The sequence below is a fragment of the Mobula hypostoma genome, chromosome 11 (genome assembly GCF_963921235.1).
Source record: "Mobula hypostoma chromosome 11, sMobHyp1.1, whole genome shotgun sequence".
In the NCBI taxonomy this organism is placed as follows: Eukaryota; Metazoa; Chordata; class Chondrichthyes; order Myliobatiformes; family Myliobatidae; genus Mobula; species Mobula hypostoma.
Window position 1 is genome coordinate 112,078,780 of NC_086107.1, and position 218,750 is coordinate 112,297,529.

Genomic DNA, 218,750 nt, shown 5'->3' on the forward strand with positions numbered 1-218,750 from the left:
ATACACTCAGTGATTCAGGAACAGCTACTTCCTCTCTGCCATCTGATTTCTGAATGGACATTGAACCCAGGAACACCATCTCATTACTTTAAAAATTTGTTTCTGCAATACTTATTTTAATTTAACTACTTAATATACATACATGTAAATCAATCTTTTTCTATATTTATCATGTATTGTGCTGCTGCCTCAAAGTTAACAAACTTCACAACATATGCTAGAGATATTAAACCTGATTCTGATTATCAGGTGGCCCACTGGCAGAAGATTGGTAATCAGATCGTTGGGACTTGTAATAGTTCTCAATTCCTAATCAGGAAGTGGAAACCAGGCCTGCATGGACCCCATTTCTCTTAACTGGTTAGAAATTAAGAAACAATAATCACCATCATGTAGAGCAGGGGTTCCCAGTCTTTTTTTATAACATTATTATCCAGGTCGGGAAACACTGATGTAGGGGGATTTAGGGGCCTGTGCAAGTGATTAAGCAACACAATCTCCTATTATTGAACACACTACCAACCAACCAGATGCAACAACATACTTAGTATCTTAACATTGATTAAATGTCTACAACCATAAATCTGATCAAAATCAATGTGGCACAAAAGAAAAAGGGAAAGTTCTTTAACTCGCTGTTATTTCTAAACCAGAGCCAGACCAATCATCTCAAGTCTTTGGCAAGACAGCATTTGGCTCCCCATAATCTCCAGCCAACACCCTGCTCCCTGTTAGGGCATTTTTTTTGGGAGGTTAGCACATATAACAAATAACTGCAGCAACTGACTTCAGCCACCAGTCTTCAAATATGAATACAAATTTTAAAATGCAGCACTGAGTTCCTAAAAGCCATGAATCACAGTTAATGGGAAGACAGTTAATGATGATTAAAATGCATTCAGGCATCTGAGGTGCGAGTGTGAAGTTTGTGTGTAGTTCAAAGGAAGCATTGTGAATGTATTGGAAATATGGAATTGTCCTTTGATCCTTAGCACGTAAAATGTCGTGTAGCATTGAGTTGAGTAGACTGCTTAGTCTGAAAGGGTCTCAGTAAAATGCCTGCTGTGTCTCATTTTGTCCAATAAAGAGACAACTTCATGTCTACCAGTACTTCTCTCTGGTGACTTTGATCATGCAACAACACACCCCACTCTCAAACTATCTGAAAAAATTTACTCAAGAAAGATTGGCCCTAATAAAAACAAATTAAAAAAAAATTGGAATGAATCTCTAGTTCTTTTACATCCATGGGGCATTAAACCTTTAAGACCCCCATTAATTCCCTTGCCATTCCTTTCTATACCTTTCCTGCATTACCTTAAGATCCCTTTCCTATGAGCACATCTCTTCCTAGCATTTGAGTTAAAGCTATGTCTCCAGACTTTAAACCTTTAAAACCCTACTTTTATTCCATAATCAAATAGTAGCAACTCTTTCTAAAATCCTAAAATTCTTTACCTTGGCACGAGGGCCACCCGCCACATAGAAGCACATCAAGCTCACTCAAAAGTTGTGAGATGGACATCTTATCCTAAAACTTAAAATTATTATTAATTGTAATATCAAATAGTCAAATCAAATGAGTAGTGCAAAAACAGAGATTAAAAGTAGTGAGGTAGTGATCATGGTTTACAACTTTCTGCAGCTTACTTTGATCCTTTGCAGTAGCCCCCCCCCACCCCCACCCCAGACAGTGATGCAGCCAATCAGAATGCTCTCTATGGTACATCTGTAGAAATTTGCAAGTGTTTTAGGTTCGAAATCTCCTGGGGTGAAGTAAAGATCTTTCACCCATCAACTTCCCAGCTCCTTACTTCACCCTTCCCCCCGCCCAGTTTCACCCATCACCTACACCTTGTACTTCCTCCCCTTCCCCTACCTTCTTACTGACTTTCATTTTCTCACCCCCCACACCCCCCAGTCCTGATGAAGGATCTCAGCCTGAAATGTTGATCGTTTACTCTTTACCACGGATGCACCCTGGCCTGCTGAGTTTCTCCAGCATTTTGTGTGCATTGCTTTGATTTCCAGCATCTGCAGATTCTCTCTCATTTGTGAATCTTGGAAGCTTATAGATTCATGCAGCATTGCTGCAATCTTAGCACAGTCCAGACAATCACTCTCAGTACAACATGAAGCATGTGCTACATGGTTTGGACAAGATTATAAATAGAAGAGGCCTTTTTGAATGGTAGCAAATTTTTCTTAATGTCTTTGGTCATTACTGGTTATAATTGGTCATTCAACTGTTACTATTTCTGCAATACTACAGAGTGCAAATTAAAATTACATCAGTAAGCCTCCAGAGGCACAGCCAGAAGTATTACAGCGTGTGGAGATTGCACATATTCTGTGATCGCATGGGTTTCTCTCCAGGTGCTGCAGTTACCTCCCGCATCCCAAATACATAATTGTCAGTAGGTTAACCAGTTATTAGAATCTGTCAGAAGGAAAACTGAATCACATATGAGAAAATCTGCAGGTGCTGGAAATCAAAGCAATACACACAAAATACTGGAGAAACAGTTGACATTTCAGGCAGAGACCCTTCATCGGGACTGGTGAAGAGCCTCAGCCCGAAATGTTGATCTATTTACTCTTTTCCACAGATTCTGCCTGGCCTGCTGTGTTCCTCCAGCATTTTGTGTGCGTTATAAGTTAAATTGATGGGGGACATGGTTGCTCCATGAGCCAGCAATAGACTTGATCAGCCACATCAGAAAGAAACCGCAAATTATTTCATTCTCTGCAAATGACCTAATTGGAGTGAAGTCCAGACTGAAAAGCCCAATTCCCTCCCATATAAATTCACAAAAAAAAACTACTGAGGCTGGGTTGAGATAACAGCAGCTAGGCAAATCTAGCATGGAACAATACCTCCATAGATGGTGATGCTGGGTAGGTCAGCAAGGACATATATACAGAAAGGTGCTGGAAAAAGGCCAGAAGTATCATGAAGGATCCTACCCATGCTGCTCATGGACTGTTTGTCTTTTCTTTCAACAACCCCCATGGCTTTCTGTATTTCACAGCTATCTGGAGAAGACTAATACCAGCGTTGCATTATACATGCATACTTTATCAATAAAACGTACCTTTGCCCATCAGGGAAGAAGCTACGTAGCATCCACACCAGGATCACCAGACTCAAAACCAGTCACTTCCCCAAAAGCCGTCAGGCTGATCAACTCCTCCACCCATTGACCCCACTCCACTACTTTTATTACTTCCCATCAGTCACCTTATGTCATGTGGAGGGTGTGGCTTATTTCAGTCAAAAGCGGCTTCCATCGTGCTGATTGGTTCATTTACAGTCTGCAATACTCTTCTCTCCTTCGTTGGCTTACGCGCCACGGCACCCATTTCCGGTTGTAGGCACTCTGGAGATATAAAAAGGTAGCCCCTGTGGTGGTGGTGGTGGGGTCACCCTCTTTCTTTCTTGCCAGTTACGGAACCCCACTTCAGACTGAGAGATGCGACCAGCACTAAAGGACCACTGAGAAAGACCATTGCATTGATAGCCCTGCCCCTGCCCCCCACAGTTTGTTTAGTTAAGTAGCATGCTTACTTCTTGGGTTTTAAGATTCGGGGAATTTAGCAGAGTATCCTTAAAGGGCAACTGAATGTACAGTGTAGTGGTTTGGGGTAGCTTGAGATGAATATTTATTTAGCTAGACACACAATTTAGTTTTGGTGTACATTTTTAAATACTTAACATACCCATTTTTAAATGGGTCTCCTGTTTCACTCATTGTGTCCCTGAACCTGCTTTCCCATCTTACATCTTATGTACAGATACTTCAGTACCTCGCATAAAACTTTAAGTATACAGTCTATGTAAATAAACTAATCTTACCAATTTATATTTATCATTTTTATAGTGTTCTTTTTGCTTGTTGTGTTTTTTCTTAAATGTTGCATCAAATTCTTTTTCTTTTCAAGGTGACTAGGGTTCTGTCAAAGTCCGTGATCTACAGCTGCACTCAAACTTGTGGACGAGACCCTGTTCCCGGAGCTCACCTACCGGCAGTTTATTTGACACGTCCAGGAGTGGACTGGAAGATGCAGCCCTCTGGTTTGCAGCCCTGCACATGATAAATTCCATGCCAGTGTCACCCAGTGAGGCATCGCTGGAGAAGGACCAGCACAATTTCACAGCAATGGATGCTCTGTACTCGAGTGATTGCCCCCCCCCCCCCCCGGATGAGAGAGTTTGCCACCAATTCTTGAGTGGGAGAATCTCGGAATAAAAAGTGACACGGCAGATTGTAACACTGTAACAGCAACCTGCTTGTTAGTCTCCCCATTCCCTATGAAATGGGTGATATCTCTGTCTGTCCATAGAGAGAGCCTGTGGGACATCAAACTGGTGGATAAACAATAGTTCATGTTGACTGCAGAGCATGGTCTCTTTGGGAGCTTTGCTATTGCTTGCTGGGTGGATGGTGGGCACTGATCATTTCTGCTGAATGCATGGGGTGGGGGGGGGAAGGAGGGAGGTTGCTGCTTTGCTGCTGCTTGTGCATGAGAGGAGGAAGAGGGAGGTTTTTGGGTTCTAATGTTTTTCCTGTCATTTATTCTTTGGGGTTCTCTTCTGTTTTCATGGATGTCTGTGAAGAGCAAGAATTTCAGGTTGTACACCGTATACATACTGATATCAAAATTGAACCACTTGATCCAGAGTTAACAATCACTTCATTCTCTTCACACTCATGTACTGGTGATTGAAAAAATAATCAATCTTGAAAGAAAACAAGACACATCTGTAATAATCACTTGACTTTATTCTTTTTTAAAAAATTAGCCATATTCTCTGGTCAGTTTCTCACCATTTTCTGTTCACATTTCCAGCAGCAATTATCTTCTTAGTTAATCAAACATCTTCAAAAGCAACAGGTTTACTTGGACACCTCTGAAGATGCGGAGTTTCACTGCGAGTGCGCCTCCCATGGCAGAACTTTTGCTCAGCAGCAGAAACTGCAGCATCCTTCAGTCTCAACTTAATTTGATGTCTAGTTTTTCTTTTTAAAAGAAGTCCTCCTGAACAGCTATAGAGATGGGGACAGTAGGGACAGCATATCCAGATAGAGTCTAATCAACAACAAGGCGGCTTTGGAAAAGTAGCAATCCTAAAAAGGATGCAGTATCTCATTCCTCAACAGAAGTCCTTCAAAATGACTCAGTGGAAACAGTCTAAATAAAGATGAAATGCATACCATGTGCTCCCATCCTTGTTTACCTCAGTTTTGTTAAAAACATAACACATTTAAAGCAAAAAAAAAATTGGTCAGCTGATGAAAATATGGTAGTAACTGAACGACAACCTAGCCTAGCAAGAATGAAACTCAGTAATAATCAGGGAGGGTTATGAACAGTGCTTTGTAAAATTATACAGCACCATAGGGCTGGGTTCTCTATAGAAACTCGCCATTCACTGCCTTAATTCTGGGCCCACAGCTCAATTTGGTTTGTAGGGGGAGATGCGGGCAGGAAATTGAAAGTAATACATTCTGCACCTTACCAGCTTACTTTCTGCCCACCCACCTTTACAAGGGCAAAGTGAGAGGATTCCTTCACTCCTACTCTTAAGTGATAGACTGGTCGGTTGGAGTTAGGACTGCAGAAATAAAGAGGGGCAGGTGGAAATTGAGCATAGTTAAATTTGATTTTTCCCCAACAGAAATTTGCTGGAGACTTGTTTTTAAATACATTGCCATTTGAAAAAAGCAAGCATTGATTGTACTGAGTAAGCTCCTTACACAAATCAGAGCATTTAGGTGCCTGCCCAAATCTTTCCCCACTCCACTCAGAAATGAGCGGGAAAGGGCTTTTTCTTCTAGGTGCTTAAAACAGCCAATTAAAAAAAAAAAATAGCATTCAGGCATTGTTTTAAACATTACATAAAATTTTACCCAAAACAGATTTTTGCAAGAGTACTTTACATAATTTTGCGAGAGTATTTTGCACAGCTTTTAAACAAAAACTGGGTTTCAAAGTAATCACATCAGCTGTGGAGCAAGTCCACCTGTTCTAGTCCCACAGTGGTTTCCTTCCCTTCTGCTCAAGCCACTATACAACCACATAAACCGTTCCCACCCCCCGTGTTTAGCTCAAAGGAAACTACACAACTGCTCCCTATCCTAATTCATAGCCAGATGGAGCCAACCACAGTCACAGGTTGTTGTGGAAGAAATTATGGATAGACTCTGGCCATCGAGTGCAATTGGAAGGCTGCAAAAGGCAAAGTTGCACCGGGATGGGAGGAAGAGAGAGAGGGCAAGAAATAGTGTATAAAAATAAAGTTGCAACAAGTTGCATGACTGCAAAGTGTCACATGCACCAATCAATGCTGAGTTAACGCAAGCCCAATCACCAGCACCAAGGCATCACTTCAGAGAGGTCACTGAAATCTGACTGGGTGGCAGCAAGCTGGGGAGCATCATGGTGTGCCAGCCGAACCGAAGTGTCTCTGCCCCAATATGTGTAGTAGGGTCAGTCTTTCAGAAACACTTCTTCCTAATCAGGGCATGGCCGAGAGATCTGTTAGTGATAGTTTAAACATTCCCATTCACTTGGATTACAACTGTGACCACTGTGGCTGATGTGCTGATGTCCTGAATATGAACTGCAAGGAAAAATCACAACCTTCCATGCTCAGCAACCCCCTTCCAACTGAGCCCCCCCAGGCTAAAGGCTTCAGATTGAACACAGACAAGCAGCTGAGAATGAATAGATACAGCAAGACAAATATTGCCGGAATTGGATGCTCTCTCAACTTGGAGCTGGTATCCAAACTGAAATTCAGGGTCAGCCATAGAGAGTCATTACCACACATATCAATGGTGCATTCATGCGCAACAAGGGCTCCATTCAAATTCAGAAATGGTTGTGCACACATCTCTGGCTGCCCAGTCTATGGGAAGTGTCTATCAGATGTCAGGGAGATGAATGACTGTGGAATGAATTGATAACGTGAAAGAACAGTGAAAAATCTCACTGACTGGGCCGGGACTGCAAAAACACTGACCTTTCAGGGAGAAGTTTGCTGGTGCTTCTTCATTCTTTAGTTGCAAGCCGCACAATGAGGACAAAGGATCCACCTCCCTGACAATGCCCTATGCATTCTGTTACTACAACTTAACAACAGAGAGATCACATTTGTTATTCTTCCACCACCAAATGCTTCAATCTGAGAGCCAAGGCATTTTTAACCCCTCAGTAGGTCAACCAACAAGGCAGGTTTTGTTGAAAACAGGGGCAGCAACAGGATGCGAGGGCTGGGGTGCAAAACCAAGTCAATAGTTTGCAAACTTCACTGATGTGAGCCTGCACAGAGAACTGTTGCAAGTCTTAACGATTCAAGCAAAAGGGGAAAAAAACCACAGAGCAGCTTCCAAACCACTAAAAGGCATCAGACAAACCACTTAGGTTTATAAACAGGTGGTTGCAACACACTGTGAGGTCAGTCAAGTTAGGTAAACAGAAGGGGAAATCAAATTCAAAAATTTGCATTGCAAGGCATTTCTTTAGCTAGAGCCAACAGATTTATTTAAAAACAAGGCTAGGCTGTGATGATTGCTGGAGGGATCTGGGGTTGTGTGAAAAGAGGCGAGGGAGGGAGGTGGTAAAAAATACAAATGGGCAACATTCAGTTCCCATGCCAACTTGTGCAATGGGAGAATCTCAGGCAAGCTGGGACAAGCCCTTCATGGTGCTTTTGATGACTCTCAGCCACACTATGTTGGCACTGGCAAGTAAGCCAGCTGTCTTGACAAGTACTGTTGTACAAGTATCTCTGAGCTGACAGCATCACCATACACAAGAAAGTCAATGGTTAAAGGTCATAAAATATATCATTCCAACTCAGCATAAAAGTGTGCAACATACCTATCCAATGCTGCAGATGTCTTGACTCCAAGTGTATAATCACAAGGACTGAAACCTCATGGGACTATACTGCAGAGGCCTGGGCAGAAGTGCTCCACATCTCTCAAGTGGACTTGGGTGACCACGTGTATTCACCATAGTGACACTGAACCGATAAGGGAGAATGAGGCCAGTGATGAACCCATGTAATAACTCATTGTATACTGCAGTGGTTTAGTGGGTCACCTGAAGACGATACCATTGACAGATTCCACAAAAAAAGAGGCAAGGAACAATGAAAAGTAAAAAATCAGGAAAGCCGGACACCAGGAACGTTTACTTATTAGATGAAGCAGCAAACAGGTCAGCATCAATGTCATAGCAAATGGCAAATGCTTCTCATTACCAAAGTTGATTGAGTTAAGGGCTCTTTGGGTGGGGGGGGGGCAGGGTCATGCAGTTTAAAAGACCAAACTTAAAAGCCATTTCTTCTGGAAGTGACTAGATTCTTAAAATGTAGCTTCAATGCCTCAAAACAGAGTGGGTTTTATTCTCGGTTGGTACTCAGTTTCTACCATTTCAGATTGCTCCAATGCATTCATCGGTATGGTACGGAGGGGTGAACGGCAGAGGGAGGACAGCTGTATAATGGGTGCTCGATACTCCAAATGGATTTCATCTCCCCCTCAGAATGGGAATGGACAAGGGTTTACAGTTCTGGCCTTGTGTAGGATGGACGAGCAAGGTTTCAAATAAATTCCCTTAAGTTGTTGCTTTGACCTCTTGCCCCTGCTGTTAGATTCCTGCTCACGCACAACAAAGAAACCCAGTTACACTGTTTAAAAACAGTGAAAACACAAACAGACATACAAGAACAAGTTAGACGTCAAAAAGCAGATTTGAGCAACTCTGCTTCATACAATGCTTTAACCAGAAAAATATACTATAAAGTTTATACTTTTCCTTCAGCCAGAAAAATTACGGAATCAACTCATACACAACCTTAAATGCTACATGTAGTGCCAGGATTACCATGAGTTTCTGGCCAATAAGCTCTTTCCTTTCTAGAAAGTATCTCTGTAGTGTTGAGTGACGGGGGCTCTGGGAGGAAAAGGTATTTTTGGGTTGCGGGGCAGAAAGGGCAGGCAGGGGTTGAAAAGTGCATTTAATACTTCCGATAGGGCTTCTGAAAATCACCGGTGTTGAGTCGGGGCCGCGGCAGATCACCGAACATCTCAGTGCCGTCTGTTACGCTCATGGCCAGGGCTTTCATGCTGGCAGCGATCTTGTCCAGGTCTGGCGAAGGCAACTGATGATGAAAAGAAAAGCAGTCAGTGGCTTTTATGGCAACTAGTGGCTAGAAATGTCCACAGTTCAGCCAGGGGCCTCATGGAACACAGTATCAGTGGAGATGAGCTATTTCAGATGTCTAGGATCTCGTGTTTTTTTAAAATGACAATAAATTGACATTGCACCAGCATTGCAACACTTTCTCTGATCCCTACCTCCAGCTCTGCTGAACCTGTTCTGCTACTCAATCAGATCACAACTGACCTGTAATGCAAGTCCATTTGCTGACTCCACCAATGGCTCCCACACCTCTCAAAAATAGAACATTTAAAGTACTAAAGTCTCATATTCATAACCGCTCTGCTCTGACAGTGTAGACAGTTAATCTTTTTCTGACAGAACTAAAAAAAGGAACCACTTATCCCATAGTAACAAAAAAAAATCTAGAATGCAGGAATTATTTATTTACAGACCACAAAATATACTGCTCCGGGGGGAGGGGGGGAATGAAGCTATTAATATTTTTTCCCCAAAGATCTTTTTAAACTTTTATGTATGCATCACATATCAATGAAATGTAGAAGCAGCACTGAAATCTGTAAATATCTTTGATATTCATTCATTGAGATCACTGGATCCTATGCACTAGATGCTCCCCAAACTTCACCTCTCCATCCTCCACTCAGGGAATCCAACACAAAGTCAAAGCCAATAATCACCATCGTTCCCGTGATGCATCTTGGGACCTTGTTACATTAAATGTTTTATTTTAAAACAAGTGGCCACCTCTGCTGGAGAACTTGATTGGAGAGGGTGGTGGAGATGGTAAACAGGAAAGATGGTGATTGGGAACACTGCCTATAGCTTCAAAGCTCTCAAAAACAAGTTTTGGACTCTGATAGTAAGGGTACACTGGCCTTTATGAGTAAGGACATTGAAAATGGAAGTTGGGAGCTCATGGTGTGTTTGTACAAGATGTTGGTGGGGACATACTGTGTTCAGTTTTGGTCACCCTGCTATAGAAAAGATGTTAAATAAATGAAAAGAAAGCAGAAAAGATTTACAAGGACACTGCAAGGACTTGAGGGACTCAGTTATGGGGAGAGGTGGGGGGGGGGGGGGAGAGACAGGCTAGGACCTTTTCCCTTGGAGCGTAGAAGACCGAGAGGTGATCTTACAGAAGTGCACAAAAATCATGGGGTGAATGCACTCTAGTCAGGGTTGGGAAAATCAAGAGCTAGAAGACAGAATCAAGGCAAGAGGGAGAAGATTTGACATGAACTTGAGGAGCAACTTTATTTAAAGATACACAAAAGGTGATATAAGATGCCAGAGGAAGTGGCTGAGACAAGTACACTTACAACTTTTAAAAGACAGTTGGATAGGTAAATGGATAGGAAAGACGCAGAACAGAGGTTCTCAACCTTTATTATGCCATAGATCAATACTATTATGCAAGGGGCTCATGGTCCCAAGGTTGAGAATCCCTGGTTTAGAAGGTAATGGACCAAATACGGTAAAATGAGAATAGCTTAGATGGTTCTCATGGAACAGTTGGGCTGAAGGGCCCGTTTCTGTGCTGTATGACACAATAAATTATGAATTATTTATTGAAAAATTAAATTAAAGAATGCTTTAGAACAGAGGGATCTAGGAATAGTGGTGCTTAGTTCCCTGAAGATGGAATCTCATGTGGATAGTGTGGTGAAGAAAGCTTTTGGTTTGCTGGCCTTTATTAATCAGAGCATTGAGTATAGGAGTTGGGATGTAATGTTGAATTTGCATAAGGCATTGGTAAGGCCAAATCTGGAGTATTGTGTACAGTTCTTGTCACCGAATTACAGGAAAGATGTCAATAAAATTGAGAGAGTACAGAGGAGGTTTACTAAAATGTTGCCTGGGTTTCATCTCCTAAGTTACAGAGAAAGGTTGAACAAGTTAGGTCTTTATTCTTTGGAGCGTAGAAGGTTGAGGGGGGACTTGATAGAGGTGTTTAAAATTATGAGGGGGATTGATAGAGTTGATGTGGATAGGCTTTTTCCATTGAGAGTGGGGAAGATTCAAACAAGAGGACATGGGTTGAGAATTAGAGGACAAAAGTTTAGGGGTAACATGAGGGGGAACTTCTTTACTCAGAGAGTGGTAGCTGTGTGGAATGAGCTTCCAGCAGAAGTGGTTGAGGCAGGTTCTATGTTGTTGTTTAAAGTTAAATTGGACAGCTATATGGACAGGAAAGGAATGGAGGGTTACGGGCTGAGTGCAGGTCGGTGGGACTAGGATAGGGCAAGAGTTTGGCACGGAATAGAAGGGCCGAGAAGGCCTGTTTCCGTGCTGTAATTGTTATATGGTTATAAATATTGCTGTTACATTATATACAGCAGTAGATATAGTAGGGACTATTCCTCATTCAACTGCACCAGGTTTGTTAGCCCACCAATTATTTTGCGGGACTACTGTAGGATCCAATGGGGCCTTGTATGGATTGCACCCTCCCCCAGGAAAAAAAAAAGAGCACGGCAAAAATCTACAAAGATATTCCAATGCTCTCAATTCTATTTGGTGAGTGAGCTCCTTCTGGAATTGCAGCCAAATGGGTGACCCATCACCGACCAGATGAGAAAATCAGAAAGTCAAGACTCTTAATTTATCTTTTTTTCCCCCCCACTCATTGTTTTTTTTTGTTCAAGAGTGAAGAGGCATGGGATGCTGTCCCTAGTTTGACATGTGGGCACCATTAGCAAACTGGCTGTTGCTGCCCATTCCTGTTTTCCCCCTACATCTGGAACACCAAAGTCATTCACAGGATTGCCTCAGGGCCGTTTGGGAGTCAACCATATCATGTGGGGATAGGACCTAATATAGATCTAGATTGGGCAAGCAGGCTTCCGAATCACATAATGGTTAAATCTCAGAGGCCTTTTGGCCCAATGATATATGGGGTCTATGCAATAATCCAGCTGGTTCCACCCATATTCATTTCCCCTTTCAGATATTTATCCAGCTCCTTTTTGGATATTACACTGAAATACTTTACTGAGCACGTCGAACCTCTTCCTAAAAGACCAACTTGATGGTCAGTTTCAGCAATAATAATTCTTTGGCATACCAGCAGGAGAGAATATACCTTACCCGTTCATCGTTATCTCCATCAGCGAACTTCTTTGGCTTCAGATCTTTGAATCCCCAGATGGGAACTGACACGGGCAAGGACTTGGCATATTGATGACACTTTGTTTGAGAAAGAGTTTGTGGACGAATAGGAAGCTCTTCACTCAAACTGCCATCTGCAAGTCAAGGGGTAAAGCAAAACTACCAATTAGCTACAAGATATTGAAACACTTGGAGTCCCAGTACACATCAGATACACTGTAACTACTGTGCAAGACCTAGGTGGATTGCCCATGCAGATCTTTGCAAGGATCTTGTGGTGGCAGAGAGCCTTTTTGAGTTCTTGAGATCCAAAGAGCAATGCAGTCTGTAGTTTAGCCATCTGGCGCTTAACTCCTGGTAGGGTCAACCATGATGGCAAGTTCAAGGGGAAGCTTCTAGGCAAAGAGTGATCCAACCAAGCACTCAGTGGTGGAGCTGGTGGAAGATGATGACACATCATGATAGCAGTGAAGTGGGAGAAAAGCTTCAACAGTAAAGGGTTCCCAGTAGTCTTCCATTCCATGCCACTGGACCCTGACCTTGAACTCTTGAGGACTGTATTCTGGTATGTCCATGCATCAGCCTCCCCACATTAAATAATGCCATGGACAGGTGCTCTCCGTTAAGGGAATTCACTATTACATCTTGGAAACCCTTTAGGACTAGGGTTCACAACTTTTATTTCTTTCTTTTTTTAAATGCCATGGATCCCAATCATTAACTGAGTGGATGGTGCACCACAGGTTAGGAAACCCTGCCTTAGGGGAACATCAGCCTCGTCACAAGTGAGTGCACTACTACTACGGCCCATGCAGTTTCTACCTGGTCCCATAACATTCTCAAACCACCTAATTTTCCTGGAGGTTTATCATCAGTCAGCTCTAATAGAAATACAAATGCAAAATAGAAATGGAAGCTAGAATTCACTCAGGCATCAAAGAAAGCCTTTTCAACACAAGTCTATGCTATATCATGAAATGCATCTCAACCATCCACAAAGGTGTGTTGTTGTAAGCAGTACTGAACTACAATCCACTCCACACCAGTAGAGATAATGTCCATTTACTAAATTGGCTTAACTACCTCAACTTGTGATTAATCCAATTCTTAAAAATGACAAGAGCGAGTGTGCCACTATGAGTACCATGGAATAAACAGCTCCTTCCTACTTATGCAGCCTATACTAGATTCAATACAGTTTGCATTTACCATAACATATAGGACCAGAATTGGGCCATTTGGGCCACTGAGACTGCCCCCCCACTGTAGACTTACCATCTGTGCTCTCGCCATCCAAATCAGATTCAAAGAAAGGCTCACAATCCTGACTGGTTGACTCTTCATCCATTGTGAAGATGGCTGTAGGGGAAAAAAAAAAATCAAGTTAACACATTAATGTGAAGGCTGGAGTACAACTTTCAAACTTTTGTGGACAACATCAAGTTGGAGGTACAGTTAACAGAAGAGGATGATGACAAAAAGACCATGATGCACTTGATGTTGCAGTGTTTGCTGAGCTTGGCAATAAGCTTGCAGATATTTCATTGCCAGTCGAGGTGACATCCTCAGTACGCAATTGTTGGTATTTCTCTCTGGAAGTGCTCGTGTTTGTATAGGCTCCAGTTCACTTGCCTAGGTCCTGACTGGCTACCCCTTCAGTTGACCTTTGAATTCTATTGGCTCGCATTTCTTTGGCTCTTAGGGGTTCATGGATGTCATCTATTTCACTATGTTTGTTTACAGAGTTATCAGAAGAGAAACATGCTTCTAAAAATTCTTGAGCCTGCTTCGTGTTTGCCTGCACCAGAACCTCCATGGTGTCCATAAGACCATAAGACAAAGGAGCAGAAGTAGGCCATTCAGCCCATCAAGTCTGCTCCGCCATTTTATCATGAATATTTTCCATTCTCCTATTTAGTCCCACTCCCCCGCCTTCTCACCATAACCTTTGATGCCCTGGCTACTCAGATACCCATCAATCTCTGCCTTAAATACACCCAATGACTTGGCCTCCACTGCTGCCCGTGGCAACAAATTCCATAGATTCACCACCCTCTGACTAAAAAAAATTTCTTCGCATTTCTGTTCTGAATGGGCGCCCTTCAATCCTCAAGTCATTCCCTCTCATACTAGACTCCCCCATCATGGGAAACAACTTTGCCACATCCACTCTGTCCATGCCTTTCAACATTCAAAATGTTTCTATGAGGTCTCCCCTCATTCTTCTAAACTCCAAGGAATACAGTCCAAGAACGGACAAACATTCCTCATATGTTAACCCTCTCATTCCCGGAATCATTCTAGTGAATCTTCTCTGTACCCTCTCCAACGTCAGCACATCTTTTCTTAAATAAGGAGACCAAAACTGCCCACAGTACTCCAAGTGAGGCCTCACCAGCGCCTTATAGAGCCTCAACATCACATCCCTGCTCCTATACTCTATTCCTCAAGAAATGAATGCCAACATTGCATTCGCCTTCTTCACTACTGACTCAACCTGGAGGTCAACTTTAAGGGTATCCTGCACGAGGACTCCCAAGTCCTGTTGCATCTCAGAACTTTGAATTCTTTCCCCATTTAAATAATAGTCTGCCCATTTATTTTTTCTGTCAAAGTGCATAACCATACACGTTCCAACATTGTACTTCATTTGCCACTTCTCTGCCCATTCTTCCAATCTATCCAAGTCTCTCTGCAGACTCTCCGTTTCCTCAGCACTACTGGCCCCTCCACCTATCTTCATATCGTCAGCAAACTTAGCCACAAAGCCATCTCGATCATCCTTCTCGATCGTCGTGTACCAAGACTAATGGGATACCACAAAGGTTCTGGCGTACCAACAACTGTGCACTGAGGATGTCACCTCAACTGGTGATGAAACACCTACAAGCTAACTGCCAAGCTTGGCGAACACTGCAACATCAAACACCTCAACCAGAGCTACCAATATTCACAACCATCCTAAATGTGATGTGACTGGAAATTTTACTCTATGGTATGAGAATACAATAGAAATATTACTTCTTTCTAAAACAAGGTGTCTCATGAGAGAAGTACAAGGGGGCATAAACATAGCAAATCAGTGATGCAGAATAATAAGTCATAAATGTAAAAAAATTTAATTTTATATTTGAGGGAAGAATTGAAAAGCAGTGTTTGTTAAATTTTATTGATATAGTGCCTTTACCACAAAAGAATCTGCAGTAAGGCTCTTCAGGTGTAAAAGCAACAATGATCAACCAAGGAGAACTTGAAAGATGCATTTTCAGAAAGTTTAGGAAGGGAATTCAGAAGAATGAGATCAGAGACGAACAAGTCAGAACTGGAGACGAGTTAAGGATGCAAGACAATGTTGGATAACAAAGATAAAATACTGATACAAGAGCAGTACCCATTATACACAAGGACAATGGAGTAACAGGACTTGGTACAAGTAAAGAGAGAACAGATGTTTACACACAAGAGCTATACACTTTATTAGATACGGAGTGAAACTCTTGTGGTCTTCTACAGCTTCAAGTTTTGACGTGTTGTACATTCAGCAATGCTTTTCTGCACACCACTGTTGCAAAGTCTGATTTTGAGTTTATTCTCACCTTCCTGTTAGCTTGAACCAGTCTGGTCATTCTCCTGTGACCCCTCTCAATAACAAGGCATTTTTACACACAGAACTGCCACTCACAGAATATTTTTGTTTTTTTTTGCACCATTCTCTGTAAACTCTAGAGACTGTTGTGTGTGAAAGTCACACGAGATCAGCCATCTGAGATATTACCCAATCTGACACCAACAATCATTCCAGTTAGTCACATAGATCACATTTCTTCCCCATTCTGATGTCTAGTCTGAACAACAATGGAACCTCTTGACCATGTCTGCATGCTTTGATGCATTGAGTTGCTACCACATGATTGGCTGATTAGATATTTGCATTTACAAGGTGTACCTAATGAATGGCCACTGAATTTACAAAGCTGATTTTGATACTTCGAAGGATGGAGTCAGGGTGAAGTGCTGAGGCAAACTTTGAAAGTGCCAGGTAACTCCCAAAAGACAAGTTAATTATCCACAGAATTATCTACACTTAGTGCAATATAATTCATTCTACCAACAGAGTTTGCTGTTGAAATTTGTTTCAGACAATAGATTTGCTTTTTAGTGCACATGGGAAACCCAGTAGATTTTTAAAAAAACCTTAATGCTTTCAATTATTCTATCATGAAGTGAATATTATTGACAGTAGATTGGTGGGGTCTGGAGCCAGGTGGTCAGATGGGGCAAGTACAAAAATTATCCTTGCTGGAAGGAAAATTGGAATGTCTTTAAACCTACCAGTTCATCAACGGTTTCCTGGTTACTGCTACTGATACTACAGGTTTTAAAAAAAAACTCACGTTACTCCAACAAGCTTCATCATGGGCACTCAAAAAGCATCATTAAGGAGCCCCAACTTTTTCCCCTATCTTTGCACTATTTAATATTTTTATATACAAGGCAGCAATGGCAAACCACTTCATAGAACAATTTGCCAAGAACAATCATGGTCATGGAAAGACCACGATCATCCACATTGTACAACACAGCACATAACAAATGAGCAATATTGTAATTTACAGTTTATGTATTGCAATGTACTGTTGCAGTAAAACAACAAATTTCACGATATATGCCAGTGATATGAAACCTGATTCACTAAAGATTTCCAGCATTTTCTATTATTATTTCATATTTCTAATATCAGCAGATTTTAAAAATATATTTCCGGGCTTAAAATTCCAAAATCCCAGCTGCCTCAGTGGGATTTGAACTGGTCTCTGAACTGTGAGACAACTCCTGGGTGCTAGTCCACTATTCTACTATCTTCATGAATGGCACAACACCAAATTCCTGATTAGACTTGAGTACAGATGAACAAGACACATTGTTCCAATAACCTGTTTTATTTCACTGTACCTACCACTGCACTCAAAAGGACAATCAAAAATTCACTTATACTTTAGAGAAACCCTAACTGAACCAGTAATAATTTCACAGCAAAGCATGAAACACAAGAGATTCTGCAGATGCTAAAAATCCAAAGGAACACACAGTAAATGCTAGAGGAACTCAACATGTCAGACAGCATCTATGGAAATGAATATACAGCTGACTTTTCAGACCGAGACCTTTCATTAGTCCTTGGGAGGTTGCAGGTGAGAAGCTTGTTCTGTATGAATCTGTATAGCACCAGTCATGGCTTAGTGAGCAGCAGTCACCTCAGAACACTCTATCCATTTATTTAAAGATGCAGCATGGTAACAGGCTCAACGAGGCCTGCCCAATTAACCTGTGCACCTTTGGAATGCAGGCAGAAACCAGAATACCCAGAGGAAACCAACATGGTTACAGGGAAAATGTGCAAACTCCTTACAGACAACAGCAGAATTATCACTAATAGAGTTACACTTAACCATATCTATGATTTTGACAATGTTTGTCTTGATCTTGGTTTATATTGTTACTGATATACATATTTGAACTGATTCTCCTCTTAACCATATCTATGCTTTTTTAAAAATCAATAAAAAGATTGATGAAGAAAAAGAGTTACACTAGCTGCTACACCACCGTGCCATCCGCAGTAAGATTTGGCTTTAAATGCCATGCCAGGATCTGGAGCACATGTCTTACTGGCATTTCAACACACATGGAAAGAAGATTTCAAAGCCATAAGTAGCATACATCAGATGAAGCACACACGAGATCCTGCCTGCTGTTTCTATTATTACACAAAGAATTTGCACTTTATCTGTAGGTTTTTCATCTTCCTCCCCCAGGGGTGTTTGTTGTTTTCTTTTAAAATGGGTTCTTTGTGTTTCTTGTTTTGTGGCTACCTGTAAGGAGACGAATCTCAAGGTTGTATTATGTGTACATACATTAATAAATTTACATTGAACCTTGATGTGACAATAACAAACCAAACAATGGTTATGCTGCTTATGAGCACTCCTTGTATTCTAACTGGTTAAAATGCAGCCAGTGGCGTATCTAAGGTATGGCAGGTATGGCACGTGCCCTGGACGCCACTTGAAGGGGGGGGGGGCACCACTGAGCAGTTTCTATTAAAGTCAGACAAGCCATCCTCGGATAGTGAAAAAAGAATTTTCTTCAGATGTATGATCTGTCTTTGATCATCATGGGTGAGAAGCACTAGGATGGCCTTATTTCAGAGCATTGTGTAAGAAGACCATGAAACATTTCTTCACGAAGAAGTAGAGCTGAAGGACGGAAAAGATGAAAGTTGGAGGCAGAGAAGCCAAGAAGTCGAGCAAGTTCTTCATGCCCTTCTTTGAAAAGGCCGGAACAAGTAGTTTGACACGTTCCGTGGAGTCGCCTGCACCTGCTACAAGTTTGTTTGAATCTGAAGGTGGATCAAGTACAAATGCATCACAAGCCGAGGAGGAAGTCAAGTCAAGTAAATCCGAGTATGACGAGATGAAGAGTGAGGCTGCCACAGAGAACGTGGAGATGACAGGAGGGGAAGACAATGGTGGTGGCGGTGGTGATGTTGAGTTTATTGATGAGGTTTTACCTGACGAGATTGAACCTGATGACGCTGAACCTAGTGAACTGGATGCTGTCAAAGAGCCTCGAACTGTCATACCAGAAGTGATTGAACAGCGTGACATTGGACTTCTGAAGTTCAACAAGGATACTGGAAAAGCAACTCTGCCTGATGCATTGAGAACAGAAATAAAGCTGGGTTTGAAGTATTTCCAGAACAGTGAGGGGCCTTTCCTACCAACAAATAACTGCTCAATGAACAAAACTTGGTTCAAGAGGAAATTGGGAAATGGTTGTGGTGAGGAAGTGACTCACTCATGGCTGGTCTATTTCCCTTCTAAAAAGTCTGCATTTTGTATCTGTTGTCTTCTCTATTCCTGGTCAGACCATCAATCCTCATTGGAGCAGGAAAGTGGATTCAACCAGTAGAAAGCACCTGAAAGGATTAGTGTTCATGAAAATGCCAAGAATCATCAGGAATGCATCACACAGTGGAAAGAAATTTAGCTGGAAACAGGAGTTATTGACGCGGTATTTCAGTCACAGATTGAGAAGGAAAAGCAGAAGTGGCATGATATTTTGACGAGAATCCTTCACTGCATAAGATTCCTTGCGACTCAGAACCTGGCTTTGCAAGGACACGGCAAGTCACTTCAGCTAAACGATGACTCCAATGTGGGAAAATTTCCTTGGCTTACTGAAACTACTGGCCATCTTTGACCCTGTCATAAAAGAACACCTCACTCATTTGGGAAGTCATCCTGGATCCACGTCTTATCTTTTACCGGGTGTCCAGAACGAATTCATCCGCATGATGGCATCCACTGTTCACCAGAGTTTACTGAGAAGCATTCGTAAAGCCAAGTACTATGGACTCATGTTCGGTTTGACTCCTGATCAGGCACACCGTGAGCAGATGTCAGAAGTAGTGAGGTATGTGGAAGTTGATTTTGAGAGGAAAACAGTCCGTGTTACAGAGTCCTTCCTTGGTTTTATCCAGATAAGCCAGAAGGATGCTGACAGCTTGGTTGAAGACATCTTGAAACAGCAAGAGAAGGACGAAATGGAGCTACAAGATTGTCGGTCACAGTACCATGACAATGCTGCTGTGATGGCTGGACACAGAAGTGGTGTTCATCAAAGAATAAGTGAGAAAAACAAGTTGGCAGTGTTTGCGAATTGTGACAATCACTCACTCAACTTGGTGGGTGTACATGCAGCCAAGCAGGATACAATGATGGTCAAGTATTTTTTTGGAACCATCGAAGCTCTCTGCGTGTTTTTCTCTCGTTCAACAGAGCGCTGGGAAAAACTCAAAAACGCTGTGCCTGCGGTTGTTAAGTCGGAGTCCGAAACCAGGTGGAGTGCAAGGACAGAAGCAGTGAAGCTCGTCAACAAGTAACTTGAGGAGATACTTCAAGTTCTCCAGGACACAACAGACAATGAAAGCAAGACCAGTGAAACAAGAAGTGACGCAAGGCAGCTGTACAACCGCATGTTGAGTTATGATTTTCTGATTTTGCTAGGATTTTGGAACAAAGTACTCATTCGCATTGACCGTATTCAAAAGAGGCTGCAGGATCCTAGCATGAACTTCCACGATGTTGCCCTGGATTCGAAAGCCCTTCGAGATCCAGGAAAAGGGGACATCAAAATAGATGTGAACACAAACTCAAGAAAAAAAAACTATATATAAAAACAGACAATACAAAAAAAAGAGGCCCAAGTGAACATTCATCCCCGAGATAATGCAAAGGCTTCAGACAGCATAGGACTTAAAGCATTTTGCATTTGTCTTTACAGTTGAAGAAATACTCCATTAGTCCCAAGTAATGCAGGGAAGGCATTAATTGTCATGCCATGAGAATTCATACTGGGTGAACAAATAGAGCCAATAACCAATACATTTCCATCCCAGGATTTTAAGAGCAGCAAACAGTATGGTGGACGTGCATGTATAATCTTCTGGAGAAGTGAGCTTTCCAATCTTCTGGTAATATGATACCTCTGTTCAAAAAGTGAAACAGGCAACAGCGAGATAGCCTAAAAGCCAATTAACCCAATTTCAGTTGTTGAGAAGAATATGGAAATGAATACGGAAGTGTATCGAAGAGACTGAACCTGATGTTTGGACGATGATTTAGGCTAGACTGAAAAGGTCAGGGTGTTGGGGTCCCAGGCGAGGGACAGGCGAGTTCAGCTCGCTGCTCTGCTCAGAACTAAGGGTCTGGGGACAGACTCCTTTTGTGGACTTCAGTTCAGAACTCCATTTGCTTGTGGTTATTGTTTGCATGATTTGTTTTTTTCCCCGTCTCTCCACGCATCAGGGGTTTTTTTGTTTCATGGCTGCCAAGGAGATGAATCTCAAGGTCATATAATGTATACATAATTTGATAATAAATGTACTTTGAACTTTGAGGTAAAAAAGCCTACTTGGAAAAAAAAATCAAACTAATCAAGTTAGTACATCTTCATAAAGCAGAGATAGTGTACAACTAACAGAACATTCAAGGAAACTTCAGAGGATAAAGGGAATGAGGAAATGTATTTGGACTTCTTGAAGGCATTCAATTTCCATCAAAAGGTGGTCATATCAGAGACCAAGGTGTTTGAATCAACATATTAGCATGTGCCAACTACAAGGAAGCAGCAAGGTGGTAATTTTCAACCTAGCAACCTGTAAATAATGGTACAAGGAACAGTAGTGTAACCACAACTACACTATACACTCAGTAGCCACTTTATTAGATACCACCTGTAAGCTAAATGTGGCCACTCAGTGTATGTTTGTGGTCTTCTGCTGCTATAACCCATCCATTGCAAGGTTGGATGTGCTGTGTGTTGAGATGCTCTTGTGTACACCATTGTTGTAATGTGTGGTTATGTCAGCTTAAACCAGTCTGGCCACTCACAGAATCTGAATCAGGTTTAATATCACTGGCATATGTTGTGAAACTTCTTGTTTTACAGCAGAAGATTTCCTCCAACCTCTCTCACTAACAAGGGACTTTTGCGCAAAGAACTGCCCCGATTAGATTTTCTTTTGTACCATTCTCTGTAAACGTTGGAGACTATTGTGTATGAAAATCCCAGGAGATCAGCAGTTTCTGAGATACTCAAACCACCCAATCTGGCACTAACAATCATTCCATGGTCAAAGTCACTTAAATCACATTTTCTCCCCATTCTGAAGTTTGGTCTGAACAACAACTGAACCTCTTCACCATGTCTGCATTCTTTTGTGTGTTGAGTTGCTGCCACATGATTGGCCGATTAGATATTTGTATTAATGAGGTGTAGACATACTTAATATAGTAAAGTGGCCACCTAGTGTACAAATGTAAGGAATTCTTACAGCAACTGTTCAATACTATACTATGATTATATTTGGAGTGTTGTGAACAATTTTGATCCTCCTCAAATTTAAAGTTATTTGCATGGAGGGAAGGTTCTCCAAATAAATAAATAAAAGGTGCAGAGGGGTTACCCTATGAGGAAAGGTTAAACATGATGGGACAATTTAGACAGAGAGGTGATCTTATTGAAACATACAGTTTATGAAAGGGTGAAAGGGCACTAGACAGGGCAAATGGTGTGAGGACTTCCTTTCATAGGAGAGTCCAAATCCAGAGGGCAAGGTCTCACATCAGAGGGAGCCCACTTAAAAATTAAGGTGAGGAAGAATTTAACTCAGAAGGCTGCAAGTTTTTGAAACTCTTTGCATAAGGGCTGTGGACACAGAGTCTTAAATTCAAGGACGTGATAGATGGATGTAATCAATTAAGAGGGCTATTGGGATAAAGGGAAGGAAACCTGACTGTAGGAATGTCAGATCATGACCCTGAGGTCTTGAGTTAACTGTTCCTCCATTTTATGATCTAATTCCATATTAAAAACACAAGGTATAGTGGAGAAAGTCCGAAGTTTTACTAGGAAATGAACAAGGATTATTTTTGGTTAGAAGGGATACTTTTGGACCCAACCTCACAGAAATTGGGAGAGGGAGGGCCAGTCAGCAGGAATATGGCTGGTCAAAGATCATGGTTAACCAACTACATAGCTCTATTTAAATCTGACTCATACTGAAATGGCACATAGGGTACTGTAGCCCAGAGTTCATCACAATCTTCAGAAACTTGACCCAGTGTTATGCAGCTTGCATTCTATCTCATGTCAGGGAAACCCCATTCAATGCAGACAGGACACACGCAGTTGAGGAATAGGCCACATGGCTCAGTTGCTGCAGAGACACTGGAGATCCATAATGTCTGTGCACATTCTAACAACATGACATCATTTTTCTTCTCTGGGTCATTTGCTTTCTGAATGGGAAATCTGGATCAAATCTCAATTCACAGCTGGTCGGTCGGTTTAACACAAGACAGTTCCCTTGGGAAATTCACAGTACACAAATATCTAGCTCCGCATACAAAGGCAGTGAAGGTTAAAACTTCACGGTAGCATAGCAGATGGTACAACACTATTACAGCTCGGGGCGGAGTTTAGAGTTCAATTCCGGCGTCCTCTGTAAGCAAGTTTGTATGTTCCTTCCTGTTGTAATGTTTCCTCTGGGTGCTCCGGTTTCCTCCCACATTCCAAAGTAGTATGGTTAGAATTAGTGGGTTGTGGCCATGCTATGTTGTTACCAGAAGTGCAGCAACACTTGCAGGCTACCCATCTTTGATCTGTGATGGTCATTGACACAATGCATTTCACTCTATGTTGTACATGTGACATACAAAGCTAATATCTTTAGCTTTTGAGATGTAGGGTCATGGTTTCCCAAAGACGAAGTGCTTGATCAAGCCTTGCGACTGGTATATTTGGGTCTGGACATCAGGGAGTGTACCTGTGAAATATTGGATCTTTGTTTCCTTGAGCGAACTAGTGGGGTGTTGGTTTAATGACTCACCAGAAAGATTTCAAAAGAGTTGTGCCTTCTTGGCATTGCACTGGAGCGTCAGACTATTTTCTTTTCCCCCTCTCTTCTTCACTCACTAGGGGATCAACCAAGTATGGTACCCAAACTACAGTGAAGCTGCACCAGAGCCGAGTTCTGTCCACACTCTTGTATGGGACAGAATGCTGGTACACGATAGAGAAAGACCTTGCCAAGTATTCGTCATTCCACACCATGAGCCTCCCAAAGATTTCTGTATTTTCTGGCCAAAAGAGATCTCCAACTACACCCTACTCCTTCAGTATCGCCAAGAGAACATGGGCACAATCATCATGATGAAACATTAGATGACGGATTGGGGACGTGATGAGAAGACAGGCCAACTCCATCAAGACAGCACTTCATTTGATCGCTGAAGGACTGAGGAAATGTGGGAGACCAAAGACAACTGTAGAGATAGAAATGAGGACTCTGAACGTGACCCGGGGCAAAATAGAGAAGGTGGCCAAGGACAGAGAGATGGAGGTCCTTCATTGCTGCCCTAAATGCCAACAGGGTAACAGGCACAGCAGCAGCGTTATTTTTTTTGGGAGACATTTGAGGGAGGGGGAGATGATGTCAAAAATAAACCAAAATATTGCTTTAAATGGAAAATAAGGTACAGGTCTATGGATTGTGAAGAAATATCTTGCATGCAGATTGACTGCCCAGCAAGGACTTTGGAGAGAACAGTGAAATTGAAGGTATTAGCATTGTTTTGACAAACGAGTTGAAGAGATAATGTGGTCCTTGCTCAGTGGTTTTACATTAGAATGGTCTTTCTCATGGGTTTCAATTGTTTTAAGAAATGGCCAGGGTACATAACAGATGCTGACAGAGATACCTCTTAAAGATCAGCTTTATTTGTCATATGTACCTCAAAGCATACAGTGAAATGTGGCCTTTGTGTCAAATCATATCAGTGAGGATTGTGCTGAGCAACCTAGCCTGCAAGTGTTGCCATATATACTTCTGGCAACAAGATAACTTGCACTCAACTCACGAACCCGTATGTCTTTGGAATAGAGATGGAAAATGGAGCACTGGAAGAATCTCACAGTCACAGGGAGACAATACAAACTCCTTGCAGACAGCCAAAGTCAAATTTATTAGCATAGTATGTACATATATTACAATATGCTACCTTGAGATTCATTTTCTTGTGGCATTCACAGAATTTATGAAAAAAATATACGCAAATAAAAGACTGACAAACTAATTGCAAAAGGCACCAAATTGTGGAAATAAAAAAAAGTATAAGTATAAAGTATAACACGGAGAGCATAAGTTGTAAAGAGTCCTTGAAAGCGAGTCCATAGGTTATGAAATCAGTTCAGTGTTGAGATGAGTGAAGTTATCCATGCTGGTTCAGGAGCCCTGATGGTTGAAGGGCAATAACTGTTCCTAAACCTGGTGGTGCGGGACCCAAGGCTCATGTACCTCTTGCCCGATTGTAGTAGAGAGAAGAGTGTATGGCCTGGATGGTGGGGCCCTTGAGAATGTATGCTGCTTTCTTGGGGCAGTGCTCCATTAAATGTGTTCAATGATCAGGACAGTGGCAGAATTGAACCTGGGTCACTGGTGCTGTAAAGCATTATGCTAACCACTACGCTACCATGTCACACCTTCCTTTTCTCCTAAGTACCCTCTGTTTGACCTTTCATCCACACAATAAGACAATGTAATTTTTGCATATGAAGTCTACTCAGTGTAAGCATTGCTACTATGTGGTTCTTTACCTGAAGGGTCATCCAAATTACATCTGTCCACTTCCCTTTCACTTTCAGAGGCTGTTCTCTCGTCAGTCTCTGCAGCTCCAGAGTCACATTCCGTCGCTGGTCTCAGTTTTGTTGAGCTCTGACTGTCAGACGATAAGCTCCCCTTGCCATAGATGGACGGGTAGCTCTTGGAGAAGGAGTCCTCAGCACTGCTTTCATCCTCCTTTGTGTCTTTTGCATTGCCACGCTCGGGGATGGTACAGCTGGTGTAGGTAGAGGTCTTGTGGAAAACAGCAATATCGTCCAGGTAGTGCTTGGTGGCGTCTGAGAGGGTCCCAGTGCCATGGACCACATAGGCAAGGTTCGATTGCAGCTTCGGCCGGTAAGCAGTCAACAGGGCAACATCATTGCCCGTTTGCTGACGATACTTGTCCACTGCACAGACTAGAGAGTCCCAACTCTCTCGGTGGTTATCAAGCATGTCAGTCATCATTGTAGTAGGTGTAGTTGCCTGTGGGATAACAGAAAGACAAGACAGTAGGATTAGAAATGTGTGTCAAGACAACAATGGTAAGGTTTCAGCTACAGTATCTTATTTAATTCTGACCACCACATTGGAGGATGCCTTTTTGAAATAAAGCAGCTACATTTCATCAGTTTAAGGAGATTTGGTTTGTCACCTTAAACACTTGAAAACTTCTATAGATGTACGGTGGAGAGCATTCTGTTGGATTGCATCATTGTCTGGCATGGGGGGGGGTATCAAAAGCTACAGAAAGTTGTAAAATTAGAACAAAAAAGGTTGAAGCATGACTTTCATGAAGCAGACAAGGGCAAACTGTTTCTGATGGTCAGAGGACAGGGTGGAGCATTCAACAGGAAACATTTTTTATATATACACATTAGGTTGTTATGATCTCCACTGATCATGGACTTCAGAAAGGGTAAGGTGGAGGGAACACACACCAGTCCTCAGAGGGATCAGAAGTGGAAAGAGTGAGCAAGTTCAAGTTACTGGGCGTCAACATCTAAGGATCTATCCTGCCCTACATATTGATGCAGATGTAAAGATGACACAACAGCAGGTGTACGTACTTCATGAGTTTGAGGAGATTTGGCATGTCACCAAAGACACTCATGAACTGTGGAGAGCATTCTAACTGGCTGTGTCACCATCTGGTATGCGGGGGGGGGGGGGAGAGGAGGCTACTGTACAGGATTGAAATAAGCTGCAGAGTTGTAAACTCAGTCAGCTCTATCATGGATGGGCATTGGTCTCCATAATATCCAGTACATCTTCAAGGAGCAATACCTCAAAAAGGCAGCATCCATCATTTAAGGATTCCCATCACCTAGGCCATGCCTTGTTCCAATCAATGAGATTGGAGGTATGGATTGTAGAGTTGCCCTGCCCCATGAAAAAAAAGCACACAGTCAGGTTATGGACAGAACCTGCTCTTCTCAAAAAAGATCTGTTTATGTGCACCATGCCTCGATCAAAACCACTTTCAGAGGACCTTACAAGAATTGTAGAGATGTATGAAGCTGGAAAAGGCTCCAGAAGCATTTCTAAAGACCTGAGTGTTCACCAGTCCACAGTAAGAGATTGTGTACAAAATGGAGCAAATTTAGTATCTTTGCTACTCTCCCTAGGAGTAGGTGTCCTGCAAAGGTTGCAGCAAGAGCACAAAGTGCAATGCTGAAGGAGATGAAAAAGAACCCAAGGGCAACAGTAAAAGACCTACAGAAATCTCTGGAACTTCCTAACATCTCTGTTCAAGTGTTCACTACAAGAAAAACACTGAACAAAAACAGTGTTCACGGAAGGACCCTGAGGAAACAACTGCTCTCTGAGGAAAAAAAAATAAACCGACAAACAGTGTTGCACGTCTAAAGTTTGCAAAAGACTTCTGGGACAATGTTCTGTGGATATAGGAGACAAAAGTTGAACTTCTTGGCAGAAATGCACACCACTATATTTGGAGGAAAAAAAAGAGAACACTGCACACCAACACCAAAACCTCATCCCAACTGTGAAGCATGGTGGAAGGAGCATCATGGTTTCGTGCTCCTTTGCTCTCTCAGGGCCTGGGCACCCTGTAATCGAACAGGGAACAACAAATTCAAAATTGTATCACGACATTTTCCAGGAGGATGTCAGGGTAGTGGCCTGTCACCTGAAGCTTAATAGAAGTTGGATGATGCAACAAGATAATGATCTGAAACAGAATAATTTAAAAAGAAGAAAATTTCTATTTTGAAGTGGCTAAGTCAGAGTCCAGACCTTAACCCAATCGAGATGCTGTGGCATGTCCTGAAGAGGGCTGTTCATGTAAAGTATCCCAGAAATATTGATGAACTGGAATAGTTTTGTATGGAGGAATGGTCTAAAATTCCTCCTCATCGTTGTGCAAGGCTGACCAGCAGCTACAGAAAATGTTTGGTGGAGGTTATTGCTGCTAAGGAGGTTCTACCAGTTTTTAAAAAAAAAACACAGGAGTTCACACACTTTTTCCCAGTGTGGATTGTGAATGATTAATCAATGTGTTCAATAACGACATGAAAAGTACAACTGTTTGTGTGTTATTAATTTAGGCAGATTGTTTGTCTGATATCGTGACTTAGATAAAGATCAGACATTTTATGTGTAATTAATGCAGAAAATCAGAAATTGCAAAGGGTTCAAACTTTTTCTTACAAATGTACATACAGTGTCATGCAAAAGCTTGTGCACCCCGGTTAAAATTTATGTTACTGTGAATAGTTGAGTAGATGAACTGATTTCCAAAAGTCATAAAGTTAAAGATGAAACATTCTTTTCAACATTTTAAGCAAGATTAGTGTATTATTTTTGTTTTGTACAATTTTAGAGTCGGGGGAGGAGAAAAAGGAAAGGAGCACCATGCAAAAGTTTGGGCACCCCAAGAGATTTGAGCTCTCAGATAACCTTTACAAAGGTATCAGACCTTAATTAGCTTGTTAGGGCTACGGCTTGTTCACAGTCATCATTAGGAAAGGCCAGGTGATGCAAATTTCAAAGCTTTATAAATACCCTGACTCCTCAAACCTTATCCCAACAATCAGCAGACATAGGCTCCTCTAAGCAGCTGCATAGCACTCTGAAAATTAAAATAAATGATGCCCACAAAGCAGAAGTCTATAAGATAGCAAAGCATTTTCAGGTAGCGATTTTCTCAGTTCGTAATGTAATTAAGAAATCGCCATCAACAGGAATGGTGGAGGTCAAGTTGAGGCCTGGAAAACCAAGAAAACTTTCCAAGAGAACTGCTTGTAGGGTTGCTAGAAAGGCAAATCAAAACCCCCATTTGACTGCAAAAAACCTTCAGGAAGATTTAGCAGACTCTGGAGTGGTGGTGCACTGCTCTACTGTGCAGCGACACCTGCACAAATATGACAATCATGGAAGAGTCATCAGAAGAAAACCTTTCCTGTGTCCTCACCACAAAATTCCACGTCAGAAGTTTGCAAAGGAACATCTAAACAAGCTTGATGCATTTTGGAAATAAATCCTGTGGACTGATGAAGTTAAAATAGAACTTTTTGGCTGCAATGAACAAAGGTATGTTTGGAGAAAAAAGGGTGCAGAATTTCATGAAAAGAACACCTCTCCAACTGTTAAGCATGGGGGTGGATCGATCATGCACGGGGAGTATTTCACTGGTAGAGGGAAGAATGAATTCAATTAAATACCAACAAATTCTAGAAGCAAACATCATACCATCTGTAAAAAAGCTGAAGATGAAAAGAGGATGGCTTCTACAACAAGATAATGATCCTAAACACACCTCAAAATCCACAATGGACTACCTCAAGGTGCAAGCTGAAGGTTTTGCCATGGCCCTCAGTCCCCCAACCTAAACATATTGAAAATCTGTGGATAGACCTCAAGAGCAGTGCATGCAAGACGGCCCAAGAATCTCACAGAACTAGAAGCCTTTTGCAAGGAAGAATGGGTGAAAATCTCCCAAACAAGAATTGAAAGACTCTTAGCTGACTACAGAAAGCGTTTACAAGCTGTGATACTTGTCAAAGGGGGTGTTACGAAGTACTGACCATGCAGGGTGCCCAAACTTTTGCTTTGGACCCTTTTCCTTTTTTGCTATTTTGAAACTGTAAAAGATAGAAATAAAGTAATCTTGCTTAAAATATTTTAAAAATGTGTCATCTTTAACTTTATGACCTGATTTCCAAAAGGCATCTTTTACTCGCCTAGCTATTCACAGTAACAGAAATTTTGACCGGGGTGCCCAAACTTATGCATGCCACTGTGGAGGCACCATTCCATCCAAAAGTTTGTGAGTTCTCCCCTCAAGTAGCACCAGTTGCTTGGGTTTTAACAACAGTTGAAGAGGGTGAGGCTGTGAGATCAGACTCTCAAACTAAGCAGCCAATAACTTAGGACAGAACCAGGTTTCTCAATCCAGAGCGCAAGTAATAATTCTGTACACAGGACGTCTGTGAAAGCTCAGTCTGAAGGCTCAGCTGAAAGGTGAAACCTATTTTTTTTTTGAAATTGAGGGAATTATGGGGTTAGTATGAGAATGTGGCACTGAGTCAAAAGAATAGCCATAATCTTGAAAAGCAGGGCACACTGAATGATTTACTTGTTTTTAAGATCAACACACACATACAATGTTAGTCCTTCAGTTAGTCCTGACGAAGGGTCTTGGCCTGAAACGTCAACTGCACCTCTTCCTACAGATGCTGCCTGGCCTGCTGCGTTCACCAGCAACTTTGATGTGTGTTGCTTGAATTTCCAGCATCTGCAGAATTCCTGTTGTTTGCATACAATGTTGGAGGTATTCAGCAGGTCAGACCTATATCTATGGAAATGAATAAACATATTGGACTGAGACCCTCATTCAGGGCTGGAAAGGAAGGGGGGAAAGATCCCAGAATAACAAGGTGGAGGGTGGGGGGAGGAGGGAAAGAGGCTGGCTGGAAGGTGATGGATGAAGCTAGGTGGTTGGGAAAGGTCAAGGGCTAGAGAAGAAAGAATCTGATAGGAGCAGAGAGTGGACCATAGTGAAAAAAAGAGGGAAGGAGGAGGGGCCCCAGGGGCAAGAAATATGCAGATGAGAAGAGTAGAAGGTTAGAGTGGGGAACAGAGGGAGGGGGAGGAATTTGGTTCCCAGAAGGAGAAATCAATATTCATTCCATCAGGTTGAAGGTTACCCAGATAGAATACAAGGTGTTGCTCCACCTTGAAGGTGGCCTCGTCTTGGCACATTTACCCAATTGGTCCCGCTTTGCCCAGCAAGTTAGCTGCCACGCTCCCAATCACGCCACTGTATCTGGCATTCCAATGCTTATCACAACCAGCTGAGAAAGAGGCCTACTGACCCACCACACACAAGCCAACTGTGAAGTACCAATCAAAACTAATCTCATTAATCAGCACTTTGTCTGAAAGCAGGAGAAAATAGTTTACAAGTGCAAGATGCTTTTAATTTCCAAGGAGTGAAAAAGATTGTTACTGCCGGCAAGTGGTATAGTGGCATCAGCACTGGACTTTGAGGCAAATGGTCTCAGGTTTGAATCCAGCTGGCTCCTTGCACACTTTCTATTTGTGCTGGGTTGAGCATTGAGCTAGAAACTTGGCCTCGTTAAAAAACAAACAAAATGCTAAAAAGACAAGGATACACTACAAGGCACAGAAAAGAACAAAAAGACTTGTTTGTGTCTGACACCAGACCATGAATCTAGGATAAATACAAGAATGCATGACCTGACATGGCTATCAAATGACTTGTAGATAATACTTATTTAGAGCTACAGCATGATAATTGGCCCAACCCCCCCAAATGCAACCATGTGACCAATTAACCTGGGAATGTGGGAGGAAACCCATGCGTTCATAAGACCATAAGGTATAGGAGCTGAAGTAGGTCATTCAGCTTATCAAGTCTGTTCCACCATTCAGTCATGGCTGATCCAATTCTTCCAATCATCCTCACTCCCCTGCCTTCACCCCATACCCTTTGATGCCCTGGCTAATCAAGAACCTATCTCTGCCTTAAATACTCCCAATGACTTGGCCTCCACAGCAACTTGTGGCAACAAATTCCACAGATTTATCGCCCACTATTATTTAACTATTTATGGTTCTATTACTATTATTTATGGTGCAACTGTAATGAAAACCAATTTCCCCCAGGATCAATAAAGTATGACTATGACTGACTAAAGTAATTTCTCTGCATCTCAGTTCTAAATGGACGTCCTTCAATCTTGAAGTCGTGCCTACTTGTCCTAGACTCTCCTACCTTGGGAAATAGGGGAGAATGTATGAACTGCTTGCAGGCTGTGGTGGAATTGAACCTGCAATTGCTGGTGCTGTAATAGCATTACTGCCACAATATTTAATTTCGCTCTTTCCATTTTCAAATTGTGATTAGCACGTCTCTAGTTGCAGAACTGTCAGTTTTAGATACGACCAAACTGGAAAACTAGCATTATAGTGGAAAGTATCCCGGTTCATATACAGAATCTTTTAAGTTCCACACCACCAGGTTCAAGAACAGCTATGGGGTGGCATGGGACTGCAGTGATTAGGCACAATGCTTCACAGTACCAGCGACACAGGTTCAATTCCTGCCGCAGACGGTAAGGAGTTTGCATGTTCTCCCTGTGACTGCATGGGCTCCAACACCACGCCCCCCCCCCCCCCAAGTGCTCTGGTTTCCACTTACAGTCCAAACACGCACCAGTTAGTAGGTTAATCGATTATTTTATGTTGTCTCATTATTAGGCTAAATTAAATTGGGGTGCTGAGTCGTGTGGCTGGAAGGACCTATTCCACACTATCTCATCACACTATCTTTATGGATAAATAATTTTCCTTTCAAGCATTTAATTTTTCAATCAGCCAGAAAAAATTCTCACCACAATAGTTTAGCAATACTGATTGATCATATTAATCTCCTTGCACCGAAATGGACCTGGCTTTTTTTTTTGTGGGCAAAGAGTGGCTCCCCACACAGTTGTTCGAACTGCGCCTTGTAAGGCATGAAAATGCCCGATGCTGGCCTCTCAGGTCTGAGTCGATGGCGTCATCTTTTTTTTTTTAGTCAAATGTTTTTATTCTTCCCTATACACAATTTTTACAAGTCTTTATGAAAGGCCCGAAATGTGAACCGTTTATGCGCCTTTCTTGCCGCCTGACTTGTTGAGTTCCACCAGCAGGTCCAGCAGCATTTATTGTACTTTATTTCGAGATATGGCACAGAACAGACCCTTCCGGCCCAGCGAGCTACTCTGCCCAGGACATTGCAGGACATTTTACAATGACCAATTAACCTACTAACTGGACTGTGGGCGAAAACTAGCACACACACTCACAGGAAGCACGTACAGATGAACTCCTTACAGGTGGTATCGGAATTGAATTCCGAACTCTTGACACCCCAAGCTGTAATAACTTTGCATTAACCACTATGCTACTGTGACATTCCATTTTGTGTGTGTTGCTGTATAATTTATGCTAATGTTTTTGGGACTATTTATGACAAACAAACCTATTAAGGAAAGCACAGAAAAGATTATGGCAGCCATGCATTCATTTTGATTAAGCTGCCCAAATAGACCCACTTCCAGCTCTTTACCCCTCACCTTAATTTAGACTTCAATATATTCAATTCTGTTTTATTTATTATTTATTGAGATACAGCATGCTCTTTGAGCCACGCCGCCCAGCAATCCCCCAGTTTAATCCTAGCCTAATCACAGGACAATTTACAATGATCAGTTAGCCTACCAACTGGTACATCTTTGGACTATGGGAGGAAACCATAGCACCCAGAGGAAACACTGCGGTCCAGGGAGAACGTACAAACTTCTTACAGGCAGCAACAGGAAATTAACTTGCACCACTGCACTACCATGCCGTCCAAAAGTGTCAGTATTGAATCTGCCTGAACCTTCCTTTCTCCCCGTCTGCTGTTTAACATACTATACAACTGTTTCTTGTATTATAATAGTGCCAGTAACATTATACTGTCTTACAAAAGCAGGCATCTCACACTCTATGTCATCCTGTCAATCTTCAGCACATGCTGCTCAGGGACTTTGACTAATATTATTTTGTGACCGCAAGTGCTGGGTCGTAACTATGCATGCTGTGTGTGACTGTATGAGACGTGTTCTGCGCCTTGGCCCCAGAGGAACAATGTTTCATTTAGCTGCATACATGTGTATGGTTGAATGACAATAAACTTGAAGTTGAGAGTTTGTAATGAACAAGATAATATTTATTTAGAGTTACAGTATGGTAACAGGCCTGCAAGCACAAAGAGCATGTGTCGACCAGTAATATCCATGTGACCAACTAACCTACCAACTTGTGAGCCTTTGGAATATGGGAGGAAACCCGAGGTCCCAGGGGAAACCCGCAGGGAGACTGTACAAACTCTTACAGACAGCAAAGTATATTGAACCCAGGTCGTTGGCTGCTGTAATAGCAGTCAAAGTACATTTATTAACAAAGTGTGTATACATTAAACAACTTTGAGATTCACCTTTTTACAGGCAACCACAAAACCAAGACCCTGCAAAACAAAACACCATAAAAAGACTGTCAAACATGTAATCTGCAGTGAGAAAAAAAATCATGCAAACAATAAATAGAAGCAAATAGTGTTCTGAACTGAAGACCATAAAGACAGTCCGTCCACAGAAACTTAGTTCAGCACAGAGCCGAGTAAACATCATTGAGCAGCAAACTGAACCTGCCCATCCCTTGCCTCAGGCCCTGACCTTCTAAACTGGTCCAGCACCTAAATCATCGCCCAAACATCTGGTTCTGTTGCTTCGATACACTCTGGGGCCTGGACCGCACCAACTAGTACAGTACCATGCTGTCCTGGCAACGCCAATAATAGGAAATGACAATATCAAAATTAAGGAACAGACCAGAGACAATTGCCATTGGCAGTTTAGCAAGTATCTGGCTGAACATACATAGACATACTGGAGGGGCTAATGCATTAAAATGATGTTGCCACCTAGTCCATTTCATTGTATATACACTCAGTGGTCACTTTATTAGGTACAGGAGTGGAGCTGGTGTGGCCCTCTGCTGCTGTAGCCCACTCATTTCAAAGTTTGATGTGTTGTGTGTTCAGAGATGCTCGCTAGACACTACTGTTGTAACGAGTGGTTACTTGGAGTTACTGTAAGCTTGAACAATTCTGGCCATTCTCCTCTGACCTCTCTCATTAACAAAGCATTTTCACCTATAGAACTGCCCATTACTTGATTTTTTTTCCTGACGAAGGGTCTCTGCCCAAAACGTCGACTGTACCTCTTCCTAGAGATGTTACCTGGCCTGCTGCGTTCACCAGCAACTTTGTGTGTTACTTGATTTTTTTTAATGTTTATCTCACCATTCTCTGTAAACTCTAGTGCAAGGGTTCGCAACCCTTTTTATGCCATTAACCAAGGGGTCCATGGACGCCAGATTGGAAACCCCTGCTCTAGAGACCATTATGTGTGTTGGGGGGGGGGGGGGGGAAGAATCAGCACTTCTGAAATACTCAAACCACCCCATCTGGCACCAACAATCATTGCACAGTCAAAGACACTTAGATCACATTCCTTCCCCATTCTAATGTTTGGTCTGAACAACAACAGAACCTCTTGACCATGTCTGCATTCTTTTATGCATTGAGCTGCTGCCACATAATTGGCTGATTAGATATTTGCATTAATGAGGTGTACAGGTGTACTGTACCAAATAAAGTGGCCACTGAGTGAATTTAGTTAGTTCTTAGTATTCTTGGGAACTTCCTAGTATTAAATATATTTAATACTAGCATTAAAGATATATAAACAACAGGAATTCTGCAGATGCTGGAAATTCAAGCAACACACATCAAAGTTGCTGGTGAACGCAGCAGGCCAGGCAGCATCTCTAGGAAGAGGTGCAGTCGAGGTTTCAGGCCGAGACCCTTTGTCAGGACTAACTGAAAGAAGAGTGAGTAAGAGATTTGAAAGATGGAGGGGGAGGGGGAGATCCAAAATGATAGGAGAAGACAGGAGGGGGAGGGATGGAGCCAAGAGCTGGACAGGTGATTGGCAAAAGGGATACGAGAGGATCATGGGACAGGAGGTCCGGGAAGAAAGACAAGGAGGGTGGCGGGGGGGGGGGGAAGAACCCAGAGGATGGGCAATGGGGAATATTCAGAGGGACAGAGGGAAAAAAAGGAGAGTGAGAGAAAGAATGTGTGTATAAAAATAAGTAACAGATGGGGTACGAGGGGGAGGTGGGGCATTAGCGGAAGTTAGAGAAGTCTATGTTCATGCCATCAGGTTGGAGGCTACCCAGACGGAATATAAGGTGTTGCTCCTCCAACCCGAGTGTGGCTTCATCTTTACAGTAGAGGAGGCCGTGGATAGACATGTCAGAATGGGAATGGGATGTGGAATTAAAATGTGTGGCCACTGGGAGATCCTGCTTTCTCTGGCGGACAGAGCGTAGATGTTCAGCAAAGCGGTCTCCCAGTCTGCATCGGGTCTCGCCAATATATAAAAGGCCACATCGGGAGCACTGGACACAGTATATCACCCCAGCTGACTCACAGGTGAAGTGTCGCCTCACCTGGAAGGACTGTTTGGGGCCCTGAATGGTGGTAAGGGAGGAAGTATAAGGGCATGTGTAGCACTTGTTCCGCTTACACGGATAAGTGCCAGGAGGGAGATCAGTGGGGAGGGATGGGGGGGATGAATGCACAAGGGAGTCACGTAGGGAGCAATCCCTGCAGAAAGGGGAGGGAAAGATGTGCTTAGTGGTGGGATCCCGTTGGAGGTGGCGGAAGTTACGGAGAATAATATGTTGGACCCGGAGGCTGGTGGGGTGGTAGGTGAGGACCAGGGGAACACTATTCCTAGTGGGGTGGCGGGAGGATGGAGTGAAAAGAAGATGTACATGAAATGGGGGAGATGCGTTTAAGAGCAGAGTTGATAGTGGAGGAAGGGAAGCCCCTTTCTTTTAAAAAAAAAGACATCTCCCTCGTCCTAGAATGAAAAGCCTCATCCTGAGAGCAGATGCGGTGGAGACGGAGGAATTGCGGGAAAGGGATGGCGTTTTTGCAAGAGACAGGGTGAGAAGAGGAATAGTCCAGATAGCTGTGAGAGTCAGTAGGCTTATAGTAGACATCAGTGGATAAGCTGTCTCCAGAGACAGAGACAGAAACAGAAAGATCTAGAAAGGGAAGGGAGGTGTTGGAAATGGACCAGGTAAACTTGAGGGCAGGGTGAAAGTTGGAGGCAAAGTTAATAAAGTCAACGAGCTCTGCATGCATGCAGGAAGCAGCGCCAATGCAGTCGTCCATGTAGCGAAGGAAAAGTGGGGGGACAGATACCAGAATAGGCACGGAACATAGATTGTTCCACAAAGCCAACAAAAAGGCAGGCATAGCTAGGACCCATATCAGCCTTGTATAAAAGACCAAGTCATTATACTGAAGGAAATCCAAGTTAAAAAATTAATCCATTTATTGCCATGTCCATATTTAGAAAGGTAGTTTATAAACAGCGAAGCTGTAATTACATGCCCCACCAAAGGCATTAAAACTGTACAGATTCCAACTCAGCTCCAGCTAGCTAAACCATATGTCCCAAGGCAAACATCTTGCTGTGACACATTGCTCCTCCAGAGTTAAAACTGTGCAGTCTCCATAAAAAAAAGCATACTTTCAGCACAGGTACAGAATAGCTCTGGCACATTTGTACATTTAGGAAGCAGCTACAGAGTGAAAAGAAGCTATTGCCAATAAATATGTACATAACACTCATGTAGCAAGTAGGACTTCAGCTCACTGTCGGGTCACTGGGGTTGAGTTACAGCAAGGATCGTTTGCAGCGATTAAAATAGATTGCAGCGAGCAGCCAAAAGACTGGGAGATCAATAACTTTGTTTTATTGCTAGTAAAATTGCACTAATGTAGCAAGTGAAAGGCAATAAAAACTAAATTATAATTACTTTAGCACCTCAAACTCAAGACTCAATCTTTACAAATGATTTGTGTAGCTAATGTACACACAGTAATATCACGTTTACGGGATCGTGACAAGATATGTTTTATTTTAAAATAATCTGTACTCATGAAATAACTACTGCTCAGGATATTGCCCTGCTATTCTCCAAAGTAACACAGACAAAATTCTGAAGGAGCTGATTAGGCCAGGCAGCATCTAAGGAAAGGAATAAACAGTCAACATTTTGAGACAACATCCTTCAAAGGGTCTCCTTTCCATAGTTGCTGCCTGACCTGATGAATTCCTCCAGCATTTCATGTCTCTTTCCCTGGATTTCCAGCATCTGCAGAATCTCATGTTTTTCTCCAAATCTGTTAAATCATTTCAAATGTATTTATTTAGAGATACAGCATGCAGTATGCCCTTCGAGCCATGCCAGACAAAAATCCAATGAACCCTATCCTAATCACAGGACATCTTACAATGATCAGTTAACCTACCTGGTACATCTGTGGGAGGAAACCTGCACATTCCACGGGGAGGACGCACAAACTCTTTACAGAACTTCTCCAACTTTATTAATTTTAGAAGAGGTTCATGTGAATGCCAAAATTTGATACAAATTTGAAGGAAATGACAAAAGTTGGTCAAAGCAGCAACTTAGAAGAGCATCAAACAGAAGAACCATAAATAGAACACCAACAGTTCTAGGTAGCCTTCAACTTGATGGCACGAACTTTGACTTCTTGAACTTCCAGAAATTGCCCCCCCCCACCTTCACCAATCCCCAATTTCTGTTTCCCTCTCTGACCTCATCTCCTTACCTGCCCATCACCTCCCTCTGGTGTTCCTCCCCCTTCCCTTTCTTCCATGATCTTCTATCCTCTCCTATCAGATTCCTTCTCCAGCCCTTTATCTCTATCACCAATCCACTTCCTTTCTCTTTACTTCACCCTTCCCCCTCTCCCAGCTTCACCCATCACTTACCACCTTGTACTTCTCCCTCCTCTTCTTACCGATTTCTCTTCCTTTCCAGCCCTGATGAAGGGCCTCAGCCTGAAACATTGACTGTTTACTCTTTTCCATAGATGCCGCCTGGCCTGCTGAGGTCCTCCAGCATTTTGTGTGTTGCTACAGAAACAGATCCCTTCAGCACATCTCCTCTCTGTTGACCACAATGCCTATCTATGCCAATTCCAATGGCTTGCAGGTCCCTATCCAAGTGCTCATCAAATATTGTAACTAAATGCCCCTACCCCACCTCCAGCAGCTTGCTCTAGATAACCCCTACCTTCTCATCCTTCAAATCTCCTCCAAACTTCGCTCCTCTCATTCTGCAGGCCCTGCCCTGGGAAATGGGTTCTAACCATCTATCCCTCCTTAATTTTATAAGCCCATGTTAAAAGAGAATGAACCCAGTCCAAACTGCTGAAAACAGTTATACCAGACATAGTTATCAGATGAGCACTTCCACTGAGGCAGCAGAACCTCAGAATGAACACTTTAAGCAACTGGCACACTTCCAAGCATTAAATGACAAAGCAAAGGCACACATTTTGCAAGTGGCCATTGATTTTGTGAATGACAATTTCAATACACAATAGTATAATAGTTTCACAAGTTACAGTGAACATGTCAGAATCTGGTTTATTATCACTGGCATACACCATGAAATTTGTTTTGTGGCAGCAGTACAGTGCAATAAAAATACTACAAGTTACAAGAAATAGATCAATGAAAAATTAAATAAGTAGTGCAAAAATAGTGAGTGTTTATGGGTTCACTGCCCATTCAGAAATCTGGTGGCGGAGGACAAGAAGCCATTTCTAACACATTGATATCTTCAGTCACCTGTACCTCCTCTCTGATGGTAGTAATAAGTAGTGAGCACACCCAGGGTGATGGACGCCACCTTTTGAAGATGTCCTCTAGGCAGGGGAGTCTAGTGCTTGAACCTGAAACACTCTGCAGTGGCCCCTCCACACCAGATGGTGATGCAACCCATTAGAATGCTCTCCTCGGTCCATCTGTAGAAATTTGCTCGAGTCTTTAGTGACATGCCAAATCTCCTCAAACTCCTAATATCACCTCTCACATTTCACCCTATTCCCAAAACAACTTGCAATTTATAGTGTTTCCGATATAGTGGACTGCCTCAAGTTAGACTGTAAGAGCAATGTTTGATACAAGGGTGAGGATATGCCTCTACCAAAGGAGGTGCAAGGCTCCGCCAGCCTGCAAGTCCCCCTTGGGCAAGGTGCAACACCAACATAGTGCCACCCCTCCCCCCAAATCCGGGAATCAGGGTCACGCAAAGCCATGGGAGCAGGTGGTGGATAGTCGTATGAGCACATGGTGCATATCGCAAGTCCTGGTTATGTGACCACTGATGCCAGAGAGACAATCTCTGAAGAGTATGATAATGGCTGGGGTCGCCCGTCTTGTAAAGACACCGCCTACCACTTCTGTAGAAAGATTTGCCAAGGACAATCATGGTCATTGACTGTAATTGCCACGTCATACGACACAGCACATAATGATGATGAAACAAAGTGATTAAAGAATCATTCAAACTAACAAGAGAAAAAAAAGGAAGTGGTTACCAGTGCGGTTGTTTTTGCAAGTGCTAAACCAAACATGTCAAACATTTCCTACATTGCTGGCCTTACAACATTCTCTCCAAATTCTCTACTGCCCTGAAGGTGGGCAAATAGTTTTGTTCTGCAAAATTCAAGAACTACTTGGATGAGTTATATAGATTCGTTCTACCTCATTCCCTACAGAATGTAGGCCATAATTCAAACAATACATGGAATTGCTCAACTGGTACCTAACCACCAAGGTTAACCACTATATCATTAACAAAGCCAATCTAAAATATACAGTGGCATGCAAAAGTTTGGGCACTCCGGTCAAAATTTCTGTTACTGTGAATAGCTAAGTAAAAGATGATCTGATTTCCAAAAGGCATAAAGTTAAAGATGACATTTCTTTAGTATTTTAAGCAAGATTACTTTTTTTATTTCCCTCTTTAACAGTTTCAAAATAGCATAAAAGGAAAAGGGCCCAAAGCAAAAGTTTGGGCACCCTGCATGGTCAGTACTTAGTAACACCCCCTTTGGCAAGTATCACAGCTTGTAAACACTTTCTGTAGCCAGCTAAGAGTCTTTCAAGCAACACACATCAAAGTTGCTGGTGAACGCAGCACGCCAAGCAGCATCTGTAGGAAGAGGTGCAGTCGACGTTTCAGGCCGAGACCCTTCGTCAGGACTAATTGAAGGAAGAGTGAGTAAGGGATTTGAAAGTTGGAGGGGGAGGGGGAGATCCAAAATGATAGGAGAAGACAGGAGGGGGAGGGATAGAGCCAAGAGCTGGACAGGTGATAGGCAAAAGGGGATACGAGAGGATCATGGGACAGGAGGTCCGGGAAGAAAGACAAGTGGGGGGGGGGGGAGAGAGACCCAGAGGATGAGCAAGAGGTATATTCAGAGGGACAGAGGGAGAAAAAGGAGAAAGAGAGAAAAAGAATGTGTGCATAAAAATAAGTAACAGATGGGGTACGAGGGGGAGGTGGGGCCTAGCGGAAGTTACAGAAGACTTCTCTAACTTCCGCTAGGCCCCACCTCCCCCTCGTACCCCATCTGTTACTTATTTTTATGCACACATTCTTTCTCTCCCTCTCCTTTTTCTCCCTCTGTCCCTCTGAATATACCTCTTGCTCATCCTCTGGGTTCCCCCCCCCCCGTCTTTCTTCCCAGACCTCCTGTCCCATGATCCTCTCTTATCCCTTTTGCCTATCACCTGTCCAGCTCTTGGCTCTATCCCTCCCCCCCCCCGTCTTCTCCTATCATTTTGGATCTCCCCCTCCCCCTCCAACTTTCAAATCCCTTACTCACTCTTCCTTCAGTTAGTCCTGACGAAGGGTCTCGGCCTGAAACGTCAACTGCGCCTCTTCCTACAGATGCTGCTTGGCCTGCTGCGTTCACCAGCAACTTTGATATGTGTTGCTTGAATTTCCAGCATCTGCAGAATTCCTGTTGTTTAAGAGTCTTTCAATTCTTGTTTGGGGGATTTTCACTCATTCTTCCTTGCAAAAGGCTTCTAGTTCTGTGAGATTCTTGGGCCGTCTTGCATGCACTGCTCTTTTGAGGTCTATCCACAGATTCTCGATAATGTTTAGGTCGGGGGACTGTGAGGGCCATGGCAAAACCTTCAGCTTGCGCCTCTTGAGGTAGTCCATTGTGGATTTTGAGGTGTGTTTAGGATCATTATCCTGTTGTAGAAGCCATCCTCTTTTCACCTTCAGCTTTTTTAAAAAATATATATACACATACACACACACACACATATACACACACACACACACACACACATACAGATGGTGTGATGTTTGCTTCCAGAATTTGCTGGTATTTAATTGAATTCATTCTTCCCTGTACCAGTGAAATACTCCTCGTGCCACTGGCTGCAACACAAGCTCAAAGCATGATTGATCCACCCCGTGCTTAACAGTTGGAGAGGTGTTCTTTTCATGAAATTCTGCAGCCTTTTTTCTCCAAACATACCTTTGCTCATTGCAGCCAAAAAGTTCTACTTTAACTTCATCAGTCCACAGGACTTGTTTCCAAAATGCATCAGGCTTGTTTAGATGTTCCTTTGCAAACTTCTGACACTGAATTTTGTGGTGAGGACACAGGAAAGGTTTTCTTCTGATGACTCTTCCATGAAGGTCATATTTGTGCAGGTGTCACTGCACAGTAGAGCAGTGCACCACCACTCCAGAGTCTGCTAAATCTTCCTGAACGTCTTTTGCAGTCAAATGGGGGTTTTGATTTGCCTTTCTAACAATCCTACGAGTAGTTCTCTCGGAAAGTTTTCTTGGTCTTCCAGACCTCAACTTGACTTCCACCTTTCCTGTCAACTGCTATTTCTTAATTACATTATGAACTGAGGAAATAGCCACCTCAAAACACTTTGCTATCTTTTGTAGCCTTCTCCTGCTTTATGGGCATCATTTATTTTAATTTTCAGAGTGCTAGGCAGCTGCTTAGAGGAGCCCATGGCTGCTGATTGCTGGGACAAGGTTTGAGGAGTCAGGTTATTTATAAAGCTTTAAAATTTGCATCACCTGGCCTTTCCTAACGATGACTGTAAACAAGCCATAGCCCTAACAAGCTAATTAAGGTCTGAGACATTGGTAAAAGTTAACTGAGAGCTCAAATCTCTCGGGGTGCCCAAACTTTTGCATGGTGCTCCTTTCCTTTTTCTCCTCCCCCCCACTCTAAAATTGTACAAAACAAAAATAGTACACTAATCTTAAAATGTTGAAGAATGTTTCATCTTTAACTTTATGACTTCTGGAGATCAGTTCATCTTCTACTCAACTATTTACAGTAACAGAAATTTTCACCAGCGTTGCTCAAACTTTTGCGTGCCACTGTACAGCTCACTCAACTTAATAGTGGAAGATCAGAGACACAAGAGACTGCAGATAACACACATAAATTGCTGGCGGAACTCAGCGGGTCAGGTAGCATCTATGGAAAACAAAAGAACAGTCGACATTTCGGGCCAAGACCATTCTGCAGGACTGCAGTTACTGGAATCTAAAGCAAAAAAAAAAAAAAAACCAAAACTGCTTAGGAAACTTCACAGATCAAGCAACATCTGTGGGAAAGCCATTGGTGAGGTTTTGGGTTGAATTAAGATCAACTTTGGCTGGCTCTTTGCTGAAACATTTCCTTCATTTTAAAGATTAAAAAGATTAAACTATTTGTCACATGCACATTGAAATACAGTAAAATGTGTTGCTTGCATCAATGACCAACACAGTCTGAGATGTGCTGGGAGGAGCTCGTAAGTGTCAGCATGCTTCTGGTGCCAATTTAGCAAGCCCACAACTTACTAACCCTATTCCGTGTGTCTTTGCAACATGGGAGGACACCTGGATGAGTCCTATGCAGTCACACAGAGAACAGACAAACAGGAGTTGAACCATGCTGCTCCAAGATCAAGCTATTCTAAGCTATGCTTAGAGGCCTTTCACTTGAGAATTAAAAACATAGGCTTAGATATGGATAATCATAGAATCATACAGCAGAGAAGCAGGCCACTCTGCCCAAGTGATCGATACTAGCATACCTTCCACGTGAATCTCCTCTACAAATACCTGTGTCAGCAGCACAGGTATTCACAGAATCTTCCATGAGGGGCCAATCCATACATTCTGCCCATGTTACCTCAGAAGCCCAATTATTCCAATACTTCCATCACTGTCCTGGCACAAACTCTGCGGTCATGCAGGTCAAGAGACTCTTTAAACAGTGAAATACACTACTCGTGTAACAAATATACCATCACAAATAAGGACCCACATTGTGTGCCCAACTAATTAAGTTATTAATTGTCCATTTCTAAACCAATCTTTTTCTGCTTACATGACATTAATCCTTTCATTTCCTGCACATTCACATGCTTGGAAGCCTCTTGAATGCCTCTAACATGCTTTCTCCACCACTACCCCAGGTAGCATATTCCAGGCACCCAGGACTATATGAAAAATTGCATTCTGCACATTTCTTTTGAACTTAGCCACACTCACCATAATTTCATGCCTTCTGGTGTTACACATTTCAACCCTGGGAAAACGATAGTGGCCGTCTACTCTGTCTATGCCTCTCAATCTTATAAACCTCTATCATATCTCAGGGGCTCCAGAAGAAAACACCCTAGTTTGTCCAACCTGTCATTAAAGCACATATCCTCTAATCCAGGATCTTCCTAGTAAACCTAAACCCTCTCCAAAATGTTGACATCCTTCCTACTATGGGGCAATCTGAACTGAATGCAACACTCCAGATGAAGTTTTATGAAGCTGCAACATAACTTCCTGATTCTTAAACTCAATTTGACTACGAAAAGCTAGCATACTGTATGCCCTTTTTAAACACCCTATTAACGTGCCTGACCACTTTCAGGGAGTTATGGATGTGGACCACAAGATTGCTTTGCACATCAACACTGTTAGGGTCTTGCCATTAATAGTGCATTGTTCTTTTACATTTGATTTCCCAAAGCACAATACTTCACATTTAGCCAGTTTAAACTGATCTATATCCTGCTGTATCCTTTGCCAGTCTTCTATGCTATCCATACCACCAGTCTTTGTATTTTCTGCAAATTTACTAACCCACACATCTACATTTTCATCCAGATTTTTACAAGCAGCAAAGGTCCCATACAGGTCCCTGCAGAACACCACCTCCTCCAGCCAGAATAAGCACTCCCAACCTCTGTCTTCAAAAGGCAAACCTATTTTGAATCCAAACAGCCAATTCACTATGGTTTTCATGCATCTTAATCTTCTGGATGAGCTTCCCATAATGAACCTTGCCTTAAAAAAACCTCCAGTAATAAGACACTGCTTGCCCTACACAAAGCCATATCGACTGTCCCTAATTGGGCAATGGTGTTCCAAATGCACGCAAATTCTTTTCTTAAGAATCCTCTCTAGTAATTTCCATACCTCTGATATGAGACTCGCCGGGCTATAGTTTCCTGGATTATCCTCCATTCCCTTCTTGAGGAATGGAACAATATTAGCTACTCAGCAGTCCTTGGGGATCTTTTCTGAGGTTAGAGAGGACATGAAGATATTGTTCAAGGTGCCAGCAATCTCATCTCTTGCCTGTCTCAATAACCTGGGGCATAGCCCATCAGACCCTGAGAACTCCCCCACCTTAACATTCTTTAAGAGACCCAACATTATTTTCTTCATCTCAAAATGTCCTAGCAAATTAATGCACTCCACACTGACCTCACTATCCTCTATGTCTTTCTCCTTGGTAAACATTGCTGCAAAATACCCATCTCTACCTCCAAGCACATGTTTGCTACTTCATCCTTGAGTGGTTTACCCACTCCCTAGTTATCCTCTTGATGCAGGTATATCAAGACCTGGGACTTGGGATTCTCTTTAATCATACTTTAAGGATTTTTCATGGTCCATCTTGGTTTTCCCAATTCTGAGTTATTTTCTGTCTCCTTTAAAATCCTCAAGGGTTCTATTTGGTCTTAGCTCTCTAAACCTGATGTTTTCTTATTCTTATTAACTAAATTCACCTTGAATCCAAGGACCCCCTACCTTACTATCTTTGTTCTTCCTCCTTACTGAAACATACCTGTTCCATACTGGAGCCTTTAAACACCTTCCATATGTCAGATGTGGACTTGCCAGAAACAGCTGATCCCAATTAACTCTCCCTAGTTCTGGCCTAATGCTGTTGTAATTTGCCCTGCTCCAATTTAATACTCCCCTGCAAGGTCCATATTTATCTTGAGGGAGCGATGATCACTATCCCTTATTCTCCCACTGGACAGGCACATTACCCAACATGAAGTCCAGTATAGCCCCACTACTTGTTGGACAAGTTGATTTATGAAACCCTCCTGGATGCCTCTAACAATTTCTCCCCCATCTAAACCTCTTGCACTAAGGAGGTCCCAGTCTATATTATGGAAGATAAAGTCATGCACTACAACAACCCTGTTGTGTTTTTTTTTTAAAAAACACCTTTCATTAATCTGTCTGCATATTTGTTCCTCAATGTACTAGCACCAATTGAACCTCCCAACTAGGATATTAGTCCCTCTACTTAAGGTGCAACCCATGTCTCTTGTACAGGTCACTAGGGTTCCAATGACCCAAGAACATTACGAGGATGATTCTTGGAATGCAGGGGCTAACATACGAGGAGCGTTTGTCGGCTCTTGGATTGTATTCATTAGAGTATAGAAGAATGAGAGGGGATCTCATAGAAACATTTCCAATGTTGAAAGGATTGGACAGAGTAGATGTGGAAAGGTTGTTTCCCTTGGTGGGTGAGTCCAGGACAAGAGGCCATAGTCTTAGAATTAGAGGGTACCCAGTTAAAACAGAGATGAGGAGAAATTTTTTTTAGCCAGAAGGTCATGGATTTGTGGAATTTGTTACCACATACAGCTGTGGAGGCCCAATCATTGAGGGTGTTTAAGGAGGAGATTGACAGGTATCTAATTAGTCAGGGTATCAAGGGATATGGAGAAAAAGCCGGAAATTGGAACTAGATGGGTGAATAGTTTAGCTCATGGGGGAGCTGCAGAGCAGACTCGATGGGCCGAATGGCCTACTTCTGCTCCTTTGACTTGTGATCTTGTGAACATGAAACCCTGCCTCATTCTTCAGCCAGTCATTCATCAGTTCTAGCTTTCTATTCTTACCCTGAATAGCACTGCAAGTAACCTGGAGATAAGAACATAAGAAATAGGAGCAGGAGTGGACCATCTGGCCCATCGAGTCTTCCCCCGCCATTCAATAAGATCATGGCTGATCTGGCCGTAAACTCAGCTCCATCTACCTGCCTTTTCCCCATAACCCTTAATTCCCTTACTATGTAAAAACCTATCTAACTGTTTCTTAAATATATCTAGTGAGGAAGCCTCAATTACTTCCCTGGGCAGAGAATTCCACAGATTCACCACGCTCTGGGAAAAACAGTTTCTTCTCATCTCCATCCTAAATCTTATCCCATGAATCTTGAGAGACAATGTCCCCTAGTTCTAGTCTCACCTACCAATGGAAACATCTTTCCTAATTCTATCTTAGCTATCCCTTTCAAAACTTTGTATGTTTCTACAAGATCCCCTCTCATTCTTCTGAACTCCAGAGAGTATAGTCCCAGGCAACTCAAACTCTCCTTATAGGTTAACCCCTTCATCCCTGGAATCAACCTGGTGAACCTCCTCTGCACTGCCTCCAAAGCCAGTATAGCCTTCAAGTATGGAGGCCAGAACTGCAGACATTACTCCAGGTGCAGCCTCACCAGTACCTTGGTATAGTTGCAGCGTGACCTCCCTGGTCTTGAATTCAATCCCTCTAGCAATGAAGGCCAACATTCCGCTTGCCTTCTTAATAACCTGTTGTACTTGCAAGCCAACTTTTTGCAATTCATGAACAAGCACTCCCAAGTCCCTCTGAAGATTATACCTTCAAGGTCCTACTTTTGAGCCTCTTTCCCAAGTCCCTCTGCTTACAGTGCAGGACCTCTTCTCCCTTTCTACCCATGTCATTAGTACCAATCTGCACCACAACCTCTGGTTGTACAATTCAAAGTTCAAAGCTTATTTATTATCAAAGTACATACATGTCACCATACACAATCCTGAGATTGATTTTCTTGTGGGTATACTCAATAAATCCATAATAGAATCAATAAAAGACTGAACTTGGGTGTTCAACCGTGCAAAATTGTGCAAATATAAAAATACTAAATAAATATCAAAAACATGAGATGAAGAGTCCTTGAAAGTGATCCATAGGTTGTGGGAACAGTTCAATGATGAAGTGAAGCTGAGTTATCCCCTTTGCACCTCAACCATCAGGTGCTTGAACCAACAGACTGCTTGTTTTACCCTGCCCTTGAAGAATCAATGTAGTGTGGTGGTTAGGACAACACTTCACAGTACCAGCAACCTACTGCTTGGAAGGAGTTTGTACTGTCTCCCCGTGACCACATAGGTTTTCTCCCACAGTCGAAAGACGTACTGGATGGTAGGTTAATTGGTCATTGTGAATTGTCCTGCGATTAGCTATCATTAAATCAGGGGTTGTTCAGCAGCATAGCTCAGAGGGCCAGAAGGGCCTACTTTGCACTGTATCCAATAAATAAAATAAAAATAAAAAAGTCAAAATCAGAATCATTACTGAAATCTTGTTTTGTGGCAGCAGCAATGCCATATATAAAATATACTATAAGTTATAATGTAAATAAAAATCATGCAAAGAGAAGCAAATATAGTGAGATAGTATACATGGGTTAATTGTCCATTCAGAAATCTTAGCAAAGCACCAGTTGCTATATGGAAAAGTCAGCACAATAAATTTTGCAAAGTTTTTTTGGGGAGGGAGCATGGATTGAAAGCAGGAAGAAGTAGGATACAAAATATTTCTCTTCACAAAATTAAAGATGGCAAAACATTTAATGCAGAACTACTAAAGGCTATTGGATGAAAACTATAATCAACATCCGCCTACACAACACCCGACATTACACCTTTACACGAAACAACATTCAACGGTCAGCCTTGATTATGCCTAATCTTGACTGACAATTTACTACACCGGCAGTAGTCCACCCTCACAGCTAAGGCATTGAGCCAAAGTGCACAACACAAGTTGGTGTTAAAAACTGTTATAAAATTCCGTACACTAACTGACATGCAGAGTCATACACTCAGTGGCCACTCTATTAGGAACACCTGCTCATTGGAGAGGAGGAGGATGAGAGGAGACATGATAGAGGTGTACAAGATGATAAGAGGAATAGATAGAGTGGACAGCCAGCACCTCTTCTCCAGGGCACCACTGGTCAATACAAGAGGACATGGCTTTAAAGTAAGGGGTGGGAAGTTCAAGGGGGATGTTAGGGGAAGGTTTTTTTTAAACTCAGAGAGTGTTTGGTGCGTGGAATGCACTGCCTGAGTCAGTGGTGGAGGCAGATACACTAGTGAAATTTAAGACTACTAGACAGGTATATGGAGGAATTTAAGGTGGAGGGTTATATGGGAGGCAGGGTTTAAGGGTCAGCACAACATTATGGGCCAAAGGGCCTGTACTGTGCTGTACTGTTCTATGTTCTATTAATGCAAATATCTAATCAGGCAATCAAGAGGTTTAGTTGTTGTTCAGATCAAACATCAGAATGGAGGAAAAAAATGATCTAAGTGACTAACCATGGAATGATTGTTGGCACCAGACGGAGCAGTTTGAGTACCTCAGAAACTGATCTTCTGGGATTTTCACGCACAACAGTCTCCAGAGTTTACAGAGAATGGTGCGAAAACAAACAAAAAAAAAAATCCTATGAGCGGCAGTTCTTTGGGCAAAAATGCTTTGTTAATGAGAGAGGTCAAAGGAGAACAGCCAGGCTGGTTCAAGATGACAGGAAGATGACAGTAACTCAAACAAATAAATATGTGTGTCTGTGTGTCTGTGTGCGCGCACACAGAAGAGCATCTTTGAATGTACGTGTCGAACCCTGAAGTGGATGGGCTACAGCAGCAGAAGACTACACTGGGTTCCATACCTGCAGCCAATTTATTACATACAGGAGTGTATCTAATATATTGGCCATTGAGTGTACATGCACCATGAAAACAGGACCTTTGGCCCATTGAATCTATGCCGATCAAATGCACATTTTCACTCAACCTGCACTCCATTTTTAATCTCCTCACATTTCTGTCAAATCCTTCCAGGTTCCACCAAAGACCAGGGATAATTTAGTAGCCAACCTACCAGCATGTACCACCTTTGGGATGGTTGAAGAAACCTCTGCGCCAGAGAAAACCCATGTGGTTACTGAGAGAATGGGCAAACTCTACACAGGCAGCACTCGAGGTCAGGATTGAACCTGGAACTCGGACACAGAGAGGGAACAGCCCTATTAACTCTGCCACAGCGCCATTCCTGTCACTTATACCAAAACAGAAGTTTGCATGCAGCAAATTCCCACAAATACTAAAGTACAAAGGACAAGGTAACCCATGAAGATGTGCAAGGGTTGAATGATAGCAGGGGTAACTCAATAGGACTCTCTAAAATAGCACCATGGGATCTTATGTACCCACATTCCCACTCTCCCCCTCCCTTATCATCACTATTTATATTTATTGACGTACAGCGTGGAACAGGCCCTTCCAGCCGCACCACCCAGCAATCCCCCAATTTAACCCTAGCCTAATCACGGGACAATTTACAATGACCAATTAACCTACCAACCAGTAGGTCTTTGGACTGTGGAGGAAAACTGGTGCACCCAGAGGAAACCCACACAATGGGGAGAATGTACAAACTCCTTACAGGCAATGGCATTAATTGAACTCAGGTCACCGATACTGTAAAACATTGTGCTGACCACTACACCACTGTGCTACCCCTTCTCAACGGAATCCCACCAATCACCCTTCAGATCTTGTTCCAGCACTTTCTCACACCACACCTTTTTAAACTGACTTTCTTCCCTTTTTCTTTCAGTCCAGATGAAAAACAACAACTGTTTATTCATTTCCATGGATGCTGCCAGACCTGCTGAGCTCCTCCCGCATTTTGTGTGTTAATCCAGATTCTATCATCTACAGTCTCATCTCTTCATAGGATATTTTGCCAATTTCTGGTTGTAGACTAATATGTAGTTGAGCCTCTCAACCAGAGACCTCCAACAGTAAAGAGATTACCTTAATTTGTCACAAATACAAAATGTACAGTGAAATGTGTCACTTGCATTGATGACCAACAGTCTGAGGATTGTGCTTTGGGCAGCCCGCAAGTGTTGCCACATACCCAGAACTTACTAAACTATATGTCTTTGGAATGTGGGAGGAAACCAGAGCACCCAGAGAAAACCCACATGGTCACAGAACAAACTCCTTATGGATAGCGGTGGAACTAAACTCCAATCACAAGTGCTTTAAAGTGCAATGCTAACCACTATACTATCAACTATGGTGGAATGGGGCTTAAGTCACAGGAGGATGGGATTTGAACTGAGAAGCTTCTTAATCAAGGGGCAGATCTGTCCCCTTAGGTTACAGGCTTAAAACAAAGTCCACAGTATTGCTTTAAAATGGGTCTTAATACGACCATAGAGGAAAAAGCAGAAACACAAAAGACTTCAGATGCTGGAATCTGCAGCAAAAATCAAACTGCTGAGCATTTGAAATGGCATTGGCTTGATGGGCTAAAGGGCCATATTTGCTCCATTCTTGTTAGATTAAAGTACATAGGGCACAGTGTAAAATAACAACTTGTGTTTTGGCACTGCTGACTGTGTAGCACACTGTCAGTCAAGATTATGCATATCTACTGACTGGCAATTTGCTGCAAAGGCCAGACTAGGCAACTGATTAACAGAGTGCCTGCACTCTGTCCACAACGACCGCCCCAAACTCCCTGCTGCATGCCATTTCAACTCCCTATTGTCACACTGACGCAACTGTTGGCCTTGTCCACTGTCATTGTGAGGCCCAAAATAGACTAGAGAAATGACACCTCATAATCTACCTGGGTAGTCTACACTGCCCTTCCCAATCTCAGGTAACCCCTACCTTCTGATTCAAGCCTGATCCTCTCATTTTTGTTCCTTTCCCATACCATCATCCATTTTCTTCCACTTCCAGGTTCCGCTCTCTAAAACAACCCACTGGAATCTCACAGTCATCTGGTTCCATCTACATTTCACATCTCCCCAGTAGTTCCATTATCAATTTAGCCTTTATGTTTCCTTTCTCTGCCCTAAACAGTTAACTTCTGATTCCCAAATCTACCTCTCTAGGCTCCATCTAGCAATCGTCCCCCCGCTTACCTACCAGCCACCTCACCTCCTCCCATTCTGTACTTCACACTAACCACCTTCTCCCTCCACACTCAGTGCGGACGCAGGCTCTTGGCCAAAATATTGACAATTCTCTCTCACCAACATATAGATGCTGCATAACCCAGTCACTTCCTCCAGAAATCTGCTTCCTTAGAGAAAACTTTTTACGTTATATGCCAATGACTTGGATGATGATATTGATGATTTTGTTGCAAAGTTTGTGGATGATACAAAAATAGATAGAGTGGCAGGTAGTTTTAAGTACAGAGGCTACAGTAGGACTTAGATTAGGAGAATGGGCAAAGGTGGTAGATGGAATACTGTGTTGGGAAGTGTATGGTAGAAGAAACAAATGAATAGACTATTTTCTAAATGGAGAGAAAATTCAAAAATCTGAGGTGCAAAGGAACTTGGAGTCCATGTGCAGGACTCCCTAAAGGTTGAGTCTGTGGCGAGAAGGGTAGATGCGATATCAACAAATCTTTGCTTGTATATCTAGTCCTCTTGAAGTGAAATGTTGAGGCTTTATAAAGCACTGGTGAGGCCTCACTTGGAGTACTGAGAGCAGTTTTGGGCTTGGAAAGGATGTACTAACATTGGAGAGGGTTCAAAAGCGGTTTACAAAAATGATTCCGGGATTGAACGGCTTGTCATATGAAGAGTGTTTGATGGCTCTGGGCCTGTATTCACTAGAGTTAAGAATGAGGGGTGACCCAATTGAAACCTATGGTGAAAGGTCTTGATAATGTGGTTGTTTCCTATGGTGGGAGAGTCTAGGACCAGAGGACACAGTCTCAGAATAGAGGGGTGTCCTATCAGAACAGAGATGAGGAGGAATTTCTTCAGCCAGAGAGTGGTGAATCTATGGAATTCATTGCCACAGGCAGCTGTCGAGTTCAAGTCTTTACAAACATTTAAGGCAGTGGTTCACAGATTCTTGATTGGTCAAGGCATGAAGAGATACGAGGAGAAGGTAGGAGATTGGGGCTGAGAGGAGTAATGGATCAGCCATGGTGGAACAGTCTCGATGGGCCAAATGGCCCAATTCTGCTCCTATGTTTTATGGTCTTAAAAAAGAAAAAAGAGAATTTTGTTTTACCATGGATACGGGGGCTCAGAAGTCATGGTCAAGAGAGCTCACCAATGCCTCTACTCTCTCAGGAGGCAAACGAAATATGGCACATCCCCATCGACCCCTACCAATTTTTATTGATGCACCATACAATGTATTCTATCTGGATACATATCAGCTTGGTATGGCAGCTGCTCTGCACGTAACCACAAGAAACTGCAGAGAGTTGCAGATACAGTTCAGCACATCATGAAGCCAGTCTCCTCTCTATGGACTCTGTACCACCAGATTCAAGGATAGCTTCTATCCTTTTGTTACCAGACACTTGAATAGACTGCTTGTATAATGACTTGGACTCTTGACCTCAATCTACCTTGTTATGTTTACCTGAGCTGCACTTTCTCTGTAGCTGTCACACTTTATTCTGCATAGTTACTGTTTTACCTTGTTCTTCCTCCATGCACTATGTCATGACCTGATCTGTATGAACAGTACACAAGATAAGATGCTCACTACATCTTGGTAGATATGGCAATGATTTAAAAAAAAACACAAGACCCTACTCTCTAGCACATCGTTGAAAAGATAATGATAGTTTGCTACTATCATTTCAAAGTAGATTATAAGGCATTTGGAACACCCAGATAAACACAATACAAATGCAAATTCTGACTTCTCCAATGGACAGAGAGGACCTCAGATCAGCATAGGGGACAAACCTACAATCTTGGCTTAAGCATGTTAGCCTGCCAAACCAAATTTTTTACAAGAGCCACACATCATTAGAAAATTTATAGGAAGAGGCGCAGTCGACGTTTCAGGCCGAGACCCTTCGTCCTGACGAAGGGTCTCGGCCTGAAACCTCGACTGCGCCTCTTCCTATAGATGCTGCCTGGCCTGCTGCGTTCACCAGCAACTTTGATGTATGTTGCTTGAATTTCCAGCATCTGCAGAATTCCTGTTGTTTTCATTAGAAAATTTGATGGCTTGTCTATTGTGCAACCGAAAAACACCACCCAGAATTTCAACACCACAACAACATGATTTGGTTATCAAGTTTATGCCAAACGCCTGTACATGCTGGAATCTGCATTGGAAAACTGCTGGCAGCATCTGTGGGCAGTCCAGATGAAGGGTCACGATTCAAAATGGCTACCATCTGTTTCTCTCCACAGATGCTGCCCGACCTACTGAGTTCCTCCAGCAGTTTATCTCATATAACCTGTTAATAGCCCACTAACCCACTCAGGCTCATTTCATTTGTAACCCTACAAGTTACCTTTTTTTGACTGCTTCAACCACATTACTGACAACAAGATCATATCATTATTTATTTATTGAGATACAGCACAGAGTAGCCCCTTCAGGCCCTTCGAGCCATGCAGCCCAGTAATCCCCTGATTTAATCCTAGCCTAACCACAGGACAATTTACAATAACTAATTAACCTACCAACAGGTACATCTTTGGAGTGTGGGAGGAAACCAGGGTACCTGGAGGAAACCCACATTGTCACGTCATTCAATAAAAATTTTAAAGTCATTCAATTAAAAAATAACATTACCTAACAACAGAAATTCTGCAGATGCTGGAAATTCAAGCAACACACATCAAAGTTGCTGGTGAACACAGCAGGCCAAGCAGCATCTATAGGAAGAGGCGCAGTCGACGTTTCAGGCCGAGACCCTTCGTCAGGACTTTACCTAACAAATTTAGCATTAAATGCAGCCTCCATTGATCTTGAACCATCTTCTACTTTCTATCAATCCAGATTTTGCCAAATCTCTTCTCAACTATCTTTACTATGTCCACTTTTAATAGCTCACTTTTAAACTAAAAGCTCAATCTTCTAAACCTATAATTATTCCAAGAGGTATTTTGTGTTCTCTCAAACAGTGACAGTGATTAGAGCTATCAAACACCTAACCAGAGGTTTAACATAGTTCATTTTAACATATATCACCTTTTATTTTCGAAGACTAGGATTTCTAAAAAATTAACTAACCACATTAACAGTGTGTCCCCAAGAGGCAGTTAGGTCTCTCCTACCCCTGTTTACAATTTGAAATTTGCCTTTTCTCACTTTTTCTAAAAAAGTAGAATTTGATCACATACGACGAAAAATGCAGTTTACAATAAATACTGCCAAGAGTCGTCTCTCGTATATTAACAGCATTCCATAAAACAGCGGGGCAGGTAATTCACAATAACAGAGCTGAACAAACAGTGTTAGACACTTATAAACAACTAGTCCAGAGAGCGCGGAGAAGAGCAATGTGAATAGCTCCACGGGTAGCTGAGAAAGGCTCCAGGCAGGGATAATAGCCTAACATATTGAAGGGTATTAAAATAGGAACGAAAGCGAGGAGGATTTCGACAGGTTAAGTCCAAAACCAGAGCTCCCTTTCACAGGCAGGCTCCTTACCTGCTTCTCCCTCAAGCCTTCCCACGGCCAGAGCTTCCGAGGCACAGCCTCCTCCTCTTATATCATCACGCAAACACGCACCACGTCAAACACTAACACTGTTTTAAAGCGAGTTTATTCTTTTCGAGAGTTAACTACTATTCTAAACGGTCGAACGAAACGCGTGAAGACAATAGTGTATCGTCATAAAAAAAAACTTAAAAAGCAGACGCTGGCTTTTGCCCCTCACAAATATGACGCCCATGAAGGAAAATGGAGACGTGTTTAATGACCGATAATTTATTCACTGCCGGTTTGTTTCTACAAAGATATCGCTGTACCCCCATCTCAAATATGAGGTAAAACTGGAGTGATTTTTTTATGAAACAACCAAGGCGCAATCTAAAGGAGAAAGGGTTGACTTTCCCCTCATTAAAATGGCGGCTGGCCCGATTCCTACAGAACTTCCAACGAAGAAACTGCGCGGCTTTTTTCCCGACTTCGGGAAGTGAGAGCTATTATTTAAACAGAATGAAATAACTAACTGTCATCGTGTAAAACGAGGCATTTATTATTTTTAAGATGGTTTCCCCTCCCCAACTTCATTCCCCTCACAAAAATGGTGACCGCCGGGTGGGAATTAATGCTGCAAAATTAAGGCAATATTGAAGATGTCAGGTGAAAACTCACGATTATAAACGTAAGAGCCTCTATGTGAAGTGCACATCGTGCCCTTACTTGAAGTGAACAAAAAACAAGTCGCAACCATCTACTGGGCGCAAGTATCTCCCAAGTCGTTAAGACTATAACATCAGTGAAACTCTTATTTATGGTGCGACTGTAACGAAAACTAATTTCCCCCGGGATCAATAAAGTATGACTATGACTCCCATAACACTCAGTATACTGTAACTCTAAACCTGGAACCTAGATCGGGAAAAATTGTAGAAGTTGGTGATCTGAAATTAAACCAAAAATGTAAATCTGAAATAACAATTAAAAGACTGGAAATCTGACAATCAAAATAAGACAAAAAAAACACTTGAAACAGTATTGAGAAAGAGTTTTAATGTGTCTTGGAGTTGAAACGTTATTTTTTTTCTTTCCACTGATAGTGCAAGATTTACTGATAGTTAGAAACGTTCAGTAAATCTTGCAGTATTTTATGTGCATATATACAGTTCAGAAGTCGGACACTTCAGCAGCAAGGTGGAGCAAGTAGTAACTTTAAAAAACGAGCAGGTGAAAGTGTGATGTTGAGGTACTCTGACCACTCCCCCCAGTCGTGGGTGAGTTGTGTAGGAACCAATAAAAAATCGACACTAACCGGAAATGATGTAAGGGGTTTGTTTTGGAGAAGCAGAGGTAAAGAATGGGTTCGTCTGCTGACGGTCACAAGGTAATAGTTCGCTGTTTATATACTGTAACTCAGAGACTTTGTAAGCCGTGATGCCGTAAAATAGTTACAGACGGTTTAAGAAAATAACATCATCGGTTGGTACTGTAGCACGGGACCCAGAAGGATAGGATCACGCATAGAGTATTTTAAGGTGTTAACTATTTATATACTCTTCTACAGCGAAAACTACAGCACAGATTATAATGACGGAAATACCATCTGGAAACGCAATAGCTAAATCATGGTAATCTGAGATACAATGGTAAATCAAGGCAAAGCATTTGCTGAGAGTTCAAAATGCAGAGCAAAACTTTTGAAACTTAAAATCTGGAATAAAAAGAGGATATTCACATCACACAGTAAACCGAACAACATCTGTGGGAGGGGCGAGAGTCAGACAGACAGTTAACTTTCTGAGTCAATAGCGTTTCATCCTTGCATTACCGGATATGATCCTGTAATTGCAGACGACATGGCGGTTGGTAGTTGCACCCAGACATTGATAGGATGCAGTCCAATCACAAACAAGAGAAAACCTGTAGATGCTGGAAATCCAAGCAACACACACAAAATGCTAGAGGAACTCAGCAGGCCAGGCAGTATCTATAGAAAAGAGTCTTTTCCATGAGTTCCTCCAGCATTTTGTGCAGAGCTGGGCTGAGAAGTGGCAGGTGGAGCTCAATATGGAAAAGTGTGAAGTGGTAAAATTTAGAAGATTGAACTTGAAGGCAGAGTACAAGGTTAATGGTAAGATTCTTAGAAGTGTGGAGAAACATAGAGATCTTGTGGTCCAGGTCCATAGATTCCTCAAAGCTGCTATGCAAGTTGATAGCGTGGGTAAGAAGGCATATGGTGTGTTGGCCTTCATTAGTTGGGGAACTGAGTTCAAGAGCTGCAAGGTAGTGTTGCAGCTCTATAAAACTGTGGTTAGGCCACACTTGGAGTGTTGCATTCAGCTCTGATTGTTTCATTAGAAGAAGAATGTGGAAACTTCAGAGGGTGCAGAGGAGATTTACCAGGATCCTGCCTGGATTAGAGGGCATATCTTATGTGGAAAGGCTGAGTGACCTTTGGAACAAAGAAGGATAAGGGGTTCTTAACATAGTAAGGCAGATAGATAGAGTAGACAGCCAGTGCCTTTTCTTTCCACAGTGGCAATGGCTAATATGTGAGGGTATAATGTTAGGGTGATTGGAGGAAAGTATAGGGGGATGTCAGAAGTAGGTATCTTACACAAAGAGTGGTATGTGCGTGGAACACATTGCCGGGTGTGGTGGCAGAGGCATATACCTTAAAGACATTTAAGTGACCCTTAGATAGGTACATGGATGAAATTAAAATGGAGATCTTTTTCGGAGGGAAAGGTTAGATCGATCTTGGTGTAGGTTAAGAGGTTGGCTCAACATCTTGAGCTGAAGGACTTGTACTGTGCTGTAATATTTTATGTTCTGTGATAACTGGTCATTGATCTGAAACATTTGCTCCATCTCCCTCTTCAAAAATGCTGTTAATCTACGAGTATTTCTTGGGTTTAATTGTAGGCAGAGAATTACAAGCTCACTGGATGTTTTCCTCGCACCATTCTCTGTATACCCTAGAGACAGTTGTGCAATGAAAATCCCAGGAGATCAGCAGTTTCTGAGATACTCAAACCACCCCGTCTGCATCAACGATGATTCCATGATCAAAGTCACTTAGATCATATTTCTACCGCATTCTGATGTTTGGTCTGAACAGTGTCTGAACAGCAACTGAACCTCTTGACCATGTCAGCGTGCTTTGAGTTACTGCCACATGATTAGCTGATGAGATATTTGCATTTTTGAGCAGGTGTACAGGTACACCTAATGAAGTGACCATAGATTGTAGAACAGTACAGCACAGGAATAGGCCCTTCTAGTCTTCTAGGTGAAGATCTTTCTTCTGACATTGTGGTGTTCGCTGAGCTTGGCAATTAGCTTGCAGACGTTTCGTCACCAGTTGAGGTGATGTCCTCAGTGCGCAGCTGTTGGTGTTTCTCTCTGGAAATGCTCGCAGTTATATAAAACCATAAGACATAGGAGCAGAATTAGGCCATTCCATCATGGCTGATCCTGGATCCCACTCAACCCCATACACCTGCCTTCTCACCATATCCTTTGATCCCTTGACTGATCAAGACACGATCAACTTCCGCCTTAAATATGTGCACGGACCTGGCCTCCACCACAGTCTGCGGCAGAGCGTTCCACAGATTTACTAATCTCTGGCTAAAATTCCTCCTTACCTCTGTTCTAAACAGTTGCCCCTCAATTTTGAGGCTGTGCCTCTAGTTCTGGATACCCCCACCATAGAAAACATCCTCTCCACATCCACCTTATCTAGCCCTCTCCCCATTCACTTGCCTCGGTCCTGATTGGCTACCCCTTCAGTTGACCCTTAACGTACCTCTCACGTTTCTTTGGCTCAAAGAGGTTCGTAGATGGCGTCTCTCTCTGTTTGTTTACAGAGGACTATATAAATGCACCCAGAGAGAAACACCCAACAACTGCACCTTTGAGGGTGTCTCCTTGATTGGTGATGAAATGTCTGCAAGCTAGCTGCCAGGCTCAGGAAACACTGCAACATCAAACGCCTCAGCCTGAGCTACCAGTATCAACCCCTATCCTGAAGCTGCTTCCTCTCTCATGGATGAGGTCTTCAGAGCTTCTGTTGGCATTTCTGTAGCTCTGTGTCTTTACAGGATGGGCCAAGCCTCCTCCTTTCGCAGCCGGGCTTGGGATCTTTCATGGCAGAGTTAAGTGCTGATTGATGATCAATAAGAATATTAGTAGGAAAGTCTATGTCAGCAAGATTGTCCGTAATTATAATTGTAGATAGAATTGGCAATTGGTTTGATGAATTAATCATGTACTGTATGTGCAATTGTAGAGGTTGTTAATGAACGTGCCTGTACATGTCAATTAGCTTTTAAGTAACCTCTTTCAAAGTGCTCTTTAAGTTACTTCTGGAGTTGCTAAACACTTTACAGCAATAACATTACAGTACAATATAGGAAACATAAGTAATTTGTAAATTGTTCAAAATTCTACCACCAGCAGTAGGATGTGACTGTCAGTCTATTTGTGATGTTGATTGTTAAGCCCATCACCCCTACTGGGGCATAGGCTGCTGCAGCAGCTCACCTGAGTTCTCTGTCCTGTGCCAGTCTTCCAAGTTGTCCCCAGGTGTAGCCCACCTTCCTCTCCTAGGGATGAGATCTTTGCAGCTTCTGCTGGCATTTCTGTAGCTCTGGATTTTTACTGGATGGGGTTCTAGCCCCATGCCCAACCATCCACCTTTCTCATCCGGGCTTGGTGAAGTTATTTGCAACACTAATTGACTATTAACCATTAGCCAGACCTCCCCCATCTTTCTTCAGAATACTGCATTTACCAAAAAGGGACTGGGGCCCCAGTGACCTGGAAGAGTGTGCAACTGGCACAGTAATTGTGGTGTAGGTGGTAACATTTTGACATGGATAGAAGACTGGCTGGTTTACAAGAAATAAAGAGTAGGCCTCAGCAGAGCTTTTCTTGGTTGGTGAGGGGTAATGAATGATTGCCATGGAGACCAGTCCTGACAGCTCAACTTTTTACAATTTATACGAACAACTTGGATGCATATTCTAGGAGTGTTGTTGCCAATTGATAATAGAAAGATAGAAAAGTAAGTCATAAAGAGAACCAGGCTATCAAAATTTGCAGAGGGCTTTGGACCAGCTGGAAAAACGGACTGAAAAATGGTGGATGGAACTGAATGCAGACAAGGTGCGAGGTATTGCACTTTGGGGGGACAAGCCAGGGTAGGACTTACACAGTGAACGATAGGGCACTGAGGAGTGCAGTAGAACAGAGTCCCCGAGGAATAAAGACCCATAATTCCTTGAAAGAGGCTTCACAGGTAGATGGGGTCGTAAAGAAAGCTCTTGGCACATAGGCCATCCTAAATCAAAATATTGAGTACAAGGCCTGGGGTGTTTTGTTGAAGTGGTATAGGACTTTGGTGAGGCCTAATATGGAGTATTATGTGCACTTCTACAGGAAAGGTATCAATAGTAGTGCAAGGATGTTGCTGGGACTTGAGTTCTTGAGTTATAGGGAAAGGTTGAATGGGCTCGGACTTTATTCCCTGGAGCCATAGGAGAACGAGGGGAGGTTTGATAGAGGTATGCAAAATTGAGGGATGTAGATAGGGTAAATGAAAGAAGGCTTTCTCTACTGAGATTGGGTGGGACTACAACTAGAGGTCATGAGTTAAGAGTGAAGGGTGAAATGCTTAAGGGGAACATGAGGGGAAATTTCTTCACTCAGAGAGTGGTGCAAGTGTGGAGCAAGCTGCCAGTAGAGGTGGTAATTGCAGACTTGATTTCAACCTTTAAGAGAAATTTGGGTAAGTACATCTATGAGGGGGGGTATTGAGAGCTATGATCAAGATGTGAGTCGATGGAACTAGGCAGAATAACCGTTTGTCATGGACTAGATGGGCTGAAGGGCCTGTTTCTGTACTGTAGAATCAACATCTATCTCCTCACTTCCTCTGATCCTGATATGCTGAGCCCCTTGCCCCCTCTCTGTTAATAACCATTCTAATCCCACCATTCCCCCCTTCACCCCAGACGCATTCACTTCTCCCTTTCTTCCCCCCACCCCCCGATCTCACCTTATACTTCACGTGAAGAAAGAAGATGTTCGCAAGCTATTTTGGAAAACAGATCATTGGATAAAGCTGCAGGCCCTGATGGTGTCTCACCTCATACTCTAAGGCACTGTGTGGACCAGCTAGCACCTGTCTTCGCTGAGATATTTGACACTTCCCTGCAATTATGTGGGGTTCTGGACTGTTTTAAGGTTGCCACAATCATTCCAGTTCCCAAGAAAGATAAGATCACTGGATTTAATGATTAAGAGGCCAGTTGCTCTGACTTCAGTAGTATTGAAAACTTTTGTATGTCTGGTATTGGCCTACCTTAAGTCCATCACTGCTTCTTTTCTTTACCCATGACAGTTTGTTTATAGAGCGAGTTGTTCAGTTGAGGATGCAGTTCATTTGTGCCTTCACTACATTCTTCAATATTCTGACTCCCCCATCAGCTTTCTGAGGATCTTATTTGTAGAGTTTAGTTCTGCTTTCAACACTATTGTCCTGGATTTGCTCCAAAGCCAGTTAAGCCAGCTAGCTGTACCCTGCAGTGTCTGTCAGTGGATTATGTACTTTCTGACAGAAAGGAAGCAGTATGTAAGGCTGGGCTCCTACTTTCCAGTCCAATGTCTATAAGCACAGGCTCTAACCAGGGCTGTGTTCTTTACCCCTCCTGTTCTCACTTTATACAAATGACTGTACCTCAAAAACAAATCTATTAAAATCCTAAAGCTCACAGATAACACAACTGCAGTTAATCTCTTTAATAATGGTGAGCGACCTGCTATCAAAGAGAGGAAGACCATCTTGCAGCATGGTGTGCTCGTAACAGTTTGGAGTTTAATGCTATCAAGACAGTGGAAAGGAGGATTGACTTCTTCTGATAAACCCCTACCTGGGCCTCTTTGGAAATTAACGGGCAGGCTGTGTCTGTGAATGGGTTATTCAAATTCTAGTGGACTGCTATTACCAATACATTGAAGTGAGACAAGCACATTACACACATCACTAGGAAAGCCCAGCAGAGACTGTTCTTCCAGCAGGGCATATCTTGATGAATTTTTACTCAACCATCATTGAAAGTGTTGTGACCATTTCTATCGCCATTTGGTTTCCCGCCTCCTTCCTCTCCAAGTCCAGGTTATAGCCCACTCAGTGGAGAAGATAATTAACTGTCACCTACGGACATTAAAAGACCTTTTCACTGCGAGAGCGAAGAAAAGAGTTGAAAAACTACTTGCTGACTTCACCCACCCTAGCAGTCACCTATTCACCAAATTGCCATCAGGGAGACGCTACAAGTCTATCATCACCAGGATTACACGTCTTCTCTGAAGCTTCTTTCCTGTCACTATCCAGCTTCTCAACAAAACTCACTCAGGTGTAAAACCCTAAATGTCCCTGCTCAACATCCGTTAAATGGTCTTTCATGATCTCCTTGTTCTGTTGATAATTATTGAGTCTGTCCATATGTTCACATTTATTTAAGCTTGTTTATTGACATTTGCACATGTAATCATTCTGCTAATTATTGATTGCTCCTGGCTGTTTGCACTATGGTCTTGTAAATTGTTAGTTGCTATTGTGTTGTCTGTTATGTGTTATGTTTGGCATCGAACCATAATCAATTCTGGTATTTTTTATCAACTGGCAATAAAATGATTCTGATTCTTTAGTACTCTGTGACTCCTAAGTTTTGGGTTACATGAGTGGGCAAAGATCTGACAAATGAAGTATAATGTGGGAAAATGTGACATTATCCATTTTGGCAGGAAAAATAAAAAAAGGAACATATTATCTAAATAGTGAGAGATTGTGCACTCTGAGATGTATATAGATACACTAATCTCTCTACATGATTCACAAGAGGCTACCACACAGTCAGAACAAGAGCTTCAGGAACAATGATTACCCCTCAACCATCAGATTCTTGAACCAAAGGGGTTAAGTTCAATCAACTTCACTCACCCCATCACTGATATGTTTGCACATCCACTGGATTCACTTTCAAAGACACTTCATCTCATGTTCTCTATATTTTTTGCTTATTTATTATTATTATTTTTTCTTTTTGTATTTGCAACGTTCGTTGTCTTCTACACTCTGGTTGAACGCCTTAGTTGGGTGGTCTTTCATTGATACTATTATTTTTATTATTCTGTAGATTTATTGAGTATGTTCACAAGAAAATGAATCTCAGGGTTGTATATGGTGACATTAATATACTTTGATAATAACATTTATTTTGAACTTCAAAATATGTAGGGGGCATTTGGGTACTGAGAAGTTCATATCTGGGTAACTGTGTATGGTATGGGCCTTCTTGTATAAAGAAGGATGGAAACGTGTTAGAAATAGTTCAGAAAAAGCTTACTAGACTGATGTCTGCAATACCGTCTTTGAGGAAAAAGTTTGGCTAGATTTGTATCTGTTGAAGCTTAGAAGAGTGTAAGGGGCTTCAATGTTCAAAGAAAATGTTATTTTTAAAGTACGTAAATGTCACAATATACATCCCTGAGATTCTTTTTCCTGTGGGCATACTCAGCAAATCTATAGAATAATAACTATAACAGGATCAATGAAAGATGAACCAGAATGCAGAAGACAACAAATGAATAAATAGCAATAAATAATGAGAACAAGAGATAATGAGATAAAGAGTCCTTAAAGTGAGATAATTGATTGTGGGAACATTTCAATGATGGGGTAAGTGAGTGTAGTTATCCCCTTTTATTCAAGAGCCTGATGGTTGAGGGGTGGTAACTTCTTGAACCCAGTGGGGTGAGTCCTGAGGCTATTGTACCTTGTACCTGATGGCAGCAATGAAAAGACAGCATGGTCTGGATGGTGAGGGATCTCTGATGATGGATGCTGCTTCCCTATGACAGTGTTTCACGTAGATGTGCTCAATGGTTGAGGGCTTTACCCATGATGTACTGGACCAAATCCACTACCTTTTGTAGGATTTTTCATTCAAAGGCATTTGTGTTACCATGCTAGGCCATGATGTAGCCACTCAAAATACTCTACACTGCACAACTATCGAAGTTTGTCAAAGTTTTAGATGTCATGCCAAATCTCCGCAGACTCCTAAAGAAGTAGAGGCACTGCCATGCTTCCCTCACAATTGCATTTGCATGGGGAGTCTAGCTAGGATAAGTCTTCTGAAATAGTAACGCACAGGAATTTAAGGTTGCTAATCCCATCTGCATCGAATTCAGCCTGTGAGGATTGTACTGGGCAGCCCACAAACTTCAGTCACTTCCTAACATACCCACAACTCACTAATCATTAGTCTTTGGAATGCGGGAGGAAACCAGAGCACCTGGGGAAAACCTACATGGTTACGTGAAGAACGTACAGACTCTTTACGGAGAGCGGCGGGAATATTTGCCTCGAAATTTTTGTGTTTTTTTTTGGATTGAGCTTGATTCGGAGGCAAGACTGCTACCTGTTTTTATATTTGGCAAGATATGATTATGAACTCTCGAACTTTTGATCATTCTAAAATCCTGCTACCCATAGAGTCATTGAAAAGTACAGCATAGAAACAGGCCCTTCAGCCCATCTAGTCCGTACTGAATCATTTAAACTGTCTACTCCCAACAAACTACGCTGAGAATGTAGTCCTCCATACCCCTTTCATCCATGTACCTATCCAAATTTGTCTTATATGTTGAAATCGAACTTGTATGCATCACTTGCGCTGGCCGTTGAATTGAATTGGCGTTATTACTTACATGTACTTGAGGAGTAAAGATCTTTACGCTTGTTCCACGCTCACACGACACAACGAGTTAAGTTTTCCTTCATGCTAATAAAGTTCATGACACATCCCGGTGATAATATGCCTGATTCTCATTCTCATGTTCCCCTTAAACTTTTCACCTTTCTACCTTAACCCGTGACCTCTGGTTGTAGTCCCACCCAACCTCAGTGGAAAAACCCTGCTTGCCTTTACCCGATCTGTACCCCTCACAATTTTGTATCCCTCTATCAAATCTCCTCTCAATCTTCTACGTTCCAAGGAATAAAGTCATAACCTATTCAATCTTTCCTTATAGCTCAGGTCCTCCAGACCTGGCAACACCCTTGTAAATTTTCTCTGTGCTCTTTCAATTTTATTTACATCTTTTCTGTCGGTAGATGACAAAACTGCACACAGTTCTCCAAATTACCCTCACCAATGTCTTATACAATTTCAACATAATATCCCATCTCCTGTATTCAATATTTTGATTTATGAACGCCAATTTGCCAAAAGCTTTATTTTACGACCATATTGAAGTAATAACAGCCACACCACAGCAGCAGCACGTAGTTTGTTCAGATTAAAGAGGATTAGCAAATCCTTCAGTAAAGTTTATTGTCATTTAACTACATACCATCAAAGGAGACAATGTTTCTGCAGACTAGGATGTAAGCACAGTAGTTCAAAGTACAATTTATTATCTGAGTACATGCCTGTCACCACATACAACCCTGAGATTCGTTTTCTGTGGGCATACTTAACAATCTATAGAACAGTAACTGTAGACATGAGAAACTGTAAGCAAACTGTGCAAATGCAGAAATAAATAAATAGCAGTAAGTAATGAGCATGAAATAACAAGATAAAAGGATCCTTAAATGAGTGTGGGTATCCCCTTTTGTTTAAGAGCCTGATGGTTGAGGGGTAGTAACTGTTCTTGAACCTGGTGGTGCGAATCCTGAGGCTCTTGTACCTTCAACCTGATGCAGCAGCGAGAAAAGAGCATGGCCTGGGTGGTGAGAATCTTTGATGCTGCTTTTCTATGGCAACGTTTCATGTAGATGTGCTCAATGTTTGGGAGGGTTTTACCCGTGATGTACTGGGCTGAATCCACTACCTTTTATAGGATATTCCACTCAAAGGTATTGGTGTTCCCGTACCAGGCCATGATGCAGCCAGTAAGCACACTTTCCACCACACATCTATGGAAGTTTGCCAAGGTCTTTGATGATATGCTGATTCTCCACAGACTTCTGATGAAGTAGAGGTGTTGTTGTGCTTTCTTCACAATTATATTTATCTGATGGGTCCAGGACAGGTCCTCTGAGATGGTGACACCCAGGAATTTAAAGTTACTGACCTCTCTACCTCTGACCCTCCAATGATTACTGGCTCACAGACCTTTCCTGAAGTCTACAATCAGGTCCTTGGTCTTATTGACATTAAATAGAATAGAATAGTACAGCACAGTACAGGCCCTTCGGCCCACAATGTTGTGCCGACCCTCAAACCCTGCCTCCCATATGACCCCCCACCTTAAATTCCTCCATATACCTGTCTCTTAAACTTCACTAGTGTATCTGCCTCCACCACTGACTCAGGCAGTGCATTCCACACACCAACCACTCTCTGAGTAAAAAACCTTCCTCTAATATCCCCCTTGAATTTCCCACCCCTTACCTTAAAGCTATTTCCTCTTGTATTGAGCAGTGGTGCCCTGGGGAAGAGGCACTGGCTATCCACTCTATCTATTCCTCTTATTATCTTGTACACCTCTATCATGTCTGCTGTCATCCTTCTTCTCTCCAAAGAGTAAAGCCCTAGCTCCCTTAATCTCTGATCATAATGCATACTCTCTAAACCAGGCAACATCCTGGTAAATCTCCTCTGTACCCTTTCCAATGCTTCTACATCCTTCCTATAGTGAGGCGACCAGAACTGGACACAGTACTCCAAGTGTGGCCTAACCAGAGTTTTATAGAGCTGCATCATTACGTCGCAACTCTTAAACTCTGTCCCTCGACTTATGAAAGCTAACACCCCATAAGCTTTCTTAACTACCCTATCCACCTGTGAGACAACTTTCAGGGATCTGTGGACATGTACCCCCAGATCCCTCTGCTCCTCCACACTACCAAGTATCCTGCCATCTACTTTGTACTCTGCCTTGGAGTTTGTTCTTCCAAAGTGTACCACCTCACACTTCTCCGGGTTGAACTCCATCTGCCACTTCTCAGCCCACTTCTGCATCCTATCAATGTCTCTCTGCAATCTTTCACAATCCTCTACACTACCTACAACACCACCAACCTTTGTGTTGTCTGCAAACTTGCCAACCCACCCTTCTACCCCCACATCCAGGTCGTTAATAAAAATCACGAAAAGTAGAGGTCCCAGAATAGATCCTTGTGGGACACCACTAGTCACAATCCTCCAATCTGAATGTACTCCCTCCACCGCAACCCTCTGCCTTCTGCAGGCAAGCCAATTCTGAATCCACCTGGCCAAACTTCACTGGATCCCATGCCTTGTGACTTTCTGAATAAGCCTACCATGTGGAACCTTGTCAAATGCCTTACTAAAATCCACATAGATCACATCCACTGCTCTACCCTCATCTATATGCATGGTCACCTCCTCAAAGAACTCCATCAGGCTTGTTAGACACGATCTGCCCTTCACAAAGCCATGCTGACTGTCCCTGATCAGGCCATGATTCTCTAAATGCCCATAGATCCCATCTCTAAGAATCTATTCCAACAGCTTTCCCACCACAGACGCAAGGCTCACTGGTCTATAATTACCCGGACTATCCCCACTACCTTTTTTGAACAAGGGGACAACATTCGCCTCCCTCTAATCCTTCGGTACCATTCCCGTGGACAACGAGGACATAAAGATCCTAGCCGGAGGCTCAGCAATCTCTTCCCTCTTGTGGAGCAGCCTGGGGAATATTCCATCAGGCCCCGGGGACTTATCCGTCCTACTGTATTTTAACAACTCCAACACCACCTCTCCCTTAATATCAACATGCTCCAGAACATCAACCTCACTCAAATTGTCCTCACTATCAAATTCCCTCTCATTGGTGAATACCGAGAGAAGTATTCATTGAGGACCTCGCTCACTTCCACAGCCTCCAGGCATATCTTCCCATCTTTATCTCTAATCAGTCCTACCTTCACTCCTGTCATCCTTTTTTTCTTTACATAATTGAATGCCTTGGGGTTTTCCTTTACCCTACTCGCCAAGGCCTTCTCATGCCCCCTTCTTGCTCTTCTCAGCCCCTTCTTAAGCTCCTTTCTTGCTACCCTATATTCCTCAATAGACTCATCTGATCCTTGCTTCCTAAACCTCATGAATGCTGCCTTCTTCCACCTGACTAGATTTTCCACCTCACTTGTCACCCATGGTTCCTTCACCCTACCATTCTTTATCTTCCTCACCGGGACAAATTTATCCCTAACATCCTGCAAGAGATCTCTAAACATCAACCACATGTCAATAGTACATTTCCCTGCAAAAACATCATCCCAGTTCACACCCGCAAGTTCTAGCCTTATAGCCTCATAATTTGCCCTTCCCCAATTAAAAATTTTCCTGTCCTCTCTGATTCAATCCTTTTCCATGATAATGCTAAAGGCCAGGGAGCAGTCCCCCAGATGCTCACTCACTGAGAGAACTGTGACCTAACCCAGTTCATTACCTAGTACTAGATCTAGTATGGCATTCCCCCTAATCGGCTTCTCTATATACTGTGACAGGAATCCGTCCTGGACACACTTAACAAACTCTGCCCCATCTAAACCCTTGGAACTAATCAGGTGCCAATCAATATTAGGGAAGTTAAAGTCACCCATGATAATAACCCTGTTATTTTTGCACCTTTCCAAAATCTGCCTCCCAATCTGCTCCTCTGTATCTCTGCTGCTACCAGGGTGCCTATAGAATACCCCCAATAGGGTAACTGCTCCCTTCCTGTTCCTGACTTCCACCCATACTGACTCAAAAGAGGATCCTGCTACATTACCCACCCTTTCTGTAGCTGTAATAGTATCCCTGACCAGTAGTGCCATCCCTCCTCCCCTTTTTCCCTCCTCTCTATCCCTTTTATAGCACTGAAATCCAGGAATATTGAGAATCCATTCCTGCCCTGGTGCCAGCCAATTCTCTGTAATGGCCACTACATCATAATTCCATGTATGTATCCAAGCTCTCAATTCATCACCTTTGTTCCTGATGCTTCTTGCATTGAGGTACACACACTTCAGCCCTTCTACCTTACTGTCTTTACACTGTTTATTCTGTTTCTCTTTCCTCAAAGCCTCTCTATATGTTAGATCTGGCTTTACTCCATGCACTTCTTTCACTGCTCTATCGCTCTGGGTCCCATCCCCCTTGAAAATTAGTTTAAACCCTCCCGAACCATGCTAGCAAACCTACCTGCAAGGATATTGCTGCCCCTTGAGTTCGGGTGCAACCTATCCAATCTGTACAGGTCCCACCTTCCCCAGAATGATCCAAAAATCTAAAATCCTGCTCCCTGCACCAACTGCTCAGCCACGCATTCAATTGCCATCTCCTCCAATTCTTACAATCACTGTCACGTAGCACTGGCAGCAATCCTGAGAACGCCACCCCTGAGGTCCTGTTCTTCAGCCTTCTGCCTAGTTCCCGAAACTCACACTTCAGTACCTCATCCCTCTTCCTGCCTATGTCGTTGGTACCAACGTGTATTACGACTTCTGGTTGCTTTCCCTCTTGTACCAGGATGTCGTGCACCCGGTCAGAGACATCCCGGACCCTGGCACCTGGGAGGCAACAAACCATGTGGGTGTCCTTCTCACGTCCACAAAATCTCCTGTCTGCTTTCCTGACTATAGTCTCCAATGACGACAGCTCTCCTCTTCTCCGTCCCACCCTTCTGCACCACAGGGTCAGACTCAGTGCCGGAGGCCCTGCCACCGTGGCTCACACCTGGTCGGTTGTCCCCGACAACAGTATCCAGGACGGTAAACTTATTATTCAGGGGAATGGCTACAGGGGTGCTCTGCACTACCTGTCTGCTCACCTTTGCTCTTCCCCCCTCTGACTGTCACCCAATGACCTGCTTCCGGCAGCCTAGGTGTGACTACCTCCCTGTAGCTCTCATCTATGACTGCCTCGTTCTTCCTAATGAGTCGGAGGTCATCCAGCTGCTGCTCCAGATTCTTTACATGGTCTTCCAGATCGCCCAGCCGTATGCACTTCTGGCAGATGTGATTCTGCGGGAGAGGGGAGTTCCCCCACAACTGCCACATCTCACATGAGAGGCACATCACCGTCTCAAGAGGCATTGTAAAGACTAACTGCGAGCAAGCTTGTCCTCTGCCTCTTCTCGTCGAAGCCTCTCGAGTCAAAGCCTCAAAGCTCCACTCCTTCACTGGCCCACTCACGCTCTGGCCGCTTTGCTTGAGCTACCCCTCTATTTATCTGTTTGAGCTTTTCAAAATGCTTGGTCACCTGACCTCCATTGCCCAATCAGCTGCTTTCTGCTGAGTCTGATCTATTCAAATCTTGATTGACTTGATTGCACAGACCAACTGCCAAAACTGCCAGAACCTCTCGAGTCAAAGCCTCAAAGCTCCACTCCTTCACTGGCCCAGTCACTCACTGGCTGCTTTCCACAGGCCGCTCCGCTTGAGCTACCCCTCTATTTATCTGTTTGAGCTTCTCAAAATGCTTGGTCACCTGACCTCGATTGCCCAATCAGCTGCTTTCTGTTGAGTCTGAGCTATTCAAATCTTGATTGTCTAATCAACGGCTTCCTGCTGATCTATTCAAATCTTGATTGCACAGACCAACTGCCAAAACTGCCAGAATCTTTCGAGTTAAAGCCTCAAAGCTCCACTCCTTCACTGGCCCACTCACTCACTGGCTGCTTTGAGTGAGAGGATGTTGTTATGACACCACTCAGCCAAGTTTTCAATCTCCCTCCTGTGTGCTGATTCATCACCACCTTTGATACAGCCCACAACAGTGGTGTCATTAGCAAACTTGTATATGGTGTTGGAGTGGTACAAAGCCACACAGTCATTGGTGTAAACTGAGTAGAGCAGGGAGCTAAGCACAGAACACATATAACACACACTTACTAATGAAGACAAGGATGAAATCTACAGACAGATTACGCATAAATAAACTAAAGTGCATAAATTAAATATTGTGTACGGGGTTTTTTTATGCTAAATTTAAAATGGCTTCTTTGTTATGTTATACTGGGGAATGCTTCTTTGTTATGTTAAATGCTGAGAAAGTCTCTAGCTGGACAGTTGCTTGGGTTAATACAGACAGCAGGGTGCTATTAGCCAATGGGTGTTTATGTATCGTTTTGTTTCGGATACCATGCTGTATCATATGACTGGGGACAGGGTTTTTGGCGGGGAGTCGGAGGAGAGACGGGGAGGACGGTGGAGAGACGGGGAGGACGGTGGAGAGACGGGGAGGACGGTGGAGAGACGGGGAGGACGGTGGAGAGACGGGGAGGACGGTGGAGAGACGGGGAGCACGGCGGACGTGCGGAAAGGCTCTGGTCGATCACTTCGGGTGGTCCCGAGCCGTGAGTCGACAGGATCCGGGTGGTCATCAGGAATCGATTGAGCTCCAACGGTTGCGCGCGAAGAACTTGGACTTCGATAAGTCTTGGCGCTTTTTTTCCCATTACTTCCTTTTTTGTATCGAATTTATATTAATGTCATAGAATTAGTAATATCTATAAAGTGTACTTGGTAAAACGTACTGGGTGTGCTAGCTGATGATTGATGTTTGGGATTGATTTGGGTGGCAACAGACTCCGTGGGAAGCATTGAGGCAGGTGCTGGGTGGGATTTCCCCTAGACATATACGAGCCAATATAACTGAGCGTTACAATTGTTAGTTATAGAACAAATTAACCAGTGACACCTTGAATGTGATGCGGCAGGGAGTTCAGAAGCATGAGGAAAGAAACTGTCTCCCATTCTGAGTGTTCTTGTTTTTATGCATTGGAGTTTCTTGACTGAGGGTAGAAAGTCAAACAGGATAGATAGATACTTTAATGATCCCAAAGGAAATTAGTGTCTCAGTAGCATTACAAATGCAAAGATATAAAAATATTAGAAGAGAAGTAGAAAGAATAAAAAATAAGTTGGCTGAAACAGTCCAATAGGACGGGGTAATCACTTCCCTGACTGTAGGTTGACTCATTATTGAGCCTAATGGCCGAGGGTAAGAATGACCTCATATAGCGCTTTTTGGAGCAGCGCAGTTGTCTTGGTCTATTACTAAAAGTGTTCCTCTGTTCTGCCACGGTGGCATGCAGAGGGTGAGAAACATTGTCCAGAATTGCCAGGGTTTTCTGTAGGGTCCTTTGTTCTACCACGATCTCCAGTGTGTCCAGCCTTTCTAATCAGTTTATTGACCCTGTTGGCATCACCCATGTTGATGTCATTGCCCCAGCACACCACCCACATAGAAGATTGTACTGGCAACAAGAAACTGGTTGAACATGTGAAGAAGAGGCCTGCATACTCCAAAGGACTCCAGTTTCCTCAGGAAGTAGAGGCGACTCTGGCCCTTCTTGTACACAGCCTCTGTGTTGGTGTTCCACTTGAGTCTGTCATCCAGATGCATCCCCAGGTACTTGTAGGTCCTCACCACATCAATCTCCTCAGCACCAATAGTAACAGGGAGCAGTGCAGGCTTAGTCTTCCTAAAGTCCATCACCACCTCCTTTGTCTTACTGATGTTAAGCTGCAGATGATTCAGCTTGCACTATTTGACAAAGTCCTCCACCAGGGCCCTGTAATCATCCTCCCGTCCTCCCTTTATACCTCCAACTATTGCTAAGTCATCAAAAAATTTCTGCAAATGACATGATTCAGTGTTGTATCTAAAATCCAAGGTATATAGTAACTCTGCTTCCCATTCCCATTCAGATATGTCCATACATGGCCTCCTCTACTGCCATGATGAGGCTAAACTTAGGTTGGAGGAGTGACACCTCATATACCGTCTAGGTAGTCTCCAGCCCCTTGGTATGAACATAGAGTTCTCCAATTTCCAGTAATTCCCTCCCCCTCTCTTCCTCTATCCCTATTTCACTCTACCCCCTCCCCCAGCTCCCTCATGGTTCCGCCTCCTTCTTCTACCACCCATTGTTTTCAGGGCTATGACGTCAATGCTTCCCCTCCCCCACCCTTTTGTCTTTCAAATTACTGGTCTATCAACTGACACTACAAGCATTCTTCAAATCCTTCCCCATCTTTCACTCTTCAGTCCTGACAAAGGGTTCCGGCTTGAAACGTCAACTCATTGTTTCTGACTGATGCTGCCCGACTTGTTGAGTTCATCCAGCGTACTGAAAGTGTTGCTTTGATCTTTTACAGCATCTGCAGATTATTTTGTGTTTACAAGGTATATAGTAAACAGGAAGGGAGCCAATGCAGTCCCCTGTGGGGCCCCAGTGCTGCTTATAGCCATGTCTGACGCACAGCTGTGAAGCCACACAAACTGAGGTCTACCACTCAGGTAGTCCATTATCCATTAAACAATGGAAATGCCAGTCTGCATTGAATGGAGCTTCCCCCCCCAGCAATGAGGACTGTACGGTATTGAAGGCACTTAGGAAATTAAAAACCATGATCCTCACAGTGCTGCCCTGCTTATCCAAATTGGAGTAGGCTCTGTTCAGCAGATTAAAGACAGCATCTTCGACTTCAATGTGCTCCTGGTAGACAAACTGCAGGGGATTGAGCTGTTCTGACCAGGGGTCAAAGGTGAGCCGGGACCAGCCTCTCTAGGGTCTTTGTAATGTGTGAGGTCAGGGTCACTGGACGGTAGTCATTCAAGACTTTCGGTTGGCCCTTCTTGGGTACTGGGACTACTCGAGATGTTTTCCACACAGTCGGGACCCTTTCCAGGCTGAGACTCTGATTCAAAATGAGCTGAGCTCCATACAACTGCTCAGCACAGTCCTTCAGGACCTTGGGGTTCACACCATCCAGTCCCAAAACTTTGCTGTGCCTGAGTTTCCCCAGAGCCCTTCTCACCCGCTCAGATGCTGGATGGCTGGGTGGAACCCTTGATAATGCTAAGGGTGCTTCTGATAAATGTCCCTGATGGATGATAGGGAGACCCATATGACCCTGTCATCTGTTCTCTTGGACGGCCAACCCTAGCCCCCAGCCATGCCGTCTAGTCTTCAGTACATTAGTGCACCGTGTTTGGAAACCTGGTACAAACTTTAATTGAGCAAGCTTGGGCATTGCTGGAAAATCCATCCAGGAACAGACATGCGATTAAGGATAGGACATAGCAAGGACACAGCAAGACTATTTAACCTTGTCAAGCATAGTCGATGCAGAAGGTACAGCCTGAGCTGGGAATGAAAGCTGGGTTCAAATCTGATCTCTAGAAACATCGTCCAATTGAGTTGACAATCTAGGTCAGGGGTCCCCAACCTTTTCTGTACTGCGGACCTGTTTAATATTGACAATATTCTTGCGTACCGGCCGACCCGGGGGGTGCGGGGAGTGTCCAAGTAGGGTTAAACTCACCTCATCATGTCTTTTACAGTTAGGGTTGCCAACTTTCTCACTCCCAAATAAGGGACAAAAGTAGCAGTCAAATCCTGGGACACTTTACCCCAGGAAAGACTACCATGATCATAAAGCCTTGCGCGGGCACCTGTGTGCGCATGCGTAACGTGCGCATGTGCGTACGTGCTGGTTTTTCCCCCACAAATCGGTTTTGCCTTCATTTTCCCGACTATACTGTGTATACATTATTTCTACTTTATATAGGCTGTGTATTTATCATAACATTCCTGCTTTTACTACATGTTAGTGTTATTTATTTTCGGTTTTATGTGTTATTTGGTATGATTTGTTAGGTTATTTTTTGGGTCTGGGAACGCTCAGAATTTTTTCCCATATAAATTAATGGTAATTGCTTCTGCGCTTTACGCCGTTTTTGGCATGAAGAGTTTCATAGGAACGCTGTACCGTAGCGGGGGAAATATGGGAGAAACCAATTTAGTCCAATATATGGGATGTCCGGGCAAATATGGGACAGTTGGCAACCCTATGTTCAAGTTCAACAGTGCGTTACAGGGAATGAGGAAAAGTGCAGCTGACTCATATCGTTTCCTCACAGCCTGGTACCGGTCCGTGGCCCGGTGGTTGGGGACCGCTGATCTAGGTGCAGAAGAGTCTGGACCTCAAACATCGACTGTTTAATTCCCTCCATAGAAACTGCCTGACCTGCTGAGTTCCTCCAGAATTTGGATGTGTGTGTTCCTCTCAGTTTCTAGCATCTGCAGAATCACTTGTGTTTAGGAAATCTTTCGAAGTGCTCAGTTTGTGTATTCATTTAGAATTAGATTTCTTACAGTTTATAATTTGGGACATGCTGTGTTGAGTTGTTACAGAACGAAAAAATGACTTTGGAGCCAGATTTACAAAACTCGTTCCTCGCCTTGTCGGAGTCAGTTGAATATTTTATTCATTAGTATAGATAAGCATGAAGGTCAGCTTAGATTGTTTGAATGATTTATTGATTAATTGATAAAGCCCGGAAGATGCTCTTCCAGCCATTTGAGCCAACAGCCCTTAAAACTGCAATTTAACCCTTACCTAATCATGAGACAATTTACAATGACCAAGTAACCTAGTAACCGGTATGTCTTTGGACTGTGGGGGGAAAACGGAGCACCTGGGGGAACCCCACACATTCCACAGGGAGGGCATACAGTGACTCCTTACAGAAGATGCCGGAATTGGACGCCGCACTCCGATGCCCAGAGCTGTAATAGCTTCATGCTAACCGCTACGCTCCCATGACAAACTGAGGTTGAGATTAACCGGTGAGATTAGTATATTGTCAGTGAATTATATAACTATCAGCTGGTGAAATGTGTTGGGTTCTTTCACACATCTGCAATTCTTGTTTCCATCAAGGGAACGTTTTTGTAGAAGTAAAACTGATTTTGGTTAACAACTGGAAAGCCCCCAGTTTTTCTCCACAAACCAAACTTCTGCATTTTCACCGAACACATAATCAGATGTTCTGATTTGTAGGGAAATTTGATGTCAGTTGTGACTTCATTTTGAAAACCTAGCAACTAAATCACCTCTGATTTTTGCCAAAAGAGCAGATAGATATGCCAGTCCATATCACCACTACCACTTCCCGACTCTGAACTTTCAACAATTGTGAGTGATTTGCCTGGTTTTCAAATTCTTGGGTCAGTGAAAAGAAGTTTCCCCAACGGGCCCAATGTTGTGGATGAAAAAGAATGGTTAAAGCTGCTGAATTCACATGTACAGTATGGCCAGAGGCAAATCTTGGAACACTTGTGTTAGTGTGCCTTCAGAAAAGGAATTAGTTGATTGTGAGTGCATTTTCAGACTCACTGAAGAAGTTTACGAAGATTTGGTCTTCTAAAATGTTGACAACTTCTATAGATGTATGATAGAGAGCATATTGACTGGTTGCATCGCGGCCTGGTATGAAACACCAATCCCTCTAATTGAAAAGCTTGCAGGAATGTGGATATGGCCCAATTCATCATGGGCAAAGTCCTCCCCACCGTTGAGCACATCTGCTTGGAACGCTGTCACAGGAAAGCAGCATCCATCATCAAAGACCCCCACCATCCAGGCCATGCTCTCTTCTTGCTGCTGCCACCAGGAAGAAGGTACAGGAGCCTCAGGACCCACACCACCAGGTTCAGGATCGGTTATTACCCCTCAGCCATCAGACTCTTGAACCAGAGGGAATAACTTCGCTCAACTTCACTTACCCCATCACTGAACTATTCCCACAACCTCTGAACTCACTTTCAAGGACTCTTCATCTCAAGTTGATATTTACTGCTTATCTATTTAATATTATAGTTGTAGTTATTTTTTGTCTTTTATGTATTTGCACAATTTGTTGCCTTTTGCACATTGGTTGCTTGTCCATCTTTACGTGCAGTTTTTCATTGACTTTATTGTGTTTCATCGTATTTCCTGTGAATACCCACAGGAAAATGAATCTCAGGGTAATATATGGTGACATATATGTACTTTGTACTTGAACTTTGAACTAAAAGTAACATTGACCCTTACCAATTTTTATCAATGCACTACAGAAGGCATTCTATCTGGATCCATAATTGCTTGGTATGCCATTTCCATGTGGGCGATCTGTTGGTTTTTGTGCGAGGGAAGGGTTGGGGGCCGGTTTGGGGTTTGATGTTCTAGCTGCCATTTTCCATGTGGGTTTTGGGTTTGCACATTTTGTTTCTTTTTCTTTTTCATGGGGGTGGGAGGTCATGTCTTTTCTTTCAACAACTCCATGGTTTTTCTGTATTTCACGGCTATCTGGAGAAGGCAAATATCAGAGTTGTATTGTACATGCATACTTTGACAATGAAATGAACCTTTGCTCTGTCCGTAACCACAAGAAGCTGCAACAAGTTGTAGATTCTCAATATAACACAGAAACCAGCCTCTTGTCTCTGGGCTCTGTCTATACTTCAGTAAAATATCCAGCATAATTGAAGACCCCACCCATCACAGGCATTTTTTCCCCTCTCCCATCAGGCAGAAGATACAAAAGCCTGAAAGCACATACCACCAGGCTCGAGGACAACTTCAATCCCACTGTTATTAGACTCTTGGAACGGACCTCTTGTATGATAAGATCGACTCTTCACCTTACGGTTTACCTCGTTATGATCTCGTACTTTAATGTTTACTTGCACTACACTTTCTCTATAGCTGTAACACTTTATTCTGCATTGTTATTGTTGCTGTCCTGCCTTGTGGCATACCGGGCACCAACCTTGCTGTTTCTTTAACATTTTGCTTTTTTTAATGAGGGTGAGTTGTTAGCTCGATGCTCGACGCTCAGCCCAGCATGGAGGCCGGGTTTGAAACCAGGACCATTTGCCTTGAAGTGCAGTGCAGGTACCACTACACCACCGGCTGGCCCTCTGCATTGTATCACACACAAAATGCTGGAGAAACTCAGCAGGTCAGGCAGAATCTATGGAGGGAAGTGAACAGTCGATGTTTCAGGCTGCGACCCTTAGTCAGGACTGTAAAGCAAGGGAGCAGAGGCCAGAATAAGGTGGTGCGGGGAGGGGAGGGTGTGCAAGTTGGCAGGTGATAGGCGATGAGAAAGGTGGGTGGGGGTGTAAAAAGCTGGGAGATGATAGGTTGAAGAGGTAAAGGGCTGAAGAAGAAGGAATCTTATAGGAGAAGACCTTGGATCAAGAAAGAAAGGGAAGGTAAACACAAAATAATCTGCAGATGTTGGGGTCAAAGCAACACTCACAACATGCTGGAGGAACTCAGCAGGTCGGGCAGCATCCGTGGAAAAGATTGGTCGACGTTTCGGGCGGGAACCCTTCGTCAGGACCGGACAATAATATTGTGAAATTTGTTGGGTTAGAGTAAAGGTGCACAGTCTTTATTCCTAGGTTGGGGAATCAAAAAAAAGTATAGTGAGCCTTGGTCTGCGGTGAGAGGGGGAGATTTAATAGGAACCTCAGGGGAAACAGTTTCACCCTGAGGGTAGTCAGTATATGGAATAAGCAGCAAGTGAAAGTGGTTGAGGAGATAAATTATCAACATTCAAATGGTACCTGGACAGGTACACAGATAGGAAAGGTTCAAAGTACATGTATTATCAAATTATGTATGCAGTATACAACTCTGAGATTCGTCTTCTCCAGACAGCCACGAAACAAAGAAAACCATAGAGCAGTTCGAAGAAAGTCATCAACCCCTCCACGTGCAAAAAAAAACAAATCGCGCAAACAGCAACAAGAATATCAACTGTAATGTGCAGATGACAAACAGAACATCAACCCCTCCCACACTAAAAAAAAAGAACAAATTGCGCAAACAGTAACAAGAATGTCAATGCTCCCCCTCCCACCATGCTCAAAAATCAAATCATGCAGAAAGCAATAAGAACGGGTGAAAACACAGAATATAAAAAACATAACACTGTAAGAGTCCAAGTGAACCACGGTCCAATCCATAAATCACAGGCCCAGAACTTCATTATCATCCTCCAACAGCAGTGAGAGGGAGGGAGGGGGAGAGGGAGAGACACTATTCAAATGCACTCAGGAGTGGCGAGCGAGCGATCATTACACACAGACATACTTCTCCAGCAGCAGCAAGTAACAGGTATAGACCAAATACAAATACGACTAGTTTACATAGGAATCTTGGTCAGGATGGACCAGTTGGGCCGAAAGGCCTGTTTTCATCCAGTGTGACTGACTCATTGATAGAGTCTTGGACAGTGGAGTCTTTCACCCCTCTCACTCACAAACCAATCCTCATAGAGGGATCAGAAGTGGAGAGAGTGATCATTTTCAAGTTCCTGGGTGTCAGCATCTCTGAGGATCTAACCTGGTCCCAACATATCACTGCAGCTAAAGAGAAGGCAAGAGCGGTTATATTTTATCAGGAATTTGAGGAGATTTGGTTTGTCACCAAAAACTTCTTCAGATGTACCATGAAGAACATTCTGACTGACTGCAGTACTGTCTGGTATGGGGTGGCTACTGCACAGGATTGTAGCAAGCTGCAGAGAGTTGTAAAGTTAGTCAGCTCCATCATGGGCACTAGCCTCTGTAGTATCCAAGACATCTTCAAGGAGTGGTGCCTCAGAAAAACAGCTTCCATCATCAAGGACTTCCACCATCCAGGACATGCCCTCTTCTCACTGTAACAATCAGGAAAGAGGTACAGAAGCATGAAGGCAGTCAGCAATTCAGGAATAGCTTCTTCCCCTCTGCCATCCGATTTCTGAATGGACATTGAACCCATGAACACTACCTCACTACTTTCTTCTTTTTAATTCCTGTTTTTTTGCACCATTTATCTTAATTTAACTATTTATTTACTGCGATTGATTTTTTCCTGTATTTATCATGTATTGCATTGTACTGCTGTCACAAAGTTAATAAATTTTACGACATGTGCCAGTGATATTAAACCTGATTCTGATTCTGATTCTTTCCAATGGATGCGAAGCTAGGGAAACACAGTGAGTCATATGTTTTAGCAAGAATTGAAATCAGTCTCTCTACACCCATGACTCTGTGGCTAGGGATAGCTCAAACAGCTTCTATAAATTTGCTGATGATACAACCACTGTTAGCAGAATTTCAGATGGTGATGAGAGGGCATACAGGAGTGATATGTACCAGTTAGTTGAGAGGTGTCACAGCAACCATCTTGCACTCAGCGTCAGTAAGACTGAAGAGCTAGTTGCGGACTTCAGGAAGGGTAAGACGAGGGAACACAAACCAATCCTCATAGGGGGATCAGAAGTGAAGAGAGTGAGCAGTTTCAAGCTCCTCGATGTTAGTATCTGAGGACCTAACCTGGACACAACGTATCGATGCAGCTATAAAGAAGGTAAGACAGCGGTGGTATTTCATTAGGAGTTTGAAGAGATTTGGTTTGTCACCTAAAAAAACCTCTACAAATGTACCATGGAGAACATTCTGACTGGCTGCTTCATCGTCTGGTGTGGGGAGGGCTACCGCACAAGATCAAAGTTAGTTGCAGAAACTTGTAAAATTAGCTCTATCACGGGTACCAGTTCCCGTAGTATCCAAGACATCTTCAGAGAATGGTGCCTTAGGAAGATGGTGTCCATCGTTAAGGACCCTCACCACCCGGAATATGTCCTTTTCTCATTGTTACTGTTGGGACGGAGGTACAGGAGCCTGAAGGCACACACTGAATGATTCAGGAACAGCTTTTTACCCTCTGCCATCCGATTGTCTAAATGGGCATTGACCCTCATGACCACTACCTCACTGCTTTTTTATTCCTGTTAATTTGCGCTAATAGTTCAACTTAACTATTATATTTATACTGCTGCAGTAAAGTTAGCAAACTTCACAATGTATGCCGGTGGTATTATGTCAGATTTGCTAAGGCACTGTGGTTTGAGAAATACGGCCTTAAATTTTGTCAAATATGCTAAAGATTTTCAGAAGCACATTTCTGAATATTGTTTGGTCACCGGTGGCATTGCTGCGGGGTCAGACACACCAATTATACCACATGATTTCTGGCATTCATGTTATTTGGGAAATGTTTCCAGCTGTATAGACAGTACTTCGTTAAATACCAAGAAATGATCATCGGGCAGTTACTTCCTTTTGCAATAGATACCGGTTTTTCTGACATTTGATTCTTGGAATTTGATCATAAATTTCAAGATGTTTAACATGCCGTCACAACTTTTAACTGCTGTGGTGTCTGTACAAATTAATAATATAACAATCGACCACAGTGGTGTATGCCTGGAATCAAAGTTCAAAGGGGGCAGCGCGGTAGTGTAGTGGTGAGCGCAGCGTTTTTACGGTGCAAGTACCCCAGGTTCAATTCCTGCCTCTGCCTGTAAGGAGTATGAATGTTCTCCCCGTGACTACGGAGTTTCCTTTGGGTCTCTGCTTTCCTCCCACAGACCAAAGTCATACCAGTTGGTAGGTTAATTGATCATTGTAAATTGTCCTGTGATTAGGCTAGGATTAAATTGGGGGTATTGACGGATGGCATGGCTTGAAAGGCCACACTGTATATCATAAAGGTTTTAAAAATAAATTTATTATCAAAGTACATATATGTTGCTACATACAACCCTGAGATTGCAGGCATTCACAGTAAATACAAGAAACACAATAGAATCAATGAAAGACCGCACCCAACAGGACGGACAAACAACCAATACACAAAAATGGCAACAAACTGAAAATTTGAGCCGAAAAGTCTTTGACAGTAAGTCCACAGGTGGTGGGAACAGTTCATTGATGGGGTGAATGAAGTTACCCCCTTTGGTTCAAGAGCCTGATGATTGAGGGGTGATAACTGTTCCTGAACCTGGTGGTGCACGTCCTGAGGCTCCTGTACCCTCTTCCTGATTGTAGCTGCAAGAAGAAAGCATGTCCTGGGGGGTGAGTGTCCCTGATGATGGATGTTGCTTTCTTGTGTCAGCGCTCCATGCAGATGCTCAATGGTGGGGTGGGCTTTACGCATAATAGACTGGGTCATATCCACTACTTTTTGTAGGCTCTTCCATTTAATGGCACCTGTGTTTCCATACCAGGTCGTGATACAACCAGTCAGTATACTCTCCAATACACATCTAGAGAAGTTAATTAAAGTTTTTACATTGCGAGACTTTTGCAAACTTATAAGAAAGTAAAGGCGCCATGACTTCTTTGTAATGACACTTTGGTAATGGACCCAGGACGGCTCCTCTGCAACGATAATACCGAGGAATTTAAAGTTGCTGACCCTCTCTACTACAGATCCCCTGATGAGGACTGACTCATGGACCTCCTTTTCCTCTTCCTGAAGTCAATAATCATCTCCTTGACCTTGCTGACATTGTGTGAGAGGTTGTTGTTGTGGCACCACTCAGCCAGATTTTCAATCTCCCTCATATATGCAGATTCGTCACCACCTTTGATTTGGTCAACAACAGTGGTGCTGTCAGCAAATTTAAATATGGCGTTGGAGCTGTGCGTAGCCTCACGGTCATCAGTATAAAATGAGTAGAGCAGGAGGTTAAGCACACAGCCTTGTGGTGCTCTTGTGTTGATGGAGATTGTGGATGAGATGTTGCCAATCCGAACTGATAGGAGTCTGCAAGTGAGGAAACCGAGGATCCAATTGCTCAAGGAGGTATTGAGGTCTGGTCTTGGAGCTTACTAATAAGTTTTCAGAGGCTGAGCTCTAGTCAATGAAGAACATCCTGACATATGCATCTTCTCTGTCCAGATGTTTCAGGTGAGTGAAGAGCCAATTAAATAGTACCTGCTGTGGACTTGTTGTGCCATAGGCAAATTGGAGCAGATCCAAGTCTCTTCTCAGGCAGGAGTTGATATGTTTCATCACCAACCTCTCAAAGCACTTCATCACTGTGGATGTAATTTCTACTGGACCATAGTCATTGAAGCAGGTTACCACGTTCTTCTTAGGCACTGATATAAGCGAAGCCTGCTTGAAGCAGGTGGGTAACTCAGACTGCCGTAGCAAGAGGTTAAAAGATCTCAGTGAATACTCCAGCCAGATGATCAGCACAGGTCTTTAGCACTTGGCTGTGTACCCCGTCTGGGTCAGATGCATCCTGTGGGTTCACCGTCCTGAACACCTAATTGCTCTTCACTAGACTGCACTTCAGTTGTGTTTTTTAAAAATTTTCCCCGTTTATATTCCTCTGCATTGCAGATCGCCTTTGAGAGAGATGGTGTGTTTCTCAACACGAGCACAAAACGGACAAATGACCAGGACACGCACATCCCTGGGGTGATCCGGATCATTGAGAAGGTAAGGCCCGATCCACACAAGTGCTTTACAGTCATGCGGTACTGAGTTTCAGGGTTGCTGTTTCCAGCATGGACGTGAGACAACACTGAACAGCTCTTTGCATGCAGGTTCTTCAGGTATGTGACCTCCTTCTATCCTGATTTTGTAAAAAATAATATGGTTGAGGAACCCTCCACTCATCCAGTCTGTACCTTGGAGCTGTCAACTTGTGTTGAGCACGTGAATTATCTGTGATTCCATTGAATATGACTTGATTCATAGAGAGGGCACTGTGTGAAAACCAATTTCCGTACAACACACAAAATGCTGCAGGAACCCAGCGATCAGGCCAGCATTTATGGAAATGAATAAACAGCCAACGTTTTGTGCTGAAACCCTTTTTCAGGACTGCAAAGGAAGGGGGAAGGTGCCAGAATAAAAAGGTGGAGGGAGGGGAAGAAGGACAGGCTAGCAGGTAATAAGTGAAGCCAGGTGAGAGGGAAGGTGAGTGGGTGGGGGAGGAAGCAATGATGTAAGAAGCTGGGAGGTGATAATTGGAAAAGGTAAAGGGCTGGAGAAGAAGGAATCGGGTAGGAGAGTAGAGTAGACCAGGGGTCCCTCCCATTCTTGCACTGCGGACCGGTTTAATATTGACAATATTCTTGCAGACCGTCGACCCGGGGGGGGGGCGGGGGTGGTGTAGGGTTGCCAACGGACAAGAGTAGCTGTCAATATGTTTTGTTTACCCAGAGAAAGACTACAATGACCATGAAGCCTTGCGTGGGCACCAGTGCGCATGCGTGACTTGTGTATGCGTGTACGTGTCGATTTTTTTTTCTGCAAATCGTTTTTGGCGATTCTGTTCGGGGTGGGGGGGTTAATCTCGACCGGAATATAGGTGATAAGTGGCTAATACACTCAATTTTGTTTCTAAAAGGGTTTATCTAACGAATTTAATATTAAACACACAGCGCATATTTTCCCCGTGTGAATATAGTGATAAGTCAATTATCAGGGTGGATAGGGGAGCTTGAAGTAAGTGTTGAACGAACTTCCAGTAGAAGTGGTAGAGGCAGGTTCAATATTATCATTTAAAGAAAAATTGAATAGGTATATGGACAGGAAAGGAATGGAGGGTTGTGGGCTGAGTACAGGTCGGTGGGACTAGGTGAGAGTAGCGTTCGGCACAGACTAGAAGGGCAGAGATGGCCTGTTTCAGTGCTGTAATTGTTATATGGTTATACAAGTCAATAGCATCATAACATCTTAAGTAATGTTTGGATATTAAACACACAGCACATACTTTCCCCGTATGGACATATAAAATCATTGCAATACCCCAATATCGCTGAATCAGTGGGAGCCCTGGGCTTGTTTCCCTGCTACAACACGGTCCTATCGAGGGGTGTTGGGAGACAGCGGTACTCGAAGGGGGTTCCTTATGTCCAGTCTATTCCGCAATTTAGTTTTCATTGCATTCATTGCAGAAAACTCCGCTTCGCAGAAAAATGTTGGAAATGGAAGCAACGTTTTCAGTGCTTTCGTGGCTATCTCTGGATTTTTAGCCCTGACTTTGATCCAGAGTGCCGGCGGAGATGTTATGTCAAACATACTTTTCAGCCCTCCGTCATTCGCAAGCTTAAGGAGTTGATCTCCTTCCTGCGCTGACAAGGATGACGCGCGCGTAGTGACCTCGCGTGCGTTCAAGCTCAACAGCGGGCGTGACAGGGAATGAGGAAAGGTGCCCCTGACTCGTATCGCCAAATCATATTGTTTCCTCGCGGCCCGGTAGCAGATGCTTTGCGGCCCGGTACCGGTCCGCGGCCCGGTGGTTGGGGACTGCTGCAGTAGACCGTGGGAGAAAAGGAGGAAAGGCACCAAGGGAAGTGACGGGTGGGTGAGGAGAAGGGGTAAGTGGCCAGAGTGGGGAATAGAAGGAAAGGGAAGGGGGGAGAAGGGAAAAATAAAGAGGAAATAAAAGTAGCAGAAGGAGAAATCGATGTTCATGTCATCAGGTTGGAGGCTAACCAGACGGAATATGGGGTGTTGCTTCTCCAGCCTGAGGGACCACTTGCTTCGAAATCCGGTGCTGATACCACTCACCACCAGCTGACAATTTTTTTTTATTATACAAGATTATGAGAGGTATAAATAAAGTAAATGCAAGCAGGCTTTTTCAACTGAGGTTGAGTGAGACTAGAACTAGAGGTCATACTGTAGGTTAAGAGTGAAAGGTGGGATGTTTAAGGGGAGCCCGAGGGAGAATAACTTCTCTCAGAGGGTGGTGAGAGTGTGCCTGCGCAAGTGGCAGATGCAGATTCAATTTCAACATTTAAGAGAAGTTTGGACAAGTACATGGATAGGAGGGGTATGGAGGGCTACAGTCTGGGGCTAGGCAGAGTAAACCCCGAGGAAAGATCCAGAGCTGGTGTCCCTAAGGCAATCCTACGTTAAGTTCAACACTGACAACTCCTGAGATGCCATTGGTGCCGAACTGTATCGGTCTCTGCCATTCCTTTGGATTCATCAGCTGCATGGAGAAGGGGAGTCTGCTGTATTGGCAACAGCTTACTCCCCAGATTGTACTGGCCTACTTGTGTACTGGCTCATGTAGACAGCCAGGACACAATATCCACGGCTGACTCTGGCCAACGAGGGCTTCGGAAAGCAATACCGGGCAAAATGTTAAAATGGATAACCCTCCCCTGTCCCAACTTGTGGAATTCCCATTCAGTCTACCCTCCCTTTTCTTATTTTGATTATTTGTTCTTGTTTTGCCCCTCAGGGTCCTGATACTGTGGTGGATTGGACTCCAGTATGTGAGACTGAAGAACCCTCTCAAATCCTTTACTCCAAAAAGGTAAGTCTACTGGTCTATGTATACGGTGTAGAGTTTTGGTTGAGTATTGATTAAATTTCTCAGACAATATGTATATACAGCAGATTCCAGTTAAATTGGGACACATCGGGACCAGTGCATTTTGGCCCAGCTAGCCAAAGTCTCATGGAAATAGTTAAGAGGTATAAAAAAGATAAACTACCATTTAACTGAGTAACAAATTGTGTATTTAAATGAAATACAGATCAAATTAGAACATTACACTCCTATAAAACTGTCCATTAGTTCCTAATGGGTTTTGACAGAGGAATTCATTCAGTGTATGCTGCAGTGTTCTTTTGATTGACTGTAAATGAACAATATCAGCACAGACACCTAGGGCAGATAGTGGTTTGCCTTCATTAGATTAGATTATGAGGACACTCAGTCCTCGTTTATTGTCATTTAGAAATGCATGCATACAATTCTTTTGACGATTGCATCCTCCAAATCTTCTTATTCATTGTAACATTCAATATAATTGTTGATACCTTTAAATACTTCATAGTCCCTAGCTTGTTAAAGTAGTGAAATCATTTCATTTTCACTCCCGGTCATTTCTGGCGTCTCCAAACCTGAATGCTGGAAACTGCAGTGAGCAAAAGAGTTCTGAATTGTCTTAGTGTTTATTTCTCACCAACTATCAGAGACAAAAATCACTCTTTGAACACCAACATGCACAACTGATGCTATTTGAAAACTGTTCATTCTAAGCACGGTGCAGTTTCCAATGGCCACAAATGTGCATGACTGACATTAGTTAGAAACTGTTTGACAACAGTCTCCTGCCCAATTAATTGGCATGGTGTCCCAAATAAACTAAGGGAATGCTGGCTATTTTCTTGATTAGTTTTTGTTCTTTAAGAGTTGTCCCAAATAAGTAACTTCCCTATAAACCAATGGCCCAATTAACTGGAATTCACTGTATTTACTTCCATCCAATTGCAAGACCCCATCTTATAGGGGAACTTGACAGTTTGCCCCTTCACTTTCAACTTGCACCAATCCAGGATGGCTCCAGGACAGATTAGATACGGAAGTGAAGTTCCTTCCACTTTGCGGTCACAGAGCAAAAGCACTAGCCACATCAACTTCTATTGGTATGGTGCTTTCAGCCAGAGTACCTCAAGGTGCTTCCCAGAGGATTTGTGGTGGGTGGATAAACAGTATTAAGAAATGTTTGCTTAAAATTAAGGCTTTTAAATATACACAGAGAAGCAAAAGAGTTTTGGTAACAATTTTGTGGTTTGTGACTTGCTTTCCCACTGCTCTGTATTATCTTGTTTTAAATACACTCATTTAGGTACTCCTGAACATCTACTTGTTAATGCAAATATCTAATCAGCCAATCATGTAAAAGCTTGTAGACATGGTCAAGAGTTTCAGTTGTTGTTCAGGCCAAACATTAGAATGGGGACGTAATGTTATCTAAGTGACTGACCTTGAGGATTGTTGGTCCAGATGTGGTTGGTTTGAGTAACTCAGCAACTGCTGATCTTCTAGGATCTTCATGCACTACAATCTGTAGAGTTTACAGAGAATAATGCAAAAAAAAACACAAAAACCATCCAGTGAGCGGCAGTTCTGTAGGCGAAATCGCCTTGTTAATGAGAGAGGTCAGAGGAGGATGGAGTCCTGATGAAAGGTCTCAACCCAAACCTCTTTTCCATATGAGTTCCTCCAGCATTTTGTGTGTGTTGCTTGGATTTCCACCATCTGCAGATTTTCTCTTGGTGAAGAATGGCCAGACTGGCTCAAGCTGACAAGAAGGCAACAGTAACTCAAATAACCACATATTATAACAGTTGAACCTTGAAGTGGAGGGGCTACAGCAGCAGATGATCACACCAGGTTCCACTCCTGTACCTAATAAAATGGCCACTTGAGTGTAGATTATATTTGGTATTCATGGGAGAAGAGCCCAGCTTAGTTCTAAAGACCTTGTTATGGTGCCAAGTGACATGCTTTTGTTTATTAGTATCCACAGTTGCCCTTGCTTTCATCGGCTGCTTTTCTGCTTTTTTTTTCCGCAGGATTCCACAGTGAATGGAGCCAGTCACACTGAAGAAGATATGTTTGACCCAGGTTATGAACCTGACTGGGCTGTTATTAGCACAGTTGGAACCAGGACACGGCCACAGGAGGATGCACGTGGTAAGAAGCAGAGGCTCACTATTGTAATACACTAATAGTTATATTTGTACATTGATCATTGTGAGCAATTTTGGGCCCCTTATCTAAGAAAGGGATGCTGGCATTGGAGAGGATCCAGAGGAGGTTTATGCGAATGGCCCAGTAATGAAAGGATTAATGTATGAGGCGCAACACAAATGAGAGAAAAGCTGCAGATGTTGGAAATCCAGAGCAACACACACAAAATGCTGGAGGAACTCAGCAGGCCAGGCAGCATCTATGGAAAAGAATAAACAATCGACATTTTGGGTCAAGACCCTTCATCAGGACTGAGAAGGAAGTGGGGGCAGATGCCAAATTAAAAAGGTGGGGGGGGGAGGGGAAAGCAGCTAGCCAAAAGGTGATAGGTGAAGCCAGGTGGGTGAGAAAGGTCAAGGCGGAATCTGATTGGAGAGGAGAGTGGACAATAGGAGAAAGGAAAGGAGAAGAAAACCCATGAGGAATAGAGGAAAGAGGGGAAGTAAAAGGTCAGAGTGGAAAATAGAGGAAGGAGGGGAGGGAAATTTTGTTAAGCAGAAGGAGAAATTGATATTTATACCATCAGCTTGGAGGGTACCCAGATGAAATATGAGGTGTTGCTCATCCATCCTGAGGGTACCCTCATCTTGGCTCAAGAGGAGGCCATGGATCAACGTCTTGGAATGGGAAACGAATTAAAATATTTGGCCACCAGGTAGTCCCGCTTCTGGCGGGTGGTGTGAAGGAGCTCAACAAAGCAGTTACCCGAGTTATGACGGATCTCACAAATGTAGAGGAGGCTGCATCGAGAGCACCGGACACAATAGACGACCCCAGCAGATTCACAGGTGAAGTGTTGCCTCACCTGGAAAGACTGTTTGGGTCCTTGAATGGAGAGGAGGGAGGAAGTGTATGGGCAGGTGTAGCAATTCATAGTCATAGTCATACTTTATTGATCCTGGGGGAAATTGGTTTCCGTTACAGTTGCACCATAAATAATTAAATAGTAATAAAACCATAACTAGTTAAATAGTAATATGTAAATATGTAAATTATGCCAGGAAATAAGTCCAGGACCAGCCTCTTGGCTCAGGGTGTCTGACCCTCCAAGGGAGGAGTTGTAAAGTTTGATGGCCACAGGCAGGAATGACTTCCTATGACGCTCTGTGTTGCATCTCGGTGGAATGAGTCTCTGGCTGAATGTACTCCTGTGCCCAACCAGTACATTATGTAGTGGATGGGAGACATTGTCCAAGATCGCATGCAACTTGACAGCATCCTCTTTTCAGACCACTTACAGGGGTAAGTGCCTGGAGGGAGATTAGTGGGGAGGGATGAATGGAGAAGGGAATTATGGAGGGAATGATCCCTTGGAAACCGGAGGTGGGGGAGTTAAAGCTATGTTTAGTGTAAGGATCCCTTTGGAGATGGTGGAGGTTGCAGAGGATAATGTGTTGGATGCGGAGGTTGATTGGGTGGTAGGTCAGGAGAAGAGGGTCTGTATCACTATTGGCCAAAAGAGTATTAACAATCAAGGAATCTAGATTACCTGCGTACTTCAATAAATTGAACTTACCATCCCTATTATGATGGAATCCCAATGATGCTGAGAACTCAAGCACTGATTTTGTTATAGAGTTATACCAAATGAAAAGAGGCAATCAGCCTACCATGCTGATGTCAGATAGCTAAAAATCTATTCAGATTTATCTTCCCTGCCCTTGTTCGTTACCCCATTATCTCTGCAAACTTTTCCCATAGAAGAGACATTCAGCTCTTTTCTGAAGATTGCGATTGAATCTGCCTGTCATGCACTGCTCTCCAGATTATAGCAATTATCTGTTATCTTTCATTCTCTCCATCTGGTTAATCAGCAACTCTTCTGGTAATGGAAACCATTTCTCCTTATGTACTCTTTCAAAACTGTTTAAACATCGTTTAAAATCCACCAAGCTAGTGAGGTAACTTGTGAACTTAAATTAGCAATTTGGTGTTTAGTTAGATATAGATTTCATTACAGGGTTTCACAACCTGGAGTCCACAGACCCCTTGCTTCATGGTATTAGTCCATGGCATTAAAAAGGGTGGGAAACCCTGGTCTAAAGCTTTGTGAGAAATAAAATCATGTAAAAGTTTGCTTTAGGAAACCTTTGCATCATCTCCGGAGAGGTTCCGGAGGATTGGAGGGTTGCAGATGTTGTTCAAGAAAGGGAGCAGAGATAGCCCAGGAAATTATAGACCATTGAGTCTTACTTCAGTGGTTTGTAAGTTGATGGAGAAGATCCTGAGAGGCAGGATTTATGAACATTTGGAGAGGCATAATATGATTAGAAATAGTCAGCATGCTTGTCAAAGGCAGGCCGTGCCTTATGAGCCTGATTGAGTTTTTTGAGGATGTGACTAAATGCGTTGATGAAGGTAGAGCAGTAGATGCAGTGTATATGGATTTCAGCAAGGAATTTGATAAGGTACCCCATGCAAGGCTTATTGAGAAAGTAAGGAGGCATGGGATCCAAGAGTACCTTGCTTTGTGGATCCAGAACTGGCTTGCCCACAGAAGGCAAAGAGTGGTTGTAGACGGATCATATTCTGCATGGAGGTCAGTAACCAGTGGTGTGCCTCAGGAATCTATTCTGGGACCCCCTTCTCTTCATGATTTTTATAAATGACCTGGATGAAGAAGTGGAGGGATGGATTAGTAAATTTGCTGATGACACAAAGGTTAGGGGTGTTGCGGATAGTGTGGTGGGCTTTCAAAGGTTACAGCGGGACATCAATAGGATGCAAAACTGGGCTGAGAAGTGGCAGAAGGAGTTCAACCCAGATAAGTGTGATGTGGTTCATTTTGGTAGGTCAAATATGATTGCAGAATATAGTATTCATGGTAAGACACTTGGCAGTGTGGAGGATCAGAGGGATCTTGGGGTCTGAGTCCATAGGACACTCAAAGCTGTTGTGCAGGTTGACTGTGTGGATAAGAAGGCATACGGTGCATTGGCCTTCATCAACCATGGAATTGAATTCAAGAGCTCAGAGGTAACGTTACAGCAATATAGGACTCTGGTCAGACCCCACTTGGAGTACTGTGCTCAGTTCTGGTCACCTCACTACAGGAAGGATGTGGAAACTATTGAAAGGGTGCAGAGGAGATTTACAAGGATGTTGCCTGGACTGGGGAGCATGCCTCATGAGAATAGGTTGAGTGAACTCTGCCTTTTCTCCTTGGAGCGACGGAGGATGAGAGGTGACCTGATAGAGGCGTATAAGATGATGGGAGGCATTGATTGTGTGCATAGTCAGAGGCTTTTTCCCAGGGCTGAAATGGCTAACACGAGAGGAGACAGTTTTAAGATGCTTGGAAGTAGGTACAGAGGAGATGTTGGGTAAATTTTCTGTGCAGAGAGTGGTGAGTGTGTGGAATGGACTGCTGGTGACGGTGGGGGAGACGGATAGGATAGGGTCTTTTAAGAGACTTTTGGATAGGTACGCGGAGCTTAGTAAAACAGAGGGCAATGGGTAACCTGAGGTAATTTCTAAAGTAAGTATATGTTTGGCACAGCATTGTGGGCCAAAGGGCCTGTATTGTGCTGAGGTTTTCTACATTTCTGTGTTTCTAAATTATTAGTTTGTTATGTGCCATGTCATCTGACGTGAGTGATCATGCTCTTTCCATGACCATGATTGTTCTTGGCAAATTTTTCTACAGAAGCGGTTTACCATTTCCTTCAACACACATAAAAGCTGCTGGTGAACGCAGCAGGCCAGGCAGCATCTCTAGGAAGAGGTACAGTTGACATTTCGGGCCGAGACCCTTACCATTTCCTCCTTCTGGACGGGTGACCCCAGCCATTGTCACTACTCTTCGGGGATTGTCTGCCTGGTGTCAGTAGTTGCGTAACCAGGAGCAGCTGTTTATAAGACCATCCAGCACCTACACCCGTGGCTTCACGTGACCCTGATCGGGGGACTAAGCAGATGCTACACCTGCCAAGAGTGACTTGCAGGCTAGCAGGGGGAAGGGGCAACTTGCACCTCCTTTGCTAAAGACATATCTCCACCCCACGACCCTGAGGAAATAGTATCTCTGGTATTTTAGAAACGGTAAAGTCTGTCCATGTCTTGTAGGCATTGGGAGAGAAGCTTGGGAAAGAAGTAATTATCAGACTAATCTATCCAGTTAAGTTTGTGTACCGTGAATTCAAATTAAGAATGTATACAGGTGACATCTCTTTCAACACTGGCATTCCTTCATGGAAAAGCACCGTTTAAGGTCAGGTAATTGAAATTAGTAACTACTTTTTGGACTATTCAGAATAAAGTTGCTTTTTTTAAAGGACCCACACCACCCTGGCTATGCTCTCTTCTCGCTGTTACCATCAGGAAAGGGGTACAGGAGCCTTGGGTCCCACACCACCAGCTTTAGGAACAGTTATTACCCGTCAAGCATCAGGCTCTGGAACCAGCGCGGATAACTTCTCTCAATTCCGAACTGATTCCACAAGTGGACTCACTTTTAAGGACGTTATAACCATTGTGCTCAATATTATTTATATATTCTGTTATTTTTCTTTTTTAATTTGCACAACTTGTCATCTTTTGCACATTGTCTATTTTTGTTTGTGGTTTTTCATTGATTCTATTGTGTTTCTTTGTAATTACTGTGAATGCCCGCAAGAAAATGAATCTGAGGGTAGTGTATGGTGACATATATGTACTTCGAAAATACATTGAACTCTGACTTGCATTTCAACAGTCAGTAATACACCAAGAGAGGCAGCCTCTAGATTTTGTGCTCTGCAGGGTACATCTGTGGAAATTCTGATGATACATTTTTGTTAAGGATGACCAGTTTAGAAAGGAAGCAGAATAATTGAAGAAATAAATTTGGTTTTATTCACTCCACTGAATGACTTCTTGCTTTGTTCCCTTGGTTAAATGCTTTTTTCTCTCTCTCCTTTTCATGCCAACTCTTAGCTGCCACTCAGTACCCGGGAGCACACAGCAAGTGGGCGTTCTCCATCAGCCTGTCAGAGTTGAAATCCATCCGGAAAAACAAGCCAGGCCTGGGCTGGTCATACCTCATCTTCATCAGCAAGGATGGCATCTCCTTTCCAGCGCTTCATTTCCATGCTGGAGGCACCAGAGCTTTACTCAAGTGTTTGTGTAAATATGTTGTCCTGGCTACGTAAGTATCTAATTTCTCCGTTCACCTGGTAGCATTACGGTCAGCTTCAGATTTATTTATCACATGTACATAGAAACGTGCAGTAAAATTTGTCCTTTGTGTTAACAACCAACACATCTGAGGGTGTGCTGGGGGCAGCCCACAACTGTCGCCACACATTCTGACGCCAATGTAGCACACCCATAGTTCCCGGCAGCATAACAAAGAACACAACAAGCGACGAAAACAACAACAGCAAACAAAGTCTATATATACACACACACACACACACTCCTGCAACCCCAGGACAGACCTCCGTTTCTCCAGTCTCCAGGCTTCAGCCAGTGGGCTTCAACTTCCCATCAATCTTAGGGCTTCATTGTTTGGTATTGAGCCCCGGACCAGCTGATGACAGGATGTCGAACTCCACCCTTGTGTCTCCTGCTCACACAGACGTCCGATCCTGGGACAGCCCAGTATCCACAGGTGTCTTTCATCAGCCGTCCTTATCACTGGCCTGCGAGCATGGAGCAGAACAGCATTGCCTGCTTCTCTGGCCTTTGGGCCCAGAACAGAGGCCGAGACTCGTCGGATCATTTCAGTGGTGCAGTGTGTTTTGTTCCTGTTTAAAAATAAACAGATAACCTTTGGTGAACCAAGCATTATAATATCCCATATACAGTATAGTACTTAAGCCTACTACCCTTACTGGGGCATAGGCCGTCCACAGCAGATCATCAGAGTCCTCTGACCTGGGCCAATCTTTCACGTTGTCCCCAGGTGTAACTCACCTTCTTGCTGTCAGCTTCCAGGCAAAGAGCTTTCCTCTCCCAGGGATGATGTCTTTGGAGCTTCTTTTGGTGTTTCTGTAGCTCTGAGATTTTACAGGATGGAGTTGCTAACCCCACCATTCCTAACCCCCCCCCCCCACTTCCACATCTAGGCTTGGACTGTCTATGACAGAGTTCCCACAAAGAGTCATAGACGAGTACAGCACAGAAACAGGCCCTTTGGCCCATCTAGTCCATGCTGAGCCACATACAGGCTGCGTCCCATTTTATTTGAACCTTACAGATTTTTTGTTGCCCTTATTGTGTTTGTCCAGTAAGATCTCTGCCAGTTTTGAGAGCAACGGGGGGTCAGAAGAAACAACTGTCAGGGTTTTCAAAGCTATCTGCAGCACAGTGACCTGTCCCAGTATCAATTAGCCGTTGCTTTTCAATCTATTTCAATCCTTGTCAATGCTTCCTGAGCTTATACTTTTAATGAAGTGGATTGCTGTCAGAATTTTCTGAGGAAACTTGAATTTATTTCCGCAGTGTTCTCTCCGAAGTTGATTGATGTTTACTCCACTTTTCGGTGCTCTGAGGCCAAGGCTGTGGCCTGTCCCAGGCTTCGTGTCTGCAGGCTCTGCGACGTTTGCTCTGCTCTATACTGAACTGAGAACGAGGCTGTGACCTGTTCCAGGCTTCGTGTCTGCGGGCTCTGCGACGTTTACTCTGCTCTGTACCGAACTGAGGCTGAGGCTGTGGCCTGTTCCAGGCTTCGTGTCTGCGGGCTCTGCGATGTTTACTCTGCTATGTGCTGAACTTTGTGTCTCAGGACTCACCTCATTCTAAATGCTATTTGCTTACTTTTATTGTTTGCACAATTTTTTTTTCTCTCTCTCTGCACATTGGGTGTTTGACAATCTTTTTTTTAAATGGGTGCTTTTGGGGTTTCTTGTTTTGTGGCTGCCTGTAAGGATACAAATCCTTAAATTAATGGTTTGTTGACTATCAATGCTCTTTGGCAGGTCGAAAAAGGACCCTCGTCTCTATCTGGTCTACGCTCATGATTCCCATGCCCTGTCTCAGTCTTTTGACGAGTTGCAGCTGTTCGATGAGCATTCCTCCGATCTGGTGTCAGTGAGTAATTCTGTTTGCCTGAAGCTTCTTTTTTGGTGGGGACCAGACAGGATTTAATCAATATCCATTTTGTGAGGTCTTCATGCATATTGTGCATTTTGATCTCTGTTGAATGCCAGCAGCACCAGTGTTTACTGCAGTCATATCTACTTTCAGAAAGAAACCATTTGGGGTTAAGCATTTTGCCCACCCAAGTGAAACAAACAAAGCTATGTTTAGACAAGAACAGTTTCAATAATAGCGAGTCCATGTCAGTTCAAGCACTCCCAGGTCAGGAACAACATCAGTTGAACACAGCATAACGCTCCCTCAAACCTGTCCCAACATAGAACAGTGTAGCACTGGAATAGGTCATTCAGCCCACACTGTTTTGCCTGACCAATTAAGTTAGTCATCAAACCGCTAACTAATCCTTTCCACCTACATAATGTACATATCCTTCCATTTTCCTCACGTTCACATGCCTATCCAAATGTCTCTTAAAAGTCCCTAATATTTCTGCTTCGACCACCACAACAGGCACCCACCACTCTCTATGCTTAAACAAAGGTCTTGTCCCTCACATCTCCTTTGAACTTACCTTAAATGCATGCCCTCTGGTAGTAGACATTTCATACCTGGGGAATAAAGATACTGTCTGTCTGCGCTATCTGTGCCTCTCATAATCTAGAGAACCTCTATTTGGTCTTTCCTCAGCCTCAGCCTCTCCAGAGGAAAAAAAAACCCATGTTTGTCCAACCAGGTACACCCTCTAATCCTGGCGACATCCTTGCAAACCTCTTCTGCACCCTCTCCAAAGCTCGACAGCTTTTCTATTATGGGGTGACCAGAACTGTGTGCAATACTCCAGATACGGCCTAACTAGAGTTTTATAAAGCTGCAGTGTAACTTCCTGATTTTTTTAACTCAATGCCTTGACTAATAAGCAAGCATTCCATATGCCTTCTTAACCATCTTATTGACCTGTCTAGCCACTTTCAAAGAACTATGAACTTGGACCCTAAGATCACTCTGCTCATCACATATCTCTGTCTTCTTCATGTGCCTTGCGCGTTACACGCTTGGGCGATCATGGCTTTCCACATCGAACGATCCCACACAGCGTCAATGATATCTCGCACACTTAGATCTGTTAGTTCTTTCACAGTCCATATATTTTCTTCTTTGCCTTCTTCTTCCGCGTTGCCCAGGCATACGGCCTTGTAATGTAAGGCATTCTATTTCTCCCTTTCTGATGACATGGCTCAGGAATTTGTACTGTACTGTATAAATTTACCATCTCTTTACATTTGACCTACCATGGTACAAGACTTCATGTTTATCTGGGTTAAACTCCATTTGCCATTTCTCTGTCCGTGTCTGCAACTGATCTATATCCCGTTTTATTCCTTGCCAGTCTTCCACGGTATCCACAACACCACCAATCTTTGTATCATCTGCAAAACTTTAATAACCCACCCTTCTACATTTTCATCCAGGTCATTTATATACGTCACAAATTACTTCCAGGACAAGGAAAACAGAGTAAAATATCCATTGTAATTTCTTCAATTGATTAGTAACATCATTAGCAACAACCCTTGAACACTCTTTTCACCTGGTTATTTAATTTTTTGTATATATTTTTTATTTGAACTTGTAGTATATTTGATGTATTGCTGCTGCAAAACAATAAATTTCACGATGTATCTGTCATAATAAACCTGATTCTGAACCAATATGGCTGTTCTTGGGCTCTCTCATTATGTGTGTGATGGGGGGAGGGGAGGGGGTACTCAGTTTAATTCACATTCTACCAAACCTTAGTGAATATAGACACATTTTTTTCAATCCATAAGAGCACAAGACATAGGAGCAGAATTGGGCTCTTTGGCCCACCAAGTCTGCTCTGCCATCATATCGTGGCTGATTTATTATCTCTCTCAATCCCATTCTTCTGTCTTAACCTTTGGCACCCTAATGAATTAAGAACCTAGCAGCCTCTGCTTTAAATATACCTAATCACTTTGGCTCCACAGCCGTCTGTGGCAATGAATTCCACAGGTCCACCACCCTCGGGCTGAAGAAATTCCTCCTCATCTCTGTTCTATAAAGGGACGTCCTTCCATTATGAGGCTGTGCCCTCTGGTCTTCAACTTTCCCACTAGAAGAAACAATCTCTCCACATCCACTCCATCTGAACCTTTCAGTATTCAATAGGTTTCAATGAGAACCCCCCACCCCCATTCTTCTAAACTCAGTGAGCACAGGCCCAGAGACATCAAACGCTCCTCATACATTAACTCTTTCATTCCTGGAGTCATTTTCCTGAGCCTCTTCAGGACCCCCTCCAATTTGAAAATCTAACCCTCTCATTTTACCCTCTCCAATATGAAGAAATCCCTCTCCACCAATCCCTGAAGAAATTGATCACATGGATTTTAGTTACAACCCTCTGGGGCACTGATAGGGGAATCGGAAAAGTGCAAGAGATTGGGGCCGTACACAAGAGGACAGCATGGTAGTTTAACAGTTAGCGCGGTCCTATTACAGCTCTGAGCGTTCCAGAGTTCAAAGTTCAATCCCAGCGCCATTCTGTAAGGAATCTCTGTATGTCCACCCTATAAAATGTGTGGCTTTTCCTCTGGTACTCTGGTTTCCTCCCACTGTCCAAAGATGTACCGCTTAGTAGGTTAATTGATTACTACTATTAGGCAAGGGTTAAATGGGGGTTTGCTAGAGCAGCATAACTCAAAGGGCCAGGAGGGCATGTATCTCAAAGAGGGCTGGTTCAGTTGTTGTGTGTCACTCAGTGATTCTAGGTGAAAACATTCAGCATTGCTCTTTCTTCCTGCAGCGTTTCATACACGACCCTTACGCTGCGACTTTTGGCAGCTTTTCCAAGGTGACCAATTTCCTGCGTGATGCTCTGCGGCCCCCAGATGGTCCCCGCCATCGTCCGATACGTGAGACGGCAACGGGGATAGACATAGACCAGCAGGATGAGCCAGGCTTCGAGGTCATCAGCTGCGTAAGTTGGCATATATTATTTATTTGGAGTTACAAACCGGAATAGGCCTTTCAAGCTGCACCACCCAGCGACACCTGACAACCCCGATTTAAACCCAATCTTATCACGGGACAATTTACAATGGCCAATTAACCTACCCGGTATGTCTTTGGTCTGTGGGAGGAAACCGGAGCATCGGGAGAAAACCCACACACACTCCATGGAGAACTCCTTACAGAGGACACCGGCGTTGAACTCTGAACTCCGACACCCTGAGCTGTAATAGTGCCGCACTAACCACTGCGACACCATGTAAGTTTGTAAGGTGGTGACAAGGTTAGCAGAGACCAGCAAATGTACATCTTTATATCATTATATCCCCCATAATGTAAGTTTTTTCCACTGTTGGGTGGGACTACAACTAGAGGTCATAGGTTAAGGGTGAAATGTTTAAGGGGAAACTACTTCACTCGGAGGGCCGTGAGAGTGTGGAGCAAGCTGCCAGCACAAATGGCTCGATTTCAACATTTAAGAGAAGTTTGTATAGGTACCTGGGTGGCAGAGGTATGGAGGACTATGGTCCCGGTGCGGGTCGATGGGAGTAGGCAACTTAAATGGCTCGGCACAGACTAGATGGGCCGAAGGGCCTTTTTCTGTGCTGTATTTTTTTATAAAGTAAAAGTGATATTGGAAAGTCTCTGCTTCTTGTCCTTCGCTCTCATGTTGCGGCACAGAAATGGCCAGTAGGATAATGCTGGTGTTTAGGCTCTCGGTTAGTTTTCTCTTAGTCTAACAACCTATTCTGTGCAATGCACACAACATGCTGCAAAGACTCAGCAGGTCATGCAGCATTTATGGAGAGGGATAAACAGCCAACATTCCGGGCTGAGACCCTTCATCAGGACTGGAGTGGAAGGGGGAAGGAGCCAGGAAAAGAAGTGGGGGAGGGGAAGGAGTACAAGCTGTCAGGCGGAAGGTGAGACCGGGTGAGAGGGAAGGAAGTTGGGTGGGAACAAAGTAAGAAGCTTGGAAGTGATAGGTGGAAGGGAGAAAGGGCTGAAGAAGGAGGAAACTGATAGGAGAGCGGACCACGGGAGAAAGGGAAGGAGGAGGGGCACCAGGAGAAGTGATGGGCTGGTGAGAAAAGAAGGGAGCCGGAATGGGGAGTGGAGAAAGGGAGAAATTACTGGAAGTTGGAGAAATCACTGTTCATCCCATTGGGTTGGAGCCTACCCAGACAATATGAGGGTTGCTCCTATCTGAGAGTGGCCTCATCTCTTGAGATAACAACATATTTATGTATTAATTCATTGAGACACAGTGCGGAATAGGCCCTTTGGCCCTTTGAACTGTACTACCCAGCAATCCCCCAGTTTAACCCGAGCCTAATCACGGGACAATTTGCATTGACCAATTAACCTACCAACCGGTACATCTTTGGACTGTGGGTACATTCACAAGGAGAACGTACAAACTCCTTACAGGCAGCAACGGTATGTTGGAAATTTCAGGGGATTTGCCAGGATGCTGCTCGGATTAAAGACTATGTCTTATGAGGATAGGTTGAGTGATCTAGGGCTGTACTTTGGAGTGAAGGAGGATGAGAGATGTGTAAGATGATTACGGGCATTTATAGAATGGACAGCTGGAGACTTTTTCTCAGGGTGGAAATGGCTAATACGAGGGGCATAATTTCAGAGTAATTGGAGAGTGTGGGGGAGATGTCAGGGATAGGTTTTTTTTACACAGAGTGGTGGGTGTGTGGAACAACAGCCAGGGGTTGTCATAGAGGCAGATGCATTAGTGCAGGAGTTCCCAATCTGGGGTCCACGTAAGGCTCCATGGCATTAAAAAGGTTGGGAACCTCTGTATTAGGGACATTTAAGAGTCTCTTAGATAGGTACATCAGACATCCCACCCTGCAAACGCTCATTTCAGGGAGATAGCACCATCAGTTTGCGGGAGACTCCCAGAACTTCCGAGAGAGGTGGGATGTCTGCAATAGAGTAGCTCCTTAGCAGCTAGCCAGCTAGTTTAAATAACGTTAGCTATGCTAATAAACGAATGACACCTGTTAAACTCACCTCAACATGTCTTTTACAGTCTTAACCCACCATGGGCAATAGAAAAGTCACTGTTGCAAACAGTGCAGCGAGCAACACTGTCATTATTTTTGACCCCTATTAGGCAGGGGTGCACTTTAGTGTAATCTGGGGTTACATACGTTTTGTATTGGAACACACTGCCATGGTGCGCGTTCTCTCTCTCTCGATTTCTCTCTCTCTCTCTCTCTCTCTCTCTCTCTCTCTCTATCTCTATCTCTATCTCTCTCTCTCTCTGTCTATCTCTATCTCTCTCTCTCTCTCTGTCTATCTCTATCTCTATCTCTCTATCTCTCTATCTCTCTATCTCTCTATCAAAAAAATTGATTTCCGGGATACTGTATATAATTTACGGGCATCAGGGAGCCACTATTAATATGCGGGAGACTCCCGGAACTTCCGGGAGAGGTGGGATGTCTGGGTACCTGAATGAAAGAAAAACGGAGGGCTTTAGGGGAAGGGAAGTGTTAGATTGATCTTAGAGTAAGTTAAAAGATCGGCATACCATCGTGAGCTGAAGTGCCAGAACTGTGCTGTTCTGTGTTCCCTCTCAGCCGGTATTAGTTGAAATTATTGTTCAATAAATTTTAAAATGTCTATAGTGCTGCATATTGCTGGTCTGCAAGAGATAGGGAGTCCTGCATTGTGAGTGTGTTACTGTTTGAAAGCTGCGTTAACAGTAGTGAAGATACAGGACGAGAAATGCATCTTTGATCACCAGTGTTAAATTGATGGATTGACATCAACTGCAGTCTGCACATTTAGTCCATCTGAAGTCACTGGAACCAGATGTGTAGCAGGCGAATACTCATATACTTGTTTAACATGCATAATTAAAGTCTAGTTTCTCTTCTCCAGTCTCGTATTGATGAAGATCCCAGGCTCTATAATCCTTTCACTCTAGCAACATGCTGATTTTTCAATGATTCAAAGTAAATTTATTATCAAATAATGTATAAATTATACAACCTTGAGATTTTTCTGCTTACAAGTAGCCACAAAGCAAGAATCCTGAAAGAATCCAATTTTAAAAAAAAGTAAAGACCAACCCCCAATGCGCAGAGAAAGGAAAAAAAACACAAATCATACAAACAATCAAAGCAAGCAATGGCATTCAGAACCAAATTGAGTCCAAGTCCCCAGAGCAAGCGGAGTAGCCCCAAAGCCTCGGTCTCAGTTCATCATATTTGTGGGGCAAATTGCTGCAAAGCTCTCAGACACGAAGCACAGCAGCCGGGGCAGTCTCACAACCTCAACGCAAAACCGTCCCAATCCTCCTCTCCGGCCTTTCCAGTCTCTCCAGGCCAGCGTTTAAATTGACCAAATAGCCGATCGTGCCTCGCATTTGGACCGGGGCCCTGCCGCAGCGATACACTTACGCAATTGTATCGCCTCATGTTCTTGCTGCCCGGTATGCCATCTTCTTCCTGACTCTTGATGCAGAAAATCAGAATATATATATCAAATAGTCAAAATTTGGCAGGACTAGCACAGTAGGGCTGCTACCTCAGCAATTCCATCAACTCTCCCTGGATTTGATCCTGACCTCCAGTGCAGTCCGTTTGGAGCTACACATTTACAGAGCCAAAGCGTTGCCACAGGGAATGGTAGAAACTGCAGTGTTTTAAAGACATTCGGATGGGTTAATACTGTAGACGAGAAAGTTTCGGCTCAAATGCAGGTAGATGGGACCAGCTGAGGAAGGCACCTATGTCAGTATGAATGAGCTGTGCTGGTTTCTGTACTGTATTAACCTGAAGCTGTCTGACCACATGACCAAAGACGTGCTGATAGATAAGATAATTGTTCACTGGGAGTTGCCTTTGGTGTGCAGGTAAGGGATAAAAGCTTGATGGCAAGTGGGGAATGTGGATTTCTGGGATTGAAAAGCTTATCATATGAGGAGTGTTCATGGCTCTGATCCTCTACTGACTGGAATTCAGAAGAAAGAGGGGTGATGTCATTGAAACCTATCGGATGTTGAAAGGCCTCAGAGTGGATGTGGAGAGGATATTTCCTATGGCAGGAGAGTCTAAGACCACAGCCTCAAAATAGAGGGGTGTCCTTTTAGAATGGAAGTGAAGAGCAATTTCTTCAGTCAGAGGGTAGTGAATCTGTGGAATTCATCACCACAGGCAGCTGTGGAGGCCAAGTCACTGGACATACTTAAGGAAGAGGTTGATAGATTTTTTATGAGTCGGGGCATAAAGGGATATGGGGAGAAGACAGGAGATTGGGTCTGTGAGGGAAAATGGATCTGTCATGGTGGAGTAGACTCGATGGGCCAAGTGCCCTAAATCTGCTCCTATATCTTATGGATGTTGATGCGAATGGGGGCAGAATGGGCTACAGGGAAAGTTAGTGACAGAACAGTTGGAAAGGCTGAATGGTCAACATCTTACAGAAACATAGAAATAATCTGATTGGGTGCACTGTTTCCTCCAAGCTGCGCGATAACTGAAATGCTGCCACGCACGTAGCCTTTGTTGCTGCACAGCTGGAATTTTCTTCTATCTCAAGCAATCTCAACATTTTGTTTTAATGCCGTGGACCAATACTATTAAGAAAGGGGTCCGTGAATGTTTTATTAAAGTGTCGCGCAGTTTTCGGGCTGTATTTTTAAAACAAAATAGTGCTCAGAGCAACGGTAGGTCCATGCAGCTGCAAAAACAAGGCAAAGGGGATGTTGCAACACACACAAAGTGCTGGAGGAACCCAGCAGGCCAGGCAGCATCAATGGAAAGGAGTAGACGGTTGACTTTTTAGACCGAGACCCTTCATCAGGAGGGGAAATTAAGAGGTGGTGTCACGTACCCTGTGATGGGGATAAAGAATCAGCAGAGATGGAAAACACTTTGGAGTCTAGTATTGCTATAAGCTAGTAATATTTATTAGTAACTACGCAGTACAGTAATATAAGTGTAGATAAATCAAACAGGTTAGCAATGATTTTATATATATATATGTATATGTAAGTATATCAGTAAGTGTGGAAATATATGTATGAAAAACCAAGCTTCTTTAAGCCTAGGGATAAAAAGATAGTTTTACGATGATGAGTAAAGTTCAGTTCAGTTTGTGGTATTGAGTTGAGTTGAGTAGTGATGGAGAGAGAGGGAGAGATTTGAGTCTTCAGGTGAGCTAACGCCATCGATCTTTTCGTTGTCCTTCGAAATCCTTTAAAAGTCACCGGCTGTGACTTTAACAAAGGGGACCGGTTTTCTGTGGTGGAGCTATCCCCCAGGCGAGGGTGGACACATGGACAACTCCCGACCAGTCAACCCTTTTCCTCTTTCCACTGCAAGAGCGATGGATCGATTTGCCTGATCGATCCTCGAAAACCTACTTTTCCTGCGGGCACAACAATGCTCATTCAGTATCCGAACATGTGTCTGAGGTCTGTATCATCTGACCTCCTATTTTATCTTCCTGTACTGAGCATCAACTGTCATTCAAATACTCCTTCCTTCCTTTGTCTGTGATGAAATGCAAGCAGGCAAAAATCCTTGAAGAAAGTGTCAACAACCTGCCCTCGGTCACCATAACAACTTTCAAGCTGCTCGGTGCCATCTCTCTCCAATTCAGCAGACATCCAAAAGTTAACCAGTTCTTAAAGTGACAGTCCAACAGTTAGTCTTCATCTCTCTCTCTTTTCCAAACAAGCTATCGATGGTAAATAACTCTCTTTTCAAAAGCACAGTTAATAGTGGTACTTCAGGATTCCCTCACAGTGGTAAGAGTAAGAAGGTGGGGGAGGGGAGAAAGAAGTGCAAGGTGGTAGGTGACAGGAGGAATGTAGATTGGGTGGGGCGGGGCGGGTGCTGACTGATGTGGAACCTACACATCAGTATTGACCTAAAAGGCCTAACAGTTATTTCTGTGCTGTGTATTGAGTAATATGAAGCACAAATAGAAATCTCGCATGATCTGGGTGGCATAGCAGTTAGTGTGCCAGCAATGTGGGTTCAAATCTAGCCACTGTCTATAAAGAGTTTTGAATGTTCTCCCCGTGACTGCTTGGGTTTCCTCCAGGTGCTCCAATTTCCCCTCGCTTTCTAAAGGCATGCATGGGTGTAACTGGGCACTGTGGGCCCCTTTGGAGGGGGCCTGTTACTGCGCTGTATTTCTAAGTAAAGATCACTTAAAGCAGAGGTTCCGCACATACACACCTCAAACTTTTTCTTTATATCCTTCTTACTAGCAAGCTGATCTTGGCCAGAGACCGACAGTGCAGCGGCAGGAGACTCTAACGGCTGCAGAGTGGGCGAAACATCTGGACCCAGAAGGAAGAGTTCGGGATGTGGAGGAACTGAAGAAGAAGATTTTTAAAGGAGTAGGTAGATTCTTTCATTCATTCATTATCAGATTCCGTATTTACGTCTAAAACATTTCATGCCATTATTGCAAAGTATCATTTACCTGTCTTAATTGCAGGTTGATAACACAAATAAAACAGAAATTTGCACTCAGTGGCCACTTTATGAGGTACCTCCTGTACCTAATAAAGTGGCCACTGAGTGTGTGTTCGTGGTCTTCTGCATGTTCAATATGTTGTGCATTCAGAGATGTGCTTCTGCACACCACTGTTGTAACGGGTGGTTACTTGAGTTACTGTCAGCTTGAACCAGTTTGCCCCTGTTCGCTGACCTCTCTCATTATCAAGGCATTTTCACCTTGTATTACTGGATGTTATTTGTTTCTCCCACCATTCTCTGTAAACTCTAGACACTTGTGTGTGAAAATCTCAGAAGATCAGCAGTTTCTGAGATACTCAAACCACCCTATCTGGCACCAACAATCATTCCACGGTTAAAGTCACTTTTCTTTCCCAATTCTGATGTTTGTTCTGAACAACAACTGAACCACTTGACCAGGTCTGCATGCCTTTGTACATTGAGTTGCTGCCACATGACTGGCTGATTAGCAAGCAGGCGTACCTCATCGACTGGCCACTGAGAGTAGAGTAATTTTGATTGGATCTTGTATTAAGAATAGAGCATGCTGCAGAAAGTGCAAGTGGTTCTGTGGTTCAGAACCCAAAATATTTTTAAATGTTCTGCCAACTGAGGGATTTGTGATTGGAGGTAAAAAAAAATGTCACTGAGGTAAAAGAACTGATTGAATTACAGAGTAGGCACAAGGAATTGAATGACCTTGTGCTGCCTCTCTCTAGTGTGTTCACTGAATTGTTCTCTCAAGAGATGAATGCAAGCTCTACCGTCTTGAGGCAAAGAAGTTTAAAAGTTTAAGAGGATATTGAAACATAAACTCTTAGAAGTCATAGAGTCGTAGTCACCGAGTTATAGAATGCTACAGCAGAGAAGCAAAGCCTTTGGCCTGTCTAGTCCATGCTAACTATTATTCTGCCTCTTCCCCTCGACCTGCACCTGGACCAGAGTCCTCCATACCCCTCCCATAGTCATAGTCATACTTTATTGATCCCGAGGGAAATTGGTATTTGTTACAGTTGCACCATAAATAATAAATATTAATAGAAATAGTAATAGTAATATTACAATTAGAAAATAGTAATATGTAAATTATGCCAGTAAATTATGAAAGGTCCAGGACCAGCCTATCGGCTCAGGGTGTCTGACCCTCCAAGGGAGGAGTTGTAAAGTTTGATGGCCACAGGCAGGAATGACTTCCTATGACGCTCTGTGCTGCATCTCGGTGGAATGAGTCTCTGGCTGAATGTACTCCTGTGCCCACCCAGTACATTATGTAGTGGATGGGAGACATTGACCAAGATGGCATGCAACTTAGACAGCATCCTCTTTTCAGACACCACCGTCAGAGAGTCCAGTTCCATTCCCACAACATCACTGGCCTTACGAATGAGTTTGTTGATTCTGTTGGTGTCTGCTACCCTCAGCCTGCTGCCCCAGCACACAACAGCAAACACGATCGCACTGGCCACCACAGACTCATAGAACATCCTCAGCGTCGTCCGGCAGATGTTAAAGGACCTCAGTCTCCTCAGGGAATAGAGACGGCTCTGACCCTTCTTGTAGACAGCCTCAGTGTTCTTTGACCAGTCTAGTTTATTGTCAATTCGTATCCTCAGGTATTTGTAATCCTCCACCATGTCCACACTGACCCCCTAGATGGAAACAGGGGTCACCAGTACCTTAGCCTTCCTCAGGTCTACCACCAGCTCCTTAGTCTTTTTCACATGAAGCTGCAGATAATTCTGCTCACAGCATGTGACAAAGTTTCCTACCGTAGCCCTGTACTCAGCCTCATCTCCCTTGCTGATGCATCCAACTATGGCAGAGTCATCCGAAAACTTCTGAAGATGAGAAGACTCTGTAGTAGTTGAAGTCTGAGGTGTAGATGTAGATGTACTTGGTAAGTAGATGGATGTACCATCCATGTACTTATCCAAACTTCTTTTAATTGTTGAAATCGACCCCATATCCACCACATCCACTGCCGGCCTGTTCCAAACTCTCACCATCCTCTGAGTGAAGGTGTGCCCCCTCAGGTTCTCGATATTTTATCTTTCACCCTTAGTCATTAGTTCTAGTCTCACCCAACCTCAGTGGAAAAACGAGGAAATCTGCAGATGCTGGAATTTCAAGCAACACACATAAAAATTGCTGGTGAACGCAGCAGGCCAGACAGCAACTCTAGGAAGAGGTACAATCGACATTTCGGGCCCAGACCCTTTGCAGGACTAACTAAAAGAAGAGCTAGTAAGAGATTTGAGAGGGGGAGGGGAGGGGAGGGGACGATCCTGTCATTTTGGATCTCCCCCTCCCTCTCCCACTTTCAAATCTCTTGCTATCTCTTCTTTCAGTTAGTCCTGACGAAAGGTCTCGGCCCGAAACGTCAACTGTACCTCTTCCTAGAGATGCTGCCTGGCCTGCTGCGTTCACCAGTAACTTTTATGTGTGTTGCTCAGTGGAAAAAGCCTGCTTGCATTTCATCATTATGTGCTGTGTTGTATGACGTGGGAGATCATGGTCTTTGATTGTCTGCCTGGTGTCAGCAGTTGCATAACCAGGACTTGTGACATGCCCCAGCTGCTCATATGACCATCCACCACCTGCTTCCATGGCTTCACCTGATCCTGATCAGGGGGCTAAGCAGGTGCTACACCTTGTCCAAGGGTGACCTGCAAGCTAGTGGAGGGAAGGAGTGCCTTACACCTCCTTTGGTAGAGACGTACCTCCATCCTGCCACCAAAATACTTGCATTTACCCGAACTATCCCCCTCATAGTTTTGTATACTTCTATCAAGTCTCCCCTCGGTCTTCTATGTTCTAGGGAATAAAGTACTAACCTATTCTGCCTTTCCCTATAACTCAGGTCTTCAAGTCCCAGTAACATCCTTGTAAATTATCTCTGTAATCTTTCAGCCTTATTTACATCTTTTCTGAAGGTTGGTGACCAAAACTGAACACAATTCTCCAAATTAGGCCTCACCAATGTCTTATACAACTTCAACGAAACATCCCATCTCCTGTACTCATACTTTGATTTATGAAGGCCAATCTGCCAAAAGCTTTCTTTACGACCCTATCTACCTCTGACTCCACTTTCAAGGAATTATTGCTCTGTATTTGCAGATCCCTCCGTTCTACCACACTCCTCAGTGCCCTACCGCTGACTGTGTAAGACCTACCCTGGTTAGTCCTCTCAAAGTGCAACTTGCCTGTATTAAGTTCGATCTGCCATTTTTCCAGCCGGTCCAGATGCCGCTGCAAACTTCGATGATCTTCCTCACTGACCACTACACTTCCATTCTTGGTGTCATCCATAAATTTGCTGATCCAGTTAACCACATTATCACCCAGATAGATTCTTGATTAGTCAGGGTGTCAAAGGTTGTGGGGAGAAGGCAGGAGAATGGGGTTGAGAGGGATAATAAATCAGCCATGGCGGAATGGCAGAGGGGAACTGATGGGCCAAATGGCCTAATTCTACTCCTTTGTCCTGTGGTCTTATTTCCAGTTAAGGCACCGAGGTGCTCTGTATCAATCGTTCATCAGACTTTTGGATTCTCACATCACCACCGGCCCGCAGTATAGCAACATCATATGCTCGTATGTCTTGTGGATAAAGAACTATGGGGATTTCTGAGTGGTCGGTCGAGGATTATCCGAGTCTTGCAGTGCTTGCTGTTTGAACTCTGGCACGTTGGCCATATTTAAAACAGTCCAGTTGTTTAATGATTACCAATGCTGATGCTGGATATAAGAGAATTTCAATTCCTTGCCATCTCTGCTTCAATTTAAACATGTGCCTCCAGATCAATAATTTCAAGGCTCTGAAGTTATTGATCCGGAGGTACGTGGATGGAAAGCCATTAAGGTTTCCAGGTGACACTAAGAAGACAGCTCAAAGGGGATTGAGTTCATCCGGCAGTATTTCTCAACTGTTGATAAGAAGAGGGAACGTATTCTACACCTGATCTCTGGGTGATTTTTTTTTTAATGGAACAAGTTCTGACAATGTGGAATGTACTGCCTGGAAAGGTAATACAAGAAAAGTCAACAATAAAACCACCTGTGCAGAATTAGGCCATTCGACCCGTCAAGTCGACTCTGCCATTATGGTTGAATTATTATCCCTCTCAACCCCACTCTCCCGCCTTCTTTCCATAACCTTCGACTCCTACAATGATCAAGATCCTACCAACCTCCGCTTTAAATATACTCAATGACTTAGTCATAGTCATACTTTATCGATCCCGGGGATAAATAATTAAATAGTAATAAAACCATAAATAGTTAAATAGTAATATGTAAATTGTGCCAGGAAATATGTCCAGGACCAACCTATTTGCTCAGGGTGTCTGACCCTCCAAGGGAGGAGTTGTAAAGTTTAATGGCCACAGGCAGGAATGACCTCATCCATCTGTGGCAATGAATTCCACAGATTCACCACCAGGCTAAAGAAACTCCTGCTCTAAGGGGCCATCCCTCTATTCTGCGGCTGTGCTCTCCAGTCCTTGACTCACCCACTACAGGAAACATCCACTCCATCTAGGCCTTTCGATATACAATAGATTTCAGTAAGATCACGCCTCATTCTTCTAAACTCCAGTGGGTACAGGTTCAGAGCCATCAAACACTCCTCGTACATTAAACCTTCTGTTCCCGGAATAATTCTCCTGAATCTCCCGTGGGCCCTCTCCAGTGCCAGTTCATCTTTGCTTAAAGAGGCCTGTTAAGGAGGTAAAGAAATCCCTCCTCATCTCTGTTCTGAAGGGCTGTCCCTCTATTCTGAGGCTGTGCCCTCTGGTCCTAAACTCCTCCTCTATAGAAAACATCCTCTTCACATCCACTCTATTGAGCCCTTTCAATATTCGATGGGTTTCAATGAGAGTAGGAAGCTTGAGTAATGAGGTAGAAAGCAAGGACAGGAACCTAATCTTATTCAAGGGAGTTTAACCCCAGTCTCTGCCTGTACTGTATCTGCGTGGTAATATTCCAGAGAAAGAGGCCCAAAACTGCTCACAGTAAAGAGAGGAGGTTGTAAAGACCAACACCCTACACCAGTGGATGCTTTACCTTTGATTGTTCTGCCGACCAGATTAAATCACAAACTATTGCTTATTTGGCACTCTGCTGTGCAGAGTTATGGCTGCTCTTCAGAGTACCTTGGTGGCTGAGGAGTGTTTTAGCAATATTGTGGGCTTGAAAGTTGTACAAGTGAAAGAGTTTTCTTGAATAACATTTGGACATCTTGTTTTCTCACATTAATTTTGGACCCCCTTCATCTAATGAGATAACAAGTGTTTCTGCACCCAGTGTCCATGTTCTCTGTTTACAATACTGTTAAATCATTGTGGGGGGGGGGGTGCACTTCACAACTCTGAAAGGATAGAAGCCTTTTGTCTCATAGCTTTCAGCTTTGGCTGTTGCTCTCTCCCATAGCCTAGCATTGCTTTACGTTTTTCCAGTTTGTTCTATTTAGTGATACAGCACGGTGACAGGCTCTTTTCCAGCCCGACAATTCATGCGGCCCAGCAGCCCTCGATTTAACCCTAGGCTAATCATAGGACCAGAGTCCAATTAATCTACAAACTGGTACATCTTAGGGATGGGGGAGGAAACCAGAGCACCTGGTAGAAACCCACGTGCGTAAAGGAAGTGCATACTTAAAGAGGGCGCTGGAATTGAACTCCAAACTCCGATGCCCCCCAGCTGTAATAACGTCACACTAACCGCTACGCTACTGTGGTGCAGCAGTTTTTATGGATTTTGCACTTGTTTCCCTTTCAGATGGTACATTGATTGTCATAGTTTGCTATGTTTTTTGTTTAAAAAATTCCCAGCTTCTTTCATGTTTCTTTTCTACTTCAAAGTTTGAAGTACATTTAATATCAATGTATGTATACATTATTCACTCTTGAGATTCCTCTCCTTACAGTCAGCCACAAAACAAAGAAACTATATAAGAACCCATTTTTAAAAAAAGACCCTCAAACACCCAATGTGCAGAGATTAAAAAAGCAAGTATGCAAACAATAAACGCAAACAAATCGTGTTCTGAACTGAAGACAACAAAGGCAGTCCTGTCCACAGACCCTTAGTTCAGTGCAGAGCAGAGCAACGAGCTGAACCGGTCCATCCCTCACCTCCGGTCCCAAAACCCTGACCTTTACAGTCTGGCCCAGTGCCTAAATCATCATCAAAACCCTGGGTTCAGTTGCTTCAATACACTGTGGGCCTGAACCCCGCTACCTTGACTCAGCCTGTACCTGACCTTCCCAATTTTGGACAGGTGCCTAAATTGACTGAACCTCAGGTCTTCCTCACCCTCAGCGAGGGGCCCACTGCCTCACCTTTGTTCCGCCACATCAAATTGCCTCCAAGTCCAAAGGGAAGTTACAGACCATTACTTGCAATGATTGTTTACCAGAAAAAAAGTGCTTAACAAATTACTTAAATGTTAAAAAAGAAATAAATCTAATTTCTTCTCCCACCAGTCAGTCAGTCAGTCAGTCGGTGCCGTCCCGAATCTGGGGTGGGCGGCTATGCACCTCCATCTTCCTCGATCTTGCGACAGCACTAAGTACAGCCTCTCCTCCAGTTTGTTCTCGCTGGCCGCCTTGGCACTGCCCGCCACCGCCCCTGCCGAACTCAAGCCCGAGGCTATGTCGGCTTCCAGCTGCAGCCGCTTCTTCAAGCTTGGCCCTTCCTTAGGCGGAGGCCTTGGGCAGGTCCAGGCACACGGTGCAGCGCCCAAGTTCATCATGTCTCTTCTAAGTCCTTAGCATACGATTCGTAGATACGTGGTGAGGCTTTAATCTCTTCCACGGAAGATGGCCGTTGGCTCACAAGGAGCTCATCCGCCCTTTGTCAGGTCTTGTTGTTTTTAGTCCTGCTGGGTGTCCTCCCACCCTCCTCACCAAACTCAGTCCGGTGGGGGAGCCGGCCCAAGTTGCCGACCACTCGACCACGGCCCCTGGCCGAGCGCCGGTATCCCTTTGTTATTGTGTGATTTGGCCATCACCATAGCAACCCACCAAAGATTCTTTCATACCTCCTCCCAAATCCATTATCCTCTCCACCAAGATATCTGTGTACTGCCACCATCTATAAAATTCCTTAAGAAGTGCATACTATTCCGACTTTGACACAGATCACTGATCCTTCATCCTATGTGGGATAAAATCTCAGAATCATTATTCCAACAGTATTGAGGAGTACTTGAAGTATTTAAGTGGGCAGGACATAGGTGATCAGGAATTGACAGTCAATTGCCTCATTGCCAGCAAAGATGTGCTGTCTAGTTACTGTCTAGATGTGAGTCCTGACGAAGGGTCTCGGCCTGAAACATCGACTGCACCTCTTCCTAGAGATCTGCCTGGCCTGCTGCGTTCACCAGCAACTTTTATGTGTGTTGCTGTCTAGTTACTAGTCATCTTGACAGTAGAAACCATTTCTTGTTGATTCCTCTCATCAAAGCCCCTTGAAATCTATCCAATTTATTCCCTATTCCTTTTATCTTAGGGACTATGTCACAGCATCCGTCGGGAAGTGTGGAAATTCCTGCTGGGATACTACCCCTGGGGCAGTACAGCCGAGGAACGCAAAGTTATGGTAAAGCAAAAAACGTAAGCGGCAACTCTACTTGTGACCCTACATTGGAAAAAGTGAAGAGAGGAGGCAACGGGGTTGTTTGTGTGTGGAAGCATGAGTGGTCGGGCAAGAGGTTTTCCCAGGGGAGGGCAACTGGAGGGTTGATGGAATTCACGAGTAATGCATTGGGACGCGGACACATTTTTCAATCTGATTTGTGATAACAGGCTGAAACTTTACCCTCTTTGTTATCTAACTATGTACACCTTAAATGCAGTAAGCCCCAGCAAGTTCTAAGCTGCTGTAAAGCACCAGGAGCCACTGAGTTCAGTGCAAAGTGGCTCCGATATGGTTTAACAAAAAACTATCATTAATACGTTGTTTTAAAGATTTGCTTCATTCGTACATGGAAGAGTGCAATGAAATGCATCAAATCAAATTAGGATATGCTGAGGGAAGCTGAGGGAACACGATTCCAATGCCAGCATAGCATGCTTGTGGTTTACTAACCGTAACCCGGATGTGGGGCAGGGAAACTCAAAAGAAACCATGGGGAGAATATTCAGATTCCATGCAGATAGCGACTGGAATCAGTGATCGCTGGCACTATCAACTAACTGCGTTAACCACAATGCAACCATGCCGCCTGGTGGATGAAGGCATCTTATAGGACTGCACACTAGCTCTCTGTAACAGAAATGCCATCAGATCAAAGAGATACTATGAGAGGGTCTAAGTGATTGGAAGTATAAGATCGTTAAGATATAGGAGCGAAATTAGGTCATTTGGCTCATCGAGTCTGCTCCGCCATTTCATCATGGCTGATTCATTTTTGCTGTTAGCCCCAATCCCATGCCTTCTCCCCATATCCCTTCATGCCCTGACTAAGCAAGAACCTATCAACCTCTGCCTTAAATATACATAAAGACTTGGCCTCCACAGTCACCTATGGCAAAGAATTCCACAGATACACCAGTCTCTAGCTAAAGAAATTCCTCCTCTGTTCTAAAGGAACTCCCTTCTATCCTGAGGCTGTGTCCTCTGGCCCGACACTCTCTTTCCATAAGAAACATCCTCTCCACATCCACTCTATCAAGACCTTTCACCATTCAATAGGTTTCAATTAGGTCACCCCTCATTCATCTGAATTCAAGAACAATCCCGCCAAAAAGCGCTCTTCATGTGGCAAGCCGTTCAATGCTGGAATCGGTTTTGTGAACCTTCTTTGAATCCTCTCCAGTGTCAGTAGATCCTTTCTAAGATAAGGGGCCCAAAACTGTTTGCAACACCCCAAGTGAGGCCTCACCAGTGCTTACTAAAGCCTCAACATTACATATACTTAAGGTTTTCGAGGAGTACTGAGATCTTGGTTACAGGTGACATGGGATGAAGAACGGAGAACAGGAGGAATCTTGCTGTGTAACTGATAATACAAAGAGCCTTTTAAACCAGATAGTAATGAGCTGAGAGCCATATGGGATGGTGTTGCTGTACTTCTATCTGGCCATGGTGTGCTTGAATCCCTGTACAGAGCTGCCTTTATTAATCCTTGTAACTCACACATGGTCGTCCAATCCCGCCAAGAAAGTAAGTTGCATCCGCAGAAGTTCTGTTCCACTCCGTGCAACAGGAAAGATAAACTATCGGTGATTTCTATAGAGATGAATATTTCCGGATGAAACTGCAGTGGAAATCAGTGACAGAGGATCAGGAACGTCGGAACTCCCTGCTACGGGCATACAAGAGTCTGATTGGTGAGTTTGTCAGAGAGAGGAGCAAACTTTCAAATCCTTCTACCGTAGTCAGAGATCAGAGGCACGTCATACGCAGGTGCCTTTGTATTGTCAGTGATCCCTCCCGTCCATCCAACAATTTCTTTCACCCCCCCCACCACCACCCAACAATCTCTTTGACCCCTGTCACCACCACCCAACAATCTCTTTGACCCCACCACCACCACCCAACAATATCTTTGACCCCCCCACTACCCAACAATCTCTTTGACCCCCCCACCACCCAACAATCTCTTTGACCCCCCATCACCACCCAACAATCTCTTTGACCCCCCCCACCACCACTCAACAATCTCTTTGACCCCTGTCACCACCACTCAACAATCTCTTTGACCCCCCCACCACCCAACAATCTCTTTGACCCCCCATCACCACCCAACAATCTCTGACCCCCCATCACCACCCAACAATCTCTTTGACCCCCCCATCACCACTCAACAATCTCTTTGACCCCTGTCACCACCACCCAACAATCTCTTTGACCCCCCCACCACCCAACAATCTCTTTGACCCCTCCATCACCACCCAACAATCTCTTTGACCCCCCACCACCCAACAATCTCTTTGACCCCTCCATCACCACCCAACAATCTCTTTGACCCCCCCACCACCCACCAATCTCTTTGACCCCCCCACCACCACCCACCAATCTCTTTGAACCCCCACCACCACCCAACAATCTCTTTGACCCCCCCCACCACCCAACAATCTCTTTGACTTCCCCCACCACCAGCCACATCAGGCAAGAGGTACTGTAACATTAGGATAAGGGCTCTTCGGTTAGGAAACAACTTCTTCCCCCAGGCTGTGAGATTACCGAACTCTCTGCCACCCAGTAAGTCTGCTCCACCCTTCCATCGTGGCTGATTCTTTATCCCCTTTCTCCTGCCTTCTCCACTTAACCTTTGATGTCCTGATTGATGAACCTATCAACCTCCGCTAAAAATATACCCAATGGCTTGGCCTCCCTGTGGCAATCAATTTCACCGATTCACCACCCTCTGGCTGAAGAAATTCTTCCTCATCTCTGTTCTAAAGGGACCTTCTTGTATTCTGAGGCTGTGCCCTCTAGGTCCTAGACTGTCCCGTTATAGGAAACATCCTCTCCAGGTCCACGCTCTCTCAGCCTTTCTATATTTGATAGGTTTTAATGAGGTGCCCCCCTCATTCTTCTGAACTTCAATGAGTACAGCACTGATATGGTGAGGTCTGAATTGCACCACTGTTTGGAATCCTTTTTGCTAACATGTTGGTCCAAATGGCTGCCAGTCCTATTTTGGGAACTGCATTAACTTGTTAACACTTAGTATTAGCATTAGGGACTGTGTGTTGGAATTAATTTTTTTTTCTCTCTCTGCAGAGCGGGATGTTAGTAGGACTGATCGCAACAACAAGTTCTACGAGGGGAATGACAACCCATGCCTGGTGCTGTTGAATGACGTGCTGATGACTTACTGCATGTACAACTTCGATCTAGGTACCCTGTCTTTTCATGCTCGTATGCAAGCAGACACACACACATTCACCCAGAGAGACAAGCAGGCGCGCGCGCACACACACACACACACACACACATTCACCCAGAGAGACAAGCAGGCGTGCGCGCACACACACACACACACACACACACACACACACACACACACCCAGGGAGACAAACAGACACACACACACACACACTCACCCAGGGAGACAAACAGACACACACACACACACACTCACCCAGGGAGACAAACAGACACACACACACACCCAGGGAGACAAGCAGGCGCGCGCGCACACACACACACACACACACACACATTCACCCAGAGAGACAAGCAGGCGCGCGCGCACACACACACACACACACACACACACACCCAGAGAGACAAGCAGGCGTGCGCGCACACACACACACACACACACACACACACACACTCACCCAGGGAGACAAACAGACACACACACACACACACACTCACCCAGGGAGACAAACAGGCACGCACACACACACACTCATCCAGAGAGACAAACAGGCACACACACACGCACGCAGAGACACACACTCACCCAGAGAGACAAACAGACACACACACACACACACGCACGCACGCAGAGACACACACTCACCCAGAGAGACAAACAGGCACACACACACACGCAGAGACACACACACACCCACACACACTCACCCAGAGAGACAGACAGGCACGCGCACACACACGCACGGAGACAGATACACCCACACAGACGCACAAATCTTAGTGAGATGATGGAGTTTAAGGAGAAGATTTCTAACTTTGAGTTCATGTGTAGCCGATACTGAAGTGTGGCGGTATTTGGGTATGTCAGGATTGGAGTCCGAGGGTTTGGGGTGGGAGGCTGATGAAGTGAGTTTGTGGGTTCAGGTTGAGAATTTTCAGTGTGGGGCTTTTAATGGACTGGGGATCTGTGTTCGTTAGCAAATGCTGTGAAGGAAGTTGGTTACCAGGGCAACATAAATCTGGACTTACACTTATGGCCAATGGAATGGAGATCAAGGTGGAACAAACTGATAATAAAATATTTTAATTGCAAAATTAGATTAAAAGCAAAAATTGTATTATATTTATCAGCCATCCCATCCCATCGGGGTCTTTCCAGTACAGAACTCAAAAACTGCAGCTATTGTGCATTTCAATCAAATTCTTCCCTCTCTCCTGATCTGAGTAGGTCTTCACTGCTCTGTCCTTTTTCACTGTGTTGTATTGTATTTACAAAGTTAAAGAGCATAAAGAATTTGGGGTTGTCACCCGGACAAATAACAGCAGTGAGATGACCAACCTGGATCCAACTGAGAACGGACTGCCTCTGTACCTAGTGACAATATGCGCTAAGGTGCTGTACACTAGTGTCTTGTATCATATTTTAGAATTGGGCGGCATAGGAAGAGGCTATTCAACCCATCACAACTGTGCTAGCTCTTTGAAGGACCATTACAGTTAATCCCAATCTCCCTGTTTTTTTCTTTGTAACCCCCCCAAAAAAATGATCCCTTTGAAGAATTTTTTCAAATTCTCATTGAAAGCTACTCTTTCTTCTGTACCTACTGTCCTTTTAGACAGTAAGTACGAAATCATAAAATGAGACCCTCGGCTGGTCAGGGTCAACCATGGAAGTTGCCTCCTAGCTGCCTGAGTGTCGGTACGCAAGCCAGGGCAGTACAATATGGAGAGCAAGCTGTTGTCCGTGCAGCTGATGAATCCAAGGGCAAGGCAGAGACCGATACAGTTTGTACCAGCAGCTTCACAGGAGTTTGCCAGTCAGCATTGAACTCAATGTAGGGCTGCCTTAAGGAGTCCAACTCTGGACCTTTTCCCTCACTGTTTACTCCTGAAGCCTTCTCCATGAGTAGGTATAACCACAAGGCGGCAGAGGTTTGAGATCAGAGTTTTCCTTCTAGATGAGCTGCCATCTGGTGAGCCCCCTCTGCCCGAATCAACTGGTTTTAATATGCCAGTAACCCACCTTTGTCCCTTCTCCTGCCGGTAGAAACAATTCCGCTGGGCTTAGTAGCTAAGCCACAAGTGAAAGCCTGGAGTTGGACTTGGTTGCCAGAGGCTATTTGAGACGTACGCCATTCAGAGCATTTAATAGGTAGTGGGAGCTTATCCCCATTATTACCCTGGCTACGACCAAGATCACAAAAACCCTCCGTTCAAAAGCTGTACTAATTCTCGGACCTTTTGCAAATGGTCTTACACTTGTGACCCATTTGCTGACCTCCTGCCCATAGAAAGAGTTTTCTCCTTATTGACTCTCAAATGCTTTTAGAAATTCCTCCACATCTCAAAGGCACGAGGGTTGGTAGGTTGGTCACTGTGAATGGTCCCCGGTGTGTAGCTGAGTAGCAGAATCTGTGGAGAAGGAAAATAAGTGTGCGTAAATTTATTTAGAGATACAGCGCAGAGCAGGAGTTTCTGGCCCTTTGAGCCGCATTGCCCAGCAACCCCCGATTTAACCCTTGCCTAATCGCAGGGCAATCTACAATGACCACTTAGCCTACTAACCAGTACGTCTTTGGATTGTGGGACGAAACCAGAGCACCCGGAAAAAACCCCCGCAATCTACATACATATTCCCTACAGGTTACATCGGAATTAAACTCCAAACTCCGATGCCCCGAACTATAATAGCATTGCGCTAACTGTGGCGCCCAAATGGGTGCTTAATAACTTAATGGTCATCATGCACCAAGTGCACCAAAGTGCCTGTTTCTGTGCTGAGTGGTTCTACAACATTTAAATTCTACTTTAACCTTTTCAGCTCGAAGGGAAGCTCCCCCCAGCCTCTCATTCCCTGGTAACATTCTGACAGACCTGTGTACCTTCCCTCTAAGCTGACGTCTGAAACGGTTTGTGTTGCTCTGTTTTGCAGGTTACGTGCAGGGAATGAGTGACCTCCTCTCTCCCATACTCTATGTGACCCAGAATGAAGTCGATTCCTTCTGGTGTTTCACAGGCTTCATGGAGAAAGTGGTGAGTCCCCTGGGGGCCAGGGATATCCATTCTGCGTGGACAAGAGCGGGGAAGGTGCAGCAGCTCTTGGCTGGGTACCCTTTCCTCTGTCAGCCTCTAAGAAGCAGGTAGAGGAGTGACTGTTGTCGTTCAGTTAAGCTCAACCCTTGCTGCATTTACAGGCCTCTTGTGTCATAGGTCTCATTGCATGAACATGCCTCTCCTCCTCCTCCTGTCATTTAATATCATCTGGCAGACCAACTACAAGGTGCATTACTGCCCCCAACTGGACTGTGCTTTGCTAATATCATCTTCCAAACATCAAAGTAAACTTTTTTTGTCAGAGTACATACACGCCCCCACATACAACCCCCATGAATCTTTTTCCTGCATACCTAGCAAATCTATAGAACTGTAACTGTAAACGGGATCAATGAACAACAAACTGTATAAATGTAAATAAAAATAAATAGCAATAAATATCGAGCATGAAATAACTAAAAATAAATAACAATAAATATCGAGCATGGAATAACAAGATAAAGATTCCTTAAAGTGAGCCCATCGGTTATGAGAACACCAGAAGTGGAATGAGTGTAGTTATCTCCCTTTGTTCGAGAGCCTGATGGTTGAGGGGTAGTAACTGTTCTTGAACGTGATGGTGCGAGTCCTGAGGCTCTTGTGCCTTCGACCTGATGAGAGCAGTGGGAAAAGAGCATGGCCTGGGTGGTGAGGATCTTTGATGATGGATGCTGCTTTCCTACGACAGCATTTCATGTGGCTGTGCTCAATGGTCGGGAGGGCTGTTACCTGCGATGTACAGGGCCGAATCGACTACCTTCTATAGGATTTTCCACCCAAAGGCATTGGTGCTCCCATGCCAGGCCGTGATACACAACATAAAACTGAATCCGGTGTCATTAAATGCTCCAGGAACTTATCGCACTGAACCAAGAGGATGTCTTGTAATTTCTGAGCCAGCATGAAAACAGCAGCAATGACTGGATAAATCTGTCCTCTCCAGCCTATAGAAGGCCCGGACCAATAATTGCAATTACTTCCGGGAGCATGGTGCACATCCAAGTATTATTCTCTAAACTTAGCAGCCTGTTTAAACAGCCTGTCACTCCCTCACTGGTGCCCATCAACGTCCCCTCTAATTTGTAATGACCAGTGTGTGCAAACATCTTGTGTTGAGCAATCTTTTGCCCAGTGAAGCAACGTGTGCACACTGGATAATTTTTTCAATAAAAGCAGTATAAATAAGCCAATTCTAAAATCTGCAGACAAATCACCGCAAATTGCACGTTGTCAACACCGTCCACGTCAGAAACCGAAGAAGGAAATGTGATTGTGTACGATCGTGAAATATACTTAACAGCTGCCAACGAGGTAGAAGGCGACAACCTTTTGTGCGCAAGTAGCAAAAGATGAGTGTGCACACAGGTACACACCTTAGAGGGAGTGTTGGTGTTCATTTCAAACCAGCCGATGGGGTTTCTTTCAGTTGCCACACCTCTCCCTTCTTTTCCACCTTCAGCCTTCTCTAGTCGGCTGTCAGTCTTCCCAAAATCATTCGTTCTTGGTCTCCATCTGAAGTCCCACACGCTTCTCCTGACTGAAGAGCACCTTGTATATCTGCGCGTTACATAGCTCATCTCTCAGTCAGAGAAACAAAGACCAGTAATCAGAGTCATTTCACCCTGACAGGTTGTCTGTCCTCTCTTCCTTTTGTCACTTAGCAGATATCAATTGCTCGTTAAGGGTAAATACAAAATAATCTGTAGATGCTGTGATCAAAGCAACACTTTCAGTACGCTGGATGAACTCAGCAGGTCGGGCAGCATCAGTTAGAAACGTTAAGAGTAATACTGATCATAGGACTTAGGATGTGAACTGCAATACTCAGTTGGTAGTACAGAGGATTCCGGTTAATTGGGACACATCAGGACCAGTACATTTTGCCCCAATTATAATTGTCCTGCCATGCAGCATCCACCCTGCCTAAACACGCCTGGGCAAGATAGAAACATTTTCAGCTTACGTGGTGGGCATCATTTTAATTGACGAATTATGAATTGAAATAATGAATATAGGCAAATTCAAAAAGGATGGTGCATGATAGGGAAATTTCATGGTGATTTTCATGATTGGCAGCCCAAAATCCACAAGATACACCCGAAGGTATTCAGGAAGCAAAGTCTTTGTTGTCTGGTGTTTGCTGAAGTTTCATGGAAATAATTAAAAATGTATTTTTTAAAAAAAGATAAACAGTAATAAATATGTATTTAAGCAAAATAAGAAGAGATTAGAACATTACCAATAAAATCATGTAATAGTTCCCTATATTTATCATGAGAGAAATTCATCCAGTGTATGCTGAACAAAATCAGTGTAGACACCTAGCGTAGATAATGGACTGCCTTCATACAATGCTGTTGATGATTGCATCCTCCAAATCTTCATTTTCATTGCAACATTCAAAATGATTGTCGATACCTTCAAATTCTTCATAGTGTTTAACTTGTTGAAGTAGTGAAATCGTTTCATTTTCACTACCAGCCGTTTCCAGCATCTCCAAGCCTGAATGCTTGAAACCGCAGTGAGCAAAATCGTTCTGAACACCAACTATCCTACATTTTGAACGCAAACACATACAGCTGACACTATTTAAAAACTGTTCATTCTAAGCATGGTCAAGCATCTAACAGCCACACAAGCGCACAAACTGATGCACGATAGAATCTTCCCCAATTGATCAGCATGATGTCCCAAATAAGCGGCTGTCCCAATCAACCGATGGCCCAATTAACTGGAATCCACTGCATTTGACAAGCTGCTGTGGTTGGTTTGTGACGCTTTAGGTAGCTGACAGGTATCATATGATTTTCCAAAGTCAGTAAATGTTGTGGAATATTTCAGCCAATCTTAAATTGTGAAGGAACTTTGTCTACATATTTATTAATTTGTTATTTTAGTGATTCAGAATCAGGTTTAATATCACTGCATATGTCATGAAAGTTGTTAACTTAGCAGCAATATAGTACAGTACATGATAAATAGTAAAAAAGAATTACAGTAAGTATGTATGTATATTAAATAGTTAAATTAAAAATAGTAGTGCTAAAACAGAAATAAAAAAAAGGAAGTAATAAGGTAGTGTCCATGGGTTCAATGTCCACTCAGAAATCTGATGGCAGAGGGGAAGAAGTTGTTTCTGAATCACTGAGTGTGTGCCTTCTGGCTTCTGCACCTCCTTCCCGATGGTAACAATGAAAAGAGGGCATGTCCTGTGTGAAGAGGGTCCTTTAATAATGGACGTTGCCTTTCTGAGACACCGCTCCTTGAAGGTGTCTTGGATGCTACAGAGTACCCAAGATGGAGCTGACTAACTCTACAACTTTCTGGAGCTTCTTTCAATCCTGTGCAGTAGCCTTCCCTCCATTATCAGACAATGATTCAGCCAGTCAGAATGCTCTTCTTGGTACATTTGTAGAAATTTGCAACTGTCTTAGGTGACGAACCAGATTTGCTCAAACTTCCGTCTTGCCTTCATTATGGCTGCAGCAGTATGTTGGGAGCAGGATAAATCCTCAGAGATATTGACAGGAAGTTGAGATTCCTCACTCTCTGCACTTCCGATCCCTCTATGAGGAAGGGTGTGAGTTCCCTCGTCTTGCCCTTTCTGAAGTCCACAATCAGCTCTTTGATCTTGCTGATGTTGAGTGCAAGGTTGAAGTGCAGTATAATCGTGTATCTTTGTACCGTGCTGCTGCCACAAATTTCACATCATGTAAGTCAGTTATAAAGAGATGCCTCAAAAAGGCAATATACATTATTAAGGACTCCCATCAACCATTACATGCCCTCTTCTCATTGCTACCATCAGGGAGAAGGTACAGGAGCCTGAGGAGACACACTCAATGTTTTAGGAACAGTTTCTTCCCTTCTGCCATCAGATTTCTGAATGGACATTGAAACTATGTACACTACCTCCCTATTTTTTGCCATATTCAGTTAATTTCTTTTTTATATATACTCACTGTAGTTTATAGTTTTCATTATTACGCATTGCATTGTACTGCTGCCACAAAACAACAAATTTCACAGCACATGCCAGTGATATTAAACCTGATTCTGACCTTTGACGGTGAGAAACTGCTTCTGACGGAAAGGTTGTGCAAGCCCTGCTCATGAAAGTCTGTCTCGTGCCGTTGTTCACAGCACCGGAATTTTGAGGAAAGCCAGGAGAGCATGAAGGAACAGCTGGAAAAGTTGGCCCTGCTGCTGAGGGTGCTGGACTCTGCACTCTGCGACTTCCTAGGTCAGTGATGCATTCCAGCATGTGTACAGTCCTTGAAAAACTATTCATCCCCCAACCTTTTGTTCACAGGTACTTTTGAGTTTTTCAATTTAACTGAAAATGCTTATTTGTGAATCACACCTTTTTTTCACAGTAGTGCCCAAAAACAGGGGAAATTGTAAAGCGTGAAAAACTAAGAATTCAAATTATTCACCTTCCCCCATTTTCAACCTGACCATTTACCTTGACTCCATGTTGATTGTCACTTGCTGCCCATGCTCTTGATGTTACTTTAGTACATAGAACATTGAACAGTACAACACAGTATAGAGTCATAGAAAACTACAACAGAGAAACAGGCCCTTTGGCCCGTCTAGTCCATGCTGAACCATTTAAACTCCCATAGACCTGCAACTGGGACCATAGCCCTCCATACCCCTACCATCTGTGTACCTATCCAAACTTCTCTTAAACGTTGAAATGAAGACTAGATTAGATTATGAGGGCACTCAGTCCTCGTTTATTGTCATTTAGAAATCCATGCATTAAAAATGATACGTTCATTTTTTAATGAACGTATTAAAAATACGTTCCTCCAGAATGATATCACGAGAACACAGGACAAACCAAGACTAAAACTGACAAAACCACATAATTATAACATATAGTTTCAACAGTGCAAAGCAATACCACTTGTGCTGGCATGCTCCCATGACCCTCTGAGTGAAGAAGTTCCCCCTCATGTGTCCGTTAAATCTTGCTCACCTTTCACACTTAGCCCATGACCCCTGGTTGTAGTTCCACTTAACCTCAGTGGAAAAAGCCTGCTTGCATTTACCCTATCTGTACCCCTCATAGTTTTGTCTCATAATATTGCTTGCATAAGGTGCTGGAGATGCATAATAACTATGACGTCATCTACTTGCCTAACAACCTTCAAACAGGAAACTGTTAAAATTAAATCATCTATTGAGAAATATTATTTAATTTTAACTGTTTACGTACGTGTGTGTGTGCATGCGTGCGCCAATGGCCCTTATCTGTGATAGACTGGCTTCCATGGTTTTTCTCTGGATGCTACTGATCACAAAACTGAGTGAGTTGGTAGGTTGATTGACTGCGGAAAATTGCCCCTAGTGTGTAAACGAGTGTTAGAAGGTGGGATAAATTTATGGGATTGTTGGGAGAGTGAAAATATCTGATTTAATGTAGGATTTGGTATAAATGGGTGGTTACTGATCAGCGTTGACTTTGTAGGTCAAAAGTCATGTTTCCATGCTGTGTGACACTGAGGTCTCTCGTTACCACCATCACCCTCCTCTATAAAACACTACCACCACTTCTACACAGCCCACCACAGACACGCACACGTACACACACACACACACACACACACACATTTTAATTTCCTGGTTTGCAGGTGCAGGAGGACGTGTGTAGAGATGCATGCAATTGCACCACCTACACACGCTTCTAATCTCTTGTCTTACACGTGGTATAAACAGAGCAGGTGGTTCTTTTCGCTGGCGGCTGTCAATTGAAAGCTATCAATTAGGCTGACTCCATCCAGTTCAGTGCGGGGGGGGGGCGATAGTGTCTGAATGTTGTAACATTGGCAGTTGCTGCTATTTTCCATACCCTCTGTCTCCCAGAGGCTCTAAGAAAGACAGCTCAAGCTGTATTCTGAAGGCAGTTCCTGTGCATCTGGACAAGGTTTGAGACAGATTGGGGCGCTTGGATGGTTACTGAGAGTCACTGCACATGGCGAGTGTGGATATGAATGAGAGATTGCACGGTTGCTTAGAACTTCTGGAACTAATGCGGCAATGGAACCCCATCACAACTTCTGTTTAATTTTAAAGATACCTTGTTATTCCAAGTTCTAATCCACAGTAATAACACTAGAAACTGCCAGCAAGGCTAGTTTTCCAGATGTCTTCTTCTTGAGGACCACAGTTGAGGGTTCGTTACCCGTGGGAGTGGGAGGGGTCAGGCAGGGGGAGTATGCTCCTCAGCAGCGGTGTGAATAGATGAATCAACATGGTGCCACAGGAGTGGCTGGAAATGTGGAAGGGTATAGACCATAAAGGAACTTCGGCAAAGGAATGAGAGTCAACGCCTGGTTTTTAATTGTAAATAGTTTTATTGTAAATCGGTTTTATTCTTGACTAAGGTTTGAGAGTCAACGAATGATTTATTGTAAACATCTTTGTTTTGAATAAGGACTGAGAGCCAACGCATGATTTATTGTAAATAACTTTACTTATTGAATAAGGACGCAGAGTCAATGCATGATTTATTGTAAATAACTTTATTTATTGAATAAGGACGCAGAGTCAACGAATGTTTTTTTGTAAATAACTTTATTTTGCAATATTTCTGAATAAAGTATATTTTTGAGAAAAAAAAGATGTCTTCTTCTTGGCCCCAATCTCCCAGTAGAGCTTAGGCTGCCAATGACCGCCCATCTCCATCATCCTCTGTCCTGACTTGTCTCTCTCTGTTATTTGTAATGTGGACTGAGTGAAACTAAATACTCTACTGTAAATTGCGAGACAGCTTTGCTCCATCCGCCACAAAAAGCGGGATTTCACCGAGACCACCCATTTCAATTCTACTTCTCATTCCCGTTCCGACGTGTCAGTCCACAGCCTCCTCTACTGCCAGAGTGAGGCCAGACTCAGGTTGGAGGAGCAACACCTCATATTCCATCTGGTGCCCCCTCCTTCACCATTTCCCATTCCCATTTCCCTCTCTCACCAAAACACCTCCCTCCAGTGCTCCTCCCCCTTCCCTTTCTTCCATGGTCCTCTGTCCTCTCCTATCAGGTTCCCCCTTCTCCAGCCCGTTATCTCTTCTGCCAGTCATCCCCAGCTCTTCACTTAGCCGTTCCCCCTCTCCTGATTTCACCCATCATCTTCCTCCTCTGTTTCCCCCCACCTCCTTACTCTGACTCTGAAATCTCCTTTTCCTTTCCAGTCCAGACTGTTTGTTCTCCTCCATAGATGCTGCCTGGCCTGCTGAGCTCCTCCAGCATTTTGTGTGTGTTCCAATGTTGATTCCTTGATATCAGTGCATACTATCTGCTTTGATTAATACATTGTTTTCATTTGGCGATAATATGCCATTCATCGGACAAAAAAAAATTCTCAGGCCTCTTGTCACATTTACTACAATGAGCATATTAATGACGGTGGAATTTTTTTGTGTTCTGCCAATCCTGTGCTTATTATTTTAAGGGCTTTTTACCCTTGATTTATCTAGTTTGGTTATAGTACCTTTTGTAGGGGTTTAATTTCTTTTTAAGGGGTTGATTGGGGCGATTGATTTAATTGCCTTTTAGTTGGGGAAAGGGATTCCTTCCACCTTGTGTTTGGATGGCTAGGGTGTGCCTACACTGCCCTCTAGTAGCGAGCTGTTCCTACTACACTTGCTTAGCAGCTTCAAAGAGATGGCTTTATTTGTCACAAGAATGTTGAAACATCGCAACGTTGTGTGAAATATGCCGTTTTGCGTCAACGACCAACACAGTTTGTGCTGGGGGCAGCCCGCAAGTGTCCGCTGCCAACATAGCCTGCCTGCAAGTCACAAACCCTAACCCGTACGTCTTGTGGGAGGAAGCTGGAGCACCGGGAGGAAGTCCGTGGAGTCACAGGGAGAAAGTGCAAACTTCTTCCAGACAGGGTTGAGAATAGAACCCCAGTCAGCGATCACAGGTGCTGTAAAGCGATTATGCTACCCACTACGCTACCGTGATGCCGTCTACACTTCTGTGCCGTCCTCTATGCAACCGTTCCAATGACTCTTTCTTTCCCCAGATTCCAGAGAGTCGGGTAACCTCTGCTTCTGTTTCCGCTGGCTTCTCATCTGGTTTAAAAGGGAGTTTTCCTTTCCAGATATACTGCGCCTTTGGGAGGTATGGACTTTGATTCAATGGTGATATGCTGTGTTGGTGCCTACGTTATCTAGACACCCAATTTATGCAGTTCCAATTTTTATTCATAGTCATAGTCATACTTTATTAATCCCGGGGGAAATTGGTTTTCATTACAGTTGCTCCATAAATAATAACTAGTAATAGAACCATAAATAGTTAAATAGTAATATGTAAATTATGCCAGCAAATTATGAAATAAGTCCAGGACCAGTCTATTGGCTCAGGGTGTCTGACCCTCCAAGGGAGGAGTTGTAAAGTTTGATGGCCACAGGTAGGAATGACTTCCTATGACGCTCAGTGCTGCATCTCCGTGGGATGAGTCTCTGGCTGAATGTACTCCTGTGCCGAACTAGTACATTATGTAGTGGGTGGGAGACATTGTCCAAGATGGCATGCAACTTGGACAGCATCCTCTTTTCAGACACCACCATGAGAGAGTCCAGTTCCATCCCCACAACATCACTGGCCTTACGAATGAGTTTGTTGATTCTGTTGGTGTCTGCTACCCGCAACCTGCTGCCCCAGCACACAACAGCAAACATGATAGCACTGGCCACCACAGTCTCGTAGAACATCCTCAGAATCGTCCGGCAGATGTTAAAGGACTTCAGTCTCCTCAGGAAATAGAGACAGCTCTGGCCCTTCTTGTAGACAGCCTCAGTGTTCTTTGACCAGTCCAGTTTATTGTCAATTCGTATCCCCAGGTATTTGTAATCCTCCACCATGTCCACACTGACCCCCTGGATGGAAACAGGGGTCCCCAGTACCTTAGCTCTCCTCAGGTCTACCACCAGCTCCTTAGTCTTTTTCACATGAAGCTGCAGATAATTCTGCTCACAGCATGTGACAAAGTTTCCTACCGTAGCCCTGTACTCAACCTCATCTCCCTTGCTGATGCATCCAACTATGGCAGAGTCATCAGAAAACTTATGAAGATGACAAGACTCTGTGCAGTAGTTGAAGTCCGAGGTGTAAATGGTGAAGAGAAAGGGAGACAAGACAGTCCCCTGTGGAGCCCCAGTGCTGCTGATCACTCTGTCGGACACACAGTGTTGCAAGCACACGTACTGTGGTCTGCCAGTCAGGTAATCAAGAATCCATGACACCAGGAAAGCATCCACCTGCATCGCTGCATTCTTTGTAACACTTTCCTTGAGTAAAGTAAATATTGAATGCAATGACTCAAACAATTAAAAATTAGTTTTATTTTGGGCTACCTCGTCACAGGATGAGAACAGTTAACAGTGCAACAGGAAGCCATTCTGTCCGTCGAGTCAGTACTAGCTGCATGTACGAGCATACTTTGCCTTGTCACTCTGTTAACATTGCGCTGAGTATACGCACTTCATTGTCTACCGTGGCATATTCTCACAGTGGGTCCTAAACTGAGCTGATGTGTGCAGGTTGGTTTTATGGTGCCTTTCCCGCCTTGTACGTAGAGTATTCCATTTCTTCATTTCTTCAGTAATGCAGATATGTAAATGTGTATATATTGTCTGTATACTGTATTTAAGGTAGATGCTTCTGTTTTGGAATACAATTGTAACTACTTTGTGGGATGCATTATGTTCTGATTCATGTGTAGTCTTAAGTTAACTTTGTGTGTAATTAAAGATGCTATGTCCTGGTGCCTAATTATCAGGGCTCATCGCTCTCAGAGGGAGAGAGTGAGATCGGGGCTGCCAGGAGTTCACACCGTACAAAAGTATGGAGCTGTTATTATGTTTTCTGGTAGATATCTTTTTGTAAATATTCGCACTTTTCTTTTGTAAGTTTGATTTTTGACGCACCAAATAAACACCCTCGCACTTAAGTGCTGAGCAACTCCAACCATTCTTCCTTTGGTCGTATTCCACATATCTAACAGCGTCCAAGACAAACAAGCCTGCTGATTGGCATCTCATCAACAGTTTAAATATTCATTCCCTTCCCCACTGCTGCACAGTGGCTGCTCTGTTTTGTCAGCTACAAAACGCAGCGCTGTGACTCATTTCGTCTACTCTTGGCAGCATCTCTAAGCTTACCATCTCTAGCAACGAGGAAGACAAAAGTGGCACTTGCAGGAGAACATCACAGCCTGCTGTTTTGCTCTGAGTAACCAGCACCCTGAATTCCTGGTCCTCTCTGTATGGAAATAGCCCTGCACTAATCTTTGACGCCACAGTATCGTAGCGGTTAGTGCAGCACGGGGTGTCGGAGTTCGGTATTCAATTCCAACGCTATCTGTACGTCCTCCCCATAGAATGTGTGGATTTTTTTTCCTCCAACAACCCAAAGACATATCAGCTAAGTAGGTTAATTGTAAATTGTCCCGTGATTAGTCTCGGGTTAAATGGGGGTGGCTGGGAGGCACAGTTTGAAGGGCCGGAAGGGCCTATTCCATGCTGTATCACAATAAATTAATTAATCAATCAATCAATCAATCCTGGAATTCCCTGTCTCTTAGCACCATGGTTCGTGAGAAGGCATTTACTGAGCTTTAGTACGTTTCTGTACTCGACATAGAAACAGGCCCTTTGGCCCATCTAATTTGAGCTGATCAAGATGCCTTCCAGACCTAGTCCCACTGGCCTGAATTGGGCCCATATGCCTCCAAATCTTTGGCTGCATCTACCAAGGTACAGTGAAAACATTGTCCTGCTTAAACAGATCAACTCATTGCACAGTGCATGGACTGAAATAAGGTAAAACAATAACGCTGCACCGTAAGCTACCAAAAAAGCGCAGTGCAAGGGAAGCGATAAAGTGCAAGATCGTTAACAGGTAGATTGTGAGACCAAGAGTCCATCTAATCGTACAAGAGGTCCATTCGATAGCCTGGTAACGGTGGGGTAGAAGCTGCCCTCGAGTCTGGTGGTACGTGCTTTCTGGCTTTTGTATCTTCTACCCGGTGGGAGAGGGGAGTAGAGAGGATGACTGGGGTGAGTGGGGTCTTGGATTATGTTGACTGCTTTAATCAGTCAGTGAGAAGTAGAGACAGAGTCCATAGAGGGAAGGCTGAGCTGTGTCCACAATGCTCTGCGGTTTGTTGGCGGTCATGTGTAGATCAGTTGCCACACCAAGCTGTTATGTGTTCAGAAAGAATGTTTTCTATGGTGCATTGACAAAAATAGAAGAATTGTAGGAGCATGCTGAATTTCTTTAGCCTCCAGAGGAATTAGAGATGTTGGTGAGCCATGACATCAGAACGGGCTATTGGTGATGTCAACACTTGAAGTTTTCAACCCTCTCAAATTCAACATCTTTCCTGTCCATGTCGCTGTCAAAATGTCTTCTCAACATTGTAATTATAACCACTTCTAACACTTTGGTGTTCTGCCAAAGGGTTTCAGCCCGAAACATCGGCTGTACTTATTTCCATAGATGCTGCCTGGCCTGCTGAGTTCCTCCAGCATTTTGTGTGTGTTGTTCGGATGCCCAGCATCTGCAGATTTTCTCTAGTTTCTAACTTGCCTCACACTTTCTCTGGCAGCTCATTCCCTACAACCGCAACCCTTTGAGTGGGAAACCTCTACCTCTCACACCCCTTTAAATCTTCCTCCTCTCACCCTAACTAACCAGGAAAAGGAAACTCTCACCATGCACTGTATCTGTACCCCTCCTGATTTTATACGGACTGGGCTGGATACAGTGGACGTGGCCCAGTCCATCACGGGTAAAGTCCACCCCACCGGTGATTACCTGTACACGGGAGCGCTGTTGCAGGAAAGAAGCAGCCATCATCAGGGATCCCCACCATCCAGGCCATGCTCTCTTCTCCTTGCTGCCATCAGGAAGAAGGCACAGGAGCCACAGGGCCCACGCCACCGAGTTCAGGAACAGTTACTACCCCTCAACCATCAGGCTCTTAAACCAGAGAGAACAACTTCACTCAACTTCACTTGCCCCATCACTGAACTGTTCCCCCAACCTATGGACTCACTTTCAAGGACTCTTCATCTCACTTTCTCTATTTATTATTATTTTGTTTTTTATTTCTCATTTTGGATTTGCGAGTTTGTTTTTTGTTGCACATTGGTTGTTTGTCCATCCTGTTAGGCGCAGTCTTTCAGTGATTCTATTGTGCTTCTTGTATTTACTGTGAATGCCCACAAGAAAATGAATCTCAGGGTTGTATATCGTGATGTATATGCACTTTCATAATGAATTTATTTTGAACTTTAAACGTTTTATACCTCTGAGGTCACCCCTCTGCATCCTCAGCTCTAGATGACTCTCCAGCAGCTTCTCAGACTCAGTCAGGGATGGGCAAGAAATGCTGGCCTTTCAAGTAGTGCCAAGATCTTGAAAATTACCTTCTTTAAATTATTTTTTGAAAAGTGTTTGATGCGCCAATTTAAGGAGTCAGCTGGGCGCCGTGACAACACAGCGGTTTGCACAACGCTGTTACAGCTCATGTCATCGGAGGTCAGAGTTCAATTCTGACGTCATCTGTAAGGAATCTATACGTCCTCCCCGTGGAACGCGTGGGATTTCTCCGGGTGCTCCGGTTTCCTCCCGCAGTCCAAAGACGTACCAGTCAGTAGGCTAATTGGTCGGTGTAAATTGGCCTGTCATTAGGCTAGGGTTTAAACTCGGTTTCTGGGAGGCACAGCTCAAAGGGCCGGAAGGGCAAATCCGTGCTGTATCTCAATAGATGGATAAGACCAACGGGCGTGGACTACATCAGGAAATGTTGCTACGTAGTGTGGTTTATCTCATTACAAACCAGAGCATAATGCTGGCTCCAGTTCTTCGCAGTTGCCAGTACCATGATTGGTTGTATTGAGTTTGCTTTGCAGTTCTCATGTGGTACTGATCAACTGAGCTCTTCTTCTTCCCCTCCTGCCAGGTACAATGGACAGGCCATCCATGTCCTAACTTCCACCTGCTGGTGTGCTGTGCTATCCTGGACTCTGAGCGAGATGCACTGATGAACCCCAACTACGGCTTCAATGAGATACTCAAGGTAATCACTCAGAAGTGTTTGTAAATGTGAATTTTCTGCTTTTTTTTTCCCCCTTTAAGCTGATAAGCGGCACATACTACCTTCATGTTATACAGTCATAGAAAAGTCCATGCCAAACCATTTAAACTGCCTGCTCCCATCGACCTGCACCAGGTCCATAGCCCTCCATACTTCTCCTATCCATATACCTATCCAAACTTCTCTTAAACGTTGAAATCGAGCTCGCATGCACCACTTGTACTGGCAGCTCATTCTCATGACCCTCTGAGTAAAGAAGTTTCCTGTCATGCTCCCCTTAAACTTTTCACTTTTCACCTTTCACCTTAACCCATTGGTGGTTGTAGTCCCACCAATCCTCAGTGGGAAAAAGCCTGCTTGCATTACTCTATCTATATCCCTCTATCAAATCTCCTCTCAATCTTCTACGCTCCAAGGAATAAAGTCCTAAACTATTCAATCTTTCCTTATAACTCAGGTCCTCCCGACCTGGCAACATCCTTGTATATTTTCTCTGAACTCTTATTTACATCTCTCCTGACCAAAACTGCACACAATACTCCAAATTGGCCCTCACCAACATCTTATACAATTTCAACATAACATCCCATCTCCTGTACCCAGTATTTTGATCTGTGCCAAAAGCTTTCTTTACAACCTTATCAGCTCTTTGCTTCATTTCACTTTCAAACAAGTGCCAGGAATATGGAACCTAAAATGACTATAGACTCAGTGGCCCCTTTATTAGGTACACCTCATTAATGCAAATATCCAATCAGCCAATCATGTAGCAGCAACTCAATGCACAAAAGCATGCAGACATGGTCAAGAGGTTCAGTTGTTAGTCAGACCAAACATCAGCATGGGGAAGAAATATGATCCAAGTGATTTTGACCATGGAAGAGTTGTTGGTGTCAAATGGGGTGGTTTGAGTATCTCAGAAATTGCTCATCTCCTGGTATTTTCACACACAATTGTCTGTAGAGTTTACAGAGAATGGTGTGAAAAACAAAAAAAAACATCCAGTGAGAGGCAGTTCTGTGGGAGAAAACACCTTGTTAATGAGAGAGGTCAGAGGAGAATGGTCAGACTGGTTCAAACTGACAGGAAGGAGGCAGTAACTCAAATAACCACACGTTACAACAGTGGTGTGCAGAGGAGTTTCTCTGAATGCACAACACGTCCAAACTTGACCTGGATGGGCTACAGCAGCAGGAGATCGTAAACATGCACTCAGTGTCCACTTTATTATGTAAAGGAAGTACCTCATGAAGTGTCCACTAAGTGACCCATTCCTGGATCTCACCATCAGGGGGTTTTTAGAGTACCCGAGAATTGCTGTCACCTACTCCGCATCAGCTACACCAGCACTCCGGTATGAGTTGATAGTTTTCAGCAACACACACAAAATGCTGGAGGAACTCAGCAAGCCAGGCATCATCTATGGAGGGGGAATAAACAGTCGATGTTCCAGGCGGAGACCCTTCATCAGGACGGAAACGGAACCGGGAAGAAGCCAGAGCAAGAAGTTGGGAAGAGAGGGAGTACAAGCTGGAATGTGATAGGTTAGGCCAGATGGCGGGGGGGGGGGGGAATGGATGGGTGGGAGGGGTAAATGTTGTAAGAGGCCAGGATGTGATAGGTGGAATAGACCTATCACAGACTGAAGAAGAAAGAATCTGATAGAAGAGGACAGTGGGTCATGGGAGAAAGGGAAGGAGGAGGGAGGTGATGAGCACTTAAGGATAAGAGAAAGGTGAGAGGAGAACAAGAAATGGGGAATGGAGAAAGAGGAGAGGGGGAAAAATTACTGGAATTCAGCGAAGAACCTTGATACTTTACATCAGCTACACCAGCCCTCCAGTTTGGGTTCATGATCTACTGCTGGAGCCCTCCGCTTCCAGGTTCGGCGTGCTGTGCCTTCAGAGGTCTTCCACGTCCGCAGAACCGCTTGAATTTATAATAGTGCTGGATCTCTGAGTCCCTCTTTCTCTCCTGCAGCACATCAATGAGCTGACCATGAGACTGAACATGGAAGACATCCTGTGCAGGGCGGAAGCGATATACCAGCAGTTGGCTGCCTGTCCGGTGAGTTTGGCCAGAAGCAACAACTGCAGTAATGTGTCACCATACTTCACAGCTTTGTAAGGAACGTGAATCTGTCTGGGATAGGGACTGAGTTCCAATGGCAGATGGAATACAGTGTGGGGAAGCACTTTGAGCCTTTCCTGGTTGGCTGCAGGTGACTAGTGATATTCCTCGCTTGGTGTTGGTCCATTACTTTCCAGTATATATGTTAATGACTTGAATGATGGGATTGATGGCATTTTGGCCACGTTTGTGTGTGATACAAAGACCATATAGGAGCAAAACTAGGCCTTTTGGCCCATCAAGTCTGCTCTACCATTTCTCATGGCTGATCCAATTTTCCTCTCAGCCCCAAACTCCTGCCTTCTCCCTGTATCCCTTCATGCTCAGACCAATCAAGAATCTATCAACCTCTGCCTTAAATATGCATAAAGACTTGGGCCTTCACAGCTGCCTGTGGCAACGAATTCCACAGATTCGCCACTCTCTGGCTAAAGGAATTCCTTCTCATCTCTGTTCTAAAAGGATCCCCCTATATTTTGAGGCTGTGTCCTCTGGTCTTAGACTCTCCCACCATAGGAAACATCCTCTCCACATGCACTCTATCAAGGCCTTTCACCATTCGATAGGTTTCAATGAGATCACCCCTCATTCTTCTGAATTCCAGTGAATACAGGCCCAGAGCCATCAAACGTTCTTTATATAACAAGCCATTCAATTCTGGAATCATTTTTGTGAACCTCCTTTGAACCCTTGCCAGTCTTTGCACATCCTTTCTAAGATAAGAGGCCCAAACCTGCTCACAATACTCGAAGAGAGGCCTTATCAGTGTTTTACAAAGTTTTAAAGATAGGTGGAAGGGCTTTTACTGTTGGGCGGTAGGGAGCCTGTAGAAAGACTTGGACAGATTAGGAGAACGGGGAAGAAGTGGTAGGTGGAATACAGTGTCGGGAAGTGTACGGTCATGCACTTTGGTAGAAGGAATAAAAGCATCGACTGTCTTCTAAATAGGGAGCAAATGCAGAAATCGGAGGTGCAAAGGGGGTCTTAGTGCAAAGGTTGAGTCGACAGTGAGGAAGGCAATGCAGTGTTAGCATTCAATGTTAGAATATAAAAGGATGTAATGCTGGGGCTTAATAAGGAATTGGTCAGACCATATTTGGAGTATTGTGAGCAGTTTATGTAAGAAAGGGTGTGGTGGCATTGGAGAGGGTCCAGAGGAGTTTTACAAGGATGATCTCAGGAATGAGAAGGTTATCCTACGAGGAGTGTTTGATAACTCTGGGACTGTACATACTAGAGTTTAGAAGAATGGTGGCGGGGTGGAATCTCATTGAAACACACCAAATATTGAAAGGCTTAGATAGAATGGATGTGCATCTAGGGCTAGAGGGCACAGTCTTGTAGATGGAAGCCCCTTTAGAACAGAGGCAAAGAGGAATTTCTTCAGCCAGAGGGTACTGAATCTGTGGAATTCATTGCCACAGACAGCTGTGGAGGCCAAATCATTGGGTATATGTAGAGGGGTGGTTTATTGTTTCTTGATTACTAAGGGTGTCAATAGCTACAGGAGAAGCAGGTGATGGATGGTTGTATGAGCAGCGAGCACTGGCGCCAAGCAGACAATCTCTTGAGAGTATTAATAATGGCTGGGGTCACCTGTCTTGTGAAGCCACTGCCTAGAAGAAGGCAATGGCAAACCACTTCTGTAGAAAAATTTGCCAAGAACATTCGTGGTCAAGATCGTGATCGCCTGCGTCATATGACATGGCACATGATGATGGTGACGATGAAACTGAGATACTGGGGTAAAATTTTGTGTATTAAGTAAGCTGAGGTAGTCAGAAGCAAGCAATGCTGAATATGGTGCTCTGGTTGCAGAGACACAAGAGATACTGCAGATGCTGGGGATCTAGAGCAAAACACACAATGTGCTGGAGGAGCTCAGCAGGTCAGGCAGCACCTGTGAGTGGGAATAAACAGTTAATGTTTTGGTTTGAGACTCTTCATTGGGACTGGACAGGTTACAGATGTAGTGCAGTGTAGGTAAATTTGGAGAGGTAGATTTGGAGATAAAGTATTAACCTTCAGTACACAGGAGGTCCAATCAATAGTCTGATAACAGCAGGACAGAACCTATCCTTGAGTCTGGTGTTATGTGCTTCCAGTCTTTTGCATCTTCTGTTGATGGGAAGGGGGAGAAAAGAGAATGTCTGAGGGGGGTGGGGCCTTTTGATTATTTTGGCAGCTTTACTGAGGCAGCAGGAAATGTAGACAAAGTCCATGTAGGGGCGGCTGGTTTGTGTGACCTGTCGTGAAAGGTTGAATAGGTTAGTTCTTTATTACCTAGAGCACAGGAGAATGAGGGACGGTTTGAGGGAGGTGCACAAAATTATGAGGGGTATAAATAGGGTAAATATAAGCAGGCTTTTTCCACTGAGGTTGGGTGGGAGTAGAGTAAAGGTCACGGGTTAAGGATGAAAGGTGAAATGTTTAAGGGGAACATGAGGGGAAACTTCTTCACTCAGAAGGTGGTGAGAGGGTGGAACGAGCTGCCAGCACAAGTGGTGGATGTGCATTCAATTTCAACATTTAAGAGAAGTTTGCGTAAGTACATGGATGGGAAGGTTATGGAGGGCGATGGTCCAGGTGTAGGTTGATGCGTCTCAGCTGAGTAATAATTTGCCATGGACTAGATGGGCTGAAGGGCCTGTTTCTGTGCTGTCGTACATGACTGGGCTATCTATACTTTCACAACTCTCATGCAGATTGAGAGGTTAATTGGCTGCTGAAAATTGCCCCTAGTGGTAGGCAGGTAATATATCAGGAAATTTGAATGAAATGTGGTTTAGAGTCTTGAATGTCTGAATGACCCAGAGAGCAATGTTGGCTGGAGTCAGGGCGTTGTGCATTGGCTCTTGGTAGGGTCACCCATGCCAGACAGGTCAAAGGGTAGAGGCCAGACTAAGAGTAGTCCACCGATCCTCCGGGTTCGGGGGTTCAGCTCAGGACTAACAACCCTGAGCGGAAACAGCGATGAAGAATCCTTCTACATCTGGCTGGCTAAAGACAGACAGCGATGGAGGACCTTCATTGCTGCCGTAAACTACAGCGGCATAGCCGGCTGGAAGTAAATAAGTGTAACGATGGCTTGACGGACTTGAGTGAACGAGTGATGTCTGTGCCGGTGACTAACCACTTTGGTGGTGGGAGGGATGACAAGCGGAGGAGACTGAGGACAGAGGATGCAGAGTGGGGGAGTAGAAACAGTTGGTGTGTCGCGGGGAGTGTGGGGAATCAGCCGGTGGTGGTGGGTCAGTAGAAGGCATGCTGGAAGGTTGAGAGCAGAGGGCGAGGTGTTGCCCACAGAACTAATGGCTCTCTTTCCTCTTGAACAGCAGCTGCAGCGGAGTGTGCAGCAGATCCTGGGTCTGGCGGAGGCCTGCACCCCTACGCCCAGCTCGCGCTCAGGGTCCAGTACAGGAAGCTCACCCGAGGCACTATCCCCCAGCCAGATGCACGAGTCGGAGCTGACAGACAGCGCCTCGCACAGCCTTCCCGACAGCAGCATCGAGATCCTACATACTGACGACGGGAACTTGGAGTCTACCCACAGCCCATAGGTGCCGGGGAGGCCCTGCCAACCCCTTCCCAGCAGAAAGCCTTGAGCCCTCACCCAAGACACTCGCACGTTTTCAGCAAAGCCCGTGAGCAAGACGTTTACCTACACAGCTTTGAAAATGAGACCAACTTCATGCAATTAGTCCCGTGACATGGACAATTATCCCTCCCCTCACTAACTTAGCTTTGCACCGGTGAATTGTACTGTAACGTCTGACGTTTATCCTGAATCCTGTAGGAGGCCTTGCGAACCAGTTACTCTGTTTAGATAATTAAGTGCCCTTTCTCAAGGGAACAGTGCTTCTCTCTCCAGAGGCTGTTTTTCCGGATAGTTTTATGAATTACACAGCAGGTCAAGCAGCATCTATAGGGTGAAAATTTCCCCCCACTTCCTTTATTCCCTCTCTGACCAGTCTATTACTTCCCCCTGGGTCCCCTCCTCCTTCCCTTTCTCCCATGGTCCACTCTCCTCTCCTATCAGATTATTTCTTCTCCAGCCCTTGACCTTTCCCACCCGCCTGGCTTCACCTATCACCTTCTAGCTAGCCTCCTTCCCCTCCCTCCACCTTTTTATTCTGGCATCTTCCCCCTTCCTTCTCAGTCTTAATGAAGGATCTCGGCCCGATACATTGATCGTTACTTTTCCGTAGATGCTGCCTGATGCTCCTCCAGCATTTCGTGTATGTTGCTTTGAGGGTGATAAAGAGTTAATTTCTCTTTTTTTTATATATATATATATATAGAGATACATGCCCTTCTGGCCCAGTGAGACTGTGCCTCCCAAATACACCCATGTGACCGATTAACCTACTATCCCGTACGCCTTTGGACTGTGGGAGGAAACGGGAGCACCCGGAGGAAACCCACGCGGTCACGGGGAGAACGTACAAACTCCTTACAGACAGTGGTGGGAGTTGAACCCACATATTGGCATGTAATAGTGTTACACTAACTGCCACTGTCTGCGGGAGTGTGCGCTCCGGGCGCGTGGGTTTCACCCACGATCCAAAGACGTATGGGTTAATAGGTTAATTGGTTACACGGGTGTAATTGGGTGATGCAGGGCTCACTGGGCCTCGAGCCTGTTACTCCCCTATATCTCTAAATAAACAGATTAACCTTGCAGGCTGATGATCTATCGAAAAGACTCGAAGTTGCAGTAGAGGGGAGAGAATAGGAAAGAACCAAAGGTCAGTGATACGATGGAGACCAAGAGAGATTGAATGAGACCGTAATGACGTCAGCTAAAGGACAAAGGCAAGGGTGAGGAACTAACAGAAGGTACATAAAACAATAGGTGTGGTGATGCTTTTGCCACTGTGCATCTGAACAGTGGGAGGAAACCCACGCAGATACTGGGAGAGTACATGCAGACAGGGCTGGTTAACGTAACACTGCTACAGCCCCAGCATTACCATCCTCTGTCTGCTGGAATCACCACCAATTACGTCGTTCAAACTTACTTGTGTCTCTCCTTTCTCTGCTTAATATCCCAGCTCAGCTGAAACTTCAGCCTGAATCTTTATCTGTTTTTTTTTTGTTACCCCTTCACAGATGAACAGCTGAAATCTCCCACCATTTTTATTTTGCTTTAGTTTCAGAAGTTAGCACCTTGCATTAGGGTTTTCTCTCTCCGCCAAGGGAGCACTGGTTTCCTGCCTCTCCCCCTGCAGTACTGCAGCCAAGCTCCCATGGAGTTATTTTAATTCTATGATCACTACAAGATAGCAAACATTCATCATGCTGATGGTGTGTGCCCCAGCTCTGCACCTTGCTGGGTGCTGCCCCTGCTTTCTCCGATTCTCTCTTCCCACAAGCACTGAACTTTTCCAGCATGCTTTGTTTGATTTGACAAAAGGTAATCTCTTCTCAGTGGCCACCCTCACCTTCACACCCTCTCCCCTGCCCCCTCCACCTACTTCTCTCCCCCTCGGCCAGCTAATCAGTACATTTTGCATGGTAAAAATCACCCACTGCCTCATTGCTGCCAGCTGTTCTCTGTCGGACGAGCATTGTGGACGTATGGTTCTGCTGAGAATGTTACCTTTTGATTTTGTTGATTAGTGTCTGTTCCTCCTACCATGTCACTCACCACATGAGGGCAGAATCCTTTTTTACACAGGCGCGTATTAATCTTCCCCCTCTGCAGAATATTTAAGTGCTGCAAAGTATATTAAGGCATCCTATAAGTTAACTCTTTTTCACTGAACTATTTCTGTCGATGGATTTGATGGTGACTTCTTGAATCCATCTTAGTGATGAGGAAGGCTGCAAAATATACAAAGCCTATAGTTTCTTCTAACTGTGTGTTTAATGGCTTGTGATTATGCTGCATTAAATATTTGTCACAGATTTTCTTTGTATTAAATATATATATATATATACTGTATATCTGTAGTAGAAATATATCAGAATGAGTGGATTACAAGTTGAAAGTTATGTTCCATTGTGCCAAACAGAAAGGATGGCGAAATGTATCACAAATTATGTTATATGAGAGATAATGTGCAATTCTGTCTCCGTTTCTCTCCCCCCTCCCCCATCTCTCTCTCTTTCTCTCTCTCTCTCTGTCTCCCTCTCTCTCCCCCCCCCCCCGGCTGTGATAGTGGGTGTCTGTCTGTCTCTCTCTCTCTCTGACACAATGTGTATGTCTCATTTTCTCTCTCATTTTCTCTCTCTCGTTCTTTCTCTCTCTCTCCTCTCTCCTCTCCTCTCTCTCTCTCTCTCTCTCTGTCATTCTCCCTCTCTCATTCTCCCCCTCCCTCCCTCTTACCCTCTTCCTCCCTCTCTCATTTTCTCTGTCCGCCTGTGTGTCCCTCTGCTTTTGGAGTACACATTTTTTGAGTTTCTTGAAAAGGCATGTGAACAAAAGAATTTGCATTCCGTACATACTGTTCCATCCACTTGTAGAGGTGTGGTTAGTTTGTGGAACACACAACTGTCTGAAATTAGCCACAGGACGCAATTGGCTGCTACAATAGCAACTTTCAGACAGACAATGGACAACTTGTTTGCTTTGAGAAGAGTGAAATTTCCTCTGTATCAAAGAACTCTATCTGTCCTGCACTTGTTTTTGGAATGTTATAGAGGGGTTATAGAGGGAGCTTTGCAGAATCTAACCTTCTTCCCTCTTTCCCCCCACACCCCAAACAGCTGTTTTTGCTCTGGGAGAATTAAACGGAATAGTGTAGAAAAAAAAGTAAACAGTATTTAACCCACTGGGTGCCTGAAGTTACTGTGTTTGTTTCCAGTTACTGACAAGACTCTAACTGATTCAATAAAAGAAATCGTTTCAAATAATCAGAGGTAGTTATCAATGTTGACACATCAAACCAGCTCCATCATGGGAGAGGATGTGGTACAGCCACTGCTTTAAGTTATGAATCACCTGTTGCCTTCAAACATGCCCATGTACACAGCTAAATGAAACAACATTCCTCTGGGGCAAAACACAGTACTGTACATATTTTACAATATGGCTCATGTAGTTTTTGGCCCCTTATCTTCGAAAGGATGTGCTGAAACAGGAGAGGCTTCAAAGGAAGTTCACGAAAATGATTCCAGGATTGGATGGCTTCTCGTGTGAAGAGCGTTTGATGGCTCTGGACCTGTACTCACTGGAATTCAGAAGAATGAGAGGTGACTGCATTGAAACCTATCGAAAGGTGAAAGACCTTGATAGAGTGGATGTGGAGAGGATGTTTCCTGTGGTGGGAGAGCCTGAGACCGGAGAACACAGCCTCAGAAGAGAGAGGCATCCTTTTAGAACGGAGATGAGATATTTCTGTAGCCAGAGAGTGGTGAATCTGTAGAATTCTTTGCCACAGCTAGCTGTGGAGGCCAAGTCTTTATGTATATTTAAGGCAGAGGTTGATAGATCCTTAATTGGTTAGGGCATGAAGGGATATGGGGAGAAGGCAGGAGACTGGGGCTGAGAGGAAAATTGGATCAGCCATGATGAAATGACAGATAAGACTTGATTGGCCATTAATTCTGCTCCTATACCTTATGGTCTTATATAGTGACGATAAATCACATATTGTCACAAAATAATATTAGCACAAGTCCCTGAGTGGCAGGGCCTGAACATTGATGGTGCATGGGATGTTGTCCTGGAACCACGTTTCTGTAAGAACAAGCACGCAGCAGTTCCTCCTCTCACTCTGGGCTAGTTGCAGACAATGTTTGTTTTCCAGGAAGTGAACTTTGGAGAGCAGGATTAACGGGACAGCTGGTCTGCAGGGATTAGCCCTTTAACCTGGTACGGATTCCAGCTCCTTCCCTGGGTGCCTGCGACAGGTGAGGGCCTGGACTGGGCAATAACCCAAAGCTAGGCAGCTCCTGTGCTGTCTGTCTTGCTAATGAACTGGACGTGCAGTACTTTGTACGTGTCAACCCAGCAGAAACCATCCAGAGGATGACAGGAGCAATGGTCACTGAGAGACTTCATCAGCTAGGTAAGGATCTGGCCAGGTTAATCCTGAGCTCCACCAACATATGGCACGTTGTGCCTGTCCCATCTCCAGCCACAGGTTGACACCAGCATTTTTTTTTTTACTAACAACAGCTCCTGTGTCATCAGTCTCAACTGCTTGTAGCACCCTCTCCGAGACCAGAACTAGAGGTCATAGGTTAAGGGTGAAAGGTGAAATGCTTACAGGGAACATGAGGGAGGATTTCTTCCCTCAGAGGGGTGATGAGAGTGGGGGGGGGAAGCTGCCAGCGGAAGTGGTATCTTGTGGGTTCGATGTCAACATTTAAGAGAAGTTTGGACAAGTACATGGATGGGAGGGGTGTGGTCCAGGTTCAGGTTGATGGGATCTAGGCAGAAAAATAGTTCAGCATGGACTAGATGGGCTGAAGGGTCTGGTCCGCACTGTAGTCCTCTATGACTCTATAGTTCACCTGTAGCAATACTATAAATCTGATCTGTGACATTACACTCAGTGTCAGTAAGACCAAAGAACTGATTGTGGACTTCAGAAAGGCTAAGACGAGGAAACACACTCTAGTCCTCATAGAGGGAGCAATATCAAGTTCCTGGGTGTCAAGATCTCTGAGGATCTAACCTGGACACAACATATCGATGCAGCTACAAAGAAGGCAAGACAGCAGCTATATTTCATTTGGAGGAGATTTGGTTTGTCACCAAAAACACTTGCAAACATCTATAGATGTGCTGTGGAGAGCATTCTAACTGGCTGCATCACCGTCTGGTATGCGGGGGTCGGGGAGGGAGCTACTGCACAGGATCATAATAAGTTGCAGAGAGTTGTAAACTTAGTCAGCTCCATCATGGGTACCAGCCTCCGTAGCATCCAGGACATCTTCAAGGAACGATGCCTCAAAAAGGTGGCATCCATCATTAAGGGCCCCCACCACCCAGGACATGCCCTCTTCTCATTGTTACCATCAGGAAGGTTCTTCCGCTCTGCCATCCGATTCCTAAATGGACATTGAACCCTTGAACACTACCTCACTACTTTTTTGCTCTACTTATTTAATTTAACTATTTAATATAAATATACACTTACTGTAATTCACAGATCTTTTTCTCTATGCTACCATTGTACTGCAGCTGCAAAATTAACAAAATTTCATGACGTGCTGGTGATATTAAACCTGAATTCTAAATCAGATTTAGAATTGAGATCTAATTCTAAATCTCAAATATATATTTCACACTGAGCTGACCTTTTAAACAATTACCTTACCTTTACACATATAAGCAGACCTCCCCTGATTATGACAGCGGTTAATCAAAAACGTATTTTTGCTTAAGTACCAGACTATAGAAATGGATTATTTTCAATTTGGCTTGTCTATACAGGGGATCAAACTCACTGAGGTCTTGGTCGTGGGCAGCCTTTGATAGGATGCAAGGATATTGCAGAAACTCATCTCTGCTCCAAGCGCATTAGCATTTTTCCCCTCTTTCCGCATGACCCTTTAAATCGATGGAAATGATTTAAAGGGAAATAGCATTAAAATATGATCTGAAAATTCAATTAAAAGCACTTACAAATCAGTGTAACCAATACAATGGAACAATTGTCTCTTAACGATAATGCCTTCTCTGTTCCTCAGGCCAAGAATCCCCACTGAAGTGAGAGGGAAGTTGCCAAGCCCTATCGGCATCAGAGGAGACTGATGGCCCCCGTTTGGCACAGTAAGTTCTGGAGTTGCTGCAGATCGACGCGAAGCCAGCACTGGTGTAGGAGTGGGTACAGCCTGCACCCATTTCTTATCATGCTTGATATGTTATTCCCCTGGTATTGTGGCACGGAGGCAGGGTTGGCGAAATGCTTCACAGCTCCAACGACCCGGGTTCAATTCCCGCCGCTGTCTGTACCCGGGACTGCATGGGTTTCCTCCGGGTGCTCCAGTTTCTACCCAAAGGCATGCAGGTCAGCATTAGGGCGTGCCGTGTTGGCACCAGAGACACGGCGACGCTTACGGACTGTCCCCGTCGGAATGATGAAACTCACGCAGTCGTGGGGAGAAAGTACAAACCCTGTACAGACGGTGCCGGAAGTGAACCCTGGACCCCAACGCCCAGAACTGTAATAGCGTTACATTAGCCACTGTACTACCTTGGCACACCCGTTTGGTATCATGCTTGGCACAGACAAATGGTCAAAGTGCCCGTTCCTGTGCTGTATTTTCTTGTGTTCTAAAGGTAGAAAATTCTTGGAGGGCTTGCTGGGGTGGGGGGTGGTGCTCAAAATAATGAGTTAGGCCACTTGGGTCTAAAATTTAAAAAAAAACACCCATGCACAGAACGGTGGATCTTTAGAATTCTCTACTCTGGAAGGTTGTGGAGGCTGCCTTTGAAACCAAGATGATTTAATTTTTCAATATTAGAGGAACTGAATGTGAAAGGATTGTTCATGAATGTAGAAAATCAGTGAGGGTGATACTGAATGACTGAGTAGGCTGCAGGAGCCAAATGCCCTTCGCTCCTGTTTCATTCACTGATGTGAATGCTGCAGCTTGGCAGTGTTGTGTTTGACTGCCCTCTGCTGGAGAGCTTGGGGTGAGCAGCTTTTCTCAAAAAAAAACTACATGTGATCCTGTCGAAGTGTAGTCACAGGAGATAGGGTGATCAATGATATACACTCAGCAATCTCCCACAAGCAGCAATGTGATTATAACAAATTTCACAACATATGCTAGTGACATTCAACCTGATTCTGAGGATGGCTCTCAGGAGGCTGGTTGGAGGCTCGAAGTTTTCAGATGAATGGACTCAGTGTCGGCTGTGGTCGGCTGCTTCCGAGGCATCGGCAAGTTGACGGTGCCTGGAGGTTTATGGCAGGGAGTTTCTCCCTTTTGCCGCCTGCTATTGGGGACTCGGGGACTTTTGAGACTTTTTTTTTACCGTGCCCATGGTTTGTTCTTCATCAAATTATGGTATTGCTTTGCACTGCTGTAACTATATGTTATCATTATGTGGTTCTGTCAGTGTTAGTCTTTGGTTTGTCCTGTTTTCTGTGATATCACTCCGGAGAAACATTGTATCATTTCTTAATGCATGTATGCATTTCTAAATGACAATAAAAGAGGACTGAGTGTTCTCATAATCTAATCCCATATTACGTTTTCTCACTAAGAAGGAAGGAGGATATTTGACCCATCTGAACTATGCTAGCTCTGGGATCAATCTCATTCTCCTATCTATTCTCCTGAAGCCCATTCTCTCTCACAAGTCTGTTGACTTGATGGTGATTGTCCTACCACCCTCCTAAATTAAGGGCAGTTTACAAAGGTCAATCCACCTGACAGCCACATCACTTGGAAGCAGGGACACGCCAAGAGGCCATGGGGTCACAGGGAGAACTTGTAGGCACCATTGGAGGTTGGGATGGAACTGGGGTCACTGGAGCCTTGTGGTTGCAGCACTACCTGCATTTCCAGCATCTGCAGACTTCCTCCTGTTTATAGTTGATATATTTCTTCTCGTCCTCCATAATATTTTATGTATTGCACTGTATTGCTGCTGAAAAACGACAGATTTCGCGACAGGCGTCAGTGATATTAAACCTGATTCTGACATCAGCAATACTTCAGTGCCCGGCCCGTGAAGTGCTGTAGGAAAACCAGGGGCTGTGAAAAGAGCTTATGTATTTAACCGATTTCCCCCGGGATCAATAAAGTATGGCTATGACTATGAACACACTCGTACAAGTGCGTGCATACACCGGCAAACAAAGATCTGGATGTGTACCTATAACACGTACATCAGCATGAATAAGCAGACAGTACAGTAGTTTAGAAAGATGTTACAGCAAATACTGTAATTTCAAAAGTACTTGGGATCTAAATTTTATAACATTTGGGGTGGCAGCTCAGATTGGTAACACTATCTCTTCCACAACCTCCATTGGCACAGGTGCACCACAGGGCTGTGTGCTTAGCCCCCTGCTCTACCCATTTTGCCCTTATGACTGTGAGGCTAAGCAGAGCTCCAATGCCATATTCAAGTTTGATGACGACACCACCGTCATGGGCCGAATCAAAGGTGGCGACAAATCGGCATGTAGGAGGGAGGTTAAAAATCTGGCTGGGTGGCATCATAACAGCAGTGCCAGCAAGAAGGAGCTGGTGGTAGACTGTGGGAGAGGGAAACCAGAGTCCTCATCAGAGGATCCAAGGTGGAGAGGGTCAGCAGCTTTAAATTCATATAAGTGGACTCTCTGACGGTGGTGTCTGAAAAGAGGATGCTGTCCAAGTTGCATGCCATCTTGGACAATGTCTCCCATCCACTACATAATGTACTAGTTCGACACAGGAGTACATTCAGCCAGAGACTCATTCCACCGAGATGCAACACTGAGCGTCATAGGAAGTCATTCCTGCCTGTGGCCATCAAACTTTACAACTCCTCCCTTGGAGGGTCAGACATCCTGAGCCAATAGGCTGGTCCTGGACTTATTTCCTGGCATAATTTACATATTATTATTTAATTATTTATCGTTTTTATATTGCTATATTTATACTCTATTCTTGGTTGGTGCAACTGTAACGAAACCCAATTTCCCTCAGGATCAATAAAGTATGACTATGATTATGACTATGACTATGTAAGATTATTAAGGGATTGGACACGCTAGAGACAGGAAACATGTTCCCGATGTTGGGGGAGTCCAGAACCAGAGGCCACAGTTTAAGAATAAGGGGTAGACCATTTAGAACGGAGTTGCGGAAAAACTTTTTTTTTTGTGGTTCTGTGGAATGCTCTGCCTCAGAAGGCAGTGGAGGCCGATTCTCTGGATTCTTTCAAGAAAGAGTTAGATAGAGCTCTTAAAGATAGCGGAGTGAAGGGATACAGGGAGAAGGCAGGAAAAGGGTACTGATTGTGGATGATCAGCCATGATCACAGTGAATGGCGGTGCTGGCTCGAAGGGCTGAATGGCCTACTCCTGCACCTATTGTCTATTGTCTATATACGGCCTTTGATAATAAAGTTTCCAGCAGATTTGAATTTCTGTATAATTCAGGTAGAAGCAGATATTGACTGGGTTATTGTGAAATTATGGACAACTGACATCAAAAATAGAAAGCTGGGTTAGTTATTTTCAGCTGCAGTGCTTAATTAAAGGTTCCCATATCCATTGCCACCCCTACCCCCTGTCAATTATTGACCCACCAAGGACTTCAATATATAAGGCAGTTGTGTTACGTTTTAGTTCAGAGATACAACACAGTAACAAGCCATTGATCTCACACCACCAGACTACACTCAGGTGACTGATTACTTTACTAACCTGTATGTTTTGGAAATGTGAGCGGTCACGGGAGAGAACATACGGACCCATTACAGACAGCAGCAGGAATTGAATCCGGGTCGCAGGCGCTGGAGTAGCATTAGATGATCAATAATTAATTCTTGGTCAATCACACATCAGATACTGGCAGTCGTTTTATATCCCGATGCTTGCACAGTAGATTTTCCCGGCTGCATCAAATTTTATCATTTAATATGGGCCTTCTGTCAGTCAGGGTCGACGATGGATGCTGCATCCTAGCTGTCTGGATACGCAAGCTGTTGTCCGCATAGCAGAACCCCCTCTTCGCACATCTGATGTACCCAAAGGAATGTCGGTGACCGATACAGTTTGGCACCAGCGGCATCGCAGGAGTTGCCAGTCAGTGTTGAGCTCAACATAGGACTGCCTTAAGGACTCCAGCTCAGGAATTTTCCCTTGGGGTTTACAAGGCAGCGGAGATTTGAGATCTGAGTTTTCCTTCTCCTAGATGAGCTGCCAATCATGGCTGATGGGCCCCATGTACCCAAGGCGATTGGTTTTAAGGCTCCATTACCTGCCTTGCCCCTTTAGAAGGAACAGTTCTGCCAGGCTTAGTGGTTAAGCCCCACGGTGGGCTTGGTTGTCAGAGGCTATTTGAGGTGCATACCATTGGGAGCATTTCACAAGACAAAGAAGCAGAAGTAGGCCATTCGGCCCATCGAGTCTGCTCCGCAGCTCCCCCATGAGCTAAACTATTCACCCATCTAGTTCCAGTTTCCGGCTTTTTCCCCATATCCCTTGATAACCTGACTAATTAGATACCTGCCAATCTCCTCCTTAAACACCCTCAATGATCGGGCCTCCATAGCTGTATGTGGCAACGAATTCCACAAATCCACGACTCTCTGGCTAAAAAAATTTCTCCTCATCTCTGTTTTAACTGGGTACCCTCTAATTCTAAGACTATGGCCTCTTGTCCTGGACTCACCCACCAAGGGAAACAACCTTTCCACATCTACTCTGTCCAACCCTTTCAACGTTGGAAATGTTTCTATGAGATCCCCTCTCATTCTTCTATACTCTAATGAATACAATCCAAGAGCTGACAAACGCTCCTCATATGTTAGCCCCTGCATTCCAGGAATCATCCTCGTAAATCTTCCCTGAACTCTCTCCAACATCACTACATCCTTTCTAAGATAGGGGGCCCAAAACTGCACACAGTATTCCAAATGAGGTCTCACTAATGCCCCATAGAGCCTCATCAACTCCTCCTTACTCTTATACACTATTCCTCTTGAAATGAATGCCAACATAGCATTCGCTTTCCTTACCGCCAATCCAACTTGGTGGTTAACCTTTAGGGTATCCTGCACAAGGACCCCCAAGTCCCTTTGCACTTCCAATTTTTGAATTTTCTCCCCATCTAAATAATAATCTGCCCAATTATTTCTTCTTCTGAAATGTACAACTGTACATTTGCCAACGTTGTATGCATCTCATCTGCCATTTCTTTGCCCACTCTCCTAAACTGACTAAGTCTCTCTGCAACCTTTCCGTTTCTTCAACATTTCCTGCTCCTCCACCTATCTTGGTGTCATCCGCAAACTTAGCCACAAAACCATTTAATCCATAATCCAAATCATCAATATATATCGTAAAGAGAAGCGGCCCCAACACCGACCCCTAATAGGTAGTGGGATCTTATCCCCATTACCACCCCCAGCTATGACAACCTTAAGGAACTAGCATTAAATAATAACCAAATAAATGTGTGGGAGAAGCTGGGTTGGTCAATATACGCAGGGGAATACTTCATGTTGAAGATGATAAGAGGCAATGATAGAGTGGACAGCTGGAGACTTTTTTCTAGAGTGGAAATGGCTAGAAAGGATGTGGGCACTGTTCCCTATAAGCTGCGCGGGTGCGTAGCTGCACAGTAACTAAAATGCTCCCGTGCACGTAGCCTTTGTTGCCACATAGCTGGAATTGGGCACAACTGGAAAAATTGGAATTGGAAAAAGTTTATGGTACATGAGAAGTTTTCTTTGTTGTACTGTTTTTCATTATAGTCTTCAAATAATACACAAAATCAAAGTGTAGGAAATTTCAGGCTGTGTAAAAAGTTCCAACTCAAAGCAATGGTTGGTCCGCACAGCTGTAAAAAAAAAATAGATTAGAGGAATATTGGATGTGGAAGCTTTGGAGAGGGTGCAGAGGAGATTTACCAGGAGGCTACCTGGATTAGAGAGCATGTTTTATGAGAATAGGTTGAGGAAGCTAGAACTTTTCTCTTTGGAGCAAAGGAGGATGAGAGGTGACTTGATAGATGTGTATAAGATGATATGAGGCATAGATCGAGTGGACAGCCAGAGACTTTTTCCCTGAGTGAAAATGGCATAATTTTGAGGTGATTGGAGGAAAGTATAGGGGAGATGTCAGAGGTAGATTTTTGATTACAAAGAGAGTGGTGGTCATATGGAATGGTCTACCAGGGGTGGTCATAAAGGCAAATAAATTTGGAGCATTTAAGTCTCTTAGATAGACACGTGTGTTGGCACGTGGCCAAGTGGTTAAGGCATTCGCCTAGTGACCTGAAAGTCGCTAGTTCGAGCCTTGGCTGAGGGAACGTGTTGTGTCCTTGAGCAAGGCACTTAACCACACATTGCTCTGCGACGACACTGGTGCAAAGCTGTATGGGTCCTAATGCCCTTCCCTTGGACAACATTGGTGGCGTGGAGAGGGGAGACTTGCAGCATGGGCAACTGCCAGTCTTCCATACAACCTTGCCCAGGCCTGCACCCTGGAAACCTTCCAAGGTGCAAATCCATGGTCTCATGAGACTAACGGATGCCTATAGATAGACACAAGTTAAGGAACGAGGAGCTTGGCCTGACAGCCAAGCACATCAATATGGAACATGAGAAATAAAGCTGACCAAATCACTCCAAACCTCTCCACTGAAGCCTGCGTCTCCTTATACCAAGCTGAGTACAGTTGATTGATGGATCATGAACCTGGAAATCCTCTTGGACAGGAGAAGGTAGGTCAGAACATTGTTGCATATCCTGGTAATAACCATTAAGGGCATGGGCTGGTTGTAGATTTGTAGGAACATAAAGCATGGGCACAGGCTCCTCAGCCCACTGAGTCTGCCCCAACCATCAGTCAACGTTCTCACTAAGCCTGAATTAATTCCTCCCACATTCTCACCAGCCGTCGGGGTGGCAAGGTAGCGTAGAGGTTAGTGCGACACTGTGACAGTGCAAGCAGCCCAGGTTCAATCCTGCCCTTGTTTGTACATTCTCCCCATGACCGCGTGGGACAGGGACAGAGTTGAAGGGATGATGTTGGATTTGGGCCTTGGAGTCAGAGTTGGGACCCCAGCAGTCTTACCAAAGAGGGGTTGACCAATTAGTTGGTGTGTGGGGTTGCGTCTGCCAGTGTTAGTGCGGTGCCCCGGTTTCTGCCCACATCCTACAGGCGTACGGGTTAGTAGGTTAATTAGTCACGTGGGTGTAATGAGCAGGGTGGGCTCGTAGGGATGGAAGGGCCGGTTACCGAGCTGTATCTCTAAACCAAAAAAATAAACAAACTCTCCAGGGCCTCTACCACTCAGCTACCCTCTAGGGACAATCTACAGCAGCCAATTAACCGACCCACCCATGTGCTTTCAGGATGTGAGAGGAAACATGCACAGTCACAGGGAGAACCTACCCCAAGAGGGTTGATTTAGGCACCAGGCCAGATTGAAAAGGTCAGAGTGTCGGGGCCTGGGGTGAGGGAAGGGCCAGGTTCAGATCACTGCTCCACGACTTGGCTCTGCGCTAATCTAGGGCAGTGGTCCCCAACCACCGGGCCGCGGACCAGTACCGGGCCACAAAGCATCTGCTACTGGGCTGCGAGGAAACAATATGATTTGACGATATGAAATGATATGAGTCAGCTGCACCTTTCCTCATTCCCTGTCACGCCCACCGTTGAACTTGAATACATCCCCCCCTCCTTTGGCCGGTCCACAAGAATATTGTCAATATTAAACTGGTCCGTGGTGTGAGAAAGATTGCGGACCCCTGATCTATGGGACTCTCTTTGTGGACTTCAGTTCAGAACACTATTTGCCTGTGGTTATTGTTTGCACAATGTTTTTTTTCCCCTCTCTCTGCACGTTGGGTGTTCAACAGTTTTTTTATATGGGTTCTTTTGGATGTCTTTGTTCCGCGGCTGCCTGTAAGGAGACAAATCTCAAGATTGTATAATGTATGCATACTTTGATAATTAATGTACTTTGAGCTTTGAAGATCAGGTAGTGAATCAGTGGCTACATTGGCTTCACCTTCATGTCACCTGTAAACAGCTCCTGATGCTCGTGAGCTCTAAGGCATCTGCTGCTACTGAATGAGCCTTTATACAGCTTCCTCCGCAATCTCAGGGAGGAGGAGAAGATGGCGGCACGATGCAGTGCGGTAGGGTACCATGCACAGTTCTGATTTGATGGAGACAGACGTGAGAGTACGGAGGAACATCTGGAGAAACTTCTGAAATGCCCGCTTCGCTGCCGCCGCTACTGTGCAGTACCGGAATCTCTGGAGGAGAAGGCCCTGAATCCTCGGCTTTGCTTGTTTTGGCGGCCGGGGCAAGGTCGAAGGTGCTCGGCAGAGGATGGTGCTCAGGAGGCGGTATTGGAGGGGCTGGTTGGAGGCTCGAAGTTTTCGGATGGACGGACTCAGAGTCGGCTGTGGTCAGCTGCTTCCAAGGTATCGGCAGTTGTCAGTGCCTGGAGGTTTATAGCAGGGAGTTTCTCCCTTTTGCTATCGGGGACTCGGGTCGATCGGGACTTTGAGACTTTTTTTTTTACCGTGCCCATGATCTGCTCTTCATCAAATTATGGTATTGTTTTACATTGCTGTAACTATATGTTATGATTATGTGGTTCTGTCAGTGTTAGTCTTCGGTTTGTCCTGTTTTTCTGTGATATCACTCTGGAGGAACATTGTATCATTTCTTAATGCGTGCATGCATTTCTAAATGACAATAAACGAGGACTGAGTGTTCTCATAATCTAAAAACTTTACTGTAGCGGAGCACACTGAAGAAACTCTCCAACGTTTTTGAGGTCAGGCCTAAAATGGACAGTTTTGATTTGGACATTGGGGGCCGAGTTGGGGTGCCAGCAATCTCATCAAAGGACGTTAACCAGTTAATGGGGAAGGTGTTGAACCTGCTGGGTTTTACTGGGAAGCCAGAGGGAAGAGTCAGGATGAGGAAATGTTTGGTTTGAAGCCAAAGGTCAGTAGGCTTTGGGAAGTTGGATCCCGAGTCAGGAGGTAGGTGGGGAGTCAGAGAATGAGGGTGATGGGACCCACTGTCTAAAGGAAAGAAGGGTATTGACCAGTGATCATGAGACTTCAGATACTAGGAGATCTTGAAGAACACACACAAAATGCTGGAGGAACTCAGCAGGTCAGGCAGCATCTATGGAGGGGAATAAACAGTCGCTGTTTTGGGCCGAAGTTGGTTGATTGCTGATGCTGACTCAGTGAGCTGTTCCAGTGCCCCACCTTCCTATGACAACAATGTGACCTAATTTCCCAGGCAACAGGCTAAAATAACAGCTGGGCGCTTGACATCATTGCTCAAGTGTTTGATGTGCAAACTGCGTCAGCACGGCAGTTTGTGAGTCAGGAGTAGCCACCTTCCCAGAGCTTCATAATTGGACCCAGAAATCATCACGTGGTTGTGTTTGAACTCGTCTCTGCATCAGTCACCTCCAGATCTGGGAGTGGCCCAAGAGCTTATGATTGAAGTAAGGCTGGATATTCCCAGGGGCCGCTAAACCTTGCGGATTCTTGCTGAACGATCTAGTCCAGTTCACAGTGCCAGTATGCTAATGTTTACATACAACTGGCTTCTAAGTGAACTGCCACATTTTGTCTGCAAAACTCTTTAAAACCAGCGACTGGCAATCTTTCATTTAGACTGCAGACAGCCACTGAAGCCTTTGCTTCCCAAGGAGTTGGTGATCTGGAGGCGCCTAGTTCAGTTTTGCTATAGGCAGCATCTGTGGAAAGGAAACAGAAGATGCCCTTCCCTTTCCTTCAATTTGCCACTGGCTTCCCTCTTACCTTGTCTCTTCTCCTCACCTGCCTATCATTTCCCCCTGGTGCCCCTCTCCCTTTGGAGTCATAGAGTCCTATAAAAGTACAGCACAGAAACAGACCCTTTGGCCCATCTAGTCCATGCCAAACTGCCTAGTCCCAGTGACCTGCACCAGGACCATAGCGCTCTGTACCCCTGCTATCCATGTACCTATCCCAAACTTCTCTTAAATGTTGAAATTGAGCTCGCCTGCACCACTTGCACACTCTCATGACCCTCTTTCTCCCATGGTCCCCTCCCCCATGATCTCCATGTCAATCCAGGGCTCTTCAACCTGTATCTTTCATTCCGCTTCTCTCTCCACAGAGGCTGCCCGACCGGCTGAGTGCTTCCAGCATTTTTTCTTTGTAGTTCAGATTTCCGGCATCTGCATGTTTGTTTAATCGTCATTTCCATGTCAGTAAAGGAAATGATGTCATTAGCCAGGTGATGCCAGGAAGAGCAATTGGGTGATCTGACTCCTTGTCTCAAAATGACCAGGGGCTATGTGCTTTGAGGCAAATAAGTGAACCTGAATCTGGCAGGCTCGTTGTGGAACAGTGATGATGCACATTCCAGCTGCAGACTATTAAGAGTTATGAAGGAGCATCCAATCAGATTTGACCAGATGTAGACCAATTCCAACGTGGCCTGGCATGGAAACGCCAATGCCCAAGAATGGAAGGGCATTGGATCCGGCCCAGTCCATCACAGGAGAAACATTACCCACCACTGAACACATCTACAAAGAGCACGCCACCGGAAACCAGCCTCCATCATCGAGGACTCTCACTTCCGCCATCGGGAAGGAGGTACAGGAGGCTCAGGTCCCACACCGCCAGGTTCATGAACAGTTGGCTGGGATTACTTCCTTCGGTCCGTTATGAGTCTGGAGCCTTTCCGGCCTGATTGTTGTAGGTTAGCGGGCCAGACATCTGCACTTAAGGATCAATAGTGAGACTCTTGGGGTTGTAAAAGATCCAGTCTTTGCTTCAAACCTTTTTACGTGTCCGTGAAGATGTAATTAAGAACAATATACACAGCCCCAACAGTTCAGTTAAACCTTTCTGATTGGATGTTTATTGGAAATCATCGTGTAAGATTGTCATCAGCCTTACTTTACTCACTGATGATGGTGGTATCATTTCAAACAGTCGAAGTATAAACGGAAAACGCTGAAAATGCTCGGCATGTCGGGCAGTGTCTGTGGAGAGAGAAACAGTTAATGCTTCAGGTATGAGACCCTTCTTTGGAATTGGGAAAGAGTGCTGTCCCTTCGTTCGGGATAGTCTCGTCCTGGAAACATTCCAACATCTACCCTGGAGTGAACTCTCGGGATTGTATACCTCCTGTACGTAATAAAGTGGCCACTGGGTGAATGTCAGTGGTCTTCTGCTGCTGTAGCCCATCCACTGCAAGGTCTGATGTGTTGTGCGTTCAAAGATGCTCTTCTGTACACCACTGTTGCACGGTGGCCTTCCTGTTAGCTTAAACTAGTCTGGCCATTCTCCTCTGACCTCTCCCATTAACAAGGCATTTTCACCCACAGAACTGCAGCTCACTGGATTGTTTTTGGGGTTTTTTTGTACCATTCTCTGTAAACTCTAGAAGCTGTTGTACATGAAAATCCCTGCAAATCAGCAGTTTCCAAGATACTCAAACCACCCCATCTGGCACCAACAGTCATTCCACCATCAAAGTCACTTAGATCATATTTCTTCCCCATTCAGATATTTGTTCTGAACAACAACTGAACCTCTTGGCCATGTCTGCATGCTTTTATGCATTGTGTTGCTGCCACATGATTAGCTGACAGAAAAATCCCTTCTTCTCACCAACTACCCCAGTGAATCTCTCTTGAAATACCTTGAAGGACTTTACAGCTTATTCCTGCTAATTTTATTCATTCTTATGCAACGCGCTGTATGGTTTCACTGCTAATGTAGTGGGCTCTCTGTAATCTTTCTTTAGGCATCCGTTAGTCTTGCGAGACCATGGACCTGCGCCTGGAAAGTCTTCACTCTCCAGGGCGCAGGCCTAGGTATGGTTGTATGGAAGACCAGCAGTTGCCCATGCTGCAAGTCTCCCCTCTCCACAACACCAATGTTGTCCAAGGGAAGGGCATTAGGACCCATACAGCTTGGCACCAGTGTCATCGTAGAGCAATGTGTGATTAAGTACCTTGCTCAAGGACACAGCACGTTGCCTCGGCCAAGGCTCAAACTCACGACTTTCAGGTTGCTAGTCCAATGCCTTAACCACTTGGCCACGTAATATTTCACTGCTAAGGTAATGGTTTCTCTGTCGCAGCAATGTTTGAGTTATGACTGGAGATAACAGGGTTGGAATGTGCACTATCCAATGAGAGGCATGTTGTTCTTTCTTGCGGGTCTGGGAGCAGGGATTTCGCGGGCTTTTGTCAGCGAGAGATGAAGAGAGAAGACGCGAGTGGAGAGAGTTGGTAGACTGGCGGACAGAGTGGACTCGGAGCGAGGGTCCGACAGTCAGTGACACTCGGAGGTGGTCGATGGGGAACAAATGGACGAATCCGCGAGCTCCAACGTGCACGTTAGACTGTTTCATTAAAACAGGCCCATTTCCTTTTTATTTTCTTTACTAACTCTATAGTCAGATTAAGATTTATAAAGTTCAATTGTTTAATTGCATAAATACTGTCTGATATTTTACGGTTCGGATTTGTAACCGGGCAACACATCACGCAGCGTCCACAGAAACGAGATTTCTCATTTTGGCCGGGCCAGAGGCTGCCCCACCCTGGACACACACGTGTTAGCTGAACCTGAGGATTACACTTAAGATGTGGGTGTTACCAGCGTTGTGGACGTTTATTGCCCTCACAAACCCCCCCCCGCCACCCATTTGCCCCTGAGATGGTGACGCTCTGGCCTTCCTGAACTATTCTCCCCACAGTGCCCTTGGGGAGGGAGCCCCAGGGTTCAGACCCAGCATCAACAAGAGACTGCCGTGGTTCAAGAAAGGATAAATATTTATAGAATCGGCTCAAAGTTCTGATGCAGAAAAGGCTATTCGGCCCATCCTGTCTGTAGTGGTCAGACAAAGTAAGGTATTGGCAGCCCTGTTCAAATCCACGCCCAAATATTTTTGAAGGGTTTCTGCCCTTCAGTCAAGAACCCATCCCACGAGCAACATCACTGCCATGGATTAACTGATTGCTATCACGTTGCTTTTTGTGGGATCTTGCTGCACATGGCTTGGTGGACATGTTTCCAACATCACAAGATTACGAGGGTTATACACAGGGTGAATGCAAGCAGGCTTTCTTTTCCCCCACTGAGCTTGGGTGAGACTACAACGAGAGGCCACGGGTTAAGGGTGAGGGGTGAAATGTTTAAGGGGAATATGAGGGGGAGCAACTTCTCTCACAGGGTGGTGAGAGTGCGGAACGAGCTGCCAGCGCGAGTGGTGGATGCAAGTTCAATTTCAACATTTCAGAGCAGTTTGGATAGGTGCATTGATGGGAGGGGTATGGGGAGCTGTGGTCCTGGTGCAGGTTGATGGAAGCAGGCAGAATAATAGTTCGGCACAGACTAGATGGGCCGATGGGCCTATCTCTGTGCTGTAGTGTTCCATAACAGGATATACCTCACTGTGGGTAAGGGGGGGTTTGCCGTTCCTGATGGTTCGGGAGGGATAGAGAGAGGGTTGGGGTGGGGGGGAGGCGTGATAGCAAGTCCATCTTTTATTTCATCCTCTCCATCTCAGTGCACTCTGTTCCGTTTGTTGAAATGGTCGAGGATCTGTGCGAGGAGGGTTCAGCATCACCACCCGCCCCTGCCCCCGGTGGCTCAGGTGCCTGCGTGGGGGGTGGGGGGGGGAGAGAGAGAGAGAGAGAGCATTTGTTCCCGGTCCGGCAGTCAGTGAAGTGACAGCGATCGATTGTGACAGGCGGCAGCTGTTGGCTGTTCACTCACGAGGCATCGTCGTCAGCCAGCAGGGGAGAGAGAACAGCTCCCTCTCCATCTGTTGACCCTCCGTCGTAACACGCACTTCCCAGCCCTGCTCGCTCGCAATCTGCCGGAGCCCTGGTTAAACCTCACCCTCGGAAGGAACTCTTCCAAGAAGAACCCCACTGCGAACCGTGGGGAGCTAACTCATACTTCCCCGCAAGCTAAAAGGGTGGTTAAGAAGGTGTGTGGTGTGCTGGTCAAGGGACTGAGTTCGAGAACCGCGCAGCTCTATAAAACTCTGCTTGGACCACGCTCGGAGTATCGTGTTTAGTTCTGGTCACCTCATTTTCGGCAAGACGTGGAAGCTTTAGAGAGGGTGCAGAGGAGGTTTACCAGGATGCTGCCTGGATTAGAGAGCGTGTCTTATGAGGAGAGGTTGAGTGAGCTAGACCTTTTCTCTTTGGAGCGAAGTAGGGTGAGAGGTGACTTGATAGAAGTGTATAAGATAAGAGACCTTTTTTCCCCAGGGCAGAAACGGCTAACACAAGAGGGCTTAATTTGAAGGTGATTATATGAAAGAATAGAGTGGATGTCAGAAGTAGATTTTTTACCCAGGTTAGTGGATATGTGGAACACCCTGCCAGGGTGGTGGAGAGGCAGATACATTGGGGATATTTAAGAGACTCTTAGATATGCACATGGATGATAGAAAGATGGAGGGAGAGAAGGGTTAGATTGATCTTGGAGTAGATTAATAGGTCAGCACAACACTGTGTGTTGAAGGGCCTGTACAGCATTTGCTGTTCTAATATAGGAGGCCACTTGGCCTTTCAAATCCATCCTAGTTCTCAGCACATTCCCTCTAATCCCATTCCTCTACCTGTTTCCCTGTGACGACTTCCCCCATATCAGCTCCCCCCCCCCAAGTTCTCCCACCTCCCACCTGCAGTAAAGGCAATGCCCATTAACCTAACGATGCGCATACGTTTGGTATGTGGGAATAAACCAGGCAGCCAACCATCTTAATTCCTAACCCCATTCCAATATGCCGGTCCATGGCCTCATCTTCTGCTTTGATGAGGCCACCCTCAGGGTGGAGGAGCAACACCTCATATTCTGTCTGGGCAGCCTCCAGCCTGATGACATGAATGTTGTTTTCTTCTTATGGTAATTCATTTTCCCCATACACTTTCCCTCTTCTGTTTCCCACTCTGGCCTCTCACCTCTTCCATTCACCTGCCTATCACCCTCCCCTGGTGCCCCTCCTAAGGTTCCCTCTCCTCTCCTATCAGATTCCTTCGTATCCAGTCTTTTACCTTTCCCCTCCCACCTGGCTTCACCTATCACCTTCTAGCATGTCCTCCTTCCCTTCCCCTCACCTTTTTATCCTGACATCTTCCCCCTTCCTTTTCAGGTTTAGATTTAGATTCAACTTTATTGTCATTGTGCCGAGTACAGATACAAAGCCAATGAAATGCATTTAGCATCCGACCAGAAATGCGAAGAATGGTGTTATTTACAAAATAACTGCAAATAAAAAAGTGCTACAGCACACAAATATAAAAGTACTGAGACAGTACAATATGGGTGCAATACTGCTTTGCGCTGTGATGTGAGGTTCAGCAGGGTCACAGCCTCAGGGAAGAAGCTCTTCCTGTACCTGCTGGTGCGGGAGCGGAGGCTCCTGTAGTGTCTACCGGATGGGAGGAGAGTAAAAAGTCCATGGTTAGGGTGAGATGCATCCTTGATAATGCTTTTCGCCCTGCCCAGGCAGCGTTTATGGTAGATGTTCTCAATGGTGGGCAATTGGGTGCCGATAATCCGCTGGGCAGTTTTCACCACACGCTGGAGTGCTTTGCAGTCCGATACGGGACAATTGCCACACCACACTGAGGTGCAGTTGGTGAGTTTGCTCTCAATGGTACAGCGGTAAAAGTCTCAGCTGGAAAGGTTGACTGTTTATTCATTTTCATAGATGCTGCCTGACCTGCAGAGTTCCTTCAGGATTTTGTGTGTGTTGCTCAAGAAACTAGCGCACTCGGGGGACACCCAAGTGGTTACAGGAAGAACAAACAGACTCCATGCTGATTACTGGACCAGGATCTAGAGACACAAGATTACATTCCACCAAAGCAACCTGGAATTTAACTCCAGCTAATCAACTAAATCTAGTCTTGGTGATGACAACCAAGGACTCAAAAGGATTTTGGTAAGAACGTATCTGATCACTGATGTCCTTATTTGGTATCTCAAAACCCACTGCAGTGCGTGAGTGGTTGACTTTTAGCTGCCTTTAGGGATGGCCATGTTGAAAGGTGCTGGGGATGAGAATGGAGGGAGCGGAGCAGAGATGGAAAATGTAAATAAATATTTATTTACGGAGATAGAGCGCTAAATAGTATCTTCCAGCCTTTCAAGCCGTGCTACCCAGCAATCGTTCATTTTGACCCCAGCCTAATCACAATAATCACAGGGCAATTTACAATGACAATTAAGCTACTAACCGGTATGTGTTTGGAATGTGGGAGGAAACTGGAGCAACCGAAGGACGTCCACACGGCCACAGGGAGAGCGTACAAACTCATTGAATCCTTTGGACTTCCTTGGAAGTATCTCCACCTTCTTCCCAACTCTTACCAGTTCCCCTAGGTTCTTTCTCCTCCTGCTCACCTGTCATATCTCCACTTTCTCATCATACTTGTGTTTCTTCTTCTGTAGTCTCCCCCCCCCCCCTGGTTCTATCTACCCATCACCCCTTCCTTTAGCCCCTCCCCTGTGGTTCTATCTACCCATCACCCCTTCCTCTAGCCCCTCCCCTGTGGTTCTATCTGTCCATCACTCCTTCCTTTAGTCCCTCCCCCATCTGGTCCTTTAGTCCCTCCCCCATCTGGTTCTATCTATCCATCACCCATTCTTTTAGCCCCCCCCTTCCCCATTAAAATGATAATTTTTTACTGCCAAGCAGACCAAACAGGCAGATCTTCTGGAATATTGGATTTTACTCCTATTAATTCAGAATTCACGTTTTGATTGGAACTTTGGAAGAACTCGGCAGATCAGGCAGCATATATAGGAAAGTCAACATTTCGGGCCAAGACCCTTCTTCAAGACTGACGAGGAAGGGGGAAGATGTCAGAATAAAAGGGTGGGAGGAGGGGAAGGAGGCTGGCTGGAAGGTGATAGGTGAAACATGTGGGTGGGAAAGGTCAAAGGCTGGAGAAGAAGGAATCTGATAGAAGGGGAGAGTGGACCATAGGAGAAAGGGAAGGAGGAACAGACCCAGAGATAAACAATATATAAGTGTGAAGAAGTAAAAGGTCAGAGGAAGGGAGGAGGTCGAATTTGTTTGCCAGAAAGAAATCGATGTTCATGCCATCAGTTTGGAAGGTACCCAGAATAAATTTGCCAGAGCTTCACACTATGACCACTAGAGGGTGCAGTGCTCCACAGATGGAGTTGAAATTAAGTCCAACTCCGTACGTAGTAATTGCACCTCAGCCTTAGGCCATTCAGTCCAACTGCTCTCTGCTGGTCAACTCCCACTCAAGCCTCCCCACAGCGGTCCAGCCTTCTGCTCATGAACTATATTCAATAAATCAATTCTGTGAAACGTGTTAATTATAGGACAGAAGTTAAAGATTTCACTGTAGAGAAATCCAACAGCAGGGGTCACCAGCGTGAGAGAATCACTAATAAATCCAGATGGGCATTCGGAAGAAAATCCTTTATCTAGAGATGGAATCCGGAAGGTGACCCCACAGATGGGCATGAAAGGTGTTTTTGATGTCCACTACCTTGCTGTTTTCCCTCTCTTTTATATTTTTATATATATATATAATCTTCTTGTTTAGGATGATGGTGAATATTGGTAGCTCTTGTTGAGGCGTTTGATGTTGTGGTGTTCACCGACCTTAACAATTAGCTTTCAGACATCTCATCACCAGTCAAGGTGACATCCTCAGAGCGCAGTTGTTGGTGTTTCTCTCTTGGAGTGCTCGCATTTATATAGCACCCGTCTCCTCCCCATTTGTTTACCTCAGTCCTGATTAGCTAACCCTTCAGTTGACACTTGAATTCTATTGATTTGTGTTTCTTTGGTTCTTAGGGGTTGGTAGATGGCGTCTATTTCAATATGTTTGTTTACGGAGTTATCAGAAGTGAGCCACGCTTCTAAAAGTTCTCGCGCCTCCCTCGTGTTTGTCTGCATGATGTCCCACTGAAAGTGTTAAAATATCTCTTGATGAAATTTACAGTATATTTTATGCCTTGCCACAAAACAACAAATTCCACATCATATGTCAGTGATAATAGACCTGATTTTCATTCTGATTCAGGCTATTAGAAGCTGTAACCACCGAGGAAATAAAAGAAAATACTGCAGATGCTGAAAATCTGAAATAAAAAGAATTGAGAATACTGGCAACACTCAATCAGGGTGGGTGAGGTGAGGTGATAAACCAGGGGGACGGTGTGCTTTGAGGGCAGAGATGGTTGGATAATGCTCAAGGATTGGGGATAAGGCAGTAGGGAGAGCCCGGATAAGTGGGAAGGAATAAAAATGAGGGTGGAATGGGGAAAAGTCCAGGGACTGGTTTCCAGGCTGAATGTTACCTACCCAAATAGTCACAGGGTGACCATACAATCTCCTTACAGACAACAGTGGGAATTAAACCCGGGTCGCTGGCAGTGTGGTAGTGTTACACTAACCACTGCACTACCGTGCTCACCAAAAGTTCATTTCAAAGTTCAAAGTACATTTATTATCAAAGTTTGTATACATTGTACAACTTTGAGATTCGTCTTCTTACAGGCAGCCACGAAACGAAGAAATCTCAAAAGAGTCCATTTTTAAAAAGATCGTCGAACACCCAATGTGCAGAGAGCAATTAAAAACCATGCAAGCAATAAAAGTAAGCAAATAACATTTTTAGATAACTTTTTTAGAGAGCCAGCATGGTAGCAGACCCTTCCAGCCCAACAAACCCAGGGCGCGCCAATTACGCCCCTGTGACCAATTCACCTACTCACCCCTATGTCTTCGGAATGTGTGAGGAAACTGGAGCACCCAGAGGAAATCCAGAGATCCCACTATCCCTACATATAAAACCATAAGACATAGGAGCAGAATTAGGCCATTCAGCCCTAGTCCACTCCGCCATTTCATCACGGCTGATCCTGAATCTTCATTCAACCCCATACACCTGCCCGCTCACCATATCCTTCGATGCTCCGACCAATCAGGAGTCTTATCGACTTTCCACTTTAAATATACCCACGGACTTGGCCTCCACCGCAGTTTACAAAAGGTTCAAGAAACCAACCCTACCCCTTGCCCCCATCCCGTATCCTTCACCTCCTCCATCCCATCCGCTATCTCCTAGATTGTTGCCAACTAGGCCAGAACATCCTCCTGGAGTTCTCATTACATGGTTGGTCTCCATGCTTCCTGGCTCCTTCCACTGGACTCCTGACACCTCAATTAATGGGCGGTATGGTAGCGTACCGGTTAGCGCAACACTTGACAGCGCCAGCTGTTAGATCGGGGTTTGATTCCTGCCACTGTCCATAAGGAGTTTGTACGTTCTCCCAGTGGCCGCATGGGTTTCCTCCTGGTGCTCCAGCTTCCTCCCACAGTCCAAAAACGTATGGGTTAGGGTTAATGAGTTGTGGACACCGGAACACTTGCAGGCTGCCGGGCACCAACCTCGCTGGTTTGATTTGACACAACTAATGCATTTAACTTTTGATGTATATGGGACAAATAAAGCTAAACTTTCCCCATCCTGGTATCTTGCTTCCCACAGCCAATCAGAAGGAAGGTAGATTCTCTCTACCCAATCAGTTGATAGTTGAATGTCTGTCAGGTACCCCTTTCCTCTCTTTCTGTAACTAATTTAACTAATAAGCAAAAAAACTTTCAAAGAAAATTATAGTTTTAGTGCTTTTGATCTCCTCAGATAGGACCATCCCTGCAGGAATGGAAAGGATGGGAAGTGGTTAAATACTCTGGAAGGGATTGCTGAGGGGGATCTTCAGTATGCAAAGAGAAGTTCCATGTCCAACCTTGTCCAGAGGAGATCTGCAAGAGTGATCTCAGAAATGAAAGGGTTAACACATGAGGAACATTTGACGGCTCTGGGCCTGTACTTGCTGGAGTTTAGAAGAGAATCTCACTGAAACTTAGTGGAAAAGGCCTAGACAGAGTGGATGTGGAGAGGATGTTTCTGAAAGTGGCAGAGTCTAGGAGCAGGGGGCACAGCCTCAGAATAGAAGAGTATCCATTCAGAACAGAGATGAGGCGGAATTTCTTTAGCCAGAATCTGTGGGGTTTCATTGCCAAAGACGGCAGTGCAGGCCAAGTTATTGGGTATACTTAAAGCAGTGGGTGACAGGTTCTCGATTAGTAAAGGTGTCAAAAGTCACAGAGAGAAGATAGGAGAATGGGGTTGAGATGGAAGATAAATCAGCCATGATGGAATGGTGGAGCAGACTCAATGGGCCGAATGGACCAGTTCTGCTCCTGTGGCTTACCGTCTCATGGCTTGCACAAGAGAGAAGGGACAATACGGCAAGTTTGGATAATCTGAACTGGAAAATTTCTTTGAATATTTAGGCCCCTTCACACAGGAAAAGGGGAGCAGGAAAGTGATGAAACATTATAAAAGGGTTCGGTTAGGGGAGCTTCAATATAAGATCAATAATTAATGAAGTGAGAGGGTCTGCCTTACAACAGTGCAATGCTACAACACACTTCTAGAGAGAGGAGCTCTTGGGTAGGAGCCAGGGGATTTGGTGGCATAGATTTGGGATGTAGATGAGGAGAAACGGCCTGGGAGGCAGTAGAGGCTACACAATTAAATGTATTTCACACATTTTTGCATGGCTGGGAAATTAAGGGTTTTGGGGAAGGGCAGATTGGTGGAGCTGAGTCTACAGTCAGAACAGCCATGATCTTCTTGAATAGCGGAGCCGGCTCGACGGGCCAGATGGCCAACTCCTTCTCCTATTTCTTATCTTCTTATCTGAGGAGAAAATGGACGGTTCATAATTCACTTTAACCCTAAACCTATTTCACTGAAATTACTGGGCTTGAGAGAGAAGTCATGAAAGTAACAGCCAGCGAGACCAGGCCTGATGAAAGCTGATGAAGGGTCTTCAATATGAGATATTGTCTCCTTCTGTCAGGTTGTTGAGATTTTCCAGCAGTTGGCTTTTATTTCAGATTTTGGGCATCTACATTTGAAAAACCTTCAACTGGAAGAGGACAACCACCAGCTTAAGCCTGCATTCTTTCCAGCATCGTGTTACCATGAGAGCTATTTACAAAATGCACTGCATTTTAACACCGGGAGAAACCCATGCATTTCACAGGGAGAATGTACAGAGACTCCTTACAAAAAGGCGGCGGAATTGAACTCTGAACTCCGGATGCCCTGAGCTGTCATAGCGTTGCTCCAACCCCTACGCTCCCGCGATGCCCTGTAGGAATGTTTATTCCCATAGACCGCTCTAACCACACTCCCCATATCCGTGATCTCTGTCACTGAGGACAAGGACAGCAGTCAGAGAAGAACGCCTCAGTCCACAGGCTTCCCTGCAAGTCTGACTTCAGACATAAAACACAGAATATAAAGCTGTACAGCATGGTACAGGCCCTTCGGCCCACAATATTGTGCTGACCTGTTAACCTACTCCAAGATCAATCTAGCCTTTCCATTCCACATATGTATTTATCTTTCTTCCTTACAGATGTCTATCCAACAGTCACTTATAACCTCTAATGTATCTACCTCTACAGCCATTCTATGTGTTAAAAAACATCGCTCTGACATCCCCCCCATACTTTACTCCAATCTCCTTATAATTATGCTCCCTCTTATTAGCCATTTCTGCCCTTTGGAAAAAGGCTGACTGTCCACTCTTTCTATGCTTCTTATCGTCTTGTACACCTGCATCAAGTCACCTCTCATCCTTCTTTGCTCCAGAGAGGAAAACTTCAGCTGGCACAAAGTCTCCTCACAAGACATGCTCTCTAACCTGAGCTTCATCCCAGCGAATCTCCTCTGCACCCTCACTAACTCTCTAAAGTTTGCAAGTACATGGCCAGTCATTCATTGCTACTGGATCTAGCTCCTCAAAAGTTCAGGTGAAGGTTCTCAAACAAGATTGTCCATTCCCCTCCACAGATGCTGCCTGACCCCTTGAGTTCCTCCAGCATTTCCCTTTTGTTTCCCCAAGAGCTCAGCAGGAGTTCCTTCACCACACCGACTGTAGCAGTTCAGGAAGGCAACTCAAGTGCAATTGGAGATGGGGAATAAATTTTTCAAAGTTCAAAGTAAATTTACTATCAAAGTACATATATGCCACCATATACAACCCTGAGATTTGTTTTTTTGCGAGCATACACAGTAAATCCACTAACCAGGGCAGAATCAATAGAAAGCCCAAAAGGGTGGACAGACAACCAGTGTCCAAACACAAAAGAAATAATAATAAATAAGCAATAAATATTGATAACATGAGATGAAACGACCTTGAAAGTGAATCCATAAGACGTAAGACATAGGAGCAGATATAGGCCATTCACCCCATCGAGTCTGCTCTGCCATTGCATCATGACTGATCCTGGATCCCATTTAACCCTGTACACCTGCCTTCTGGCCAGATCCCTTGATGACCTGACTGATCAGGAAACTATAACTTTCGCCTTAAATATACCCACGGACTTGGTGGCCTCCACTGCAGTCTGTGGCAGAGCATTCCACAGATTCACCACTTTCTTGCTAAAAAAAAATTCATCCTTACCTCTGTTCTATAAGGCCAACCCTCAATTTTGAGGCCGTGCTCTCTAGTCCTGGGTACTCCCACCAGAGGAAACATCCTCTGCACATCCAGCCTATCTAGTCCTTGGGACATTCGGTAGATTTCAATGAGATTCCATCACATTCTTTTAAATTCCAGTGAGTACAGGCCCAAAGCTGCTAAACGCTCCTCATATGTTAACCCCTTCATTCCTTGTGAACCCCCTCTGGACCCTCTTCAATGACAACACATCCTTTCTGAGATACGGGGCCCAAAACTGTTGACCATACTCCAAGTGCAGCCTGACTCGGCCTGAGTCACGAGAATGATTCCAGGAATGAAAGGGTTACTCACCATATGAGGAACGTCTGGCCTGTCTTGGGCTGTATTCCCTGGAGTTCAGGAGAATGAGGGGAGATCTCATAGAAACCTTCTGAATGTTAAAAGGCCTGAACAGATTAGATATGGCAAAGTTATTTCCCATGGTAGGGGGTTCTAGGACAAGAGGGCACGACTTCAAGATTGAAAGACGTTCTTTTAGAACTGAGATGCGGAGAAATTACTTTAGTCAGAGGGTGGTAAATCTGTGGAATTTGTTGCCATCAGCAGCTGTGGAGGCCAAGTCATTGGGTGTATTTAAGGCAGAGATAGCTAGGTTCTTGATTAGCCAGGGCATCGAAGGGTATGGGGTGAAAGCAGGGGAGTGGAGATGACTGGAAGAATTGGATCAGCCCATGACTGAATGGTGGAGCAGACTTGATGGGCTGAATGGCCTACTTCTGCTCCTATATCTTATGGTCTTATGGAGTCCATTAGTTGTGGGACCAATTGATGTTGAGTGAAGTTAACTTCTTTGGTTCAAGGGCCTGATGGTTGAGGGGTAGTAACTGTTCCTGAACCTGGTGGTGTGAGTCCTGAGGCTCCTGTCCTTTCTTCCTGATGGCAGTGGTGAGAAGAGAGCATGATCTAGGTGGTGGGGGTCCCTGATGATGGATGCTGCTTTCCTGCGACAGCGCTCTGTGCAGATGTTCTCAATGGTGGGGAGGGCTTTACCCGTGATGGACTGGGCTGTATCCACTACGTTTTGTAGGATTTTCTGTTCAAGGGCATTGGTGTTTCCATACCAGGCTGTGATGCAGCCAGTCAATACACTCTCCACCACACATCTAAAGAAGATTGTCGGAGTTTTAGATGTCATGCTGAGTATTTGCAAACCTCTCAGGAAGTAGAGGCACTGCCATGTTTTCTTCATAATTGCAGTTACCTGCAGGGCCCAGGAGTGATAACAAATATTAGTATTTCAACATTTATGTGAAATTTGATAAGTGCATGGAAGAGAGGGGTAAAGTGGTTCATGATCTGAGTGCAGGTCAATGGGACTAGGCTGATTAACTAGATGGGCCGAAGGGCCTGTTTCTCTGCTCTAATGTGCTGTGACTCCGTGACTCTAAATACTGGGAAACTGATGCCCTGATCCTGTGAGGGTATAAAAATATTCAGAGGAGCTTTCCCTTTCACGTGTCACTGAACTCAACCATTCCAGAATTCAAGTATTCAGATATTAAATCTTTCGGCTTCAAAGAGCTCTTGAGGCCCCCAATATCTCCTCATCTCTCCTCTCTTTGAAAATTCTACACACTGTGGCCACTTTATTAGGTATACGTGTGCACCTACTTGTTAATGCAAATATCTTATCAGCCAATTGTGTGGCAGCAACTCGATGCATTAAAGCATGCAGACGTGGTCAAAAGGTTCAGTTATTGTTCAGACCAAACATCAGAATGGGGAAGAAATGTGATCTAAGTGACTTTGATCGGTGGAATGATTGCTGGTGCCAGATGGGGTAGTTTGAGTATCTCAGAAACTGCCGATCTCTTGGGGTTTTCACACACAACAGTCTCTAGAGTTTACAGAGAATGGTGAGAAAAACAGAAAACATCTAATGAGCGGCAGTTCTGTGGGTGAAAACGCCTTGTTAATGAGAGAGGTCAGAGGAGAATGGCCGGACTGGTTCAAGCTGACAGGAAGGCGACAGTAACTCAAGTGACCATTCATTACAACAGTGGAGTGCAGAAGAGCATCTCTGAATGCACAACATGTTGAACCTTGAAGTGGATGGGCTACAGCAGCAGAAGACCACAAACGTACACTCAGAGGCCGTTTTATCAGGTACAGAAGGTACAGTTCCTAATAAAGTGGCCACTGAGTATAATTATCCCTTCTAATTTCACTTCTGTTTGTTCCTGCCTCTGGGCCCTTGTTCCTCTCTGTTCTACGTCATCCCTTCTCCTGTTAATTTCCCTTCATGCCTTTCAGTCTGTGATTGGCTCCATCCAATTGTATCACCTGATTCTGAACTCCACCGGCTAAAAATATTTCTCCCTCGCTTCAGTAGCTCTGCCTTGGCCTCTCTGTTCTTCTCCCAACCTTGAGGACATGCAGGAGATTTTCAGTTCTGTTACCAAGTTGGCCGTGTGCACTGCCATTATTCTTTGAACACAAGAGATTCTGCAGATGCTGGAAATCCAGAGCAACACATGTACAAAATGAAGGGTGAGGAAGGAGTACCAGCAGGCACATTGGGGATGAAACCAGGTGAGGGGTAAGATACGTCGAAGATTGGGAGGAGGTTTGGCCGAGGTATACAAAATTATGAGGGGTATAGAAACATAGAAATTAGGTGCAGGAGTAGGCCATTCGGCCCTTCGAGCCTGCACCGCCATTTATTATGATCATGGCTGATTATCCAACTCAGAACCCCGCCCCAGCCTTCCCTCCATACCCCCTGACCCCCATAGCCACAAGGGCCATATCTAACTCCCTCTTAAATATAGCCAATGAACTGGCCTCAACTGTTTCCTGTGGCAGAGAATTCCAGTTTCACCACTCTGTGTGAAGAAGTTTTTCCTAATCTCAGTCCTAAAAGGCTTTGCCTTTATCCTCAAACTGTGACCCCTCGTTCTGGATTTCCCCAACATCAGGAACAATCTTCCTGCATCTAGCCTGTCCAATCCCTTTAGGATTTTATACATTTCAATCAGATCCCCCCTCAATCTTCTAAATTCCAATGAGTACAAACCTAGTTCATCCAGTCTTTCCTCATGAAAGTCCTGCCATCCCAGGAATCAATCTGGTGAACCACCTTTGTACTCCCTCTATGGCAAGGATGTCCTTCCTCAGATTAGGGGACCAAAACTGCACACAATACTCCAGGTGTGGTCTCACCAAGGCCTTGTACAACTGCAATAGTACCTCCCTGCTCCTGTACTCGAATCCACTCGCTATAAATGCCAGCATACCATTCGCCTTTTTCACCGCCTGCTGTACCTGCATGCCCACAGAGGTCATGGGTTAAGGGAGAAAGGTGAAAAGCTTAAGGGGAACCGAGGGGAAACTTCTTCACTCAGATAGTCATGAGCGCATGGAACGAGCTGCCAGCACAAGTGGTGCCGTGAATTCAATTGTAACATTTTAGAGAAGCTGGGATAGATACATGGATTGTGGGGGTACGGAGGGCTATGGTCCTGGTGCAGATTGATGGGAGTTGGCAGATTAAATGGTTCAGCATGGACTAGATGGGCCAAAAGGCCTGTTTCTGTGCTGTACTTTTCTATGACTCGATAACCAGGTGGGAGAGGGGGTTAAAGTGAGAAGCTGGGAGGTGATAGGTGGAAGAAGTAAAGGACTGAAGAAGGAATCTGATGGGAGAGATGAGTAGACCGTGGGAGAAAGGGAAGGAGGAGGGGCACCGGGGGAGGTGATGGGCAGGTGAGGAGAGGGAAAATGGTGAGAGGGGGAACAGAATGGAGAATAGAAAAGGTGAGAAGGGAGATGGGGGGGGGGTGGTGCAAATCACCAGAAATGAATTCCTCTTTTTCCTGATAGAACTATGTCTTTAACTGTCAGACATTTGCAGTGGCTCTTTGGCATAAGCACCGGCCTGATGGGCCACAAGGCTCGGGACAGACTTTAACTTTTTAACTTTGCTATTGGTACTGAAACAATGGCTGACTGACCCCACACAGGGCATCAGTCAGCCTTCCCCCCAGTGTCTTAACATCCTTGTCTGCTTTTCTTTTGAAGGGGATGTTGGTGTGGCAAACTGAGCCTGCATTTAATTACCCCCCCCCAGCTACTCTTCAGAAGATGGTGGTGAGTTGCAGTCCTTGAAGTGAGGAGGACGTGCCAGTTTTCTGAGCCCATGATCTATTTCCGAATCAGCATCAGGAAGGTGTGCAGCTTGAAGGGCAACTTCCAGGCGATTTATCCCCAATGCTTTTGCTGTCTTTGTCCTTCCGGCTGGCAGTGACAGGGGAACAGGTCCCACATCCTTGCTGTAGCCACTCAGCACAGAAACAGGTCATTTGGCCCATCATATGTATTCCATCAAGCAATCGCCCTTCCACTCCAATCTCATTTTTGTCCTTGCAAACCCTTAAAATAGACCCTTCTGCCCACCTGAATTAGGGGCAATTTACAGTGGGCAACTACCCTAACATCCCAGCATTTTCTTGGCACGTGGGAGGGAACAGCAAGTCCACGGGGTGAACCTGCAAACTCCACAAAGACAGTACCAGAGGTCAGGATTGAACCTGGATCACTGAAGCTGCAGGTGAGACAAACGGGCTCCTCCGCTCCGTCCGCCAAAACAGACAGGATCTCCCAGTAGCCACCCACTTCAACTCTGCTTCCCACTCCCATTCAGATATGTCCATACATGGCCTCCTGTACTGCCATGATGAGGCTAAACTCAGGTTGGAGGAGCAACACCTCATATACCATCTAGGTAGTCTCCAGCCCCTTGGTATGAACATAGAATTCTCCAGCTTCCGGTAATTCCCTCCCCCTCCTTTCCCCTATCACTACGTCACCTTGCCCCCTCCCCCAGCTGCCTGTTACCTCCCTCATGGTTCTGCCTCCTTCTACTACCCATTGTGCTTTCCCCTATTCCTTCTCCACCTTTCCTGCCTATCACCTCCCTGCTTCCCCTCCCCCACCCCTTTATCTTTCCCCTTACTGGTTTTTCACCTGGAACCTACCAGCCTTCTCCTTTCCACCCTCCCCCCACCTTCTTTATAGGGCCTCTGCCCCTTCCCTCTTCAGTCCTGACGAAGGGTTCCGGCCCGAAATGTTGATTGATCATTTCCACGGACGCTGCCCGACCTGCTGAGTTCCTCCAGCATGTTGTGAGTGAGACAAACGGGAGGCTGATCAACTCTTCCACCAACTAACTCAACCCCTCCACAACCCCAACCCACCAAGAGTTTATCATTTCCTGTCAAAGTTACCTTATGTACAGACACTCGTGTGCCTAGAGTCACTTTATGGACATACAATCAATCTACGTAATATAAGCCATCTAATGTATTTATATTTATTGTGTTTTTTATCTTATTATGTTTTTGTGCTGAATTGGATGGGGAGTAACAATTATTTCATTCTCCTTTACACTTGTAAAAACAGAACAAACACTACGACAGAATGCTTGTTACACCGCTGGCGTTTAGGGCAGCAATGAAGGTCCTTCATCTCTGGTGGTGTTCAGGGCTTCCTTCACCATGTCAGTAGCTTCCTCTTGGTCCTCACTACTGTCAGTCGTGCAAGTCCCGGGTGGAGACTCAGGAACACCAACGCTCTCACATGTAGGACTCTTCATTGCTGTTTATAACTACAGTTTTGTTTGACCAGTCAGGGTTGTTAGCCCTGAGCTGAACCCCTAAACCCGGAGGACCGGTGTCTGGCCTCTACCCTTTGACCTGGTTGGCATGGTGACCCTACCGGGAGCCAAAGCATAAAGCCCTGACTCCAACCAACGTAGCTCTCCAGGTCGTTGAGGCTCGCAAACCTCCAAACTCTACGTTGTGGGCCTCTTGGAGGACCTGTGTGCAGGAAATGACATTAAACAAATCTTGAAGCTTGAGCCGTGAATCTCATGTGCGGTTCAGGGTTTGACCTGGCGCTCTGAGAGAGAAAGGAAGAAAGAGAGAGAGGGATGGAGGGAGGAGGGGAGGAGGGGGGGGGGAGAGAGAGAAAGAATGTCATTTCTAGTACAGAAGTGTAAAGGGGAATGAGTTACTCGGAATCTGATGCAGCACAAAAACAAAACATATTAAGATAAAGAACATAATAATTAAAACACAATAAATATAAATACATAAGCTAGTGTATATACTTACTTTATACTTTATTGTCGCCAAACAATTGATACTAGGACGTACAATCATCACGGCGATATTTGATTCTGTGCTTTCTGCTCCCTTGATTACAAATATTAAATATTAAAAATAGAAATTAGTAAATATAAAAATTTAAATTATAAATCATAAATAGAAAAATGGAAATTAAGGTAGTGTTAAAAAACCGAGAGGCAGGTCCGGATATTTGGAGGGTACGGCCCAGATCTGGGTCAGGATCCGTTCAGCAGTCTTATCACAGTTGGAAAGAAGCTGTTCCGAAATCTAGCCATACCAGTCTTCAAGCTCCTGAGCCTTCTCCCAGAGGGAAGAGGGACGAAAAGTGTGTTGGCTGGGTGAGTCGTGTTTGACTATCCTGGCAGCACTGCTCCGACAGCGTGCGTTGTAAAGTGAGTCCAAGGATGGAAGATTGGTTTGTGTGATGTGCTGCACCGTGTTCACGATCTTCTGCAGCTTCTTTCGGTCTTGGACGGGACAACTTCCATACCAGGTTGTGATGCACCCTAGAAGAATGCTTTCTATGGTGCATCTATAAATATATATACATAGATTGATTTATTGTCTATAAAGTGATGCTAGGGTTCACAAGGTGACTGATGGGAAACAATAAAGTAGTGGTGGAGTTAATGGGTGGAGTTGTTGATCAGCCTTACCGCTTGGGGAGAGGAACTGTTTTTGAGTCTGGTGGTCCTGGCGTGGATGCTACGTAGCCTCCTCCCTGATGGGAGTGGGACAAACAGTCCATGAGCAGGGTGTGTGGGATCCTTCATGGTGTTACTGGCCCTTTTCCAGAAACTTTCTGTATACATGTCCTTGATAGCGGGTAGGCTGGCTCTGGTGATGCGTTGGGCAGCTTTGACTACCCGTTGTAGAGCTTTCCTGTCCATTGCAGTGCCGTTTCCGTCCCGCGCAGTGATCCGGCTTGTTCAGATGCTCTCTTCTGCATGTCTGAAAAAGTGCATGATTATATTTTCATCCACAGTCAAATAAAAATAGAAAGTGCTGGAAATACTCAGTGGGTCAGGCAGCATCTATGGAGAGAGAAATGAAGTAGATCCTCCTGAAGAGTCATCAACACCAGTGTTTTTATTTTAGATCTCAAGTGTTGTGTCTTTCCTTTTCTTACTGATTCATTTGAATAAATTGTGGTGCTATGTCAACTTTACTGGACGTTATATGTCAATGATTTAAATGACAAAATCGATGGCTTTGTGACCAAGTTTACGGATGATACAGAGATGGATGGGAGCTAGTGTTCAGGAAGCAGGGAGTCTGCAGAAGGACTTGGACAGATTAGGAGAACAGGCAAAAAAGTGCAGGGAAGTGTTCATCATGCACTTTGGTAGAAGGAACAAAAGCATTGATTATTTTCTAAATGGGAAGAAAATAGGAAGTCGAAGGTACAAATGGAGTTGGGAGTCCTTCTGAAACACGTTACGATACCAGTTCAATTCCCGTCAATGCCTGTAAGGAGATTGTACATTCTCCTCATGAACACATAGATTTCCTCCAGGTGCTCTGGTTTCCTCCCACAGTCCAAAGACCAGTTAGTAAGTTAATTGGTCGTTGTAAATTGTCCTGTGATTAGGCTCAGATTAAATCAGAGGTTTGCTGGAAGGGCCTACGAGGTCAATAACTAAGTAAATAAATAAACAAACAAAAACATATATAATCTCTCTCTCTAGTTATCCAATCCTAATCATCCTTAAATTTGACCACTGCCCCTCAGCTGGACCGTAAGCTCTAAGTTCCCTCATGAACCTCTCTGCTGCTCTCTCCCTCTCCTTTAAGAGCCCCCTGAAATCCCACCTGTTTCAACTTCCTGTCACAGTGGCCGGATATCTCCCTCTGTCGTCTGGTGTCTAATTTCGGTTATTGACAAAAGGCCACAAAATGCTTCTGCTGCTTTGTAAGAGAGCTTTAATAAAGGCAAAATCGTTGGTGGCGATGCAGCCTGCCAGCTTGTACCCTGGTGGGCTTTCAACCGATAGAGGATGGGATGTGGGAGGTTTCCTAGGGGCTTTCGATGGGGGTGGGGGGAAGGCTCTTACAGATAATGAAGTAGGCTGCAAAGTGATTCACACCCCCCCCCCACTGCCTCCATCAGCGGCCCTGGCCCGTTACAGAGGATTGATTTGCAACACTGCAATGTGTGTGACGTCAGGCCCTGTGATCTGCAGAGAGTTTTAGGGATGTCCTTGAGCCAGAGATGCTCCGCATCTGCACCTGGATCATCAGACTGTCACTCGCAGGGTCACGGTGTGAGCTTCCACAGCGCACTGCACCCCTGCTCAAAGGCACCAGGTTACTAACCCACTTCCCCACCCGCTCCATTAAGCAGGCTTATGCAGCACAAAAACAGGCCACTCAGCCCATTAGATCTATGCTGTGCAAGAACCTCTTCCCCCCCCACCCCCCACCCACCCATCCCTTCTCATCTCCCTTCCACTACATTGGAAAACACGGTCTATTTTTGTGACGTGGTGTACAAAGTTCTAGAATAGTACACACACAAAATGCTGGAGGAAATTAGCAGGTCAGGCAGCATCGATGGAAAGGAATTAAAGAGTTTATGCTATTGCTAACCCGTGGTACGTTATAAAAATAAGAACACAACACGGGCCAAGACCCTTCATCGGGACTGGAAAGGAAGGGGGAAGAATAAGAAGGTACAGGAGGAGGGGAAGGAGGACAAGCTGGAAGGTGATAGATGGAACCGGCTGAGAGGGTTGAGGGGGGGATGACGTAAGAAGCTGGGAGGTGATAGGTGGAAGAGGTAAAGGGCTGAAGAAGAAGAAATCTGATAGGAGAGGAGATGAGCCAAGGGAGAAAAGGAGTATTAAGGTCTTAATTTCTATTCAGGTTTAATTAAACTGTTTAATTATATTTTGTATTCAATACCACACAAAGAGCTATTTTTCTTTGAACAGTACCCCCACATCCTCAACAGGTTTCTTCTGCTTAATTTTATCCTTACTTGCTGCCCATCCACTTCATGTTGGGAGTGAGAAGTGGAGACCCACCACTCTCCGGGGTAAGGGGTTTCTCTTGAGTTGACGTCCAAAACATAGATGCCAATGAGGGGTGTAGCCCCCCCCCCGGCCAACCTTTGTGCACAAACATTTGGAGCTCAAGACCCTCCTTCTTCACCCTGTGACCCCTCGGACCACCTTGACCGGCCGCCTGGGACCAACAACGGTGGTCGACCAGACGCTCCACACGAGTCTGTCTCCATCTCCTCTCCTCGCCGAACGGCCTCCTTGGGGTCCGACCCCGTTAGCGGACTCACAGCACCTGGTCCATCCTCTGTCTGTCTCTCCCACCTTCTGCCTCAAAACCCCACGCATACAGTATCTTCAAATACACCAAAATCATAACAACTATCCCAATTGGTTCATTCATCCTCATAATGCAAAACAAACTGCTAGTGGGAAGGACCTTCTCAGCATTTAACATAACAAAGAAGCATTCCCAAGTATAACATAACGAAGAAGCCATTTTAATTAGCCTACTCAGTAACATAAGAGATGAAACCCCCTTACAGGGGTATAGTTGGGGTAAATGCAAGCAGATTTTTCCAGTGAGGTTGGGTGGGACTACAACTAGAGGTCAAGGAGAGAAGGGAAGAAGATGGTGCCAGCAGATAACACAACCAGGGGCTTCACCCTCCAAATGCAGTTTGTGGATTGGACTCTGTGTTCATGTTATGATGTGTTTCTGGTTTCTGGCTGCTCCTCTCCTTGTTGCTATTGTAGATGATTTTGAATCGGCCCGGCCTGCAGGTAATGAACGCTGAGCTGAACTGAACATGCCTGGACTTTCCATTTTTGTGATTTGTATTCTCTGTTTCTTTGCTCTTTCTTTTTGTTGCTGTTTTCACAGTTTTGTTTTTTTAAGCACGTGGTGGGGGTTGATGTCTTTCATTGTTTCATGGCTGTCTGTGGTCAGACGAATCTCAGGGTTGTGTACTGAATACAGTTTGATAATAAATGTTCTTTGAATCTTTGATCATTCCTGATTCATAGTCATTAATGTTCATCCTGTTTTAATTGTTCCCCTTCTCTCTGTTCTCATTCACCTCTTTCTCCTTACACCTCCTCCAGTCAGTTGTAAAAAACAAGTCTTCAACATGGTGGAGCGGACACGATGGGCCGAATGGCCTAATTCTGCTCCTATGTCTTACTGTCGTATGAGGTTCCTGATATGTCAGGAAGTCAAAGGTTACGGGGAAGGCAGGAGAATGGGGGTTGGGAGGGATTATAAATCAGCCATGATGCAATGACAGAGCAGACACGATGGGCTGAATGGCCTAATTCTGCTCCTATGCCTTTTGCTCTAAGACCCTCCCCAGCAGGCACTGCCACCCCTTGTGTCATCCAGCCTCTCTTGACCACAGATATCCCCTTCGTTCTCTCCACTCCTCCCTTTCTCTGCACTCTGACTTTATAGTTCTGCTGACACAAAAAATGCTGGTGAACGCAGCAGGCCAGGCAGCATCTATAGGAAGAGGTACAGTTGACGTTTCGGGCCGGGACCCTTCGTCAGAACTAACTGGAAGAAGAGATAGTAAGAGATTTGAAAGTGGGAGGGGGAGGGGGAGATCCGAAATGATAGGAGAAGACAGGAGGGGAGGGATGGAGTCAAGAGCTGGAGAAGGGAGAGGATCATGGGACGGGAAGCCTGGGGAGAGAGAGAAGGGAGGAGGGGAGCCTGGAGGGTGGAGAGCAGGCAAGGAGTGAGAGGGACAGAGGGAGAAAAAAGAGAGAGAGAAAAAAAGGGGGGGAAATATATAAAATAAATAAGGGATGGGGTGTGAAGGGGAGGAGAGGCATTGACGGAAGTTGGAGATGTCAGTGTTCATGCCATCAGGTTGGAGGCTACCCAGACGGAATATAAGGTGTTGTTCCTCCAACCTGAGTGTGGCTTCATCTTGACAGTAGAGGAGGCCATGGATAGACATATCAGAATGGGACGTGGAATTAAAATGTGTGGCCACTGGGAGATCCTGCTTTCTCTGGCAGACAGAGCGTAGGTGTTCAGCGAAATGGCCTCCCAGTCTGCGTCAGGCCTCACCAATATATAGAAGGCCTCACTGGGAGCACCGGACACAGTATATCACCCCAGTCGGTGTGTTGCTTGAATTTCCAGCATCTGCAGATTTCCTCGTGTTATAGTTCTGCTGACCCTGTTTCTCCCTTCACAGATGCTGCCAGACCTTCTGAGTATTTTCTGATTTCATTTCAGGTTGCCAATATCTGCAGTTTTACTTGGGGACTTTTTTTTTTGGTCAGTGCTGGAAATCTGAAATAGCTACAGGAAGTGCTGGAAAGTCTTAGCAGATCAGGCACGGTAACAGTGCCCCTCCAGATCAACAAACCCACACCACCCCATTACACCCATGTGACCATGTAGCCCTTACATCTTTGGAATGTGGGAGGAAACCAGAGCACCCAGAGGAAACCTACGCAATCACAGAGAGAACTATTTGCGGTCCACGGTGGAATAGAACTGGATCACTGGTATCATAGTAGTGTTATGGTAACTGCTGTGTCGCTCTTCCGCCCCTAACTGCTACAAGTCGATGTCTCTAAAAGGAGGCATCCACCATTAAGGACCCCCTACACCCAGGACATGCCCTCTTCTCATTGCCACCATCAGGGAGGAGGTACAGGAGCCTGAAGACTCACACTCAGTATTTTAGGAACAGCTTCTTCCCCTCCGCCATCAGATTCCTGAACGGACAGTGAACCCATGAACGCTACCTCACGATTTTTGCTCTCTCTTTGCACTGCTTATTTAAATGTTTGAATATATCTTTATTATTATGTATTTTATGTATTGCACGGAACTGCTGCTGTAGAAGGGAAAACTTTGTGCCACACGTCGGTGAGAAATGACCTGATTCCGATTTGGTTTCTGTTCCGCTACCGTGCCATCCCATTTGTGGAAACATCTCCTCTACATCTGCCCCGGTAAAGTCTACTGTTAGATTGTTCTATTTTTTTTCTCTTCTGGAAATAAGTTATCGATCCATAAAGCATAGACAGGCCATTCAGCCCAACTCACCCATTCCAACCATGGTGCCTCCCCCCCCCATGCTAGTCCCAATTGCCTATGTACCTTTAAATGTCTCTTATCCATGTACTTACCCAAATGTTGCTCCAGTCTGTTCAATGAATCACTTTGCTCAATTGGTCCCCTTGTGCTTCACGGACCAATTGCTTTGGAACTCAGGTGAAAGCCATGTAGGGGGTGAGGAAGAGACTGAGAGCATCACAAAAACCAGGGAGACACGAGGAGAAAATGTGAGTGAAGCAGTCAGAGCAAAATATATGAATTAATAGCATGGGTATGAATACATTTTTATAAACTGCTCTGGACAACAAAGACTTTGCTTCCTGAATACTTTTGGGTGTATCTTATGGATTTTGGACTGCTGATCATGGAAATCACCAATAAATTTTCCTATCATGTCTCTTTTTTTAAAGTAATCGCCTATATTTGTTATTTCAATCCATAATTCAGGTCAATTAAAGTGTTGCCAACAATGTAAGCTGAAAAGCTTTCTATCTTGTCCAGGCATGCCCAGGCATACTTAGGCAGGGTGGATGCTGCCTGGCAGGATAGATTTTAGAAAGGCTATAAAAACACCACGCACTAACCATTTTACGCTTTGCGTTTACCTGTATATCGGTTTGTGATCACGTTGATGCACATGCTCTACGTGCATAGCATATTTTGTGTACGCTTTATAATAAAGTAACAGTATTTTCAGGAGTACTTCTGTTTGCAAAATGTCTCACCAACATTTTATATAAAAGAATACAAAACATTCTTTTATATTTGTGGCAAGCATATGCTTAGATCTCAAAGACAGGGCATGACTCCTCTTATTAAGAGCGTCGATGAGCTCTACTTTTGCAGCAAAATTGGCGACCAAGACAAAGCTTGGGCTCCTCACATTTGTTGCATTCCCATTTAGATTTCTTCCCTGCAAATCTTGGTACTCTCAGTAACGATCATGGTGAAAGGATTCACTAGGACATTGCGGTCATGGAGAAACGGTATCAGGGCAACTGGAATCCATCAATGCTGGCTGATTATTGTTGGACATTTAAGTGAAAAGCCTCAGACACTGAGTACAAATGAGAATCATCAACAAAACATTTTTAGCTTAGTTCTACTATTGCAAAGTGTCAATTAGCCAATTAAATGCATTATATGCAATGAGTTAATTTCTTGTTTTTTTTCCAAATTCCTACGTGATACAAGTAGCCTGAAATTATATCTGTGTTCAGCTTCAAGCAGTCTATCATGAACAAAAAAAAAATTTTGAGGAAGCAACACTTTTGAAAAAATTTGGCAGTCCATGGCCTCCTTTACTGCTGCAATGAGGCCACACTCAGGTTGGAGGAGCATCACTTTATATTCCATCTGGGTAGCCTCCAACCTGATGACATGAACACTGATTTATCAAACTTCCAGTAATTGCACCCCTCCCTTCATCATTCCCCATTCCTGTATCCCTATCTCAGCTTATCTCCTTACCTGCCCATCACCTCCCTCTGATGCTCCTCCCCTTCCCTTTCATCCACGTTCTTCTGCCCTCTCCTGTCAGATTCCCCCTTCTCCAGTCCTTTAACTCTTTCACCAATCAACTTACAAGCTCTTTCCTTCACCCCCTCCCCATCACCTGGTTTCACCTATCATCTACCACCTTGTACGTCTTCCTCCCCTCTCCCCCCCCCCCACCTTCTTACCATGACTTCTCCTCTTTGTTTCCAGTCCCGATGAAGGGTCTTGGCCTGAAATGTCAACTGTTTACTCTTCTCCACAGATGCTGCCTGGCCTCCTGAGTCCCTCCAGCATTTTGTGTGTGTTGCTTTGGATTTCCAGCATCTGCAGATTTTCTTGTGTTTGCAAAAAAAAATTGTTACCCTGTGAGCTATTAATCACAGAGTGGTACAACACAGAAACAAGTCCGTCAGACCATCATGTCCACGCCAACCTTATTGCCCAAATGCACTAATCTCGTTTGCCCACATTAGGCCAGTGTGGTCATGGCTGTAAATTTTAATCTTCATAAAATCTGGGCAAAGTAAATGTCTAGAATGTTCAAAGCTTCAGTTGCTTGAACTGGAACACAAGTAAAAGTGTGGGCATAATTATAAAATCAATAGCTTTTATCAAATAATTTTAATTATTAGAAAATTGTGGTCTGGGGTAGGGCAAGATGCCAGGCAAAACAAATTTTACAGAAGAGACTGCAGAAGGATTATAAAAAAAATGCATCCATTAGTTTTGTGAGACCATGGATCTGCGCCTGGAAAGTCTTCACTCTCCAGGGCGCAGGCCTGGGCACAGTTGTATGGAAGACCAGCAGTTGCCCATTCTGCAAGTCTCTCCCCTCTCCATGACACCAATGTTGTCCAAGGGGGCATTAGGACCCATACAGCTTGGCACCAGTGTCGTCGCAGAGCAATGTGTGATTAAGTGCCTTGCTCAAGGACACAACTCGTTGCCACGGCTGGGGCTCGAACTCACAGCCTTCAGGTCACTAGTCCAATGCCTTAACCACTTGGCCACGTGCCCACACAGAAAGATTATATGTTGGGGGATATCCAAGGTAAGGAACGAGACCACAGGATTCATGTTGCTTTCTAGTTCGGGATCCATGGTAGCGGGACAGTTAGCGCGGTACTATTACATCTCAAGGTGTCAGAGTTCAGAGTTCAATTCTGGCTTCCTCTGTAAGGAGTCCGTACACCCTCCCTGTGGGCGCGTGGATTTTCTCTGGGTGCGGCGGTCGCCATGGTGTCATGACCACAACCTTTTCCTCAAGGTCAGTGAAACCAAAGAGCTGGTCACTGAGTTCAGAAAGGTGGAGGGCAGTGGACCTGCTACTGAAAGCATTCTGTCTGGATGCTCAAAGGCTTGATATGACAGTTGCTCTGCGCCTGGCCACAAGAAACTGGAGGGAGCCATGAATGCTACTCAGTGCATCACAGGAACCAGCCTCCCCTCTATGGACATGGGAAAGTCTGCAGAGACTGGAAATCCAAAGCAACATGTGCTGGAGGAACTCAACAGGTCAGGCAGCATCTATGGAAATGAGTAAACAGTCGACGTTTCAGGCTGAGACCTTTCTTCAGGACTGGAAAGGAAGGGGGAAGACACCAATTAAGACAAGGTCTCACTTCCTTCTCCGGTGACTGCAAGAGATCCCACAACACCATTTGCATGATGTCAGGGTTTGGGTAGTGGATGTGGATGCACCCTAACAAATATTGATCAACATCATAAAAAGGGATTATCATGTTATTATCAACTAATTGAAAAAGACACAGGAGCCATGGTGGTGTCTACTTAGGTTCTTCAGTGAGGCACTTGCATAATGATGGGGTGACGTAATGATGCAAGTCATTTACGTACTTTTACATCTAACACATAATTATGTAAACAACAAAGACAACTTAATCAACAATATATTTACAAAGCAATACACAAAATGCTGGAGGAACTCAGCAGGTCAGGTAGCATCCATGGAAATGAATAAACAGTCGACGTTTCAGGCTGAGACCCTTCTTCAGGACTGAGAAGGAAGAGGAGAGACACCAGAATAAAAATGTGGAGGGAGGGAAAGAAGGACTAGAAAGAAGGTGGTAGTTGAAACGAGGTAGGTGGGAAAGGTGAAGAGCGAGAGAAGAAGGAATCTGATTGGAGAGGAGAGTTGACCATGGGAGAAAGGGAAGGAAGAGAGGACTAAGGGAAAGTGATAGTCAGGTGTGTAGAGGTAAAAGGCCAGAGTGTGGAATATATTTATAATATTACTGAAATATTAAATATATTGCAGTTAAACCCATAAAAGTGAGTCCATAGGTTGTGTTCAGTCATCAGTTCAGTGTTGTGGTGAGTGATGCTGTCCTCACGAGTTCAGTCTATCTGGCTTCCAATATTAAAATAGAGTATTGTATTTCATTGCCTGTGAAAAGATTCAAGATTGTTTAATGACATTTCCTGTGTGCAAGTGTAAAGGAAAATGAAATAATTGTTACTCCAGAGCTGATGCAGCCAAAAAAAAGCACAGAAGATAAAGAATACAAAAATAATTTTAAAAACACAATAATTATAAATATGTAAGATAACTTATATACATAGATTGATCGCAGGTCCATAAAGTGACTCTAGGCTATACATAAGGTGACTGACAGGAAATAATAAAGAAGAGGTGGGTTAGTGGGTGGAGGTGTTGATCAGCCTTACTGCTTGAGGAAAGGAACTGTTTTTGAATCTGGTGGTTATGGTGTGGATGCAACGTAGCCTCCTCACTGATAGGACTGGGACAAACAGTCCATGAGCAGGGTGGGTAGGATCCTTCATGATGTTACTGGCCTACTTCTGGCACCTTTCTATATTTAAGTCAATACTCACAACACGCTGGAGGAACTCAGCAGGTTGGGCAGCATCTGTGGAAAAGAACGGTCGACGTTTCAGGCCGGAACCCTTCGTCAGGACTGAAAAGGGAGGGGGCAGAGACCCTATAAAGAAGGCTGGGGGGAGGGTGGGAAGGAGAAGGCCGGTAGGTTCCAGGTGAAAAACCAGTAAGGGGAAAGATAAAGGGGTGGGGGAGGGGAGGTAGGGAGGTGATAGGCAGGAAAGGTGAAGAAAGAATTGGGGAAACACAATGGGTAGTAGAAGGAGGCGGAACCAAGAGGGAGGTGGTAGGCAGCTGGGGGAGGGGGCAGAGTGACATAGGGATAGGGGAAGGATAAATCATTACCTACCTATTTCCTCAACACTACCTGCCCCTCCACCAATCTCCATATCATCTGCAAACTTGGAAACAAAGCCATCTATTCCATTATCTAAATCATTGATGTACAGCAAAAAAAGAAGTGGTCCCAACACTGAACCCCAACAGAAGACCACGAGTTACTGGCAGCCGACCAGGAAAGGATCCTTTCATTCCCACTCACTGCCTCCTACCAATCAGCTAATGCTGCAACCATGCCAGTAACTTTCCTGTAATATGATGTGCTCGTAACTTGGTAAGCAGCTTCATTTGTGGGACCTTGTCAAAAGGCCTTCTGAAAGTCCAAATATACAACATCCACTGCATCCCCTTTATCTATCCTACTTGTAATCTCCTCAAAAAAACTCCAACAGGTTTGTCAGACAAGATTTTCCCTTAAGGAAGCCATGCTGACTTTGTCCTATCTTGTCCTCTGTCTCCAAATACTCCATAATCTCATCCTTAACAATTGACTCCAACAACTGAAGTCAGGCTAACTGTTCTATAATTTCCTTTCTGCTGCCTTCCTCCTTTCTTAAACAGTGGAGTGACATTTGCAGTTTTCCAGTCCTCTGGCACCATGCCAGAGTCCAATGATTTTTGAAAGATCATTACTAATGTCTCCATAATCTCTACCGCTAGCTCTTACAGAACCCCACGGTGTAGTTCATCAGGTCCTGGTGACTTATGTACCCTTAAGTCTTTCATCTTTTTGAGCACCTTCTCCTTTGGAATAGGAACTGCACCCTTCAACATCTGGCACACTGCTAGTGTCTTCCACAGTGAAGACTGATGCAAAATACTCATTTACTTTACCTGCTATCCTCCTTGCCCCCATTATTATTTCTCCACCCTCATTCTCTAGTGGTCCTATATCCACTCTCATCTCTCTTTTACTTTTTACATACCTTAAAAGCTTTTACTATCCACTTTGATATTGTTTGCTAGCTTGCTTTCATATTTAATATTCTCCCTCCTAATGATTCTTTTAGTTGCTCTCTGAAGGTTCTTAAAAGCTTCCCAATCCTCCATCTTCCATAGATCTCATTATCTCATGTTCTTGTTATTTATTGCTTTTTAGTTATATTTGCATTTGTACAGTTGTTGTCTTCTGCACTCTGGTTGATCTCTCATTGATCCTGTTAGAGTTACTATTCTATAGATTTCCTGAGTAAGCCCGCAAGAAAAATTAATCTCAAGGTTGTATATCTACTTTGGTAATAACATATACTTTGAACTTCGAACATTTACACCACTCTAGGTAAGGAAGACAGATTCCCCTACCTGTCAGACATTAGTGAACTGATTTTTGTTCCTTTTTGCAACCTTCCCTTTCTCTTGACTCAATTTCCAGTTTATTGTCTGCTGACTGCACAACCAAACAAAACAACGTTCCTCTGAACCACAGTGCACCCACAAAACATATATCACACCAAGGACATTAAACAAAATATTAACAAAAACTAGCTAATAAAATATAATTTTAAAAATGCATGTGAAGTGTGCCACGCAGGTAAACAATAAACAGCTTACTGTCCCAGTGACGAGACCTCGGTGGTGGCAGGGTATTCATTAGTCTCACAGCCTGAGGGAAGAAGCTGTTACCCAGTCTGGCAGTCCTAGTCCTGGTGCTCCTGTACCTCCTGCCTTACGGTGGTGGGTCAAAGAGATTGTGGGATGGGTGCTAGGGATCCACATGGACGACACCCAGGTCAGGAATGGACCTGGGTCTCGGGAATTGCTACGAGCTGAGTCATCGAGGTGCTACGCAGGACGGTGCAATCGATAATCTGCTGCAGGAAATCGGCCGGTCGGGCAGCACCTGCGGGAAGAAAGGATTTGCCGACATTTCGGGTCGAAACCCTGCATCAGAACTGAGAGAGGAGTGAAGAGATGGCCACTGTATAGAGGGGGAAGGGGGCAGTGGTGAAACAGCGGCCGCATCAATTGGTGAACTAGGGAGGGATGGTAGGTAATACCTGGTTGGGGGGAGGGGGGGCAGACAGTGACAGGTGAATGATAGATTGAGGCCAACAAGGAGAAATAGAGGAAAAATTATAGACATAAGAGGTTCTGCAGATGCTGGAAATCCCGCGCGACACGCACAAAACAACACAGACAAACCGCTGGAGGAACTCAGCAGGTCAGGCAGCATCTATGGACAAGAGTAAACAGTGGAGGTTTCAGGCCGAGACCCTTCATCAGGACAGAGAAGGAAGGGCGGAGATGCCTGAATTAAAAGGTGGGGTGAGGGGAAAGAGGCTGGTTGAAAGGTGGTGGGTGAAGCCAGGTGGGTGGAAAAGGTCAAGGGCTGGGGAAGGAGGATGTCTGATAGGAGAGGAGAGTGAACCGTAGAAGAAAGGAAAGGAGGAGGGGACCCTGGTGGAAGGGATAGGCAAGTGAGAAGAGGTGAAGGGTCAGAGTGGGGAATCTTGTGCACCATAACGAGAAATCAATATTCACACCATAAGTTTGAGGATACCCAGACTGAATATAAAGTGTTGTTCCTCCACTCTGAAGATAGGCTCATCGTGGCACAAGGGGAGGCCGTGGACCGACATGTTGGAATGGGAATGGAAATCAGAATTAAAATCTTGGCCACCGGGAAGCCCTGCTTGTGGAGGGAGGTGTGGATGTGCTCGACACAAAATACTGGAGGTCAGGCAGCATCTATGGAGAGGAATAAAATGAAGTGTTGACTGTTTATTCATTTTCATAGATACCAGCTGACCTGCTGAGTCCCTCCAGCGCTTTGTATGTGTTGCTCAAAAAATAATAGATGAGTCTCTGTAACAGAGAAATTTCATCATAAATATTGGAAGCCAATGCATGCTCTGGTATTTTCAATTTTTAACCATTCCCAGGAGATGAATTGTCCTTCTGGCAATCATTAGCTATCATGTTCAATTGTCATTCAACTATACATGATACAGCCAAACAAAACTGTGTTACTCTAGGGCAAAGTTGCAAAACATAGAACCCAAATTCATACTCAGCGCAAGACACCTATAGCACATATAAGATAGAGGTAAATAGTCACACAGCAAGAGCAATATAGTTCGAATCCCTGAGGCCATGAATGTTGCAGCAGTCTGCAATCAAACACGGTACAGCTTGTCTTCTGCTGAGTGTACACTGGAGGGCAGCGCTGATGCCACCAGCATGGACGCCTGACCACACTGCTTCTGGCACCGAATCCAACGCCTTCTCTTCTCAATGGCAGCAAACTAGCAAGTCCGCAGCTTGAGGTCTAGTCCTCGCTATAACCAAGGACGTGCAGCTCCCCTGCCATTCACCAACAAACCAGCAAAGCTGACTTGCAGCATTCCACGTTACCAATGTCCAACAGAGTCTTGCGACCACAAGAAAAGCAACTAAGGCAATCACACCAGCTTCGCGCACTGACTCAGATGCCTTTCTGCCGCAGGCAGCAGCACCGTCCACAGCAAGCCCAGCTCCTTCCGTTTCCCCGCCGGCGAGCAACCCGTTTATGGGCTAGACCCGCAGAACTTTACGTTCTTAACGTTCAGCAGGGTCTCGCAGTCATAAAAAAAATACTTTTAACTAAGACAATAATGCCTTTGCAGCACACACAAAATGCTGGAGGAACTCAGCAAGCCAGGCAGCATCTATGGAAAAGAGTAAACAGTCGACGTTTCGGGTTGAAACCCTTTATCATGAGTCCTGCCAAAGGGTCTCGGCCGGAACGTCGACTGTTTACCCTTTTCCGCAGATGCTGCCTGACCTGCTGAGCTCCTCCAGCATTTTGTGTGCGTTACTCTGGGTTTCCAGCATCTGCAGATTCTCTTGTGTTTTCGATTTATGAGGAAGCTGGATAAACCAATAAAGGAAAAAAGAATAGAGGGTGATGTTTTTGGAGAGTAGGGGGTTTGATGATCATGGATGGCTAGAGGCTAACGAGGAGCAGAAAGGAGATGGTGGTTCCATGGTAGCGTAGCAGTTAACGAGACACTATAATAGCCAAGGGTGACGGAGTTCAGATTTCAATTTCAACATCATCTGTAAGGAGTTTGTACGTCTTCCCTGTGGAATCCGTGGGTTTCCTCTGGGTGCTCCAGTTTCCTCCCACAATCCAAAGGCATACCGGTTGGTGGGTTAATTGGTCATTGTAAATTGTCCCATGATTAGGCCGGGGTTAAATTGGGGGTTGCTGGGCGGCGGGGCTCAGAGTGCTGGAAGGGCCCACTCTCTAAAAATAAACGCACACAGAGCTACTGAGCTAAGCGTTCCTGCACCATGCTGGAAGCCCAAAGTCATTCCCTGAAACATAAATTTGCAGAACTGCCTGTCAGAAATTAATGCATCAATTGAGCTTGAGTTAGTTGCAACCAAACAGTTAGTGAATAGTGCTGTTATGTTTTATACAAATGCTGATGCTCTCATTAGACCATTTAGGAATCAACATTTAATTAACTCTCATCGGTTACAATACATCAGTCCCGGATCACACACATGCAGCCCTCCCACTGGCACCTCTTTCCACCCAAACCCTCACAACGGTTTGACTATCGCATTTTACATCAATGGAGAGCTCTACTCTGTGTCTGGACCATTGGCGGGCGAGTGGAGAGGAGAAGGCAGAAAGGAGAGTGGAGAGAAAGCTTCACTTTGGGCACTCCGTGGCCACTTTCTTTCTCCCAGGGTAGGAGAGTCTGGGACTAGAAGGCATTGATTTAAGGTGAGAGGGGAAACATTTAAAGGGGGCCCGAGGACCATTGCCATCATCCTGACAAGTTGCATCTCCATCTGGTATGGGAGCAGCCAAGCATTGGACCGGAAGCTGAAGTCCCTACAAAAGACTGTGAGAACGGCTAAGACGATCATAGAGATCTCCCTACCATCCATCGGGGACAGCTATCAAAAGCGCTGTGTATGCTGGGCCCTTAATATTATCAATGATCCCACCCATCCATCCAGCATCCTCTTTGACTTCCTACCATCAGGCAGGAGACTCCGATGCATAAAGACAAGAATGGTCAGGATGGGAAACAGTTTCTTCCCTCAGGCCATTAGGCTTCCGAACTCCCCACCGCATCGCATTCGAAGTGTCACTGGTTAATCTGCTCTGTAATTTACAATGTTTAATCTATGCACTTCACTTTGTTTATTTATGCGCAATTCATTTGTAGATATTATCCTTACTTTCATAAGTTATAATGTATTACATGTGTGTTATGTATACTACTGTGCTTTACACCCTGGTCTGAAGAAGCGTCTTGTTTGGCCAACCGTAAGCATATGGGACCATTTCAGGTAGGCAGCTTGGTCAGTATGGTCAAGTTGTGTGGAAGGTATATTTCTATGGTGATAAGCTAACTGATAAGCTGCCTGATAGATCTTGTTGGAATATGAATTAAGTTTCGCTCTCTCCCAGGGAACCCTTAATTAAAGTGGAACCATCAGACCTATTGATTCTTTCCACGTCTGTGGAAGTGTGCCTTAACTTGGCAGCAGTGCACAACAGTGTCACCAAACACCTGCTGAAAAAAGTATATCAGGTAAAAGCCTGAGGAAGAAATATTGGGAATGAATGTTGGGGATGGATATTGAGAACAAACATGGGTACATTCGATCAATTGTACCTCACACCCAGTAAACATGGACTTTGGTCCTTTTTATCAGTGGATCTCTTCCAGATAATCGCAAATGAATAATGTATTCTCTGCATCTCATCTTTTCTCAGTGGGGGTATATCTTCATTAGAAGTCATCCACTGAAATCTCCTTTTAAGATACAGACAGTTGTCACCTTATTAGCTACCTCCTGGACCTAATAAAGTGGCCACTGAGTGTATGTTTGTGGTCTTCTGCTGCTGTAGCCCGTCCACTTCAAGGTTGGATGTGTTGTACATTCAGAGACGCTGGTTTGCACACCACTGTTGCAATGTGTGGTTATTTGGGTTACCGTCACCTTTCTGTGTGCTTGAACCAGTCTGGCCATTCTCATCTGACCTCTCTCATTAACAAGGCGTTTTCACCCACAGAACTGCTGCTTGCTGGCTTTTTTTTTTGTTTGTTTTTTTTTACACCATTCTCTGTAAACTCTAGAATCCGTTGTGTGTGAAAATCCCAGGAGATCAGCGGTTTCTGACACCAACAATCATTCTACAGTCAAAGTCACAGATCACATTTCTTCTCCGTTCTGATATTTGAACAACTGAACCTCTTGACCATGTCTACTTACTTTTATACATTGAATTGCTGCCACATGATTGGCTGATTAGATACTTGCATTAATGAGCAAGTGTGCAGGCATACATAATAAAGTAGCCAATGGGTGTATACCTCTGTTAGGTCACCCTTAAGATTCATATCCACCAGTGAAAAATGCCCCATCTTTTCCCATCTGTCCTTGTAACTCAATGCCTCTATTCCTGGTATTGTCTTTGTGAACCTTTCAAAGTTCTAAGTACATGTATTATGAAAGTACATTATGTTTATATCACCACGTACACGCCCTGACATTTGTTTTCTTGCAGGCATACTCAGTAAATCCAAGAACCATAATAGAATCAATGAAGACCACTCCCAACAGGATGGACAAGCAACTAATGTGCAAAATACAACAAGCTGTGCATGTATGAATAAATAAACAAATAAGCACTAAAATACCAAGAACAAGATGAAGAGTCCTGGAAAGTGCGTCCATAGGTTATGGGAACAGTTCAGTGATGGGGCATGTGAAGTTGTCCCACTGCTTCAAGAGCCTGATGGTGGAGGGGTAATAACTGTTCCTCAATCTGGTGGTTTGAGTCCTGAGGCTCCTGTGACTTTTTCCTGAGAGCTTGACCTGGGTGGTGGATCCTGCGACAGCACTCTGTGTAGATATGCATGCATCTTTGCTGTCCCGATGTTCTAGGGTCGAGTGAAGAGACAACGAAATGGCATCTGCTGCGGACCAGTTGTGCCGGTAGGCAAACTGGAGCAGATCCAAGTTGCTTCTCAGGCAGGTGTTGATATGTTTCATCACCAACCTCTCAAATCACTTCCTCACAGTGGATGTAAGTTCTACCTGACTATAGTCAATGAGGCACCCTTTCAAGCCTAATAACATCCTTACAAAGACCGAGTTAGATATGTGGGCTGAGATGGTGTGGTGAGAGTTATTATATTATCCCCTCACTGATTGGGTCTGTTTTCTTATGTGGGTGCAGAAAATCAGTAGAACATGAAGACCAGTAGGAGCTTTCTCTCTGGAGGCCTTGGTTAATATTCCTCTTTCAGTAAAGATTAGCTTCTTTTGGCACACATACATCAAAACATCGAAATATTCAGTGAAATACATTGTTCGTGCCAACAACAAAGTCCAAGAATGTGCTGGGGGCAGCCCACAAGTGTTGCCATGCTTCCAGTGCCAATGGAACATGCCCACAACTTTCTAACTAACCTGTATGGTACCTCTTTGGACTGTGGGAGGAAACCAGAGCACCTGGAGGAAACCCCGTGGTGAGGGAGCAGGGTTAGCATACAAACTACTTACAGACAGCAATGGGAATTTAACCTCGATCTTATGGCTGTAAAGTGTTATGCTAACCGCTACACTACCAAGTGTTACCGCACTAAAACATGTTATTCGGTTAACATTGATTTCCTGTTTGTGGAAGCTCACTGCTGACAGTTTCTCTGATGCTTTTCCCTGTCCTGTGTTGTTTTTCCAACAACAATGACTAATTATTAACAAAGAGTATGTAATTGTCTCTAAGAAGTGTGTCGGCAGTAACCCCAGAAGAAGAAGGGTATAGTAAACTATTCTAGATTAGTTTACAAAAGCAAAGATTTATGTCAGAGATTAAAGAAAATATGAAACTCCACCAGTTCCAATCTCATTGAAGATTTCAGTTTTCTCAGGATCATTGTCGGGAGACTGACATAGATCACTGCGCAACACACACAAAAAGCTGAAGGAACTCAGCAGGTCAGGCAACATCTATGGAAATGTTGCTGGTGGCCAGTGCGATCATGTTTGCTGTTGTGTGCTGGGGCAGCAGGCTGAGGGTAGCAGACACCAACAGAATCAACAAACTCATTCGTAAGGTCAGTGATGTTGTGAGGATGGAACTGGACTCTCTGACGGTGGTCTCTGAAAAGAGGATGCTGTCCAAGTTGCATGCCATCTTGGACAATGTCTCCCATCCACTACATAATGTACTGGTTGGGCACAGGAGTACATTCAGCCAGAGACTCATTCCACCAAGATGCAACACAGAGCGTCATAGGAAGTCATTCCTGCCTGTGGCCATCAAACTTTACAACTCCTCCCTTGGAGGGTCAGACACCCTGAGCCAATAGGCTGGTCTTGGACTTATTTCCTGGCATAATTTACATATTACTATTTAACTATTTATGGTTTTATTACTATTTAATAGCCAATAGACAGGTCCTGGACTTATTTTCCATCTGGCATAGTTTTGCATTTTGTTGTCTGATTGTTGGGGTTTTTTGTATTGCTATATTTACGTTCTATTCTTGGTTGGTGCAGCTGTAACAAAACCAAATTTCCCTCGGGATTAATAAAGTATATCTATCTATCTATCTATCTATCTATCTAATTATTTATGGTGCAACTGTAATGAAAACCAATTTCCCCCGGGATCAGTAAAGTATGACTATGACTATAAATGAATGTCCAGTAGATGTTTCGGGCTGAGACCCTTCATCAGGACTGGAAAGGATGGGGGCAGAAGCCAAAATAAGAAGGTGGCTAGGAGGGGAAGGAGGACAAACTAGAAGGTGATAGGTGAGGGGGAAGGTAAGTGAGTGTGGGTGTGGGGATGAAGTAAGAAGCTGGAAGGTGAGAAGTGGAAAAGGCAAAGGGTCAGAAAAGAAGGAATCTGATAGGAGAGTTGAAAGTGGATCATCTGAGAAAGGGAAGGAGAAGGGGAACCAAGAGGAGGCGATAGGCAGGTGAGAATAAGAGGCAAGAGCGGGGAAATAAAGAAGGGAGAAGTGGGAGGGAAAGCAATTTCTTGGAAATTGGAGTAATGAATGTTCATGCTGTCAGGTTGGAGGCTTCCCAGACGAAATATAAGGTGTTGTTCCTCCAACCTGAGAGTGGTCTCATTATGGTAGAAGAGAAAGCCATGGGCCTACAGGTCAGAATGGGATTGGGAATCGGAATTGAAATGGTTGGCCTTCAGGAAATTCCACTTTTTGTGGATGAAGCTGAGGTGCTTGACAGATCCTTGAGTTGGTTTTTGATTGGTTGTTAGATTTGTGCAGTTCCTTAAATGATATTCTCCGAGAGGACCAGAACCTTCTTGTAGGGTTTGGAGGCTTGTGTGCCTCAATGATCCAGAGAGCTACATTGGCTGGAGTTAGGGCCTTGTGCTTTGGCTCTAGGGAGGGTGACCCATGACAAACAGATTAAAGGATAGGGCCCAGACTAAGAGTGGACCACCAGACCTCGAATTTCAGTGGGGGGGGGGGTCAGCTCAGGGCTAACAACCCTGACTGGTCAAAAAAGATTGTTACGGATATAGCAGTAAAGAATCCTTCCATATCTTTGTGTAACAGTATGGAGATTGAGGACCTTCATTGCTGCCGTAAACACCAGGGGCATAACGGGAAGTAAGCAAGTTAGAAGTTGTGAACTGCATGTGGAAGAGTTTTTAAAGTGGAAAGGCTGTTGCATCGGAGCGGTTCCACTCTCTCAATCTCAGAATTTCAGGGTCCAGTCATCACAACTGGTGTCTTCCTTGATTGCAGGAGATGACCATGACTTCTTCCGTGCTTTGTCATGTCCTTTGCTCTCCAGGAACCGCCTTCCTGCCATTCGAGCTCACTGTTGATCTTATCCACCCAGATGGCCAGAACTGACTTCATATGCTAAGACGGGCATGTCCCTGTCTCCCCAGGGTATGAGGCACACTGGCTACCCTCACTTGGCCTGCCTGTTGAAATGGTTTACTGGGGTGTGGCTGCTTTCAAATGCAAACAGCTGCTTGGAGCCAGAGGTGAGAGCTGAGTTTCTGGTGGGAAGCAAAGGTGAGTGAGCTATACCAGAATGGACACGACAAGCTCCTTCACCAGAGGTGCTACCCATCCATGGACACTCCACACGACCCTCTCCTACCTCCCTGAGTTAGCAGTGCCTGCAAATGAACTTGCCAATGGTACCACATGGATGGGGGGGTTCTGTTGGTCTCCTACCAGAAGATAACTTCCCACACTTCTGGAATCTCAAGGCATCCTTTCCCTACAAAGTGCCAGTAACCACACTTCACGTGCATTTCATTGGTTGTAAAGCACTACCAGATATTTCTATAAGATAGAGAGATGGAGATAAGTGAGATAGAGAGCTTAGTGACATTGTGTCATGACCACAACCTTTCCCTCAATATCAACAAGATAAAAGAGCTGGTCATTGACTTCGGAAAGGGAGTCAGAACATATGTTCCTCCACCGTGTTGAGGTTGAGAGGGTTGAGAACTTCAAGTTCCCAAGTCTGAACGTTACCAATTGGCTATCCTAGTCCAACCACATCGTTATCACGGCCAAGGCAACTCACCAGCTCCTCTATTTCCACAGGAGGCTAAAGAAATTCAGCATATCCCCATTGATCCATGGATGCATAATGCCTTGGTATGCACACGACTGTAAGCAACCTCAGAGAGTTGTGGACACAGCTCAGCACATCACAGGAACCAGCCTCACCTTTATGGACTCTTTACTTCTCACTGCTTCAGTAATGCAGACACCATAATCAGACCCTTCCTACACACCCTGGAAATCCTCTCTTCTCCCCACTCCCATCAAGCATAAAATACAAAAGCCTGAAAGCACGTACCACCAGGTTCAAGGACAGCTTCTACCCTGGTGCGATCAGACTCTTGAATTAACCTTTCATATGATAAGATTGACTCTTGGCCTCATAATCTACCTTCTTATGAACTTGCACTTTATCATTTACCTGCACTGCACTCTCTCAGTAGCTTTCACACTTTATTCTGCGTTGTTCTTGTTTTACCTCATTCTAGCTCAATGGACTGTGTAATGATTAGATCTGTATGAACATTAGACAAACATTTCACTGTATCTTGATACCTGTGACAACAATAAGCCAATACCAATGGCTATTTAATCCTGAAGAAGGGTCTCATCCTGAAATGTCGATTCTTTAATCATTTATGTGAATGATGAGTCCCTCCAGCATTTTGTCTGTGTTTCTCTGTATTTCCAGCGTCTGCAGACACTGTTGTGTGTCTGAATTTTGCTCAACCCTGAATCTCATTGTGTGCTGTCCATGGTGCTGAAATCTCCTGTTTGAACCCACGCACACTCTGGAGTAGGTCCAGAGCCACGGTAATGAAACATGCTTCAGCTCCACGAGTGCTCAAAGTGACAAAGGAGAATTTGGGATGTTATTGAGAACAATGACTCAATGCATCGGGAGCACAGACGGATCACTTGTAACCATTTGATGGTACACACTAATTTACAGTACAACGTATAACCCCTGTTTCCACCCAGGGGGTCAGTGTGGACATGGTGGAGGATTACAAATACCTGGGGATACGAATTGACAATAAACTGGACTGGTCAAAGAACACTGAGGCTGTCTACAAGAAGGGTCAGAGCCGTCTCTATTTCCTGAGAAGACTGAGGTCCTTTAACATCTGCTGGATTATGCTGAGGATGTTCTACGAGTCTGTGGTGACCAGTGTGATCATGTTTGCTGTTGTGTGCTGGGGCATCAGGCTGAGGGTAGCAGACACCAACAGAATCAACAAACTCATTCGTAAGGCCAGTGATGTTGTGGGGATGGAATTGGACTCTCTGACGGTGGTATCTGAAAAGAGGATGCTGTCCAAGTTGCATGCCATCTTGGATAATGTACTGGTTGGGCACAGGAGTACATTTAGCCAGAGACTCATCCCACCAAGATGCAACACAAAGTGTCATAGGAAGTCATTCCTACCTGTGGCCATCAAACTTTACAACTCCTCCCTTGGAGGGTCAGACACCCTGAGCCAATAGGCTGGTCCTGGACTTATTTCCAGGCATAATTTACATATTACTATTTAATTATTTATGGTTTTATTACTATTTAATTATTTATGGTGCAACTGTAACGAAAACCAACTTCCCCCGGGATCAATAAAGTATGACTATGACTATGACTATGAAACACAAGAAGAGTAGGAATTTCAAGTTGTTTACATTCTCTGATATTAAATTGAACCATTGAACATGTGACAATAATAAAGAAATACCTATACTTCCTATAACTAAAACCTTCCTTTCCAGGCAACGTCCTGCATGGTCCGGTTCAAATCGTTACTCCACGAGGTTCACTCATCTCTACACCCAACAGTGGCTGTGGCCTGCAACAATCACAGTGTGACCTCACCTTTGTCAGCTTCAGTTCTGAATGCTATTTGCTTACTTATGTTGTTTGCACATTTTGTTTTTCTTTATTTTCTTCTCTGCATGTTGGGTGTTTGGCAGTCTTCTTTTGCTTTAATCGGTTCTATTGGGTTTCTTTGTTTTGTAGCTGCCCGTAAAAAGGCGAATCTCAAGGTTGTATAAAGTATACATACTTTGATAATAAATGCTCCTTGACTTGACTTTGACTTGCACTGCTAAAGTATGATGATCAGAACTGCACATTTTTTTTGGTGGGATACTAAAGGATCACAGATGGGTTGCATCAGTTCATGATTCGTGCCAACCATTTGATGAAAGTCTAATTGGAAAAGACACCATATTTTGGATAATAAACATGAGAAAGTCTGCAGATGCTAGAAATCCAAAGCAATACACACAAAATGCTGGAGGAACTCCAGGTCAGGCAACATCTATGGAAATTAATAAATAATCAATGTTTCGGGCCTTCAGGACTGTAAAGGGGAAGATGCCAGAATAAAAGCTGGGTAGAGAGGAAGGAGACTAGCTAGAAGGTGGTAGATGAAGACAGGAGGGTGGGAAAGGTAAAGCACTGGAATCTGATAGGAGTGGAGAGTGAACCATGGGACAAAGGAAGGGAGGAGGGACAAAGTGGGAAGTGATAGGCTGGAGAGAAAAGGTAAGAATCCAGAGTGGGGAATAGAAGAAAAGGGGAGGGGCGGGATTTTTTTCACCAGAGGAGAAATTGATATTCATTCCATCAAGCTGGAGGTTACCCAGATGGAATATAAGGTGTTGGTCCTCCACCCTGAGGGTGGACTCATCTTTGCACAAGTAGAGGCATGGACCAACATGTCAGAATGGGAATGGGAATTGAAATTAAGATGTTTGGCCACCAGGAAGTTCAAACTATTTACCTGCTCCATTTGCGGAGGAAACTGCAACTCCCATATTCATTACCTATTTCAGAACCCACATAGCCTGAAATGGACTAAGTCATCCTTGAATCCTAAAGATCGTCTGAGGAGAGGAATTGCTTTTGTTAATTAAATAGATGAGATCCTATAACGCTCTACAGGCCATCTTGTTAAGTCAGTAGTGTGTTGTTTCAAATAGTCTAGGGGCAGTACTTGTGCCTTCAGCACACCAAGCCAAATGCAGCACAGATTAGGAATAAAGTTCTTCTTCTTCTTCTTCTTAAACCCATTACCCCTACTAGGGCACAGGCCGGTGACTGAAGCTCACTCAGAGTCCTTTGTCCTGGGCCAAAGGTTGATCACCCCTGTGCCTTCTGCTTTCACCACACGACTTCGTACACCTACTAGGCCAAGGTTTTTCCTCTCCCAGGGATGAAGTCTTTGGAGGTTCTGTTAGAATTTCTAAAACTCTGGGCTTTTATGGAATGAGGTTGTGAGCCCCGTGCCCAACCCTCCTTTCGCAGCCGGGCTTGGGACCATCAATGGTGGAAAGGATATCAGTGGAAAAAACAAGATGAGGAAAGAGTCCAAGTTAGCTTTACAGTAAAGTTTACGCTGGTTGGTTAGTTGTTGCCCATCATATCTGACAATGACAGGAAACCTGTGCGAGAGAGATTTTAAAGTCTAAAGTTCTTGATCTCAAAGCTCCACTCTCTTGATCTCGCAAACACAAGGAATTCTGCAGATGCTGGAAATTCAAGCAACACACATCAAAGTTGCTGGTGAACGCAGCAGGCCAGGCAGCATCTCTAGAAAGAGGTACAGTCGACGTTTCGGGCCGAGACTCTTCGTCAGGACTGGTGAAAGTAAAGCGGTGGGGGCCAGGGAACTTAAAATCATCGAAAAGTTTAAGAGCGTGAGAAGTGTCGCGAACATAGGTAGGAAGGGATTGAACAAGGGGGGATAAAACCGTGTCGAGGTATGCAGAAACGAGTTCGGTGGGGCAGGAGCAAGCTGAGACAATAGGTCGGCCAGGACAGGCAGGTTTGTGGATCTTGGGTAGGAGATAGAAACGGGAAGTGCGGGGTGTGGGAACTATAAGGTTGGTAGCAGTGGATGGGAGATCCCCTGAGCGGATAAAGTCGGTGATGGTGTGGGAGACAATGGCCTGGTGCTTCTTAGTGGGGTCACGATCGAGGGGTAAATAAGAGGAGGTATTCGTGAGTTGTCGCTGTGCCTCGGCAAGGTAGAGGTCAGTGCGCCAGACTACAACTTATCATCGGGTTTAATAGTAAGGTTAGGATTAGTGCGGAGGGAGTGGAGAGCAGAGCGTTCCGAAGGAGTGAGGTTGGAATGGGAACAAGGTGCGGTGAAGTCGAGATGGTTGATGTCCCGTCGGCAGTTAGCAATAAAGAGATCCAGAGCAGGCAGAAGACCAGAGCGGGGTGTCCATGAAGAGGAGGAGGGTTGAAGACGGGAGAAGGGGTCATCGGTGGGGGTGGAAGCGTCCTTGCCGAAGAAGTAGGCTTGGAGACGGAGACGGCGGAAGAAGAGTTCCGCATCATGGCGATCTCTTGATCTCGTAAGTCCAGGTCCAGTGATCTGAGTAGGCATCACAATTGGGGTCTTCCTCGGTTGCAGTGGATGACCTCGTTAGGCTATTCACTTTCCATGGAGGATGCAGACCTCCTTCCTGGATATTGGATCTTATTGAAGATCTCATCTACCAGTCCACCGAAGCTGACTTCGCGTACTAGGACAGGCATGTCCCTATCTCACTGGGGTATGAGACCACCGGCTACCTTCACCTGGTTTAGCCAACTCACAGGTCATGGGTTAGATACTGACTAAATCATTCCCTGCACTATTCCATGGACACTCCCAGGGTCAGTACAAGATACATTAATATAAATCCCCCACTCTACTCTGAAACAGATATTCCCAAGGTATTTATTTATTTGTTTGTTTGTTTGTTTGAGATACAGCGCAGAACAGGTCTCTCTGGCCTCTCTGGCCCTTCAAGTCACGCCACCTAGCAACCCCCGATTTAACCCTAACCTAGTCTCGGGACAATTTACACTGACCCATTAACCTACCAACTGGTACGTCTTTGGACTGTGGGAGAAAGCCCACACAGTCGTGGGGAGAGGGTGCAAACTCATTACATAACAGTGACGAGTAGCATGAGTTAGGTACAGAATAAAGGCCCCTCTTCAGTTACCCATCCACCCATTCCAAGGCAGTTACATGCTGTGCCAGTCTTCCCCTACACTTCACACACTAAATGCTGGAGGAACTCAGCAGGCCAGGCAGTGGCTATGGAAAAGAGCAAACAGTCAAGGTTTCAGGCCGAGTCCCTTTCATCAGAGTCTTGTTGACTGCTTACTCTTCTCCATCGATTCTGCCTGGCCTGCTGAGTTCCTCCAGCATTTTGCGTGTGTTGCTTTGGCTTTTTCGGGCTCCTCTACATGACCCCAGATTCTGAAATCTGGGATAATACAGGACAAGGCTTCCTCTACACACTTCCATTAGGTGATACCCCAGCACCTAAAGAAAAGACTACGCATGCATTTAACACCCCTCTACACTGTCCTTTGCCCATCAAGCATTTAGAAGGCAAAGACTATATGTGTGAAGCTTCCTCGACAGTCCGCACTCTCACATCAAGCTGTCGTGGAAAGTGGACATTTATCAAAACATATTGGAGGCATGGGAGTGAGAACAAACATGTAACAACACAGACTTTGAATGACAGCAAAATAAACTAGATTTGTTCTAACACCGGTATCAGCTCACACCAGTCACTGTCTGCCTAATTTCTTCTTTGTATCGGGCCCTAATCCCTGACAAGGTTTGCCTTTTCATTTTTTTTGTTATTATTGAAACTCCCTCAGTCCCCACTGCAGCCTTATCGAAGCTATATTTATTTCACAGTGCCCAGGCTAAAATACTTCCTCTGGTTAACACCTGCATTATTTCAGAAACCTGCATTTACAGTGGTGCTAGAAAGTTTGTGAACCCTGTAGGATTTTCTCTATTTCTACATAAGCATGACCTAAAATGTGATCGGATCTTCACATAAGTCCTAAAACTAGATAAAGAGAAACCAGTTAAATAAATAACACAAAACATTATACTTGTTCATTTATTTATTGAGAAAAATTATCCAATATGTGCTATGCACCTTTTTTTGTTAACCATGGCCTCAATATCTCTTGAAAATCACTTATTCTGACCAGCACATATGAAGATTTGTACTCACAAAATTTCATTTTTGAAACTCTTACTTTCCAAGTACACCTTTGCCAGAAAACAGCCTGTCCTAACCCACACTTAACAGATCCTTTCTAATACCATCAAAATTGGCCTTTCTCCAGTTCAGAATCTCAACCTGCGAACCTGACCTATCTTTTTTCCATATCTATTTTGAAACTAATTGCATTATGATCACTAGGATGCAAAGTGTTTCCCCATATAAACTTTTGTCATTTGCCTAATAGCAGATCAAGTATCGCACAGTCTCTCACTGGGACTTCTATGAACTGATTAAGAAAGCTTTCCTGAACACGTTTGACAAACTCTATCCCATCTAATCCATTTATAGTAAGGGATTACCAGTCAATTATGTGGAAAGTTAAAATCACCTACTATAACACATTATGTTTCTTGCTCTAATCTGTGATCTTTCTACAAATTCGTTCCTCTAAATCCTGAGGACTATTGGGTCCTCTGTAATATAACCCCATTAATTCTGAAATGCCTGGTTTTGCTGCCGCTGCTACTGTGCGACCAAGAATCTCCGGAGGGAAGGCCCCAAAATCCCCGGCTTTGCCTGCTGCTGGCGACCGAGGCTGAGGTCGAATCGTTCGGATAGAGATGGTGCTCAGTACTCGGTGTCAGAGGGCTGATCAGAGCTCGAAGTTTTCGGATGACTCAGAGTCGGACTGTGGTCGGGCATGGCAGGGAGAGTTTTCTTCCTTCTCCCGTCTGCGTGAGATGTGGGACTTTCGAGAGACTTTGAACTTTTTTACTGTGCTCATGGCCTGTTCTTCATCAAGTTATGGTATTGTTGCACTGTTGTAACGATATGTTATAATTATGTGGTTTTTGTCAGTTTTTCAGTCTTGGTCTGTCCTGTGTTTCTGTGATATCACACCGGAGGAATATTGTATCATTTCTTAATGCATGCATTACTAAATGACAATAAAAGAGGACTGCATGTCCTCATAATCTAATCTAATCTAATGTGGTCATACCTTTCTTATTTCTCATTTCCATCCATAACTCCTCACTAGATGAGTTCTCTAGTCTGTCCTCACCGGGCACTTCTGTGGTATTTTCCCTGACTAATAATGCCACCCCTCTTCCTTTAATCCCTCCCACTCTGTCGCATCTAAAACAACAGAACCCCAGAATACTGAGCTGCCCCTCCTGCCCCTCCTACAACCAAGTCTCACTAATGGCTACAATATCATAATTCCAGGTGTTGATCCACGCCCTGAGCTCATCTGCCTTTCCTACGAGACTTCTTGCATTGAAGTATAGGCAGCTCAGGACGCTAGTCCCACCACGCTGAACCTTTTGATTCCTGACTTTGTCTGAGGTTTTAACAACATCTTTCTCCAGAACAACTCCACTATCTGTTCTGGCAATCTGGTTCCCATCCCCATGCAACTCTAGTGTTTATGATTTAATGAAGCGTTAATGAGATAATGAAGAGTTAATGGCATGCAGTTCTGGTCACATAGTAACAGGAAAGATTGAAAGAGTAAATTTACAAGGATGTTTCCAAGACTTGAGGACCATTATGAAAGGGAAAGGTTGAACAGGTTAGGACCACCAGGAATGGGTGCGAACGGTATGCTGGCATTTATAGCGAGAGGATTCGAGTACAGGAGCAGGGAGGTACTACTGCAGTTGTACAAGGCCTTGGTGAGACCACACCTGGAGTATTGTGTGCAGTTTTGGTCCCCTAATCTGAGGAAAGACATCTTTGCCATAGAGGGAGTACAAAGAAGGTTCACCAGATTGATTCCTGGGATGGCAGGTCTTTCATATGAAGAAAGACTGGATGAACTGGGCTTGTACTCGTTGGAATTTAGAAGATTGAGGGGGGATCTGATTGAAACGTATAAGATCCTAAAGGGATTGGACAGGCTAGATGCGGGAAGATTGTTCCCGATGTTGGGGAGGTCTAGAACGAGGGGTCACAGTTTGAGGATAGAGGGGAAGCCTTTTAGGACCGAGATTAGGAAAAACTTCTTCACACAGAGAGTGGTGAATCTGTGGAATTCTCTGCCACAGCAAACTGTTGAGGCCAGTTCATTAGCTATGTTTAAAAGGAAGTTAGATATGGCCCATGTGGCTACGGGGGTCAGGGGGTATGGAGGGAAGGCTGGGTTCTGAGTTGGATGATCAGCCATGATCATAATAAATGGCGGTGCAGGCTCGAAGGGCCGAATGGGCTACTCCTGCACCTATTTTCTATGTTTCTATGTTTCTATGACTACATATCATCTCCAAAGTTTCTTTCCTGTAGCTCTCCTGCTTCTCAACAAAACTCACTCAGATGTAATACCCTAACTGTCCCTGCTCAACATCCGTTAAATGGTCTTTCCTGATCTCCTTGTTCTGCTGATAATTATTGAGTCTGTTCATATGTTCACATTTATTTAAATTATTATTAGCCTTTGCATATGTGACCGTTGTGCTCATTGTCGATCGCTGATGGCTGTTTGCACTATGGTCTTGTAAATTGTTGATTGCCATTGTGTTGTCTGTTATGGTATTTCCCTGTGCTTTATGCTTGCACCAGACCACAGTCAATTCTGGGATGTTTCACATACTGACAAAAAAAAAGCATTTCTGGTTCTGAGTTTGAAGGATGTTGTCCTTTTGCAGCTCTAACATTGTAAAGCATACCATGCTTCTTCATAGGGTGTTTGACGTCGAGACACAAAGAAGGGTTAGCGGGGCAGGGGGACAAAGAGCAGTTCATCACATTGCTTTTTATAGTGGGATGGAGAGGCAAACAAGTTCAGAAAAGGAGTTCCAAAGCTCAGTTGAATACATGTCCACAAATATAGATATGTCAATCTATAATGTCAATCCATGCTCTCTTCCTGCACCAAGATGAGGTCAGCCCTGCCCTTGACCTTTCCCATCCACCTGGCTTCACCTATCACCTTCCAGCTAGCTTCCTTCACCTCCCCTACCACCCCATCTTTTCATTCAGGCATCTTCCTCAAAATGTCAACGGTTTATTCATTTCCATAGATGCTGCCTGACCTGTTTAATTCCTCCAGCATTCTGTGTGTGTTGCTTTGGATTGCTTGCACCTGCAGACTTCCTCATGTTTTAGATAATGATTAAAATCAGGATGTGCAAGAGGTCATAACTGGAGGAACACAGACACCTTCGTGTTTGTGAGGCTGGTGAAGGGTCAGATGTGGAGGTGGTCTCTACACCTTCCTGTCCAGATGGACACGTTGTAAAGTGGTGCAGAGTGACACGTTGACAGAAAATATGACCAGAACCATCATCATCATGCATCTGTCCTGGGGACCTCCACAATGTGAGGTGAAAGGGTGGTATCATTGAGAGCCCTGAAAGACCAACGTGTCTGACGTAAACACAACAACATCTGCAGATGCTGGAAATCCAGAGCAACACACACAAAATGCTGAAGGAACTCAGCAGGTCAGGCAGCATCTGGAGACATGAATAAACAGTCAGCGTTTTGGGCTGAGACCCTTCTTCCGGACTGGAAATAGAGGGGGGAAGAATAAAAAGGTGGGGTGGGAAGGGGAAAACAGGAAAGCTAGAACGTGAGAGGGGTCTGATATGACTTGCTTTCTCAATCAAATGAAATGCTTCCTGCCGAGATTCTTCCTCCCTCCAGCTTTGCGCTTTTCTTTTGGTTTTCACTTTCCTTTTCTCTGAATCTTTTCATCTTGGCTCACTGTTTACATTCTCTACTGCTTCTTTACAAGTCTTTCATTGCCCATTTCTCTCCCCCTGGTTTTGTCTTTTACCCTCTCTTAGTTGTTTTGTCTTTCACACATCTCCTCCATCACATCTTCCCTATTTTTTCCTCTTTCTTCACGCTTTCCATTTTCTCTTTCTCTTTTTCTCTCACTCAGTGCCCCTCAATAAACTCATAAGACAAACCATGTTAGATGTTAGATGTTAGATATGGCCCTTGTGGCTACGGGGGTCAGGGGGTATGGAGGGAAGGCTGGGGCGGGGTTCTGAGTTGGATGATCAGCCATGATCATAATAAATGACGATGCAGGCTCAAAGGGCCGAATGGCCTACTCCTGCACCTATTTTCTATGTTTCTATGTTTCTATGCAGTTAGGGTGGTCTGCACTATTCTGCGATATTAAATTTACAATTTGCTTTTAAGTATACTTATTCCATTGTCATGGGAGTGCATATTCAATCAGTGGTCATTTTCTTATGTACCTCCTATACCTAATAAAGTGGCCACTGAGTGTATGTTCATGGTCTTCTGCTGCTGTAGCCCGTCCACTTCCAGGTTCGATGTGTTGTGTGTTTAGAGATGCTCTCCTCTGATGAAATATTAAACTGAGGATCCTCTGTATCTTCTTCGTTGATATAAACACTCAGTGGCCACTTTATTAGGTACCTCCTGTACCTAATAAAGTGGCCATGAGTGTATCTTCATGGTCTTCTTCTGCACACCGTTGTTGTAACGCGTGGTTATTTGATTTACTGGCACCTTCCTGTCAGCTTGAACCAGTCTGGCCATTCTACTCTGATGCCTTTCATTAACAAGGTGTTTTGGAAGTTCAAGGGGGATATTAGAGGAAGGTTTTTTACTCAGAGAGTGGTTGGTACATGGAATGCACTGCCTGAGTCAGTGGGTGGAGGCAGATACACTAGTGAAGTTTAAGAGACTACTAGACAGGTATATGGAGGAATTTAAGGTGGGGGGTTATATGGGAGGCAGGGTTTGAGGGTCGGCACAACATTGTGGGCCGAAGGGCCTGTAATGTGCTGTACTATTCTATGTTCTGTGTTCTATGAACTGCTGCTCACTGGATGTTTTTATTGATTTTCACACCATTCTTTGTAAATTCTAAAATTTACAGCTTTAGAGACTGTTATGTGTGAGGATTCGAGGAGATCAGCAGTTTCTGAGATACTCAAACCACCCCTTCTGACAGCAACAATCACTCCATGGTCAAAATCACTTCGATCAAATCTCTTCCCCATTCTGACGTTTGGCCTGAACAACGACTTGACCATGTCTGCATGCTTTTACTCATTGAGTTGCTGCCGCATGATTGGCTGATTAGATATTTGCATTAACGAGGCAGTGTACAGGTGTACCTAATAAAGTGGCCACTGAGTGTGTAAGGGAGAGACAATATTACATTTAAAACAAGCTATATTTATTTGCAATCTAACAATGTATGAACATTTATTTATGGATGATCAAAATGATTGAGTTCAACATGCTGTTTGATAGGGAGAAAAGGAAAAAACAGTCGATAAGAATTCAGATTTTAGACTGTGGTGAAGATGAATGAGACACAAAATGGCCAAATCCATTAATGTAGAAAAAGATAGGATATTGACAGGGGTGAGTTATAGGTATTCTAGCAATTGAAAACAAGTTCATACCCATTTGGTGCAAGCTCCCCTTTAACCAAAACAAAAACAGCCAAGGGCTGTTTGTTGAGGAGAAGATGGCAACGCGACGACAGCGCATGCGGCCACTTCGGTGGTGATGTCTGTTATCTGTCAAGTAGGGGACCGTGCACAATTCTGATTTGATGGAGAGACGGACGTGAGAGCACGGAGGACCAACTGGAAACTTCTGGAATGCCCGCTTCGCTGCCGCTGCTACTGTGTGGTAACCAGAATCTCTGGAGCTGAAGGCCCCGAAATCCTCAACTTTGCGTGTTTCAGCGGCCGGGGCGAGGTCGAAGGTGCTCGGCAGAGGATGGCGCTCGGGAGGCTGTATCAGAGAGGCTGGTCGGAAGCTCAGAGTTTTCGGACGGATGGATTCCGAGTCGGCTGCTTCCAAGGCATCGGCAAGTTGACGGTGCCTGGAGATTTATAGCAGGGAGTTTCTCCCTTTTGCCGCCTGCTATCGGGGACTCGGGAGTCGATCAACTCGGGACTTTGAGACTTTTTTTTTACTGTGCTTATGATCTGTTCTTTATCAAATTATGGTATTGCTTTGCACTGCTGTAACTATATGTTATAATTATGTGGTTCTATCAGTGTTAGTCTTTGGTTTGTCCTGTTTTCTGTGATATCACTCTGGGGAAACATTGTATCATTTCTTAATGTGTGTATGCATTTCTAAATGACAATAAAAGAGGACTGAGTGTTCTCATAATCTAAATCAAAAGGTAAAATACAAAATGCAACTTAAAAATGAAGATTAGCTTTATTGTCACGTGTACATTGAAACATAAAATGTGTCATTTGCATTGAATCAAATCAGCAAGGATTGTGCCAGAGGCCATCTGGAAGTATCGCCCTGCATTCACGCCTACACAGCATGTCTACAGCTTACTAACGTTAAACTGTCCATCTTGAAATATGGGAGGAAACCGGAGCACTCAGGGGAAATCCATGTGGTCACAAGGAGAACGTACAAACTCCTTACAGGCAGTGACGGGAATCGAACCGTGATCGCCCGTGCTGTAAAGTGGCATGCTATCTGCTGCTGTAAAGGTAAATAAACTTTTACTGCCATCTACGCAATTCTCTCTCACATGCTTTCAGTCATGTTTCTCTCTCCTTTCTGGGTCATGATCCTTGACCATCTCGGTCACTTTTTGGTTCCCAACTAGCTTCTTTCTTACTCGATCTGTGTCATTTCCCATGGATCTCATTCCCTTTCTGTCTCTGTCACTTTGAGCCTCACACATCGCTCTAACTCTGTAACTCTCCCTCGCTCCTTAGTCACTTTGTTTAAGCAATGCTCTGTCCTTCGGTCTGTGTCACTTTTTTCTGCACACACACACATTGTCATCATTTCTGTCTGGCCCTCTCTCCCTTTCCCTCTGCACCTTCATTTACTCTTCTCTTCATTCCTTGATAGTGTCTCCCACTCTTCTTGGCTTCACAAGTAATCCCAGCTATATCCCATCTATCCCACAATCTGGAGCAAAAGCTCGACAGCCCCCCCACCTCGCCCTGCACCTTACGCTGAGCTGCAGACCTGGCCTGACCTTTACAGTGGATTAGTCAGCTCACTGACAAACGGCAGCTCGCTACCTAGGCGAGAACGAAAGGCATAGCACAGCAGCTCAAGTTACGCAAGCAAGCAGCCATACAATCCCTTGTGCGGGCTTTTATTCAGCTGACTGCTCAATATTCAGAACTGGCGGAATAAAAGTTAGCCAATCTCGTTCGGCAGCACTTTTTCTTTAAATGCCTGAGCTGTCGAGACCCGAGTGTCAACACTTCAGTGCTGTGCTGCGTGTGCAATGCAGGTTCCAGGAAGACTTGCGATAGGCTATGTGTAGAAAATTGGTGCACGATCTAACAAATGCGACATTACTGCATTGTCTTCAGTCACTCTTACCCCAGTAACCTTTGCTCTTACAGAAAGGACAGGCATTGGCAACACCAAAAAGTACTTTTTCCCCTCTGAAACTGTTACAATGCACCAGACTGGTGCACATGCAAGATCCCACCGTCTAACACACAAACCAGCTTGCAGGTCAGGCAGCATCCACGGAGAGAGAACCAGAGGTAATGTTTGACCCATCACCAGAACCAGGTGGTTGAGGAGACAAGATAGTTTTAAGTTGCGGAGGGAGGGGGTGCAAAGAACAAAGGGAATATTTCTCATTGGGTAAAGGTAGGTTGCTGAGAGGATGCCAGTGTAAATGAGTGAATATATTAATAACGTGGTTAGAGAGAGGAAGAAAACCAAAGGGATATTATAAAGGTCATGAAATGCAGGTCAGAGTTGTGGCATCCTTCATTTTCCAAAACCCTTTAGCAGTCCCACCAGTTCCTTAACTTCATTGAAAATTGCAGTCTAGCAACGAGTGATTGTATTCAGTGTTTCTCTTGCCCCTTTGGTCATTGGAAATGTGTAAAATACTGGAAGTCTGTTTCCCTTGTCTATTGAAGAGACAGGTGACAGGGGAGCCGCCTGGCCTCGCTTGTAGTGAGGACTAGGCCTCAAGCCGCAGGCTTTCCTGTTGTAGTAGTCCAGCAGAGGGGACACTGGAGGCAGTGTAACATGGTGTCCATGCTGGGTTGGGGGCTTGCCCCTCCCATCGCTACTGCTCTCCAGTGTTCACTCAGTTGTAAACAAGCTGGATTGTGTTCATGGGACTGCTGAGAACTGCTTGTTCTTGCCAATGACACCAATGCACCATCAACTTACAGGACGTCACACAGAGACTTGGGCTATATATATTTTTTATGAGACTGTCTGTTTACTATCTTATACGTGCTATATGTGTCTTGTGCTGAGTGTGACTGTTAAAAATTGTGTTTTGCACTTGGCCCTTGTTTCGTTTGGCTGTATTCATGGGTATTCATGTATGGTTGAAGGATAATTTAACTTGAACTTGAAAATCAAAAACCTACAGATGCTGATATAAAAATAGGAATACCAAAATATGCTCAGCTGGCCAGTCAGTATCAACAGAGAGAGAAACAACAGGTTGACAGGATATAAATTTATACCATCACTTGGAGATACGAGAAAATGAAGGGTGGCTGAATATGTCTGCAAGTGCCGTGGAAGCTGAGACCCTTAAGCACTCCCTGGATGAATACTTGCACCCCTCAGCCAGCTGGCTCTTGAACCAAAGGGGATAACTTCACTCAGTTTCACTTGCCCCATCATTGTAATGTTCCCACTCACTTTCAAGGATTCCTCATCTCATGTCCTCAATATTTATTGTTTATTTATTTATAATAATGTTTCTTCTTTTTGCATTTGAACAGCTTGTTATCTTCTGCACTCTGGTTGAACACCCTAACACACTGATCCTGTTTACAGTTACTATTCTATAGATTCGCTGAGTATGCCCGCAGGAAAATGAATCTCAGGGTTGTATATGGTGACATGTATGTACTTCGATAATAAAATTTACTTCGAGCTTTGAACTTTGAACACCAGTAACTGACATGACTATGGCTGAGAACTTGAACAACATTGGCTATCCAGCGATAGGGGAAACCCTTACTGCAGAGTGTGGTAGCTCTGATACAGACAGGAAAAGCAAGATACTTAAAATTAGAGATATCAGAATTGAGCCCAGGTGGTGGAAAGGTCACCAGAATGAAGTTGAGATGCTGCCCCTCAAAAACCTAAAGATATGTGCGATGGGAGGTCAATTGCCACTGTGGATTGCCCCTTGTGTATCGGTGGGTGGAGAATTGATGGGGTCTGTGGGAAGAATAAATGGGTTTGTGGATTAATTAGCTATTTCTTGTTTATTAAGGGTGTCAAAGGTTACAGGGAGAAAGCAGAAGAATGGGGTTGAGAGGATTAATAAAACGCAGTGATGGAAAGGTGAAGCAGATGCGATGGTCCAAATGGCCGATTGGTGCTTCTAATAGTCTTATGGTCTATTCTAAAAGTGTGTGGAAGTGTGTAGTTCCATCGTAGGGAACTGATGGGAATGTAGGGAGAACAGTAGCAGGGTAGATCAGTGGGGAAATGGGATTAATCTATGTGCTGACATGGACTTTATTGGCTGAATATTCTTACTCAATATCAATGAAAATATGATGAGAGGCTGACATAAAAAAATAGGAGCGGGAGTAAGTGACGTGGAGCCTAAAGCCTGCCCCACTGCTGAATAAAACCACAGGCCTCATTAGATTAGATTAGATTATGAGGACACACAGTCCTCTTTTATTGTCATTTAGTAATGCATGCATTAAGAAATGATGCAATATTTCCTCCGGTGTGATATCACAAAACACAGGACAGACCAAGACTGAAAACCTAACAAAACCACATAATTATAACATATAGTTACAACAGTGCAACAATACCATAACAGGCCATTCTCCCCTTCTGAAACACTTCACCCCATCTCTCCATTCTCTGAAAATGTATCTCCTCCTTTTTAGATGCCTCTTGCTTTTGCAATCTCTCTGCTTTAGGGCATTCTAGTGGTACTCCATCCTCTGCAAGAAGAAATTCATGCTCACCTCCGGTTTAACAGACTGTTCCCTTATCAGAATCAGGTCTAACATCGCCGGTATGTTGTGAAATCTGTTAATTTTGCAGCAGCAGTGCATTGCAATATATAATAATAGAGAAAAAGAACTGTGAATTAAAGTAGATATATATAATTAAATTAAATAAGTTGTGCAAAAAATAGAAATAAAAAAGTAGTGAGGTAGTGTTCATGGGTTCAATGTCCATTCAGAAATTGGATGGCAGAGGGGAAGAAGCTGTTCCTGAATCGCTGAGTGTGTGCCTTCAGACTCCTGTATCTCCTTCCTGATGGTAACAATGAGAAGCGGGCATGTCCTGGGTGATGGGGGTCCCTTCATAATGGATGTCACATCTTGTAACTATGTCCCCCCCCCATTTGAGACACTTCCAACAAGGGAAAATATCTTGACAAGTACACCTCCATATCTCCTCAGGATTTTTAAGACCACTCTTCATTCTTCTTATCTTCCAAGAAAACAAATCTAACTATAATATTTTATCCATTCATAGTAGAACATTTCTCCATTGTAGGATTTAGCCCTGAGAACCTCTTCTCAACTGTCTCCAGTTTTATAATAGCCAAAGTCAAAGTCAAAGTAAATTTATTATCAAGATACAAGGAATAAGCTTCCATGTAAGTACCTTAAGATTTCAAGGTACCTTGGGATAGAAGCCTGGTGCATTTCTATCTAGCCATTATGAAACTACTCAACACACTCAAAATGCTGAAGGAACTCAGCAGATCATGACAGAAGGTCTTGGCCAGAAACATCAACTGTTTATTCCTCTCAGTAGATGCAGTCTGACTTGCTGAGTTCCTCCAGCATTTTGTGTGCATTATTCTGTACTCCCAGTTTATGCAAAATCTCTTGTGTTTTTGAAAACTATTGAACAGTCACCTACTATGATAAGATGGAATCTTGACCTCACAAGCTACCTTGAATGACCTTCCATCTACTTATCTGCCTGCACTGCACGTTCTCAGTAACATTTTATTCTGCATTCTGTTACTGTTTTTCTTGTACTACCTCGATGCACTGTGCAATGAAGAGATTGGAATGGATGGCGTGCAAAACAAAGTTTTTCACAGTGCCTCAGTTATTATGACCATCATAATTAAATCAAAATCCAAATCAAATCATTACACACATGACTCTTTGCAAATAATGTGACCAAAGCCATACGCAGTACTCCGGACAAACTCTAGAATCAGAATCAAGGTTAATATCAAACACGAGAAAGTCTGAAGATGCTGGAAATCCAAAGCCACACACACAAAATGCTGGAGGAACCTAGCAGGCCAGGCAGCATTTATGGAAATGAATAAACAGTCGACGTTTCGGGCCGAGACCCTTCATTGGAACTGGAAAGGAAGGGGGAAGATGCCAGAATAAGGTGGGGGGAGGGTAGGTGAAGAAGGACAAGCTACAAGGTGATAGGTGAAGCCAGGTAGATGGGGGAGGAGGGGTGAAGTAAGAAGCTGGGAAGTGATAGGTGGGAAAGGGAAAGGGCTGGAGAAGAAGGAATCTGAAAGGAGAAGAGGGTGAGCCATGGGAGAAAGGGAAGAAGGGGGAGCACCTGGGGGATTTGATAGGCAGGTGAGGAGAAGAGGTAAGAGGTAAGAGGCCAGAGTTGGGAATTAAAGAAGAGGGAAGAGGGAAGGGGGGGATAATACTGGAAATTGGAAAAATCAATGTTCCTGCCATCAGGCTGAGAGTAGCTCCATGTGCTATCTCACCAACACCCTGTACAACAGAACCAAGACTTTTCTACTTCTGCCCCCCGCCCCAACCTATTTGCATTAAAGGTCAATGTAGCCTTCCTAAGCAGCTCGCTAAATTCTGTTTATCACGCACACGATGGTCTCAGTACAGTGAGGGTAGCACTACTGAGTTAGGGGAGCTGCCATTCTATTGAGATCCTGCCTGACCTCTCCGGAAGATCTTTCATGTCATTTTGGAAAAGAACAGCAGATTTCTTCCCAGAATGCTGGGCAATAGTTATTCTCCCACTGATACATATTATCAGAATCGTATCTGGGTGATCAAACAGAGGAGTCTACTCCCAAATGTACAGTTCCCAATCAAAATCAGCATCAGGTTTATTATCATTGTCGTAAGTCGTGAAATTTGTTGTTTTGTGACAGCAGCACAGTGTAAGACATAAAAATTACTATAAATTATGATTCCTTTCTGTTCCTTTCCACGCTTTATGGTGCATCGGGCGGCAGCTTGCCGTTCCTTTAACATTTTTGTCTGTTTTTTTTTACGAAGGCCGAGTTGCTATCTCAACACTCAACCCAACGCGGACGGAAAGCGTGCAAGGAAGGGGTCGACCAGATTCGAACCCGGGACAACTCACTTTGAAGTCGCTATATGACTGGCCGGCAACAAATGATAATAAGTATATTAGTAAATATGGCAAAAAAGAGAGCAGGATAGTGAGGTAGTGTTAATGGGGTTCACGGACCGTTCAGAAATTTGGTGGCAGAGGGACAAAGCTATTTCTAAAATATTGAATGTGTGCCTTCTGGCTCCTGTAACACTCTCCCTGATGGTAGTAATGAGAAGAAGGCATGCCCTGGGTGGCGGGAGTCCTTCATGGTGGATGCCTCCTTCTTGACTTCAAAAGTTCATTTAATATCAGAGAATGTATACAGTATACAACCTGAAATTCGTACTCTTCATAGACATCCACAAAACAAGAAACCCCAGAGAATGAATGATAGAAATATTGAAGCTCCGACGTTGCCCTGTCCTCCCCATCCTTCACAAAAGAGGCATCACCTTTTGGAGATGTCCTTGAAGGTGGGGAAGCTAGTGCCCAAGATGGAAAAGACTCAGTTTACAACCCTTTGCGGCTTTTCCCGAACCTGTGCAGTGGTGCCTCCATTTCAGAGCAGTGAACTATGTTAGTTCACAGTGATGGAACTAACGTAGAGGTGCCGCCTCACAGTTCCAGTTCGATCCTGAGGTAAGGCGCTGCCTCTGGGGGTTTGCACCCTCCCCCGATGACCCGCATGAGTTTCCCCCTGTTCTTCTCATCTCTTTCCACCTCGCAAGGACGGTTGGCTACTGGAGCATAAGTGAGTGGTGGGATCCAGTTTAGTTGATGGGATTGTGAAGGGAACATAATGTAATTAGTGAAGGATGAGTGTAAACAAATGGTTGATGGTTAACATTGGATTGCGGGCTGAAGGGACTGCTTTCAAGTTTTCCCACTCAATGACTCCATTGCAGCACTTTAAAGTAGCTTCATTTACTTTTAGAACCCCCTGAAAGGGACATAGAAGTTGCTACAGAATATTTTCTTCCATTTATAGTTACAGTACAGAATAGGCCCTTCCTGCCCTTCGAGCCCTGCTGCCCAGCAACCCCGATTTAACCCTTGCCTAATCATGGGAGTGGTCGGCGACTTGGGCCGGTTCCCCCACTGGACTTAGTCTGGTTGGAGGGTGTGAGGACACCCAGCAGGACTGATAAAAACAAGACCTGACAAAGGGCGGATGAGCTCCTTGTGAGCCAACGGCCATCTTCCGTGGAAGAGATTAAAGCCTCACCATGCATCTACTAATCGTACGCTATCTACCTAGTTAGAAGAGACACGATGAACCTGGGCGCTGCACCGTGTGCCTGGACCTGCCCAAGGCCTCCGCCTAAGGAAGGGCCGAGCTCGAAGAAGCAGCCGCGGCTGGAGGCCGACACGGCCTCGGGCTCGAGTTCGGCGGGGGCGGCAGCGGGCGGTGCCAAGGGGGCCAGCGAGAACAAACTGGAGGAGAGGCTGTACTCGGTGCTGTCGCAAGATCGAAGAAGATGGAGGTGCATAGCCGCCAACCCTGGATTCATGACGGCACCGCTGACTGACTAAATCACGGGACAATTTACAATGACCAATTAACCTACTGACTGGTAGATCTTCAGACTGTGGGAGGAAACCGGAGCACCTGGAGGAAACCTATACATTCCACGGGGAGAACATACAGATTCCTTACAGGCAACGATGGAATTGGACTCTGAACTCCAACACCCCGAGCTGTAAAAGTGTTGCACCAACCACTGCGCTACTGTAGCGCAGGAATGCAAGTCTGTCTTTTTGAGCTGAATGCAGACAGTTTGCTAAACAGTATGATGATTAAGTTGGAATGCTTCGGATTTTGAACAGGTCCACCACATGAGGAGGTCATCAGAAATCCAAGTCCAGCAGCTCTAATTCCCAGAGGGATGTGAAAGGCTGAGCTGTTAACTGGCTCACAGTCTCACTAAAGGACTTGAGGACCTGAGTTATAGGGAAAGATTGAATAGGTTAGGCGCCAGCGTCCGACGGTAATGTGATGCAGACTTCTTTCTGACCGCGATCGATTGCAGCCTGTAATTTCCCATTTACGGATGTATTTTTGAGCCGACTAAACGATCTGACACTCTTGCGATCTCCTGGGGGACTCGCGGTGGATGAGAGTGGAGAGTGCAGCTACGGCCAGGGTGGCCATCACTGGGGGGCGGGGAGGGGGTTTGTGGGTGCATCAATTCCTGATGGTGGAACACGAACTCGCGGTCGGCTCCTGTGGTAAACCATGCATATTTGTTGTAACTGGGTTACCTGTCTGGACACGCCCCTCTGCTGACTGCTCCTGTGGCTCCTCCCACAGATTCCTGAATAAAGGCGATTGTGCCATTGCTCCTCCCTCAGTCCAGGGACAGATACTCAGCATGATGGAGGTCACATTTTACTGCTAATAAAAGCCTTTCAGTATTTACTCTACTCCCAGTCTTTTGGAGTTATTGATAGTGCATCAGCTCCATTGCTCCGTGCCAATTAAAGCACCGAACAAGACTCATTCGTCGAAGACAAGAGCAGAAAACAAAAGGCTTTTCAATGCCTTCTGCCTGTGTTTGACCGGACTCCCTCTCTTCTCAACGCTGCCATTGGGTGAGAGTTGCAGGAGTCTTGGCCCCACGCCACCCAAGTTTGGGAGCAGTCGTTGCCTGGCAGCCATCGGCCTGCTGGACAGGCTTCACTTGCCTCAGCACTGAATGAGCCCCACAGCTGAGGACTCACTTTCAGGGACTCTGCAGTCCATGTTCCTTGTGTTTCTGTTGGCTTTTTCCCCCACTATTTGCACAATTTAACAAAGGCGCCTCTGCGCTGAACTGACTCTGCAGCTGTGGCCTGCGACCGTCGGTGCTGGGCTGAACTGTTACCATGGCTCTGCCCTCAATTTCAGAGACTCTGTGGTTAATGTTCTGTGTGCTGTTTATATTGTTCACACAATTTGTTCTTTTTTTCACATATTGTGAGTTTGATAGTCTTTGCTGTGTGGGTTTTTTACCTTAAAAGGTTTCTATTGTATTTCACAAACACCAGAAAGTCAGCAGATGTTAGAAATACAAAGCAGACATCCCACCTCTCCAGGAAGTTCTGGGAGTCTCCTGTATATTAATAGTGGCTCCCTGATGCCCGCAAATTATATACAATGTCCCGGAAATCAATTTTTTTTGAGAGCGAGTGTGAGAGAGAGAGCAAGAGAGAGTGTGAGAGAGAAAGAGAGAGCACGAGAGATAGACCACGAGAGCGAGAGAGAGAGAGAGAGAGAGAGCGACCACGAGAGAGCACGCAAGAGAGAGAGAGTCCGCCATGGCAGAGTGTTCCAAAAAAAGAAAATATAAAACGTACGTCACCCCAGACTACACTAAAGTGTACCCCACCTAATAGGGGTCAAAAATAATGACAGTGTTGCTCGCTGCACTGTTTGCAACAGTGACTTTTCTATTGCCCGTGGTGCTTTAAGACTGCAAAAGACATGCTGAGGTGAGTTTAACGGGTGTCATTCGTTCATTAGCATAGCTAACGTTATTTAAACTAGCTGGCTGGCTGCTAAGGAGCTACTCTATTGCAGACATCCCACCTCTCCCGGAAGTTCCAGGAGTCTCCTGCAAATTGATGGTGCTACCTCCCTGAAATGAGTTTTTGCAGGATGGGATGTCTGACAAAGCAACACACACAAAATGCTGGAGGAATTCAGCAGGCCAGGCAGCATCTTTGGAACTGAATAGACAGTTGATATTTCGGGCTGAGACCCTTCATCAGGACTAAGGAGCAAGGCAGAAGATGCACAAATAAAAAGATGGAGTGAGGGGAAGGATAGCTAGCTGGAAGGTGAAGCCATTTGGGTGGGATAGGTCAAGGATTGGAGAGGAAGGCATCTGATAGGAGAGGAGAGTGGACCATAGGAGAAAGGGAAAGAGGAGGGGACCCAGGGAGAATTAATAGGCAGGAGAGAAGAAGTGAAAGGTCAGAGTGGGGAATAGAGGAAGGGAGGGGGAAATTGTTCATCGGAAGGTGAAATCAATATTCATGCCATCAGGTTGGAGGGTACACAGACGGAATGTGAAGTGTTGCTCCTCCACCCTGAGGGTGGCTTCATCCTGGCACAGGAGGAGGCCATGGTTCGACATGTCGGAGTAGGAATGGGAATTGAACTTGAAGTGTTCAGCCACTGGGAAATCCCGCTTGCGGCAGATGGAGCAAAGGTGTTCAACAAAGCGGTGCCCTAATTTATGACGGGTCTCACCAGTGTAGGGGAGGCCGCATCGGGAGCACCGGACACAACACACAACCCCAGCAGACTCGCAGGTGAAGAGTTGCCTCGCCTGGAAGGACTGTTTGGGGCCCCGAATGGAGGTGAGGTCTTTGCTTTGTGGCTGCCTGCAAGGAGACAAATGTCAAGGTCGTATACTGCATACATGCTTTTATAATAAATGTACTTTGAACTTTAGACTGTATTCCCTGGAGTGTTGGAGAATGAGGCGAGAATTGATAAAGGTATTCAAAATTATGAGGGGTATAGACAGGGTAAATGCAAGCAGGCTTTTTCCACTGAGGTTGAGTGAGACTTGAACTAGAGGCCATGGGTTAAGGGTGAAAGGTGCAATATTTAAAGGGAAGATGGGGGGAACCTTCATTCAGAATGTGGAACAAGTTGCCAGAGGAAATGATGTTTATAGGTTTGATCTCAACATTCAACAGAAATTTGGATAGGTACAAGGATGGGAGGGGTATGGAGGGATATGGTCCAAGTGCAGTTTGATGGGACTAGGCAGAGTAATAGTTTGGCATGGACTAGATGGGCCAAAGGGCCTGTTTCTGTGCTGTACTGCTCTATGACTCTATAATACGACTCTTGTTCCCAAAATGGTCCTTGTTCAAATTCATAGATGGATCACCTTGTTCTCATAATATCAATGTTTAAAATCAAGAATGGTTCATTTTTCCTTGTAACCTTTAGGTAATTCCTTTCTTTATCCATTTCTATTCATAAATAACCGTGGGTTGCAGCCTCAGTAGATCTGGTCTAGGTTATTAACAGGGGAGTATCCTTTGGAATGGAAACACCAATGACCGTGAATGGAAAAGTACAAAAAGTGATATAGAACATAGAACATAGAATAGTACAGCACATTACAGGCCCCTCAGCCCACAATGTTGTGCTGACCCTCAGACCCTGCCTCCCATATAACCCCCCACCTTAAATTCCTCCATATACCTGTCCAGTAGTCTCTTAAACTTCACTAGTGTATCTGCCTCCACCACTGTCTCAGGCAGTGCATTCCACACACCAACCACTCTCTGAGTAAAAAACCTTCCTCTAATATCCCCCTTGAACTTCCCACCCCTTATCTTAAGGCCATGTCCTCTTGTTTGAGCAGCGGTGCCCTGGGGAAGAGGCACTGGCTATCCACTCTATCTATTCCTCTTAATATCTTGTACACCTCTATCATGTCTCCTCTCATGCTCCTTCTCTCCAAAGAGTAAAGCCCTAGCTCCCTTAATCTCTGATCATAATGCATACTCTCTAAACCAGGCAGCAACCTGGTAAATCTCCTCTGTACCCTTTCCAATGCTTCCACATCCTTCCTATAGTGAGGCGACCAGAAATGGACACAGCACTCCAAGTGTGGCCTAACCAGAGTTTTATAGAGCTGCATCATTACATCGCAAATCTTAAACTCTATCCCTCGACTTATGAAAGCTAACACCCCATAAGCTTTCTTAACTACCCTATCTACCTGTGAGGCAACTTTCAGGGATCTGTGGACATGTCCCTCACGGGTAAAGCCCTCCCCAACACTGAGTACATTTACAAGGAGCCTTGTCGCAGGAAAGCAGCATCCATCATCAGAGATCCCCACCACCCAGCCCATGCTCTCTTCTCGCTGCTGCCATCAGGTAGAAGGTACAGGAGCCTCAGGACTCACTTCACCAGGTTCAGGAACAATTACTACCCCTCAACCATCAGGCTCTTGAACAAAGGGGATAACTACACTTCCTTGCCCAGCTATTGAGATGTTCCTACAACCAATAATCTCACTTTAAGGGTTCTTTATCTCATTATCTCATGTCTCATTATTTATTGCTATTTATTTATAATTGTGTTTGCACAGTGTGTTGCCTTCTGCACTCTGGTTGATCTTTCATTGATCCTGTTATAGTTACTATTCCATAGATTTGCTGAGTATGCCTACAGGAAAATGAATCTCAGGGTTGTATATGGTGACATTTATGTACCTTAATCATAAAATTTACTTTGAACTTTGAACTCTGAAATTGCCTTTGGTGCGTAAGTGAGCCTGTGGGGAATTCGGGGAATAAAATATGGTTTGTATTAACGGTTGTTTAACGTGTTGCGTAAAGACATTAGGCTGAGCAGCCCCTTACTTTGTTGTATGAGTCTCT

At 44.5% G+C, this 218,750-nt stretch overlaps 2 protein-coding genes across 4 annotated transcripts; one reads left to right on the forward strand and one right to left on the reverse strand.

Moving 5' to 3' along the window:
* Positions 1-4,753: 4,753 nt before the first annotated feature.
* On the reverse strand, positions 4,754-55,511 carry akt1s1 (AKT1 substrate 1 (proline-rich)). Of its 3 annotated transcripts, none has more exons than XM_063062903.1 (5): positions 55,411-55,511; positions 25,528-26,017; positions 13,582-13,665; positions 12,286-12,440; positions 4,754-9,175 (listed from the first exon to the last, which is right to left on the reverse strand). In XM_063062903.1, exons 2-5 carry the CDS (start codon positions 25,997-25,999, stop codon positions 9,032-9,034), a joined length of 855 nt encoding a protein of 284 aa, XP_062918973.1. In that variant the 5' UTR covers positions 26,000-26,017; positions 55,411-55,511; the 3' UTR covers positions 4,754-9,031. The 3 variants fall into 3 exon arrangements, with proteins under 3 accessions (XP_062918973.1, XP_062918974.1, XP_062918975.1); XM_063062904.1 differs by lacking the exon at positions 55,411-55,511 and adding an exon at positions 34,044-34,065; XM_063062905.1 differs by lacking the exon at positions 55,411-55,511 and adding an exon at positions 30,159-30,275.
* Positions 55,512-56,719: 1,208 nt separating this feature from the next.
* Positions 56,720-141,248, forward strand: tbc1d17 (TBC1 domain family, member 17). Its single transcript, XM_063062906.1, has 17 exons — positions 56,720-56,788; positions 83,477-83,575; positions 86,340-86,414; positions 88,466-88,586; positions 93,558-93,768; positions 95,543-95,654; positions 98,491-98,664; positions 104,947-105,078; positions 112,715-112,818; positions 114,443-114,537; positions 115,937-116,053; positions 118,975-119,075; positions 123,279-123,378; positions 127,176-127,273; positions 132,126-132,242; positions 134,241-134,327; positions 137,726-141,248. Exons 1-17 carry the CDS (start codon positions 56,762-56,764, stop codon positions 137,948-137,950), a joined length of 1,995 nt encoding a protein of 664 aa, XP_062918976.1. The 5' UTR covers positions 56,720-56,761; the 3' UTR covers positions 137,951-141,248.
* The last annotated feature ends 77,502 nt before the right edge of the window (positions 141,249-218,750 follow it).

What these genes read in the sequence shown, in the direction of transcription:
- akt1s1 (XM_063062903.1), bottom strand. Translation starts at nt 25,999, where the DNA reads ATGATGACTGACATGCTTGATAACCACCGAGAGAGTTGGGACTCTCTA. An exon ending in GGATGGCGAGAGCACAGATG is followed by an intron (nt 12,441 to 13,581) that starts GTAAGTCTACAG and finishes CTTGACTTGCAG; the next exon opens with ATGGCAGTTTGAGTGAAGAG. An exon ending in ATGGAGATAACGATGAACGG is followed by an intron (nt 9,176 to 12,285) that starts GTAAGGTATATT and finishes TTTCATCATCAG; the next exon opens with TTGCCTTCGCCAGACCTGGA.
- tbc1d17 (XM_063062906.1), top strand. Translation starts at nt 56,762, where the DNA reads ATGGGTTCGTCTGCTGACGGTCACAAG. An exon ending in GCCACAGGAGGATGCACGTG is followed by an intron (nt 88,587 to 93,557) that starts GTAAGAAGCAGA and finishes GCCAACTCTTAG; the next exon opens with CTGCCACTCAGTACCCGGGA. An exon ending in CAGGCTTCATGGAGAAAGTG is followed by an intron (nt 119,076 to 123,278) that starts GTGAGTCCCCTG and finishes CGTTGTTCACAG; the next exon opens with CACCGGAATTTTGAGGAAAG.